This window comes from Bactrocera tryoni, chromosome 1, assembly GCF_016617805.1.
Source record: "Bactrocera tryoni isolate S06 chromosome 1, CSIRO_BtryS06_freeze2, whole genome shotgun sequence".
In the NCBI taxonomy this organism is placed as follows: domain Eukaryota; kingdom Metazoa; phylum Arthropoda; class Insecta; order Diptera; family Tephritidae; genus Bactrocera; species Bactrocera tryoni.
This window is the reverse complement of record NC_052499.1, coordinates 74,866,685-75,121,519: the sequence shown is the minus strand read 5'-3', so window position 1 is coordinate 75,121,519 and position 254,835 is coordinate 74,866,685. Positions and strand designations below refer to the sequence as shown.

General features: G+C 34.7%; 7 protein-coding genes across 40 annotated transcripts; 3 read left to right on the top strand and 4 right to left on the bottom strand.

Annotated features, from left to right (window-relative positions):
* Window positions 1–15,150: 15,150 nt before the first annotated feature.
* LOC120782529 (phosphopantothenate--cysteine ligase) lies at window positions 15,151–38,105 on the bottom strand. Of its 7 annotated transcripts, none has more exons than XM_040114841.1 (6): window positions 37,834–38,105; window positions 36,737–37,191; window positions 35,566–36,009; window positions 24,171–24,356; window positions 19,713–19,850; window positions 15,151–15,808 (listed from the first exon to the last, which is right to left on the bottom strand). In XM_040114841.1, the coding sequence occupies exons 2-6, from the start codon at window positions 36,860–36,862 to the stop codon at window positions 15,758–15,760; spliced, it is 945 nt and encodes a 314-aa protein (XP_039970775.1). In that variant the 5' UTR covers window positions 36,863–37,191; window positions 37,834–38,105; the 3' UTR covers window positions 15,151–15,757. The 7 variants fall into 7 exon arrangements, with proteins under 7 accessions (XP_039970775.1, XP_039970776.1, XP_039970780.1 ...); XM_040114842.1 differs by having other exon boundaries at window positions 37,889–38,105; XM_040114846.1 differs by having other exon boundaries at window positions 36,737–37,115; window positions 37,889–38,105.
* Window positions 38,106–38,486: 381 nt separating this feature from the next.
* Window positions 38,487–39,883, top strand: LOC120766571 (mitochondrial pyruvate carrier 1). The gene is made up of 4 exons (XM_040092163.1): window positions 38,487–38,594; window positions 38,725–38,881; window positions 38,937–39,037; window positions 39,383–39,883. Exons 2-4 carry the CDS (start codon window positions 38,796–38,798, stop codon window positions 39,541–39,543), a joined length of 348 nt encoding a protein of 115 aa, XP_039948097.1. The 5' UTR covers window positions 38,487–38,594; window positions 38,725–38,795; the 3' UTR covers window positions 39,544–39,883.
* A 5,522-nt stretch (window positions 39,884–45,405) lies between these two features.
* On the bottom strand, window positions 45,406–192,119 carry LOC120766367 (heterogeneous nuclear ribonucleoprotein R). Of its 17 annotated transcripts, XM_040091833.1 has the most exons (14): window positions 191,818–192,119; window positions 191,640–191,756; window positions 82,725–82,843; window positions 81,810–82,131; window positions 81,503–81,744; window positions 78,534–78,669; window positions 68,544–68,677; window positions 67,972–68,100; window positions 67,759–67,899; window positions 67,576–67,682; window positions 66,784–66,911; window positions 63,458–63,699; window positions 58,676–58,919; window positions 45,406–49,910 (listed from the first exon to the last, which is right to left on the bottom strand). In XM_040091833.1, the coding sequence occupies exons 2-14, from the start codon at window positions 191,650–191,652 to the stop codon at window positions 49,738–49,740; spliced, it is 2,130 nt and encodes a 709-aa protein (XP_039947767.1). In that variant the 5' UTR covers window positions 191,653–191,756; window positions 191,818–192,119; the 3' UTR covers window positions 45,406–49,737. The 17 variants fall into 17 exon arrangements, with proteins under 17 accessions (XP_039947767.1, XP_039947758.1, XP_039947735.1 ...); XM_040091824.1 differs by having other exon boundaries at window positions 191,640–192,119; XM_040091801.1 differs by lacking the exons at window positions 191,640–191,756; window positions 191,818–192,119 and adding an exon at window positions 182,276–182,468.
* LOC120766357 lies at window positions 183,295–190,341 on the top strand. The gene is made up of 7 exons (XM_040091790.1): window positions 183,295–184,356; window positions 184,425–184,720; window positions 184,860–185,040; window positions 185,107–185,224; window positions 185,970–186,499; window positions 187,207–187,324; window positions 187,428–190,341. Exons 1-7 carry the CDS (start codon window positions 183,437–183,439, stop codon window positions 187,692–187,694), a joined length of 2,430 nt encoding a protein of 809 aa, XP_039947724.1. The 5' UTR covers window positions 183,295–183,436; the 3' UTR covers window positions 187,695–190,341.
* A 1,805-nt stretch (window positions 192,120–193,924) lies between the features above and the next one.
* On the bottom strand, window positions 193,925–229,216 carry LOC120782269 (putative thiamine transporter SLC35F3). Of its 10 annotated transcripts, XR_005706243.1 has the most exons (12): window positions 228,697–229,216; window positions 214,405–214,966; window positions 213,902–214,349; window positions 213,663–213,841; window positions 213,450–213,578; window positions 213,140–213,329; window positions 212,991–213,080; window positions 211,266–211,395; window positions 205,604–205,633; window positions 199,862–200,202; window positions 199,273–199,533; window positions 196,389–196,478 (listed from the first exon to the last, which is right to left on the bottom strand). XR_005706243.1 is itself a non-coding variant. In XM_040114516.1 (11 exons), exons 2-11 carry the CDS (start codon window positions 214,852–214,854, stop codon window positions 196,056–196,058), a joined length of 2,139 nt encoding a protein of 712 aa, XP_039970450.1. In that variant the 5' UTR covers window positions 214,855–214,966; window positions 228,697–229,216; the 3' UTR covers window positions 193,925–196,055. The 10 variants fall into 10 exon arrangements, 7 of the variants coding, with proteins under 7 accessions (XP_039970450.1, XP_039970408.1, XP_039970390.1 ...); XM_040114516.1 differs by lacking the exons at window positions 199,273–199,533; window positions 199,862–200,202 and adding an exon at window positions 210,696–210,765 and having other exon boundaries at window positions 193,925–196,478; XM_040114456.1 differs by lacking the exons at window positions 199,273–199,533; window positions 199,862–200,202; window positions 205,604–205,633 and adding an exon at window positions 210,696–210,765 and having other exon boundaries at window positions 196,056–196,478; window positions 228,697–229,085; window positions 229,149–229,197.
* Window positions 229,217–233,518: 4,302 nt separating this feature from the next.
* Window positions 233,519–236,856, top strand: LOC120766214. The gene is made up of 3 exons (XM_040091584.1): window positions 233,519–233,587; window positions 235,567–235,646; window positions 235,711–236,856. The coding sequence occupies exons 1-3, from the start codon at window positions 233,570–233,572 to the stop codon at window positions 236,678–236,680; spliced, it is 1,068 nt and encodes a 355-aa protein (XP_039947518.1). The 5' UTR covers window positions 233,519–233,569; the 3' UTR covers window positions 236,681–236,856.
* Window positions 236,762–239,053, bottom strand: LOC120766215 (cyclin-dependent kinase 2). 3 transcript variants are annotated; one of them, XM_040091585.1, is made up of 7 exons: window positions 238,765–239,053; window positions 238,176–238,184; window positions 237,915–238,110; window positions 237,545–237,655; window positions 237,326–237,487; window positions 237,054–237,251; window positions 236,762–236,991 (listed from the first exon to the last, which is right to left on the bottom strand). In XM_040091585.1, the coding sequence occupies exons 1-7, from the start codon at window positions 238,887–238,889 to the stop codon at window positions 236,875–236,877; spliced, it is 918 nt and encodes a 305-aa protein (XP_039947519.1). In that variant the 5' UTR covers window positions 238,890–239,053; the 3' UTR covers window positions 236,762–236,874. The 3 variants fall into 3 exon arrangements, with proteins under 3 accessions (XP_039947519.1, XP_039947521.1, XP_039947520.1); XM_040091587.1 differs by lacking the exon at window positions 238,765–239,053 and having other exon boundaries at window positions 236,764–236,991; window positions 238,176–238,747; XM_040091586.1 differs by lacking the exon at window positions 238,176–238,184 and having other exon boundaries at window positions 236,875–236,991; window positions 238,765–238,889.
* Between the last annotated feature and the right edge of the window lie 15,782 nt (window positions 239,054–254,835).

The following is a 254,835-nucleotide window of genomic DNA, read 5'->3' as shown; positions in this document are numbered from 1 at the left end:
TTATCAATTTACCACAAAATGCGTAACGACTTTACATTTCACACTGTATAGAAATAAATACTTTTACATTTATTTAAAGCTCGTTTAAATCTTTATTTAATTCATATATTATTTGTCAGTTTACATGCTACACTTTACAACAAAGTTACTTTTACGCATCTAATTACATTTGTTAATAATCATTTTACGAGTTTTTCCCCCACTTACATACAGTTACACACATAGTTCTACACACATACAACGTTTTGTGTACATTTTAGCAAACAATGCCGTTATTACAATTTAATTACATTTTTTGTTGGTGTATTTTTTGTATAATTCGAATTTTGTTCTTACAATGATTATGTGTACATACATATTATACATATGTACATAAGTACATACATAGTAAGTCAATTTTTACAGTAAAGCTAAAGTTTTAATTCCTTTTAATTACAATTTTCCATAATTTTAGAGCAATTCCAAGTGTTGCTCTTTAAAGAGCTTTGATATTACTTGCTTTTGTTGTGGTTGCTTTCAATAAGAAACGTATAAATTATGATAAACGATATTGCTTTCGAAGCCAGTATGCAGCAACAAATGTTTTTTCTTTTCGATTTCCTAAAGTTTGCTTTGCAATTTTGATATGAAATACTCGTATAAATACAGTTATGGTTGTGTTAGTATAAAAGCAGCGAGGAATTTTTCATAGCACGAAGGATTATAACGGCAGTAAAGGATTAAGCAAAATTAATAACTGCTAAATATTAATACATAGATAAATGCCTCTGCATAAATACAGTTCAAATAACTTTCGACTTTGCCCATAATTACAGTTCTTGTAATACAAAAAAATAAAATTTTATCTAACATTATAGCTGAAAACTTTTTTGAGAACTTTAGACGAATTTAAAGCAAAGAGAAGTTGTTATACCATACACTACGAAGCACTTAAACAACAGTCTGGCATCATTGTTAATTTTAATAAGGCAATTGAAAAGACCCCGGCCTGACACATATGTAAATGGCAACTCCATCCGCAACAAATTCTTCCACGGCGTACAGAAACAGATGATGAGGTGAATTCTTGTTACGAGTCGCATGACCCTGAACGAGAATATTGATAATCGAAAAACTTTTCGTATATCTAATCAACCTTCAACATATATTTTTATATTTATACTACATTCGTTCGTTGTTCGCGGTTGTGTATGGTTGATTTTTTCATATCGAGCGCACATATACGTACTCGCTGCATAACTTCTCGTTACTTGGTGTACGCGCAATTTAACCTAGCATTGACATTTTGAGCTTCAATTCGTTACACTTTCCACGTGTTTTTTATACTTTTCATTATAAAGTTAAATCCACAATTTAATCGGGTAAGAACGTAAATTCTTTCGCAATGCCCCCTAGGGCCAACGGGCTGGGAGATAATAGGTTTGCACTATTATCCCCGGGTCCTAAAAACTAGAGGAAAAAGGCAGAAAATTCAACGCTGCAATTCTTCCCGGAATTACCTATTTCTAAGAAGGATGATCCCAAGTACCTCGTAATCAAATCACAGGACGCCAGAAAACCTATTGCATCCACTTCTTGCTTTGCAGTACATAAAGGTATTCAGGCCATAAGCAAGGACATTAACAAAATCACATCGCTTCGTGACGGCAGCCTACTTCTTTTGGTCAAGAACCAAAAAATCGCTGACAAATTTTTACAAACCAAACATCTTCCCGGAGCTGGTGCTGTTGAGATATCTCTCCACAACTCTCTGAACTCCGTAAAGGGTACAATTTACGCTCCATTTATCTGTCAGCTTGCTGATGACGAAATAATTGATGGTCTAAAAGATCAAGGAGTATCCGATGTTCATAAATTTACCAAGATAAACAATGGTGATCGTGTACCTACTGGTGCTTTATTATTAACTTTTGACAAATATACTTTACCTAGTCGTATTGAAGTTGCCTGGTGTACCCTCGATATCCGTCCCTACTATCCTAATCCCATGCGCTGCAGGAATTGTCAGTTGCTGGGTCATACTGCTAAGCGATGTAATAAGACCCCACATTGTGCTATCTGCAACCTACCCTCAAATCATACCCCACTGAATGCTCTAGAGTCAAATGTGCTAACTGCGATGGTGAACACCCTTCTTCCTTTAACCCCTGTCCAAAATTTGTCCAGTCTAAAGAGATACTTAAAATTAAAACTATCCACAAGTGTTCGATGCGTGAAGCCATCAATTTACACAAATCTCAAATGCCTTCTACTCCCTCACCATTCTCTTATGCCAATGTAACAGCTTCCAACAACAATACTTACTCAAAAAATACATCAACATCGAAAAAACTTCAAACACTAATGATTCTAATGACAACATTAAAGCTACAACTTCAAACATAATGCTTCAACCTCTACCCCCCAAAAAATCATAATCATCTGTGCATATTCCCCTCCTCACCAAACTTTTACTTCAACAGACTTCTTTAACCTTTTCCCTTCTGGCTCGACTCCTTTTTTACTGGCTGGTGACTTCAATGCCTGGTGCCCTCTTTGGGGTTCTTCTTCAACTAACTCCAGGGGCCGCATTATTGAGGATGCTGTCCTCTGTTCGGACTGTGTTGTGCTTAATGATGGTTCCCCTACCCATTTCTCCACTCATTCCACTATCACCCATATAGATCTTACAATTTGTTCCACTTCACTCTCTAATTTGCATGGTAGCGATCATTTTCCTATCATAGCCAAAATCTCCTCCCATAATTTCAATTTCTTCAAACCCAGAATATTTTTTAACACTGATTCAGCTGATTGGCCAAATTTCAAGAATTTTGTTTACGTTACTCAGACACCCTCCCATCTACAGATATTATTAATCAGGAAACTTCTAGGATTCAGAAGATTATAAGATCTGCTGCCAATCAATTTATATCACAAACCTCTCCTAAACATCGTAATCATAACCCTCCTTGGTGGGATAGTGAGCTATCTTCTCTTAGACTGCATAAGCAACAAACATGGCATCATTTCAAACAAAATCGTTCGTCATCAAACCTTGTTGCTTATAAAAAAGCTAATGCCATTGTGGCAACCCCAAAGTAATGTGGCAAGCCCAAAGTAATGTGGCAACCCCAAATGCAACTCTGCAAAAAGCATAGATATGGCAACCCAAAAACTGGATAAGCTGTCAGCTTGACCAGCTGTCATTTTTTCCTTCTTCTTGACGCATCATCTCGACTGCTAGCACGCTTCATCATTTTCGCTCTCCATTTCATTTTCATTTTCAATCTTCAACTTTGTATCAGTATTTTATATTTTAATAAATCTAAAACTATTGTGGACATCCCACACCATTTTCAGAAGAAAAGCGAAGCAAGCAAAAGTTACATCTTTCCAGACATTTACCAGCAGCATTAACTCCTCTTCTGATCCTAAAATGATTTGGTCAAATATAAGAAGAAACGTGGCACAATAGAGCAAGTAAATAGAATTACTAACGAGATAAGGAAAGCATTTGAGCACACGGAGTACTGTTCAGCAATATTTTTAGATGTAGCTCAGGCGTTTGATAAGGTGTGGCACGAAGGTCTTTTATACAAGATTAAAAAAATTCTATCTTTAGAACTGTATAAAACATTGGAGTCTTATTTAAAAAATAGACGATTTATTGGTAAAAGTGGGAGATTTCATATCTGATGAACGACAGATAAGGGCTGGTGTACCCCAGGGCAGTGTGTTAGGCCCAACACTATACATCATATATACAGCAGATCTTCCAACAGCTAATAATGTATTAACTTCAACTTTGCGGATGACACAGCTATAGTGAGCCGTAACAAATGCCACATTTTAGCATCACGAATATTAGCGAAGCATTTAAGTTCTGTCGAAGAGTGGCTAGCGAACTGGCGTATAAACGTGAATGAACAGAAGTGTAAGCACATTACATTTTCGCTAAGACCAAAGATGTGCCCGGCAGTAAAATAAACAATATATTAGTACCCCAAGCGAACGAAGTAACATATCTTGGTATTCACCTAGATAGAAGGCTTACGTGGAGAAAACACATCTCTAGTAAAATAACATGTATGAAGATTAGAGCTGCAAATTTAAATTGGCTTTTAAATAAAAACTCAAAACTTAGCCTAGACAACAAAGTGCTTTTGTATAATGCGGTCATAAAGCCGATTTGGATGTATGGCATTCAACTGTGGGGTACGACCTGTGCAACCAATATTGATATATTACAAAGGTTTCAATCAAAAATGCTTAGAATAATCACATGTTCACCATGGTACATGCGTAACGAAAATACCCATAAAGACCTTGGTATCCCTATGGTAAAGAAAAAAGTAGAAGACAGCAGAATTAAATATATATCTAAACTCCGAGATCACCCAAACCCTCTGGCTAATGCTTTGGTACATTCCTGCCATCAAACACGACTTAAAAGAGGAGATATGCCTGCGTACTAAGGAGCAACGTATCACCAAAACAGCTCAATCACTTGCTTGAGCCTGTCTAGTTTTTAATTAGATTTAAGATTTTATAACTTATTGTTAGGCTTTAAGAAAAAGCAGATTCAATAAATAAAATAATTAAAAAAAAAAAATTATATAAGAAGACTATCTGGCAATATTTCTTTCTCTCCTATTCTCTCACTCAACTCCTCTCAAGGCAATCTACTATATCCACAGGATATAACTTTAAAATTCGCCAAATTTTTCTCGTCAAACTCTTCTGATTATAATTTCCTATTCTAAAACCTGGCAAACTTCCGTGCGAAGTTACCAGCTATCGTCCTATTTCCCTTCTACCCTGTCTAGGAAAACTTTTAGAAAAAATTGTTGCTACTAGACTCTCTTGGTTTCTCCATTTCAATAAACTCATTCATTCAAATCAGGTTGCGTTGAAAAAAGACAAAGCACTATCGACGCTCTTTTACATCTTGACCACTTCATAAGTGACGCTTTATCTAACAAAAATCACGTTTCACTTCTTTCGCTTGATTTTGAAAAAGCGTTTGATCGCGTGGGCATACATGTAGTTTTAAGACAATTAATCAAATGGAAGGTTGGCCCCCGTATATTTAGTTTTGTTAAATCCTTTCTCTCTAAACGTAAAATCAAAGTTCTTATTTCTGGCACAGCTTCACCTACTCTTCCTTTGGATAACGGAACTCCTCAGGGATCACCGCTATCAGTTATTCTGTTCACCATAGCATTTGATGAAATCAGCTCTATCCTCTCTTCCTTCCCTAATATTCAGCATCAATTATATGCTGATGATCTCCTTCTATTTTCAAAATCTTCTGACCTTAGTTCTATATCCTCTACCTTCCCCTATGGTCCCTTTCCGCAGGCGCATCAATATCGTACTTAAAATCCAGTTTACTCCACATTTGTAAAAAACATAATTGTCATTTTCCACCGATTTCATTCAACAATGTAAATATTTCATGTTCTCCTACACTTAAGTTTCTTGGATTAATTCTAGATAGTAAATATGCATTCAAACAACATTGTCAATATATTAGAAATAGAATTACTAAAAACTCAAATATTGTTAAGTACCCAGCATGTAAGCGTTCGCTCATTGGCCCATCTTTGCTAATTAATGTTGTCAAGGCAAGGCAAGGCATTCAAACTCTGCGTCATCAATTACGCTCTTGAAATATATGGGCATCATTCAAAAAGTCACCTAAAATTGTTGGCTGCTCCGTATCACTCCGCTGTTAGAAGATCGCTTCGAGCATTCCCCACGTCTCCAATCAAAAATATATTAGCAGAGTCCGGTCTTCCCTCTCTGATAGACAATAAGGAAGACACCACATACAAATTATACCCGAAGATCATCCTTGGTTCTAACCATGTGCTTCAAGCTGCCTTTTCTTCATCATCATCACGTATCCGACCTCCAAAAATTGAGTCAGCTGTACCTATATAAATGCACCATTTTCGCCAAAACAAACAGCTTGCCATTAAAACCTGCTAAACCTCCTAAACGTCGTCATCCACAATGGTTGATTCCAAAAAACACGTTCATTGATAAACTAGTTTGTTTGCCTAAATCCACCACACTTAATGCGATTTATGTATCAGAATTTTGTGAAATTGTGAATACTCTGAAACATGGCAGTTGGAGATTCACGGACGGTTCAAAAAAAATCCAAACCTCTTTTGCGGTCGTTAGCGAGAAAGGAAAGCCAATTTCATATGGACTGCTTTTCCCCTTTTGTTCGATATTCATTGCTGAAGCCACTGCGATTTTCCATGCTGTTCTACTTACATGCCACAAAAAGCCCGGGAAAATATGTATGTAATATGCACCGACAGCTTATCATATTTCCAAGCCATTCAAAATTGCACCAACCACACTAACATCATCATTTCAATTAGAGAGTATCTTATTATATATGAAACTGGGTTATCCGGAAATAATTACGCTGATGTATTAGCAAAGAATGCATCCAACACGCCCACAATTACATTCAGTTTCTTTATGAAATCTGATATATTCCGACTCATACACCAAAATAGGCTCTCTAAATTGGCACTTGATTGGGTCTCATATAACCACCATTATTCAATAGTTAACACAGCCAGAATCAAACCGCTATACCCATCAACAGTTGCAACTAATTTTATAACACCACACATTCGCCTACGGATTGGACATACTATCCTGACGCATGCTCACCTCCTCGGAAGAAACAGTACCAACTGCTGTCCGCTTTGTAACTCAACAACAACTGTGCTTCATATATTAGAATTTTGTCCAACACTGAAAGATAAGAGAGATTGCCACTTCAACACAGATCCGATTTCCCTCCTTTCCAACGCTACGGAAGAAAATATAAAAACCATCTATCGTTTTCTTAAAGAATGTGATCTATTGAGGAGAATTTAAGCCAACACATTTATTCAACGGACAGCTGATAGCCCATGAAGCTAGCGCTGCACGTTTTAGGATACATATGTTATTAACATTGTATAAGCTTTTATAAATAAATAAAAAAAAATATTTATACTAATAAATAAATAAACAAATATGTTCCATTTTGGTCCACTACTTTTTGCCATTGTTCCGCTAGAGACATTATTCCATCAGTGTATCGAATTTTCAAAATTTCCAAAACGGAAGCAAGCGAACCATTGTTGTGCTACACGAACTAATACAGCCTCGTCCCCGTAAACTTCAAAAATTTGATTGGTGGCTCACGTGGCTTACGTGGCATACTTCTCTTTTTTTATACAAAAATTTCAAAATATAGCGAATTTCTTCATTATTTTCGCTCATTTTTGAACAGCTGTAACTTTTTTCAACTTCCACGAATTTAATTTAATTGAAGCTTTCCAACAATACATGGTATGGTAAATGTTCAGCAGAGCGGCTTTTCCGAAAACATGCATCAATTTTCACGGGAAATGTCTTAAAAAATTCGTTTTTAATTCCGATTCACGAATATACAGTAGCGGACAAAAAAAACGGGACACTTAGTTGTAGTGACTTTAAATCGATGCAGTGTTAACAAATCAAACTTTATTATAAAAGTAAGTATTTATTTGAGCAAGTACATTATTCAGCTACAATAAAACGCTTTTATTTATATTCCTGAGTATACACATGGCTGCAAATAAAATTAAATGTGGAAAAAGTCCAAAACTGACTGAAGTTGATAAAGCCACAATTTTGGCTTTGCGATCGCAAAACTTGAGTATACGAGAAATTAGTGGTAAAATAAATTTTAGCAAAACTACTGTCAGTGTTTTCCTTCAGAAATATGCGAAGACTAAGTCTTTAAAACGCAAAACGGGTTCCGGCCGCCCGAAGAAGACAACTACCAAGGATGACCACCATATTAAACGAATTAGTATTCAGAACAGATTTAAAACAGCTGAAGACATCAGAAGCGAAATTCAGGAATCAAATGGAACCGAAATCAGTACGCGAACAGTACGACGGCGCCTTCAAGAAGCCGGACTAACTGCCCGTCGACCCGCCAAAAAACCACTATTGACGGTAAAAATGCGACAAAAACGCCTCCAATGGGCGAAACTACACAAAAATTGGACCAAAGAAGATTGGAGAAAGGTCATATTTTCGGATGAGTCCAAAATTAACATCTTCGGTTCAGACGGAATGTCGTACGTTCGCAGAAGAGTTGGTGAACGTTTTAGTAATGAATGTGTCAAACGTCGGGCAGGGGGGTAGTCGGATGATCTGGGGGTGTTTTTCCTATCATGGTGTTGGACATTTGGCCTTGATTGATGGAAATATTAACGCAATTAAATACCAACAGATCTTACAGGAAAACCTGGTACCTTCAATTGAAGAGCCCTTTTCCTATATGGACAACATAATTTTTCAAGATGATTCTGCGCCATGCCATGCCAGAATCAAAGCCAAATCGGTAAGTAACATTTTTTATATTAAACAACCTTAATAACATTTCATTTTTACAAAGACATGGTTAATACACATTTTAATTTTTTTTTTCAGATAAAAAATATTTAGCAGAATTGGGTGTTTTATCACTGGTCTGGCTTGGGAAAAGTCCTGATATAAACCCCATAGAAAACCTTTGGCACATCATGAAAGCGCGGATAACCAAGAAGAGACCAAGAACTTTGTCAGAGCTTGGCCGAGTAATTGAAGACATTTGGTATAACGGTATACAGGCACAAATTTTACAGTCGTTGGTTGATTCCATGCCCGAACGAATAAAAACCGTGATAAAAAATAAAGGAGGCGCCACGAAATATTAATTCAAGACATTTTGATGTTTATATTATTATTACTAATTAAAAAAAAAAATCGAGTTTTCATTGTATCGCGTTTAGTTTTGAGAACATTTTTTATAAGTATCATAGTAGAAATTGAAATATCGGAAGTATTTTATTTCGGCTTCTAATAAAAAATGGAAATATTTATTTTAAACTAAGTTATTTACTTTTGTTTCGAATACTTATATAAACCAAGTTTCATGAAAATTTTTTTTATATAAGTCCACATTTTTAAATAAAAACAAATAATCAAACATTTCTAAGGTGTCCTCTTTTTTTTGTCCGCTACTGTACATATATGGCGCGTTATCTATTTTTATGTTTTTTTGTAATAAAAACAAAAAGAAATATATGGCGCGTTATCTATTTTTATGTTTTATTATGATTTTGCACGATATTTACGCAATAAATCACTGTTCGAAATTCAATTGGGTACTAGTGATACAGGCAGCTATCGGTTTCGAAATATCGATACTCTCGATATTCGAGACAAAACAAGAATAGATAAAAATGAGAGACACGTAATAAAAAAATAATAATAATTGGAAAAATAAAAAGAAATTAAAATTACGATATTCTCAATATTCGAGTCTGAACGAGAATTGGTAAAAATGAGAAATACATAATAGAAAAATTTATAATTCATTATTATTGCAGAAAGAAGAAGTTGGACACAGAAGAATTATGAACGCCGGGGTGTTGGACCGACCAGGGTTATTTTTTTTCGAGCGCTCGAAAGTATTCACCTACTTCTTACGTGCCTCGTCATCGCACACGAATTAAGGAACGCGTTCTTTATTATACAGGTATCTTATCAAAAAATCATAATAAACAAACATCAAAACAACCTTGAGTTTGAGTAAACAAAAACTATCAAAACAACCTTATCTTAGAACAAAGGAAATGTATCTAAGCAAGAATGCATTATTTGTAAACAAACCTAGACAAACAATATATTATATGTAAACAAATTATCAACCAGTAATAAGTAAACACACTAGTTAGTATAAAAGCAATAAGATCCATGAACTTGTCTTAAGACAATTAATAAAGAGGGCACATCTCGGTGCTTTAGAAAATATATCTTTGACTCATTTTTACTTTATGTAAAAATTAACTGAAGGAAACAAGTTATAACAACAAGAAACTTTTTGTGACGCTATACGTTTGGCCCATCTTGTATTTGGGGAACTAATCTTTATTATTTAAAGGATAAAAAGGAATTTTACGTATTGATAAAACATTGCTTTTTGAAGGGAAAAATACAGTTGAAGCAAAAACACGAGTTTTACGGATACTGTCCCAGGAAAATCAACCATCAAGGATTGGTAGGCTAAGTTTAGACGTGGTGAAATGAGCACCGAAGACGGTGAACGCAGTGGACTCCCACAAGAAGTTTCTACCGAGGAAAACATCACAAAAGTCCACAAAATATATTTCGATGACCATAAAGTGAAGTTATTCGAGATGGCCGGCATTCAAAAGATGTCAACTGAACGTGAACATCATATCATTCACGAATATTTGAGTAGGAGAATGCTGTGTGCAAAGTGGGTGACGCGAGTTAATACTTTACCTTTAACCACAACCTTATGTTTCAGTAAACATTAAAGAAAAATCATCAAAACAACTTTATCTTAGAACAAAAGAAGCGCACTATCAGTACAACAAACAATAACAACCCAAATAGTTATTTACTAGTAAACAACCAGCATCTCAATAGTATGAGCAGCGATAAGCATAGCCTATATAAGCAACTGGAACAATAGCCTCGAGGTCACTTCATCATTATCGACTGCCGAGTAACAAGTTACCACTTGTAACACTTGTACAGTTTAAGTGTAATATATTCAATATTGAAGTACATGTGTATACGGTGAAATATTATACAAATAAAGGATCAGTCAGAACCAATCTCATTGGTTGACTTAAAATTATATATTTATTTTATTCCAAACGAGTAAATAAATTAACTCGCGCGAGCTGACTTTCGACCATAAACAACGACGATTTGATGATTTGGAGCGCTGTTTGGAGACGTTGAAGCGTAATAAACTCGAGTTTTTACGACGATATGTGACAGTGGATGAAACATGGCCACATAATTTCACTCCGAAATGTAATCGACAGTCAAGCGAGTTAACTACACACGATGAACCTGCTCCAAAGCGTGTAAAAATGCGAATGTTGGAATAATTTTTATTGACTACTTTGAAAAAGGAAGGATCATCAACAGCAAATACTTCCATCTGAGTGGTGTGGTAAATAAACAAAACTGTTGATTCTGGTGCGAAGAAAATCCACCACTTATTCATAACAACCAGTACATTCACCTAAATTAACAGTTTGGTGTGGTTTTTGGTGTATCGATTAAATAAAAAACATTTGTATTGCCTTAAAAATTAGTGTGTTTTTTGTTTGAAGAAACCATATCACACTTATTGGAAAACCACAGCTTTAATGGATCGTTTGAAAGACGAAATTGCTCAAAAACGGCCGCGTTTGGAGAAAAAGAAATTGCTGTTTCACCAAGACAATGCACTGTGTCACAAGTTAGTGAAAACGATGGCTAAAAATCCATCAATTGGATTTCAAATTTCTTCCTTACCGTACCGTATTCTCCAGATCTGGTCCCCAGCGACTATTTCCTGATCTCATATCTCAAAAGAATGCTCGATGGGAAGAAATTTTCGTGGAATGAAGAGTTGATCACCGAAACTAAAGTCTATTTTGAAGCAAATGACAAATCATACTACACAAATAGTATCAAAAAGTTAGGGGATCGCTATAATCAGTGTATCACCTTTGAAGGAAACTATGTTGAATAAAAAACGAATTTTGCAAAAAAAAAAATTAAATGTTCACTATGATTGGCCGGGGACTTTCATTCAAAATATGGTATGTTGAGCAACCCTTTTATGAAAATCATATACGCCGAAACAGTTAATAAAAGTTTCTACTTCAGACAGCTCAACGCTTTATCAGAGTTTACAACTTCTTAGTTATAACTAAGATTTTCTTTACTCGGCAGCACGGTAATTAGAACTCCGGCATATACTAAGTATTGAATTGAATATCGTGCAGTGGTAAAATTCTTATTTTTGGAAGGTGTAGCACCAAAGAAATTTACGAACGAATGAAATTAGAACAGTAGAAAGATGGGTAGCTGAACCTTGAAGACGATCCACGTGAAGGACGTCCAAAAAGCGCGTCAACACCAGAAATCATAGTCAAAATACATGATATGGTTTTCAAAGATTATCGATTGACAGAGATAGATTTAGTAGAGACTTTACACATCTCATTAGGCAGTGTGAGCCATGTTTTAAGTGAAATTTTGGGTTTTAGAAAGCTGTGTACATAATGGATGCCGCATTCGCTAACTATGGAACAAAAACACATTCGAATGCGACTTTCTCAGCAACATTTGGAGCGCTTTAAAAAAGACAAAGTGGATTTTGTGCATCGATTCATCACTATGGATGAGACTTGGGTCTATCACCATGATTCTGAATCGAAACGAGTTTGTGTTCGGAAATCGGCCAAGAAGTGTATGACATCAGTTTTTTAGGATGCGAGAGGAATTTTGTTTGTGCATTACTTGCAAACTAGTAAAACAATTAATTTTGAATATTGTTGCAACTTTTTGGACAATTGAAGTAATTGTTGCCGGATTTTAAGCTTTATATTGGTCTACAACTTTGCTTCCGCCGTTTTCCAATAGATGTCTCTAGGGTCAAGCACTGGTCGATTAAATCGTTTTATATCGATCTTGGACATTTGTGTCAACACTGACCCAACAAAATATTTGTAGAGATCTGTTTGCATCCAAAATTTATTCTCAACTGAAAATGTCACTTTTTGAGCCGAATTCTCGACATTTGCGGGAAATTTTGCTTTTCTTTTTTAATTCCAAGAAAAGTGCGGCTGAGGCTCATCGAATGCTTTCGGATACGCACGGTGAGGCTGTCCTAAGTGAAGGAACATGTCGCGAAGTCGAAGACCGGCATGGTGGAGGAAGGGAGAAGATTTTCGAAGATGCTGTATTGGAAGCATTACTCGACCAAGATGCGTTTCAAACCCAAGAGGAATTGGCCGAATCGTTGCAAGTGACACAGCAAGCCGTATCAAAACGCCTCAAAGCCATGGGAATGATTCAGAAACAAGGAAACTGGGTTCCTTACGACTTGAAACCAAGAGATGTCGAACGGGGCTTCTTTGCAGATGAACAGCTGCTTCAAACGCACAACCGAAAAGTATTTTTACATCGCATTGTAACTGGCGACGAAAAATGGGTCCACTACGATAATCCTAAGAAGAAAGTCATAGGGAAAGCCTGAACATGCCTCCACGTCGACGGAAAACCGAACATTCACGGCGCCAAGGTCATGCTCTGCATTTGGTGGGACCAGCGGGGGGTGATATATTATGAGCTGCTAAAGCCAAGTGAAATCATCACTGGAGATCGATACTGAACGCAATTGATGCGTTTGAGCCGAGCACTAAAAGAAAAACGGCCACAGTACGAAGAAAGACACGATAAAGTCATTCTCCAGCATGACAATGCTCGGCCTCACGTCGCAAAGGTGATCAAAAAATATTTGTAGACGCTGAAATGGGAGATCTTACCCCACCCGCCGTATTCTCCAGACGTTGCTCCATCTGACTACCACTTGTTCCGATCGATGGCACACGGTCTACCTAACGAGCACTTCAGTTCCTATGAAGAAGTCAAAAATTGGATTGATACTTGGATCGACTCGGAAGATGAGGAGTTCTTTCGTCACGGAATACGCATGCTGCCAGAAGTATGACCAAAAGTAGTAGCTAGCGACGGCCAAAATTTTGAATAACATTTTTGTAACCGTTTTTATACAATAAAGCCTAAAAAAGGGGAAATTTCAGTACCGATTTTGTTCAAACATACAAGATGTACTTCAACCAAAATGTTATAGCGTACGAAAATTGGGTACCAAATATAGTGTGTAAAAGCTGCTACAACCGTCTAATGGATTGGAAAAATAGAAGACGTGAAAGTATGCCATTCGGTATCCCAATGACTTGGACTAATTCTGGCGAAGGTCACAATCCATTGAATTGCTATGCATGTGCGAATAAAGGAGCCGCAAAAAGGATAAGAAAACAAATTTAAAAGGTCATAAAAAAAAACTGACACATACGAACGCCAAACCCTTTGAGGGTTTTACTATACCGACCTAGTACCATCACCCTGACTTGGAATTTCTCACCCCCCAAACAATAATCCCAAAAATGTTCCACAGTGTTATTACTAAACTCAGTAATGAAACATTTTTGGTACACTTTATACTGAGAAAAATAAATAACATGGTGGCATGGCTTATATTTTGGGTATGACAGTATTTTGTAAAATTTTTGAAATTGAATGATGCCAGACTGCAATTTACGAAATTGCAAAGCAGTGTTCAAAATAGTAATTGTAATAATAGCGAAAAGTAGTGATGAGCCTTTAACTTACATACAAATAAATGAATCAATATTCGCCCTAGATACATATAAATCCGTTTGCCATAATATAGTCTTATTTCAACACTTTTGTTATAATAAATAAAATTACACTGATTTGTTACAGTTTTGATCTTCTTTTTCTACGTGTATACTAAGTGTAAATATGTATGATCGCTTTCATTTTTGTTTTTTTTTTGTTTTTGTTTGTGACGATATAAATTTAACCGGGTTTTCGACATAAAGTTAAGAAAAAATAGATGGGGATTAGAATGACTTGGTAGAAGACTAAGCGGAACCAAGAGAAGCCAGAGAGAAACCTGTATTTGGTTTTCTTAATAATTAGTAGTTTGAGCAACAAGAAGATAGAAATTATGCGGGAACTACTTCTGAGCGAGAATTTCATTTAATATCCATAACAGAAAACCAAGATCAGCAGAGTTTGAAGGTCTCCATAAGAGTGCTGTTTCACCAAGACAATGCAGCGTGTCACAAGTATCCATAAGAGTGCTTTCAAAAGGAACAACGAATACTTAGGCAAAGGAAGTAACTATTCGGAAGGAGTTATTCAAAAAGACAAAAACAGAAACGATGCCGACTTGTGGCGGGCCAAAACAGCGAATGTACATACATACATATATATGGAAATATATGGAAACATATTTTTTAGGATATATAGTAATCATATAATATGTGTGGGTAAACTGGTTAAGCTGCGTTGAATGTATCCCGGAATAACTCAACCATGTTTTGGCGGAGCACACTATTTTTTTGGAGCTATTGTCTCAAGGAGTAAGGAGCACTATAACAGCCGTTTCAAGATTTCCTCTTAAGCACTGTGCCCATAAGAAATCTGCATCTGCAATCTCTAATGATCTATGGTATTACAAAGAATATATAAAACTGATTACGAGATATATAACTAAGTGCTTTCAAGAAAGATACAGTGTAATAAAAGATGGAACAAATGGTATATACTCGCTCTATATTCTATGCCGAGATTTAAAGCTCGCATATTCGAAATTTGAACATTTTTAGCCAACCAAAATTACTAATGCTTCAATATATTGTTCGTTATGTATGGTTATAGGAGGTATTTTAGGGCGTCAGATATGGGTTGTATATTATATATGTATACTACAGATGTATGTAAAAAATATGAAAGTTACTATTAATCGTATATTATTTCTCTGTTGCATTCTTATTGTATAAAAACTATATATGTACTTTAATATTTCTTATGTTATTTTTATAAACTAATTGTGATATATCCTTCAATCGATGCTATTGCCTCTGTTGCTTTTCCAATAACTTTCCCCCGCTTACATACATATGTATTTATATATGTATATTGGCTATAGCTTATAGCGATGTTGTACACACACATTTACCTTAAATTAATATTTACGGCCGACGCCTGGTCCTGGATTCAATAGACGACAAAAATGTGGTGTTGTCACGCGACAGTCGACCTGCATGTGACGTCTTTGCCGCACCGACTGTGGTCATTGTCGATTCGTTGATGCTCCGTTTATGTATTCACTGTGCCTTTTCACCTGTGAATGAAAGATATATATACACATAATAAAACGTTATATTACCTCATATTACATACGTACATATATGTATAGAAATTGCCCTATTGGCATAGTAAAGTGAAACTCTAGTAAACTGATCTTAAAAATATACAGAATATATTTAGACCTTCTAAAATATAGTGTATAAGTACTGTATATAATAAGGTATAGAATGACTTAGCCATCTGCTTTGAAGATTAAATACTCCTGCAAATTGAAGAATTGTGAAAGGTGTAAATAATTTTAAAGGATCTGCAAAATAAATAAATAAAAAAGTTTCGGAAGAGAAAGTCTCTTTTAAACTCTCTGTGCATTACCTCTGCATAAAATTGAACGATTAGATTTCAGGAAACCAGTGGAGTGTTACCAGGAGCAAAACAAGAAAGAGAGAGAGAAAAATAGAGCCTAAAATGCGTGAGTGCGCACTGATTGAGTGTGCAGTGAACATAAAAAGGGAGTTTACTGAAGTAATATTTTTTAGCCTAAAATTGAAGGAACCTTCTTCCTTTAAATATTGGGTTTATAACTATATTCGTACGGTTTGCCATGAGATGGCGTAATTTGATTATGAATTCAATATTCGCAGAATCTTTGCGAGCTAATCAAACAACCATTAGAAAATGTTTAAAAGCAGCCGGATATAGAAGTTCTGCTTGAACTGTACAAAACAGTTGTTTTTGCATCAGATTGTATTAAAAATGGATCCATAATGACAGCCGAGTATCCTTTACGCTCTGTATTTGGTGGGTTGTGAGCTTCTAAAATCGGGGGAAACCATTAATGGAGAACGCTAACGACAACAACTAATCAAATTGAAGCGATCGATTTCTGAAAACCCCTGGAATTAGGACTAAACACGAAGCAATAATTTTCTATCTTGACCACACTCGGTCTCATATTGTCAGATTTGTTAACAACTATTTGGGTAAGCAGCCTCCCCGCCTTATAGCTGTGATCCTTTTGACTCCTATTTGTTTCAGTCGACTATTAAAAATTGGCTTGATTCAGTTTTGGTTCTCTTGGAATGGAATAAGTAAATAGAGTATTACATGGGAAAATAATATAATAATAATATTATTTATTGTACATATTTTTCTTAAGTAAACATTCAAATTTTGAAAAATAATCCACACGAATATATTATAGGTCCAAAAATAGTGCAATGAAGGATCTTGCTGATAAATGCTCTTTCGGTATAAGTAACTACCTAACAACTCTGTCTTTTTAGTACCTTAAAGCTTAATATTAAGATCGAACTTCTTAACTTACTTACTACTTTTTAATAAATTTTTATATTTGGAATGCTTTGACAGTTATTAAATTTTATTTATTAAATAAAGAAATTAATTTTACAAATTTTTCAACAAGGCAAGCAAGCAAATGGTCCAATTCTTCTGAAGTAACTGCAAAATATATTTTCGTGATCTAAATGTCAATTTGGTTTCCTATCAAAGTTTTCAGATTGTTTATTGGAACGTCGTAGGCGACGTCGTTCAGCCAATAACTCTTCCTCCGTTTCATCAATCATTTGCGGCGCTAACCTAGCAGTTTCCAATGAATATGGGCGAATTGATGCAGATGAATAGAAATAGTCAGCTTCGTCCCAATCGCTATCACTATCATCTGTGTCGCTCTCACTATCGCTTTCACCCTCCTCCTCCTCCTCCTTATCGATGCGATCCTGGAAAGCAATTATAGCAGCTAATATAGATAGACGCTGAAGTGCCGTTAAGTGTATAGGTTGTGGCTCAGCTGACACGTCTGCTGTTCGACTTGACAAATTAGACTCTCCTGAGCCTTCCACGGCGTTGGACTTCTTTTCGTTTTCAGTCTTCTTAAGGAGGCCAGGCATTTTGTGTAATAATATTTCAATTAATATTTTATTTTTCAAGACGATAAATTTCGCGACGTGTTACTTGTCTGCTGATATTCAGCGAATGTGCCGAAATGCAAATTTGCTCGGCTTTATATCGTCGTCTGCCGAACAGTTACGGTAGCAGGTAGAACTTAACTTAACAATTATTTTGGTTGATTCCAAATATCGAGCAGTTTTGAAGGACAGCTAGTAGGTAGGCGTAAACGTAATGTTTTTATCCCTGTTAATATTTTTTTAACTCCTTAAAACAATCTCTGAAAACAAAGGCTAAGGATTGTTTACTGCTAAAAAGTTTAGGTACTGATTAATGTTAGCGTGTTTTGATGCTCTCACCGTAAAAAAGGATTAATTTGAAAAATGTTGCAGTACACTACTTAACTGCAATAATACACTGTAATAGAACAAGAACAAAACAGTAGAGGAACATTTGAATGTATTTAAAAAATTGTTTTGCTTCCGTATATTGTTTATCATTGCTGCGGATAAACAACAATGGAAGGAAGTTATTGTAAAGAACTTCTTTTACTCGACTCGACACTCGTTACCGTAACGTTCACTAAGATTTATTTAGAATTCTTGGATACAAAAAATAAATGCACTATACAGATTTTGCTTTTAGTTCAGACAAAAGAACGGACTAACAAACAACTTGAATATTATTTAAACGTATAGTTATCAGATGAAAACATTTTCAGATCGAAGTTCTGACATGTACCAGAATAAATCTCGCCAGAAGATGAATGAAACACTTAAGTGTTCACGTATGCTAAGAAACATTTCCGAACGAACTCCATTCCTTATGTGGGAACAACAGAATATCGCCTTATGAGAAAAATATGACCAGAGATTTTTGATAGATCTAGACATTGACGATAATTGCCAAATCCAGTAGATACTGATGAGTAGCAAAAGTATTAATTAGGCAAGATATCGAAAATTATTTCCAATAAGTTGGACATCAAATTGACCGTCTATAGTTCTACTATCATCTTAGATCTTCTAATACGTAACAAGTTCTTTGAAAATCCTAATCATTCATCCGAAACATAATATATAATAACAATAATTCTGAAGACTTACATATGTATATGGTAATCACTGATATGTCAGAAAAAAACATCTTCTTTGTAATATCTTTTTAAAGACATTTTAAGTAAAACATAATTTACAGAATTAAATGAACTTTAATAATAATTTCATTTTGAAAAATTCTGGATTTCCTTGATCCCGTAGCTAATTTCTGCTTAAAATTATGTTATAACCAAAAACCAGACAAATCAATTATTACTTTAAACAAAATAATATAAATGGCGGCTTTCCAAAAAACAAGAATTTTTTTTGTGTAAAAATCTGAAGTGTAAATTAACTTAAAAACTCAAAATAATTATAAAAAATTCCTTTAATTATTATCTGAAAAATATATATAAGATAGTCGGGAGAAAATTTCAAGTCAATCTGTCAAGCCGCTTCGGAGCAATTTTCCTCAACGATTCTGAAAATGGCGTTTGCGGAAAAAGTATTTAAAGTTCGGGTGCCGATGATAAATTCATATCTCCGAAACTATTTGCGGAATTAATTTAAAATTTTGGGGAACATTTTAAAATGCACATACATACTTACATATATTCGACATATGCAAACAATTCTAGAAATAAACAAGTAGGTTTAACCGCTTCAAATCACCATCATAAATCGGTTTCTACATTTTCAAAATAGCATACAATATGAGAGTGAAATTTTAAGTTTCGCATTGAAAAAAGCTGCTTTTTTCGAAAATATTTTTGTTTTGATCCGATTAAGAACAAAATTTTATGTATGCTATGAGTTCATTTAAAATGAAAGCAAGTTTATATAACGTTATTAACCTCCCTTTTCCATGAAGAGTGCAGTAACAATAAAATACAGTTCAGAAAAAAAAAATATTCGTGAAAAGGAAACAGTCAATTAGTGTGTAGTAATTGAATACGACTTTGTAATAAAATAAATTAACTGGTGAATAGTACTTACGAGATCGGCAACAATCGGCTCCTCAATTTCGAGTCCTTGCAGCGCCTGCTCTCTGCTCAGATGCACTTCGTACGACATGGTTGGCGAAACGAAAACGACGCGATGTTTACGTGTTTGTAGAATATTCGCAATAACCATCTGCGTGGGGGGAGAAAAATATATGAAATAATGAACAGTAAAGCTTACGAATGGAAAAAAGGTGCAAAAGTGGGCCAAAGAAAGAAACATGAACGACGCCTAAGTGGTTAAGTGTACTTATTTAGTTATATATATGTAGTGTAACAGCGCAGACAGTTGTTTTAGGGCAATATTGAAGAAAGTATTAGAATTAAGGTGTGTCAGTTTGTTACAAAAAATATATATATATATATTTTTTTAAATTTATTTAGTATTATATTTATGGAGATCAAAAAGATATTTTGAGGCGTTATGATACTAATACGGATAATTAGGGTGTGTCAGTTTGTTACAAAAAATAATTATATATATTTTTTTAAATTTATTTAGTAATATATTTATGGAGATCAAAAAGAGGTTTTGAGGCGTTATCATACTAATAATAGACATTAGGGTATAGTATTTTGTAAGAAAAAATAACAATAGTTGTATATTGCCGGTTTATTTTGTTCGTACAGTTGTTGTAAGGCATTATTGTACGAAGAGCTGAGCATTATGGTCCGCCATTTTGTAGCACAAAACTTTTTGTATTACCTGAGCATTAGGGTCTGACAGTTTGTAGCTCAAAACTATTTGCGTATTACCTGTCCATTGATGATTAGGGCCTGTCAAATTGGAACAATAAAATGTTTCTGTATTTTTTATCCGTTAAACATCTACTGAAAACTGAACATTAGGGCATGTCAGTCCGTTACAAAATATAATTGCGTATTCTATGCGATTCATTGGGCATTAGGGCGTGTAATTTCGCAAAAATAATTGTATTGAAGAGAAAGAGATCATGAAGGTGTGTTGAGCATTATTTTCTGTTCATAGCGAATTAGGGTGTGTCAGTCTATAACAAATATATAATCTATTATAATTTTTAATTACTATTTCCGTACATGATCTAATACTTTCTACACCTTTTGGCACTTTTTAGTTTCCAGAGAATATTACTTTCTACGACAAAGCCGTTAAATATTTTTAATCCCCCTAATAACGATATTTACATAGTAGCATATAAATGTGTAGCACGAAAGCGAAATAGCTAAAAGCTATACACATACACATGCATATTACTGTATTGCCACATGCCACAGGGTTTTGCATGGCACACGTGATTGTGACAGTTTAAAAAAAAAGAGTGGAAGGTAGGCAGGTATGAAAGCCGTGAAAAAAATATTAATTTCTATACAAACACACACATACGGACAAAATGAAGGTCAGCAATGCAAACCAGGTAAACTGTAAAAAAAATATCTATGCATGCGTGTGTATGTGAGCATGTAAACAAAGGTGCACTGAGATGTTTGGCATTGAAAACGCGCTGAAACTATGTGACAATTTCGAAATAAAAACATTTGGTACGCTTTTCAAAGGCAAATAAATTGTTGGCATGCACGAAACTTAACCTTACAAATTGTCATAAACTAAACTGATATATTAATTTCCCTCGATTTCTCTGTACCCGCCACACAATTAAGCCATTGTCCATAACAAGAAGAGTTCATGGCGTGTATTACTTTGTTGGAAAAATATATTCAATATTTATGTTTGCTATAAGAAGGGTGGTTCAGCTACGACCAAAACATTATTATTGAATTGGCTATCCGCTAATTACAGAAAACATGGTTATCTCCCCACAAATAGGTAAACAATTTCAACGTTAATGTGTAGCCGTCACGCCTTAGAGGTTGGTATGTTTGGCAAAGATACATTACCAAGGAATTTTAAGAGAGAGGAGAGGCATGTGAGTGTCGACAAATTGGCTATTTGCAAGCGGTGTCACTGAAACCAGCTAGTAGGATGAACGTGCACCATAATCAACTTAGCGTCATGTGACACTTTGTTGTTGCATTATTATTGCAATACTTTTGGGAACGCTGCTGACATTACAAACATTGCAGGCTAAAAACTTCGTATGGATATATTCTGTAGTTAGACATAACCTTCAAAAGGCACGCGTCGAATTTGCACAACTGTCGCAATATTCCTTAGTGTGAGTGAAAATTCCGTATCGTTCATATGAGATCCAAAGGCGATGAAAATATGAAAAAATCGAAAAAACTATTATGAGAAAGCTTGGTACAAAGTGAGTGCCGCGCGAACTCAAGCCGGTCATCGACTCGTATAGAAGCGATTGCAAAATTTCTTAAGTGAGGCTTCAAATTGCTTCTACATCTACCGTGTTCACTGAGTCTGGCCTCCAAAGAAAAAAAGTTAGCGACAATCTCCGTAAACTAAAAAGTCAATCGTGCAATGTTATCGAGAAGTTGGAGGATCGCCATTACATCTCACTCTAGCTAAATGTAATGTATGTATATTTATTCGACAAGCACACAGGACAGTTCGATGAATGAGTAATTTGGACTAAATCAGTTGCTAGCAAAATTCTAGCCGGATTTCGGTCTAACGTTTAAGGTTAATTTTTGTTGATATGTTTATTTCTACTTAATTTTCATTTGTCTAAGAAGTTTAGAAACCGGACAAATCATTAGCATTACCCACATTACGTTGTGTCGTGCCAAGGCATTTGTTCCAAGGTTTCAAACAACTTTTGATAGAAGGGTTTGGCACGTCTTCGTTTACCCTTTAGCTACACTCTCAGCCCGTGCTTCGAGATTGAAAAGAACTTGATAATATTCTTTATTGAAAGAAATTGGCATTTTGCCTAGTCCAATATTTAATAAGTATGTATATATAATAGTGGGTACATCTTTCGGTATTTTACTCCAAACTGTTCTGTTGGAAAAGGATAAGTTCGCTTCTACAAGTATTCTGTTGATCTTCTTCCAGTGTATGTAATACTAAGATATACTTTCACTTTAAAAATTTGAAGTCTGGACTTAGCAACCTAATCTGTCTGTTACACAGTCACACTTTTCACTGGAATACTATTTGGACGGATATCGCTGATGGGTTTTATTACCCTTCCGTACGGGGATTATCTAGTAAATCAACAAGTCATTCAGTTCTAGCGGTTTGATAAATCACTTTTGTCGCCTTCAAAGTAATTGCCACCAGATCTAAAATACTTCTGCCAACTATTTTTCAAGTCCTCAAAACACTTATTCAGCGAATTTTGTTTTAACTCTTCTGTCGACTAAAAACGGGTTTCACGAAGCGGCAATTTCAATTTGGGGAACAAAAAAAAAACTCATACGAAGCCAAATCTGGTGAATACGGTGGTTGATCGATAGGCTCTACATGAATGTGGGATCTGATTCGCACAATCAAAATTGTCCAAAGAGACCTATTTACGGTACTCTTAAAAAAAAAGAACAAATTCAGTTCTATCAGAATGAGTAGAGCAAGAACGTGTTTCATACTCAAAATATCCACCAAAATCATTCGAACTGAGATGGCTCTCTTGCCATCTCTCCAACACCTGTTTAACGATTTTCAAGCACTATATCCTTGACTTTTTAAATATTTTCATAAGTAAAGGAGGTCAAAAAATGATTTCTCGACCGTCTTTGAAGGCTTTGTACCACTCGTTGGCTTGTTTTTTTTTTTTTTATAAATCTGAATCACCGTTGGCAGTTTGCGCTCATATTGGGCATAGTAATTAAGGACAGTCCTACCAAACTAAGCCAAATACATTTTTTTGAAATATCATTTATCCGGGAAATTTAATTACGATTTTGGGGTGCTTTTTTGTCACAATATAAGTTCAAGGATAGGATTTACATTCGCTCTAGTAAATCTTTATAATTACGAAAAAACACGAATTTATCGGGCAATGCAAATGAAATGTTTTAAAATCGAATGTCCACATGCCATAAAATACGAATCGCCAACAACATGAAACACCTATGTATATATACTTATATACATAAATATATACACATATGCACTTATGAATAACTATGAGTATTAATAAACCAAATATGCAACGATCGAAGGCATGCTTGTTTGTGCCTTGGAATGTTGGCGTGTCAGTCTGCTTGGTTGTCGTGCTGTCGACCACTTTCATTACCAACAGGCCACCGGGCCAACAGAGTTCAGGCCACAAATGCAAATATTGATATTTTAAATTGCACAACACGTTTTCTAGTGTTCTCTTTCATTTGTTGTTATTGTTGGGTTGTATTGGGTGTGTCATCGGTGGGTTGAATAGGGTTAATTCATAAAGGTAGCTACAGAAATGCAAATGGCCGAAGGTGAAGGGGCATATTAGCCAGAGGGCAAACTAAAGCATGGTAACATAAAAGGCAATATGGCATATTAATATGCATATGTATGTGTGTGTAATATACATATGTCATATACACACAATTGAAGTGCACGTGTACTCACCTTATGATTGTACTTGAAGAGACTATCGCGCGCCTTGGTAATCAATAAATTCTCGTCTGTTTCCAGCTTGAATGAGACAACGAATGCATGTGGCACCCAGAGGCTTGCCAATGGCGCAAGCATTTTTGGCACCAACTGCAGCGAGATTGTCGGTGCACCTTGACCGGACTGTATTTTGTGAGTAGGCTGCAAAGTAAATCAAAATAATTATATATAGTACATACATACATACATTGATTAATATGACAAGTGATGAAAGGGAAATACATACTATATAGTAATCATTACAAAAATAATTATGAGAATTTAGTGATGATGAATGGCAAGTTGAAAAAAAAATATAAATTTTCCGTGGTAGCGATTTATTCTAGATTAATAACTTTTTTTTGCTTCAGATTTTTCAGTTCCCACTTCATTAGGTGCCAATTTTTATAATTTTTAACTTTTTTTACTAATCCCTTAAAATTAAAAATAATTATTTTCCCAATAATCTCTTTTAACAAGTTCTATTATTACTGAATTAAAGCATCTGTGTTTTTAAAACTTTCATTCCATTCATTTCCATCTTGCTACAAATATTGCTTTGTAAGGTTACTCATACGCCCCCGGCACTATTACATTACCAATTCATTTGCATACAAAATCATACAAATGTGTATTTGTGCATATAATAATAATTTACCAAAGAAATCGTATGCTTCCACTTTGCATACATACATATACAATGATATGTGCATTTAAGGCATTATAATCAATTTGTGTCGTTGTATGTTAATATAAAGAGTCGGTGACATGTCGACAGTGTGAAAAGAATTTCTTTGTGATTCTGAATAGAAAAATCATTGAAATTGAGCGGAAAGTATAGAAAACTATTAGGTTCTTTATACTTAAGTGAATATGCATGCAAATAAAGTATGAAGATGGTCGTTGACATAGACAACAGACAATGAAATAATAATAAGCGATTTTAAAGATTTTATTTCGAATTGAGTTTTCGAAATTATGGTTTTATTGCCTTTTTTTTAATAATTTTTTTTTTTACTATTTTCTAATTTTTTTTTTTTTGAAATATATTTTTTAGGATTTTTAACAAAATGTTTTTAAAGTAAAGCAAGTAAATGATATGCATTAAAACCGCAAGAAAACCCATAATTAATCATTTTATTTTATACTTTATGTATAAATTTAAAAAAGCAAAAATTTGTTAAATGATTCCGTTTCATAAAAGAAAGGTCAGAAACCTTCATTATTCAGCAGCAATTTAAGTAATATAAGTTTTTTTGTATTTCATAAATTTCCTTGTACTGATACGGCAGTAACATCACTGAAATAAATTTGAAAAATGTACTAGTTTGAGAATATCTCTTTTAAATATGGATGGAGCAAATTGAACTTAAGTAGTCTGCAATTCGAAAAGTATTATATATGTATTATATTATAAAGTTTTAGTATGTTATTTTATAAGCGCAACCTAACAAAATAAGAAAACATTTTTTTTTTAATATCACCGTAGATGTGCCTCTTAATAAACACTTTCGTACTCTATTTTTGGAAGAGTTTATATGTTTAATTATACATAGATGTATTTATATTTCATAATACATGCGCCGGAATGTAGGCAACGACTAAAGCAGCATTTTTTATAAGCCAGGCTTCAACCGCAAGTTCGAACAAGTATTTGTAGCAGTATTTATTTATAAGCATAATTTTAAGCAATTAATAGTCAAAATAGTAGAATTTTTGTCGCACCAATGCAGTTAAAGGGGTCAGTAGGGTAATCTGGCCTGTTTTTTTTGACATTTTTTTTCATACAAATTTTTATTCTACAACACAACTTTTTTCACATATCATGAGGTATATCGTGGAGTGTATAAAAAAAAATTTGTTCTGAATTTTTTGATGAAATCTGTCGCAGAAATGGCTGGGTGAATGAGATGCGTTTTTTCACTGGCGGATACGATTTCTCATGTTTGGATCATCTGAAACACAAAAACCCCAATTTATTCTAAAAAAGTATGTGAATGGTTATTGTCCCTATTAGAAGCACGAACAAATGTTGATAAATAAAAAAGTAATTACTTTTTCTTTTTAATTTTTGCCCATGTTTTTCTACATAAATTTTGTCATAACAATGTCAATAAATTATAAAAAATATAGGGACGATAGCCAGGCGTTTCGTGAACATTAAAAAAAATTAAGCAAATCGGTTGAGTTGTTCGACCAGAATCATGTCCGCCAGTTTAAAAAGTGTGTTTTTTGAGAGAAACGCGTTTAAAGTTTGAAGTGTGCACTCCGAGCGCTCCGAACGTCGAGCGGTATTCTTCTTTTTGGGCCTTTTTCGAAACCCCACTGGAAAGTGGGTTTCTACGTTTATTCTAAGGTTATAAGGGAACAGAAAATGCAAAAAAAAAATTTGGAAAAAGATTAACCTACTGACCACTTAATAATTACCGCGCGTCGGAAGAATGAAAATAACGGGACTTACGTCTTTCTAGCTATTACATTAGAAATACAGAAATTCTTTAACTAATTTCCCATCTTTCATAAGAATTTTTTCAACAATTTCAATTGCTTTCGACCCTGTCCGCTAGCGTTAATCAACATAGATGCTATTAAATTACTTTATCCGAGCTTTAATTAGGCAACGAAACGCAAAAAAATTAAAAAAAACACACAACATAACTAGAATGCGACAACAGAAAAAAATATGAAAAGCTAACAGCTGCAAGTGTATAATTCATTCATTAACATTCATTAACGCTAGTGCTTCAATGACGAGTGAGCAGCGCAGTTAGCCTTGCTGCCGCATAAAATCCTTTTGCTGCAAAGCAAATATATAGTATAGCCATAGGCGCAAAAATTACATACATAAATAAATACAGACATATGGATAGACGAATATGCATATAATATAATACAATATATAAAAAGTTAAAAGTAGTGATAAACAGTTGGTTGTCCAGGCGAGGGCGGGGATGCCTGTTTACTAGCCTAACTGGACTTGTCAGTTCGAAGAGTTGTGGTCGAACGAATATCAAAACAAAATGAAATGAATATTTCACTTGCAAATATATGCGACATATGAACATTTATAGCACTTATGAATGTATGTATGTGTATGCTGATAATGTGTGTCTGACTAGCTCTTCGGCGAATGTCATTGATGCTTGTAAATATACTAAAATTTTGCTAATAAATCTTTCAGAATTTCGAATTAAATGCACACAGAGAAAAATCAATCACACTCAGCCACACACACACGCACAGAAGCAGTTAGCAAAAATATAAATTATGCGCAAATGTGGATGAACTGAATTAACGGTAATTTCAACAAAGGCATTGTCATGACTGTCATTTATTTTGACATTTCAATTATTTGCATTTAATATTGACTGTGCATCATTTAGGATGAGAACAAACACATTTAAATGCGATTTACACAGCACACACACACACACATAGAAGTAAAAACAAATATACAGAAATACTAAAATATGCTGTGTGTGTATGCCAGAAACTCCGCAGCACAAATGGAATTTGAGCTCTAAAAAGCATTTGGTGCTTGGCGCGTTCGTATTTTATGCGCCTTGAGCATTTACAAGCGGCATACAAGTAGACACACATACACATATGTAAATATGTGTATATGTGTATATAATAATTCAATTTCACTTATGTAAGAGTGATTGCGCGTTTTCAATAAATATTAAATATAGACGCACACCTAAATACTTGCATATAAATCAACCCATGGAGCTTTTGCGCCAATAAGCACAGCTTAACATCGTAAAATAAATAATGAACCTCTAGCGCGGAAAAGGAAGCGTACAAAAATTGTGGGGAGAGCAAATAAATGCTGAATGCTTTGAGTCGTGTGCAATTTGGGGATTTGAAATTAATTCCATTAATTTGTGAAGCTGACGGAAAGCATATATTTAATGATGTAACGGTTCCATGGTTACGTTAGGAGCATACAAAGCACTTGAAAGTAAAAAAAAAGCTCAAGTCAAGTTAAATTATGTAACTTTGAGCGAAGCCAAAAGCAAGTCAAGGTGGATGTACATATGTATGTATGTACATATGTATATAAAGTGTAGAAACCGAATTTATTAAAAAACAAGAAAAAAACGTTAACTTCGGTTGCACCGAAGCTAAATACCCTTCACAGGTGCGTTTCTGTTAGTAACTATGAGTTCAGCTTGTATTAGAGCTGTAGAGATTACATTGTTGCCTTAAAAGATAATCTATTCCAAATTTCGTGAATATATCTTGTCAAATGTGAAAGTTGTCCATACAAGAACTTGATTCCGATCGTTCAGTTTGTATGGCAGCTATATGTTATAGTGTTCCGATATCGGCCGTTCCTACAAATGAGCTTCTTGAAGAGAAAATGACGTTTGCAAAATTTCAAAACGATATCTTAAAAACTGAGGGACTAGTTCGTATATATACAGACAGACAGACAGACGGACATGACTAAATCGACTCAGCTCGACATACTGATCATTTATATATATACTTTATAGGGTCCCCGACGATTCCTTCTGGGTATTACAAACTTCGTGACAAACTTAATATACCCTGTTCAGGGTATAAAAAGTTGTTTAACAATAATGTCAGCTAAAATATTTACTTTTGGCAAGTTCTATATATGCTTTTTTAAAAATTAATTAAATTTGTTTAATTAAAATTTAAAACTGTTTAATTACGGGCAATTCTTAATTTTACAACAAATAAAGATCAATACAAACAAGAAAAAATGTTCGTTTGAGTTTCCGGAATATCCAGAAGTCACACGGGGCTAAATCAGGCGAATATGGTGGCACGATAGTGGTTGGAAATTTGGAGAAAGACTCACGAAGAATCAATGCAGTATGTGACGGTGCATTATCGTGGTGCAAAAACCAAGAGTTGTCAGTCCATAATTCCGGACTCATTTTTACGTATAGCTTCGGGCAAGCTACGCATAACACTTAAATTTTATTCCTTGTTGACAGTTTGACCTGTCGAAAAAAAATCGGAATCACCATACCTCGATAATCGAAGAAAATTTCGGCTACGGCTCCCTTTGCCACGATATTCGGTCGATTGATCGTCTGTTTCCGGGTCGTAAGCATAGATACAAGACTGTTTTTCGAAAAAATTAAGTGATTTTGGAACCAATCGTGCTACCACTTTTTTCTGGCGCAAATAATCTCTCAAAATTGTTTTCACATACGTCCGATATTCTAACGATGACAGTCAGATCTCTGGCTGTTAATCGTCAATTCTCAAGCACAAATTCCTTTATTTTATTGACGTGTTGATCGGCAAACAATTATCATCGAAGGCATTTTCCAACATTCTGAACGTTTCGGCACCAGGAATTTGATTCTGCATACAAAATTTATTGGAACTACTTTGTTGAATAATTTCACTCATCGTAAAAAACGCCGAACGCACTTTATGTACTACAGAAAGACAAGCGTATACTAAACACTAATGATTATTTTGATATGATATTTGGCACAGATGTCACTGGCAGTCATACAAACCTAGAAAAAAAATATTTCGACGAATTGGTTTTCTCGTGAAATTTAAATTAAAAAGTCTTACTATTTTTTGCTCACAGTATTTTAGACGAAAGGACACGGCTAACACGACTCTTCTCGGTACACTGACCATTTATACTTTATATGGTCACCGACGTTTCCTTCTGGGTGTTACAAACTTCGTGGCAACTTTTCCAATATGTTTGTAATTAATAGCACGTGCAAAACGAAGGTTTCTTTCCGCTTATATAAACAATTTCGAAACATTTTCTACACCGCATTTACTAAGATAATAACAACAATACAGCCATCTTCGTCTACATCACCACCATTGTCAACATTATCTCCAACAATCTATTTTTAGCATCGTAAATACTTTTTTTTCAATTTTTGTTGCAGTAAAAGCTGTTACATTATCAGTATTGATGTTGTTGTCGCCTTCCAGCGAGCAGTCAGTGTCGTTGTTAAGTAATTTGATTTGCATAATTTCACTTGTAAATGCTTGTCGCTCCTTACTTTCCGCTCCCACGCGCTTCACACGCTCTCTTCACTTCTTTTGCTGTGAATTAATGCCATGATGACTTTTTTATCGTCTTGTGGGCAACAGTTGGCTTTCTTTGCCTATGACGTCTATAACCACCGTCATCATGCGGCATTGTCACCGAACGGGCTTTAAGCCACGTAAATCTTCGCCGCAGAAGGTTGTGAATGTGTGCTATGCCCTACATATACATTTATGTACTTTATCCATTTATAATAGGGCAGCTCCTACAATTACCTTTCTATCGGAAGCAGATCTCCTACGCTCTCCTCCATTATGTTTTGAAAATGGATTTTACACTCTCGTTAAAGCTTAAGTATTAATGTGAGTGCAACAATCGTTATTGTGTTCGTTAGAGTTATGAAGAATGAAAATGCCAGACAGGGCTTTATTTTTATACTCTCGCAACAAAGTTGCTAAGGAGAGTATTATAGTTTTGTTCACATAACGGTTGTTTGTAAAGTCCTAAAACTAAAAGAGTCAGATATAGGGTTATGTATACCAAAGTGATCAGGGCGACGAGTAGAGTCGAAATCCGGATGTCTGTCTGTCCGTCCGTCCGTCTGTCCGTCCGTCCGTCCGTGCAAGCTGTAACTTGAGTAAAAATTGAGATATCATGATGAAACTTGGTACACGTATTCCTTGGCTCCATAAGAAGGTTAAGTTCGAAGTTGGTCAAAATCGGCCTACTGCCACGCCCACAAAATGGCGGAAACCGAAAACCTATAAAGTGTCATAACTAAGCCATAAATAAAGATATTAAAGTGAAATTTAGCACAAAGGATCGCATTAGGGAGGGGCATATTTGGATGTAATTTTTTTGGAAAAGTGGGCGTGGCCCCGCCCCTTACTAGGTTTTTTGTACATATCTCGGAAACTACTATAGCTATGTCAACCAAACTCTATAGAGTCGTTTTCTTCAGGCATTTCCATATATAGTTCAAAAATGGAAATGGAATGGAGAAATCGGATAATAATCACGCCCACCTCCCATACAAAGGTTATGTTGAAAATCACTAAAAGTGCGTTAACCGACTAACAAAAAACGTCAGAAACACTAAATTTTACGGAAGAAATGGCAGAAGGAAGCTGCACCCAGGTTTTTTTTAAAAATTGAAAATGGGCGTGGCGTCGCCCACTAATAGACCAAAAACCATATCTCAGGAACTACTAATCTAATTAACTCAGCTCTTCCTTACTTGTTTATTATGAGTTCATAGGCTTTACGCTAGCCTATTTTTTTATTTTAGCTTTGCTTGAATATTTAATGTATTTGTTATTTTTTATTTCTGACTTACATATATGTACATTATAAGATCTATTTATTATTTATTTAATAACTGTAGTTTAGTAAGTTTGAATTTAGTAGGAAGGATAATACCGTTCGCAGGTAAAACATTTCTAAAATTAGAAAATGGGAATGACATTCTCAAATATAAACTCTATATATTTGAGTAAAAATTATTGCCTTGAGATCCTTGTTATACATATATCATCAGATTCCTAGCGACTAGATACGGAATAAGTAAACCCCTTTATTCTTGGTTAGTTTTATACTGAAAATATCGATAAATTTGACAGAAATATTAAGGAAGTCAAGTAAATATTATTATTGCCTGTAGTCTGGTTCTCAAAATAAATAATATGTTTCCGCATATCCCAATATATTAATGTTTTGTGTATGAACGCAATGCATCAATACTGGTGACGGATCGTAAGTTTATGAATATGATGTCGAAACTGTCCCTTAATGAGCTGAAACCAAAAAAACCGTGATTCGTTTAAGGCACTGAGGGCAATTCTAACCGAAGCTTATAACAATTGTATTGAAAATTGGATAATAAGAATTAAAATACATGGAAATGTTGTTTTTTGTCTGTCCGAGTCAATTTTGTTCAGATAATAAACAATGAATGTGCGAATCGTCTATATTACAAACTACAAATAGTTGGTCGGGAATAGCAACAAGCTGCAACTCACATACCCACATTTAAACTTACATACATACATATATGTATATGTAGATGCGCACATAAGTATGTATGTATGTATGTATGTGCGCCACACAATGACGCTTCCGCGCTTCATTCACAAGCCCGGTCCAATGACATCAAGGCAAAGAGAATTAGAGCAAAACAACGACGGCCAAGTTTGCAGTCAGTGAAGCAACAAAGCTACGCTCGTTTGCGCTGCTGCTGGCGACAGCAAGACAGTGGTGGCGAGCAAGGACAATGTCAAGGCGACCGTCACCCAACATCGAAGCAAACTTTTCACAAATAAATGACAGGCGAAAGCAACAGACTCACATAGTTACTAATATATCTAGTCTGCTTAGCGCCTTTGTGGTGGCACAGATGTCACACCAGCACCATAATATAGTTGGCCGAAGGCATGCATATTCAAGAGACCCTTGTGAGTGCTAGTGGAGTGGCACGTTGACGCAAAGCGGATGATAAAATTAAACTGAATGGAATATTGAAAATGATAATAAAGTCATTTACATATGTATATGTGTATGTACATCTACTATATTTTATACGAAGGACGATCAACCAAACAGTGGCAACAAGAAACTTTTCCTACAAGAAAAAACGTTAATTTTGGTTGCATCGTAATTACATGTTTGTATGACAGCTGTATGCTATAGAGATTCGATCTGAATCTTTGTTGAGAAATTTACCCACGCCTTCAGACAAATTTCGTGAAGATATCTTATAAAATAAGAAAGTTTTTCATACAGAATCACAAGTTTAATCGGTTAGTTTGTATGATAACTGTATGCTATACTGATCCAATATCAGGAGTTCATCATATATATTCCTTTTGGGTCCTTGACGTTCCGTATTAAATACGGACAATCTGCCAACAAGCACGAATTAAAATTTACTCTTTCCGAGCAACCCTCGTAGAGTAAGTAAAGTGTTTATACAGCTAAAGTATTGTGTTAAAATCCACGGTTGAGCCCGCTGCTGTTGGCTGTGTTGTTGAAATAGGCATTATCACCAGTATGTTATCACCCTGTTGCTGTAACACACTCATTCAATGTGTCCGTCTATAAGTAAGTGGATGTTCAGCCATTGTTCTAAAAATTCCATTCATTTTCACTCGAGCTGGGCGCCAGCAGTGGCGACCGAGAACGATCGAAGAATGCCAGCTGTTGAGTTGGAGGTGTACAAAGACCTTGCCAATGGTCATATGGATAGCAAAGATAATAACGAAGATGAAAATAGTAGCGTAGATGACTGAATATATGAATATGTTGAGCCTAAAGATAATCAATGCGGCGATATGTTGATAGTGAGGCAAGTAAAAATGAATGGCCTGACACCTCAGGCGTGAACATTTTATGTACAAAGTATATGTATGTATGTATATGTATGTATGTACATACATATGTATAAATTAAGTACGGTTTTCATTACAAACACTCTGATATGCACAGACTTGTTTGAAGTATTTGTAATACAAATATTTTGCATAACAATAAATAAAATTGGAGAAGAGAGGTAGTAGATGTTTTTGAAATTCAAATATTTTATTATTTTGAGATGTTACGAAATATCACAGTTTTTGTCCAGTCTGATGAAAAAAAAATCCGCCAAAAAATAGAAAATAAAATTTTTTTTTGCAAAATTTGCAAATTCTTATCAGGTAAATTTTTGTCAATAAGAATGCGTAGGCAAAACTAACAGCTGATTGTGACATATGGTCGCATTGTTATGATGTACTGTTGTTGGGGTGTCCTACACTACTCATTATGTCATTGCTGACTATTTAATTCAGCATTCAGCTCAGCATGTCTACAGAATTGGAGAACGATTTGTTTTTACTAAATTCTGATTGTGGCATGATTTTATTTAGCCAATCAAAATTCGATGGCTTCATTCTCTATGCTTATGAAATTCATCTCGAAAGAATAATATTAATTTTTGTAATTTCCAGATGTTCTTTAATACAATTTTTTTGTGAGTTCTATATACATATGTACATATGTACATACATACTTATGTAAGTAGGCAATAAATTTGTAAATAAACACGCATGCCAGTTATATGCTACAGTAAGCCGATCTAAACAATTTGTTCGACGATTGTAGTTCGTGAAGATATCTTCTTATATAGCTTTCAATAAAAAAAATATTATATTAGAAAGTAGAAAGCTGTGTAAACAAAATCGCGTAAAATATTCCAGACTTTATTAATTCGTGATATGTAGGTAGATACGAAGAGAAATAAATAAGCAAATTAACGCTTCAATAACATATTTCCGCAGGTTTACCCTAAAATACATACATATCGTCACCTGAAATGCAAAATAACGTAACAACATTTTCGGAAATGATGAAACACGGAATAAAAATGGAACATGACTGAAAAAAAATGTTAATATTGGTTAAAACTGGTTTATATCTGAGTGCAGAATCTGAAAATGTTGAACATATGCATGTAATTTGAAGTAGTGAAGCGTAATCAATAAGACACTCAATTTCGAATTTTATGATGATACGTTATTTTGCATTTCAGATGACGATATATACGTATGTATGTATATATAAATAAATATATTTTTATTTTTTGCTTTGGTCGATTTCGTTAATCTTTTAAGGTTTGTTTTGTGAATATGCTCTTGCTTCAAATACATCGATAAGAAGGCGAATGCCCACATTTACATATTTCAATTTGCTAAACAATAGGGGTATTCTCTTGCTCTTGCAAGATTGCAGATTGCAAAAATACTATACCGAAATATACAAGAGCACGAGAGCACCCATTGCAGAATCTAGTGATATATGAATGGCTAATTCGGTCAATTTGTTGTCATTTTTAAGAAAAAAACTGTAACAAATCTTTAAAATTTAAATAGAAATAATAAAATCCATTTAAAACTTATCTTCCTCAACAAATTAACGACGTAATATGTCTTTATGTAAAATGGCAACTACAACAGGGTTGCAATTATATTTTTGCGTGACATTGCACGCAAATATACATAGGTTTTGGTCTGACATATTTTACAGCCCTTGCAAATATTTTTCTGCGTGTGTTTGTTGTTGTGCCGTTGTAAATCTGCAATTCTTGCACCGTGCACCGGGTTTTGCAAGAGCAAGAGAATACCCCTAATTTATTATTGTGACACACATCTTTTCGCATATTTACTTGTGCTGCTTTTTATGTGATGTTAAAAAAAATCAAAATTAGTTGTATAATAAATTGGGCATTTAAGGGATAGAGTACAAATACAAAACCACCTTAACATCTGTCAAATATTCACATAAGAGAAACCATTATATGAATGGTACCCGCAAACGCACAAAAACACTTACCATCATATCCTGAGGAACGTAGAAATCTGATACTGCCGCTGCTAAATATAACAACGCTCTCTCCTCGAACGCCGCTAGACATTCACAAGCGGCACGTAATAGCCACAAATAATCCGCCACCGTGTTAAAGTTAACATACAAAATCATTTGGGATTCGCGCGCTTGTTTATATTTGGCTAATATCGGTGCGAATACATCAACGGAATCCGGTTTAACTGTAATCGATGTACTTTGCCCATTGTCGGTAATGTCGAGCATATCAAAAAATTGTTGGCCGGTAAGGTGTCGTGTAAACGGTTCTAGCGACTTGACGCGATACATAAATATTACGGCGTAGTCATGATCGAGAAAATATTCAGCAGATGCTGAGCCACGTGTTCCCGCACTAAAATTATCTACAAAGCGTACGGTATTGTGCTCCAGAGGTACTGTGGTCCCACCTGACTGAAATTACAGAAATGAAAATTTGAGAAATGCAAATTGGAAAAGGAAATGTGTACAAAGGGTTTCTGGTTTGATAAGAAAATGTTTGAAAAAATTTGCCAGTACATAACAGGTGGGCTGAAAAGTTCGTAGGCTGAGACATAGATGGAACTACTAATATTACATCCATATAATTTTTAGCCAGCCCTTACCTTTATACGTGCACGAATTTTACTGCTGTCGAACTATTAGATTATGAGATATTGCATTTTGGGTGTAGGAACTTGTGTTAGTTCACGACAAATTGGTCAGAAGAAATTTCGTGTGTTCATAAAGCATGCATTAACACTGCTGAAGCCAAGGTTTTTGTATCGACCAACTTATTTGCATTCTGCTCCAGGGAAATCAACCCCTTGAAAAGTGGTTTGCTAAATTTGAACGAAGCGAAATTAGCATCAAGGAGGCAGTGGACGCCATCCAGTGATTAAAACAAATTCTATGTGAGTCTTTTCACTTTTTAGTCCATTTATAGTAAATAAAAACAATATTTTACTAATTTAATCCAAAATAAAATTTGTTTCATCAACTTGTATCTTTCTCACGCCATTCAGGTTTAAATAACCGGATTTATGTATATCTTGGCAAATAATGTCACAGCATTCTTCATAGGTTAACGGCATATGTAATCACAAACATATGTACATATATATCATGTTATTATTTACAATAATTATATGTGAAAACTTACCGTTACAAGGACGATACGGTTTTGCAATTTATTGTGACGTTCACAAAATTCTTTCAATAATGAACGATTATCCTCGAAATCGGTTGGCGGTAAATGTGTATTATAAAAATCCTCCCAGTGTGTCATGATGATTAAATTTTTAATAGGAATATATATACTATATATTTATATGTACTGTGCGATCTGTTTTAAATGTTTTTTTTTTTCGCAGAGAATTTCACCGTCACAAGTAATTACAATATTTGCGTAGCAAATTTAGTTTTCCAGTTTTAGATTTAGTTGGCTTGGTTTTCCAATTTCAACATTGATTGAATTAAATGTGTCGCGTTTGTGTTCTCTTTCAAACTCGTTGCCGGAAATTAATCTTTAACGATGATATCTGTATGCGAGTTGTTATGAGCAGTATTATGTTTTAACTTGGTAGGTATACGGAAATAAAGAAACTTTGAGCTTTACTGTGCGAGAAAAATATGAGGAAATTACAAAACTTATAGAAAATGTAATATGTATGTATGTATATAATGAAATGGAATTTAGCAACGTTGTTTTGATGAATAACCATCTTCAATAGCTACAATCTATTTATTCTAATAAATTCAGATTCATGTGTGCATTTGAAAGAAATCCTCAATTTAATAAGAAAAAGAGAGAGGATAGGCATCTAACACTTCAAAAATATTTGGGCTCCAATCAGAAGTAAAGTCATATCAGAAGGTCCACTAAATGTTGGTATTTTAAAATTGCATTTGTTAGATGTACATTTATCATATTAGAAAACTTTAGAGGTTTTTACCAGTCGATGGAAAACTGCGGGTTTCCAAGTTAATCGAATACACATAAACGAAATAACCAAAAGACTAAAGCATTTTGTTTTAGAACACGTAAAAAATGTTCATTATTAATCATAATTTTCTAATTAGAAATTGGCCTTTAGTGAACACGTTTGAACACAAACCACTCTCCTTTCTGTCACTTTCGTTCATACTTTATTTTCCAAATAATTTCTAAGCACATTCTCATTCTCACTATCAACCACTTCGTTTGATTTTGAGATTAACAATTAATTGACAAACCGTGATCACATGCACTACACTTACTTTTAACTTAAAACTTTGATAGAAAATAATAATTGATAGAAATAATAACACTCACGACGTCTCGCCAACGTACCGAAAAGACAAAAACATTAAAATGGAGTAATCAATTCACTTTATTTTCGTTATTAAATTATTAGGAATTTCGATGCACTTTTCTATAACCATATTACATTCGAACCGCGCTGTGTTCCAAAAAACTCTGATTACACTCCAAATTCATTAATATTTTCTATGTCCACCAGAATTCTGAAGAAAATTACACAGGCGCAGAGAGCAACGTCCAAAGTCGACATATGAACAAATGTCAAAAGAACAGAGTTGCCGGCAGCTTTAACAAGCATAACAGATGTTAATACAGGGAGACTCAAAAGTTAATTTTCATTCACATTGTGTTTTATTTTCAATTGCCAAGCCATTAACTAAAAAAAGCTAAAAAGAGAACAAAGCAGTGAACTGAAATGAATTTTAAAGAACTTTCAATATTTAAATTTTAGAAATCGGGAAAAATCAATGGACACTTATATTATCCTCTATCGTTAGATATTTCTAAACAAATCTTTAGTTAGTTTGGCAGCGTTATAAAAGCTAAGGTGCCCAGATTATTTGAGCGATAACAAATCGTAAACGTCAAGATATTGAGAAATTGATAATTGCGAATTGTTGTTTGTTGTCAGCTGGTGAACGGTGTAGTTCGACAGTTTGTTTTGGTGGTTTACTTGTCGGTGTACGTAGCTGTCATTTACATAACTTATTGGAGCAAGGTATACATCTTCTTATCAATCTCTTGCAGCGTTATACGTAAATGTTGGGAATACGAAATAAAAACTAGCTTTAACTATTATAGTTTGTTGACATATGGCTATTTATTAAATAACCTCTCTTTTCGTCAAGCATCCTTACGTGTTTCTGAAGTGGTAGCAGTTAGTATTCACCAAATACCTCAGAAAAAACAAAATATCACGATGGCCCAACGTGCACCTAACAAAAATCTTGTCGCCCAATTGGTGAACCAATTGAAGAGTAAGGAGTTCCGCCAATATTTAATGAGGTTTGTAGGAATTTTTGTTAAAAGAAAAATATACAATATTTTTTGTCGTTTGCAGCACACATTTCTGGGGTCCCGTAGCTAATTGGGGTATACCACTGGCAGCAATTGCAGATTTCAAGAAAGAACCAAAATTTATTTCAGGAAAAATGACACTTGGTAATTTTGTATTTATACTTTGTTTTATTTTATGGATGATTTAGCTAATTTTTTAATGTTTTCTGTTAGTTAAACTGTGCTAGTATCTTGCACGCTTAGCAATATATGTATAAATTACATACATACTATCAAGTTCATTAACGACGTTGTCCCCTATTATCAATGTTAAAAGCTTTATGGCATTTTGTTTTTGTTTTGTATTGGTTAATTAGTTGTCTGGCCGGTCTATATTCAAAAAGTTGTGATTTAATTAAACGTGCAGTTTTTTATCAGCACACTTGAAAGTCATACACACTATCTCTATAGCCAAAAAGCTTAAGTAATCAGAGCAATCTTTTATTTCAGCTCTTACACTTTATTCTTGTGTATTTATGAGATTTGCTTGGAAGGTGCAACCCAGGAATATGCTGCTATTCGCTTGCCATTTCACAAACGCCACTGCCCAAACAATACAAGGAATACGTTTCATCAAATATGAATTTTTAGAGAAGAAGAATACGGCGTAAAGCATATTATATTGTAATATCTATACGTATTGGTGCTGTTTCATGAGCTGCTATTACAATGAAGTCATAGTTCTACTTACATAAATACAAATGTACAAAAACTAGCGCAAATTGGTTAATGAGGCTAAGCAAAGCGGCTCATGCACTTAATAAAAAATTATGAATTTATTACAACAACAAACTGTAGAACAATCAAAACTAATGAGCACTACAACACTTCGTGTAAATATTTCTTACGCTAATAAGCTGTAAAATAATTAGCTATGCATATATTGCATGTTTATTTAAAAGACCTAATTAACGAATTGACTAGCAATATATTGATAGAACAAACAAATAATGTCATGTCTTTTATTAAAGTTTTATTTAGAATTCATCAAAATCTCAGCTGACAACCTTTAAATATTTTTAACTAAAGTTGGCGATGAGCTAAATTGCTTATACTTAAAATGAAAGGTATGTAACTAGATTTGAATTGGTGTACTTAATTGAAAGTTTTTTTAAAGCTACTCTTATCAATGACGGAGATTTTTTTTGATAACAATAGATATATGAAAGCGTGTTCCGATAAGATTAGCGAATTTTGTGGTGATTTAAATTTTCCATATCAAGTAGAGTTTATGATTACATAGCTAGACCACGGCAGGCGTGTGCGTTAATGCTTCTGTAGATGATATGAGTGTGCATATAAGTACATAATTATCAACACGCAAAAATAATAGAAAAACGCCAAGTACTTATGTATGTAGAAATTCTCATTTGGTCGTATGTAGGTAGCCTATACGGATATAATTCCACCAAAGTCTTTACCGATAAAAATGTATGCATCGTTTTTGTATATAAACTTGCCAATTAGGGGAAATAATGGTTTCAAAATGATGATAAGTACCTATTTATTATTTTACCATTTGGTTATTATACGATCGGAGAATTCTAGTATATGTATGTACATATCGTCACCTGAAATGCAAAATAACGTAACATTTTCGTAAATTTACAGTGGCATGAATGAAACACGAACACACGAAATAAAATGAGTGAAAAAATTTTAATATTGGTTAAAACTGGTTTATATCTAACCGCAGAACCTGAAAATGTTGAACATATGTAATATTATGTATGTAATTTGAAGTAGTGAAGCGTGATACGTTACTTAGCATTTCAGGTGACGATATGTGAAAATGTCTTGCATTGCAACCTCTTATCCCAAATTAAATATAAGTTTGTATTATGGTTAGGTCAATTAAAAAATAAGAAATATTTACCATAAACCTAAAATGCAAATGTCTGAAGTAGAAATCACTGAATTACTTGCACTGTTCGTGTTCGCAATTACTAACATTTTTACTTTCGATATCAAAATATTATTGCAACGGTTTTTTAGTGCGTTGCGAACTAATTTTTAATATTTCATGGATTTTACTTCAACAAATCAGTTTTTTGTTGAAGAAGTCGCAAGGATCAAGTGGAGAATGACCTGGCTTCGCTTGGAATATCCAACCGGCGCCACGTAGCGAAAAGAAGAAACGACTGGCGCGCTGTTGTTAACTCGGCTATAATCGCGTAAGCCAGGCGTAAGCTGTGTCTACGCCAATTAAGAAGAAGAAAAAGAAAATCAGTTTTTTTAACTTTATAGGCGGCATTTCTAGCGTCAACCGATACCGCAAATAACGTAAGTAAAAACATAATCGATAAAATGACAAAATAAAAGCTATCGAAATTTTGTAATCATGTCATCATGTAAACATCGTAATAAGGTAAATAAATAGACGTTCTGATAAACTATTAACTAAAAGTAGAAACTTAGTAAAAAATATAATTCAATGCACTATTTCTAAGTTTATTAAGAAGGTTTTGTGTAAATTCCTAAGTAAATATTATCACTTTCTAAATATATCGATAATTTGGCAACTTTAACGGAAAACAATGATTTATTTAGTCTTTTGGTTGTTTAAAAAATACTAAATAATAAGTTTAAACAACACATTAATGATTAATCAGGGAGTACAAGTTATAATACTTACCAGCACGCATCACATTATACAAAATAAATAACAAGAATATTTTGTTTTAACTATATTAAATTTGTTTTTTTATTATTATAATTTATTTTCTGATTTATGGTTTTGTTTTGCTATCATTACGCGTTATATAATTTTTTGTTTACAATTAACATATTTATATTTTCAATTTAATAATAATTGTTTTATTCAAGTTTTTTTTTGTAAACATATAAAGTTGTAACAAATTAAATTACTTATGAGTACATTAAGAGTAAACAGAATTTTTAAATCTTGCTAGAAAAGTTGTGTGACTTGCATTTGCTGGTGAAGTATGAAAGGAGTGGCCATATTTTTGATCCTATAACCGCAATTAAGCACAATTTCTTTGCAATTTACATATGTCAGCTGATTATTGCTCACTTTGAACTATGTTTACAAATTGTTGGAAAATAGTAAATGTTCGATAAAAGTTAGCGAAATACAGATAACTAAATAAAAACAAAATTGATTATAATTGAAATCGCCATTATTTCAATATTGTTATCAAATATGCTTTTCCTATTATTTTTTCATAATTTCATGCATAAATCTTTCTACGTTGAAATATATTTGTTTATATTGGTAGTTGGTTAGATTAAAGGTATTGTTTTTTGTCATCAGTTCTGTACTATTAATTTTGAAATAATTTGTTTTGTTTTGCTTGTTGCATTGGTTCGATTACCTTGTATTGGAGTCATAAATTGTGCCTTGCATTATTTTCAGTAATTTTTCTTTCAAATTTGCATTTTATATTTTAGTTTAGTCTTAACTTAATAAAACTATATTAAGCATGATTAATTTCAACTAAATTTTATTTTCGAATTAATTGCGATTTTTTACAATTATTTGAAAGTAATGTAATTATTGGAAAATAGAAAGGTAAATTGTTTATTATAAATATTTATTGGAACAAGCTAAAATTATATCACGTAATGTGGCTTTTTCTTGCTTTGCTTAAAATTTTTTTCAAGTATATCTTATCGTTATAACATTTTCTTTTTCAAAATAAATGAAATTCAAAAAAATTTTCCCATAAAATGTTCTCTAAATGTCTTTGTTAAGAATATTTTAACGGTATGTCACTATTGTATTGGCCAAAAATTTAAAAGTCATTTAGTTGTATGTTTGAAATTAGCTCAATTCAGCTCGTTTACCAAGAGCAAAAAGAAATATATGTAAATATGTTTGTTAAGAATATGACAGTATGCCATTATTGTATTGGCCAAAAGTATAAAGGTAATTTTCTTATATTTTAAGAGAAAAATATATTTAGAAGAAATAACACTACAGTTTTTTAATTTAAGTTATTTTATTTATTGTATATAGTTCTTTCTTTTATAGCTCTTTTAGTAATTCCATTATATTCCTTAAATCGTAATAATTAACAGCTAAAAATTGTAGCAATTTTAGAAAAAGGCATACGTTTTCAATGTAAAAAACGGATGATACATTATTCTGTTTATTTAATATTTATTTTGTTATTTTTATAAAGTTCTTATATTTTGTAAGTTCGGTTACGGCGAGTGAATGTATAAGCGACGTTACGTTTTGCGGTTTAGTGTTGATGTATGATTTTCATAAATTGCATGTTGGCCAACACTATTTTGGTCGCGGCGACTCGTGCATTCGTAGTTGACGCCATTCTGTGTTCGGTCGTGACATTAACGGAAATCGCATGCATTCATCAAATGGTTTCTCCACCCCTTCCGTTAGGACCACGTACATTTTGCAGATTTGTTATGAATTTGCATTTAATTAAAGTAATTGCGCTGTATTCTATTTCGTTCATTCAGTGCGTTCAAGTCCAAATTTAAATACAAGATTTTAATCTAAATGTTCATGTTTGAAAAGAAGAGCTCTAGAGGAGAGAGAGATTAAGTGCATGATGCTGAATAAGCTTTTACAAATTGCAACAAAATTAATGCGGAGAGTTAGAACAATCGAAATTGGAATAGTATTTATAAACGCATCCGGAATGAGTTATGAAAATGTTGAATTGAAAAGCGCTCGTTTTCAAAAATTTAATAATTTATTATTAATAAAGCTATGTTGTTGATAGAGTGGCTTCTCCTACATGTATTATAAAAATCCAATAAAGTGAAGTTTAATGAAGTTGAAAAACACATTGAAAATATAATAACAAAAAAACATGATACATTATTTAAAAAAATTTAAAAAGTTTAACATTAACGTCACGGCAAGGAAGTACAAATGTACCAATGTGTATTGAGTAGATAAGTAAAACGCTTCATAAAAGTAGATAAATACCTTTGTATATTTAAATTCTTGACGAACGAATGGTTTGAGTGAATATATGAAAGGTTACGTTTACTACCATATACATACATATTTTATACCCAAACCACTACCTAAAAAGCGCAATGAAATTATAGAAATGATAAAAGTATATGTAGCCTAACTAATTTAGAAAAAAACTAATTTTGCCAATAAGACATTTGTGTTTGTATTTATTTTTCATTCTTTATTTATTTTATTACTTTATTTGCCAATTAAAACTTAATGATTTACACAACAAAAAATCTTCCTTAAAGTTCGCAGTCTGTTTTTTTTCTTGTTCAGAAATTACGTGAATGCCGTTGCATCTCATTTAGCATTACGTTGCGCCACTTTTTTTTATTAAATATGTAGTTACTTAAAATATGTCTGTATGTATATGCCATTTCTTCTAACTCAACGATTCCGTTACTACTTTTGCGATCACATTTTTCTTATATCATATTATTTATGTTTTTGTTATTGTTTTTTTATCAAAACATTCCTTTTATGTTCGCACAATATATTTTTATATTCATACATTTTTTTGTTTTTGTTTTTTTTTTTACTCCATTTAAAATACAATTAGTTAATTATATAATGTGTAATTTTAACACATTGCTTAAATTTAATATACACACGGCATGTGTATAAGCAAAATATATATATATATGTGTTATTAAAATTTAGATTTATGCACTAAAACAAATTTTCTTTTTAGCACTACATAAAAAAAATGTTACAATAATCAAATAAGTGTTATCCATATGTTTAGTAATTTTATAAAATAAGATACAAAGTAAATATATTTTGCTACAACAAAACGAAAATCACGTGAAATAAAAAAATACAAATGTTTGAAATTTTAAAACACACAATTTTTGTAGTTTGTCAAAACGAAAAATTAAGAAAGAAGCCAAAACGCTATTTAAACCACTGAACAATTAAATCTGTATAAATTATTTGCCAAACTATTTGCTTTCCCGATCCCAAAAATACAAATTAAACATAACATGGTTACAATTAAAACAGTTATAAATTTACGAAACAAAAAATAGACAAGTTCAAAACAAAAAATTAACATTTTCAAATTAATTTCATTTAACACTAATTTTTTTAATGGTTAAAAAATAGTTGAAAATACAATAATTAAATTTTAGTGACAAAATAACATTTTTGAATTTGCACTGCTAAAAATTTTTAAAACGACGAAAAAATGTAAAAGAAGTTATAAAATATTTAAACAATTTTGAATATTATCAATTAATAATAAATTTTATTGCTAAATATACACTCAGATATGATAATGTACAGTGGTTTATTGTTTGATTAAATATAGTTTTAAAGTGTACTCAAATATATTTTAATATATTTTTATTTTTTGTTTAACAATATAACTTAAAATACATACATATAACATAAATCAGTACAATTTCATTTTTTGCAAGTTTAAATTTAAGTGCTAATTATAAAACAAAAAGATGTTAGACTATATAAAATAAAACATTAGTTTATAGTAAAAATACAAAATATTTGCAATTCGTTATTTTTAATGTAGAAGTGGTTTTACATACATATATATGCTTTAAAGTCACCAATAATATTTTTGTTTTTATTGTAGTACATGCCAAAATTTTCCTTATTTCTTTCTCATTTGTATAAAGTGATAATAGTATAGTAATGGTTAATATTTTTGTTTTTAATTTTCACGCGGCTTTTCTGGGGCAGGTATACGTAAAATTACGAATTTTTGAAATTTTTAAAGAACTTGCATATTTATATGGTGTGTGTTTACATTACTTTAGTTAGTATGTGCGTACTTGTATTTTTTATTACTTATTATTGAAGTTTTATTGAAAAAAAATATTGTGGAAATATATTTTAAGTGTGTAATATATTTTTATAGATAAAATGAATAGTAAAATGGTAAAAGGTTAAAAAAAACGTGTGCAAAAGTTTATGTTGAATTAAATATATATTTATATATTTTTTTTAATAATTTCCCCTCTACTCTTTGATCAATGAATTGTTTTTCTTATACAGCATGAAAATGCAGCAGGGTTGCATAGGCTACAAGGCTCACTCTTTCTATTACAGCTTTTGAAAAACATAAAGTATGGATGCGCTTAAAAGCAAAATGTTTTTTTTTGGAATTTATTTTTAAGTTTAATTTCCTATAATTTATTATCAGATTCTTGAAAATTGTTCAATTTGAAATTACAGTTATTTGTTTGTTTGGAAAAGAAATTGTATACGCTTATCAAGTAGAAGTTAAAATGCCAAAAAATATTTTTTTTTTACAAATGATATACATTTTTGAAATGTGTTGTTCTTAAGAATTTTTTTGTGAATTTTACCAACTATTGTTACATGCTGTTTTTTTTATTAACTTTAACAAGCTATTCATTTTTGAATCGGTTGAAAATTTTAAGAAGCCTTATCGGTTTTGAAAATTTTGAATCTCTTATGCCGCTGCGCTCCATTCTTACTTTACGCATAATAATATGAAAATTAACTTAAGAAGCAGCATAATTTTTTAATTGTTTCGCTCCTCTCTCTTTCTGCCACACTGCTCTTTCTTTCAAACAATGGAACACTAGATACGCTGTACTATTGGTTGACTGCTACCGAAATGTGTTTGTGGCGTGCGTGTTCATCAATTGATTTTCTGATTTTCTTCACTATTTCACTTTTTGCTATTTATTTAAGAGCATTTATGTATGAATAACTTTAAACGTGTGTTATGTAACTTGGGGCATAAATAATTCTAGGTTATGTTAGGTTAGTTGTGTTTTTTATTGCATGTGGATACTTGAATCGTTTATTTGCTTTTATGTATATGTGAATTATTTTAATTCCGATTTTGCATTACGCATTTTTATTAATTATTGATTAGTCAATTGTATTTAGGGAAATTTTTATACATATAAATGTATATGCATATACATAGGTATATGTATATATGTATATGTATCTATAAGATTATATGTTGCTTTGAAGGTTTTACTAGTTTTATACGTATTCGCTTACTTTTGTAATATTTTAAAAGTTTCTTATCTTGTTTTATACTATATAAATATGTGACACTGATCTTTTCACCGTTAAGCTTAATTTTTTGCTCTACATGTCTTCATTGTTTATAGGTGTTTTCTTATGGGAAATTGTTTTTTTTTCCTTTTTTATTTTGTTTTTATTAAAAATACATAAATATAAAACCATAATGTGATGTTTAATTAGTTCGTTGCCGTGTTTTATGATATTTTGTTGGTTCACTTAACCCAGTTTATTGGTTTATATGCATTTTGTTACTGTACGTTACACACTAAACGCAGTTTTTATTTTAATTACGCCTTTTTCTTTTGAATTATTGTAATTTGTTTTTAAATATTATCTACACTTCCTAACATTACTATATTTTTGAAATAAAAAAACCTAACTCTTCGCTTTTGCTTTAAGATAATATTTTATTTTGTATTGCCAGCCAACAAGATTCATATGTATAATGCATGTTTTTTAAGAAAATAAATTTTTTTGAAAATTTTCAGCAGCGTTGAAGTTTATATAAAAATTAAATTTGCGAAATTTAGTTTAAAAATGCTTTCGAAAAAAATTATTTGTTTTTTTACGCACAAGTCGAAAATTTTAACTTTGGTAATTTATAAAAAATTATTTAATTAAAAAGTTTTAATACAATATACAAACAAATTGCCGAAATGTCGTCATCAACTACAAAACTTAATACAGAAAATATGTTTTTAAACAATTAGTGTTTTTGTATTTTCGGTTATGTTTAAAAATTTATATTTATATTTTTTTTACACACAACATGTCAACATTACACAATAATGCCACATGCTGCCGTCCACTTCGGCACAAAATAACCCGCTGTCGGCTATTTTCCTTAAATTGCATCATATAATTGCAAACGTTTTTTTGTTTTTGTATTTTTTTTTTGTAATTTCTTTTACTACATATGCATTATCATATTCATTTTTGTCCATTATAATCGTATAAGTTTGCATATACATACATACTTGCTAATCATGTATAATTTTTAAGAATTTTCAATTGTCAGTCATTTTTTTCGCCAAGCTTTGCTTTTTGAATTTTCAAAGTAAATATTTTTAGTTTTTCTTTTAAATTTTTTTTTGCAAATTTGCATTCAACACTCAAGACGTATATGTTTGTGTTCAAATTTAAGACGCTTTATTTAAAGTTTTACTAGTCTTACATATATGTACTTATATATTTTTGTAATTTTTCATAATTTTTTTTTTAATTATTCGGCAACATATTTACAAATTTGTGTGTCCTTTACATATTTTGGGAGGTTCTTGCTGTAAAATATTATCTGTTTAAATTTATATTTCTATTTGTTTATACTTGTCTGCATTTTGTATATAATAGTGTATAAAAAGTGCGTGTCGAAATGGCTTTTTTAACAGTAAAATGATACGTTAGCTGTATTTGCCGACACAACAGGGCACTCTAGAATATAAGATTTGAATTTTTTACTATTTCACTCTTTATTGTTTTAATACAAGAAATGAGAATTTGCATGCCAGCAGCTGTGATGTATGATAAAATGCGTTTTTTTCAAATCGTTACACTTTCTTTTATTTTTTTATGGCGTTTAAAAGTTTTGTTGTTGTTATTGTTGCGTGTGTATGCAATTAAAATGCGCAAAGCAGCGAAAAAACGTAAGAGTAGCTGTTAAAAAGTGTTTACCGGTTGTTTTTGCAAATATGTTTTTCATTTTCTATTTTGTTTTCTTCAGCGCCGAATCAGACTACTAATTTTATTTTAAAATTTCTGCATTTACATGCATTTTTTACATAATTTCCTTTTTAATTGCGAAATTTACGGACGTGTATCTTTAAATGTGTACAGCTCAATGCTTTTTCTATTTCTTTTATTATTTTTGTTAATTAAATTTTATTTTTACTAATTTTCGCAATGGAGAATCATTGTTCTCATTTATATATAATTATTTATTGTTGTATGTATACATAAATTATTATTATTTTTTTTAATTTAAAATAACACCGTCTGCTATTCAACGTGTGTTTGTATGTCTGTTGTTGTTTTCGGGTTACAAAGTCAACTCTTGTATTTTCTAAATGATTGCACACACATACATATGCACAAATATGGAAAGTTACCTACATATTTATATGTAATTTTTCATTTGCTCTGTTTTATGCCTTTTTATTGACTCTCGGCACTGACTGCCGTTATATTGCTTTCCTCAAAAGTTGAAATTTGTAAGATTTTCGGCAACTTTAGACATTTGCTCCGGTTCAATGTCACCCTACGTTTCCTAATTTGCTTTGCAGTAAATATTTTAATGCACTTTTGCATACAAATATAGTAAACACACACATATGTGCATACATACATAAATACATATGCATATTTGTTGTTGTTGCAGTATATCTATGGGATCTTACAAGAGTTATGAGCTGACAATTTGTTGCATTTTCCTTATGGATGTATGCTATGCAACATTGTTGTTGTTGTTGTTGCATTTTATATGGATTAACTGCTTAGCTACTTTTTTATTTACATGCATTTAAAATTTTCAATTACGTTGTTGTTGTTATTATTGTTGTCACATATGTTTACACCTTTTTGTATTTACGGCTTAAAAATTTGTAATATGTAGTCAAGAGTTGTTGTAGTAATTATTGTTGTTTTTATTTTGTTTATTATATATTTTTTGTTGTTGTTGTTTATTATTGCTAATGTAATCGCTTCTGTAATGACTGCTACTGGATGTTGTGGTTTTCAATTTATTGTTGTAGGTGTTTTTATTATTGTAATATGCGCTTGTTGTTGTAGTTTGTGTTTTTTGTTTTTGTAATATTATTATAATTATTTAAGCCCAATTTGGAAATGTATCTGTGTACCATTGCTCGCCATTGGTGCCCAGTGGTTGTTGTGGTAACGGTATACTGCCCCAACTGCCATTTCCGATTAAACCGCTCGGGTAACGTCGCTTTATATCTGCAGGATTTTGGTGACCTCCATCGAATTTACGTTTACCGACTACTGCACTCGTCAAAGGTCGGATGAGCATGTGTATGTGTGTGCGTACAATTGCACACAATTGCGAAAATTCGAGGTTGCCATATTGTTGTGTAGAGTTTGTGGATTTTTTTATCGTCGAAATATATTTTTTTTGTTTTGTTTTTTGTGAGAGTGTGTGTGTTTTTTTATTCAAAGAGAAAAGAGAAAAGTAAATGGTATTATTTTATGTTTATAAAAATTTGTTAAGAGTGTTATATGAACAATTCGAAACTTTATTTTTGACCTGCTCAATGCATCTTGACAAAATTTTTCGGTATTTTAAAAGCTGCTTCCATACAAACTTCGATTATTTCTTTTAGTTTTGTTTATTTTATGAGTGGAAATTCGTAAGCAATCTATGCCAAGCTAGGTCTAACTTTAAATTTGACAGTGAAAAACGTCGAGATATAATTTATTTTTTTTCTTGGAAAATATTTTTTCTAAAAATAGTTTTCTGTGTCTCTTTTCATTTCCATTCATAAATCGGCTTGCCTTACTTATTGTAATTTCTTGCAATATTCATATTCCCAATTGAGAAAAAAAATAATAATAATTAGGTACATAAAATATACATACATTACAGTGGGGTATTTAAAAATAATTACAACCAATAACAAAAAATAAATACAAATGGGGCACTAAATCAACGGAGGCAACCTGTATGGGAATGAAAATATATTGTATATATGGTTTCGATGTAATCTGGTAAGCGGTTTTGGGCAAGCGGAGTAAAACATTAAAATAAAAGTAATTAAATAAAAAAATACCTTCATTGTATTTTAATATTGTATCATTACACAAGATGAAATTTATTTCCAGAATTTGACAAATTTTTTTCATTATACAAAATGGTTTTTTGTTTTTCTCTCGTCAAAAGGAAACAATATGATAGAAAATTTACAATATGTGAGGTACGAGTATTCAAAAAAAAAAAACAATCAACGAACATAGTAAATGACAAAAACAAAATACAAATAATTATATGAGTATATTATTACACATACATATTAAAATTATATATGCATACCATATCTAGATAAATCAATCAAGTGCAGATATACATAGATGATAGCTAATTGAATAATAGAGATACATAGATAGTTAGCGGTAGTAGTAGAGCGAGAGAAATGTAAAGAATGTTGGCAACGTCGATAGTTGTTGAGGTAAGAAATTCGCTTGGAGTGAGGATGCTTCTTGAATACTTTCTCGAAGCAAAAGTATATATGGAAAAGTGGCGCTCATTTGGTTTGTGGTTGGACTTCCTTTGTTTCTTGTTTTGTAATCATTACTTGAAATATTTATGCAACAAAAGTGCAAGCACGTAATTAGATTTTGATTGAAGTTCATTCCCTGTGGTTTTTAACGGATGTCAGCGTTTGCTTTTTCTTTGAATTTCGTTTGTATTTGAAATTTAATTTGTGTGCAAAAATCGTTTGATTGAAGTTTCTTGCTAATAAATGTCAAATTTCAATTTTGCGTACATTTGAATATTTTAATTCCTTGCACTGGTATTTTTGTTCATTCATGCGTTTGATTTGGTACTGATTACTTGTAGAAGTTCTATATTTTTTGTTATTGTTTAGCAATTTTGCAAATAAATTCATTTCACTTGTAGACGGTAATTATTATTGATGTTAAAATTTTTACGCATGTACTCCGATGGATGCTAAGAAAACACCGTTTTTTCCGGTGCAGAAAAGAGAAAGAAACTTTGAAAAATGAAATGTAATGCAGAGTTGAACATAATACTAAAAAACAAGCACAAAATAGCGCTAAATAACAGTAAACTCAGCTACTGTGTCTGGAAAACAAAACTTCTACAAATATGTTTTGAATAAATGAAGTATATTTTTTAGGTTATGGTTTTAGGTAGTTAAATTTCTTTCAAGTAAAATGCTATAGTAATTTACACAAATATATTTTATATAGTTTTTGTTTTTTTTTTAGTTTTTGATTAGCATTTCGCAATATTTTTTTTATTCTACAGACTAGTTGACATAGTTTTTTCAATCCGTGATTAATTTTAATATCGTTTGAATTACATAATTTTTGTGAAAAATAGATTTGGGGTCAGACCTATTTAATGACACTTATTTTCTTTAGAAACCATTCAAGAAATGAGGTTCTAAAAGAAGGAACTCCAAATATGCTTTATTTTTGTAAACTTGACAGTAGATACTAATGACAATCAAGTATATATGTACATATGTATAGCCCATATAATGGACCTTGAAAACTAAATTGCTCAAACGATGCTTAAACAAGTAAGAAAAAGCTAAGTAACTCACATATTGGAAATTCAAAAATCTTTGTTTAACCATTTGTAGTTTAGAAGATATGTAGGTATATTAAATCTATTAGGGGGCGGGGCCACGCCTATTTTTTTAAATTTCCATCCCAATGTGCCAAATTAGAGTTCTATATCTTAATTGAGTGCTTAGTATTGACAATATAGGTTTTTGGTTAATGGCGTTTTGTGGGCGTGGCTGTAGTCCGATTACGCCTATCTACGAACTCGATTTTTTTTTGTATCACTTACCAAGTTTTATCAAGATATCTCAATATTTAGTCAAGTTGCAGTTTGCGTGGACGGACAGGCAGACAATTATATATGTATATATGTATAACCCTATAACTATCTCGCTTACATTGAGGTGATACGTACAACCTAACGTGAACAAAACTATTACACTCTGTAGCAACTCCTTGCAAGAGCATAAAAATACAAATATAAAAACTAAAAAATTCGTTCATTCGAAATTCCAAAACAACTGATTTGAACAATTTTAGCACAAGTTCATAAATTAACCTCGAGTAATTAATCTAATATGAATTAAAAGTTGAATACCCCTAATATAAACAATATTGGAAAGATTTTTTATTTTGTGCAAAGTTGGCAAAAATTGAACTTTTGAATATATCTCTAACAGGAGAACAAGATCTTTCAAAGTCGAAAATTCTTAAAACAATTGCAAAAATATCAAAAAATGTTAGTGGATTTCCAAAAAAATTTATCAACAACTAACAGTAAGCAAGGTCAGCGAAACTATGAAATGTAGGGAGCATTATCAAAAATCTGGTCAAAATCGCTTCGACCTTTAGGCTAGTTATCAAAAAAACATTCACACTTCATAGCATGATATAATGACGTCTTGACGTCTTGAGCCCACAAAAATTATTAGAAACTTTAATTTATTTCAGTCAAAAGAATCTACAACAAAGTGCAGCAAAACACTGTTCGAATTCTAAGATAAAACACTTATGAGAAGCACAGAGCACAGATATCATATATTACTACCTTAAACAAACTTAATGCAATTACAACAACAAAAATACTAACTGCTAATGATAAAGATAAAGATGCAATTGAAATAATAATCCAAATATATATGTATTTACAATACTATATGAATGTGTGTGTATGTATGAGATTGTTTGAGCTCTAAATTCGTACATCAACTACTTATACACATATGCTATGTATGTATGTATGTATGTATGTCTATAATTTATATACATATAAACTAAAGCTTAATGCAAAATAACGAATCGATTAGTATTTTCTCATATTTCAATTCAATTATTTCCATAGTAGTATGTATGTATGTATGTTGATTTGCGCGCATAATAAGATGAATACATACATTATAAAATATTATATATTAAATGTATGTATGAGAATATGCACAAACATAATTGCTTAAGATAATTCTTGAACTAAAACATAAACGAGCATTATTTAATAAATTCTGTTTCTGAAAATTGTGTAGCGAAGAGGATTGTGGTAGAGGTATTAATGGTAGCAGTGTTGCATTTTTGTTTTGTTAAAGTATGTGATTTTTTTTTTTAAGTAACAATTGTTAGCAGTGTGAAAACTGAGTGTGGCATGAATATTTGACATTAGAATTGTGAGCTTATAAATATAGTTTAATGAAGATTAAATCAAACACACAGTTTTATATTTATTTACTAATTATTTGCATTAATTGATTGAAACACGCAAATCGAAAGGTGATTTCTTTAGCTTTCGAAATTTGCAAGACATTTTTTTATTAATTTATTTATATTAGATTTTTCAAAGTTTGTTTTTTATATTCAACTTTGTGTAATCGCAAAACGAAATTAATGTTTTTTTTTAAATTTGCGTGCTTGAGTTTATATAAAATTTCTTTTTGTTGCTTAGTGTTACATTTTAAGGTTATGCATAGATACATGTGTAGTTATGTAAAAATATATAGATTTATTTCGATTAATATCGATATTAGTTTGCTAACCTCTATTGCTGTAACTATTAATGCGGTAAAGTTGTCGGAAAAAGGGCGTTTCGAAAATTCTCCGTAAATGTGATCATAATATTATTTACCTTTTATTGTCTATTTTAACATTAGAAAAATTTGCTTTTGTTGTTGTAGTAAAAAAATACTGCCGAGTTGACAGTGTCTGCTAGGTAAAGAAACTCGATCTGTAAATTGCGTAGACCTGACTGCCATAAAAAATCTATTTAGCTCTTGAAGTTCAGCCCACTGACTTCGAATTTCGGTAGCAAATTTTAATAATTTCGCCCAGTTGTTGGATCGTATATCTTTACGTGATGAAATAGCAAACCTTACTGAAGAGATATGTCAAAAACGGGCTACTTTTGTAGCGTCCTTATTGAAAACCCCTTTATACTATTGATCTGCTTTTTTGCTTTTGTTTTCTATTGGCATAGCTGATTCGACTTTCGTTGTTATATGCGCTTAGCCTTAGCTTAATGGTATGCCATTAGTGCGTGCTTTAGGAAATTGCAGTCAATATTATTAACAACAACAATCAACAATTTGTCTATATTTTGAAAAATCGTAAAGAATAGATATTTTTGAATGAAGAAAATACATATTTTAATTATTAATGTATGTACTTCTTTTCTCGGAGAGCATTTTTTTTATAAAACTAAAGGTATCTAAGGCGTATATTGTCTGAGGTTATAAAATAAAAACTATTCCTGCCTCGGCAGGCAACATTAAGCCTATATTTATGATAAGAAAAATATCTCCATCAGAAGTGAATTTGAGCTTGAATAACATTTCAGTTGTTATTTGTTAGACAATATTGAGATCGGAAGTATTTTAATTTTTTTTAATTATATTGTGTTGCTTTACTCCTACTCTGTCAACGGCCCTTTTACAATACAAATTAAATACAATGTTAATTAATTTAAATTCACAATCGATGAGCTTGAAACGATGAATATGCTAATATGTGGGAAATGATATTTTAACCCTGTGCTCATATTATCACTTATATAACACTGTGTTTTCATTGACTTACTTCTTTCGGCTTTTCAGTGTCAAATTTTTTTCTACAAACTACAAGTAGTTTGCCGTTTACAACAAAGTCAATTTTGTTTTTTGCCTAACTGTAATGTAATTATTTTGTGTAATGTTAGTAGTATGTATGTTTGCATGTCAAAAAATATTTCGAATCAATACAAAACAAATATCGAATCTTAAAAAAATTATATATACACGTCAATTGGAGAAAGAGGAATTTTGTACGGTGTTTGGTTTGAATTTTTCGGGCTTAACGCTTTTGCATATATTACTCATATATGAAATGCCGTTTGTCTTAGGATTTTTTTTGATAACAAATAACCGTTATAACTGTATGCCGGGTGGCTGTGTTTTTGCTTGATTGATGTTCGTTCTTTTGATTGTTTCGAATGAGTTTTAATTTATATATTTATTTTTTGTTCATACTTTTGAAAACCGATTTCATTTTCGCATGTAACCGTGCATGGAAATAATATACATACATATATCGTCACATAAAATGTAAGACAACGTAGCATCACTTTTCTTAAGTTGACAGGCGAAGGAAAAATGATATAATAGAAACCACTCACATGAAACAAAAATTGAGTTTTGATTATAAAATGGTTATATATTGGATATATATTGGTTATGTCTGACAGCGGAAGCTGAAAATTTATTGCTACACCTATGTAATATGGTGTAGTGAATCGTAAGCAATAAAAAACTCAATTACGATTTTCTTGATGATACGTTGTTTTGCATTTTAGCTGACGATTTGTTATATATAATATTGAATTTTGAACTTATATGCATAAGAAGACTATATAACTAAAAAATATGTACACATAACATATGCGAGTACATTTTAAGTAATTTAAATTAAATAACCGTTAAGAACGCCGGCCAAAAGAAAATGTGCTCAGCGCTACAGATTAGAAAACATGGATAACATTACACATACATCCAAAAGTATGTGTGTGTGTGGCATATTTTTTAGCAATATAGCTTTATTTCTGATTATTAAATACTAATCGATTCATTACTGCCTTTTTCACCAAATAAAAAATGAAGAGTGTATGAAGAGAAACAAAAAAACAACAAGTATAAGTAAATTAGGAACATACAGGGTGTGTATGTTGTTTTTAGAAATGAATGTGCCGTGGTTGGGTCGCCGAGTAATTGTAGTTTTTGCTTATGCGCCTTCCTTGCAAAGCTGCCAAAAATGCAGACACACAAAAATGCATTTACATACAAACAACAGCCAAGCTACGTACATACATATGTACTATATGTATGGGATTTTTTTTCACACTAACGACGAGCATTACGAAAGTGGCCATTACGAATGTGTCGAATACATTTATGTACATACATACATGTCTAAAGTCGCAAACTGCATGCAGGGCATAAAAATATATGAAATATTTATATGACATAGAGAGAGAGATAGAGAAAGAGAGATATGGAGTACGCTAAAAAAGTAGTAGATACAAAAAGCTTAATCGCAGCTCAAGCGGCACACACAAACATATGCAATTTTGCGAAGAAAACTACGCTCGTGTAGCTGTACTTTTCGAATGCAGTGTAATGACGTGCAGAAACGGTCGCATCATGCACACAAAAGTGCAAAAGAACGCACAAATTTTGCGCCGAACCCAACCGGCAATCTAATGAAATCGTCTGTCGTAGTAAAAAAACGCGCTTTTTAAACTAAGAGAAAGTGAAATAGAGAAACAAACAGCAAAAGAAAAATGGCGCAATTTTCTACAAACCATTTCTGACATACCACAAAAAAAAATTACAAAAAAAACAAGCAAAGTAGATATTTCATAGTAGGACTACGAGAAAGAGAGCACACAAGTAGTAGTTTGAGTGCGAGAGCGCAAGTCTCATATTTATTTAAATGTTTTTTCTTTCTTACAAAATGCGAACAAAATACAATATTTTATTTACTTATTTAAAAATTAATTGTGTGTTATTATTAGAACAACAAATTATCCATACATCAGTAAACGACTATCAAGAAATTAATTAATTATTTAATGTAAAGTACTAAAATTATGCATAAAATAATTACAATTTGCAGATTATATAATGAATAAAATTTCAACTATATTAATATAATAATTCACATTACTAAAAATTACTTTGACAACAAGAGAGAGATAGACAGAGAGTGAGAAGAGAGAGAAAATATATAGATTGACACAAATCATACAGCATACATATGTATGTGGGTATTTTTGAAGTATTGAAACTTAAGAGCGAGTCATATCAAAGAGCAAGGGGTTGTGTGTCGGTGCGTGTGCACACGAGGAAAACTAATTATTTAATTTAAAATATAAAAAATATGTAAAATTTAAGTTAAAGGATACGAATTTCAAAAACTATTGGTAGCGAAATTGTAAAACGTATTTGTGTGAAAATATTCAAGAAAGAAGAAAATGATATCAAACTTGTATTTAGCAACTATTGTTTAACTTAATTACAAGAAACAGTTACAATATATGTATGTATATATATGTTTAGCAATAATTATGATAACAGTAAACTTGGTTTTGTTTTTGTTTTTTTGTTTAAACTAATTAATTAACAATAGAGTAAGTGTTACTAGTACGTATGCATGTATGCAGTAAAAAAATCGTAGAAAAGTATATATTCCGCTAGCACAATAACAACATTACATCTGTATGATTACTCGTATAATAAAAAGTACTTAAAAGTAGTAATCGTAGCACACTTCTAAGGGAACTTTCGCTAACACAGTAAATAACAGTACACAGTTCAGCTGTATGCAATACAACCAACTTGACTTCTTTCTTCCTACATTGTTCTGGCATCAAATACATCGATGTATGCGTGTATATAGTATATGTGTGTATGTGTGCGTAGGCTGTGTAGGCAATTCGTTGACGCACACATATGCAATTTTATTGAAATCTCTTACAAAATACAACTCTGTGACTTTTTGCTTGCAAGTGTGTAAGCATGTGTGTATGTACGAGTATATATGTATGTGTATGTGTGTGTGTTGGTAATATAAAAATGTGTTGTAATTACTAATGCTAATTATATGTTGTAGGTGTGTATTAGCCACTTTAAACAAATGCTGTTCCTTTGATTAATTCATATTGTTTTTGCTTTAGTTTTTGTTTTTGCGCCATTACTGATACTGTTATGTTGTAAATTAAGCTTACACACACACACTGACTCTGCTGTGATTGTTGCTGCTGTACTTGTTGTTGTTGTTTTGTTTTAATTGTTGCTTTACAATCATAATTATTATGGATTTGTTTTTGTATTTTTTTAAATTTATTTATTTTTTTTATTATTTATACTCTTTATGGTATTTTCAATGTTGTTTTGATGCACTGTTATTTGTTGTTCTTGTTGTTGTGGTATTTTTTTTTTACTTTTTTCTTGTAATAAATTTGGTTGAAATGAATTTCTCACCTGGTAAATTTTGTAGCGGCTTGGCGTGCTGGGTGCCACGAGCGTTGGGACGCATTTGTCCCACCCCACGGACCCCCCCGGTTGCTGCCTGAGCCCCCTGAGCGGTGGCCCCCCGCTGAACTGCCACCGCCGCCGCCGCCACCACCGCCGCCGCCGCTTGAGGGGCCCCCTGACGGCTGATGTTGCCACGGAGCCCAACGGCTCGGCCACGCGTGGCCGTGATTCCACGTCCACGACCAACCCCCTGTTGTTGTTGTTGTTATAGTTGTGATTTTTTGTTGTGGTTGTTGTGGTTGTTGGTGGTGTTGTAGTTGTCGTTGTTGTTGTTGTGGTGGTTTTCAATTGTTTCAGTTATGTGTGTATATATATATAAATTGTATGTGTGTGAGTAGCGTATGATTGTGTGTTCATATGTATATGTGTGTGTGTGTGTATGTGTAAAAGTTGGTTATTTGGTATTCGGATTTGCACAAATTTCGTATGTTTCAATAGAGTTATATCGAATTCGTTGGTTGATTGGTCGGTTGGTTGGTAGTTCAGTTGGTTGGTTGGTTTTTGGACGAGATTAGTTTGCGTTTTGTCCGCATTGTTTTCGGCAAGTGCAGAGCGCCGTTGTCAATTCGTTCGCACAAACATTATGTATAAATGTATAATACATTATGTACACAATATATATGTACGTGTTGTTTATATATAAATTCATATACATGAATCGCCAAAGGTGGTAGCCAAATTTAACAATACAATTAATGGTTTTTGTTTTAGACAATAATGCAATGGTAGTATAGTAACGGTATACGATTTTAGTAAAATAGGTTTTCGATAAACATACGATTTTTGATTTCCGGTGTATGGTTCAAATTTTAATTTTTCATTTTTTTTGGAGGGGTTTTCATAATTTTTTCCGGCACATATTTGAATTCGGTTCAATGTTAAAAAAAGTAGAATATTCATTCATTTAGTAAGTTTGGAAAAAGATAGTATAAAAGAGGTTTTTTGTTTTTTTGTTTGGTTTTTGTTTGCGAAAGATAACAGGTGATTTCGAAATGGTTTCATTTTAGAACAAATGGTTGTGGTTGCAGTTTTGAAATTTCGCATTTGTTGTGAGAGCATTTTTGCAATTTTTTTTTTCATTCAGATTTGTTGTTGTGAATTGGTAAGTTTTGTTTTGTATTTGGTATTTGTGATTTGACGAACATATATATATAATTTTTTTAAGATGATATATTTGGTATTTACCGAAACATAAAAAAGAAAAAGAAAGAAAAGAAAAAATCGAAATTAACGCGTTAGATTTTCATGTTTAAAAATCAATTAATATGAATAATTATAATAAAAATTAATGTCTTCATAAAAAACTTGTGAAAAGTATAAAAGCTTAAACTTAATAATTCCAAATTCAAAGCGACACAATTTGTACTTGGAAAAAACTGTTATATGTAATGTCAAAAGTCTCTAAATGTAGTATTGCCAGATATTTATATAAATTTTAAATTTTTGTTTCTTTTTGCACACTATATAACTGTATAATTCACTTAAATTTCGTAGACTTTTTGGACTAGCGACGTTTAAGTCACTAAAACACTAACAAAATATGAAATACTTAAGTATATATATACATAGGCATAAAAATATATAACATATATTTGAAATAAATGTCTGTATGTATGTAGTATATGCATGAATAGAACTTACGTAAAACATAATTTCCCCATTTTTTGCACTTTTTGCACGCCTGCATTTAACTTGCACACGTACATATGTATGTATGTAGTTGATAAGGTGCACGGTTAAATGCAGGCTTTATAAAAATTAATAATTCTTTGCTTTAATTTAAATATGTATGAATTATTTTAATTTTTGATCAAAACAAATTTTTTCGAGTTTGCGATTGACACATTTGGTTTTGGAAATCTAAATTTGAAATCAAATTTTATAACAATGCTGAATTGTAAAATTCGAAGTAAAGAAATTATTTTGGTATAAAATATTTAAGCGATTTACGAGGCCATATTACATACAAAATTTGTTGGTTTTTTAACTTATACCAATATTATTGTCGATTTTTAAATGAAATAAATAAGCTTATGGTTAGTTTGCTTAGGTTAGTAGGCGGCAGTGAGCACTTATCTAATATAATAAATAATGAAATTAATTAACAAAAAGCATATAAAGCAAATTTAAAACATATTTGTTTGCACTGTGTGAGCTGCAAAACTTGAATGTTGAGTGGAGAACGTGACACTGTGACAAAAAAAAAAACGGTTGAGAGATCGTTAAAGATATGCCTCATTCTGGACAACCTGATAAACAGATCAATCGAAAGAAACAAAAAACAAAGAAAAAGTAACGGATATGATGCTTGAAAATCAGGCAAGTGTTAGAGAGTCGGCAAGAGAGCTCTCTCGCGAGTCCGTTCGTATGATTTTGGTGGATATTTTGGGTATGAAACGCATACTTGCTTGACGGGTCTCTTTGGACATGCTTGATCGTGTGAATTTCGATCCCACATTCATGTAGTGCATTATAACTGCCGATGAGGTATGGGTTTATGAGTTTGACAAGCACCAAAGTTGCATAAGTAAAAGTTGAAAAAATCGTAACTACATGTGTCAAATGTAGAGAAAGCTGTATAATGCTTTATAGTGAGTTAAGTAAAAATTCAAAATCTGGATTTGGATTTAGTATGAATTGTTTTTTCAAAAATTAAAAAAAAAAAATTGTGTAATAAATATTTTTTGTGCTGAAAATTTAATTTACAAAGCAATTTTTTTAATTAGTTATATAAAATAGTTTTCAAAAAACCAAATTTTCCTAAAAAATCTTTTTTTGTGAAAAATTTTAATTTATAAACTCATTAATTGAAAATTCCAAAGCCAAGTCTATACCAGTTCACTAAATTAGGAAATTCGACTTAAATTATTTTGATACTAAAGGAATTAGGTGTAATCTTTGCATTTTCGAAAAATACGCTTTGAAAGTTACTCAGTTTAAGTTTGGTCTTAGAAATGAGCTATAACGTTATCTATAAATTGGAAATAGATGTGGTTCAATTCTTTACTGATTGACCAGAGAATTGGATAATCGCAAATGTGGGGATTTTAAATTCCATATTCATTGGATAAAAATATTCTTTGTGAATATATGTATAGTGAATTAAAGAAAAATTCTCAAAATATTCATAATTTTAACAAAAAGTGACACTTCAGTATTCCGTAAATATTTAATCAATTGATATCTTAAAAATCATGGGGGTTTGCATTCGAGTCAAAATGAGAGAAATATATTTACCGACCCCGGAGACCTACGCTGACTTTAGGCTTACGATCTCAGGAAAAAAATCGTTAAAGACTTAATTAAGTCGCCTAAGCAATAAATTATGTTTTTTTATAAATAACTTGAAACTAAGCGCTTTGGACCGTTTAAATTGGTATCTTAGGTCGACCTAAGGTTTTCAACCCAATATTCAAATTTTGCAAGTACAAATTTTTAATAGCACACTTCATTCAGCTCAATTATTTTAAATAAAGCTTAAGAAACTTAAAACAAATTGAATTTACTATGCTTAATTGTGCTATAATTGTTGGCAAAAAATAGTCTAATATTTAATATGAGTTTCCATATATTATATATATGTACATATGTACATATATAATTTTGTTGCTATTTGTACCAAAGCCAACAGCTCCACAACTAAGCATAGAAATGTCACGCGAGTAAATTAATGAAGCAAATCAGCATTAAAAATAAAAATAATTCTAAATTAATGAACACAATAAGCGATTTAAGTAAAAATTAAAAAAAAAATCAAAACGAAATATTTAGTAAAAGCATGTGCAAATGAAAAGTGTTGAATTGGTTTGTTGTTGTTAAGAAAATGCAGTGAGGTTTTGAACGAAAAATGTAAAAAACGGTATATTTTAGTTTTTGCTAGTATCGGATGAATTTGTATCTAGATATGGTGGTTTCTTTACGTTTCTTACTTTGCTAAATGCGGGTGGGTGTACATAACGGTTAACACTCACTGGACGGTTACGGCAAATGTTTTTGTACTTATGTAGCTATTATAAGGATTTAGATAAGAACTAATACTAGAGTTAGGGTTTAGAGAAAAAGTATTCCTGAAAGCATGAGTGAGGCCAAAATTTTGATGTCTGGTAGCGGCGATTTTGAAATTTGTGATGTTGTCTTCGCATTGTCGTTGCAGTTGTTGTACACAGTGTTGATTATGGTAAGCATGTGTACGTGTAAGATAATGTATTTATTTCTATCCTTTTGTGTGTACTTTGACTTTTAGTTTTAAATTTTGTCCAAAAGTAAAATTTTGTATATTCCAAAAATCAACAAAGCATATATAAATAAATAAAAAGCATGAAAAGAAAAAATCAAAAAATATTAAATTTTGTTCAAATAAAAGCAAAAGTTATTTAAATTTCAAAATACTACGAGCGCATCTACAACAATTTCGAAAAGAAAGATAAATAAATTGTTCACCACTAATTTTAGATATGAAAGTTAAGATATTTCAATTTTGTTTTGAGCTGCAACACACACTTGAAAATGTAGGCACAAAATGTAAATTTCGAAAAGTCAAATGTTTCCAAAAACATATTTTTCAAAGTGTAAGCCAATCTGCGTTGATGGCAGGTTTTGGAGCTGCGGGAATTGTATAGTGTAGGGGGGTGGTGTTGTATGATAGTAGTGGGAACAGTATGTATTAATAGTAGTAAGTAGTAGTAGTAGTAGTAGTAAGTAGTAGTAGTAGAAGAATGTAAGACCCACCACATTATTTCTGGCCGTTCTCTGCAGTCCACCAGCGGGTCCACCAGTTGGCAATGGTGTCACACCGCTCGGTGGATAATCAAAGAAGTACTCTCCATCATAGGTGCGATAAAAATCGTCATAATAGGATTCATTGTAGCCGCCACGATAATCCGAATAACCATAAAAGTCGTAATCATAATCTATAAATTGGGAAAAATTTTGCTGTGGTATTCTTTTCGTGCTTCTTTCAACTTTTTCTTCTAAAAATTATTAAGAAATGTTGACCAAATGTTCGAAAATTACAAAACAACAAATTAGATTAAACAAAAATATTAATTTTTTTAAATTAAATTTTCAACAATTTAGAAGATGTAAATTTTTGGTAATAAATTTGCTTACCATATGTACATTTGCATGTATGTACATATGTATGTATATATATTGTGGGTAATGCAGCTTAATTCTATAGCGTTAGCCTCTTTATATGCAACAACAAGTTAATAATAAAATTAATTTTTTTTAGAATTTTATTTCATTAAAATTTTTTTTTGGGCTTAAATTTTAATTGTTGGATTTATTTTTTTTTAATCAAAAGTTTGTAGGTATTTTCTTTTTTTGGGATATAAGCAAGTTTACCGGTCAGAGCAATTTGTAAATATCAGAAATTTGTAAGAATGTTATTTTTAACACCGTTTTTTTTTCTTAAACCAATCTACCGTGTACAAAAAAAATTAGTTGTATTTGGATCACTCCGTTATTTTTTGTATTACTTGATAGGGAAAAAATCGTACTACATTCTGTGCTAAGATTCTTCTCCCAAAATAAATTTGCAACCCTTCGCAGGAACATCATTTATTTTAGTTTCGAAAATTGTATTCCAAAAATATTTCTGCCTACTCCTTTCATACGATCTGGTAAAATCGTGGAATTGGCGGATTTTTCAATTTGGCAGAAAGTAAAATTTATTATTATACCTAAAAGTCTTTAACTAGTATAGCAGCAATCCACGATTTTTTTTCAAATAACTTAAACGCATTTTTCACCTAGAACTCATAACTTCGAAATATTTGTAGTCAAAAATCTTAAGTAGAGTAAAGTAGAGCTAACTCTGGTAGTGAGTACCAACTAAAATTTCGTTAAACAAAAAAATGTCTTCATAACCTCAAATATGTTATGAAACCTAATACAACATATGGCAGTGAGAGAGGCCACGCTATAAAATTTTGCTTTATTACCACTTTAACGAAAACGTAAATTTTTATTTAGAAATTAAAATGTAAAACTAACTACTAAGAATTTTAAGGAAAAATATATATAAATATAATTACTCCAAACTAAAAAAAAAAAAATTTCATAAAAGCTATAGTTCGCTATAGCTACAAAAAATAAGTGTGTGTACTGAGCGGTGTGAGAGAGTAGCCTTCATATTTTATGGCCGAGCATAGCTTACGGTATGTTATGCATGGGATACAGGGTGTTGGTCAAGACGTTTACAACCGATTGCAGACAGACCTCGCTGTGTTTGCTCAGGAACGCTTTTCGCATACAAAATTTTTATTTGGAAGCAAAGTCTTTTTGGGGTTGTGGGGCGCAAAGGGTACAAATGGGGGTCATATTAAATTTGCGTGTTAGGGATTTATTAATTGCTGCAATTTTTGCTAACTTTTGATAATTTAGTTATAACATATGATAATATTGTTGTAGGTTTTTTTGTTTTTATTCCATTTTTTTGAGAAATTTCTTCGCATTTGGTTAGATGCCGATTTTTTTTTAATTTTTTCTTTAATTTTTTTAAATTTTTTTTTAATTAAAAATTTTTTTTTTTTTGATTTTTTGAAATAAGGTTTTCGTTTCTTGTGAATCGTTTCGGCTTGCTTGAATAAGCGTACGTTAGTGCTAGTATATCGTACTGCCAGTGCTATTACTTACCGCTGTTATAACGTCATATACTATACAGGGTGCTTAAGAGTCGGTAAACGTTGTGGCATTTGCAACATTTAAGATAGTAGAAAAGAAATGTATCACTAAAATTACTAAACATTGAAGTCAAAATATTTAGTTTGCTATTATTTTTAGTTTTTAAATTTGAATTTGAATTGCATAAAACATTTACAAAAAACTGGTTATAAATTTTTTAGTATATTGTTTTATAAAAAAAATGGAATAAAAACAAATTTATGCAAAAGGTTACAACAAACAGTAGTAGTTATAGTAAATAACAACAAAAACATGCAGTTTCTTTAACGGAACACAAAGTAGTACACACATAGAAGATGAGAAAAAACAACAATAAACCAACATTTATTATATAATTGCTGATTAATTTAGAAAATTTTTGAAAGACTATGGAAATGTAATGGAAAAAGTGCAACATTAATTTTGATAATACAAATTATGCAGTAGTACTAATGATTTCTTGGACACGCATTAACACACACCGATTACAAAAACATCTCAATTGCTTATAATTTTTTTAAATGTAATTAAAATAATTATTTAATGAAAATTTAAAATGAAAATAATGAGTAAATGCTTGATTTTTATGGGTTAAAAGCTATTTGCAAAAGCTGGTTATAAAAATAACGGTGAGTGAGAAATGGTTGGGGATTAGACAAACAAAACAAACTACGCAAAAAGGATAACGGGAGGGATATTTCATTGTTAGTAGTAACTTAAACAGTTTTTTTTTTTGTTTTTGGAGTCAACTAAAGTATAAGATAGAAAAAACTTTGAAAACTGTATATAAAAACTATTAGTTGTAAATTAGTTTAGACTAATTCTCAATGTAGAATTTAGTTTTGCTTTACGCCCATTGCTTCAAGGGGTATGCAGTTACAGTCACAATAATAGTGATATGATACTTCATACGGTTTATAAGTAACTAATTTGCCTAGCATAATACGGTACTTTATTATATAAAGACTGATCACTATGTTTTTTACCAAAAAATTTACAACTGCTTTTTACGCTTGTTTTATTTAGTTAAAAAAATCGTTTTCCAATATTTAAATGGGTAGTTATGTAGTATATACAATACAATATTGCGCATGTCAACTGCAAAACTAACTTGACGCCGCTTAGCGTGCTCTTAAATGCTTTTATGCCAAGTGTCTTTTGACATTTTTTCTCTTTAAATTTGGTTTGTAATTTAATTTTAGATTTTTAAGTTGTAATTCAAGTAGTTAAAATACATTGTATTTGTATATGTAATATAAACCATCCAAAAAAGTACATACGTAGTTATATATATATGTGTAAATATATGTATGTATGTATTTAGTAGATACGTATTAAAGCTAATTTAAGTGAGTGTTATTATTTGTAAAAAACGCTATATGACTTACCGTAATCACGTGGTATTGGTGCGCGCAGCGGTATTCGTGGGCCACCGGGCAAGCGCATTGGCGCTGCTAAGGACATCATATTGGGATGTGTGGGCGATAGGTTTCTGTATGGAGATAATTGTTCATAGCTAGTATGAGTTACAAATTGACATGGGCACAGAGACACACACACAGACACAAACACAGGGGGCAACAACGGGCGACGGTTGCCAATGTAACAGTGGTGATTTGCATTAAATGCGTTTATGTTTTTTTTTATTTTTCATATTTATTATGTTTGTTATTAGCGATTTAGGTTTCATTTGCATTGTTGTTGTATTTTTAATTTATGTTTTTATGTGTTTTTTTGTTGTTTGTCACATGTTTGTTGTGAATAAGTACACAAATTGAGCGTTTGATTGAATGATTAATTGAGTGCGTGCAGAGAGAGAGAGGGGGAGAGAGAGAAAGAGAGAGAATATAAAATTAATTAAAAAATTGTAAATTACATTTAAAAGGAATTACGAGCTCAAACGATTGGGGACAGTTCACAAACACACACACACACACGAAGCGGTGGTGGTGAACTTCGTTTTTTGTAATCCGAAATTGCTGCGTTGCGATGCGCAGCACAAAAGCCGATGCACATGGGGAACTTTGTTATTGTAAGTATTCACAATAAGTCGGTTAGTAGTATTTTTGAATTTTGACACGCCAATAGCGGGGTGGTATTAGTGTATTTTTAAATTATTATTTTTCTTATTTATTTTTAAATTTGTTTTTATGTTAACTTATTGTCTCGACAGCACTTACCCAACGAGACCGGGACGTCCTTGCATCATTTGCATCATGCGACGTTCGCGTGCACGTAGGATTTCCTCCTTCTTCTTCTTGTCCGATGGTGGTTTGGCAAGTGAGACCTGTAAATTTTCAAAATTTGAACATTTAATAATTTGTTTAAAACAAAAGTTTGAAGCGTTGTGTGTTTAGGTGTACCTCAATATTAGAAGAGCCAATCTCTTTGCCGTTAAGGCCGCGCATTGCAATTACGGCGCTATCACGATCCTCGAAATGCACGAAAGCGTAGTCTTTGATTTTCTTAACGCGCTCAACTTTACCATATTGCTCAAATTGCTCCTGTAATAAGCGAAAGTTTGGTATATAACGGTTGCTGCTTATACAAAATTTTAACGGTAATATTAACTGTACCTTTAGTTTTTCCTCGCTAACGTCTTGCGTTAGATTCCTCACGTACAAGACCTTCACCTTTGACATTGTTTGCTCGTCTGGTTCCTCCTGCGGATCAGCCCAATCGACAATGATATCACATCCCCAAACCTGAGTACATAAAATTAGTAGTGTTGTTAAATTATTGATAAAAACTTGTATATTTTTTTCATTTTAATTTTTATTTTATAAATTTTTTAAAATATTTTTTGTTTTTATAATTTCAACAGTGTTTAAGGCATAATTTTTAAGAATTGATAAAAATATTTATTTTTTTAATTTTGTTTCGTTTTTTATAAATTTTTTAAAATATTTTTAATTTTTATAATTACAAGAGTGTTTAAGGGCAGGTTTAGTGTCAAGCTTATATTTTAATTTCAACTTTTTTCCTGTGTTGGTTTTGTTTACTTTTTGCTGGTGCAGTCACTTATATCGGTTTTTGATGCACCCTGTACTTTTTAAGAATTGTTTGCTTTGTTATGTAAATATTTGTAATAACTTTAATTACTTTTAATTACACTAATTATTTCTTTCAATCATAATTGTTTACTTACCTTGATTCGGCCAGTGCCAAGTCTTCGTTTTGCCAGCGAGGCGGCTTTGTGTGACTCATATTCGAGGAAGCAGAATCCGCGATTTTTCTTCTTATCATCGGGTGAACTGTAGATGATCACTTCAATAAGGCCAGCTAAATGTGTGCGTGTGTGTGCGCATAACAATAATAAACATTTGAACAAAAACAAAAAAATGCGTGCACTCATTAGTAAAATTGGTAATAATTACTAAGTAAATTCAAGAAAATTTAAAGGTAATTTGTGGAAATTTATTAAAAAATACAACAAATAATTATGATTATAACATATGGAGCGGATATAATAGCAATAACGGGAGTAGCTCTTAATGTTACTCCTAATACACACTCTCAAATTGCTTTTGCTACTCAATTTCGCTTGAGTTGTTTACCAAAGGGGTAAAAGGAAGAAGCATCGAAAATTGCAAAATTTCACATCACAAGCATTAGGAGGGGGCGTTGTTATGCAAAATAGTGAATTTTCACGCATTTCATTTTGATTTAATTTATGTATATAGACAACAATCAATAAATTGCACATACAGAGATAATACATTTAAGAATGTGCGAAATGCTTAAAATAATTATTTATAAACGATTATAAATTTTTTTTTAATTTCCTTCGTTTGCTATTAATTTATTTATTTGATTCGTTTTTTCTTTAACGTGTGAAAAACCAATGCCAAAATTTGTTTGCTTATCTTTTTTAAGCCCTAATTTTTCTATCAGTATCAGATGAGTAGTAATTTTTATGTTCGAAAACCTAAGCGCAAAATAAATCAAATTTCACAAATGCACATCTAATCAAAAATTAATGTCGCATGTTATTGCCTAAAAAAATTGTACATATATAACTACATACATTTAATTTTTGCTTTCTTAAATATTTGTATATAATATAACCGTATACATAGCGAAATTTATTTAGTTGTGTGTTTGTGTACATAACCAAGTTGAATTTTCGTTTAAAACTAGAGACACCAAAAGTGAAACCATAGTATCCAAAGAAAACATTTATTGATAATACCGTATAATAAATATGTAGGTACTGATGTATGTATGTATATGTACCTAATGTAGTAGATAAAACACAGATGAGTCATATGTGATTTATAAGTACGAATATGCTTCATATGCATTTAATAAGTTGGAGTATATATAATATATATAAATATTGTATACAAATGGAGACACATTGAGGCATAAACGCAAAAAAAATTATAATTTTCGTATATTAACTTCAAGTATTTGTAAGCTTTAAATGCAGAATTTTTCAATTATTTTTAAGTAAATTGTTATTTTTTATTATTATTCTTTAGTTATTGTGATGTAATATTAAAATATTTTTTTAAAAGTTCAATGGACTATAAACAGAAATATTTTTACTTTTAATTTTCCAGTTTTATTGTTATTTAATGTCAAAATATTTTGTTAAAAGTTTAATTTAATATAAATATAAATATTTATACTTTTAATTTTTCTGGTTTTCAGCCTATTTTTTTTTTTAATTTAGCGTAAAATAAATAAAAATTATTTTAAATAACCAAAACTTTTCCCCAGAAAATTGTATTCCTAGCATTTAAAGTACTGTTTACTTGAAATTTATTTTTTTTTAATAAATAAAACCAATTAGTTTTTTTTTATTAAAAATTAAATTTCTAAAAAATTTATTTCAGAATTGTATGCGCACTTTAACATTAAAGCGAATTTCGATTGCCAATTTTTTTCGTTTTATTTTTCAAAAAATAGCACTTATGGCCAAAAAGGGCAGCTATAATTTTATTTTTATTCGAAATATTTGCAAAACATTTAAAAAAACAGAAAATAATTTTTATTTTTAACTTTAAGTATTATTTTCTTTTCTTTGGTCTCACAATTTAATATCAAAAATGTTCAATACGAATAATGTACAGAGGTTTGTTGAGAGCTACTAATCGTCTGGTTGTTTGTGGACAAGGAGTTCACTCGGGATTTTATGGGTTAAACAAATCGTTTATCATTTATATAGTACTAAATAGTATTTCTCCAGTCATTACCATTTGTTTTTGACATAATTCACTCGAAATTTACAAATTTGCTCAATGGACCGAATATTAGACACTCTTTACTCATATTTTATTTGAACAAATTATTTATTTCAATAAATTAATGTTTAGTTTTATTTTTTTTATCATTTTTATTGTTGTTGATGTTGTATTTACTACGAATATGTGGCAATTGAAATGCGAAGCTGGCAATCCTTGATGTACTAATTAAGTAACTAATTAGCATTAACGCTTTTGAGCTCCATTTTTTTGAACTGCTTTTCATGAATACACGAATGATGTAAAGTAACGCATAACAAAATTAAAGTAGGGAAGAAAGACACAAAGACACAGAGGTATTGAGATAGAGAGAGAGATAGAGTTATAACTAAATAGTAGGAAATGTGAAACAAAAATATAGTTTCATATGTCGCTGGGTAATTTTATAGCTGTAGCTACACAATTATTAAAATTTTTTTTTTATTGATTAATATATATTTATTTCTAATTAAACACATTTTTCCAAAAAATAATATTTGTCTAGTGTGTTGTGTGTTTATAATAAACAAACGTTGCTCGATAGTGTGAATACTTTTAATACTTTTTAATATCCAAAGTAAGTTTATCATTATTTTTATTCAAATATATGGAATTTATCTCATTGACACAATAAATATAGAAGTTATTTATTTTTTTACGTTAAGTACAAGCCAGATTTTTATAAAGTCATTCGCATTATCGAGACACATTTGTTATTATTTTTTTTTGTCGCAGATCCTAGATGTGATGCAAAGTCTAATGCAAGCTCAACTTTTATGAAATTTTACATTTTTTATGCATATGTATATATTTTTATAAAAGTATACAAAAGTATACTGTACAATATTTTGATTGCTTTTTGCTTTTAATTAAGGCGCAAAATTATAAAAACTATTAAAATTTTACAAATTTCAACAGTTGTTTTGAACTGTTTATTGCGCCCAGTACAATTTGTGATGTATTTCAAATGCAAAGTTTTATAAAGATCAAGCAATTTTTAGAAGCAAAATTAATTCATCAATTTCCTTATAATATTAAATTTTCATTTTCACGTAGTTTATACTTATACAGTTTTTGATACATATTTCTTTTGTTTAACAGAAGATAGCACAGAATTTGCAACAGAAGCAGAAAGCGTATCACTGCTGTTACTCCATGCTGTTCTGTTAATTTATAACAGAAATAGAGACTATACGGCCGGAGAATGTTAATAAATACATAATAATTTCTCATAAATATATAAATTATTATAAATATAAACGATAATATATTATAATATATTATCAAATAAATAATAATATATTTTAATAAAAAAATAATAATTTATTAACATGCTCTGGCTGCATTGTTCGATCTCTGTTGCTACCGAGGTACATCTGGTTTTAATTCTGTCACTGTACGGTAGCTGAAACTGTTATTGTTAATGTTTCTGTAGCAAATATTTCATACTGCGCTTGTGCTATTCTGTTATTTTCGACAACCAAAAGTGGATTTTAACATTCTAAAATATGTTTTCGTGTACTTTTAATAAAAATATTTTATGTATAGAAGTTTTTCCATAATTTATGTTATTCAAGAATACTTCAAAATGCACTTTCTACTGTGGTCAGTAGTTTTATGTAATTTAAAATTCCAGAATTATTTGGAATACAATTTAGACTAACTAAAATGCTTAAATTTTATATAAATACACATAATAGTTAAAAAATTATTTCGCTTTATGCATAATTTGAGCTGTTACCGTTGCATCACTGCGTCTGCTACTTGAAATCGGGGACTTAACCAAAAAAACACAGATGATAAAGTGTTTTGTAACTTTAGATTTTAAATTTTTCACAATTTTAAATCTAAAAAAAATTCAAAAATTTTGGCAATGATTTTTCGATGTTTTGATTTTTGTAGAGATTTTTCATTTTAGATTTTGCTTTTTTTCAGCGCACTGATTGTTCCATATGTTAATTGTTAGCTACAGTTTTAAATTTTATTATTGTATAATTAAAAAAGAAAATATTCATATAATTTTTGTTGTATTTTCTAATAATTTCGCACTCAATTCGTTCATGTGAAATGGGAGGGACAGTGCTACAAGCACACACACTGCTAATTTGGTGCCAATGCAAAAGCGCAAATGCAAAAACGGTAGCGTTCAAATCAGATGCCTTTGTAGACTTTTTGTTTTTGCGCTTTTACTCAGGCTTGATTTTTTTCTAAATATAATGATTTGGTTTGAACGCAGCATTTTTAGCGAAAATTGCAAAACAAAAATCCAATTCGTTTAAATTTTTACAGCTCTACGTTTTCCAAGCGCACGTCAACCCCATACGACGCTTTGTAGAGCATTCAATGGCGCTTACCCAGGCTTAGTGATTTTCTTCTTCTTTTTTACACACCAATTGTATATTTCATTTGTTTTTTATATGTTCTTTCAATATTCTGCAACTGACGCTAACAAAATGAGCTTGTTTTATTTTTCCATACACGCCAATTATAACGGTTAACCAATTTTTCACAGTTTCAAAATGGTGTATTGCGAATTGAAGGTGAAGTAAGAGTAGAAAGTCATGCATGGTAGAAAATTACGGTAATTTCTTCACTAATTACTATTCGCTATGCATATGTTTAAATGTGTGTATGTATGTATACATAGCGGGCTTTCAACTCACATTAACCATTTTCGAATCTTAAAATATAGTTTTTGAAAAATTTTATAAATTTGTAGCTGTGTAATACATATGTACGTTTGGGAAAGTTTTTTTTTTGGTGGTTTAAGGAGCGTTTTAGTACTAATGTATGCCTGATTATATGTATATATATATTGATAATGGTTTGGGTAGGATTAGGTGGCGGGTGATTGGGAGTTGCATTCAATTGCGTTGATTTTGTTTTTTTTGTTTTGGTTTTGTTTTTGGTTATGATTTTGAAATGTACCACTTACGTGCGTGTTTGGTAAATTCCTCAATTAATTCGTCACGATCTCTATTCTTAGGAATATTGCCGACAAAAAGTCGGTGATTGTTAAATGATATCGTAACACCAATCTTTTTGCCTTTCCGAATTTCAAAATCATTTAGCTGGAATTGTCAAAAGTTCACACAAAAAATATTGTATTTTATTTTTTTTACTAAATAATTTTGTAACTTTTTTATGGGTGGTTGTTGTTTGGGATAGGCGGTTTTTTATCTTTCTAATTATATTAAAAAAAAAACACAAATTGTAATTTGAAATTATAAATAGATCCGTAAACGTATATGAGATTCTATAATATATATTTGATTTTGCTTTAGCTCTTGAAGAATCGTGCCAAATACAACTTAATTAAGGTACAAAAACAATTAAAAGTTCCAGAAAAATTCTAATTGTGTTTCAAAGTGATTAAGGAAGGATAATATTTCAAGTAAATTAAATAAATAATGTATGATTATTGTATGTATGTATGTACTCAGAAATTTCAAACAGTCTCAGAGATATACATATATTTCGTACCAAAAAAATTTTAGATAATTAAAATAAAATGTTAGAAGTAATTTCCACATTTCCTCGCTACTTAAAAACGAACTTCGAATAATACACTTTTTCAAATACACGCTATTTATGCATAAATTGTGAAACGCATACATAATAAATATTAAAGTTTGTTGCTTGTCGTACATACATATGTAGAACTAATAATTTTCTAAGTATTTCAAAATGTTTTTAAATGGATTGATGAAAATTGTATTTTAGTATTTTCACTAATAATTTATTTCAATACTCCAACAAAGGCGAGTACAATCTCAACAGGGCTGCAATGAGCATATTCAAACTAAAATATTGCCAAAAAAATTCATTGCGGCTTTAAAACTTTTAAATTTCGTTGAAATATAAGAAAATATTTTGCATTACATACAAAATTATAATAATTTTTAAGTGCTTTTCTAGGCATTACACTAATTCTTTCGTAAAAAATGTCATCAATATCATTGAAATTAACTATAAAATTATATTTTCTTAAAAAAAGTTTCTGAAATATCTTGTAGTAACAAAGTAATTACAAACGTCAGGCGATCAGCATGGCGTATGAGTAACATCACTTCACCTAAGTAATTCAAATGCTTCTACTTTTCTTATTGAAAATCGCTATAAAAATGATTACGCTTAAAACATTCTATATATGTATGCATAATTATTAGCAATACAATTTTTAAATAATTTCATAAAAAAAAATTAAAAAATAATTTTGTATTGTATAAATACGAATGCATTATACAAAAGAAAAGACAAAATGAATTGAAGGTGAGCATAATTTTCAGTTAGTAAGGCAAGTTTTCAGTAGTCAAGTTTTATTGAACACTTTTAGTGGAATCAAGTAGATAATTTCACTTTAATTTCCATTGTCATTAGTCACAATTTTTTTGAAAAAGCCAATTAAGCACAAATTTGCTGGTTTTAACGAGAGAAATTGGTTCACCATTTTAAACACGTCTTAGTGCCGATGCAATATTTTTTTTAATAAATCAGCTTATATTTTTTGGTAAAATTTTGCGAACTTTAAAAAGACTCATTCACAGAGAAAACTGCTGAAATTTCAAAGCCTAAGCTTAACTATATAAGATATACGCTAGTTTTAACATCCTGCCGACATTATTCGATATTAGAAAAATTCTAACCACACCTCCTGCCTACTTAAAATTTAATATAAATTTGGTCCACCACCTTCCGCTTACCCTCGTATAACGAATATACACATAAGCTTTCCACCTTTTTGGTATACTTTTTTTATGAATTTATAGGCTCATGAATACAAAATTCGTCGTTCCCCGCGCTGATATATACTCAATTTATAGACTTTCGAACCTCCTATTGCCGCTACAATTTATTTGTCAATTTATATATTAGCTATCCTAATAAAATTAAGAAGAAATATTCCCCTGATGCATAAAATGATTTGATGATTAAAAAAGTCAGAGCTTGAGCTAGGCTTTCCATACCTGATGTAATGATTTCTGCACTATTGAGTGACTTTTTATGGCTTATATATCGGTCAGTATGTGAAATATATTCACGAAATTAAAGGGACTTGTTTTTATAATCAGAGGGACATTCGTTGTCAAAATTTATTAAAATCACTCAATATCTTTGAATAAGCCTCTTTTACTGAATGTTATAAATTTTGTGCGCTTTGCTTTAGTTTCTAACGAACATATCGATTAATAATTACAAAAGTAATCGATATTTTTTCTCCTAGCTTTATATGATTGGCTAACAACATTTAATTTCAATGCTTTCTTGCACTAATATAAAGATTTCTGTTAAACAAGTCAACTGCAAGTTTCATACTACTTTTCGGTACTAAATTTTCTATAAAGACAAATATTTGCTTCAAAACCAATATGACTCAAATGGGTTAGAAATTAACGAACATAATGATTATGTACATTAAAATCTCCATTTAAACAGATCTAACCGACTGCTGAAAACTCGAATACTTAATGAAGTATACATATATATATAAATATAATGCTTGTATGTTTGTTTTATGCTAGTTAATATGAACTAAGTTAGGAAGAAAAATTGATGCAAAAATTTTGTAATGATTTTTTTTTGTATATATATTTTTTTATATATAGAGCATTTCATTTATATTTTCCATAATTTTTTGAGAGTTAATGACTGGAGATATCTTTGTCGTTGCTTAATTTCGTTTGCTTTCTTGCAGTTTTTCGTGGAGTTTCAAAGCTTTCATAAGAAAAAAATGTAAAACTTTAAGCTTTTTTTAGCCGTTTACACAGTGAACGCGCTAAAGTTGCATATGTGTGCGTGTTATGTTATGCAGTATGGAGTTTGAGTGGTGCGACACAAAGCCAGTGTGTGTGCGTGAGTATTTAGCTAAAGTGAGGCTTGTGAGCATTCGCCGCATAATTGCCAAGTTGCGTGTGTTTGTATGTACATGTGGCAACGTAGCATATGCATGCTACAATGTGTGAGTGCGCTTTTTTTCTAGTACTTTTTTTTTCAATTTTTTTCTATAATAATTTAAAGCATTTGTGGTGAATTACACACATAAGGTGACTTTGGTTAGGTACGCATTTGAAAAGAGTCTCAGTGGTTTTAGAAAAAAATGTTTATATTACAGGGTGATATTGGACTATAAGTATAACGGTTATTTGAGTTTACGACAATGAGCGCAAGTTGTGATACTCGTGAGTGGTTTTTACGTTTAGTTATGATTGTGTTGATTGATTAAATGCGTTGTGGTGGGATTGAGGGTTAAATAAATTTTGATGGGATTTTACTTACTAATATAAATAACAACTTAAATGATCGAAAAAAATTTGTAGTTTCAACAAAAAACTTAATTGTAATTGACTTTATTTTATAATGCTCATAGCATATTTTTTTGCTTATTAATTATTTTAATTTATTAATTAAACCCCATTCTTCTTTTGCATATGTTTCATGTATGCATTAGACACATGATCTACACACTCTTATGTAATTAATGTTCGTTTATAAACACCGTTTACGTCGATTACACATTCGCCAATTGGGTGTGAGAGCCAATCTTAAAGCCAATTGGATTTTTGTATTTTACAAGCCAATTAAAGTTGATCGCGTTTGCGATCTCGCTACGCGTATTTATGCGAATTGTAATGGAATTTGTTGTATAATATGCAAAAAAGTGTATTTAAAATGAATTATTTTATATTTTTTATATATGTATATATATTTTATTGATATACAGATAAATATTTTTGCTATATATAATAATCGATATTTTACTATTATTTGTTATTTACTTTATTTGAAAATATTTTTACAAAACACATATGTATGTTTACATGTACATATATATATATACAATGAACCAAGCGAGCGTACACTCTTAATTTAGTCTATTCTCTATTTTAAGTCAAATTTTGTTAAGGTCACAGCTTAGTTTATGATTATTAGAATTTAATTCTGAGCCAAACTGTAATATAGAAACCTTTTCGAGTTCTTTCGAATATTTACATTAAATAAATATATTAATTAATTAATTTGAATTATTTAATTTTTTTTACAAATGTTCGACATCTATTATGTACATAGCTTTTAAGAAATTTTTTTGAAATACATTATTGATTTTTTTTATTGATTTCTCAAGCAAACAATGAACTACTTTTTTCTTTTTTTTCAACTTTTACACTTTTAGCTATTAATTTTCTGTACTATTTGGAACTAAAAATATTACTAGGGATGACTTTTGTGCTTTCAGTAGTCTTATCGAACTTTTAATTCAACAATTGGATCGATTTTGTTGAACAGAACCTTCATAAGTTCCGCAAAAGCATAGGAATTTCGCGATTCAACACTTTGAAGGCGTCTTCTTGTGTTGAAAAATTATATACGGTTGATTAAGGAGAGAATTAAGAAAATATTAGAAGAAAAGTATTGAAATTTACTTAGAAGAGTATTCACAATGTAAATAAATGTGAAATCAATACCGATTTTGTACTAAACTTTTATTTTTCCCCCTCAGAACTGACATTTTATAATTTTTTATTTTTATATTTTTAATATTTTTAAATTTTTTTTATTAGAATTCTAATTATATTTCAACTTCAATTTTAATTTTTGTTTTAATTGAATTTTGTTTATTCAAATTTAAAATTTAAATTTATTTTGAGCTTTAATGTTTCTTAGTTGTTGCAGCTAGAACTTCTCAAAACCGATTATTTATATTTTTTGAATCTAAATTTTTTATATAATTTTTTTTGTAATTTAAATTTTTTAAATATGAAACACATTTTTCCATACTTAATATTTTTTTCTTTCTTTTTCTTGCATATTACTGTATCAAATTCCACCACATACGCATATGTACTTACGTTATTTTTAATTTGTTTTTTATACAAGTTAAATTTTAGAAAAAAATTTCATTTTGAATTTACCTGTTAATTTACCAAATTCGTCTAAAATCTCCTCTTTGCCTTTCGACTTGGGTATGTTGCCTACAAATAGGCGCAGGTTCGGTACGCTAATGTTAATTTTTAGACACTTGCCAGGTTTTATTTCGTGATTATCGAGCTGTAGATGGGGAATATGTATACAAATATTTATATGTGTGTTTTTAAGCGTTTGTTGTTGTCATTGTAGTTGTTTTTTAGTTTTTTTTTTTTAATTTGTAGTAGTTGTAGTAAATGTAAATGTAATGCGGTTGTAGTTGGTAGGATTTCAATAATAATAACAAACAAGATACGATAAAATAAATAAATAATTATTTAATTAAAAAAATGGTAAAAACAATAAAAAATGATAACAAAAATACTGAGCAGAAATGGTAATACAATAAATTCGTAATGTTCTAATAATAAAACGAAAAAATAATAAATTTCAAATAATGCAAATGGAATGAAGAAATGCCATGAAGGGAAGGAGATAAAGTCTTTTTAGATGTGGGGGTAGTAACGATAGGGTTGCGAATAGAAATGAAAAGTAATTTGTACGGAAAAATGGAAATACAATTTGTGTGAAGAAAAAATGCGGATAACGAGAGGGGTGCCAAGAGAAATTAAATTTTTTTTAAAGTTGGATAGGTGTTTGAAAAACAAAGTTGTATAGGGTTGCCATCAGCATGAAAAATGCAATTTGTTTGAAAAAAATTGGATAGGGTTGCCAAGAGAAATGAAAATGATATTTGTTTTAATTGGATAGGGTTGCAAATAAAAATTAAAATGCAATTTGGAAAAAAGTCGGAGTGTTAGACAAGGAAGGCGAGAGTAAATAAAGTGATTCTTTTCTAACATTGGTTGAAAAAAAATCGTAAATAAACTACATAATTTTTTCATAACGGAATTTTCGGGATGTTTGGGAAGAATGTATGTGTGTGTTTTGTAAAGTGCTGAACGTACACAATTACCAGTTCTGTTCGATTTGTATAGCTGAAGAATTTTCAAGTTAGGGTGTTGTTGAGAAGAGTGCCAAAAAAAGTTGTAGATTAATAATATTTTTGCCGAAATCACTTAATTTAACTCTTTTCGTTTAATTATACTTTTTTAACACTTGCGGAAGGCAACATTTCGTTTCGTTTCCAAAGAGAGCATAATTTTGCTTTAGGCGATAGTTTGGGAAATTGTGAGGATAAGATAAACAAAAGGGACATTAATAATACATATTCATTATAAGTTGTTACTTTAGTAGAGGACATGCTCGCAATTGAAAAAAATAAAACCAGACAATTTTTTTAGCTAATTAATGAACGGTATTTTTACGTTAAATTCAAGTCTTAATCAATTACCATTTTCGTAGCAATTTAAAGAGGCGGAAGTTGTAAATTAAGCACAGCAATATTACTATTCTAATAGTATGTATGTTTATATGTATGTTTGTATGTACGTAAGGAACTACTTTTAAGAACAAGCTCAAGAAATATATTCAAGTAAACTGGAAGATATGCAAGAGGCAGCAACGTTGATAGGGTACGCAGTTGTTGCAAAGAGGAGAAATCGTTACTACAAAATTTTCGAAGTATATTTTTGGTATATTTTGTATTTTTGTATTTTTGAATTTTGAATTTGTTTCACTTTTAATTTTGAATTTCGTCGCATGTTACACTTTCGCTTTTGGTGTTTTGTTTTCGCCAGTTGTTTGCAGTCGAAACTTGTGTTATGCCCCAAAATACTGCTATTTAATTCATAATTATTTATATGCATAATTATCACAGTCAACGCAAATTTTATGAAATAATTGTAAAAATTATAATTATGAAATTAAAAAAAGTGTATTTATAAAACTACATTAGGGTTAAAAAGTGGATTCGGTAGGGAACAGGCAACTAAACTACTTAAACGGAGGCGGCGAAAAGGTTTTGGTTTGCAGCATTCGAGACTTCTTTTCAAATCGTTTTCTCTTATTGGGTTGTTTTAGTTGAAAGAGTTTGTTTACTAAACTTTTTTTTTTAATATTTAAACTACAAATATAAAATTTGTTTGTTGTTCAACGGTTTTTTGGTTTTTTTTAGGTAGGAGACTTTTAGTGCGTCACTTAATTTTTGGTTGCATCCAATTTACAATATTTGCACGCCTTAATTCTCAAAACAAAATCAATTTACGAAACGTGGCAGTTGATTTCAGGTCTTTTTGTTGTTGTTTTTTTTTTTGTAAATAAGAAACAGCATGCAAATGCAAGTAAAAAACTACTACTCGGTATTGTAGATTTGAGAGAACAAAGATTCCAGTAATAAAGTACAACTTAAAAGTACAGTAAAGTACAGAGAGAGAGAACGCGAAAGCAGCTACAAAAATAGTACATACTTAAAGTTTACATAGTACGAGTCAAATAGCTTAGAATATATATGTATGTATAATGTATATAACGGTATAGTAAAAAAATAGAACTTTTACGTATAAAAAATTAATGCAGCGTGAGTCGCTAGCGTCGACTCAATTGCATGAAAAATAATTAATCGTTCAAATTCAGTGTGGCCGGAAGTTAGATACATAGTGTACCTTTCTGCATTCGTTTTTTGTTTTTGGTTTTTTTTTGACAATTTTGTTTGCGCATTTTTTGTCACGTGAATTTCGAAGCATAATTTTGTTTGGTCTCGGTCTAAAGAAATGTATTTTGTGCCTAAAATTATACTATTGAAAAGAAATTATAGTTGAATCGATTAAAGCGTTTTCTTTCTAGTTTTGTTTTTCATATACATATGTATATGTATATAAAATACAATAAATAAATCAATAAGTATATATGTACGTATGTATAAATAGTAAATATACTGCTTGCTAAATATATAAGCTTTTTGTAAACGCAACAACTCTTATGAAAGCGTTCGCCAACAAAATAATCTGCATATATTTTCTGAAGTAAGTTTTTAATTTGGAATTATTGTTAAGGAGATGAATGAATTTCAAACTACCTGTCGTACGGCATTTGAAGCCGCTTCACGCGTCGTGAAGGTAACAAATGCATATCCACGATTTGTACCCGTCATCGGATCCATCATAAGTCTAAGGTCCCATATTGTACCGCATTCCTCAAATAACGGTATAATTTCATCCTCAAACATATCTTTTGGAATTTTCCCACAGAAAACTTCGCAGCCATTGCCGGGTGTCGGACCATCCCAATTGGGTGGTGGGCCGCCATATTTGCGTTGACCTGCAGCGAGAAATACACAAAAAATAAAATCAGTTTCCCAAACTAACGAACTAAAATATAATTACCAGTGGTCACATCTAAGGAGTAGCCAGTTCTTTCGAGTATTTTCTTGATTTTCTCCTCATCCGGTCCCTTCACTTGAACTGTGGTCGCTGGCGTTGGCACTCCCTGTTGGCTGGCGCGGCTTTTTTGTCTATAGGTTTTCATAACACCACATAAATACGCAGACTTATTCGATACATGTTCCAAATTTGATTCGAGGAACTGACTCAATACATTCAAGGCACCATCAACCGGAAACTCTTTAAGCGCATCTAGCGCGCGTTCGTCCAATTCCACATGCGCTAATTTACCTGTTTTGTAAATATCATCTAGTTTGCCGGCAACCTAACAAGTGAGAAAGAAGTGCAGCAAAATGTTAGAGTGAGGTAAGTAACTAATTAAAAAAATTATGCAAAAATAAGTATTCCTTATTCAGGAGCCGTGAACATTTGGTCTTAAAAAAAATTTTTCCCGGGTTAAAGAAATAATATATATTAGTTTTTATTTAAAAAAAAATATTTTATCCTCTTTTTTTTTTTTCTATATATTGCCTTAATACACTCACAATACTTCAATTTGTTGCCTAAAAGTATGCAAGACTTTTTTTTCCAAAATTATTTTATTAGCAGGTCCTAACGGAGACTATTTTCGCAAAATCATCGTCAATTTTGTAATATATGTATATAATTATAATTCAAGTACGGCTGAACCGTTTTGGCTGAAAACTGCCTAAGAGCTAGCTTAGAGTCAAGTGACCGAAAAAGATTACTTTTGATTATTGATCGATGAGTGCTCAGCAACAACGCAATAAAGATATGATGCTAGACTCAAATTACATGCCAGCGGATATTAGACGCGGGATTAGATCTATACTCCTTTTCTACTTTTCTTTTCTCAATTTTTATTATTTTTACACTTTTGTAATCTGCTTTACTCACTTTTTTATCTAAGCCATATTCCAAGAGTTTTGGATAATCTTCCGTTCTTTCACCATCGCCGCGATCTTCTGATTTTTGGTTGATGTCATCTACCAGTTCGCCATTGCCTTCCGCCATTTCTATAAAGATAACAAAAATAACATTAAAATTATTTATTTATAAAATTTTAATCTAAAATATTTTCAAAAAAAATTAAAATTAAAAAAATCTTAATAAATAATAATAATAATAATAAAAAAAAATATATTTAAAAAATATTTTTCTTAATAAATAAATATTAATTTTAATATTTTCTTAATTTTTCTTAATAAATATTTTTAAATTTAAAATTATTTCTTTGAAATTTTTTGTTATTATTTTTTTTTTAAACAACTTATTTTATTATTATATATATATTTTTTTAAATTTATATTAATAAATTTATTTATTAAAAATATATTATTTAAGTTTAACATTCTTTTAATATATTTTTTAAATACTTATTTTTAATAAAAATTTTTATTAAAAATTTTTATTATTTACATTTTTAATTTTTAAGTTATATTTCTCGTTGCGTATATGTTAGTCTAACATTTTAATTAAGAAAAGTAGTTTTTCTTATTCATAATAATATTATAATTTTCCATTAAAAAAATGGTATACAAAAATTTTACTTTTGATTGTAACGTTTTCTTTTTATAAAGAAAATTAATTGCTCATCTTCGCTTGAGTTTATTGAACTGACACCTAAATAAAATGACACGAAATTCGCGAAACTACACACTTACATACATACACACAGAAAATAAATAAAAAATAAATAAACTCGACACGTGAACGCGCAAAGTTTGCAAAAAACGTAAGAAATCATGAATTATGCGTAGCGTCTCCACGGAAGGCAGCGCTCACACATAACTAAATATTCACGTATGTATGTGTGTAAAAGTAGAGCACGCTATCACTAACGCCAGATCAACCACTTGCAAATCCACGCACGCCGGCGAAACGCTCTCCGCCACCTACTACAAATACGCTGTAAGCCGGCCTCCCACCTTTCACACACTCTCTCTGCGCAGCAAACTTAGTATATAGTATTAGTAACTGATGATCGACGTGCGTCTCGCTATGCGTAAACGCCGCAAGATTGCGGAAACGCTAGTAAAATTTACCTTGAGCGGAGTTCAATGAACGCTAAATAGGTTGACGCACGCATCGACGCACATTCTGTGCGTTTCGCACAAATTCGCAATTTGCAAAAATTTCCTAGCAACAAAGCAGGAGTGCAAATTTCGCCAACACACACACACTCCAGCAACTCGCACTATTGACTATTTGACTAGCTCTCTGCATAGAGATAAAGAGTGTGAGAGAGAGAGAACGCGCGTGCGTGAGCGCATGTCGGCGCTGCGCATAGAAAATAGTTAACAAAACAAAAGAAAAAACGCAAAGCGAATAACAAAAATGATAAATTTGGCAAATTCGCGAAAATTGCGCGTACAAAGTGCGTTGACACCGGCCGGTAGGCTTTGGGTCGCCACTACATACATTCGTTTTTGGTGCGTTTGCTTTTGCTTCTTCTAATTTCACTGTGCGTGCCTTTGCCGGCAATAATGAGTGTGTGTCGCTCTGCTAATGAACGCGCGCTGAACGCTAATGTTTGTTGAGCATACATATACATATGTACATACATATAAACATAAAATGTAAAATGCGTGCCGGCAGCTGCTAGCTGCATGTATCTGTGCGTATTTGGAATAATACAAAACATACCAATGTGGTATTAGCATTTTTCTATGCTCTCGAGCACAATAGCCTCAAATATGTAGACTGACCGGCAGTGAGAAACACCAGCTGCACTGTGTTGCGTATACGCCACCAACACTGCGGTCCACCCACGCATACACACACACGCGCGCACAAAGCGTGCTATTAGCACAGCTGCTTGTTCGATTCACCAATATCATGCTGCCATTCATATCACCGCCGTTTTGCAGGCTTTATTTTGCGAATTCCTTTGTCTTGCCAGCTAATGACCGGCTGCCGGCTGAATTGTACATGTGTACAACGAATATATGAATATATAAAGTCTATGAAATTTGCAAATATGTCAAACATGCATATGTATGTATATAAAAATAAGTGGCAATATTAGTATTTCTTGTTAAATTTGTGAAGTATTTTTTTTGTTATGACCTTTTGGTATAAACAAATAATGCATACATTTCTAAGCATCTGGAGCACTAACCTCACTACTTTATAAATGGTGAAGAATTATTTTTTTTTTATATGGTACAGATTCATACATACATACATATATAAACTCATATTCATATACATTTTATACATATTTATTGCCACTCTATTATACCTGATCGCCCCTTTTTCGAAATCGTTGAGTATAAAAGCAACACCAAACACTTTCGCGACTATTCTCTACTTTTCTATTTATTCCCTACTTTTCTGACACAATTAAAGCAGACCTTGTTCCTCCTACATGTATTAATTTTTATTATTCTTTTGGTGATTTGTTGTTGTTTCTTTAATCTGTAGGGCAAACATAAGCTACAGAGATTAGAGCCTTGAGCAATTAGCTTGTATTTAGTATAGTTAAGTCGGTGCAAAGTTGTTGTAGCACAGTTCTAAAATGCAGCTGATAAGAAGTTGACAAGCAGACAACTTTTGTAAACAAAAGAAGTGTTAATCTCTTTAACTGAGTATAAAATTGTGTACACAAAGCACACAATGCATTTAATTTGCATGTAAACTATGTAATACTTTATATCGTCACCTAAAATGCAAAATAATGTAACTTTATTTTTCATAAGTTTACAGGCGAAGGAAAAACGATATAATAGAAGCCACGCATATTGAAACAAAATTTGTGTTTTGGTTATAAAATGGTTACATATTGGTTAAATTTTGGGTATTTCATGACCAATAAAATGATTATATATTGGTTATATATTGAGAGTATTTATTAACTCTTGCATACATAATATGATAAAGTGAATCGTAAGCAATAAAAAAAGCTCAATTTCGATTTTTTAGAAATACTGGAAATTTTTATAAAAAACTTAAAAATAAACTTCTTGCTGAATGCTTAAAGATTAAATTTTTATATCCATATATCTATAATATTTTCAGCAACATTTCAAAGCAATTGTTCATAACTTTTTTCATATTTAAAATATAATGCAAAAAGCGGAAAATATTATTCTCGAGGTTTTTATTTGTAATTTTCATTCTCTAATTTTTTTTCTACAACAAGCAATATTTGAGATAAATTAGTTAAGACCCAACATTGACATTGAAACGCACACTAAATTTCTTTCCAAAATGTGATAATTTTAGGTGACTGATGACGTCCTTATATTCGTATTTAGTATACATACATACATATACATGTATATACACATAGATAACTGTAGCAAACAAACGTAATTGATAAATTTATATATGTATGTATGTAAAGAATTTACTGTTCAAAGCTAACGTAACTGATTAAGTTGTTACGTACCAGTTGGAAGATAACAAGAATCAGCGTTCTGAGTTGCCAGGTAGAAACAGCGAACTATTCAGTGCTCTGCAGCATGAAAGCGAATTCAGCGAAAAAAATATTTTTGTTGTTTTTTTAGTAAACTTGCTTAAACTGGGTTAGCGGTGCAAATAAATTTAGACCACATAAATAATTTTTTGAAAAAATCTTAATCAGCTGCTTTATGTATATGACAAGCGGGTTTTTGTGTGTGGGCATGTATGAAGGGGCATTAGTTATACAAATATACTGGCAATTAGTTTTTGATGTGTAGCCAAAGCGACGCGTGAACACGCTGCTGCCATTTGAGTAACGTATAAATACATAGTATATCGAAGATACCGTAGGTGCAACGAATAATGGTATGCATTTTATTAATTTATTTTGGTTTTAATTTGTTTTTTGTATTAGTATTAAATATTTGTATTTTTTTTAATTATAAATTTTTGTAAAATACAAAGGGTGCTTTTCCATATTTATATATTTATTTTTATAATTTTGATTATTTTGTATATATACATACATATGTATGCAAATATTTTTTAATTTTTTTTGCTAACAAAATTGATATATTTTTGCATTTTCAATTATGGATTTTTAAAATATTTTTTGGTTTAACCTTTTAATTTTTATAATTTTGCATTTTTAATATTATGATTTTATTTTATTTATAGTTTTTTTTATATAAAAAATTGAAATTTATGCATGAAATTTTTGAATTTGAAATTTATACATTGAAATTTATACATATATTATTTATTTTTTTATATTTGATTATGTATTTTTTTTGTTTAATTATTTAGATTTTAATACTATGATTTTTTATTGTTGTTTTTTATATTTCTTTGTATTTTTGTATATTTAATTAGGCAATTTATTTTTTAATTTTCCTTAATTTTGTTTTTTAGTTATTTAGTTTTTATAATTTGACATAACTTTTAAGGTTATGGTTGTTTTTTTTTATTTTTTATATACTTTTTAATAATTTTGCTACTGAAATATATTATATATTTTTGGTATATTTTTTATATTTAGTTACGTATTTTTTAACATTTTACTTTATTATTGTGGTTTAACTATTTAATTTTTATAATTTGACATGAATTTTTAATGCTATGATTTTTTCAATTTTTTATATTACTTTTTTTTAATATATTTTTGTTTTGTTTTGTATGTTGGTATATTTAATTATGTATTTTTTTAATTGTATGTATTTTTTTTTAATTTTACATTATTTTTTTATTTAATTATTTATAACTTGGCGTGTAATTTTTTGTTCTATGACTTTTTTTATTATTTTGTATACATATTTTTTTCAATAAATGACAAACGTGTATCATTACTTGGCACACCAACTGTACGGCAAACGTGCATGTGCATATGTATGTATATGTATATAAATACATTTTTATGAATATATACATATTTTACTTAAATATCGAAATAAATGGAGGTAGAACGATGTTTGCTAGCTTGCTAGCCATAGAATTTAACAGCTTTGTGCAAACACGAATAGTAGAAAAGTGCCAACTGTCGCCGCAGCTTGCTCTGCATACAACAAGCACACATACATACATATGTACATATGTATGTATATACTACGTACACTTTTTACGAGTTTGGCAATTTTATTTGTATTTACTTATTGTTTAATTTGAATTTTTTTCTTTGCTGCTTTTTGAATTTTGTGTGTGTTATTTTTGTAGCATTTTTTGCACTTTCCTTTTTACTTTTGTATTTTTGCAAATTTTTGCGGTGAGTGGGTTCAAACAATGTTCAACAAATGTTGCTAAAATACATAGAGTGTGTATCTAAGCGTCACGTCTCGCTCTTTTGCTCCTCTTCCGCTTGCTTTTAGTATAATTGTGCTAGCACTGCTTATGCGAATTCACGTTTCACATAATATGTACATATGTATGTATGTTTGCATTTATTTCTGCTCGTAAAGAATGTGCAAATTCTAAAGTAGAGAAATCTCAAAAAAAAAAGAAAAAAATAAATGATCAGCTAACGGGTAAGTTTATTTATTTTTTTTTGGTTTATTTGCTCTTCTGTGTATATTTAAGGCATTTTATATGTATGTTCGGATGTATATATGTGTGTACAATTGATGTATTGATGAGGCGATAAGATATTCAAATCAGAGAGCAACGCTCATAAACATATCTACATACTATTTATATATGTATGTATGTAAGCATGTACATTTTAAAACTAGTTAACATGTTTGCTCGACATACTTTTGAGTATTTCGTACGCTACAAGCGTGGGCAAACGTTTTTTCATGACTAATTTATCTGTCAAAGAATTCAATTGGCTTTCTTTGTCCTTGGCAGCGCGCATAAAAAATGCAAAAGCTTTTTGTTGATCAGCTCGTTAGAAGTTCTCTTTAATACTCAACAGAGATACATACATACATACATATTATATGTGCTCATATCCACTGCAAAGGGGACCAAGTAGCGAATAATGAATAAATAAATACAACAAAATACAGCAACAAAAAGGAATGCGAACAAACTTCGCACGTGTTTGCACACAAATGAGCCAAAGCATATTCAAATTTACAAACTCAAATAAAATTCGAAAATATTTTTGTTTTATTTTTGCATTTAATTGTAGCAATATGCTCTCTTGCCAACTAAAACTCGCAACAAACTAAGGGTATATATATCTATATATACATATGTATATGTGTATGTGTGTACATATAGCTTAGAGTTTGTGCAAAGTGCGCCATTCGCTATAAATTTTCATCGTTTAAAATATGTATAAAAAATAATGAAAATAAAACACCAAAATAGTAGCATACTATAACAAATTCTTAATAGAAAGACAGTTGTACGCTCAGCAGAAGCATTGTCAATAAAGATTGCGTAATGTTAAACATTAATTAAATTAAAACCAGCATAGACATTTATTGTTAGAAAGGGAATAAGAAATGAGAGTACGTTTTAAGCAATAGAAATATTTTCATATTTATATTAAATGTATATATGTATATATAATTTATAATAAATTGTTTTAATATTAACTGTATTTGTTTTTCTGTTTGGCATTGAACTTCATTCGGATTATCGTTTTTGTTGTCTTTTTTATTTTTATCAGCTGCCTCCATTGCGACGGGTGAGAAATATTAAAAATAGCGCCAAGCAAAGGTAATAAAATAAATGGCAGCCAAAGTGAAAGATGCATTAATGTTTATACATATATACATATATGTATACATAAATTAATTATTATCTTTCAAAAATAATAATTTTGCAGAATGTTCCAACAGGATTTTTATAATTTTTAACAATAATAAATTGGTTTTTATACATTTATATACAATATACATTATATATTGTAAAAAATATAAAATTCTTGTTGGACCATTTTTTTAAATTATAATTTTTGAAAGATAATAATTAATATATTTATTATGATTAATTAATAATTTTGGAGTTAATATTTTAATTTCTAATGGAAAAGTAAATATTTTTAGCAAATTTTGAAACATTAATTAACCAGTAACGCGATATTTGAGCTACAACTTTGCGTAGAACATCGAAATATGTACATATGTACATACATATGCATATAAATACATGATTAATTGATTTTTAGCTAGACAGAAATTTTAATACAGAATATATGTAAATGGTGTGTACAATTTATTAACTGCTTTAAAGAATGTCAGGAAATAATAAAAGATAAGGAAATATATTTTTAAAGAAATAATATGTTAATTTATGGGATTGTTATTAAAAAAATTAAACACCATGAAATTTTTTTATTTATTTTTATTTTTATTATTTATGTATTTTTTTATACATTTTATTGTATTTCAAATATTAAAAGAAAAAATATTTTTTATTATTGGAAAAAAATTAAACTGCCTAAATTTTTTTATTTGTTTTTATTAATTATATATTTTTTTATGCATTTTATTCTATTATTAATTTTTTTCTTAAATATTTTTGGTATTTTTATTGTTACATTGTATACATGTATTGTATGTATATGTTTTTATAATTTACTTGTTGTGTCATTATTCTTTAAATTTTAAAAATATAAGACCCCCAATCTTGTGATCTTTTTTTAGTTGTTGAAGTGGAGTTGTGAATATCAAATATTTGCTTAAGTGTTGCCTAAATTTTGGCGCCAACACCATTAATAAGCAGAAGTCTGGTTTGAAATACGCTGTGAAATACATAGTATAAACTAGAGGGAAGGTGTTATATAATTATGAACTAGAAGATCATTCGAAATAGTTTTCTTGAGAACAGATTGTTTCAAAATGAAACATAGCAAATTAAGTATTTTTTGAGCCGAATTTATATATGTATGTATGTATGTATATATGTATGTATGTATGTATATATGTATGTGTAACTAGGTAGATAATCCATAAATATATTTTTTTTTTGGAAAAATTTACAACAAACATTTTTGCATACTTTTTGTATCAAACTGAACTTTTCACACTAACTTTTCTTCTTTCCATTAAATATACACAAACGCATACTTCTTCATCCTTCTGGGACATATCCACATCCCATGCATAAATATCTATTAGTTAAATACTCAAGGTCTTTAAAGCGTGAATTTAGTGAAATTCACTAAATCTTCCATGAGGATAACCGCATTGTGCTACTTTGCGCTTTTCCAAAAACTTTGCGCATAAAATGTTTGCAACTGCAATTTAAATCCATTTTGTGCCGCAAAAGTGCATTCTATTTGTGTATGCAACTACATATAAATATATTATATACATGTGCTCATTTAAGTGTGTAAGTGCAATGAAGCTTGACAGTTTACATGGACACACGTTGCAAGCTTTGCCAGTAGCAATTTCATTCATTAATTATTCAAAACATGACTCAAAGTACACTCACACGCACGCACACACACAAATTTAAGTGCATTAAGTAAATATACATATGCAGAAAATGCGGAGAGTGTGGGAATGCAAAATATTGCAACGCATAGTTTTGGCATGTCGCTAAATATATCTGTATTTATATATCTACCTATGTATGTACACTCATACTTGCATAAAATCACAATACAATAGCAAATAACAATTGCGCCAAGCCCAGTAGGGCTGCCCGAAGCATTATAACAGTGTGCTATGTGTCTGTTGGGGATTTTGCGAAATTTTATTAAAACACCGTATTGTCCAAGAAGACACATCTATAAATATATGTATACCTATATGTACCTATATGTACCTATATGTATACATGAGTGTGCGTGGATATTTAAGTGCATTAATAGCTATATAAGCCAGCGCAAATTGCGCAGCAGCACACGCTTTCGTGGTGACTTTACGGTACATAGGCACGTATATATTACACATATATATTGGTGTATGCAATTATAACCGCAAATGAAACCACAACACAACTATTTTGTCAGCTGTGACAGTCAAGGATGATTACATACATATGTGTCATACACGCAGAAAAAAATGTTTTATGTTAAAAAAAAAATCTATCTTTCAGAAGAGAAAATATTTTTTTTCGTTAAAAAAAATAATTAAAGTAAAAAATAAATAAAAATAAAATATATAATAATTAAAACATATATGTATGTACATTAAAAACAAAAAGTAAACAATAAATAAAGATAAAATATATAATAATATTAATAATTAAATACATATACATACATATGTACATATTTTTTTAAATTAAAATATTTGAGAAAACATTAAATATATGCTTTTTAGTTTTTAGCAATAATTTCTCATGGCGCAAGCATCTAAAATTAAGCAATAATAAAGAACGCTTTGGAATTTAGTTCGTGGTTATCGATTTTCTAAATATATGAAAGTTAGAGTGTCTTGTTTTTTTATTAATAAGAAATCACAATTATATATAATTTGATAAAAATTAACGAGAAAAAATATAAAAAATTATTTTCCAACTTTATTTGAAATATGAGATTTTATTGGCTAATCTCTGATATGTATGTATGTATTTAGTGCTAAAAAAAGGTCGACATTACTAAATTTTAATAAAATATGATATGTATGTATCAACTTGGCGCTGTTTGTGAGATATTAATAAATTTTGAAATATATTTATTTTAATTTTTTTTAATAAAACTTTAAACACAAAATCAGAAATAACTTTTTGTTGAGAAATTGAAATGAATTTAATATTGATTAAAAAAAAACAAAGAAAGAATTGAGGAATATATTTATTATTGTTTATTATTCTTATTTTTCATTATTATTGCATTTCTTTTTAATTTTTTTATTATTTTTATTATTTTATTTTTTTTTTAATTGAGAAAATTAAATTAATTTAATATTGATAAAAAAAAAACAAAGAAAGAATTGAGGAATATATTTATTATTGTTTATTATTCTTATTTTTCATTATTATTGCATTTCTTTTTAATTTTTTTTATTTTTATTATTTTTTTAAATATGTTTTTTTTAATTTTAACACACCAATTCAATTTTAGTTTCAGAAATTTTTTTTATGAAATATGGTTTATTTAAAAAATAATGATAAATACATACTAAAGCCAGTATCGAGCCACCGAGTTTTGAGGCAAAGCTTTAAAAATCTGAATAATCGGTTGTATGGGAGATATTTGCTATAGTCGTAAAACTGACCAATTCCGACAAATATTCTATGGAATTTCAAAATGCAGCTTCGCGGTAAATTAGATTCGGATATCTCAAAAAAAAACTTCGGCTTGAAAATCACTGTATCAAACCCGATTTTAGACTAATAGTCCCTTACACAAAGGTTTGCAGAATTATCCATAGAACAATTCGCGCATACGCTATTTTTCCTGTTTTTGTCTCCTTGTAAATCAAACTGCTCTAAATTACAAAAATATATTTAGATTTAGGTTTTGGAATTTTCAATGTAATACTTTTAACAATAATAACAATTTTTTTGCAAAAAGTTTGTCTTCAATATTTGTATAATCTGTGAAATTCAAGTATGGAGCTGGAGCATGTCGGTATATTTTTTGTTTCAAAGGATTGTTCTTCAAACTAATTTTTCAATATTTTCGCTTTGAATGTAGCGTTTCCGAATAGAAACTGACAGAAAACTTATTTTTTTTAATTTTGACACTTCAAATGGTATTTTAATTGGAGCACTTATGGTATTTCAGAATTTTTCCAATTTTCCAGAAAAAAAATAGAAAAACAAATGCTGTAAACAATTTCAGAACTATTGGAAACAATTTTTTTTTCGAAACAGTTGATTCAACGTTTGGGCCGTAACTTAGTACATCGACCGCTGTGACCCATAAATTGCCGGAATTTTGGCAAGCAACCAAGCTGATTGTTGTTTCCAGTTAGTGCTGCCTGTGAGTGCAATAAGTGTGCACTGTATGCGTGTGTCTGTGTGTGCGCTGGAATGCCACTAAATTTATAGCCACCGCATAGGCACTTCCGCTCGATAGGAAGCTATGCTGCCATTACCGGTGCAAGGGCGGAGCAGAATTGCAGATTGTAGAGCGCAACGAAGCGTTGCCAATAACCCAAAAGAGCAATGCTACAACCAACGTGCATATGTATGTACATATGTGTGCGAAAGTAAAATAGCGAAATGGCATAAAGCTCAGATTCGCCAACGTTTGCAAGTGTTGATATGTGTGTGTTTGCACAATTGCAAGTGCCGGCTGTCTGGCTGGCTGTTTGTTTGCTAGTTTGTTTACTCGACTCTCGGCGCAATGCTTTTGGAAATGTCAAAATTGCACACACACACACACCTGGAGCATAGCTGGCATGAACCACAAGCGCCACCAGCCGTGTCTATGCAAATGCGAAATTGTCAAAGAGGAAATGTGTAAATGGGGTTAAACAATGCAAACAAAATGGCTTGGCTGGCAACAACAACAAGTCAAGCTCAAAATGGCAATCATGTAAATTAACAATGTTCAAGTAATTGAATCGATGCCTGGGAATACATAGTGTGGCATGTGGCACCATCAACAAGAATGTGCGCTTTGTGGTGGGGAGCGAAATGCACTTTTACACCGCCAAGCAAGTGCCAATGGTGTTGGTCCAACCGCACAATGTTCGAAAAATCAAATTTCGCCACAAAAAAATATAAATAAAAAATTTAAGAAAAAAAAATTAAAAAAAGTAGAGGAAAGCAAAAAAAAAATTAAAAAAAAATATTAAAATTAAAATAAATAACTGTAAATACACCAAAAATACCCAACAACGTATTAATTTTCAATTCTATGCACTTTGCGTTTCACAGTGCCTGCTCAGGCAGATATGTATGTATGTATATTTGTATATATGTATGTATTAAATTTATTGCCAAACATTGTTCGGCTACCTCAATAATTTTCGTGTTGTTACCACCAACATAACAACAACTCCCACACCACCTAAAAACTAGCTGTGTTTATTTTTATCTTGACATTGTTGTTTTTGTGTCTGCTGCTATCCTTGCAACAAAAGCAACATTAACAGCGTCAGCATTCACATACAAAGCTCATATAAACGCAAAACAGCCGAGTGGGCGCAAGTGTTGCAAGACACACCCTCGAAGCGGTTTTGTAATGGCAAAAACGCACACACACATGCATTCACACATATACAGTGTTGCGCATTTTTATTAGCAAAACAAGTTCAGCGCATTGTTGGGGTGTCGTTTACTCACATATTTGCACTGCCGGCGAATGCAGACAACTTCGCAGCCAAAAGAAGCTTCATAATTTTTAAGGGTGGCATTTTTTTGGTGTGACAACAAATTACACTTGTGTAGAAATAAATAAATTCTTGTTAATATATTTGAATTGCAATGTGTAAGAGCTGGCCAAAAATTTCGTGAGTTTTCTCTCCGGTGACATTCAACGTCAGACTTGATGTTGTCTTCTATCGGGTTTGAAATTCTTAATATTCACATTTATTCAAGTATTTGATATCATTTTTGTTTAAAAAATTCAGATGAATGGACTTCATATCTCTCGTGAAGTCTTGGATACAAACTTATTTTAAATTAAATTTTTTAAACTTAATTATTTTTGAAATATTTTCTTAGAAAGCGCATAATTCTTTGTAATTAATTTGTTGTTACTATTAATTTGTTATCGATAAATAGGAAACATATTATTTATAAAATCAAAATTATTTAACAAAAAAATAAAAAAAAATTTAAATATAAAAATTTGTTATCGACTATTATCGGTTATATAATTTTTTAGTACATAACTATTTTTAAAATATATTTTTTTTTATTAAAATGAAAACATTATTCTTAGTTATTACTGTTTGTTTTAATCCAAAAGTTTTATTATCGATAAATAAAAAAAATAATTGATTTTATACAAATTTCCGATTTAGTTATCGATAAATACAAATTAAAATTTTTAATAAGCTTATTAAACAATTCCCTAAATAATTAATAAAATATTTGAATATTTAATATAACTTTGAAAATGCAGAAATAATAGAAGTATTGACGGTTTCAAAACGATAATTTTGTAAACGCAGTTTTCGAAAAATATCGATAAATTTACTTTTCAGAAAAATCGATAAATTGATGTATCGAAATAATCGAAAAATAATAAGTGTAAAAGTGCACGTTTTTTGCTAAACTCATCAAGTCTATACAAAAAACTTATCAGCTCCGTATAAAAATTAGAAAAATGTAGTGCAAAGTTGCAAGGAATTCAAAAAAAGATTCGGTTTTGGAAAAATCAAGTCAAAAAAGCATAAAAAATAAGAACATGGTAAATAAAGCACAAAAGCGTGAATCAGTACTGCGCAGACGCGTTTCGAGTTCACTTAGTTTTCATATACATACATACATTTTCCGCTATGGCTTTCTCCGTTTTTTTTTTTTTTTGGTCTGCACAACAAGGAAGTTCGACAGCAAGGTTTTGCGTTCGATTGTCCTTACCAAGCATGACGAAGTAAACATCAAAGCAAAAATGACGACTACAGTCTAAATGCCAGCAGAAAAGAATAAATATATAGCATGTAAATAAACTTTGAAAAATTCTACCGTAACAACAACAAAATTTCGCGCAAGACGCCTGACATTCTTTCAAGGCAGACGCTACGCAACATCAACAACAACAACAATCGCAGCAGTCAACATTCTCACTGTCATTTACAGCGTCTGTTTATAGACAATTGCAGTGCTGTTGGGCCCCATAGACGTTAGACACACACATACATTGCACATATGCAAACGATTGCGCCACGACATCAACAAATAAATCCTTGACGACAGCAGTTTGGCGCTTCGTCAGTCGGCTTTGACGGTCGACTCGAGTCGAGTCGAGTAGAGTCGAGTCGCGTTGAGCCACGTGAAGAATGGGTGTTGGCTGAGCCCGGGCGCGCTATGTTAGGTATTCCGGCGGACGAATATTTCCGGAATGAAGCAATACAACGAGGATAGACGAGACAACAATACAATAAATAAGGAAAAACAATAATATCAACAACAAATGCCATGGAAACACCGGCACAGCAATTTGTTGCTGGAAAAAAGTTGGGCGCGCCAAAAACGGGGTGTTGTTGATGTAGAGTGAGGATAGGTGGGATGAGCATGCTTGTGCAAAAACACACACACAAATTATATATTTTATGTATGTATGAAAGGTGCCACCGCTGGCACTGACTGCTGCTATGCAACGTGTAACTTGAATATCGATTTTGGAGTACACACACACATATGAAGCACCTGCACACACTTACACATATACACTCTTAGCTCAAGCTTTTGTTATTGTTGCTTTTGCCATTTTTCTGCATTTGGCTTGCAAGGATAACAACATTGAATAACACCGATATGCCCAGTCACCATAAATATTATGCATCTAGTTGCGTATGTGTGTGTGTGTGGCTACATATTTGACTATGGCAAAATCTCTGTTTAATCGTTGGGGTGAAAATATTTATGGATTCGATAACGCTTGCCGCAGTCGACAGCAGGCACCGCAGCAGAGGTGCCACTCGGTGACATAGTATAATTACCATTTGGAGCATGGAGCTGTGGGCTGCTTGTAGTGTATGGTGAATGTAAGCACTATATGCATGTATGTGTGTACTTATGAGTGTATTGGGTGGCCGGATGGCGTGTCGTTGACTATTCACCGGTGCATTGCTCGAATATCCTAGTGATTTATGGTAATAGCCATGCTATGCTGGCAGACAGGCAGCAGGTACTGTTGCTGCAGTGGCTAAATGCAATATTATGCAGTTATTTATAACGAGCACGAACTTATTAGCTTAAGGATACGTTGGTGTGACAATGCTGTTGTCCGCAGGGAGCTACAGCTATTTCAGGTTTAAATTTAAAGTGGCAGAAATTTCGGTTATGTGACGATGTTGAATTTTCACTTTGTGTTTTAATCTTAATCAAAAATGAAGAGAACTATTTTTTATATAGAAACACAAATTTTGTTTTTGGTTTTCAAAAGAGTAACCAGATTTAAACAGAAAATCGAGCTTAAAAATAACTAAAATATTATTGGCAGTAAGGTATAATATAAACAAAAATATACTAAAACTAATAACAATATATTTTTACATTTGTCTTAACAACTTGCCTAATAATTTAATAGAGAAAAATGTTTAAGAAGGATTTTAATTTAATTTTGATAATTAATTTAAACTTTTACAAAACTATTCTCATTAAAGAAAAACAATTTTTAATTTTTTTTTGTTATTAAAAGTGAAAAGGGTTTGTTTTTTTTTAATTATTGTTTTACATTTTAAAAATATTTTTTTTTTATAAATTTTGTTTTATAAAACTTGTTTCTTTCTTATAAAAATCAAAACTTGATTTTTTATAAAATTATTTCTTTTAATTTTTTTAAATTTAAAACAATAATTTAAAATTAAAAAACTTTTTTTTTATTCAAATTTTTATTAAAAAAAATTTATTTTTAAATATTTTCACCCCAACGATTAAACAGAGATTTTATTTTTAAAATTTTTAGACTTAAAACAATTTTTAATTTAATGTTTACATTTTTTTATAAAATTATTATTTTTATCAAAAAACTATATTGAAACTTTGCAATGTTTTATAAAATTTTATATATTTATAAATGTTTTTTTTTTATACAAATGTCAACACAAAGATTTAGAAGTTATTATACATAAAAAAGTCACAATAAATAATTAAAATTTCTCTTACAACAGCCGTGGAAGCGTGTCGGTTGCAGTGTGCCACCGCACCGCAGCGCCTTGTCTCTATAGACAAACGGACCGTTGAGCACAGGAGAGTAGCGTCTTACTGGCGGCGTGTGTCCACTGTAAGCGGGTCAAACACGTGTCGTGTGCGCACTTTAGTCTTGTAAATAATGTATTTGCTTTTCGTATCCTCTGCATTCTTTTGACAATTTGCTGCATTGCGAAATTGGCGAAGAGCCATGACAATCGAAAAGGAAATGTGTGCAAAAACAAAATGACATAGAATGAAATGCCGTCAGGACTCATGTTGATGGAGCTGTATGTGCACAGTGCGCAATGCAGAGGCTGTCTGTCTGACTTACCAGTCTTAACAGAGTACAAGTGCAGCAAAGAATGTGTGTCTGCATGTGCACTTTACACAATTTCTGGCATAAATATGCGCAAAGATTGCAATTCGGAAGGACTACACTGCTTGATATTGATTGCCATGGATAGCTGTCTAGGAAAATAATTTCTTTTGCATTTTTCGAGGTACCAATGGCAAAATGGAGAAAAAATTTGGCATTTTAATGCAGGCTTGACTAGCGAATTGAGTGAAGTATGTACATATATGTGCCATGGAGATTTCAATGAAAGCCATGGACTAGTTTAATTGTAGAAATGCATGTTTGCAAGCTGTAATAACAGCACGTGACAGCGCAGAAATCACAAGCAAAAATGTTGTAATAAATCTAATTGAATTTAAGCTCACTTAAATCTGTGCCTCGAAATTTTTTCCACTATTTCAAGTCCGATATATTAAGTAAGAAAATTAAATCTGTAACCCAACATAACAAAAACAAAGTCTGAAATTTTTGTTAACTCTAAGGGATCACTTTAATATTCTACGATTTTTTTGGTTATTTGAAAAAATTCCACAAATTCGAACAAGTCATCAAACAGGAAGAACCTTTGGAACACATCAGATGAAGAATTTTTTTTATTTAAAACATTTCGAAATATTTCCGTTTTTACGAGGGCTTGCAAGTAAGGTCTACATAATCGGAATAAACGGGGATTTTTTCCATCCAAAGACTGTGAGCTCGGCAGCATACTTCAAAATTATTTCAGGAATGTTTTCTGCCGCTACAACAACAATAACTACTTTTTTTAATTTTCATTACTAAAATATGTGGCATCCATTATTTTCTTCTACATTTTCGTGAAATTTTTCGAAAATACATTATGAAAGTTTAGGAATTTAATGAGCGAGTATATTCGTAAAGACCAAAAAACATGTCTTAAGACCTTTCCGAATACTGATTCCTGCCACTTTGGGTCTCTCCAGCGCGTCTTTGCTTCGAACAATAATAAATAATAAAAAGTTTGCTGGGAACATGCAGAAGTACAGTTTTAGAGAGAGCAATCCAGTTTCTTACAAATTTTCCTCGGTCAGGTGGCTTAAATACTTTGAAGGCCAACTGAAACTTAATCAGTGTATATACAAACATACCTACATTCTAGCATAAAAATGCACTACACGTGAATTTTCCACTTTACATGGCCAAAAACATGCTTTAGCGGAACAAGACGTTGAGTGGTCTGCTCATTCCCACTAAATATATGAATATGTATGTATATACATACATACATATGCAAGTGCATATAATCAAGCAACCGCCTTCCGGCGCAATTGCAAGTGTAGAAAAATGGCGAACCGCCAAAAAGCGCCGGCAGTTGTGCTGGCAATGCTGTTAAAACAACACTGTAACCACACAATCATACACACATACAAAATTATAAAGTCTGTGTCTGTGTGTGTGAGTGGGCGCTGCAGTATGCATGCGCAAGCGTCGGTAAATGAAAAATTGCTGCCGGCGCTGGAGTTGAGAGCCAAATCGTGGCTTGCTCTCGCTTGCTGTACAGTCAGGCCGGCTAAGATGACGGCACCGGCAACGGCGACGAAAGCTCTTTGTGAATTTTAAAATTATTAAAGCAGAACGCGAAAGCAGCAGTAATACGCGCTGCAATGCAAGCTGCACCAAAATACAAATACACACACACACATATAGATGCACATGGCAACTGACAACCACAAACACCGTGAAGCGCGAAATGGGGAGCCACAAAGCGGCGACGTCGTGCCATAATGGCGGCAATGTGCTGCCGCTGCGCGTAGTTGGGCGGCAAGTGAAGCGACACCGGCGGCAGCAGCAACGACAATTTGCCAAGCGGCAGCAGTGGAATGGCGAGCGCGCTGCAGATTGGAGCGACCACAAAGACAGACGAAAGCCCACGGAAAACCGAAAAGGCAAACGCAAGCACGCGCAGCGCCAAAGAAGGCAACAACAATAACAACTGCGAAATAAAGCTGAATAATAATACATGGTAAAGGCAAAATGGGCAAAGTGAAGCAGCGTGCAAATGCAGCAAAGCGTGACTTTGGGAGGCTGCTGCCGTCGGAAGGCGGAGGCGACATGCAGCGTGCATGCCGCAATTGTTGGTCGCCAACACAAAGGGCGTTGATTGTGCTTTTGGCAGCGCGCGCGATTCGTAATCTATTTTTTGGGTTCTTTTTTGTGTTTTTTAATTTTTTTTCTGTATTTTTTTGTTTTTATTTTTTTTTGTTTTTTTAATTTTTTTTGCATTTTTGTTTTCTTTTACTTTTTTGCTTAAATTCGCGCTGTTCTTCACATTCGCTGTTGTCAATATACCGACTAATGGGGCGTGAATACATATTTACATATGTACATGTGTATGTGTCTTCAGTGCTGCTCTTAAATGAGCACTTATGTGCGAGTATGCATATATGTATGTGCATATGTATGTGAAGAAGTGTGGATATGTAGTTGATAATTCTTGCACTATATATAATTAATAATTATCTGGGACATATCTGTGGTTACAAAGTCGCCTTAGCTTTTTTCTTCACAAATTTTAGATAAAATATTTGCGTTGCTAAAAAAATTTAATTATATTATATATACACACAAGCAAACATTTAAAAAGCAGCATAGCGCCTTTTATTAAAATACTACGAAAAAAAATTATATGCAACTATTTGCATTATCATTTCAATTTTATGTCAATTTGACACGGTTCTTGGCTTTGCCAGGCCTCAGATGCCCTGCAAGTAGGCATGAATAAAGCACTGTGTCTGTAGTTGTATATTTATTTTTAAAAAGAACGCCTTGAACAAGAAGCAAGAATATTCCAGACGTTGCGGAGTCATCACAATGGCCGATTACAAATCGTGCAGACATTTAATGGAAGTGCAAAGATTGCCCCCAACCAAACTGCAATCAAAACCGGCACACGTGCATGCCGCTTGATAAGCGCAATGGCGAAAAGAAGTAATAAAAATTACATTATGTACATACATACATGTATAAATAATATATTATTTTTATAAAACATGTAAAATGCATCAGAAAGCGGCGATAATGTGCGCGCAGCTACAGAAAAAGCAGAGGAGTTCCTAGCTAGCGCTTAATCGGATAAAATTTGAGCGAATGCACTGGGTGTACCAACTCTATGCTGCATTCTTTTATCAACAATAAAAAGTAATAATGAATTTTAACTGCGTTTCAGTAAGCTGTCACTCTAAATCAAATTGCAATGCATTAAGAAGGGCCATCATTTGAACAACATTGAACATCAAATAACTTAATTTTTTTGTGATTTTACAGACAAAATCTGCACAATTTTTGTTTAGAATTGTTGTAAATCTTTTTTGTAATGCTACTTTTATTCTAATGATTGTTTATTTGCTCTAAGAACTTTGCCAATCTTCCTTTTATGTTGTCATTTCTTCAACTGTCACAACTGTCAATTGTCGTAAGGCTGAAATGAACGCAAAGGCCATATACACGGCTTGTTTATGTTCTTTAAAAAAAAAATTGGCACAATTTCCATTCAAATTATATACATACATATATATGGAATATGTATGTTATTTGTCGTAAATATGTCATAACATATGTCATAAACTATGCATTTTACTGTGTAAGTACAAGTTTTTGTTTACCTGTTTATTTTGGCAACTAAAGCACACATAATTTACAAATATTTTTCAAATTTTGCGATTTTCTTACATCGTTTGATTCTGAGCAGTTCATTTTTAGCACAATATTGAGGAAATTTCCATAGATTATGACTTATTTCATTCACAAGAAAAGTCGAAAAAGTCGTTTTTGTCATGTCAATGTAACTAAATTACGATGTTTAAATGTATATACGTATGTATATGACGACTGTAATACCTTCTCTGTACAAAAAGTATTAGATTAGACGCCAAAGAAGTGCTCGATCCCACAAATCGCACGAAATCACAAAGTGAATAAATTATTTTATCTGGGAAACTTCTCCACAGATATGAAGGTTTCACAACGCTTGACGAAGTGCTGCTATTAGAAGAAATTCTTGTTCTAAACTGTTGAATTTTGAGCGTCACAGGCTCAACGCAATCGACGAAAAAGTTTGAACAGTGGACTAGTATAGTTTATAGGCAAAATAAACTGTAAGACTTTTACTGTGGGCAAAAAATAGTAAGACTTTTAAATTTAAATTTCGCGCTCAAATCTATTCGTCGAAATATTTTTTTCTACTATATTTGTCTCATTTAGCTCTGTATGACTTCGGGCTATTTAGCAAACTCCAACTAACGCTTCGAGGAAACCATCTCGAGTCAATTGAAGACCTTAAACATGAGTCGTTACGCGCATTGAAGGCTTTAAATTGACTTTAACAACTGTTTCGAGGATTGAAAGAAAAGTGTATTGTGGCTAAGGGGGATTATTTTGGGAGGGGGGAACAACATTAAGAATGTTAAAATTATAAACAAAGTCTTACTGTTTTTTGCCCAGAAGTATACACTGTATATTATGTATATATTTTATATATCAGAGGACAATTTTGGATATACATATAATAAATCTTTTATGATTATCAGTCACTAAAACACAGTATCAATAACATACACAAGACAAATTTAATTTTTTTTTTTTCAGTACCGTCCAACACTAGAATACTTAATTTGATCACTTTCTAACAACAGAGAGTCATTCATATAAGTCTTGGGAAAGACAGAATGTGAATTGGATCGTCTTGCTCGATACTTAGTGACACTGTTTTCAACCGTTAACTTATGAGCCCCACTATAGATTACAAAAAAGCTAAGGTACGTATGTCACTGACAGAGTATAAAACCATATTTTGCTATCCGGAATCTGGTGACAAGCCTTAGGTTCATATAAAAAAATTAAATATTAAATAAAAAAGCAACCCTATATCTCAAAACTGGTGCGAATCATTGCTAAGAACGCGAAGAAATTAAAAATAAATAAAAATTCTTCAAAGCACATGTGCACGTAGCAAACCTCTTATGCTTGGCTTCCTGCCTAACTTTTGAACGAACCAAAGTTTTGTGTTTTTTTTTCACTTTTGCAATGTGCAAGTCAAACTGGAGTTCTTAAAGCAAGGCCTATACAAAATAAAGGCAAATACTTTTGTGTACATACACACATATGTTCTATATCATAAGTATTTATGTATGCATGTGTGTATGTGTGTAAGTAATTTTAGTCGATTAGTCTGGCAGAGGGTCAGACGATCGTTTACTTCGCCGTTTAGTTGGTTGTTTGCTTGGTTGACTGCTTGGTTGCTTTGTTGGTGGATGTCTGGCACACCGTGTTTGTTTGTGTGCTTATGCATGCACATACGTATACAGATATGTATTTGTGTGTGCGTGTTTGTTTCTTATGCCTCTTGGCTACCTTTTTGCCTTGGCGAATTTCATTAAATACTCGTACACAGTTTAGTGAAACATGCGAACAAAGTAAGAAACGGGAAAAAAGCAAAAAACAACAACAATGACTAAATTTTATCGAAGACATTTAGCAAAACAACAGCAACAAAAACAACGCTGTGACTACAGTTGAGACTGTGACTGCAACGAGTGCGGCGCGCTGCTGCGCCGGCCGAAGCCGACAGCGACAACAACGACGGCAACGACAACAGCAAAAGCAACAAGGCGAATACAAGAACAAAATGGTGGACAAAATGGTGCTCCCCACGGCGCGTTAATGCGATTGTGACGTGAATTGCAGTCGCAATGCAAACAGCGGCTAAAAACAGAATAAGAAAGCAACAACAATAATAAGAAACATACAAAAATATATGTATGTATGCAAACAAACGCAGCAGTCTTTGCGAGTAAAGCTACTCGAAAGGCAAACAAGCGCATTTTGGGGCCATTTGCTCGTTGCAACTGTATGTGTGTTTGTATGTAAATATGTGTGTTTGCATGTTAATATGTATAAGTGTATGTATGTTTGCATGCACGTACTCTGCTTGCTCGCCGGCCGGACAAAAAGACACTGCGCCAACAAGACTGCCAGCCAATGCAAACTTTTCGCGAATCTACTTATTTGCCGAAGATACGGTACGGGAATAACTTATAAGTAGGCACATAAATAGATAGTGCGCCTGTAAATATGTAAGAAGGCATGTGCATATACTCGTATAGCGGAGCAAACATTGCTTCGGTTTTTATGAGATTTTATATCAGCGCTTAGGTTTGTTTGCAGGCTACTTTGCTGCACATATGCATGAAATATCAGTGTGCAATTGTACATATGTATATACATACATATGTATATGTTTGTGTGCTCAAATTTTAGTCAGCCGTTAGATCAACTGCCAGCTTGGAGCTTGTGATGTCCCAATAATAATCAGCATGTCTATATATAGCAAGTATATACAGTTAAACTTCCATAACTCGAACTTGTATAACTCGAAGTTCTCCATTCGAACTCTTGAGTTGGCAATAGAAGTCAAAATTCATACAAATTTCCTGCCATAACTCGAAGTCTCTCTAACTCGATGGTTGTTTGTGGATTATGATGATTCGAGTTAGGGAAGCTCGGGAAACTCAACTGTATATATTTGTGGGTATGTACATACATACATACATACATACATATATGTATACCATTGATGTGCGCATACAATTGCATGTCGCGTCTGTGGGCGTTGAGCATTTGTGAGCTAATGCTCGTATTCTCAAATATATTTGCCACGGTTTGATTATAGAATTTGCTTTCTATTTCAAGAAATACTTGATTGCGGTTCATTGCGGTGTTCATATACAAACACATATATAGTATATATGTATGTATATAATGTATATGTTTTGCCAAAAATCAAACAATAGAATCCCGTTATTTTAGCCAATTCCAAATTAAGTCTTTGTTACTTAATAGTAGCCCGTTAATAAACTTTAAATAGAGCTTGCTGCTCAGGTGGTCTCGTTGTTTTTTGCTGCATGCTTTTCACCTTGATCGCCTGTTTATCGGCTATTCTTCCACTGCAATTACATAAAAGGAAAGTAAGCGCTCCGATATGCGATATCTACTTTACTCGAACTTACTGCAGCTGGGTAAATTTTATGCTTGTCACACACATACAGTGACAGTCGACTGCTGACGACAATGGCGAGCATGTTGTTGGTGCTGTAATGCAACTGTTGGCAAACCTTTCTATGCGTCGACGGCAACACAGAAACAAAGCAACAACAAGCGAAAGCAACAGAAACAGCTAATACAATCCCTCTTTGTAAGCAGCAGCAAATTATCCATTTTATTTTATGCACAAAGTGAGCTAGCATAAGCAACGAGCGCATAAGCGATGAACGAACGAGTGAGCAGACTTTATAACAAATCAAAAACGATATAAAACAAAAAGTATAACAAATCATATGAAAATAAAAATAAAGAATTCGCGTTGGAGCAGAAGGAGCGGGTGATGAAAGTCGACGTTTGGTATGCCAAATGAAAAGCGTCCACACAACAACGAGTAGCCGGCAAATTGCGACGATTTGCATGCGAGCACATGCCGATTTTTTAGCGAGTAAAGTAGCCAACTTGTGGGTTTAGTGCAAACAAGAGAGAAATCTTTTAAGGAAATAAATAAAAAACACATTTTTATGATTTTTTTTATGAAGAATAACGAAGTTGGAAAATTATAATTTCAAAGAAAGATTTATTAATTATTAGAATTATTTTTTATCCGTTTACTATTTGTTAAGATTAAGTTGTTTTTAAAAGTTTTGTAGAAAGAAAACATCCCAATCTCTAGATAAAATAAGCGTTTAAACAGCCAGAAGGTTGCTTGACTAGCTGAGTCGATTTACATAGTTACATATTGCGTAGTCGAAAAAGTCTTTTCGTATTTCTGAACAAACTTCAACTAATTTTTTTAGGCCACTTTTTGCCATTTTTCCGCTAGAGACATTATACCATCTGCGTAAAACTTTCATCAGTGTAAATCGAAAATTCTAAATTTCCAGAACAGAAGCGAGCAAACCATTGTTATGGTACATGATCTGATACAGGTCGTCTCCGTAAACTTCACAAAAAGGTGTTTCGTGGGTTGCTTGGCATTCTTCCCTTTTTTGTTTAAATGAAGCTTAAGATCTCACCTTTTCAACACTATATGGTATAACTTAATGTGTTTGGTAGCACTAGAGATATACGACTGCAACGATATCTATTGGCAAAATACGAAAATACTTTTTCGACTACCCAATATAGTATAGTATAGTAGCAAGTTCTTGTATAGGAAAAAGTTTTTATTTGACAAAAAATATCTTCACGAAATTTGGGCAAACTATTGCGCATGGCAGCGGTAAAATCCCCGAACAAATTGTTCAGATCGGACCACTATAGCCATTCAAATTGACCGATTAAGATCGAGTACTTGTATGGAAAACTGTTTTATTTAATCAAATATCTTCACGAAATTTAGCATGAAACAAAAATTCTCGAATAATGATTGAACTCAAATCATAACCCCAGACAACACGCTAAGTAATAGAGACCGGTAAACACGAGAAATTATTACACTAACCACCTCTTTGCATGCCCTGCTAACCGTGCACTTCTGACACCCCTGGATGACCTCGATGACAACTTATCTGAGCCTTACCATCCTCCTAATGGGGACCAGATAACCGTTATAACAACAACAACAGTAACTATCTTATTTAAAGACTACTAAAACTCTAATCTTCACTTTTCCCCTTAGTAACAGATTTCATACTCTTCTCTTGCCCATGATATTTTCCATATTTATACCAATTAGAAGAAATGTAAAAATATTTGGCAAGAAATTTATAAAAATTTAATTAACACAGCTTCGCATTTTTATTGCTAAAATAAATAAAAAAAAACACACTATTATTTATGCAAACTCATATGCTGCCCTCGTTTCGCCGTTTGTATGCTATTTTTATTTCGCTGCTTAATTTCACATTTCATAAATTTTTCGCTCTCATTTTCACCTAAGACACTCATTAATCACTTGTAATATGCAATTCATAATTTTAGATGCACTTTTTGCGCATTTAGCACCACTGTAACAAACGCACACTACCAACTGCAGTCCCATATATAAACGCACACACACGCACACTTGTACATTCACACACGCAAGCAATCGCATGAATTTCAAGTAAAATGTACGCGTTTGACTGGATTTTCGTTGGCGTTTTTGGGGTTGCACCGAAGTGAACGAGACGAAACGAAATGGAACGAAACAAATACGATGGGGACGATGATGATGATGATGATGATGGCGACGACGACGACAATGAACGGCGCACTGACGGACAGCTAACAAAGCAAGCCAACTAGACAGCCAGCAAGCTAGCTAGCTGGCAAGGTGAAGGTGAGTGCGGCAGTGCTGGCGAGGAGGTGAGTAGCAGGCAAAAAGCGGTTGTCGGACGGACGGCTGGTCGACTGGTTGGCCGGTTGTCAGGTTGCAGCAGTTGAATTACTGCTTTTCTATACAGACATACGTTTGAATTTTAATATCTCATGTTTGCACTTTCAATTGTACGCACACAGGTGCAGAGAGCACATACTATGCATACATATGTACATGCATATGTATGTATATATATACATTTAAATACACTTGCACATGCACGCCGAGCAGCAGCCGAAGAGCAGCGGAGGAGGTGCTGGGGCGCGAATAGTGCGCGGCAAAGACGCAGCGCTTTGGCGCATTCTATAACAGCAACGCGAATGGCAAAAGTCGAAGTGGAAATGGTAATGAAGATATAGTAGCTGCTGTGTGGAGTCGCCGTACGGCAAGTGCATGTGTATGAGCGGCACACAGTCACAAATGCACTTCTAAAGAAGTATTTTATACATATGTGTGTGTATATGTGTAAGTATGTACGTGTGCTCTTTGGCTAATGGCGTCGCCGGGGTAATGTGGGGGCGGGCGCGCTGCGCAGGCGGAACGCAGACACACAAATACACACGCACACAGATACGCTTAGTTGCCGCCGTATGCTTAATATATGTATGTGTGTGTTTAAATTGCTTTATATGTGCTTGGCCGGAGTTTTGTGAATATTGCAAAACATATTTTGTGGAATATTAAAAATTTTTATTTAGATTTTCAGGCGCTCAAGCTCACTGTTAGTAGCACGATATTTGGTTGTTAAATATTGTATAAAAACTATTTTTTAATTTCTTTGTTTATTTTCTTGGTCACAAACATTTCTAAGAGCGCTTTATGTGCCGTTATGCGCTTAATCATATTGTTTCTTCAGTTTCTACAACTCGTCACACACTTTTTTACGACACTTTGGCTGACGTTTTATTTTATTGTATTTTATTTTATTTTACTTTCATCTGTTCACTTTATTTTTAATCGCTAACTCATTTCATTGTTCAATATTTTCTGCATTCCGTTTCATTGGCACTTTCGCTTGTGCTTTGGCAAATATTTTTTCAACACCGCACACACACACTCACACACGCCGACACAGATACGACGACACAATCACATGCGCAAGCAGACACAAAGTTAAAATAAAATTTTTTCGCTTCTCGCTGCACGCAGCCACAATGCAAATTTGCAAATTGAGAAAAATTCAACCCAGCCACAATATTTTTAATTACCTCTTGAATTTATATTTGGAATTTTGTCACTTTTGAACTGCAATTGCTTCGAGCTTCCTTCCAACTCTATCAACTTCTATGCTATTTTGCCTTAGAATTACTGTTGAGATATTTTTATTATATGTATACCGGCGGTATGCACATACATATATGTATATATTATATATATATGTCGCTATTTTATTATTCACTTGCTGCGCGCGCGCTTATAAATTTAATAAAAAACCGTATAACGTGTGCACACAACTGTCGGAGGAGCGCGTACACTTTTCCTTTTGATTGAGATCACGAAATTATTCTTAGGCGTAACAAAATTGTATACAAAACATAACGAAAATTATATAAAAATTGTTTAAATATTTTGTAAACCGTTGTAACTTAATTATTTTTTCCTAGGCATTTACTTTTTTTTTATTTATTTGATGAGTGTATAATTTTTTTTGTTTTTTAATTAAAATTTGCTTATTGTTGATTATGGAAACTGTCGCGAAATACCGTCTGCTCGCACTCAGCACAGCACAGTCACAGCGGAGCACAGCACAGCGTATTCACAGTCGGAGACGGTCTGGTCTTGGTCTTGTGGCGTTCGCATTGGCTGGCTGCGGCGACGGCGGCAGATTGCCTGGTCGCGCCAAAGCGCGCTCAGCATGCCAACACAGTGAAAATGGGTGAGCGCCGCACGCGCACACACACACACATAGCATCCATCATATATCAAACACTAACTATACAAGCAGGAGCGTACAACGGCGGCAGTGCAAAAGCTAAGGCGATATGCGCTCGCTGCAACATGAGCGACAAGAGAGCGTCGCTAAGGCGGCAAGTTGCAAAAAGGGAAGTAAAAGCGCTGCATTCGTGAGCGCGCCTAAATGCATTCTACGCATACAAATGCAATGCACAAATGCTATGCCATTGCTGCAATGAAGGGGAGCGCACGCTCTCCCGCGACGCGCGCGTTTGTATGTGTTGCGCGCAACGATAAGCGGCAGATATTTTGCAAATGGCAAAGTCTTTAAGGCGCAACCCCACATGCACACATAAGATGCGCTCTCTTGACTGGCTTTTGCACATATTCATGTACAGCGCGCAAATACACACACGCACACATACGCAAAGTTACCGGAATATGTACACGTATAGCGACAATTGAGTACAGTGCGTTGGTCAGGGTAGCGCAGAATTCGCAAAGTAAAGCGGAGTGCGAAAATACAAAAATTCGCAAATGAGACATGCCTGTGCATATGTATGCGAGTAAATGAGCAAAACTTTGTGAGCGTGGCGCGCTCACTAATACAACTTCCGCTTGCGCTAGAGCTTACAGCGCAGCAGCCGCGGCCAGCGACAGCTCCAGTGTCTGGACAATTGGAGACGGCGGCGGGGCGCACAGGGGTGCTGTGTATCTGTGTACGCGCATGTGTGTATGGGTGGCAACTGAGCTAGCGCTCAAGTATAAAAAGATAACACAAAGACTGTGCAAAGCAAAAGCAACAAACAAGGCAAATAATAAAAAGTTTGTCGCTCGCACGATCATCGGCTCTCAATCAAGCGAATATGTGTAAATCAGCAAACGAACGAAAAATTGCTTTGCGATTGCTGCTTTGCGAATCTTGGGCGGCTGAGGACCGAAATTGCAAATATCGCGAGACGAACGAAAGTAGCGAAGAACCGTATAAAGAAACATGCAGTGCAAAAAGACTTGCGAAGAAATATTTGACATTTTGGACGAATGTCAGAGAAGCGCAACACAGCGCAAGAAAATATAAGGAGCGTTGAAATTTTGCCAACATACACATACAGTGCATATGTATGTATATGCGTGTTTGTGTGTATCTAAATAAAATGTATGTTTATGTATATATGTATGTATATATATATATATATATTTATATCAGAACTAAAAAGCCAGCGGAAAGTGAAGGTACTTGCAAAATTTACTGCAGCTATCGCGAGTAGACACAGTCAAGCCAACATTTGTATGTATATGCAGGCATATATGTATGTACAGATGATTTTTAGCTTAACTTAGGGAATCTGCACACAGTTGAAGTGCATATAAGTATAATATTTAAGCGTATGTTTGTGCAATACTCATATACATATATGTACATATATATATGTATGTATGTACATATATATTTAAGTATTATGTGTATAAGCTTTAATCGAATTGGTTTGTTTTGGCTTGCTGTGGGCGGCATTATGTTAATGAGCTTTAATTAAACCGTTATGCTCTAAACTTAGTGTTCTAAAATTTTTGTTTTGAAGGTAGAAAAAAAATATACTATTATCAAGAATAAAATTTTTTGCTCAAGCAATTTTTGCATGCAAAACCAAGTATATATTAACTTCTTGGAAATTTGAGGTTAAGTTTGTTGAAAATCTCCGCTTTTATATAAGGTTGCTAAATACTTTTTTGTTGTTGGAAATGATTAGCTGAGCTCAACCTCTTTATATATTCCCATGAAGTACCTCACTATATATGTATTTCCAGTGGTCCCATGGGAGAGGCATGAGATAGGTGTAGGTTAGGTTTAGCGGATTTCGATGCTTCCTCCTGCTATAAAAAAAAAAAAAAACTCACTATATACCATCTCATTAGACTCTAAAACGTTTTTAAAAATCTTGTACCCATCTTTGGAAGATTTTTGTATGTTACGAAGAACCCAACACAACACTTTAACTTTTTTGTCTATTTATATGTACAATATTCGTTTTTTTTTACACAAATCAGGATCGTTTTGAATAGCAAGGTTGAATTATATCTACTACGTCAAGAATAACTAACCTCTACTAGTAACTTATCATCTCAACATTCTAATTTTGTTTTGGCGTTTATTGTACCAAGGTTTTTGGATCAAATTTAGGGGGTATAACCGGTTGTTGAGTTACTTCAGAATGCATTTTAGTTCACATAGGAGAAGAATGTTTTAGCAACTTCTAGACACTCTTATATTTTGCTATCTTTGAAATGAATTAGTAATTTTTTTAGTTTGACATTTGTCTGTATAGAGCACATAAGTTTCACCGGTGATACAAATCAACTAATAATTGTTTGGGAATACTTTAACTCTCTAATAGTCTCTAAAATACTTTTTTTGCTGAGTTAAACTCTAACTCTCTAAAAACTCATATAATATAAAATTTTCGAAGCAACTAGTGGTATTCCTAAAAGTGATGTTTTAAAATTTTTTAAAATATACAGAAGCACCCTAATGTGATTTTTAAACTATTTGATTTATTTTAAGAAAAAAATATTGCAAACTTCAATGAATCACTCATTGATCATTAATTACTTATCATTAATTATTTCCTTTGTATATTAAATATATTTACTTAAATTTTTATTGAAAATTATAAAAACAAAAAAAAAAAAAATAAGACCAATTAATTTTTCCAAAAAATTCAGCTTTTATAAAAAAAATTATTGAGTATGCGAACAAATATTAAAACTAAAGCATTTATCAGAAAAAAATTGCTTCCGTGCAAATCCCAAATATATCTCTAACATAGCAGTAAATGAAATTGAACATGATTGCAAAAGAATTTTATGCCAAATAGCGATAGTTATCAACCACCACCACTTGCCGCGCACCCATGACCCGCGCAACTAACCACCAACACGTCACTCCCCAAAAATAGCAACAGCCAAACTTGCACCCACCACCACCAACATGACACTGAAAATAGCAAGGCTTATGGAACAACAAGTCTCAACGAATACAAAAACAACCAACATCATGTTGCAATATCCACATTGCCTTAACTGACAAACTATTGAGGATTACCCTAAACTTGCAATCAGCTTATCAGTGTTAAACAACAGCGGTGGGTGGGCACAATTATATTTATATACATATTTTCCCATGTACATATGTTTGTATGTAGTATGTAGTTGAACTCATGACTGATCAGTAAGTGGCTTTGAAGTAAAAATTTCGCCATAAACGCTTCGTGATCAAACGCAAAGGAAGTCATATTTAAATATTAATTACCTCGTTGCTGGCGAGGGGAAAAGCTACTGGGAGCTACCGACAATGACTTCCATTTCCAATAACAGCGTCAACACGTGATGCAAGCGCCTCTATGAGCGGCAAATGACAGCAGCTGTTGCTTGTGGTGAGAAACTACGTGCGAATGAATGTATGTCAGTAGGAGAGTATATACAGTTAAGCACTATTTGCAAGCAAATTTACTAGTATAACAAGTGACTCTTCGTCATGTTTTGTGGGAAATTAATCATCGCCAAATTAATCATTGCACAAAGTTGAAATTTAGCTGTCGCGGTGGCGATGAGCGCACGTTTCGCGCGAATACCAGCGATCGGCGGCCACAAAGGGAATATAAGCAAGTACATTTTCTAGATATTTCATCCATTGATGGGCATACTTAGGCACGTCGTAGTTCCGCTAATGTGCTGGCAGTCAGTCAGTCCAGCAGTCCCAAAGGACGGCAAGGCAGAAACCATTAGATAATTAAAGCGTTTGCGGTGTGGCGGGGGAGTATAAAATATAAAAAACTCATTGCTGTGTAAATTGCACACGTAAATGTACAAATATAATAGTTGACGTACAATATTTTTATTTTATATAAAATAGTTTTAGAAATATCTTTTTTGTTTTGCTTCGCTTTCGACTTTTCGATTCATTACTTTGCAGCATTATTTTGAAGTCTGCTTTGCTAGTGGGAAACAAAGCAAGGAATGCACAAATAAAATGCAGTAATTTTCTCGAATAGTATACAAATTTACACGAAAGAAATATAAGTTTGAAATATTGTCCCTGTGAAAGACACGTTCCATCCATAATGAAAAATATGTTCGTGCAGCTCAGCGGTTTTATATAAATTAAAATAGTTCTAAGGGGTGTACTTGGATTATTCTGAAACATTTGGACACATTTAAATATGTTCAAGAATTTTAGAATATTTATTCGGAACAAATTAACAAAAAAAAAAAAAAAATAAAATATAAGTACAAAAAATATAAATATTTAATACTTAAAATTATTAAGATTTTGAATTTTGTTTTGAGCGCGGTATGGATCAATAATTCCAAGACATACAAGTATATGGTACATAATAGCTGGGAATTTCATACATATTATTACTACAAGGTTGGATAGAATATACCAATAATCAAAGTTCTAAAGAAAAAAATTCAAATACTTGAATGTCAGTATAACCGAAATTAAATATAAGGATTTTCGTAAATCCATATATATAATAATGGATATTCATAAATAAATTTGAAATCTTATAAATCATAAAAAATAAGATTTTTTTTAATTTCAATATATTTAGAATTTGTTGAATTATAAAAAACAATAGCTAAATTTTATGAAAACACAATGAGGATGAATTATGGTAGTATGACATTTAATAAATTAAAAAAATTAAATTAAATTAAATTAAATAAAAAATCAGATGCTAATATTTTATTGATAAAATTGTTTGTTAATAAATCAGTTTATTTTTTGTATTATTTTATTTAATTTTTATGCAAATTATTAATTAATTTTAATTTAATATAATTTAAATAAAAAATTTTAAGGTTTTTATTTCAATCTTCGTACTTTTTACAAAGCAATATTCTACATTTTGATTCCTATTTCTCATAAATTGCTTTCCTTGCATGCCTAGAATACGGTCGCAAAGTGATTTTAAAAATGATTTTAAAAATTCGAAGTCGTTTTAAATATACAGCAGTTAAAAGAACGAGCTGTTCAGCTGTTGTTTAAGTGATCCTTAAACACGTTTTTTTCAGATTTGTGATTTTCCTTCATCGTATCTTAAAAATGACTTGACCGACTACTTAAAATTTCTAGAGTATACTCAGCACATGTAAGGGCATCACTATTATCAGTCGAAAGTTCTCGAAAAATTTGATTTTTTTTTATAGCAAAAGACAATAAAAAACACAAAAATTCGGTACTTTTGTCAAATATCTACCAAAAGTCAAATTTTTCATACATTCACTTGATAATAGATTATTCCGTGCATTTAGGCTCACATATTAATACGCCGTTATTCTTTTTTTGTTTCAGATAAGACAAACAGCTGGAATACTGGAGGAGTGCGTCCTATTTTTTGGAACGAGGGGTATTCAGCACGCTGTAATTCATCATCTACACAATATTTTGATCTTAATTTATATTATTATTTTTTTTTTTACTGGTCTCAGAAGGAAGGTCCTCGAAAATCCCTTAAAAAACAGGTCGTTACATGGGATGACCCCCTTAAAAAACTTTATTTTGATTTTTTGAGACATATTCACTAACTTTTAACATATTATTATTATTATGATTTTCCAAAGCCATATTTGTAATTAGTTTACAAAGTTTATAAGGATATTCATAACATAAGTAAATAACATATACTAAGTCTAGATAAGTTGATTTGACAAAACCGGCGAATTTATACGAAAATTACTGTCTATCTAAATGACATATGTAAGTACTAATATTAGAACCTTACTAGATAATCATCATTTTAAAGGTCCATTATACAATATTTTTAAATATATAGACGAGAATCTTTTAATAAAAACAGCGTCTAATTCAAAAGGCTTTAATCGTCTGGAACTCTCTATACTCGAGAGTCTTTTAATAAAAACAGCGTCTAATTCAAAAGGCCTTAATCGTCTGGAACTCTCTATACATAAACAAATATGTATATGTACCTAAACGTTGCAAAATTAAGCAATACAATTTTTAACAAATTTCTGCAGTATTTCATATTTTCATAACCTCTCATTTTCTCAAAACTTTTATATCATCCCAATTCAGGTTTACAAATAATGCATGAAAAAATACTTGAAATAACATTTGAACAACATTGTTTTAATCCCAAATACTGAAAGTTTTTCTTCTTTTTTATTGGGGTAGACACCACTGTCTGGCCAATTGGAGATTCCAAAAATACCAGGGTAAAGTATTAAAAAAAATTAAACTCACACGCAGGATTAAAAATATATGTTTGTATTTTAATAAAAATTCAATTTTGCCTATATCCGCATACAAATATACATCAAACAAATATATTAAAAAAGGCATATGATCCCACTGTGTAGGTAGCTCTCCGCTCATGCGGATCATCTCAAATCTCATTAAAAACAAAATAAATATTTCAATTTTGGTTTTCGGTGCTGGAATCCTTCGATGGATAGTTTTTAAAGGATACTAAAGCAAATATGCTTTTTCGAACCTCAAAAGGAATATAATCTACACCATATTACGAACTTATTCGACTACACCTTGAACATACGGAGTTTTCCAATAGGGATGATATAATTTCTAAGTTTCATTTCGGCCATTTTTAATGTCATGATTTCTATTTTTTCACTGTACTAAGTAATGTTTACAATTTTGTCATTAAAATATATACAAGAACAACGTTTACAAATTATTAAATTTTATTATCAAAATAATCGTTCTACATTTGCAACTTTTCGTGCGTTTTGGACATTTTATGGCCGTCTCACTTTTATATTAGTGATGCGGTAAATAAACAAAACTGTCGATTTTAGTGAAAATTCTCAAATTATTCATGAACAACCATTACATTTACCTAATCTGACAGTGTGATTTGGTTTAGTAAAATCACCGGTGCGTCAGTGGCGGAGCTACAACTTCGGGCGCCCGGGGCCAAGGATGTTCTGCCGCCCCCCTTTATCTACCTACCTACAAGTTTCATGAGGTGGTTCGAACAAAAGTGAATTTTTACAAAATATCTTCGATATTAAGTATATAAAAGTTAGGAACTAGAAGCCACGCAAAATCTGAAGTTCCAAAATTCTCACAATACGGTATTTGAGGAAATTGATAGTAAATTTACAAGACGTCTTATTAAAAGCCATAGAAAAAACCCATTTTCGCCCTATATCTTGCACCTTTTTTGACACAATTTGCAGGAATTTTTGCCCGAATTGGAGTTTTTAATTACCATTTTTTAAATTTTAAGAAATAAAAGTATTTGTTACATTCAAAGCATAGGGTAACTGTGAGAGTGACACGTCGCTAGACAAAGCTAGAAAAGTGCATATTTTTGTTCTAACACTATTTTTAAGAAAGATATAAGCCAAAAGATATAAGACAAATTCAAAGTTTGAAGAGTATTCGAGTAAAACTTAATATTTTTCATTGTTATGCAGATTATTACATTGTGAGTGTACAACTCTTTATCTTTTATAATAAATTTTGTAAAAAAATTTGTTGAAATATTTTTCTGAATATTAAAAAACAGCGAAGATCGTTTAGCCGCCCCCAAGACGTTGCGCCCGGGGCGACGGCCCACTTTGCCCCCTTAGCTACGCCACTGCGGTCCGTACTTCTTTCGATATGAAGATAGTGGGAAAAGTACTCGAAAATTGGGTTCATTGAATTCGTTCCTGTAAAAAAAAGTCGTGAAGGCCATTTGAATATTATTATATTCAGCACTTAATTGCATCGATTTTACTTCATATTGTTTCATTAACATTTAGTGTTTTCTTTTTTTTTTTAAGAAATCATGTTACCCTTATTGGAAAACCCTGTATTTACGGACTACATCATTATCGTAAAAATCGTCGTAAAATTTCACCAAGAAGTTTCGCTGTTTACACTAATTCATTTGGCGACTTTGAACAAATTGTAGAAAATGCATTTAATTAGATGAACGACTTGCAGTAGTCGTTTAGTCTGAATGACTTAAAATTTTCTATTTTTTCCATATTCTATTGTATAAGCACCGTTTCTAATTGGAACGTTAGTTACATAATAATTTTAAATTATTACCTAATTTTCTAAGAAAATAGTATTAAAAAATTGTATACCGAAAATATTACATTTCTCCAATTACTGTTTTTTATTAAGAAAAAAATTTAAAATTAATAAGTTAAAATGTAGATATTAAATTTAAATTAAATTAAAATGATTGAATTTTGTTTCGTAGTGGGCACCAAATTTCCTTTAGTCTAAGCATAGTGCAAGCATTTATTCTCTAAATCGTCTAAACGCAGTATTAGCAAAAAAAAAAAATAATAAAAATAATAATTTAATCAAGCATTGTAAACATTAGCTTTTCAAATGAAATTGTTGAAAAAAAAAATCCAAAAAAAAATTTATTTAATTTGTTAACTGGGAATTGTAAAAAAATATGACAAAGTATAAAAAATATGAGGCAAACATTACCATATCATAGTTCTCATGTACAACCTATCCGTCCTACATTTTTGCTAGTGATTTGCAACAAACTTTTAAATCCATAAAAAATATTTATAGTAGGCCTTTCGTGTTTGTTAAAAATTTTAAATTTTTTAAAAGGAAAAATAATTTGCTTTTCTTACATGGTTTTTTAAAGCAAAAAACTCAGGTCTGCGTTAACTTTTGTTTACAAAAAAAGTTGGTTTAACTAACAAATCCATTAATAAAATAATTATTTTACTAATTTTAGTTTAAGCAACTTCAGAGAAACTTCTTTCAGGCTATGAAGCTTAAAAAATGTCACCGGCAGCAACGGCGAAATTTATGGTTTCATACTTTCATATGCAATAACTACAATATTTACAAAAAAAAAATATTAATAAGGCACTTACTAATTGTTTAGTGTTGTTTTATCCTTAATGCACGTTTGAAAATGTAGACAGACTTGTTGTTGTATTCCTTATGTACTGCTGATCCTAGTAAGCTAATGTAATGTAGAGGCACGTAGAAACACCACCAAAAGAAGTTTGGACTGCGTTGTTTTTATGTTTTTCTTTTATGTTTTGTTTGTTGTTGTTATTTTGTTCTTTTTCTTATAATATCAATGCAAATATGTAATGTAGTCGCTTGCGCTTAGAGTTAAGTATATATTTATGTGATGTATTGGTAGTATTTAACAACAAATAGTATAAAACTAAAACAAAACGGTCAATGCACACAAAAATATTCAAACAAATGTATAAAATTTCACTAAGAGAACACGTTGATGGGGCTTTTCTGCTTTTTCAGCTTCTACTTCATCTACCAATACGCCTTGCTTGCTGCGCTGTAGCGTTTGCTTTGCTCGTTTAATTCACAGCTAAATTTCAAGCAGCACAAAATTGTTTAAAATTTACTTTTTAGCTTTAACAATTTGTTCTATGCTTTAATGTAATTTTTCTTTATTTCATATACCGTATTTATTTGATTTGCTTTTTGATGGATGTTCAATACTTTTTCGTAGCACTTTGAACACGTTTTTCACATATGCCGTTCACTTGCAGATTTCCTGAACAGTTTGCCGATTTGCCAATTTCATTGACTCTTAATCGTGTTGGTTGCAGACGCGAACTGCACGTTGCCACGCGGCGATCACACGAAACGAAACGCGAATCTGGAACGACGAGTCGTACCTATTAAACTTGTACGAGGTGGTACACGTACACGTCACGGATCGCCAAGTAATGCCAATGCAGTGAGTGTGCTCTTTAGCTACTGCCGCGCTCCTGCTGCTGCTTCTCCTCGAGTTGCTCGTGCTCGTATGGCGGTTATGGCTGTTGCCAGCGCTGAACTTTGCTGTGTGCAGTGAATGGACCTCGTTGCACTTGGCCGTCGTTGCAAATTTTTTTTGTCGTTTCAGTTGCCGATTTTCCACTTTGATTTTACTGCTGCACTTAAAGCTCTCTTTTGTTTTTTGATTATACGACTTTTTTTTGCATTCACCACATTCACGTCGTTTATTTTTGTGTTGTGTTTTAGCCAATTTGCTTTTCTCTAATTAAATTTTTCTAATAAAATTTTGATTCACTGCAATTCGTTTGCGCTGACCGTCGTCAGTTTGCTGCCTTCCTGCTCCGGATACTACTTATTTGCACACTAACCGACTGAGTCGCTCGTCGCCGCACCAACACCGGTTGTCGAATTCAAATCTCTATGCGAGAGCAACAACAGCAACAGCAATGAATCGGATGCACTTTCTCGGCTCGTTGCAATCGGGTGCAGTGTAAACAAAAACAAAAAAATTGCTTCGTTTCGTAGCGTCAGAGAACGTGCGCGCCAAAGTATGATGCGTTTCAACAATGAACTGATCAAAATTCAATATGTAGTGCTGTGCCGCCGGCTCGTTGGGGCCGGTTTCCGTTGTAAAGCGTCGTAGCTCGGCGCGATGGCTGCACTAGTAGTGGTAATGGTGGTGGTGGTGGTGAGAGCGTATCTGTGCGCTCAACACGATTGCGAAATGCAATCGAATGCAACGATGTAATTACTGCAGCAGCGCCGATCTTAGACCGACGAACATCAACGAATGCGCTTAACCGTCGGCAAAGCTGTCGCCGATACACGCAAGTGTTGTTGTTGTTGGTGAAAGCAAAAAAGCCTGCACTTACGATCGCTGCTGTGATTAATACGATTATGCTGTTGGTGTTGTTGTCGTCGTTCTTTTTGTTCCTCAAACACTGACGTCTGGCTACAATGTGTTCTCCTCGTATATGTATTCGCTAAGGCGTATGTTTAGCGCTCATGTACGCTTTGCACCAACACTAATGCAGGGACAATTCCAATGCAGCTAAGTCACGAACTTGCAACGACCGAATGATTCTAAACCGCTCGTTGTATCTAGTCTCAATGCAGTTTTATTTCATTATATTAAGCTCTTTGTTGTTGCAAAATTGCAGTAAGCGCTTAAAATATTGGCGAGAGAGCGCTCGCGCACGCCAGAGTGGGCGTGTATAGTCAGTGAGCTTGGGGAGCTTTGCGTTTTGCAAAAGCTGTCTTCAAACTATCTCGAGCGACTGTTGCTAAGTAATTAAAATTGTTGGTGTTATGGTGATCCCAATACTTGCTCCGCGAGTTCTAAGTACGTTGTACTCTCTTTTACTTTTTTGCACTTTTGTACTTTTTACCGCCTTTTCTGCTTCGCTTAGTAGCTTAGAAAGTTGTTGTATTAGCCACGTGTGAAGGCAGCACTAAGCAACTTGACAATGGCTGCTCTCTCCAAGTGGGGCTCTTCCTGCTATAACTTCGTTTTTGGTGCAAGTTAATTGCCGTTATTAATTTTTGAAATTTATAGCAGAAATTCCAAATGCGTCTTAAGCGTATTGAGTTGTTGTAGCAGTCAGTTCGAAGTTCACAGTGAGGTGAGCGTTATCTTTTTCGTTTTTTTCTAACTTTAGGCACACAATAATGAATTTTTATAGCAAAAATCAGCTGTTTTTTATAGCATCACTCTGAACTTTTTATATTTCACTCACTATTCTCGCAGTTTAAATTAGTGTTTTGTTCTATTTTTTTAATAAAATTTTACTCAATAATTTTTATGTTTTAAAAATTTTTGCTTTTGTAGTATTTGCTGTTTTTATAGCAAATTTGCATGCGCTTTGTATCGCTTCTATAGATTTATATTCGCTGTGTTATCATATGTAGTAAAACAATCAGATTTCTTTGTTCCAAGTTGTCACAACCTTTGCGTTGCCGTTGCAAGCGTTTCTCCACAAATGTATAGCTAATCCGGCGTTTATATGTCTATGTTAAGTAAATGGGTTGTGAATTGCCAAGTTTATTGCTTTTTTGTTGTAGATTTGTGTTTTTGTTTTATAAAATACTTGTATATCGGTAATTTATGTCACTCTTTCTGTTTTTTAAATTATTTTTATGTTTGTTGATTAATTGTGTTTTAATTTATTAATAATTTTAATTAATTATTTTAATTATTAATTTTTTAATTAATTGTTTTATTAATTATTTTTTTAATTATTTTTTAATTAATTTTTAAATACTAATTTTTTAATTATTAATTTTTAAATTAATTATTTTTAATTAATTTTTCAATTTCTTGCTTTTATTTTTATTATCCTGCGATTGTCACTTGTTCACTCACTTTATTTCAGTTTTTTGTGTTATTATTTTTATTAATTTTTTACTTTACTCTTACTAGTAGTATATTTCACACTTGTATTTGTGTTTATGCCTTTTGCTTGAGTCGCTCACGATCTTCAAGTATTATTTTCCACACTTTTCGCCAATGTTTTCATATAATCAATTAGGTAATTTGCGCACGCCGCGTCATAATGCTGCATTTTTTAAACAATCATTACACGCACTTGGGGGCACAGAGAGTAAAAATTTGCCGCAGCAAAAAATACAAAAAGAATATTTTTTTTTTGGAATTATTTTTAATGCTTTATTTGTCACTAAAAGCGTCTTTCAGCGCTTAAAATAAAAGATTAAATATTTTCTCTTAATTTTTTTAAATTTATTGTAATGGTTAAGTCTTTTTCACAGCGAACTTTCCACAAATATTATGCTATCAAGCACTCGTAACATTTTCTGCATTCACGAAACAGTCTTTAAACAGTTTTACTTGCGCACTCGTAGTTTGAAATGTTTCAGTTTTTATATTTATAAATATTTAAAGTTTTTATAATTAAAAAAAATTAACTTAAACGCGCGTAATAATATTTATAGTAAACAAGTTAGCTTAAAACAAGTAAGTGTTATTAGAAAAAAGCGTAAAAAAGTTTAAAAATTATGCAAGCTTAAGTTGAAAAACTAACTTAGAACGTAGACACTAAGGCGTAGGTAGTTTGAAAACTTATTTTACTTGCTTAGTGTGGTAAATTATTTGTTGTGGCAATAATTTTGTTGCAATTTTTTTTCATTAAAATTACTTTGCTAATTATGCACAACGCTGTTGTTGTTGCTGCTGTATTATGTAGACTGCGAACTGTAAATTTAATTTGTTTACTTAATTACTCGTTTACTGCTGCAATGATGTTGTTGGTGTTTTCGAAAAATAAATTTAAATTGTTTTGTTTTGAGTTGAGTATACGCGGACACTGTTGTTTTGCGCTGCGGCTAACACGGTTGTTGCAAAACGCTTATAACGGTAACCGAAAGTTACATAAATTTTCCGAATTTTTTCATTTAGATGCAAACTTTTCGAAATCAATTTGTTTTCTCAAACACGGAAATTGCGCATATTTCCCTCGTTGCGTGTTGAAATTGCGTTTTTGCTGCGGCCGAATTGTTGTTTGCCTTAGTTTTTGTTAATTATGCCTTGTTGTTTTAGATTTTGTATTTTGCTTTGCGCTGTTGAATTTTGAAAATTTCCTATTTTGTACTGCAAAATTTGAAATTTTTTTTTGTATTTAGACAAAAGTATAATTATGCCCGTATTTTAGTTGAGATTTTATCCAATTGAAGTTGTGAAAATTTTTAGATATTTGTGCCTGCGATATCTTCTCATCGTCGTCCGTCCGCGATACTGTGGCTAAGTGTAGCGGTTGCGTTGATGTCTGACGTTTTGGCTAACGACTCTGTCTCATCGACGACTCTTCTGGTTCTTGGCTCAGCCTCGCTGCTGCTGCTGCTGCTCTATCGACAAAAAGTCCGCTTTGGCAGCGATAAAAGAGTAGCGGAGTGCAAAACTGCCAAACTCACTGAGTGAATGAGCGTGTATGCAAGTGGTATGTGTGTGTTTGTGGCTTAATTGGCACCGGCGGCAATGGCGTTTGCCGCTGCAGAAGTATTGTAGCGCAAAAATGTATCTGAAATCCTTGTCTGCCTCGCCTGAGTGGCTGCTGGCTGGCTGGCTGCTTGCTGTTGTCCACACAATTTACGCTTACTCTTAGTCGTTTACCCCTCCTCGCATGTGCGGCGTCGTTGCTGCAGTTTGCGGCCACACTCGCACATTTTTGCAAATATGTTGGTATGTATGTGTGCGCGCACATATTTTTTCTTCATTTCCTCGCTACACACATTTTTTGCTGTCGCTGCGATGGCTGCCGGAAAGCTTGCGCTCGCTGCTCTCTCTTCAGCTGCATTGGCTTAGAGTTGCATTAGTGTGAGTGCATTTTGTCTCGGCAAAAAGCTGTTAATGTGTGTGTGTGTGGCCAGTGTAGTGGTGCTTGCTTGTGTGCGTGCGATTGCCGGTCTCACCATGCAGCGCTCTACAGTTTCGCCAACCCTTATGCACATAATTCCATATTCTTGCTAATTGTTTTTATTGTTGCTTTTCAACTTCCGTCTTGCTATTGTAGTTCGTCTATCACTTTGTATTTTCAGCTAAGTTTGCTAACTTTTAACTGTTTGTTTTGCTGTTCTCTTCCGTAGCTCATTGCCGTTCACAGAGTTGCATTTTGCACTCGCACATATGTACATACACCTAAGCAGGCACCCATACAGCCGTTCGTGCTCACTTGGCCGGCCGGTGCAGCAAATTCGAGCTCACACCGAAGCACTTGCGCTGAGCTGCTACTCAAACTGTCTATGTTTGTGTATATGTGTGTTTGTGCCAATATTTTGTCGCGCCGTCGCTATGCAATCGCTTCTGCGGCCCGCACAGCGTTGCATTGCCGCTACTCAACTTCGTCACTTATTCCTAAACTTTTCGGCTTGGCTTTCTCTCTTGCAGCCAGGCGCTGACGAATGCAGTTAGAGCCGCAAAATAGCCACCACAACAACAGCAGTGGCAAAATTGTAGCTCTTCCAGGTTCATCACACGAGTCCGCATGCAAAGCGCAATGGCTATTTTTGACTCTCGCATTTTTCTTTATTTTTTTAATTTTTTGTTTTTTTTTGCAAAGCAAATCTTATGCATTGTAACTCAGTTAAGTACTCTTTTCCGCAGTTGTCTCATTTTTTCTCAATTTCATTGCTTTAGTGGCCTCTACGCCATGTCCGTCCGTTCCTGCATCTTACCCTCAATTTTTGTGCAGTTACTAGCGCTTAAGTATCGCCATCAGATATGCCTGTGGAACATTTCAATTAACTGCATTTTTTAAAGCCATTCGCAGTGCCTCTCCACCCTGTCTGCTGCCTGTCCGCGGCTGCCTTGGCATGCAAACGCTCTACAATGCTCTTCTTCTGCCATTAATTAACTTTCGGCCATTCGTGACAACATACACACATACATATATGTGCTCATATGCAATCCGTTGTTGTTGTTGTTGCGTGTGTGTACTTTTTGTGCTTGGAGCGTCACGATAAGCGATAAGATCTCGCATGATTTGCCTAATCGTATCCCTCTAGGTCGCCTCAACACTGCAACAATGACAACACTGCCTGACTGCTTGCTCCATGTCTTGTTGTCACTTTGACTGATGCCTTTTGTTGTGCGGCGAACAGGTGTGTACGGTATGAAGTCATACTGACGCGAATTCATCATACAGTCATAATATGGCATTGTCATCACTGTTATAATCTCTTCCAAGTGAATGATTTAATAAATAAACTGTTATTTTTTCAGACGAGCGTTTCTTCACATTTCGCAAAGAGCTTTATTAGTATGATATGTTCATTTAGTTATTGAAATGATTCGAGTAAAACTCTAAGTATGTCACGATGTCTTTCAGCATGGAATAATTAAATTTAAAATCATGTCATTGCTTTTGCAGAAATTAAAATTTTGAGAATAGGACTCATTCTACTTGAAGGAAAAACATCCATTCCGTTGACAAATCCAGACACATAGTATAACAGTTGAATCGGATATTTTAATTGATGAAGTTTGAATGCTATGATTTAATAGCTTTTTTTGATATGTTATTTTGGAAATATTTGACTTGTAACATTTCCCAAAACCGAAAGTACCCAAAAACACATCCTGCACATTTTCATAAACGCAGCAGGATGAAAAGAGCGTATGGTTTCTATGATGATTCTTTCTTACTGAAAAAAATATTTTTTTTTAATAAACAATTTAAGCCCAAAATTTTGGTCAAAAATAAATTTTTATTTTTTCGAGAATCCGCCATTTTGTCACACAAATTTATTTTACTTACTCCTTCAATTAATTACTAGATTGAATATTACTTTAACGAAATCTGTTTGGTTTTTTTAATTTCAGAGAATCCAGTTCGGAGATATGGTAGTCACCGCAAAACGTCGTTTTGTATTGGAGCTCCCGGAGATCAGCTGTAGTTCCCTTCCACATAAATATTTTTACTAACATTAAGTCTTAAAATACAGTTAAGACACCATAATATGTGCAAAAATTGGTGGAACAAAAAATTTAAGTTTTCTCAGAAAAAATTCTGGCCTTCTAACTGTGCGAAAGCTCTATTCCGCTTGGTGCCACGAGAGCTCAGCATCGACCGGTCTGTCTGAGAATGGCGACAAACATTGATATCAGAATTGCCAACGCATTCTCCGGATCATGACCCGGCAAATCGCCGAGACTGAATTCTACTACTTAGAAGGAAGCCAACAAAAAAAAAGAGATTTTGATATTGAGCATTTTGTTGGTTCAGTTAAGCATGATGAATTGCACTACTATGACTGGAAATTAAAAACATGATCTACTGCTTTTTAAATTTCAGTAGATTGGCGTTCTATACCAGATATTCTGTGTCATAATCCATCCATTTGTCGTTTGGGTGATCTCAGATAGAAGCAAGGGTTCGATGAATGTAGTATGGTTCAATATAGTATTAGGAAAAACGTATTGTTAGTTGCAATCATAAAGTTAATCAAGGCAATCTCATGAATGAAATCCTTTTTAACAAATATTTGAAATTATGTTAATTTTAGTGTATTCAAACAACAAAGAACTACATATACATATGAACCGCTTTTTATATGAGCCGGAAGCAAACTGTGCAATATTTTCGAAAGAATTTAAGCTTAGTTACACTTAGTTTAGTTAAACTTTGGAGGCCCTTAGAACGAAAGAAGCTTTTTAATACACATGTGATAAGAAACATCCGATGGAACGATGAGCTGTACGAGATATACGACGACATTGACATAGTTCAGCGAATTAAAAGACAGCGGCTACGCTGGCTAGGTCATGTTGTCCGGATGGATGAAAACACTCCAGCTCAGAAAGTATTCGACGCAGTACCCGCCGGGGGAAGCAGAGGAAGAGGAAGACCTCCACTCCGTTGGAAGGACCAAGTGGAGAAGGACCTGGCTTCGCTTGGAATATTCAATTGGCGCCACGTAGCGAAAAGAAGAAACGACTGGCGCGCTGTTGTTAACTCGGCTATAATCGCGTAAGCGGTGTCTACGCCAATTAAGAAGAAGAAGAAGATAAGAAACAAAACAGGGCTACGAAAAGTTTGCGGCAAAAAGTGAATATATATATGTACATAAATATGTATTTCAAAAAGTTTTCTTAGAATATTACAGTATTCGTGACCTTAATATCGTGCTCAGAGCAATCCGCTATAAACTATGCTGCATGGTTCTTTCCTATTGAGTAAAATTCAGCCATATGGAAACGGAAAGAATAAATTTCTTAAAAATATGAACCAACTTATGATTTTACAAGACATTTCTGCGGCTAATGCAGACATTTCTTGGTAAAGTGTTTCAATTTGAAAACAGATTGAAAGCCACATTGTGGTCCATGCATGCCAAATCTGAAACAGCAGCACTTCGGGCTTCACCTCATACTCAAAAGAGAAAATTTCTGTGCCTATGTACTTTCAGCTACTAATAAATAATAAAATAATTTTAAGTAAAGTCGTGTATGCCGATAAAATGCATAATTTATGTATACATGAATATACCAGATACCAACATACATATGTACCACTGTGGCGAAAATTAAGCGAGGACACACGTCACTTTGTGCCTGCAAGTACCCCTGCACCGCTACTGTGCCGGTGTACCGGTGTGTCGGTATCAATGCAAATGACGATGCTGACACACAAGATGACCATCGTAATTTTATCGAAGAGGAATCCTGTTTTCATTCCCACAGTTTTCGTTTTGGTACCCAGCACTTACGTCGACATACCCACATACCAACATATGCACGCCGCATCGCATCCGTCCATCTATTTGATATAATAAAATGACATTCAACACTTCGTTCGGCGAGTCGGCACCGCAGCGCCGCGACTCAGATCGCGAATCGAGCAACTGCCGCTCCACAAACGAAATGTACCCAAAAAAAAAGGGAAAACATTCGCAAAAATAATGCACACAATAACAACAACAACGAAATAATAAAGTTTTTTTTCTTACAACATAGGTTTTTTCCTTTTTATGTGGCGAATGAATCTACACCGGCGGCGGAGGGAGGGATTGTCACAAGGACTTGTCTGCATTCGATTCTTACACGTACACACAAGGCGAGTGTGCGGCAAAATAAGCTTGTGGCAGGGTGAAGTGAGTATGCACAGCAGTGACGGCATGTCATGGAAAGTGGTGGCATGCACAGGCAAAAGGGATGTTGCGGATGGTCTATGTTGTCCAGCAATTGCAAAAGGATTGTTTGTGGAAAAATTGCGATGGTACGAGCGGTGATGCGGATGTGTGTCAAATATTGTTGCATATACCTAAGATGTCCACATGTAAATAATTGATTCACAAAATTTTTCGAATTTGCTGCGGTACCACATTTCTTGAATTTTAAATTTTCTTTCCAAAGATTTTACTCCATTAGATTGTGTCCCAGATTTTGCACTCATACGAAATACTTAAAAATTTTAAAGCTTTTAAAGGTGGCAATAAGGATCCTTAATATAGTAGCAAACAAAAAATCTTTAATGGTGGCAACATCCGAATTTTGTGTTATATTGAACTCTATGCCTAGAATTTAAAATTTTATATTTATTTCGCAACATTTTGTTCAGAAGACTGCTGACAACTACTAAAAAAGAAATCTTATATTCTGAACATAGAGTACATTGAGTTTGCCGCGAAGTTTTTAACACCAGAAGGAAGCGTTAGAGAACTTATGCTTAGCCACGCCCGTCTGTCTTTCAGTCTCTCTTGTTTGTCGGATCCGCCTATATCGGACCATTGTCGAATATACCGCCGTACAAACCGATCGATCAATAGCATGCTCTTGTAAGGAAAACTTTTTATCGAACAAGATAACTTCATGAAATTTGACGCATATTGTTGTTTAAGGCTGCGCTACAATCTGCAAACATATTATTCAGAACGGACTACTATAGCAAATAGCTGCCGTACAAAAACTGATCGATCAAGATAGAGATTTTTTTAAATACATAATTCCTTGAAAACCTACAGAAAGTTCATTCGAAATATTTACATTTCTATATAGTAGTTTCTAAGACCGCAAAAATTTCGAATTTTGGTATTATACACAGAACTGTATTCTACCCTCAGAGATGTATTTACTCATCTATAAATATGTATATAGAAGGATCAAGAATGATAAATCTTCAAGAATGTTTGAAAATGCTTTTTCAACAGCCAATATCTCTTTTCTTCACTTAAGTCATCAGATATTGTATAGTTACAATGTTTTGTTATGTTCTTTCAGCAAGTTGGGTATATTTATCGTGTAAAGGCATACGAGGGCGTATAATTAACCTCCGTATAAAAGTGGATTGGTACATTAAGGGAATTCAAGATAAGGAAAAACTGCTTTTATATTTCACCCCCTGTCACATGCTGAACACCAATTAAAAGGTTTGCGAATTTGGAGTGCCTCCAAGACGCAATCTTTAAAACAGATACTATCTTCTTTCAGATTTGATGAGTCATCAAGAAGTCAATTATACGAAAAGGAAATTATGCTATATCTCAACTAATAAAAATTATAAGTACAATATACTGTAGATAAAGGTATGTATATACAGGGTTTTCCGATAAGTGTGATACGATTTCTTTCCAAAAACAAAACAATTGTTAAGGATATTGAAATGTTTTTTACTTAATGTGAAATTCAATCGATACAATTAAGTTCTGAATATAACATCATTCAAATGGCCTATACGACTTATTTTGTAGGAACGAGTTGGATGAGCTAATTTTGAGTACTTCTTTCACTAAATCCAGTCGTATGTCATGAACAGCACATTCAATATTAACTTTTAAAGCTTGCAGATAGTCTGGTTTATTGCTAAAGACCAATGACTGCAAATAACCTCAAAAATTTTTCCATAAAATGTTGATTATCAACGATCTATACCGCTCTCCATTCACAGCAATGGTGTTCACAGTTTCATTTCAAAAATAGTGTGGGCCGATGATTCCATTAGATCAAAACCCCCATCAAACTGTCAATTTTGGTAAATATAATGATTTTGTTCATTAAAATTTTGTGGATTTTTTTGCGCACCAGAATCGACAGTTTTATTTACATATTTACGGCACCACTCAGATGAAAGCGAACCTCATCGGGGAAGATGATTTTCTTAAAACATTCGTTATCGTTGTGAAGTTCATCAAAGGCAAAAACAGCAGATGCACGACATTTACGGCGGTTCCTTTCTCAAAATCCGCAGAGTTGAGATTTGAGACAGCGCTATTTCTTAAGAACGTCGACAAATTGCGGTCTTCAGCAACATTTTCCTGAACGGCAGCAATATTTTCATTACCTAGAACGGTTCATTGTCTTATTAGAATTATGCGAAGGAAATACAGGCTCGAAATTTTCAATAATTCGACGCATAGTGAGGACAAGTGGACAATTTTAACGACCATAAAATGGCAGAAGCGCACGAAAAGTTACAGTTAGGAAACGTTATTCTTGCGTATATTTTTTCTTTATGAAATTGTAAACATTATTGAATAAGATGAAAGTTACAGATCAATTCAAAAACATCAAAAAATCTTATATTCTTTCCTTAAGCGGAGAGAGAGAGAGAGAGATAGAATTGCATGTTTTCGAACAGAATACTAACAAATGGCGTTTTCAATAAAATATCATTGAAAATATCTAGATTTCCGATAGTTGCAGCATTATCCAAGGACGAAAATTCATTATGGCCTTGAAAATCTTTCCATAAAAACTTTAGAAGTGGGGATATTGTGACCGATCCGGTCAAATATGCACATACAAAATTAATAGAATGCTTATGTGCGATTATGTGCACCAAAAATTACGCAAGGACAATGATTAATCGATTTCTTGTGACGAAGAAAGAACACAGCAAAGCGTAAAAAGACAGCAAGCCACCTCCCGCGACCCCCCATTCGAGAGCTGCTCTCTGCAAGGCCTTGTGAAATCACATAATTTTGTATATTTGCAGATGTGCGTGTCTGTGTGCACAAGGCAACACCACTTCAATGCAAATAATGTTTACCTAAAATCTTAAATTCGGCAAGCAAACAAAATCGGCAAGAAAGCTGTGCATATTCAACAACATTTGCATTTTTAATGCATAAGCAGAAGCGCACACATAGCAAAAAATACATATAAAACAACAAAAAAATCCTTAAACAATTTTTTTTTTTCTTTTCGCTAACCATTTTTATTATTCAAACGCTCGCGCGCAGGCGCAACCTTATTTCTCTGTTTCATGCAATCATTTTGGCGTTTATATTCGCTATCACTCTGCGTCAACCGATCGCAATTTAAAGCACACTATTTTTGCTGTTGTTGTTGGTAATGTGTTTTTATTGCTGTTGTTTTTTTGGTACGCTTGATGAGGCCGCGTCTAAGAAAAAACGTCAAGGCGGAAGATGCGGCTGAAGGAATTTGCGTTCGTCGGCTTCGGGTTCGGCCGCTCAATGCGGTTGGTGTCACATTCAATTCAATCGCCGCTGATGGTCACCGCCGCAGCTCACCATCCCCACCATCAGTATCTTCGTCGTCAGCAGGCAGCAGTAGTCGCGGCAGTGAAACCAAAGCAATGAAAAACTATGGGCGTATATTTCTGATAAGCAGCAGCAGCAATATCAAAGACGCTGGCATAATAAAATCACACACGCTCGCACACACTTGTAGTTATCTTTTTGTGTGATATATGAGTAAGTTGTACCTCAGCAGCCGTGGAGTAAGACCGCGTCGGCAGCATCTTGAGCTGAATTGCGCTGTGTGCCAAGGTGGTGGGGTGAGGTGGCTTGCTTACCCCTCTATTGTTCGGCATACGCTGAGCTTTTAGGCACACACAACTACCATTGCAACTGAAGCGCAGCGGCGTCCAAGCAAATGCAGAGCGCACTCGTGTTTGTGTGTCTATGTGACAGTGTGCCTGTGCGACTCCTTGAGGCGCATATTGGAATAATAAAATGACCACACGTTACCTCAGCGCGCTGCAACAATAACAAAACGACGGCCGCGCAAGGGTCGCGCAAAGTTCGATTTTTTCTGGCGCTGGCGATTTCGCGTAGATGGACACCCCTCTATTGTATTGGCTATGCGGTACTATTGTCTTGTTGTTGGTGTTGTTGGCAATATTGCCGCTGGTGGGAAAATTTTATCTAAATTGACGCCGGTGCAATGAAGCTGCATACCTTTGTTGTTGCACGTCGCGAAGCGTTTATATTTTTTATAGATTTTCGATTTTTTTTTTGCTGATCTTTTCATTTGAAGACAGCGTGCTTTTTGTTTTTCGACAGAATGCAAAGTTTTTGTCATATTGTGGAATGTTTTGTCGTCACTTTTTCAAAATGAGGAAAATACTTAAAGTCCATAAATTAAAGATGTGAAATAGGGTACACCCATAAGAACACACGCACACACATACACATGCCTATGTCAGTTGTATGGCGGAAGAACAATAATGAAATTAGATGAAGGTGTTAAAAACATAAAAGGATTCCCAAAGTCTATGAGATATTCAAGCAAACAGATGGTTAATACTCATTCAAAATAACGGCTGAATACGGCTGATGGTTTTTATAAACGTGCCACCAACTGTCACGATATGAAAGTAGTAATTGAAATAGAAGTCTACACAATGCATATTCAATACTCTTGAATATTTTGATAAAGCTCTCATTATTCTCTATCAGAGCAGTCTCAGTGATCACAGAGATTTGTATTATTATATAATGCTAAACATAGCGCTACTCGTTGAAACCCCCACCGGAACAAGACTGGATTTCTTCGCAAGGAAACAGTTCGTATCTTTACAACCGTTATCACCGTTTCTAACTTATCGAAATAAAACGATATCGAGTCATTTCTGAAAAACGACGGTGAGTGGAGGTCTTGCCAATGCGGGACAAGTGCAGAAGAGATGCTCTATTATTTCCCTGGTGCCCCGCTTTAAACATTCAGTTTAGTCTGCAGTCTTCTCGATCTGTCAGTCCCATTCTGCAGGCGTGTGTCGTCACCTAACAGTGACCACTTAGTATTCCGACTGTGGGTAAGTAGTCCCTTCTATCGTGTGGCAATAGGAATTTTGTGTACCTCCGATCTATCGTTTGCACATGACTTTTGCAGTCTTGCACCCAAGATAATAAAGATTGGCATAATTTTCCATCCAAGAGTTCATATACATATAAAACAAACCGATGTAACGTATAACATTGATCTTCTTCTTCTTTACTGGCGTAGACACTGCTTACGCGATTATAGCCGAGTTAACAACAGCGTGCCAGTCGTTTCTTCTTTTCACAAGGTGGCGCCAACTGGAGATTCCAAGCGAAGCCAGGTCTTTCCAACAGAGTGGAGGCCTTCCTCTTACTCTGCTTCCGCCGGCGGGTAATGCGTCGAATACTTTCAGAGTTGGAGTGTTTTCGTCCGTTTGGACGACATGACCTAGCAGCGTAGCCGCTGTCTTTTAATTCGCTGAACTATGTCGTCGTATATCTCGAACAGCTCATCATTCCATCGACTGCGTTATTCGCCGCTGCCAATGCGCAAAGGACCATAAATCTTCCGCAGAACCTTTCTCTCTAAACCTCGTAACGTCAACACATCAGGTGTTGTCATCGTCCATGCCTCTACACCATATAGCTGGACGGGAATAATGAGTGACTTATAGAGTTTGGTTTTTATTCGTCGAGAGAGAACTTTAATGCTGAGAAAATTGAAGTTATAATGCCGTTTTAGGTGATATGACTTATGAAAAAATGGTTCGTTACGTCATAAAGGGGAAGTCCACAGAATGCGGCAATAGATTTGACAATAGACAAATAACTAAAATAAAAATTTAGAAAAAATCTGTTTTGATAGTAGTGGAAACTTGAGTAATGAGTATTCTAATTTTTTGAAAATGTTGTAGGACTAGTTTGTTTATTCTACTTTATAACGAACAAAATTGCTTAAGTGACACAGTCAGTGAATGTCGAGACGTCATCGAAATCTTGTCTCTTGCGAACGGTCCATTCACCTCTGTTATTGACGATAACATCGAACAAGGAGAAGGAAAAGCATAGGTGAGATAGCAGAAGATCTCAGCATCCTTGATTTACTAAGGTCCATTTTGGTTAATGTTTTCGGCATGGCAAATACCTGAATTTTTGTAAAGACGACGTGGAGTAGAGGTCACAAGTATCTCTCTGACAAGAATCCTTTGTACAGACTACGTCGACTCAAGAGGCGAAAGTATCTCTCTGACACAACGTATCTGAGAACGTGCATTAAACCCGTCAACACAAAAATGAGCTGAAACCGAATAAACTAAAATCCGCTGAAGGTACTGAAGGCCATCTTAGTTGAGGCTTATACCAAATATATGACAAATTGGAAGGTCGAAATTATATTAAACATTTTCTCAGACGTCTTTTTCGAAGTCGATAGTAAAGACGGGAGAAAGTTGATTCAGATGGCAAGTACACTTGAATTTTTGGAAATATCATTCATCCGAAAAATATTACTTAACTGAGCTGTCTCCATTGAATTCTAAAATTGTCTGAAGAATTACGCCAGATATCAAATGCAATAGCAACCAAAATTTCCCTGATGTTTGAGACTGTGATTGCTAGGATGGCTACGGTTTAAACAACCTGATACATTACTATGAATCCGTTTTGGTCTAATGTAAAAACCTAACCTAATAGCTCCTCAAAGTGTTTGCTTAGAGCTTAGCGACACCAAAAAGTTGTATTTTTACTACAATGTTTTTATTTTAATACGATTATCTTAAAGCTGCAACTTTTGCACATATGCAATAATCACGCACACATACACACATATGTACATAATTGCAAACCCTCCACCTTGAAGCAGAAGCATAACATGCTAAACTTGCATTGTTCTGCTTGGCATTTCTTCGCTGCCAAAGAACATTCGTATGGGCGATGCAACGCCATGTTTTTACAACTATCAAACGAAAGTAAAGCTGACTGACAACAACAACAACAATAGCGAAATCAACACCACAACACGGTGGCATGGCAGCCATTGCAATGCTTGCTGCACTCGCCGCCGCCGAATGCCTTTCCGCCTTACGTGTTAAGCCCCTTTCTCTGCGGATGTGTGTGTGTGTGATTTGATTGTTCGCTGCATCGCTATTGCTGTTGTTGCTGTTGTTTTGGGTGTTTGTTGTGTGCAGCTTAAGACATCATCAGGCTTCCGTGTGCAACGGCACAACGCTCTCAGCGCAATGCGGCACCAACGGCTGCAATTATGTTGCACATAGCCAAAGACAACCACAACAACAACAACAATTACAGCAAGCAAGCACAGCAACAATGGGAGCAATATTGGTTATGAACGAATACGAACGAGCGCAGTAGTGTCTGAAAGGGTGCTATTGACGCGGACGACGGTGGTGCCTGCTACCGCTTGCGGCAGTTGGTTGTTAGGTCAATGCCCCAAAAAACCTTTACTTTTGCCTCGCACGACATTAGCACTGAACGCGGCGCACAAAGCGCATGCAAAGCACAGCACATGTGACAGTGCGCAAGGCAGACAGTCAGAGCCGGAGATACACACACACACACACACACAGGCGAGCGAACAAACAAATGCAAGCGAAGTTCCATTGCAGATTCGCAAAAGCTGCCTACTGCCAGCCAAAGCCAAAGCCACTGCACGTGTGCATATGTGAGTGTGTGAGTGCGTGAGCAACTCTGACGTTGCGAATACGCGGCAAAGCAACATACAGTCAGCGGCGCATTTGGGTTAATTGGAAGCTATGCGTTGCGTTTGTTGGCGAGAAGAAAGTTGCTTTGTCATTTCGCTTTGCTGTCATGTGAAGAATCTAATTTTTAATTTAACTTTTTCGCTGAAATACTGCTTTTAGCCGCTTAGAGCATCTAAAAAGGCGCGAAGTGCCAACATTTCATGTCTCCATCAGCTCTTATTAAAATTTCAGCTCGGATTTACTTTTGATGTACCCTACAAAGGGAAATTTATGATTTTATACAGTTATTTATGCCGGTTTCATATTGGAAGTATTGCAGTTAGTAGTCAAAAATCATGCTTAAAATCTCTGAATAAAGACTTCTACATTTTGCAAAGAACTAAACAGGAGGGTTAGAGCGTTAGTAACTCATTGAAACAATAAGATACAGGCAATAATGAAAAAGTGGTTGGGTCAACATGTTTAGGGACTATCGGGAACACAGTTATCCCATATGACCCAAGACTGTTCATGAGAACCACTTAGCTAATAGGGTATATAATACGTATCTCATGAATCAACTCTAACAACCAGATGTACATACAATAGATTGTCAAAAAAGTCTTGCGGTATTTTCGCTAGTTGGCGTTGAAAGCGCGTAGTTCTAGTTTTATTCGTCGTATCGGGCCATGCTATACCTTTTTGGAAAGCTCATTTCACGCGCTAACGTTTGATTGATTGTCGTTTCTTTTAAGTCGTTCGTGAGTTATAGCGTCGCAAACATGGAGCAAAATAAAGAGAAAATACGGCATATTTTACGGTACTACTACGATAAAGGCAAAAATGCATCTCAAGCCGCCAATAAAATTTGTACAGTTTATGGACCCGATACAGTTTTCGTTCTGGTGTAGAGGTGGTCGAAGATGCGCCGATGAATTGATCGAAAGAGACCGGCATGGTAGCAGCCGTAGCATCGGTCAATAGCTGGGCATGAGTCATCAAAAATTCATTTCAATTTCAATAAAAAAAAATTAATAAAAATACCGCAAGACTTTTTTGACAACCCAATATTTATAAATATTGGAAGGAATAGTGTATGTCTTATCAAACTTTGTGATCTAAAATCGCATCAATATTTCTAAAGCATATCGCCGATAATTATCAGTATGGTGCCATCAACGAAAACGTTAACACAAAGAACTTTTTGGTTAGTTAAGGTATTCCGGCTGGTCCGTGAAACGAAGATCACGCAGTATATGACGCCAATACGCTCAGAAACGTCATATTGAATATTGGGATTTATTGCACACCTAGCAAGAAGTAATGGTAGACCAGCTCTCGCAAAAACCCCAAGCCACAAGCAAAGGAATTCCAACTAGTTGAATTATATTAATTGAAAAGATCCCTTGCAGGCCTATTATTTTAACCATTTCCTAGTGATTTTTCCTAGGAAAAAGTTTAACAACAAATTTTCTTGAAATTTTGTGTTCTCAATAGAATCCCGTCCACCGAATGTGTGAAAATATTGTAGAAGTGTTTTTGGAAGTCTACTTTGTCACGAATTTAAATGCGAAAAAGAAAAAACGTTAACTTCGGCTGCACCGAAGCTAATATACCCTTCACAGGTGCATTTCTATTGGTAACTATGTGTTCAGTTTATATGGCAGCTATATGTTATTGTTAACCGATCTGAATAATTTTTTCGGAGATTACATTGTTGCTTTAGGAAATAATTCATACAAAATTTCGTGAATATATCTTGTCAAATGTAAAAGCTTTCCATACAAGAACTTTTTCAGACCGTTCAGTTTGTATGACAGCTATATGCCATAGTTAACCGATCTGAACAATTTCTTCGGAGATTACTTTGTAGCCTTAGAAAGAAACCTGTGCCAACTTTTGTGAAGATACATTGTCAAATGCAAAATTTTTCCATACAAGAACTTGATTCCGATCGTTCAGTTTGTATGGCAGCTATATGTTATAGTTGTCCGATATCGGCCGTTCCGACAAATGAGCAGCTTCTTGAAGAGAAAATGACGTTGGCAAAATTTCAAAACTATATTTTGAAAACTGAGGGACTAGTTCGTATATATACAGACTAAATCGACTCAGCTCAACATACTGATCATTTAAATGTATTATATACTTTATAGGGTCTCCGACGCTTCCTTCTGGGTGTTACAAACTTCGTAACAAACTTAATATACCCTGTTCAGGGTATAAAAAGCATTCAGTGAAGGTCGTGAGATCATCGAAAACTTGCCTTATGCGAGCTGTCCATCCAAATCTGTAAATGACGATAACAACGCAAATGTTAAAGAAGCAGTGCTTAAAAATCATCGTGTTGTCATGAAATAGACAGCAGAGAATCCCAACAACTGTTTCGAATCGACTCAACACATTTTGGTTAATATTTCGGGTTTGAAGCAAGGAAATGCTACCAAAAGACCTGAATATCTTTTAAAAACGACGTCGATTAGTGGTCGCAAGTATCTCTGATCGGAACAATATCCTCGTCGGACATGGTTCCAAAGCAGCCATACGCACTCGTTTTAAATGCATTCGTTATCAAGTTCATAGTTTTCGTCTTCAGTAGCTGCAATGTCATCTCTATCTTGAATATTGAACATGAAATCTACCTTTTTGAAACAATTACTCTTTGCGTTGTATTAGGATTTGTCAGTATTAAATTTTAAATAAGTGGATGATACCTTGATCAAGTAGCTGTATAACAGCAGATGATCTCGTTGTATTTGGTGGCAAAAATTCAGTATTAATATTTGAGAAATTTGCATCTGTATTATGTCAAGGAGCATTGCCAGCAAATCAGACATACTCCCTTTTATCTTATTGAGGACATTGATCTAGATCCATTAGAATAGAATTTCCAAATAACACTCATCATCCAAGCGCTTCTGGTTCTGGAACGTAGTTTAGCCGACTTTCCCATGCAATATACACGTTTGTAAGAGCCCGTGGCATTGCGTAGAGACAGCAATGTTAGACGTTGCTTTTAAGTTTTGGATCGCTTCGGATTCTCAGACTTGCCTTTGTATGTTCAATTTGGTATTTGGTAGTACAGTTCAGTTTCGTGGCAAGCAGTTGGAGCTGAAGACTTCTGCCGCTTTTGTTTATTTCCACTAGCTTCTCCAACGCTGCAACAAACGACGTCCTGGCATATAATTCTCATTCAGTGTTAAAGCAAATTTTCGTGTTTTAGAAAGCAATACTCGAATCCGCTTACAATGCCATTTTTAAAACGAATTTGTTTAAATTAGAGCAAGGGGTTTTCTCCAAATTTAAATTGTGACAAAAAAGTACCCGAAAATTGTAAATAAAACGCACAATATTTAATTATTCATCAATATTTATTTAGACGCTTTCAAAGCTATTCCTACCAGATATGACACACTTATCCTTAACCCTTTTCATAAGTAGTTTTTGGGCTGGCCTTCAGCTCCTTCAGCGAACTTAGTTTTGAAGAGATTTCTATCGAACGGCCAGTTTTTCTCTCCATTCCGATGATTGTTGACTTATTTGCACGTCAAACTCATAAACCCATGTCTCATCGGCATTTATAATGCTCTCCATGAATGTGGAATTTTAATTCGCATGATCCAGCAAGTCCAAAGAGACCTCCTTTTGAAAAAAGTTCAGCTTTATCGCGACGAGCCGAGCAAGAACGCATTTCATTTCATCATTACCCAAAAATATTCACCAAAATCATTCGAACGGACTAGCGAGAGGCATCAAGCTCTCTTGCCGTCTGTCTAACACTTTCCTAAAGATTTTCAAGCACCATACCTTAAATATTTTAATATTTTTATACTCTCGCAACAAAGTTGTTATAGTTTTGTTCACATAACGGTTGTTTGTAAGTCCTAAAACTAAAAGAATCAGATATCGGGTTATATATACCAAAGTGATCAGAGTGACGAGTAGAGTTGAAATCCGGATGTCTGTCTGTCCGTCTGTCCGTCCGTCCGTCCGTGCAAGCTGTAACTTGAGTGAAAATTGAGATATCATGATGAAACTTGGTACACGTATTTCTTGGCTCCATAAGAAGGTTAAGTTCGAAGATGGGCAAAATCAGGCTACTGCCACGCCCACAAAATGGCGGAAACCGAAAACCTATAAAGTGTCATAACTAGGCCATAAATAAAGATATTAAAGTGAAATTTGGCACAAAGGATCGCATTAGGAAGGGGCATATTCGGACGTAATTTTTTTGGAAAAGTGGGCGTGGCCCCGCCCCCTACTATGTTTTTTGTACATATCTCGGAAACTACTATAGCTATGTCAACTAAACTCTATAGAGTCGTTTTTTTCAGGCATTTTCATATACAGTTCAAAAATGGAAGAAATCGGATAATAACCACGCCCACCTCCCATACAAAGGTTATGTTGAAAATCACTAAAAGTGCGTTAATCGACTAACAAAGAACGTCAGAAACACTAAATTTTACGGGGGAAGTGGCAGAAGGAAGCTGCATCGAGGCTTTTTTTAAAAATTGAAAATGGGCGTGGCGTCGCCGACTTATGGATCAAAAACCATATCTTAGGAACTACTCTACCGATTTCAATGAAATTTGGTATGTAATATTTTCTTAACACCCTGATGACAAGTACGAAATATGGGTGAAATCGGTTCACAACCACGCCTTCTTCCAATATAACGCTATTTTGAATTCCATCTGATGCCTTCTCTGTATAATATATATGTACATTAGGAAATGAAAATACAATTCAATACTCAAAGTACACAAATTGATCGAATCTAATTAATTTTACAGCAAAATAAAAAAATATGTAAATTATTATCACTTTATCATGCGAGAGTATAAAATGTTCGGTGACACCCGAACTTAGCCCTTCCTTACTTGTTATCAGTTGAATAGTTCGAATGTCAGAATAAAAGCAATTTTATGATTGAAACCAACAAAAATAAGCAAGCCAAGAAATTTTAAAATTTATTGAAATAAACGCATTGCAAATAAAGTTCTAGTTTAACGCTAAATTTCGTTTTTCAGTGACGTGAAATATTAGCGTACAGGAATATTAAATCATTTTTAACTTGGCCTACTTTTCAAAGGCAAACATCACGCAGCAGCAAACAAAGTGCTGATTAACGCACACACACACGCACACACATATGCAAAAACAAAAATTGCAGCGAAACGAATATAAAATGAGATTCGAAAATCAAAAAGCATGCAACGTGCAAAAAACAAGCTTTCTCAAGCGTCCCACGGCCGCTGCAATACAGAGTGTCTTCGCTGCAGTTGAAATGCAGCTTGCAACGGACACATGGCACACATATAGAATGCTTGTATGTATGGGAGCGCATGCATTCGGGCACATTTTAAGTAGGCTAAATGTACAGTGCGTGCAAAGCACTGCACAACGCAAAGCAACGCAACGCGCAACGCATCCTGTCCCATATCTGAAGGCTATAATATCGGCCAGGAGAGGCAAGAGAGGCTGCCCAGCAGTTATGCTGCCAATTGTGGGCTCAAGGGGAGTAGCACATAGGGCAACAACTGGAAATCATTGCTGCATTTGCCGCAGCTGTGCGGCACTAAAACAGTCAAAGCGACGGCTGGCGCAGGGCAGAGCGCAGCGCGGGGTGCTTGCGCCTTTTATTGCCCGATCAAGCGTTGTACAGCAATGCTGGCAACGTGGTAAGTGTATGTATTAAAAATGGCAAATGTGTCGCTCTCTTAACCCAATATGGGCTAGTAGCATGTGTTGTGTGTTTGGCGCTGCCTGCAACGACGCCGGCGCTGACGCCGCCGCAGTTTCGCATTCATTAAGCTACAATATGAAACAAAAGCGCACTGTGTGCTTGTATATGTACGTTTTTGCACGAGTGTATGCGTGAGTTGCAACCTGGAAAGACCGGACCTACATCAACACGCGGCGCTGAAGTGCATTTAATGTGCGAAGTTGTGGTTTTTTTTTAGAAAAGAACCAAAAAGTGGCAGTGAAGTGGAAAAGGCACAGCAAAAAACCGGCACACACACATGCACATGCTCACGTGTATGTGTGTTGAGCGCATTGCAACCCAACTGGAATCGACGCCAATGTAATGCTGCCTGCTAAGCTGGCATTGCCATTTACAGTTACACATACATACATATGTATGTACATACATATGTCCGACGCCACACGCTTTCGCCCGCATTTGTGCACACTACCACCCTCCGTTTAGCTGCGTCCCAGGCGCTTGCCGGTTTTAGCATGTCGCCTCGTCGTCAACGCTGTTTCTAACCGCCGAGCGCGCTGTTGCCATGCCGAATCTGCACGTTTTAGTTTTGCACATCAGCGCAACCGCAAATGCTTTGCGCATCACACACATACACACAACTTTTTTTAATCATATTCTCTTTTAGTTTTGCTCTTTCTTTGTTGCTTAGCTAAGCGCAAACACTTAGCACGCCATGCCACCGGCCGGCTACAGAAGCAGCAGCAGCACCAACGGCGGCAGCAGGCGTGTTGCTCAAGCTGTCTGCTGGTGGTTAAGCGTTGTGTCTGCGACCCCAGCTTACAGCACATACTCTTACTATATAAGTTGGTATATATTATTTTACCTTGTTGCTGACACATTGCCTCCACTGCCGTGCGCAGCGGCAGCACCAGAAGCCAACAGCGCGTCGCATCTATGTAACTCTATACTCGATCAGCAACAGACGCCGTCATGTCACACCATATGCACGCACATACCGTGCTCATACACACATACTACATATGTATATGTAACTAATGTGTGTGTTTGGCAGCCACTACTGAACTACTAAAGACAATCTACATATAATTTTGCCACCGCACGCCTCTACCTCGCTCTTCGCTATACGTCTGATTGCACAGCGGTTTTGCAACGCTTCAACGCCACAGCAATTTAGTAGCCCCCGTAGCCCTTCACATTGTCTTATAGCACCACAGCGCCCCGATATCATGTGCCGCCGTCAACGACCGACCACATTCGGGCAGCCCAAAAGTCCTTGAAATGCAGTAAATGCAGCAGAACGCATTTCGACTATCTGATGTATGTTGTGGCGTGTTTGCCAACAAGCCAATAAAAACAATCAAGAAGTGACGGCAGAAAAAAAAAGACTTGCATCAAAACTGGAAATTTTTACGTGCATTACATACCACATGCGATCGACGTAACTCGTTTCGTTTGGCTGCTTGATCGTCATTGAAATGCACTGTGCCCAACTAAGCTTCTCAACTTATGTCATAGAGCTGTGTCGCTCTCAGCTGTAACTTGCAACAAACCAGAATTTACACCGTGCATACCCAGTGGTAAAAACTTTGAAATAGCTACGGCGCCGACATGATCATTGTGTTCTCTAAGATCATACTTATTACCAAACCGTTTGGGCAGTCTAGTATAAAACAATTTTAATTCTTGATAAGATGATTGTATACAAAAGCTTCAAGAAAACATACCAAAAACGAAAGGCAAAAGGTTAATGTTGTAGAGTAGGGGAAGACGTTTATTTCTGAACTTGAGAGCTTACTACATAAGCCGAACTTTTAACTTAGGAACACTGGTAGAATTATCTTATCGCTGCCATAAGGAAACTAATGCACTTCCCTTGTTCTTAGAACGAAGAAAATAAAAAAAAAATCTTTGGTGTCGTAGACGAAGTTAAAATGAGAAATTTTTATTCGACAACGAACCACATCCCTCAATAAAAAAAACCAATTCGCTGCTTGAGAATCAACTATTTACAGTCAGAGATCTTTTACTGGCATCATTGGAATATCAGAAGTATCAGTGAAAACATTCTAAAAGATCATTTGGGCCTAAGAAAAATTAAAGCACAATTCGTTCGAAAATCTCGTAACTTTTTCGAAAAACAGCGTCGCGTAAACGTCTGTGTAACAATGCTTTCCGACTAATAGGATTTCATGAAGTGTATTATTACTGGCGATGAATTTTGGATCTACGCTTACAGCACGGAAACAGACGATCAATCGGCCGAATATTGTACCAAAAGTAAACCGATGCCGAAAAAACCATGTCAAAGCCGGTCAAAAATCAAGATTATGTTAACAGTTTTCTTCGATTACCGTGGTGTGGTGCACTCCGAATTCCTTCCCCCCAACCAAACTGTCAACAAGAAATACTATTTGAACGTTATGAGTAAAAGGAGGCCGTAATTATGGGCCGACAACTCTTGGTTTTATCGCCATGATTATGCACCGTCGCATACTGCATTGATTCTTCGTGAATTTGTCAACCAATATCGAAACTTTACCAATCAAAGTTCGAATCATAATTGAACAAAAGCTCATAGGGATGGATCAAAGCACCCTGAAATCGACAAAGACTAAAAAAGTCTGTTAAGATGGTTAATATCGATCGCAACCAATTTGTCTGGTTCACCGAAGAACGATATCCAAGATGTTTTAATCTCAAATTAACAAAGTTGGGCAATCGAGGAAAAAGTGTCGAGATATTTCCATTTCGCCTCCCTTCACACAACCTTGACAAATGACGCCCGTGAACATTTTTTGCAGCAGCGTACAGGGTTTGTCCGTAAAGTAATGCACTTCGAAGCGTGCGCGCACCGAATGGATTCGGTAGAGAGCGTTCCTAGCTAACGAACGAGTAGCTGGTGAGTTGTCTCCGAGCACCTGGAGGTCAGGAAAAACATTTTCGCGCGAAGTGTTTCTGTGAGTGATGCATTCGTTAGAGCAAAGGTACACGATTAAATTCTATGTAAAACTCGGTAAGTCTGCGACAGAGATGTTTGATATGATCAAGCAGGCTTACCAAGTTGTTGCTTTAGCAATAAGTGGTGTGTGTCTGGGGAACCAAGCTTTAGTGGAGGGCCGGAAAGAGGTCGCCGATGAATGAGCAAATTTAAAGTGAAAACGATACTCATTGTCTTTATTGACATCAAAGGAATCGTCAACCATGAATTTGCTCCTTCTGGACAAACCGTCAACGCCAAATTTTACGTGGAAGTCCTCAAGAGTCTCAAATCGCGGCTCTCAAAAGGCTATTCCGGAGAATGCCTTCCGTGACACCTTCAATGCTTGGAAATCGCGCTGGCAGCTCTGCATCGACGGAGAAGGCGCCCATTTTAAAAGTTTTTAAGGAATTGTAACGATTGGTTCAATACATTTTTTTTAAATCGACTCAGTCCTATTACTTGTCGCACAAACTCATATATACAGAGCCTAATCTCGACCCAGGATTCCCACAACTGCTGTCATATGAACTGCAGAGTTAATGCATCTTCTGCAAAAACTCCTTTCCTCATTTTTTCTAAGATTCATTTACTTTGCCCGCCTGACTCATCAGTCGTTAATTATTTATTTACTTGTAACACAATTTAAGCAGGTTAATTATAAAAAAATAAAACATTTAATTTAACAAAGGGCGCACATTCTTAATCTTGAGTAATCTTGGGATTACATAATCAAGTGTGGTTAGTGGCACTAATCACACAACGGATACAATTCAATCATCGCATCCCATTTCATATTTTACTACAGCGCTACAACACCAACAACAACTGCAATTCAAATTACATCCTCTCCTCAGCTGCGTTCACGAATTGTCTGCACTTCTATACTTACGCTTCGCTAAATCTGTTAGTTACTGAGTGGCTGTCAGCCTCCCCCACCACCCAACACTTCTCCCTAACCAGCACAAATTCATATATGTATGTAGGTGTGTGAGTGCGAGCTAGCTGCACTTGAAGCGGCAACAGTAGCTGATTGTAACACTTTATGTGCTACACATACTTACATAATATGTATGTATATGCATACGAGGTGTGTGCCTGCGCTGGATCCCCCAACATTTTCGAGTGTTGTCACTAAGTACTTGGAGTAGGGCGCTATTTATATTGTTCGTGGCGTAAATTTGCTGGTGAATAGAAGCAGCAGCTGCAGTTGAAAGAAGTCAGCATGCAAAAATGTAGGGCCGCTCTGATAACAGTTGGCAGCAAGAATTTTATGTAATTTTATTTGTATGCGTTAAACTTTTTTATTTCTTAAACTTGTATTGAAATTTCTTTTGAACAATAAATGGTTTTAAAATTTCCAACTTGTTAGAAGTCATAGATCTGGGTTGAGTCATTGATTCTGTAACTTGTTTCTCAGACCTTAACTTTGTTAGCTATGATTTCTATGCAACTAAAGATTCCATAGAAATTGATCTGCCGAAAGTCTACAAAAGTTCTCCATAAGTAGTAATGGAATACCAGAAATAGTAGGAATGACGAAAGAAAACTTCTACACCTTTCAAAATATAATATATATTTCTAATGTTTTTAGAGTTAGATCTTTTTATAATGTAGATACTTAGATCACTCAGTTTACCTTTGAAAGCGTTTTTTCCAATACAGCAATTTGGAACTGGTTGTAATTCGTAAATTAATCTGATCGCTTTAATTTTTTTCTGACTTATTTTCTAAAGGACTAACTGCAGCATATTGACCTTTCAGTTTTTCAATTGTATTAAAAATATAACTTTTGCTAGTCTAAAATCATCCAATTTCTTAGCAAAATTCGATATTTTTTGTTCAAAGTTGCCTTCCTAAAAAATAAACCCAAAAATCAATGAACCATTAGCAAGTGGGAAAGAAAGTAGAGCCAAGCTGTCGCTCACATACTCCTAAATTTCGAGATACAACTGGTTTTTCCAATTTTTAAGATGCAAAATAGCAACCTACCGACTGTGAGAATCCATTAGGAACTTCGTATACTAACGTCCATTACCCATGTAGCCAGGGTGTTCTCGGGCAAAAACAGCAATTTTTCAAAATTTTTTTTTCAAATACATACTATATAAAATTAAATATTTCAAAAAATTTTTTCACATATATAAAATGAAATATTTTATTAGAATTTTTTATTATTACAAACATAAAAAAATATTTTAAGTACGACTATTGGGCCGCCATTTCCGGTGACTACTCTGAAAAAATATGAGCCCGCGTTGGCAAGTACGCCTTAGAGGATCCTCTAAAGTGAAAAAGACATGTTTTATTTACTATCTTTACTTGTAACTTGGAGGAAGGAAACAAAATTTGAAAATTGTATTTTTGGCAGACATTTTTATAAAAAAAATGAAATTTCGCGACATTTATTTTTTCCAAATAGTTGTAATCGAAAAAGTCCATCGTCGAAGTCTTTAAGAATTGTATCTCAAGACCGACTTAAAATTTCATGAAGATCGTTTGAGTAGTTCTCGCGAAATTTTGCCAACCGACTTCAAAAACACAGTTTCAGGAAAAATTCGTTTAAAGACGGCGCACTTAGCGTAGCTAGACTCGAGCACACAAGTTCTCTAGGCTATATCTCCAACACTATTACTCGGATCAACTTGAAAATTTAGCACATTATTCTAAAGTGTTGTAGAATTTATTGACACTAAAAAATTCGATCTTTTGAAACTCGTAAGTGCATGTAACCCCTTATATGTTCGGCTTGACATTTTGGAGCACTTCTGCGTTTATACGTACAATTAATACCGTTACCTTTCATACATAAACAGCCTTACAAATAAGAATAATTGACAGCTGCTGATTTCGGCAGCTCGTGGCGGCCATGTTTGTTTACGGATTTGTGTCAAATTTCGTCATTATGTTCAGTAAGGTTCGCCATTTCATCTTGTCATATATCACTTTGATACTACGCTTGAAAATTGTTCGCTTATTACGCAAAATCACATTCTCCGGTGGCTAATGTAATCAATAAATCATCTTCTCAAATGAGACCCATTTTTGACGTAATGGCTTCATCAAAAAAAAAAAAAAATTGTCGCTGTCGGGGTGAGTTAAACCCTCGTATTTCGTGGAAATGCCAATGCATTCCCCAAAAATGATTCCATAGGAAGGATTATCGTATGGCTGCATCATCGGGCCTCATTTCTTGCGAAATGAGGCTGGAAATTCTGTAACAATCAATAGCGAGCGAACACCATAACATGATTTTGACCAACTCTTTTGCCGGAATTAGATGAAACTTACGCGGATGATCTCTGATGCCAACAAGACGTTCGCCGCCTCATGTTTCGCGTGGACACATTACGGGCAAGGTATGGCGACTCAACAATTTTGAGAAATAGCCCAGTCAAATGGCCGCCAAGGTCAAGCGATTTAATGCGTATATATAATATTATTTTCTCTGGATATCTGTGCAATCAAAGGTTTACGCCATTCGATCAACAACGCCCGAGAAGAAATGGCGCACTGGATCATCAAAAATTGGCGTAAACAGATGAAAGCGGAGCCGTGCTGACCATTTCACCGAAATTTAGTTCAAATCATAAATGAAAAAAAATTATCAGTATAACAAAAAATACAGAATCCACATTTGAACAAATTTCAGTGTTTTTTTTTCATTTTAACATTACGTCGTTTTTGTTCGTATACTCTTTATAATAATTCCTTTGCAGAGAATATAAATTCTTTTGATATTAACTATTTAGAGCTGATCGCTATAAGTTTTAATAAGGTGTTACTGCGCTTTTGGTTTTGCAGTTCTTTGAGAGATATAAAACATTTATTATAATCTCTAATTTATGTTGAGACCTTTAGGGATCACTAATAAGGGTATACAGCGCGCGATACATTTACGAAATGAGCTTCGCTGCAAGTTCTGATTGCTACTTCGCAACGTCAAACATTTTCGTATTAAGCATACAATCCAACGCAGCAGCGTGCAGCATGCTTTCATGCATTTCATGAGCACTCACTATATGTATATTTCTATATTATATGTAAGAAATTATGCACTTGGGTGCATACATGTGGTATTTACATCGCAAAATATGCGCTGATGTTTGTTCACTTGTGCGCTTTTCGCCAGCATATGCTGTTTGTAACTTCCACTTCAGCGCCTCGCCAGTGGCAAATGCGTTGAGAGGGAACGTTGGGAGCACAAAAAGAACTACCATACACATGTGTATACATATGTATATATGTATATGCATATACTGACTGTATGTAAACTGCGATTTGGCGCTATTCTATATTTTTAGTCTAGTGCCTTTCAACACGCTTGAAACTACATTATAAGCCGAGCTAAGCAACAAACAATTGCCGTGTAATATTAAAAAAAAAATATTTATAGCAAAAAGTTGAATTTCTTTGAGATTTTTTGCACCTGCTTTTACATGATTTCCATACAGATTTACGCGTATCAAATTTTGACATGCGTTTTGTTGTAAATGAATTTCACACCTTTTTATCTTACAAGCCTTTCCTCTGCACTCTTTCTCGGTTATTAAGAACTAGAAAAAAAAATATAAAATCAAAAAAAAATAAAAACGAAAATCGATATTCGCACAGAAGGACAAAAGGGCAGAAGGTTAGCGGCATTACCGACTCAACTTCCAACACCTCTTCTGCGGCATTAAAGCATTAAAATGAATGTAAGTGTGAAGGAATTAAATTACAAATGCCAGGATCTGTTGTGGAAAAAAGCCAAAGCAGAAACTAAAAAAAAAATTGTAATAACAAAAAAGAGCGCTTGCATTTTTTCAGCACTCAACTTGTCAGTCAGGACGTCAGTCAAGCAGCCGTAAGCGAGCGGCAAGGCGTGACAAAAATCATAAGATATGCACATGCACATACACACATTCATAACAGTTATGCATATGCATGCACTTCAGTCGCCGCAAAACAGTGGCTTGACAAGCGCTTCGCTTACATACAAGCATACATACATACATACATACATACAAATATACATACAAATATACAAACAAACAGGCATGTGCATTTGAGGCACAGAATCCACAACAAGCCAAGCTCTACATGTCACTCGTCTCGCGCGCGTTGACAGTTATGATGAAGAAGAAGTGAGTACTGCCCGCATGTTACGCGACCAATGAAAAAAATAAGATAGAATTGGAAAACTAAAAAGCAAAATGGCAGGAGGCACCGACTCATAGCGCTGAAAATCGCTCCACATTTATGCTACTGCAGCTAAGCTCGCAGCTTTGCCCGGTTTACTGCAGCAACAATTCGACGACTTTGTGCTTTCTTTGCCCACAGTCACCCAGCCCCGTCCCACTGCCAAGGCCGTACCATGCCATGCAGTGCAGCGCCAAAAAAGGCTCCCACGAGCTCATCGCCAACGCCATCGTCTCGTTATTCATTTCAAACTTTTCGAGTTTCGAACGTTGGCCACAAAGCTTGAGTACAACAGCTCATACGCGCTAAAAATGCACTTTTAATGACGGTTTCCGGTTACACACAGATGCAAAAAACACATCACACCAACTTATGTATATACATACATACACACACACATACAATCGCATATATATTTTGAAAACCTCAGGCGCATACAAATGTATTACTGAGCTGCTGTTGGCGTACTCGCACATACTTGTATAAACACCATGTATGTACATATGTAAGTATGTGCGTGTGTGTGTGTGTGTTTCGCAACCGATGAGTGGCAGGAGCGGCGAGAGCACACTGCTTGGCACAAACTGTACACACGCCAGCAGCAAGCAATGCAGTTGAAAAGTTTTCCTTTCTTTTCGTCAAGCACGTACATACATACATATATACATGCAAACACTGCTGCATGCAAACACTCATACATACACACAGGCATGCCAACCAACAAACACGCAATATGTAATTCTACTTATGCTTTTACACTTCGTGCTGCCGTTTGCTTTTGTTTTTGCTTTTGAAAATAGTTTATCAACACACTCACTCATATGTTTATTTGATATTGTTGTTGTTGCTGTTGTTAAATCTTATAATTAAGTGTGATTTATTATGAAAGGCGGTTGTCCGAGGCGTCGCCGGGTAGTGTGTGAAGGAACTTTATAATTTATTGAGAAGTTATTACTTTTTCAACATTTGACTTTTAGGAATCCAGCTATAGACCGGACATCCCGAAAACTCAAAATGAGATCAAGGGTATATAGACTATTATATTTATGATGCAAGGAGATATGAGACGTGTTAGAGGCGAGTAATCATTATTAGGGAACTATCTTGATATCGTATAGTATATCTTGTACTTCTATTTCTGAAATAACGGAAGATCCAATAAAAGATCATGCCTTTTTTATAAGATCTCGTGTAAGTCGTGTCAAGTAGTCATGCTATTTTAGTGCAGTATTGTTTGACATTTCATCATAGGAGGAGCTACGCCTGACCAACGTTTACAAATCGTTCAACTATATTACGAAAATTCTCGTACCGTAAAGAATATACTGAGCCTACTATTCGCAACATCATCACCCATCTTGAGGCCCAGCCTTCATTATTGAATAATATTCGAACGAATAGACCACGTCCAAGCAGTGAAGAAAATATAACAGTCGTAGCTGAGAGTGTACACCGGGACCGTGGAGTCGATTCGGTGCCGTTCGCAGCAACGCAGACTTGGCGCACTTTACGTCGAAATCTTGAATTGAAAGCGTACAAAATACTTAAGCCGCTCGACATAGCTTGCTCTTGAAAAGTTCCAAGAAGATCCGACGTTTTCGAGACAAATTTTGTTCAGCGATTAGGCCCATTTCTGGCTCAATTGATCAAATTTAACATACCCAAACAATCAAAATTGCCGCACTTGGGACGAAGAACAACCTGAATAGATTCAACAGCTGCCATTTCATCCAGAAAAAACAACGGTTTGGTGTGTTTTGTGAGCCGGTAAAAATAATCGGTCCGTATTTCTTCAAAAATTATGTCGATGAGAACGTAACTGTTAATGGCGACCATTATCGCTCCATGATAACCGAATATTTGATGCCCGAAATTTAAGCTCGTGATCTCAGCGATATTTGTTTCAACAAGACGGCGCCACTTTGCTCACATCGCATCAATCAATGGATTTATTGAGAGAACACTTCGGTAAGCATGGTGTGAAATCACCGTTAGACTTTTTCCTGTGGAGAGGATATGTAAAGTCTTAGTTCTATGCGGACAATTCTGCTTCAATTCAGACCTTGGCGCAAAACTTTAAGAGCGTCATTCACCAGTCACCAGTCGAAATGCTCGAGTGAGTAATCGAAGGTTGGACTGAATGGATGGACCATCTGGGAAGTAGCCGCGGCCAACATTCGAAAGAGAAAATCTTTACAAAAATAAATGCTAAAGAGTGTTCTTTCGAGTGAAAACAAACATTCCCCCTTAAGTTTGAAGTTTCTATATTTTTTCTTTAATAAGGTACGGAACCTCGAAATGGATCACCGTTTTTATCTTATTTGAGACAATTTCGTTTATTTTAATGCAAATATCTCGAACACTAAGCCAATTATAGTAGCTGCATTTAATAGACCATATGATCATTATTTTCTGTAACACTCGAACTTAGCCTTTATTTTCATATTTTTCAACTTTTTAAGCTGGTGTGTTTGTGACCGATATATGATAACTGCTATTCGACAAGTATAATGCTATTTGACTGTATGGAAAAAACTGTCGACAGACTAGTTTCAACTAGTTGATTTATATAAAGGAAAGCTTTCGAAGGAAAATAACTTAACTTATTTGATTCCATATATTAGTTGATTAAATTTTGAACTCGATTTAACTCAATGAAATTTTGTTTCAGAACTCCTGATTAACTCGAAGAATGTAGTATTTTAAAATAGAAATTTTAATTACCTTCCTAAAATTCATGCAAATTCGATTAAGAAGTTATTTTCGTTGTTAATATATTCCTAAGAAATTTTAAAGTATTAAAACTTTATAGAAAAGCCTAACCACAAAGCAAAATAATAAAGCAAGTTTCTCATAGTTTCGCGTTTAATTATTTATGTCATGCAGGGTATATTATATGTTTATAGTAACTTCTTCGAAAAGCTACATGTAAGTCAGGACTGGTACTAATAAGAATGTCTTCGTAACCAAACTGTACCAATTTGTTTGCAAGAGTATGTAAATGACTTTATAACAACTTAACACTAATTGCATGCTCAATAGAAATATAAAAACTGGGACGAACGATTGGTGTGTGGAAGTAAAAAATTTTAATGGTTATAACTTATGAGTAACTTAGGAAGTGTACAGATACAAAAACAAAGGTATGTAAGTATGAATATCAGCGCAAAAGTTAAACTGCAAATTAAGCTAAATAATTGCTGTTAATTTTGTAATAAAAACAGGTATGCATGCCCTGCAAAAATTATGTGAATAATCTTTATAGAGAGTATGCCCGGAGTACTCTTTACAGGGTGCAATTGTTAATGAATTAGTCTCTAACACAAGTCCTTCGGAGTAAGTATTAATTAGTGCAGTTAGAGATCGGTTGAACCTTTGTTTAAATTTCTCTTCAGTGTGACCATATATAAAAAATTACATTTTTGCACCAGTACTTACGATTATTCTTCTTTTGTAGGCTTTCGAATGCAAAATGGTATATATAGCCCCTTCATAGGACATGCTCAACGAAAGGGCAATTCAGTGCATACAAAATATCAAAAGTGCCTTTAGTTACAACATGTTCCTATACAATTAATCCCAGACTCAGCCGTACTTATCGCTTTTTTTATTCTGTCGCGGTGTGTAAACTTTTCTAACTCTTGTGCTAATGCTAATTTGAATGAAATAACAATCTGATTTTAACTTTTCTGCATTGCATAACTAAGCTGCTTCAAGCTATTAGCAATAGTAGAAGTTTCTATTTATATTTTTTTGTAAAGTATTTGCATGCACGAGCGCAACTGAAAGCACAAGAGAACTGCAATAGAAAAGTTGCTTAGTTATAGGTATTATACACATGTCAAATTAACTCGAGCAAAAATAAAAAGTTTTGCAGTTAATTGTACAATAACCTATGTAGTATTGGACTAATTTTTTACATTAACTAGGTAAATAAAAAAGGAGGACGAATACAATCAACTGCCACTGTCACCACGTCACAGTGTAAGTACCTTTGTAAATGGTTGTCAAATTTATAAACTGCCGTTCGTACCAATAACTTACGACGACATGTTTGATCGATAATTAGAGAGTTTACATCCTCAACCTCATCCTATAGGATATTATTACGAACAATTAATAGTTTACAAATTTTTTCACAACTTGAAAAGAAAACAAAACTATAATACTCTTCTTAGCAACTTTGTCGCGAGAGTATAATAAAAATAACAAAAAATGTTAACTTCGTTTGCACCGATGCGGTAATACTCTTCACAAATGCAAAGGATACCTTAAAAGAACTTTGATCGGTCAGTTTTTATGGAAACTATATGCTATAGTGCTCCCATCTGAACAATTTCTTCGAAGATCAAACCATTGCCGGGCACAATAATTCATGCAAAGTGCAAATTTCGATAAATGAAACAGCTTCCTATACAAGTATAAGCACTTTATTCCAATAGTTTAGTTGGTATGGCAGCCAAAGAGTGATCCATTTCGAGGTTCCCTGCATTTTTAAAGAACAAACACAGAAACCTTAAATTTAATGGGGAATGTGTATTATTATTCGAAAGAATATTCTTTGGATTTTATTTAATTTTTTTTAAATGATAACCACGGCTACGTCTTAGATGGTTCATCCGCTGAGTTCAATTTTCGATGACTGGTTTGAGCATTTCGACTGGTAACTGGCGAATGAGGCGCGAGATGTTTGGCTCCAAGAACTGAATCGAAGCGGGATTGTTCGCATAGACTTTGGACTTTACATATACCAACAGGAAAATGTCTAACGGTATGATGTCACATGATTTTGGTGGCCAATCAACCGGTCCAAAACGGTAAATTATCTGCTCCCAAATGTTCTCTCAATAAATACATTGATTGATGCGATGTGTGGGAAGTAGCGCCATCTTGTTGAAACCAACTGTCACCGAGAACACGAAATTCATTTTCAGGCATCAAATGGTCGGTTATCATCTTGGAACTCTTCTCCACTCCTTAGAGCCAAGCGATGCCGCTTGGGAAGGTCGACCGGCTTCAGTTTTTGCATAAGCTACAATTTAAGATCTCGACGTAAAATGTGTCAAGTCGTTCTATACGTCAGTTCGAGTTGCTGTGGTTTCGAATAGACTCTCCACGGTCTTCGTGTACACTCTCATCTGCGGCTGCTATTTCTTCTCTACGTGCTGGATGTGGTTTATTCGATCGAATATTATCCAATAATGAATGCTGAGCCACAAGATGGGTGATGATGTTGCGAATACTACGCTCATTAGGCTGATTATGTTGACTATCAGTGTGGCGAAGCGCGCGAAAGACATTCTTTACAGAACGTGAATTTTCGTAATAAAAGTGAACGATTTGTGAACGTACTTTGCGTACAAAAGAACAATGAAAATTTTGACTAAATGGCAATTCATTGCTCAACATATTTTTTTAGCTCGATAGACTGAACCTAGCGCCTTCTCCACTTCTTTAAATTATCTGAAAAATTAGTTTTTTAGAATCATTAACGAAAGCTTTCATGGCGACAATAACCCCCACATTTTACTTAATTTTTGGGCGATGAAGTCATATTGGTCTAAATCTGAAGCTTACGTTGGACAGGGCTGGAGTACGTCATACAATCGACTTAGCGAAGGCGACAGTGGCATGTTATTTTACGCTTTCAAAGCAATGTTAAAACCTTAAGCTTCTCATCATGCTGGTCTCAATATAGAAGAGTAACGGATATTAACTTCCCATTAGTTGGTTTTTGATGTAATCAAAATATGGGTTTTCTGTGAGAGATTAGCGTCCGAATGACTCTTAAATACCAATCAGCAGAGTTCAGCGAAGCGGTGAACATCGCTTAGGCATTTACAGCGTTAACCAAGAAAGCCAATTTTTTTGTCAATTATCACAAAGCACTGTAATGCAACAAAATGGCGTCCGTTACATTAATTGCTGCTCTAAGTGCCGCACTCACGCTTGAATGGCATCAAACCATCGAACCATGAAGAGCTGAGCCGAAACGAGGTCAATAGCATTTACTTAAGTTTCAAGTACATTTATTTAGCACAAAACTGACCTATAACAAATAAAATGCGGCTGCCAGCCGCAAACGAATGCAGACGCATGTGTGTAAGTGCATATGTATGGGTGTGTGTGTGTGTGGTAATGTTAGAGGCGCACAAATTGCACATCGGAAACATGATAAAATCATGTAGAAGCATAATTGATTACAACACGATTAAACGAACATGCAATTATGCTTATTATTTCGCTTTTTTCCTGATCAAATCAATAAGTGAGTGAAAAACAACAGCTGCCATTCGCAACACAGCGCCATTGCAAGCAGCAACTGCAACTGCGCCAACTTGCAACGAAGGGCTGTGTGCGTGTTTAGTATTAAGTTGAGGATTTATTTCAATTTTTTTCACAATTTTTACATTATTTTTATTATTTGCCAGGTCGCTGCAGCGCTTTACACTTGAAATGCAAATCTTTTCACACCATCTTTCGAATTACTTCCATAACTATAAGCATAAGCGGCGGCGCTGCCGGCGTTGCGGCTGTCAACGAGCGCAAATATGAAAATGCCAATAATGTAATACTCGAAATTAGTGCTGAAGCACACAGCACATATTGGTTTTGAGCCGTGGCCGCCGTCGCCGCCGCCGCAGCAGCGCCGATGAGCCCATAATGCCGCAATAATGATTGCATTGAATAGGTCAGTTATTGTTGTTGTTTTTTTTTGCATTTTGTTTTAAATTTACGCTTATTTGTTTTTCGAGTTGGGCTTAAAAAGCATGCGTGCCTAACTATGCGCGCTGACGTATTATGAGCGCAATGCAGGCGCGCAGCAGGACCAAAAAGGACGAAATGGTGCGGGCATATGCCTCATGTGTGCATGTTGCATGCAAGCAACAGTGTGAGCCTCCGCAACTGTGCATATTAAGTTTCGAGTATGTTTTTTATGCAGTTTGTGGTGTCAGCAATGGCTTGACTGTTAGCGTGGCGTGTCAGGCAGTGTTTGTCAGGACGACGACGACGGCGATGAGTTCAATGACAGCATGGAAGGCCACTCACAGACAGGCATAAGCGCACCACTAAGCTGCTAAGCACATATGCTGCACTGCATATGTGTGTTTGTGTATTGGCACATGAAGCTAACAAAAAGCCAGCGGCAAGCAACAACAACAAGAATAACAACAACAGCAATTGCAAATAACAATAAGCTGCTGCATATTGTAGTCTAGGCGCTCAGCTATTGCAGGCGTGTGTGTGTATGTGTTAAGTATTTGAAATGCATTTTTTCTGCACACACATACACACACACACATATATATATATATATGAATGCATGTACATATATACATACATACATACATGCATATATACAAACATATATGGCTAGAAACGTTCCTAAAGTTCATTCACCAGCAACAACAACCTACGCTAGACTCATCCAGGATATCGCTTGCAGGATATGCTGTCTAAGCGTCCATTGCTGCATTGTCATAATTGCTAGCCGTTAGCGCATGTTGCGCTACTACGCTCCGTCCACCTTTCATGTTGCAACACAACGCTTGGCAACGCGTATTTTTTCTAGCTTCTTGCGAAACGCCTTGCAGCTACGCGTTTGAAAAACTTGTTTTTATTATTATTTTCCGTATTTCTTATACTTCTGCGTTTTTTCCACACATGAAGTTCGCCTCCTTCCACTCGAATCGGCGACGCGCTCGCCTAGTAGGGGTGAGTTAGTAGTGCAGCCAACGGCCAGCTGCAACGACCGCTGCATCATTTGCCGTTTTGCATTTTGCATTCGCGCCGGTGTTACGCATTTAACCCCTTCGCATCACACACATGCGCGCGCGCATACACCGACACGCACACATGCAAAGCTCACTTCCTTTGGCCGGCATTGTTGGGCTTTTGTTATGGGCAACGGAGCGCTGCGTTGCGCCGCGCGGGCATTTTTCGCAATAAATAAATCCAACGTCAGCCCAGTTCCGCATTGTCTGCGCCAGCAACAACAAAAAGTGAAATCAAATAAACAATGCAAACACAGCAAAAACAGCACAATTAAACTAACAACAACGCGTATGCAAAACGCGCACACACACACACACTTACATGCGTACATATCATTTATTATCCTTTCTTCATCATCTCTCGCAGCTCGCGACGTATTGGAAATCTTCAACATATTGGCTTTTGTACGCCATTAAGTGCATTATCCTCTTTGGCCGATTGCAACAACCCTTAAATGCATGCAATTGCATTCGGTTGCAACAACAATGGCGGAAAATGCATTTCCGCGCGCGCTTTTGTGTCGAGTAGACCAGCGTCCAGGCAGCGCTTTGTTTGTTTTGCCTACTTTATTTAATTTATATTACTTTTTTAATGTGCTTTGTGTGCACATGTGTGTGTGTGTGTGTGTGTGTTCGTACGTAGCCCCTTGTCTGCAATGCATCCACTGAATTGCATCTGCGCGTCACTCGCACTCTATATGGCTAGGGAAAAAGTTCCCAGCGTGTGCAGCTCTCGATCTTAAGTGAATTTGTTTTGATGAAACCTTCTTGCCATCGTTTGCTTTTTGCTTTTTGCCTTTACTTTGCTTTTTACTTGCAGCAGGCTGCTTGAATGGCCTACTTTTGCGCATAAATCGAAGCTTATATTTGCACTTATCCCGTAAGCTGTCCTAAGTACACGCTTGTGTAAACAGCTCTGATGCATGTGCATATGTCTGCAAGTTTATGGAGTTAGTACGAACATCGAAAGGAACAAGGTGTACGCAACAACAATACGCATCACATCCGTTAAGCAGCCGTTGCATGCGCTGAATTCATAAAGAGTCAGGCAACACTGAAGAAATATAGAGCCGCGTTGGATACTATAAAATATATGAATAAAGAATCTATGAAGATTTAATGTGAGCTTTGGGATAAAAATATCCACGAGTAGTAGGATTCTAGAGTCAGTCATATTATTTGGGAACCCTATTGTTGCTCTCATGTAATTCACAACTTTATCATAACGAGTTGTTTGTCATACGAGCGCTATTTTAGCTGTCTATAGTAACTTAAAATATTCATCTCGCCGAAAATAATGGGATAAAATCGCTAACATTGTTTTTTACAACTTTCAACATTTTACAACTATCAACAACGGTGCATCGATGAATTTCATAAAATTTTTGATCATGAAGTTCCATCAAGGACCAGTGGTCTGGTGAATTCAATCGATGTCGTACATCACACAAGACGAATTTCTTTAGAATCCTCCACAATCAGTTGTAGTTCCAAAAACTATTGATGCTGTGCGCAAACTGATTGTGCATGATAGGCTTGTGGCAAGGAATAGATTTGTCAAATGTCACATCAAAATAATCACTAATGTTTGGTATACGCTTGTCTTTCAGAAGTACAAAAAGCAGGTGAAAAATGTTGACAGTTTTCTCGATAATCGAGGTATCTTGCTCTCCGAACTCCTACCGGCTGGCCATACTGTCAATAAGGTTCGTTCTGGCAGGAATTATGGGCCGACAACTCTTGATTTTGCACCACGATAATGCAGCGTCGCATACTGCTTTGATTCTTTGTGAGAATTCGGCTGAAACTCGCCGCATACTCAAACGTCCGCTCCGGGAAAGCCGTTTTGAGTCAATTGAGTGAAATTGACTTAAACAACTCTTTCGAGGATTGGTGTATTGGGCGCTAGTGTATTGGGGCCAAGGGGGATAACTTTGATGGGGACGATACATAGATTTTAAAGAATTAATTAAGAGCTTTAAAATTATGAACAAATCCGCAAAAGTCTCATAATAAAAGCCATTCCGAATTATATTCAGGTATAAAAATAATTTTAATTACAACAGGGAGTCCGGTCACTGATTCAGTGAGGAAACTTTCTTTGTTTCCAACGATTACAGCAATAATACACCAATTCGCGCGAGCTCACAATCAGCCAAAAGCAACAGCGAATTCGTAAGCAATATTTGGAATTCCTCCATCGTAGTAATTACGCTTTGTCTTCGTTATATAAGGTTAGGTAAATAGATAGATTTCTTGTGAGTCCACGAATAATTGCACCTAGTAAGCTGGAGACGCCTGTCTGCTGTGAGGCCCAGAACTTCTAGGTATGTATCGAAAATACACAAAATTATTTAGGCGACTAAAATCAAATTCAGACTATTCGCCGGGTTTGTAAAAAGTTCGGCAAGAGACCTTAGTCTGGTGAAAGCTGGACAGTGTAGGAGAAAATGCTTCCACCTCATTTTCTGGATTGCAACTTTGTCAAGTTGCGTCCTCTCCAAAATCTTCAACCTCTCCCCATTAGCGGCAATCGGACAGTGTCCAGTAAAGACGTCTATAATTGCAACGTGAGTGTGAGTCAGAGCTCAGAGCTAGCAGTTTAATGGACCTTTTACGTTTTAGAAGGCTCTTGGAACCCCACAAATGCTGGTTACTGATGAACGCTACCTCGAGATCGCTCGAGACCATAGATCCAGCGCCCTTTTGTACGAAGATGGGGTTGGTTCTCGTTCTGGTGAAATTTGGGTAAGGGTGCCTTTTCTTGCAAGGTTATCGGTATCATAATCTAACAAATTCCCCTATGGCCAGGCACCCAGAGAAGTTTAATATGGAAGTAGCTCTGCTCTCACTCTACATTGGTCTGACAGTCTGAAACAAGATGTGATTAAGATCTCCAGAGAGAAAACTTTCCTCCAACTTTCCCTTTGGGCTTCGCGTCATTCTTGAAAAAGCTCACCGTGCTTCTTCTTCAGCGACTTTCACCTACCCACATATCTCTAGAAGGTATGTGCGCGGAGAAGATGGTGCCAGGAGTGGGTACCGCTGTGCAGTGGTCGAAGTCGTTTCTCTTCAGTATGTAACAATGGAAACCACAAGGCTCCATAATTTCACTGCAACGCTTCGAATCTAAAGATTAGAAAGAGTAACAAAGTGTATACTTATATAGAGCATTATTGAAATAATTGAAGGATGAAATCGCGAAAAGCGGGACTAAGTATAGTGAAAGAGAGTGTTGTTCCACCGTATCATAAAACAATAAACATGCTTTAATTTAGCTTCGAAATCCTTGATGCGAGGTACTAATTCGAATATACAGGGTTTGTCCGGAAAGTAATAGGACTGGTTTTCTTCCGCCGCGATTGTACTTCAGAACGTGCGCGCACCAACTGGATTCGGTAGAGAGCAGTCCTAGCTAACGAACGAGCGGCTGGTCAGTTGTCTTGTGTGTTTTGATAGTACCAGACCTTTTCAGAGGGCCGGGAAGAGGTTAATGAATGAGCAAATCCAAAGTGAAAACAATTGCTCATTGTCTTTTTTGACATCAAAGGCATCGTCCACCAGGGCCGCCCTGCAGCCAGAGGTGGCCTCCCCGGATGTTTGATTATTTGCCAGAAAAGTCTGATGAAAGGCAAGCATTTTAAGATGACAGAGGGGATCCGAGCAGCATGTATGTACCTCGGCTCTCAAGGCTATTCCGGAGAATGCCTTCCTTGATGCCTTCAATGCTTGGATATCGCGCTGGCAGCACTGCATCGACGCAGAAGGAGCTTATTTTGTATTGAATTTAAAGAATTGTAACGATGGGTTCAATACATTTTTTTACATCGACACAGTCTTATTACTTTCCATACAAATCCTTTAAAAATATATTACCAAAGAAGTTTTCGATTAGAGGGACTTTTTTTTCATAAAAAAATATGATAAATCTTATATAAATTCAAAAAATAGTCATTTAATCCCGACATTGAGATAGAGACTCATATTCGTCGTTGTAATAAAACAATGAAATATACAGACAAAATTGCTTTTAAAAAGGGAAACCGTTTTTTTTTTTTTGCTTTCGTTGCAAGCTACGCATAATATTATTTCCGCTGCTGATCCCCGAACGTTGATTTCGAACTTAAAAGCATAAACCAAGACGCATAACCTGAGTGTATTGCAATTACAACACCTTGGCGAGGTTCCCTTCAAAGGGATGGTAGTTGATCGAGCGATGACCTCATTGCAGAAATTATAACGCTTTTGAGCAACGGCCACTTTGATTTATCTACGAGTGCTCATAAAACTCCTCAACCGCTTTCATTTATGCACGTCGCGAAGATGGAATCAGTGTGTGTATGTGTGTGTGCATAAAGCTTTTAGACCCCTTCGCTTTCAGCTAGCGAACTGCACTGAGGACATACGCAGTTGCACATGCAACCACTGGGATGGCTGAAGCAGCAACCGGCAGGTTTAAATCAAACTATCGTATAATTAAAGGAGCAAAACAAGGATATGAGGAGTTGCATATGAAAAACAGACACACATATGTATGTATCGCCAAAAACACGTGTGCACTACTGAGATCTGCAATTGCAGAATGAAGTCGCTGCGTTGTCAAGGGGTAAAGGAATCGCAGTGAATGCAAATGAGGGTCACAACACGTCCATGTGTCTTTAGAGCGTCTTGCAACTCAGAGACTACCATCCAAGATTTGCTTGTTTTTGTTTTCAGCGTTGATATTTTTTTCTTTTTTTGCATTCTACCTTTCCCGATCGGCATTATGGCTTTGTGTTGTTATTCCTTTTGCATTGTTTGGGAATTAACACAATGCAAATCCCATTTTTTGTTGCTGCTGCTGCTGCCTTTCCTCATTCACTGCCTTTCGTTTCGGCGCAGTTCAGCGCAATTGTTTGTGGCGACCGTTTGAGCATAAATTTAAATGCATTCTTTCACTTCCAGCGATGCAAAACAGCAATGAAAACACGCAAAAATTCAAATTCCATAAAAACAACAACAACAGCAACAGGCAATGCAATTTTTTGCGGCGGCACACATGCATGTGGATTTAACTATGAACAACAACAACAATAGCAGCAATAAAATGCAAATCAAACATATATCACAAGCGACACACACACCTATGCACGTACAAACACACGCATACCGGGTCTGTACATATGTAATTGCAATGTCGTCGGTATGGTTGTAAGAAAGAAAACAGGAAACGGTTGAAATTTAGGCTTTATTCACAAGAAATGATGCGAATGTAATTAATATGCGCAGTTCTAAGAAAGCTTCATTCTTAAATGATTGCCAGAAGACACGAGAAGGCTTGCATAATTGTACTCTTGTTATTGTAGCATTCATCCTGTGGCTATGCAACATCAACAAAGCGTATGTCCTTTGAAGCAACAATTGATCCAATACGCCAGAATGCAGTTTCTTTAACTTCAGCCGAGTATTAAAGCTAAACACGAAGAGTTGCACCCAGCATTCTTTTTAAAATATAAAAAATCAGCTTCGTTCATTTTTCAATAAAATAGAAATAACACACTAAATTTTTTGAGTTACAGCCTTTTAAAATATAGCAGCTCAGTTCCATCAGTTTATCTTTATAGCCATTTTCCTCAAAACAATCTTTTTCTTTTAATGACTGTGATCCCAGCACTGTCAAATTATGTCTGCTTGTTATGTATATTTGCCAATATAACGCCCTACCAGTTTTTTATCTGAACAAAAGCGGAATATACCAGGTCTGTCGCAAAAGAAACAAGACTGTTAAAAAAAACAACAAAAAATTGATATTTTTCAAAAGTTATATTTTTTTATTCAAAGTAGTTTCCTTGTGCTTCGATACAGCGTTTAACTCGGTCTATTATCATTTCAAATGAGTGTTTAAGGTGATTTTTCGGAATGCTCTTGAGAATATCGGTCGTCGCCTTTTGGATAGCTGAAATGTCCTGAAACCAGTGTCCTTTCATGGGTAAATGAAGTTTTCCAAATAGATAAAAATCACAGGGTGCCAGATCAGGTGAGTAGGGTGAGTGATTAATGGTTAATATGGAGTTTTTTGTGAAAAAATCAGTGACAAGCGTCGACCGATGACACCAAGACCCTGCCTCACGGTATTGTGATCGAGCACGACGAATGCGTGACAAAAGACGCTTCATAACACCAAGGTAAAACACAGCATGAATCGTTTGGCCAGGTGAGACGAACTCTCGGTGTACAATACCCTCGGAATCGTATAAACAAATCAGCATTGTCTTTATTTTTGACTTCTGAAAACGACCGACTTCTGATCGTCACAGAGGTCCTCACGACCTTCTTGGAATCGCTTAAACCACTCATGCACATTACTACGGGATAGACACTGATCACCATAAACTTTTTTCATCATTTGAAATGTTTCAGTAAACGTTTTCCCAAGTTTAAAACAAAATTTAATTTTTGCTCTTTGCATTTTACGACCGATGACCAAAAGCTGCTGTCACTTTTTGATCGATAACATCGATTGTAGTTATCCAATTGTCTTAAAGTTTTTACGAAATGTCAACAAGAGATAAAACATTTTATTTCATATACCCACCAATAGGTGGCGCACCAGAAACAGTTATATTTAAAAAGTTCTGTTTCTTTTGCGAGCTACCTTGTATGTACGATTTTTTAACACCGCTATTTGCTACATTTTATTTTTTTTTTTTCGTCTTGACCGCACGTTATTGAACGGACAATATATTCTAATGGATGTGTTTTTAGGGACACACCACGGAGATGGCAGGCATTATTGCAGCAGAGGAGGCTTTGATTTTGTTCAATCAGTTTGCACATCAACTTTTTCCTTTAGCGATGTGATATTGGATATTCAGACGGATATAACTCAATCGACTCTAGTTGTCATGCTGGTTATTAAATACTTGTACTTCATAGATCTCTGACGTTCCTTTTGGGTGTTACAAACTTCGTGGAAAATTTAATATATCCTAATCAAGGTAGGCTGTAGAACCCCCTGGGGAAATTTAGTGACTGATGCCCAGAGCGTAATGAAATTAAGCAGAAAGCACTCCTCCAACCTGCTGAATGCCCGTGAAAGCTCACCCCAATCGATAACGATGGAGCAGACGTTTCTTTGCCCGACCATAAAGCAGTTCGAATAGCAATTATCGTCTAAAATATAGTGGCAAAGAACTGATAATGAACATGCATCAGCTTCTTTGTAGAATATGGTCGGACGAAAGCATGCCCGACGATTGGAATCTTACTGAGTTCTGCCCAATTCAGAAATAGGGAGACCCCACAATCTGCGCCAACTAACATGGGATAAGCCATCTTAACATCGCATATAAGGAACTATCGAGCGTATTGTGTGAAAGATTAAAGCCCACCGTCAACAAACTGGTTGGTCACTGTCAGTGTGGCTTTAGGCTGGAAAATCAACAACTGACCAGATATTCACCATGCGCCTAATCGTGGAAAAGACAAGACTCTTCGTTGATTTCAAAGCAGCTTTTGACAGCAAGAAAAGGAACTGCCTTTATGCCGCGATGTCTGAATTTGGTATCCCCGCAAAACTAATACGGTTGTGTAAACTGACGTTGAATAATACCAAACGCTCTGTCAGGATCGGTAAAGACCTCTCTGAGCAGTTCAATAACAGGAGGAAGGAAAGGAGGTTTCAGACAAGGCAACTTCCTATCGTTCGACTTCTTCAATATACTTTTGAAGAAAATATTTCGAGCTGCAGAGCTAAATACAGAAAATACAATCTTCTTTAAGAGTGTATCTGGAACCAAAATTAACACCAAAAATAATGTCAGCCTCGAAATCCACCGCAAAATAACTCTTGCCAACAGGTGCTACTTCGGACTCAGAAGTAAAGTCATTTCTCTACGAACAAAAACCAAACTCTATAAGTCACTCATTATTCCCATCCAGCTTTATGGTGCAGAGGCATGGACGATGACAGCATCTGATGTGTTGAAGTTTTATGGTCCTTTGTGCATTGGCAGTGGCAAATACCGCAGTCGTTGGAATGATGAGCTGTACGAGATATACGACGGCATTGATCCAGCGAATTAAGAGGTAGACACTACGCTGACTAGGTCATGTCGTTCGAATAGATGAAAACACTCCACTCTACTCTGAGAGCATTCGACTCTGTATCCGCGGGGGAAGCAGATGAAGGGGAAGACCTTCACACGACTCGAAGACTTGGGTAGAATCTCCAATCTCATATTAAGTTATCGATATTATTATCATATATACATACAATTTGATTGACGTTGGGCGGTACCTCAGGCCACGTACGACGTGTCTCCTATCATGTGCAACAAATAAGATAGCGATCAATTATTCAAGAATCAGAGATAAGATTACAGTTAACGGTAGAAATCGTTGGCTTAATCGTTACTTATTTGGCGAACCATCATTACTTGATTGAAAATCGGCGTTCTTATAGAAGCCATGTAGTCGTTATGTGAAGAAAATGCCAAAAGCTTCCTTTCCTTCTAGAAAATATGGCAAGTACTGCAGCTCAGGCATCTGCGAGTTCTCCAAATTATGTGGAAATAACAAATATGTTTCATTGTTTATGCATTAGATTAAGTATGTCTCATAAAAGACAAAGATATCGATTGTATTTAGAAATTCAATAAACATGAATTTTGTAGGAAGACAGGTAGGTTAAATGTTTAACGACGCATCTGAGCATTTGGGAGGTCCATTGTAATACCACTGGAACTAAAGTTCCATCACTCTATTGGCATCTATCTGAACCACCTCGTGCTTCTGCTATAGTTCTTCAGTACGAAGAGTTTTATCTGCGGAACATCCAAGACATCGTCAAGAAACCATCAACCGATGGTTGCTATTTTTTTCATATACACAATGTTCATTACAATCGCATGGAAGATGTATAATTTTCTCCTCCTCTTCTAACTCCTGACAGCTTCTACGATAATCGTTATATGTGACCTGGTCTACGGAAAGGGGGCTTAGGTGGCAAAAAATCAATTTTCACTTTTGAAACTAACGAAACGGGTTGTTTATTTTTAACAGCTGTTTCCCATAAAACTAGTTTTCTTACGTTAGCTCCCTTTTCGTAGACCAGGTCACATATGACGTTCCCACTCTACTGGCATGTCTGCCTATTAGACAGTGAGCTGTTAGTACTCCTACCAGATTACCGATAAACGAATTGGTATATCATTCCTTTAAAATTTTAATAGACGGCATGTGTGGGCTATATTTCATTCATGCCACGTTTGCCTGCAAGTCAGGCATTGATTCCACTGAGACTCGACTATGTTTTTATGTTTGTCGATTAAATATCTGCAAGCAGCCAAAGGCAAACAAAACTAGAAATTGCTTCAAATTTGTTGACGAATGACTGGAAGGCATATGTACATTTTTCACAACCAAAATTGTTTCTCAAAAAATATAATATTAATATTATACTATAATTGTCGTCAAATCGAAATTACATATGTATGTATGTATTTATGAATTTTTCGGAAAACAAAACTTTTCCGCAGAAAATACAGAGAAATGAAAATATTTTAATTAACACATGAGTATTTAGTGAAATAGTTCACATTTTCAAAAATCACAAGTTCGGCGCAGCACAAAAGTCAACACAAATTTTGCGGAATTACTCAAAAATGCATACATAAATCAACAAAATGGAATTTGTTGTCACAAATCATCTCTCTCATTGCATTCCCATTCACCAGCCAACATACGAACTGTCGGCGAAATTTGGGGGTATTGCCACCGAAAGCGCGCATGAATTGCCAAAGTTCAAAAACCAAAAAATACATGCATACAAACACACATATAAATGTGCATACAGATACATATATTTAATAGTAAATACATACATACAAAGAAATGAATAAAAGCCAGAAACGTCAACAGTACAAAGCGACGATAAACACCGACAGTTGGAAAAAATACGCCAAAAGCTTCCTTGGATGATGCGAGAAATTTAGGAAAAAAGTAAATATCGAAAGTCGAAGACAAATTCAGCACTCGCGCATACACACCGACAAACAACGCTGATGCATGGCAGACGAAGTGCAAACAGACACTCACAGATACTCATACAAATGCAGAAATTTGTGCAAACATAAAAAATGCCAACAAAAACACAATCAAAAGCAATAAAAAATAAATATGCGAAAATAAAACAATTTAACAACAATATGTCGGTCTGTCTGTCTGTCTCTCTATGTGTATGTGTGTTTGTATGCTGTGACTGCTACTTAGCTGGCAAACAGACGCAGTACTTGCTGCTCCGCTCTTATAAGATATTTAGCAGACAAATGTGCATAACTGCGCTTATTTGTATATACATACATATACATATATATGTAGCGTACATGTAAATATGTATGTCTATTGGCTGCACAAAAGAAAAAAGCGACTTCAAAGAAATCGAGCATAAGAAATCTTCAAAAAGCGAACAAAGTGACCGCAAGCTAAAGTGCACAAACTATACCCGGGAGAAGACAAGATAAAAGAAGCGTCTATGGGGTGCCGGAGTGACCGAAACGGCAGTCAAGGGAAGCTGGACAGCACGTTGAGAGTCAGACATTTGGTTGTCAGCTCAAATTTGGTCGGCTGTAAGGCAATATTGGTCAGTACTTGCGAAATTTCGGTCACGACTGTTTCCGAATTCAAGAGATCACAACGCATCATCTCGCTAGGGGCTGCAGCACGCGAACCGCAAGCAGAATGAGGAATAACAGAAAGCTGCGATATTATTTTAAATGTCTACTGTCAAGTTTGTAATAACAGACGCTTAGTTTAAGAGGGGCGCAAAATAATTGCAGTAAAAGGCAAGTTGCCAGCAGAGCTGGCAGTTGAGGTTAATGAGAATTTGGGCATACCTTACGTACGTACAGATATGCGAAATAAATATATACATGGACGCTCATGTAAACATTTCTTTGATCTTATATATACACATACGTAAAACTAAATGGAAATTTAGCATACTCTAGGGAATTGAACCCATGAACCTGCTAGTATACTTTGAAGTATTGCATTGTTTTTTTTTTTATTTTCAAAGTTTTTTTTGTGTCGGTTTTACTTTAGCTTCATGCATTGTTACAAAATCTACTCCATATTGTGCTAAATATCGTCAAAATTAACATTGAAGAGGCGGTTAACTTTAAATCATACGAGGCGTATGAGCAATCTAATTACAATTTCTTTAAATAAATGACCTTACAGTATTCCAGTACTTATGTCGAAAGCTGTCACTATCAGATGCCAATACTTATCTTTTAAATTTATCGAAAAGTGTAGAGATATAGCAACAAGGCTCAAGAAGCATTGGGCCTAATCACAAAACATTCTATTGCCATCTTATAGAAATTTACAGTACTATCCACACCCGGATATTCAAGTGGGTAATCCGTAGGCATGAATAAACCCCCAAAAAAATTACCAATTAGTACTCGACAAGGCATTATGCGAATGTCTGAAATTAAGAAATATATTTTCCTACCACATTTACACTTAAAGTGCATGCCCCATTATTGTATTCTATCATTAATTATATACGGATTCTGAATTAATACAATATGAATTTGAAAATATGGTTGTTTTTCATTTATGTCAAAATATCTTACCATAAAATACATATAACTTCGTTCAAAATAAATGGGATGATGGATATCAAGAGGAGTTAGAGATTTTTCCGTGAAGAGACTCGGAAAAGGAATTTTTTTATACAAGAACTTGATTGTGATAGATGTATTGATGGCAGCTATGTATGTACATATATGCTGTAGTGGTCTTATTTCTGTGGACATATTCAAAATTTTCGATCTTTATCTCAAAAACTGAGAAACTAGTTCGCCTATATAGAGACAGACGGAAATGATATTACTTCTAAAATCTTTCATCGTAAAGTAGCTGAATAAAAATGTGGTATGTATCTACTTGTTACCGTTATGAATCTCATTTCGCTGATCAAAAATACCGTTATTTAAATTTTTTGACGTGGCAATTTTATTCCCTAAAGTGTTGATTTGAAGTGGACATATATAAACGACACATTTTTAAGTTCGCAGTTTATTTTAAGTCAGACAGAGAAATTATGATCGAAGTTAATGAGGAATATGCTGTGGCCGTGCCCAGAATGCTTGTAAGAAAACGACTTAACGAAGCTCAACTTTATGGACGAATTAACGGAAGAAACTACTCCTGTCAAAACGGCACATTAAAATTCGACTGGCATTTGCAAAGGCCCACGGAGACAAACCAGCACAATTTTGGAGAAACTTGCTTTGGAGCGACAAAACCAAGATAAATAGAATGGATACAAATGGAAAAACATTTTACGTTGTCCACAAGGTCCAGCCCTTAACCCTGGGTATACCAAAAAAACGATTAAGCACAGCGATGGAAGTCAGGGACGCGTTTTCGTGGCATGGCGTCGGGCCAAGTGTTCAAGTAAATGGCTAAAATAGACCTGTTTAAGTATTTGAATACACGGGAAAATAAAATGAAGCAATTTTTTATTGAATCCATGCCCATAAACTGCAAATTTTTGCAAGACAATGATCCGAAGCACACCTCAAAGGTAGTAAAGCATTGGTTCGGACAATGAAAAAATTAAAATATTGGATTGGCCTGCGCAAAGCCCGGAACTGAATCCAATAGAAAATTTATGGAATAATGCAAGACTAATCTAGCAAGCAAAAAATTCAAAAGTTTTGATGATTTATGGGCTGGAATTTAGGCGGCTTAGTATAGAATCTCAAGGAAATAATGTCAAAAACTAGTGGACAGCATGCAGCGAAGATGTGTAGGGATAACTAAAAACGTTTGTACTATATACAAAACACTAATGAAGTGAGCACGCTTATGCTATTTATTTAATAATAGAAAATAAAACTCATGCCTCTTTAAATCCGTAAGTAATATGCTTAAGGTAAATAAATGCTTTTTATTTGATGGCCAAGTGTGCTATTTATGTGTCCATGGCTCTATATACATATATGTATATCATAAAGTCTTCGACGACCTCTCCCTCTAGGTAGTACAAATTTCTCTCTCCTCTTTTCTAACTAGATTCGAAGAACAATTTTCTCGAATTCAGATTTTTTGTATTCGGTAGCTCGATTTTCACACTTTCAATCCTATTTTTTAATAAAAATACTCGTTAGCCCCTGAGTTGTAGAAAGCAAAAACGAAAAATATAAGTATTTATTCTGGCACAGGGTGATACAAGTTTCGCATAATGATAAGATAGCTCCAAATTTCGAATTGAGATACATGATAAGACCCTTGACCAACATTCAAAAGGTATTGTATACATACACAATGCTATATATGATTTGGGTTTTAAATATTTAAATGCAATAGAAGCATATAAATTGCTTAGTCTGATGGCTAACTTTCGTACCAAGTTTGATTGCTTTTTTGATCAAAAATTTTTTTCAGAGAAAATACCTTGAAATTTCTTTCTTAATGCGCAACACTGTAGAGATACCGTGGAGTACTCTACTGCTCAGCAACAATGGACCCAACACAGGCTTCAAATCAAAACAGAGAAACGAAAATTGAAAAACCAAAAATAAAAAGCAATAAAATGCAAAAACAAAACCAAAAAAGCTCGCATTAATTTGTTGCATTAGTAGGAGGAGGCGAGCAAGTGGAGCCGGCTGAATAAGGTGGGGCGCAGTGGCTTATATTATTATGGCGTAAATTGAGCGTTGTATTGCTGCGGCGCAGCGAATACAATTTGAAAGAAATACAACAACAGTAACAACAACAAGCTGTGGAAGTTGCTAAAACACAAATTCGCCAAAGCCTAAACAGCGCAATTTTCGTTAAGGGTGAATGACCGGCAGACGAGTCGGTGGCTGGGGGCTGCCAACTGTTGGCTGGTGTCTGTCGGGTGACGGAATCGACAATGAGCATGGGCATGATAATGACGACGAAGACTAACTGCTTCAGAGCTGTTATTGTATGTGTGCGAAGCGTGTATGTGTGTGTGCGAGCATATATTTTTTTTTCTTTCTGTTATTGGCATTGTTGGCGGTTGAGGTTGAGGTTGCCGCTGTCGTTTTGCACATTCGCCGTCGCTGTGGCTGCGGTCTGTCATGAGCGCGTCTTTCGTTGTCAAGAACGACGTCATCAGTGTCAACAACAACAACAACAACAAAAGTAAGACTCCTCGCTTTGAGCTTACCATTATTCTGTCATTATTGTTGTCAGCTTTACACATACATATGTATGTATATTGTCTCGTGATTTCGCGATACAATGCATTCTATGGGCGGATGGACTAGGAAAATGCACATTTGAATTGAATTCAGATTGCCAACCGCCAGACAGTTGCAACACCCAACACGCGTTGCCACAACCAATTTGATATTCAAGTGGCATGCATTGTTGTTGCTATTGCTGCTGTTGCTATGCATTGCTGACTGCAGTGCTATTAGCCAGACACCTTCAACTTAGACACACGCTGAATGAAATCACAACACACTCGTGGACTAAATACCTTGAAGGGCATTGAATTTGCGACAACAGCCGACGAGCAAATAGTCACACAGCCCGACACCGACACCGCCACAGAGTTGGTGGTGGTGCCACCAATGGATTGTATGTGCATTGAGCGGCGTCAGCCGACACCAGTCGACACATGGGCTGCATTGAGAGGAAGACTAAAGTCAAGTCGAAGTCTTCAGACACCCACTTCCGGTGAGAGCGGGTGTTGGAGGGAGTGTACTAGGCGATATTAGACACCGAGACACAGGCATATTTACATACTTTCAATAAACGTACTGTTATATAACGGTTCGCACATGTGTACACACACACGCAAACACATTTCTGTTGTCTGGCACATGTCTGGCGCGTTTGGCGTGTCTGGCTCTCCTCCATCCAAGCTCGCACATAGTTAGAAATATTCAAATGCCTATTCTGACTCTGAACGAACCTGTGCGTCAAACACATACATACATATGTTACACATGTACATGCAGAGTGTGATACTTGCCAATGTCTGTTTAATTTTGCGTTTGTGTGTATGCCTTTTGTTTGTTGCACAGTTAAACGCATAAATGTAATTGACACATATGTATGTACATATATCGTATATATATACATATATACATATGTATACCCATATGTATAAGTGTGCTTATTGTACAACAATGAAACAAAGAACAGGAAATAGCCCAAAACGACACGATTCGAAAGTCGTACTCTCGAAGCCCTGCCACCGTTCCGCCGCATTCTGTTATCGTGTCTTGTAGCCAATAGAAGAAGAATATGTACAGGTACAAAGCGTTAAATGCATTTAATTGTATTGTCAGCACATTTGCATCTCATACATATCATTGGTGTCCATAGCATCCACTAAGTTCGTGTAGAGGTTGTCGGTTGACTGTACATCGATTTTTGGAAGCCAGTATGGTCGCTAATAGCTTTAAAATTACTAAATAGGACAGAATGGAGTTCAAAAAACTGATGTTATTTCGAAACAGAAGGCGTGAAAAGAAATAAATCGCAATAGAACTAAGATCTAGAGTTCCCGGAAAAAGCAAGAGAAAGATCATACATTATTCGTGAACAATCTGAACTCACTTTAAAGGCGTATAGATCATAATCAAATCATATATAGTAAAATAAAGTAACACGGAATAAAATCTCTAGTAAAAGGTTCACAGACAGTCAAGGAGGTTTCAAGAGAACTATTATTTATCCTCCTACTAGATAGTCTAGAATTTCTAAAAAACCTGAATTAAAACTTGGCTTCAAGTACAGTTTAGAGTCCTAGAAACATTATTCAAACGGTAGAAGGTTGGAGAAAGAATTTTTGAGTGTTCAAAACCATGTGGTATCGATAGCCTGAATTCTTAGAAACACTGTTGCCCCTCCCTAGCTTCTTTAAAAGGGTAATTTCGAAGTTTGGCCGCATAATGGCCAAATTGCATAAACATGTGTCAAAGAAATCGGCGGCTGATTCACGTCAGGAACTCCAAAAAGTTCACGCAAGAAATGTTCCAAATGAAATAACGTGCCGTGATTGGTTTTGTGGCTTCGAAGACGGGAATTCGACATTAATTGGCCGTCCGCGTGTAGGAGAGCCAAAACCTTTTGAATATGGTGAATTGGAAACGTTGGTCGATGAGATCCGTATCAAATGTAAGAAGAGATTGGGAGTCACTCACTAAGCCATTTCAAAGCTACTAAATGCAAAAATACCAGGAGTGGAACGAAAAAGTGATTCTGTTGCATGACAATGCTCGGCCCCACTTTGCCAAACCCGTTAAAACCTACCTGGAAACTATTAAATGAGAAGTCCAGCCTCATCCGCCATATTTCCTAGGTATTGTATCGTTCAATTAAAATGTGGTTCGTTCTACAGCACATGGTCTGGCGTAGAAGTAGTTCCACTAACAAGACGACATCGAAAAATGCCTTGATTCTTGGATAGCATCACAAGATGAACAGTTTTACAAGAATGGTAATCGAGATTTTTCAGTGATACGGGAAAAAGTTGTGACTAGCGAATACTTCGAATCATTTTTGCTAATAGCCTACAGATTAATCGATGGAAATCGATTTTGGCAAATAACAGAACGCCTTTAAAACGATTTGATATTTATTACCTTACTAGGATGAGGTTCGAATAGCAATTACCCGTCTAAAGAACAACAAAGCAGCAGGGTCCAATGATTACCGGCTGAGCTATTTTTGGGTCGGACGAAAGCATGCCTGACGATTGGAATTTAATTCTACATATTAATCTACAAAAAGGTAGAGCCCACAATCTGCGCCAACGACGGTGGGCTAAGTCTCCTCAACATAGCATATAAGGTTCTATCGTGCATACTGTTTGGACCTTATAAGGAGTGGCTTCAGGCCTGGAAAATCAACAACTGACTAGATATTCATCGTGCGCTAAATATTGGAAAAGACCCGTGAAAAGAGGATCGACACACACCACCTCTTCATCAATTTTAAAGCCACTTTTGACAGCACGAAAGAAAGAACCTATCCCGAGGTTTCCGACAAGGTGACTCCTTTTCGTGTGACTTCTTCAATCTACTACTGGAGAAAATAATCCGAGCTGCATAGCTGAATAGAGACGGTACAATCCTGTACCGTCCGTCCTGCTATATGGGGCAGATGCATGAAGAATGACAACATCTGATGAGTCGGCGTTACGAGTTTTGGAGAGAAAGTTTCTGCGGAAGATTTATGGTCCTTTGCGCATTGGCCACAGCGAATATCGCATTCGATAGACTGATGAGCTGTACGAGATATACGATGACATTGACATAGATAAGCGAATAAGGAGACAGTGGCTAGATCATGGCGTCGGATTGGTTATAAGCACTCCAGCTTTGAGAGTTTTCGACGCAGTACCCGCCGGGGGAAGAGGAAGGAAGACCTCCATTCCGGTGAAAATACGAGGAGGAGAAGAACCTGACTACACTTGCAATCTCCAATTGGAGGCAAACAGCGAAAAGGAAGAACGACTAGCGTGCTAATGTAAACTCGGTTATAACCGCGTAAGCGGTGTCTACGCCAATAAAGAAGAGATAGAATTAGTTCTACAACGAAGAAAATGAAATGGAAATTATTGTCTTTAATACCGAGTATAACAATAACACTTTTCTTCTGCATTTTTCGATTCTTCTTCATAACCATCGACAACGATGGAATGCACCATTGAGGTTACGAAGATAATTTCGCTGGAATCAGCTAAAGAAATATAAAAATGTGTGTACATAGTGGAATATTAGGAGAGTTTACCATATTGACTAAACTGTATTTAAGTTTTAACGATAATTACTTGAAACCGAATTGGAAATCTTTCAACCAACAAATGTTTATTTTTAATTTATTGGCTACTTTGTTGTTGTGTAGTTTGTGTAGTATGTAATCGAGTTAACGAAAAGTATTTGCAACTTTAAATTAAACCCAAAAGTTTGCCAGCTTTGAAGCCCATGATTGACATCCGCAAGCATTTTTCATTTGCTGAAGCAAGTACACATACATGCCAACAACCATTTGCACACACAAATACAGTATATTTATAAGTATGTCTATACTATATAACTATAAATTTGCAACGAAAAAATTACTTTTGAGCACGTCAAATAGTTTTACTTTAATTTATTTGAGTGTAGATCTCGCTGTTGTGCCTGTCGTCACATTTTCCCGCACGTGAGTTGGCATGTAAAAGTTCCATTTTCCTTTGCTTCCAAGCCGCTCGATGCTGTACGTCGCCGCTGCAGCCACACATGAACTATATATTTGTATATATGTATGTACATATGTATAAACATACATATGCTGGCAGTTATTGATGGAGAACAATGAGCGAAAAAATGTTAAAACAAATAACAAGCAACAACAATAGTTGTCCCCTTCGTGTTGGAGCACAACAAAAGCCATACCATAATTACTAAAAGCCACAAAGGAATAACAATGGGAGAAACCTGTTTCCTGTCACCTAATTTCCGCTCAAGCAAAGTTTTTTTTTGTTATCCTTTCGATAGGGCGACGACAAGTAACGATTTCGAAATGTCCTGTACAGAGTATATTGAAAAGTGCATATGTATGGGTTGACAATGTATTTCCATTCTAGGATATACTATATGTACATACATCTAGTATCGAAGAGCTTTCATATCTAAATATTTGTGTACGCCTTATATACCTGAAATGTACATCATATGTATGTATTTAAATAATAAATAAGAAAAAGCAACCATAAGAACAAAAGTAAACATAAAAGTGGCAATATAAAGAAAAAACAGTTTTCATTGTTCACTGCTTAATATGGCGATATATGTATGTACATATGTGTGTGTGAATATATGTATTTATGTATTTCGAATCTCCTTAAAAGTAGATTTATAAGTTCTTTAATCGTTCTACAAATTTAAAGAAAGAAAAACATTTTAACTTTCAAAATATATTAATGAATTATTAAAATTAAAACGAAATTCGAGTCTCGGATGCCATTTTGTCCCCTTAAAGGAGAGGTTACGGTTTCAATTAAAAAAAAAATACTTTTTTGGCAAAAAAATCAGCCTATATATATATCAAAATGTACAAAAGGTCCGAATAAAATTACTCAATTCATATTTAAGAAATAAATTCGCAGTCTTTTTTTACCTTGAAACCCTAACTCTGCCTTAAACAAAGTAGAATTTTTCTATATAGCGAAAATTAAGTTAAGCTAACAACCAGAGGATTGGAATTCAAGCAATTATATATATAAATATAACACATATACTAACCGACATATGACTTAAGGGGGTATTCTGCTCTAGAAGCATGAATTTCAGGTAATTTTTAAAGTGTCGTAAAAACAGGCAATTAATATTTTTACCATCCATTTTTTATGGTGTTTTTATTGATATCTTAAGAATACAGAAAAAAAATTTTACAAAAAAATATTAAAAATTAAAATAATTAGAGGGGGGAGAGAGACAGGTGTAAAAAAAATGGCGCAGCCTGGTGACATTGATCCTGACTCTCCTGGTGGTCTGAAAAAAAATCAAAAGAAATTCTTAATCAGTAAGGAAGCTGTTATAGTCCCTATTTCAGCGAACACGAAAAATTTTTTTTTTGAAAAATGGCGACTGCCTGAAAATAAAAATCATTCTTTACCCTGTTTTTTTAAATTCCTGAATTTTTTAAAAATATTAAAAACAAAAATTTTGACACGATGCTGTAGGAACGATAAAGGATTATATCAAGAAGGTTCACACAAAATTTCAAGTAAATCGGTTGTAAAGAACTTGAGATAATGCCGGTACCGTGTGAAAAAAACTAGTTTCGAGAAAAACGCGTTTAAAAAATTCGATACGGCCGAACCGGGCTAGGTACTGCGTCACTAAAGCAACTGTAGCTCTTAAAATAATTTTAATTTTTAAAAATCCTTTGGAGGATATGTTCTTAAGGGACTAAACTTTAAATATATGACAAAAAAATCGAATTTTTCAAAATTCTAGAGTAGAATACCCCCTCAAGGTTTGTTAGAAATAGGAAAATCATTATATATACATATATACATATGTGGGAGTTGGGGTAGTATTGACCCGATTTTATCTATTTTTGCAAATACCACAAACTATTAACATGCCACATACTAAAAAAATTGTTCCCTAGGTTTCATTAAGATACAATCACAAATCATATAATAAAGTCCGCCGGATTTTCAAAAACCCTAATATTGGTTATATGGGGACTAGGTAAAGCTTTCATCCATTTGGGACTATTTTAGGCATAAAAACATACTGTTCGGCTGATATATCCGATATAAAGTCAACTGGAAATTCGAAAATCTTTATATTATATATATACCATATACGGGTTTTTCAGTACAGAGCTACAAAAGTAGACTGAAAGGGACAACAAAGTACGCCATGTTTTTCCCACTCTTTTAACATTTCCCTTCAGTAAGGTTTGTAAGGTTTCATCATGGAAAGATATACGATCCAACGACGAGTCGAAATTATTAAAATTTACTACCGACATTCGAAGTCAGTGGCCTCAATTTTAAGAGCGCTACGTCCAATTTATGGTCGCCATAATCGCCCTGTCAGATCAACAATTGAGCGTCTGGTAGAACAATTTGAATCCACAGGCACAGTACAAAATGTTCCCGTGCCAGTGAGATAAAGAAGTGTCCGTAGTGTAGGGAATATTGCTGCCGTTAGCGCATCAATTGAGGAAGGCCCAGTCTCTCACACGTCGTACGGAAGCGAAAATATCTTGGCCTACATCCTTACAAGATCAAACTGACTCAAGAACTGAAGCCACTTGACCGCCAGAATCATCGTAAGTTCGTGAATCGGGCTGGGCAACAACTTGAAAATGATGCGGATTATCATCGAAAAATCATCTTCAGCGATGAGGCTCATTTCTGGCTGAATGTCTTCGTCAATAAGCAAAATATGCGTTATTGGTCAGACAGCAATCCACACGTACTCCATGAGTCACCATTGCATCCCTAAAAAATTTCGGTTTGGCGCGGTTTATGGGCCGGCGGCGTCATTCCTCCGTGCTGATCAAGACCGGCACGTTACTGTGAATGGGAATCGCTACTGCTTAATAACCAAACATTTTTGGACCGAATTGGATGATGTGGACTTGGACCATATATGGTTCTAACAGGACGGCGCCACAAGCCACACAGCGAATGCCACAATCGATTTATTGAAAACCCAGTTTGGTGAAAGTGTTATCTCACCAAAGCTCAGTCAATCGGCTGCCTCGATCATGCGATTTGACACCATTAGACTCTTTCCTGTGAGGCTACGTCAAGCCTATGGTCTATACCAACAAGCGAGCGACGAGTAATGAACTTCGTACAAATATCGAACATAAAATTGCAGCTGTATCGGCCGAATCGAGACTCGGGAATGTGATTTTGCAATTTTTTTTCTTCTCTACTAAATTTTTGATTACTAGCTTCACATTATGATGGTGAAACTTACAGTTCCAGCAATTACAGATAAGGATTATCATGTTACTAGATTCCCGGAAGGCAACAATGGTAGAAATGCTATTATTGTATTATATAAATTTTGAGCATAGCACTTGTTCAATTCACAAACTGTCGTAAAGCATCGTAAAATCGTAAAATTATAAATTTTTACACTTGTTTTTTTTATAATTTTACGAATTTACGATGCTTTACGACAGGTTGTGAATTGCCTAACTGTTTTTAAATAATAAATAATATCCAATAAGAATATATGTACATACATATGTATATATTCCACAACATCAATATTCGGCGAGCCTCTTCAATTACTATTGAGTCGCCTAAATGTTGCAAGTTGTCAACAAGCCAGTTAGTCGTAACCTCTTGCCATTTTGTGTACAACAAAGAACAAGTTGATAACTTTTTTACATATTTTTTGCAAACCTTTTCACTTTTTACTGTTCCGTAACGAAAATATAGGATACTCCTCCGTGTATTTGTATATATGTACACACATATTTATTTTTGTATGGCCGAGAGGGTAAAATTTGAAGCAACGACAGTTGCAAGTTTGAACCCGCCGCATTGCAACAAAAACACTTGCACACATGCAAAGCCAAACGTTGAACTACACTCCAATAATAAAGTATAGAATAACAGGACAAGGAGCAAGGTGCATATGTGTGAGTGTGTGTGTGTGTGCCGCAAAAACAGCGCACGGCACAAGTGAACTTTTACGGACCTACGACAATATAAAGGATAACACAATTCATGTGCTTCACTATTTGCGCAAGTGTGAAGATATTTGTGTGTGTGTGTATATGTGAGTGTAGCCCGAAGGTTCAGACAACCGGAAAAGTCTACAGTAGCCGAAATGTGAACACCTAACGGAGGCGCATCTGCCATTGTTTGCACACATGAATCTACATATTAGTGTTTGGCACCCTTTCTTTTATGCCCGAAGTGAACAAGCTCTTAGGCAAAACAATTATGACCCAACACAATAGTTATTTAAATAAAAATTCATATGTTCTGCACGAATAGCGCTGAGTGGCACTAACAGCAGCGGCTTAGTGCAGGTCAAAATAAATTGTTGTTGTTTTATTCATATATGATCCTCAGTTTTTATTTAGAATTCTTGTTGCTGCAAGGCTTCTTAATTACACTTATCAGTAAATAATTGAAATTAACTGTATAGTTCATTCCTACGACAAACGGGTCTTCGCAGTAAAAGAGAGAGAGGGGAAAAGTTTGGATACAATTTCTCTTAGGCTCGGCGTTCACAGGGTGGATTTTTTCTTCAACAATTAACTACAATCACCCCCGGGACCCAGTCTTTTCTTTATGGCCTTCTGTCTAATAACCGGATAGGTCACGGAATTTTGTTAGGCGAAGGACTGTAAACTCAGCAATATTCCTCAATATTATACGTATGAGTAATATTTTCGAAACCCTACTTTCGCGAATACGAGTTACAACAGAGCCGTTTTCCATAGACTTACTTCAATCGATGTAGAAAGCTTCGTACTGAACAGTTATAGTAGTATAAATCCCACAGAGTTTCTTAATAAAACTAAGGATCCAATTTAGTAGTCTGCTTGCAAATTAGAGATTTCTAATATGTACATACACTTTTTAGCACACCAAGTAACAGTACCAGTACATAAATTGATACGGGCACCCAATTACCGAACAAATATACATACATATGTAAGTATACTTAAATCTGAACTTGTTCTCTACCCGCTAATCGGCATCAGCAGGTGATATAGCATTAAATTGAAAAAAAAAACACGTTCTCTCCCTCATATGGGAATTTTCGCAACCATTCAACAGCTGCTGCAGCTGATTCAGTTACTTAACCTCAATTCGCAGTGGCTAAAACTGCTAATTCAGCGGATTGACGTTGATCATTGTTTCTGTTGTATGCATAGTTATTGTTGTTGTGGCCGTCACGGCCGCGATATGGTCAGAGATTGACATTTGATGATAATGCCAGGAAGTGAAGTTTTTAGTGGGGCAACAGTGCCCACCGAGCGGTCGTCTCCGGCAACAGAGCAGCGAGCGCTAACTACCGCTAAGAGCCACCAAACAACCACAATAATAACATTACCACATAAGCGCTGCCAAGTAATTGACCTGGTTTTTCGAAACTTTTGCATGTATGCATGTGTGTATATGTGCGTCGTAAGGGGTATTTTCGCCATTTGTTTTGATGATATTACGAGCAATTTGTTTTTGTTTTATAACTCCTTTAGGTTTTCGTTCTGACTTTGGTGCAGTGCATAAATTTGACGTGATTTAAATAATAGCTCCGCAGGACCAACGATACCGGCACAGTTGACACCTCGGATACGCAAACCGCACATAAACATATATACATACATACATACATAGAAATATGCCGGCATGTTTGCATGTAGTCGCGGTGCCTCATCAATTTCAACGAGCTGGCGTTTTGCCAAAGTCATGGTGCTGCACAGCGTAGAAACAGAGTACATACATACATACAAACAAATATACATTTTATATAGATGTGTGTATTTGTTGTTTGCTATCCGATTTTGAGGACACTTTTCGATACGATAAATTGTCGCTACTTATAAATGTTGGCGGAGGCGTTTTATTGCAAATTGAACTGGCTTACTGGCAGCCACAGAAACAACAATACACAGAGGTCCTCATGCTATTACAATAACACTTTTATATGCAAAATTATGGTGTAATGGTGGAAAACACATATAAATAAAATATATTAAGTGTCGTACTGTCACCCGGTTCGATTTATATTAAATAATTTAATATATATTAAAAATTATTCACTTTTTTGGAGGCTTGATTACTTGCAACTTGTTGCAGAGATTATAATAGATCAATTTTTTTAAGGGTAGTCGGAACATTAATACATTAGTTTGGCAATTCAAATTGATGTCCAATTCTCTATCAAAGCCATATAAATAAAAACGTTTTACAACATTCTCCGTAAAACTTTAAAGACAACTATTGACCGGATATACATACAAACTTGAAATTATATCGGTTTTGTTGTCCAATTGTTGTTATTGCGGCAGAAAACATTTCTTAAGCAATTTTGGGAAACGCTGCCGAACATTCGGATCAATCCCGGTTACGTAGACCCGACTCAATGAAACGGACGTTGTCCCTGTGTTAATTAGTAGGTAGTTTGCATTTGAAAATTTAGGTATTTTCATATAAATTTATTCACTGTACTACTTACCCTTACCCCGTCGGTAAAACATCGCGAGCAATTTGAGCATTTTGTGGTTTGAGTACATACATATATTTTATAGAAAGGAAATATACTCTTGGTTATAACAATCTGATAAGATTCTACTACTATATACCAATAAGCGCGTCCTTGTCAGACAATTGCGATAATAAACTTTCTCGATAATATTTCACGAATTCACAACAAAAGAATTACATAAATACATATTGTCTTCAACTTAATAAGATTTTATTATTTCTACTGACTTCTAAACAAGCTTAAATAATAATTAGAAATGCACTTAAAAATTCGTAAGCAAGTAAATAAAATTTCACTCATTAATGTCAAACAATAAAATAAAGAAAGGAGACAATAAACGTCGTAGCAGGCATATTAAAAATAAAAACAAAAATGATGGTGAATTTGTTTATGTACATATATCCTAGCAATAACATATGATACATAAAAGCATAAAACAAGAAGTGATCTGCGATGCAAATATGTTAAGAAACATCAGTTGTGTTGTTTTCTTTATTATTATTATATAATATGTACATAGATGTAAATACATATGATGTATTGCATTTCCGTCCATTCTAACATTCAAATTTGAAAAAGTAATCAAAATAGTTCGGCTATTGGCAACGTAACACAAACACACAAAAGTGCTGATGGCCACATGCTCGCCAACAAAAACCACCCTGTGTTGATGCCGTTATATTTGCGCAGTGAAAGACATACGTTTTATTTGCATCAATATTTTAAAAATTGCAGTACTACACAAAGTTAATATATCGTAATGATTACATAATTCTATTTTTAATATTATTGTATATATAACTATTAATTTTCGCTATAAATACTTCTTTTAAATGTTATGCCGTAAAATCTATTTTGATTTCAAATAACCGTTTCTAAAACAATTTTACAGCTGACGGCAACACTGTGCGCTGACACTTGCTTCACTATTTCGTTTCCATTTCGTTCCACGTCATTCTTTAACAGGGCGTAGTTCGACAAGTGCTTGGATTACTAATCTGTCTTGTTGTGGGTGCTGTATTTTTGTGTTTGTACTTTTGTTTTTAATAAATTTTAAATATAATTTGTGTTTGTACAACTGCCGCAGTTTGAAATAAGTAATTAAAGTAATTGCTAAAAGTCAGCGCCAACATGTTGAGCGCAAAATCATCGATTTTAGTACGAAGTTATACTTTGTTTCTGCTGACGCTGGTGGTGGGTGTGTTCGCCCAATTTGAATGGCAGCAACGCGATGCTTTTGACGAGATAAAATACAGATTTGACAAAGTAAACGGCGATAATTGTCCAATACAACATGTGAGTGATCTATATTTGCCGGAGGACACAGTTTCGCACAAGCCGGATATCAAGGAAATCAACATCAATCCGATATTCCCCAATCGGACGGCACTGCTTCATTTGCACAATATGGCTATGAGTCGTAGTTTCTTTTGGAGTTATATTTTGCAGTCACGTTTTATACGACCAGCTATAAATGACACCTACGATCCTGGCATGATGTATTATTTTTTGTCTACTGTGGCAGATGTGTCTGCTAATCCCTACATAAACGCCTCTGCTATTTACTTTGCGCCTAATAGCTCGTATACGTCCTCCTATCGTGGTTTCTTCAATAAGACGTTCCCACGTTTTGGGCCACGTACATTCCGTTTGGATGATTTTAACGATCCTATACATCTGCAAAAGATTTCAACTTGGAATACGTTCGACGTACAAGATCTGGGTGCGCATTTGCCAGATACAAAATCAAAGGATTACACATCCGACTTGTATAAAATAAATGAATGGTACAAGACATGGCTACCCGATGATGTAGAGGGGCGACACGACACAAAAACTACCTATCAAGTTGAGATACGCTATTCGAACAATACGAACGAAACATTTACATTCCACGGCCCACCCGGAGCTGATGAAAGTCCTGGCCCAGTGAAATGGACACGCCCTTACTTTGACTGTGGTCGTTCTAATAAGTGGCTTGTTTCAGCGGTTGTACCCATTGCAGATATTTACCCACGACACACACAATTCAGACACATTGAATATCCCAAGTAAATACCAGCAATTATAACTGCATTGCTAATCGTATACAAATATTAAAATACCACCCTTTTTTCAGATACACTGCCATTGCCGTGCTGGAAATGGATTTCGAGCGTTTGGACATAAATCAATGTCCAAAGGGCGAGGGCAATAAGGGGCCAAATCATTTCGCCAACACAGCGCGTTGTAAAAAAGAAACTACAGAATGTGAGCCGCTGCACGGTTGGGGCTTCCGACGTGGCGGCTACCAATGTCGTTGTAAGCCCGGTTATCGATTACCGAACGTTGTGCGGCGACCGTACCTGGGTGAAATAGTAGAACGAGCGTCGGCAGAGCAATATTATAACGATTATGATTGTCTCAAAATTGGATGTAAGTGTTGAAAATGTCATTGTCAATGCAATAGTGTCATACGTGCGTTCTAAGGTCGCTTGTTCTTGCTTTGGCAAAATGTTCATACGTATAATTTCAACATTTCCGCTACTGACCACTCTATTTTTTATGTTCATAGGGGTGCAAAAGGTGCCAATTCAATGGGAGCGCGAATCGTATGACGTGCGTGAGAAATATTTGGATCTACATCCGGAATATCGCAACTATTCGACAGGCTCGCGAGCTTTGCATGAGGAACATATTAATATCGATCAAGTGCTCAAATTCATACATGGCGTGAATTATCGCACGTGTAAAAAGTGAGTGAGCAATTTAAATTGGTTTCCTTCTAAGAGTGCATTATTTTCATTGCATTTCGAATCTAGTTTCCATCCCCAAGATCTGATATTGCGTGGTGATGTGGGTTACGGTGCTAAGGAACAATTTGAAAACGAAGCTAAAATGGCCGTACGTTTGGCGAATTTTGTTAGCGCTTTCTTACAGGTAACTGACTTACTTATGTTTACAAATTATTTAAAATATTTGTATATCTTGGCTCTCTCGTCAGTTTATGGACAGTTAATATTGTAATTGACTTCCTTGTTTTAAACCGTAACATATCAAGTTTTCAAAATCCGTTACGCAACAGCTGTTTCGAGTCTCTCGAAAAACTGCATTACCAAAGTAACATCATTAAATTTTATGAATATTCCTTCAAGTGTGAACTATGATTTTCCACGCCTAATTCAAGTTGCTCAAATTTCCAACGAGTACACAGGCACATTGTCGCCTTGAAAAGTTCATAAAATTAAATATTCAGTGTCAAAGCAACATCATCAAAATGCTAAAATCATTAGTGGAAAAAAGTATGATAATTCCAGAAAAACATGTTTGCCACAATTTTATTTGCACAAGTTGGCGCAACAAATGACGTTGTCGAAAGCGCAAATGAGTGTAAAAACAAATGAAAATTGTGTAAAACCTGCATAGTTTTAAAACTAAAGTACAAAAACAATTGATGAAGATCCTAAAAATCAACATGTTATGCAAATAAAAGCACAATAAAAGACAGAAATTAGAATGTTAGATATCGCATTTGAGCGCAGCAAGCGTAGGGCCAGTAGAACAAGTTTTACTCGCATTGAACTGTTAAACGAGCACTTAGTTACATACGCTACATATCTATGAATTTGCTATTTATGCGTCTACTCTAACACATTCCCCTTTATATATTTCCCCTCAACAATAGATCTCTGATCCCAATGAAGTATATACCGGCAAACGTGTGGCCGACAAACCGCTGACCGAAGATCAAATGATCGGCGAAACACTGGCCATTGTTCTGGGCGACACAAAGGTCTGGTCGGCTTCAATGCTCTGGGAACGCAACAAATTCACTAACCGCACATATTTTGCACCACACGCATACAAGACAGAGTTGAATACACGTAAATTCAAAGTCGAAGATTTAGCACGCCTGAATAAAACGCACGAAATCTACACGGAAAAGAAGTATTTCAAGTTTTTGAAACAACGTTGGTCCACAAATTTTGATGACCTAGAAACGTTCTATTTGAAAATGAAGTTGCGTCACAACGAAACAGGTGAATTTATGCAAAAATATGAACATTATCCGAATTCATATCGTGCGGCAAGCTTGAAGCACGGCTATTGGGCACAACCACAATTTGACTGTAATGGTTATGTGAAGAAATGGCTCGTGACCTACGCGGCACCCTTTTTCGGCTGGGATAGCCTTAAAGTGAAACTGGAATTCAAGTGAGTAGAAGTGAACATTGGTATTGAAATAAGGATGTTGACGCACAAGCGGGACAACCGGATTTTTTATTTTTTTTGTGAGGTTTTATTGTTGTACAAAGGGGGATGTTTGTTGAGCTATTTGTATGATTAGCAGATGACTAGACAGCTATAAGTTATTCTAGTTATATTCTTTGTTGCGTTCTTTTGTCACCTTAAAATCATAGAGTTCTTGTGCAAGTGCACTGCGTAAAGTCGGGGCAAAGTATTAAACTAATTTCAATAACAATTGTCGAACTACAAATATGCTGTTAGGTGTTATGTTTTTTTTTTAATTGTATAACCGGTTATTCTGATATATTTTATTCGGATTTTAAGGTGTACAATATTTTTTTGAGTTATTTTTTATTGATAACATCATCAATATTGCACATAAATGCAATTGAATTGACATATTTTAAGGTCTTATTTGTCAGGAATACTGATCACTATTTCTATTTTATGATGAGATTTTTTTTTTAAATTTGACTCAACTGCATATTTTCCCTAAAATTAAGACAATTTTTAAAACAATGTAAAGAACCCTTTGCACACAGATCAAAATAAAGAGTGACAGTTATCGCACAGGGTAGTATAAAAGCATAATTATTTAAGAAAGGAAACTTCAGAAATTTAAGTTAATATTATATTAACCAATTATTAAATTTTAATCTTTGAAATATTTGTAGGGGTGTCGTTGCAGTCTCTATGGATATGTTGCAATTGGATATCAATCAATGCCCCGATTCCTACTATGAACCGAATGCTTTCAAAAATACACACAAATGTGATGATCTCACATCATATGTAAGTAAAAATTATTTAAGTAAATCGATTTCATAAATATATTACTAAAGTATTCATAACCTCTAATTATTTCTAACCATACTTTCCTCTCTAATTTTTGCAGTGTGTACCCATTATGGGTCGTGGCTATGAAACTGGTGGCTACAAATGCGAGTGTCTACAAGGCTACGAATATCCATTTGAAGATTTGATCACCTATTACGATGGTCAATTGGTAGAAGCTGAATACCAGAATATTGTAGCCGATAAGCAATCGCGTTACGATACATTCCACTGCCGTTTAGCTGGTGCATCGGGCCTTCAAGTCGCCACCTCACTACTCGTATCACTGCTTGGGTTGACGCTAGTACTAATGTATAAGTTTAGATGAGCAGGCTATCGAGCTAGCGGCGGTGTTGTTACATGAGCAAGTGCCCTGCATCGCCTTACAAAAAAGTAGTACACAAATAATTCGTCCATTTTCGTTTAAGTACTAGTATGTAAGTAAAAATATTTGATAACAAAAAGCTTAAGAAAGCAGCAAACATGCAATTATCTCTTTTCCAAAGCAGCGCGAATGCCAAACATACTTATACTATTATATATTTTTTGTTGTGTTTAAGAAATCAGGAATCTCAAATGACACAAATACGAAAGACAACTCATACATTCCTTTATATGACCACAGCAACAACAACAACATCATATGCAAATCATAAGAGAAATAGCTAGCAACAAGGCTGCGGTATGAGCAGCATAGGTAAATGTTGGCATCAACAACAATGTAGCAATGGCATCAGCAAAGGCTGCACAACAATGATAGTAATGTGAGGAGCAGTGAACAGTGTCATCATTTATCCAAGGCGATTAAGTTGTAGACATAATCTATTACAATGCATCTAGTTATTTGTCATTTGTTGTATAATAGCTAGTTGGTTGGTGGGGAGACAGCGGGAAACGAAGCCACAGCTAGCCGTAAAGCAGTAAAGACGTGGTGGCATAGCTCAAGAAAAGCGCAAATGTTCGTGGAGCAAGTAGCAAGAACAACACAGTGTTGTCTTATTCCGCCTTCAGCGCTCATATTACACTCAGCAAATGTAAAGAACGGAAATGCCAACGGACGAAATATTTCTGAAACTACATAAATTGGCAGAGGGAGCGTATAAATTACAACAACTACACAAGGTAGCAAAAGCGACAAAATCGCAATAAAAGAAAACCTGTTCAATCAAAAACTAAACTTACCTCACTCTCTCTCCACACGCTACAATTTTTGGCGAAAATCTCTCGCGCGCCATATTCCGCTGAGTTGAGCAGACTGAGAGCTACCCAAAAGGGTTGAATTCTATCCTTAAGACGCCTCATTATACAGTACGATGACACTACTGCTGCCGCTCATGGACATGCACATGGAGATTTACTGCTTTACTTCACACTAAACCATTTGAAAAGCGCTCATTTTTTTTATTTGGCCACGCTATTCAACGTTGTGGTCGCAAAGTCTTAGACATTCAGAGGCGATCAAAGTTGAGTGTGCCCATTGATGTTGTTGTTATTGGCTTGCACCCTTTTATGTACGCATTACTATAAACTGTCCACAAAGATGCGCATATTGGCATGCCAAATCGCCAGTCCGTCCGTCCATCCGCAGTTGTTTTGTACCTTAGACGCTTTTTATTGTGCTTTGCTGTGGCCTCCTGTGTTGCTGCATCATTTATGTTAATATTTTTTTCTTCCTTCTTGTGGCCTCTATCTTTGTTTTTCTATATATTTCATTATTTTTTGCATGAATTAATTTTTTTCTAGTTGATTATCAAATGTGCCTGAATTTTTATTATTTGCGACTACACCCTGAGAACCTTTTTTCCACTGCCGCTAGAGGTTATGTTTCATGCATTGGCAAAAAAACCAGTTCAACACTTGGACCGGCAAAAACGCCGTTACTTTTTTGAAACGTCACAAAAAATCGGGCGCATTGCAGCACTTTGATATCAAAAAAATACCTACATATACATACATATAAAACCAAAAAAAAAATACGAAGACGTTGCGCATGATTATGTGGCTGCATAAATGCTTGCACGTACCCTTTAGTGACCAACGTTTTTGCAGCAAAATATTTTCACACATTTTTCATAGTCAGCGCTCAGCGCAGTGCGGGCATTTAGCAGACAGACAAACAGGACGGTGATGAGCGTTGAGGTGGTACCTCCTCCTGCTGCTTTTCCTTATTATTAAACTTCAGTGCTTATATTTTTTTATTAGTTCACGTTACGTTGCTTTTTTCTGAAGATGCGCTCCGTGATCTATTGTATTCGCGCCACCAACATGCGGCGGCCTTTGTTTGCGCCACACAGCTGTGCTCTATGCACAAGCAGACCAATATGAAGATGATTATAATGTGCATATGTTGTTGTCGTTGTTGTTTTGGAAGAAATATCATTGAATTTTTATGAACTGAATATCTACATATATGAATATATATTTTTTTAATTGTCAATTTTATAACCACAATAATGTTTCGCTAAGCTATATTGAATATCATCTAAGCTTTCGTTATTTTTTTTCTTTTTTTTTATCAAAAAGTTGACTTGCCATTGTGCAAATCCGAAACCGTCCAAAACAGTGATTGAAAAATAAAAACCACTCGAATACATAAATTATAAGAAATACACTTAGCTATTTGCATTCATTCGTAAACTAATACATATTTATATGTATTTTCTTGTGCCTTTTTAACGAGAATCGTAATTAAAAAATAATTAATAAGTATATACCTTTTTTCTATAAAATTGAATTCATGTAAAATATGCATATGAAATTATATATTTACAAATGAAATAAGCTGGCGTTTATTTGCAAGGCATTTTGAAGAAACTAAACTTTTAATGATAGACAAATTCTATTTTTTACATATCGTGACTTACACAGAGCATGCTCACATCATTGTAATTCTAAGCATAAAACTTTTTATATCAACTTGGAAAAGAATGAAAAAATATAAGACATTTTTAGTACAATAAAATCATTGAAATAAATATATCGCTTATGTATTTTTTTATAGTACCTAATATTGCGGAAATATTTTATTTTTGTACGTATATTTAAAAGGTATTTATGGGTAGAATTTTCTTGGCAGCAAAGAATTAACAAATGCGACTAATTGTGCTGTTTCCGATACAGGTATATGTATTTACAGCTTTGTTTTTGGAACACTCGTATTGTAATTACTTGAAAAATATATCATCATAAGAAGTCGTGTAATTTTTTGTATTTCCGTAATTTTTTTAGAGTTATACAATCTTTATTTTTTATATGAAAAAGTTACGTTTGTCTTTACAACTCTGAAATCGCGTTTATTTGCTTCTTATCAGCTGTTTCTATTTACCTTTTCATAATTTGTCAAAGAGTGGAGATTCAAACGTTTCAAACATTTGAAATTAGTTAATTTAAATAAGCTCACATTTTAATAAAGAAATAAGAAATTTAATTTAAATGAAATCTATAATGCGGTTATTTAATATTTATGTAAATGTAATTAATATTTAAATGAAATTTATAGTGCGATCGAAATTTCCACTTTACAATTGTGCTTTTTTAATAACGTTTATTCAAATAAAACAAATAACACGACTTCAATTTTTCTGTATATATGAATATGAGTGTATAAATTTAATTTTACAAACTTTACTGTTTTCAGACAAATCAAACTTGGACAGAGCTTTTCCAAGACAGTCGTGTTCAAAAAATATATTTGTTGCGCTGTTCAATAACTTTGTTTTTAGTGTTTATTGCAACGTTATTTCACTTCAATATTGACGAATAAAATAACCAAAAATTTCTAAAACCAAATTAATTTTGAAAACTTGGCGAATGGCAGTCATCATTTCCGCTTAAGCTCACGTAAGTTTTCAATATACGTTTATGTTACTTGAGGGAGTATTGCTTACGAACATATTTTTTAATCCTTGTCGTATTTGGGACATATACTTTTTTATGTGTTTCTTGTTTAAATTTTGGTAATTTTTAGCGTTTTTCAATCTATTTGTATTCAGTTACCAATCGAAAAAAATTGACAATTTTTTTTTTTTTAATGAAAGAAATCGTTATTGAAAAAATCACCACTTGAGAACAAATATTGCTATACCTTTACTTTACATATTTACTACTAAAATAATAAACTATGAATTGTAGAGATTATAGTAGAGAGATTATTGTAGAGATATAGATATCACATAACCTCAACATTGCATTTAATAGTTCTGAATTTCCGCTGCACGGAAATATAAACCATAAACGTAGAATAATCTTAAAGCAATCATGTCAAAACACTTACCGTACTTATTCATTTTGTTCTTCTTAAAATAAATCTCTTCCAAAGCGGTTGTCACAAATGTTGATTGTTAATTGTAGTTTTGTTCTATAAAATTAAATGCTTAAATAAAGATGTTTTCTGAAAACGTTGGTGTATGTAGTTTAGTTAAAGTTCTCGTGCGCTATTTTGATTTGAATACCAATGGCTTTGACGCCGAGGCGTAGAGGATTTGAAAAAAATATTAATAGAATTAGAGATAGTTGTAGTATTTTAAAAGGAAAATTTGCAATTTGTTTTCTTCTTTTCGTTGAAGCTGCTCTGCTGTTAAAAAAAACTATTTTTTCATTGATTCTTTTGTAACAATTGTTTTAAACACAATACAGGAAAAAACGCTCAAAACAACAACACCAAAGAAACTGCACAAAAATCGTATTTCGTTTTCTCGTTCAATTCTCAAATTGGATATGCCTTCGTATTCCGCTTATATATCCATATAATTTGTTTATAAATTTGGCGAAATTTTGATTTATAATATATGTATTTTTTTTAATATTTTTAAAGCGTTTTTGAATTTTAATTAAAAAATTTATTTGCTTTTGAATTTATGAATATTTTTTCTCAAATGAAACGTTTTTCTCAAGGTTATCTATGCTTATTATGGCGTTTACAAAGGCGGTGATTTTTCTCAAAATTTCGCACAAGTAAAAGTTCCAATATGTAGACCCTTACCTACATGTGTGTTAGAAATTCACGGTTACTTAATTTGAGGTTATAAAAAGTTGCGGGTGATTTGAGAGACATGGTTCAAATAGCGGCATGATTTGTTGTTTTTATTTTATTAAGATAATATTCTACAAGTTGTTTGAAATAAGTTTTTAAATTGATCGTTAATTTTTAAACGCTTCTAACTTTAAAGTATGATTAAGTAGAAGCATCTATAAGAGTGTACAGCTGTTTCCTCCAGCCTGTATAAGAAAGCAAATCGTTGGGTTTTATTGTGTACGAGGACAAGACGAAATATCTCCTGTCATCAAACAAACAGTCATCGCATTCGCGCCTGGGCTCACACGTAGATGAAGTCGTAGATAATTCGTCTATTTTGAGAAAGCATCAATGCCAAAAACAACGTCAGCCTTGAAATCCAACGCGGAATCACCCTTGCCAACAAGTACTACCTTGGACTGAGTAGGCAATTGAAAAGTAAAGTCCTCTCTCGACGAATAAAGGCCTCTATAAGTGCCACATTATTCCCGTCCTGCTATTATGGTGCGGAGGCAATGACGTAGTCCGGACCTCCAACATTGAAGTTTTTTGATTCAAAACTCGCCGCTGAAAGCAAAGAAGGTGGAAGGCCTCCTCGCCGTGGGAGAGATCAGGTGGAGAACAGGTCCTCCGGCTGTAATGGTATCTCGAAATGGCGCCAAATAGCGAAAAGAACAAACGACTGGCGCGCTGTTATTAACACGGCTATAAACGCGTAAGTGACGTCTACGCCAATAAAGAAGAAGAAGAAGAACGGCGTATATTAACTATGATACAAATTTGTAATACCCAAAAGGTCTCTAAATTTTTGAGATTTTTCCAATAAGCAACTGCTCACTTTTCGGAATCGCCGATATCAGACCAAATGAGGTCTTTGAATGGAAAACATTGTTGTATGTTCACGAAATTTGACTTGGATTATTGTTGAAGGCAACAGTACAATTCTCGAAGAAATTACTCAGATCGGACTTCTATAGCATGTATGTATGTATGTACATGTGTCATACCGGTTGACATCAAGTTCTTGTATGGAATCTATTGTATTATTGAAGGGTGCTTTGGTACAACCGAAGTTAATATTTCTTCGTCCAGCATAGTGCCTTTTTCTCGTCACATCGATAACTGTGAGAATTTATAGCATTTTAAAAACTCTGTTTTAACAATTAATTTTGACTTTCTCACATGAAAAAAAACAGTATTCAACTTTCCATTTAGTTATTATTTATTTTCGACGTTATTCATTTTATATTTTTTTACATATTTCTTATAACATTATGTATTTGTTTTTGTAATTGAACAATTTTCTCACATATTTACTGCTTCGCTATTTTTAAAATGTACTCTTTAGTTATAAATACGTGTTGACAATACAAGTACAGTTAATTAACATGGAACTATACGATTACACCTCATCACTTACATACATACATAATTATATATAAACTCATAGGAAAAATAAACTTGACTACTTTAACGAATTTTTAAGAGTTAACAACAATATGTATATCGATTAATCGATTTTAACAACAAACAAGCTCGTATTGTCGCACACTTTTGTGATTAACTTTTCGTGGAAAATCATAATTGTTTTTGAAATGAAAAATACATATCAAAGTGGTCGATATACATATATTTTAATATTTATTATTTTACTAATTATATTTTGCCTTCTAGTGTTTTTGATCTTTTACGAGCGTGACCTCTATATCAGCTTGGGCAGGTCTACAATTAAAAAAATCAGTTCTAAAGTGGTCTATTTTTTGGTTAAGTTTTTCAGCAGTATAATAGTTACTATTCCGACAACTGTCTGTTACATCGTTTTGAATAATTGGGCCCCAGATTTTGAAATATTCCTATTTATGAAACTGAAAGTTGGTGGAGACAAGTAATAGAATTTATAGATAAGTGAATGGCTTAAAACAGGCCAGGTGAAAGCTGAAATCAAGATAAAGTGCGACAAAATCAATATCTTGCATTTTTTTAGGCTCCTTAAAATACCTGACAACATAAGATTGGTTGAAAACTGCCTACGGATTTGCATGAAGAACTTGATTTTTAGTGGATCTAACATTTTATTTAACGATAAACCTTATTGGGAACGCCATAAAACGACTATTGTAGTAGCTGTCAGGAAGTAGAAGAAGAGGAGACTGTAAAACATCTTCTATGCGATTGCAAGGAATATTGTACATAGGAAAATAATAGCCACATTTAGTAGCGGCTTTCTTGTCGACATCTCGGAAATTGCGTAGATAAAACTTTTCATACTTATAAACTTCAACAGAAGCATGGCGTGGTTTAGAGAGGAGCCAGTAGATTGAGAGAATGTTAGTCCGAATGGTATCACAATGAGCCTGCTAAAGGCCTAGGTTCATCATCAGACAGCCACTCTGCCTACTTACTTAGGTGAATACAGTCAAAAATATAATTCTAACACATTTAGTTCAAAAATTTGGTTTATAACTTCTAAGAAAGTCGGATCCTATAAGATTTGAGGCCGTTTCAAACCACCGTGGGAGTTGCTACATTATAAATCTATTTAATTCGAATCTTGCATTTATTTTGGGTAAAAAAAAAAATTTTTGAGGTTTGATATCGACTATCGTTAGGTGATCTCTGTTGCGAGTTTTTTTTTAACAATTTTCGTGTCACATTTCGTCTTCTCGTCACTTTATGCGCTCTCTTTTGGAGTCGGCATTCATAATGGCTTTTAGATAGTTCTCAGTAAAAATTTCAGTTTTTTTTTATTTTTCCAACGCATAGAAATATCAACTGTGTTATAATTATATTTTTGTTTTATTAAATATCTTATAGCCATATTTTTCATTAAAAGTTTTTAAATGAATACATTTGTCACAATTAAAACATTAGTAAGAACTGCTATACAATGGCATATGCAAGTGTTTTAAAACTGTTTAGTAATTATAATTTATTGTTGTTTTTTCTCTACGAGATTTTCAATTGAGCAGAATCAATTTCGAATTGTTTTTATTTGTTTTTAATGTTTTTTTTTTTAGTTTTTTATGCATAACTGTGGTCTCAAGGCGCTACAGTTAAACTTTCTTTTTTCGAAAAATTATTTGGAAATTATTTAAAAAAATAATTTAATTTTTTATTTTGAAATTTTAGTGAAACAAGTAAAAAAAAATTGCAATTTTTTCATAAAAATATATTTTTCTAGTTTCGCCTCGTGTCTTGTGGCCACAAATATGCATCTACGTATGTATGTGTGCACGTGCAATTTCTTATTGTTGTATGTGTGTAAGTCCACCTCAAAGGTGATGTTTTGTGATTAATTACATTATAAGTATTCATATTTAGACCGCAGCACTAATTCGTCTCAACATTTTTCTATGCGCTCTTGAGTGTTTACTGATTACATGGATTACTCTAAAATAATGCATTATTTTTAATAATTATTCAACATACACATTTATTAACTAATATGCATTTTAAAATTTTTGTTTTTCTGTTTTTTTTTGCTGTTAATTGCATAAATTCTTATACTCGTATTTCGTTTTTAAAATTCAAACCTCATTTTCGTAATTTAAATTCATGATTTGCTCAGCAACACTGCACAAGCGCCACCTAACCTTACTTTCTATGATTGTGTGTCAACAAGTCACGGCGTCGTCGTAGTGCCTGAACTGCAACGCTTATGCTGTGCACAGCCCCTTAATCAGTGGAAGCGTAGTAGACCACAGTCGATTTGCGGCGAAAGCCCAAATTGAAGAATGACGTTTCGGATTTTTTACGCTCTCGTTCGTGTTCACCACCGAAGTAGGGGAATAGACGACCGCCAACGCCGCCACCACCACTGCCAATCGGTGGCGCACGTGTCGTTGAGCTGCTGCTGTGGCTGTGGCTGCTCGAGTGTGCGCCCGATGATGTTGAGTAGCCGGCATAATGTTGTTGGTGTGCTGGATGTTGTTGTTGTTGTGTTTGCTGTTGATTGAGTAGGAATCCAGTCGGCGACATATCAGTCATCTCACACGGCCAGATGGTGACCGAAGATGGGACCTTATGTATCCCGTCCGATAATCGATAATGGTGGGATGCTGACCGGCTAACGATCCGTGGCGAGGACCTCGACCCCATCTAATTTTTTATTGTGGTTACATTTGTTTTTCATACATGTACGTTTTGGGGAAAATAAAAGTAATGCTATTAGACTCGTGGTAAAGTAAGAGATTGCAAGGTATGAGTTCTCTACTCGAATTTAGATACATTGCTATAAAATGTATGCAGACCTTGCTGAAATTGATATAGGTTATGTAAAGGATCACTTGTTCAAGAACGACAAATTACTTTGATTTGACAAATAGTTTTGATTTTATTTTAGGAACTAAATAAAAACGCTTCACTTTAGTTCTTTCGATTGTGGACGAACTTTGCAGAGCTGGCGAAAGCGGTGGCCAAGGGAATATTGACGATCAGGAAGGTTTTGGTATGTGTTTGACGGCATTGACAGTTACTGTTCTCTTAATTCGAACTTCTAATGTTAACGATTGGACCGTCTGAAGGAAGGAAGAATCGGTCAGCTATTGTCAATAGGAGAGGAATTGTGTTGCATCAGGACAATGCCAGGTGAACTTTTCGAGATGAAGCTAGCTACTCGCCAGAGGCTTCGAGAGCTTTGTTGGGAAATATTATGCAACCACTTTACAAGTCCGTAGCAGAATTAGTTCCCCGACGAATAAATTTGTTGATGAAAAATTGCCTCAAGAAAAACTTGTAAAAATCGACTGTCCTAGATTTTTCCTCATAGGGCTAGGGTTCTGTGAGCGTGCCAAAATTAATTACAAAACCCCACATATTTGACTTAAATGAGAACATTCCAACTACCCAAACTAAAATTCAATGCAATGGATTTCTTTTCACTAGGCCTTGCATCAGGAAACTCAAGAGATCTGTAAAATGATTATGGAATCCAAAAAAGTATTCAGAATGTCCTGAAACCACTGTGTGAAGGAAACAGATTCGTCTTGGTACTACGAGGGGCCGCCCACTGGGTGGAGTTCTATCCCCCTACTATGGAGCCATGTAGTAGATGAGCTCCTTGAGTTGCACACATACAATGGCATTCGAAGCAAGGGGTACAATGAGGCATTGGAGCAGAAGTTTTCCGAGCATCTTTCAAGCAGAAGTCTTTGCTATAAGTCAATGTGTAGAAATTAATCTCCAATGCAACTATCGCAACCAGCTTATCGCTATACTCAGCGAAAGTTAAGCTGGACTAAAAGCGATCTCAGCTTATGAAGTCAAATCGCTATTAGTCGAAGAGTGTATGGGAAGGCTGAACCGCCTAACAGCTTGCAATTGTGTACACCTGATTTGGGTGTCGAGGCGTAAATATCCGGCAATGAGCTGCGGTGGGGTCTCTCACCATAAAGGAGTTGCGAGAGTAAGAACGCGACTAGCAGTAGGCGGCAGGAATGCGCCACGCCAAGCTGCTATTAAGAGGTTACAACCTTTCAAGGTTTAGAGTTATGATCAACTTCTCCCGAAACAAATTCCGTCTCCTTGTCGCGCCTTATACTGGGACACTAGTCCAACTATGGACATTAGCTTATTGAGCAAACTGCTGGTTTTTCGCCGTAGAACCGGATATTGTCGAACATCTGCTCCTAGATTGCCCAGCAATTTGTAGAAGCAGGCTGAAGGTCCTTGGATCTATCTACGTGGACAGTGATCACATCACCTCCAACGCGCCTAGCAAGCTGCTGGAATTGTTCAGAACCTCAATTATTTTCTATCTAACTGTCAGAAGTTATTCACCTCAAAAGATCTTAATGTTAAGACAGACATAAATCTGTCATACCGCTGTGACCTTCTTCTTAGCTTTATTTTTATTTGAGAATACTTCGAACCAATTTCAGCAAGGTGTACATTTTCTATAATGTTTTCTATGCATTTTAAGGTGAGTTTGCATACTTTTAGAGTACAAAGTGTTTGTGTTAATAAATTTTCAAAGTTAACGGAAAATTGTTGGAGTAAGTTTTACTCCCTCTCTATGTTTTTCACTACACCAGACTCCATGTAAACTCACCCTTATAAAATCTATGTGAATTATTTTTAATTAGCTAAAAATGTGATTTTATTTCAAATATTTTACGTACACATACATATGTAAGGTCATGTATGATCTTTTCGCACAATATACATATGTATTATAGTTACAAATATGTATGTATGCTATATGCATCTAGTTATTAGAATTTTTACTGATTTACTGATGAGAAATCGAAGTTCTAACAAAAATGTTTAAATCGTAATGGAATCACAAGAAAAAAGTATAAATAAAGTAATAAGAAGAAAACAGCTTCGTACAGCGTGGTTAGATAGGCGGAGTGAGAGATATAGAGAGAGTGAGGCAGACATTTTATTTGTATAATAAGGTATGCAAAAGGACTGCGTAAGCCAAAGAAAAACGCGAAGGGTTACGAAATATGCATTACGATTTACGGTGTAACGACAAAGCGCCAAAAAGCCTGCCGACAAAGTGAGGTTATAATATTTTACAACGGCTACGAGTAGAAAATTTACAATAATTTAACTAGAAATATATGTGTTTGAGCTGAACGAGTGTTTTTCCAATATTTATAAATTTACATGCACTTATATTGTTTTTTTTAAATATTTTTACTTTTCAATAATTATTTACTATAAAATGGTAAGATTAAAATTTTTATGCAGCAAATATATAGAGTTAGCACTAGAAAAGCGGTGTATTTGGCAGGCGTGAGAAATGCGAAAATTTTATCAATTTTCTTTACCTTCTATTTATTTACAAATAAACGATAAGTGAGTGAAAGTAATTATATAGAAGTAGAAGAAGAAGAAGAAGCGGCCAATTCGAGAAACGTGCAACCAGAGTAGTTGTGGTAAGTACTTGCAATGAATTAAGCGCGCATTTAAAGCGAGACAGAGAGTGAGTGGCAGAGAGAGAGCGGCGACTCGCTAAACGTTGTACTGTTAGTATCGTGTGGTGAGTAGTGATCGTTTGTGTTTGTTACTTAGTTACGTTAACGGTATTTTACTGGTTTAAGGTTTTCGTTAGCATTTTGAGTTATTTTACTCGGCAAAGGCGTTAAAATTGACCGTATAATATTTTTGACTCAAGTTGCAATCGTACGCGTGTATTTGGTGGTATCTGTGAATTACGAAGTAGAGAAAAATCAAATATTTCGCCAAAAACGTACAAATATTTTGCAAAAATAGAAGTAAATTATGCAATAAAGAGGAATGAATTATAAAAAATTATTTATGTATACGCAATACCAGCATTACCCAGCAGCAAATCAGAGTTTTTATTTTTTGTGCTTTTTTCAAAAAAAAATTAAAATTTTTTGAAACTATTTTTAGTTTTTTTTAATTATTTTTATTAAAAATTGAATTTATCGTTGTCTTTTACACTTGTACGTTGCTTAAGCGGCGTTCGACAGCTTGTGTGCTGTGCAGTTTGACACTTAACTACTTACCAAAGCGGCTGGCGGCGGCTACGTTTATGTTAACCACATTTACGTTATGTTTGTTTGCGCTTTAATGTTTACAACCGTTACAATACAAATCATTTCATATAACCATCATTGCTTCTCTCTTTTGTAAATATGATACACCTTTATGCTCTTGTACAGTGAGGTGAGTTTTTTACGTTTACGCATGGTGAATTCTGTGCAATTATGCTGTGCGCTCATTTGACATTTATGTTTTGACATTATTTGACGTTTAAGAATTGACATATGAATTTGTGCGTAGCGTGAACGCCTATCTTGTGGTGGGCGATGCGACCACAACATCCCTTCTACAAAACGCTGGGCGACTGCAGTTACGTTGCGTGTTTTACGGTTACGTCAATGCGTGATTTAGTTTGTTATTGCATTTGCATATTTATTTTATTTTTTGAAAGCATTTTAGGCGATTTTACCAATTTATATAAAATGTACATAGTTGAGAGAAAAATTTTGAAAAGGAAAATGAGAGAGTAAAATTTGAGTAGAAGCGATAGTGGTGTGTTATAAACTTTTTGTTAATTTATTGTTTTGTGTAATTTGAATTACTCGTATTTTTTTTATGAAATACTTTCAACATACGAACCAAAAACTTAGTGCGTGTGTTCAAAAATATATTTTTAAGCCACAAAGAGAACTCAGTATACATACTCATAAATATAATATACTTCAAATTGTAACTCTTAATTATTAAAAAATATATAGAACATAATTATTGTTGAAGCAAAATATAAAAAGTATGGGATTTAGAGTGTCATTGAAGGTTTAAATCAGAGATCGTAAATGCTCATCGGAGAAAAGAAAGCGGGTAGTTGCTTAATTTGACAATATACATATGTATTTATGTACTCATACTCATATAAGCTGCTTCTGGTGAGAAGAAATTCCAAACTATGCTGAGAGAGACTATCGTTTGGACAGTCTATCAACTTCATAATATAATATATTACCAGTATCGGTGAAAAGTTCAGTAATAGCTTTGTTTTAGATCAATAAATCTAAGAACGAATATACTATATATTCTTTTGGATAATAGTAGTTTTTAGAAAAAATAAATATATTTGTCTATATTTTGGAAGCTTCAAGTTTTACCTAACGAATCACATCCTGTCCGTTTTCTCATCATTTACATTAGTATGTCCTGTTGATTAGTCACCGTTTATCAGCTTTATCAGCGAATTCGATAGAGAACATATTGTTAACTTGAATAATTGTCTGAATGCCCACTCCCTAATGAAAGTCAGACATATCAAACTTGGGTGATTATTAAATGAGCAATTTACGAGGTCTGATTAAAATTGTCACAAAGTTTAATTTTCATTATATATATGTGTGTTTAACTGCAAATTTTAGTATATACACTTAATGCATGCAAAATTGAATTATAAGCTTTTTATGATCAACTAATTTTACAGTAGATGAAGAAATGTGCTGATATATTGACTAATTCTTGAAGAAGGATGCTGTTCCTTACAGCTCTCCATACTTTACTAGTAAAATTGCGGATAAACCTAAGTAAATATTAATCGTTATGAACACAGCTCGTTTACAAGTCAGTCTATATAACTGCTAAGCTCTAAAACTATTAATACTAGGGTTGCCTTCTATATTTCGGGCTTAGAGAAAAAAACAAATGCTAAACATGGAAAACGTTTTATTGCTTTTTAAGATATTCTCTATTAAGATCTATATGTAGATCTAAGACTGATGCCTTCGGTGGTTGGCTTTCGTGATTTCTTGAAGGACAACTGTCAAACAAATGATGATGTACAACTCAGATTTTACTATTAAGCATTTGTCTAGAGGTATGGTTGCGACATATCCAATTTTTTTCAAAAAACAGGCAACGACTTGCTTAGAAGTGCTTTGTGCCGAATAACTTTTGTTGGATTCGTTTGTCCACGATTCATCACCTGTCGCGATGTCATAGACGTGTTTCGAAGCACTTCTTTTTATATTTCTCTCAACCCATCGAAACGAGCGTTTTTTGAGCGATTGATAAATTGTGTGGTATCCAAAGCGAACAATTTCTAGTGGGATCTTAAGAAACTTAGTGCAATATTGAATGTGTGCTGTTTCTACAATTGTCTGCGGGATTGTCCGCATAGACTTTGGATATCCCCACAGGAAAAAATCTAACGATGTGTGGCCAATTGACCGGACCAAAACATGAACATATCGGCTCACCGAAGTGTTCTCTCATTAAAACCATTGATTGATGCGATGTGTGGAAAATGGCGCCGTCTAATAGTCAGTTATCATGACTCGAATCGATCGATCTTCTTGGAATTTTTCAAGAGCTCTTAGAGCGTAGTGATGTCGCCTAGAATGGTCGAGCGGATTCATTTCGAACACAAACTGTACTTTTAATTTAAGATCTCGACGTAAAATGCGCCAAGTCGTTTCATACGTCAGTCGACTCTCCAAAGTCTTGGTGTACACTCTCAGCTAAGGATACTATATTTTCATCTCAGTTATGAACGCTGGGTCTCAAGATGAATAAAAGTGTTCCAGATGAGACCCAGCTAGACACGACTCACGCGTGATCTGTCAAAAAAAATAAAAGCTATTGGAAAAAGTGTCCCTACTTGTATCAGCCGTTACAAGTATTAGATATTTATCCACTTTGCTTGCTTCTTTCTTTCTTACTTCACTACTTTTTTACTTTTATCCTAAACGTTCTGTGTTGTTATTTACGATATACTCTCCTTCTTTACACCATCGGTATTTGGAAAGAAAGCTAGTGAGTTCTCCTATTAGTCCCTCGAAAAAATTCTAAAGCTTATTTTATTGCATTTCTTACGAAGTTTTGCACACTTTTCTTTATAAGATATGAGCTTTCGTAACATCACCTACAAGTAAAATACTTTAAAAGTGTGCAGAGGAGACTGATTGAGTTTGTCTCTCTCAAAAATTGTGTTATAATAAAATCTAAATCTCTATCGAAACATATTAGCTTCAAAATAAATTTGAAAATTACCGTAGAACAGTTAAGAGAAATCCTCTAAAAGTTCAAAGCTACGAAAAGGGTGTTAATTATTCGATTTATTAGATTATCGGGTGATTTTTTTCGCAAAACATAAATTTAAGCCATAATGTGTTTGATTTTGAACAGTGATTGAGCTCAGCTAAGTAGAAAGCAAACTTCACGCAAACATAAGTATGTACATAAATAGGTCAAACTAAAGCTATTGCAGACTTTGCTGAAATGCATAAATTGTATATAGAAAAATGCTTTTAAATATTTATTGAGAAAAAAATGGTGAAAGTTAATCGCAATAAAAGTTATGAAGGTTTGTACCAGGATAATAGTTTGTATATCTGCTGATCCGCATTAAATATTACGATTTTGTTTGGATTTGATTTGATTACAGGTATACATATAGATATGCATATGATTGATTTATGTAGGTAAACGAGTACGAGTATATGAAAAAAAGTAGAGAAAAAACACACAGTCAAAAAACATTAACTCGTTCATCATTACAATATCAATTTGTGGTATGTGTGTATGTATAAAGGAAGTAGAGCAAAACACACATTTCAAAAACATTTTGCAATATTCATAGTATGTATGTATAAGTATAAGTTACTAAGTTGTGAGTTATGTATTACATTATGTGTTGTGGTGAGTTTTCGGGTATATGTATATAGGTATAGTATTTAAATGTATATAATTTTTAATGGAATTAGGCTTACACATTTATGTTTGTATGGATTATATTGGTTATTCCAAGGCAGTTATTTATACAAATTCGTACGCAAAAATTACAATAACAACAATGACACTCTCACAATTGAACGCTGGGTTAGAACTTAATATTGAAATTGAATTTAATGCAAATAGAGTATACAGTTAGGAAGAAATGCAAATAAGATGAGAAGTAACGTGTAACCAATGGAGAGCGAGAAGGAAATTAAAATAGAAATATAAAACAAAAATAATAAAAATTTTGAAAAATATATATACAATGTAAAAATAATAATTATGCTTGCTAATTAAGTATGTAGTAAAAAGTTAAATCTTTCAGTGAATTTTGGAAAAATCAACAAAATTTGAAATTTAGAAAACCGATAGAATACAATTCTTTTCGAAAGCAAGTAAGGCGACAAAATAAAAAACATTACTTAATAGTTAATAACAAATAGTTAAAAAAATATTAAAACATTTAACAAAAAGAATTAAAAAAATATATAAAAACATTTAAAACAAAATAAATTTATAAAATTAAAAAATATATGTATGTAAAATATTTAAATACAGTAGAGGCCCGCTAATCCGGACATGGCCTAATCCGGATTCCACTGTAATCCGGACAGGGTTAAAAAACTCAAAATTTCGATTATGTCCCTTGTAATCCGGACCGACATTCTCTATCCGTATTCTCTAATCCGGTTCACATGTTTATTATTCACTATATTCGCTTTTATGCTTTATTGGTTTAAGTTTTTTTTGTTTTTTTGGAACATGTGTATTATTTGTTATAACAAACAAACAGAAATTTATAAATATTTTTGCATAATACATAGTTCTGATATGTCTTTGGTAATCCGGATTTCCTTATATTCCGGATAGGGGCCGGTTTTAATTGATCCGGAATAGCGGGCCTCTACTGTAACAACAAATAGTTAAAAAAATTTTAAAATACTTAAGAAAATAAAAACTACAAAAAAATATTTATAAATAAAAAAATATAATTAATTAATGATTAAAATTAAAACACATACATATGTACAATTAATAAGATAACAACAATTAATTAAAAAAATATTAAAAAAATTAACAAAAGAAACTTAAGAAAATAAAAATTACAAAATTGAAAGAAAGTAAGAAATAAATAAAAAAAAATTAAAACTCATATACAGAATATTAAACATACAACAAAAATAGTTAACAAAAAAATTTCACAAAAAAATAAAAATTACAAAAAAAATATTTAAAAGTAAAAAAAAATAATTAATTAATGATTAAAATTAAAACACACATGTACAACTAATAAAATAACAACAAATAATTAAAAAAAATATTAAAAAATTTAACAAAAGAAAATTTAAGGAAATAAAAATTACAAAATTGTAAAAAAGTAAGAAATAAATAAAAAAAAATTAATAAAAAATAAAAACACACATGTAGAATGTGAAACATACAACAAAAATAGTTAACAAAAAAATTTCACAAGAAAATAAAAATTACAAAAAAATAGTTAAGAGAAAGTAAAAACATAAAAATAAAAAAATATGTCTACAATGTTAAAATAATAATTATGCTCGCTATTTAAATCTGTAGTAAAAACATTGAAATTTTTTCAGTAATTTTTGATGAAATTTAATTAAAAATTGTATATTGAAAAATCCGAAATTTGAAAGAAGTAAAATTGTTAAAACTAAAAGCAAATTGAAATAATCACGAAATAATTAAAAATGAACAATTAAAAAAAACAAATTTATATATATTAACAAATATTCTTAATATAAAAAGAAATAAAAAAACAAAAAAATATTTACAAAACATCATTAAACTTCCGCTTTTCCCTAATTCCAAAGTAAGAAATACTCAAATTCATGTGTTTTTGTTAGTTTTGTTTTATGCGTTTAAAAATATATATTGCAGTTGCATCAAATTGTTTGTTGTAATTATTTATTAATTTATCTTTGTTTTTGTTTTGGCAAAAATAGAAAAGTGAAAATGAAAGCATTACAAACAAAACTCACCTCGCGTTGTGACCCAACAAGATGATATTTCTGCAAATACAATGGAAATATCGATACCGTTTTATACGAGTAATGAGAGGATAACACGAATATAGATAGTTTAAGACATAAAAAATGAAACGTTTTCAAATATGTTTAATAATAAAAAATCATAAGATAGCTTTACATAGGATTTAATTTATTTCAATTAAATTGTGTGTGTGTGTGTTTTTTTTAATGTAAAATTGGTGATTTTTTACAATTTTGTTTTAACAATATTTTTTAGTTAAAAAAATACATGCATAATTTTATTTAATATTATTTATATATTATTAAAAATAATTTGTTAGCTTTTTTATATTGCACTTCATAAATATAATTATTAGCACTCACACAAAAAAATAGTTGTCGCATAATATTAAGGCATACAGCGGAGTATATTTTGCTAACTGATCAACATGTTAGCTGTACTCGTATTCATTTGCTTAAACTGCGCTGAACGGAGCTGAATTATCTTATGAGGGCTCAGATATCAGACAAGGAACTGATAAAGAGGCGTAAGCAGTCAAATTTTCAAATAATTATCTCTTGGGTATAAAAGAGTGTATATTTATAACGGTAAGGCGGTGAAAAAAGGCACTCAGTTTTGTTAGAATAGAGTGCTTTGCTCGGTCAAGTTAGAGAAATGCTCAAACTATCGTGTTAAAATCACTGCTTTTCCCAAAATTTTTGCGTTTAAATTACAACTAAGCACGATTTCTTCAGGTTGCTTATGCCGTAGAGACTTTTTTTTTTAAATTGTATAGAACTTTCTTAATTAAAAATTATTTTGTAAGTGAATTAACCGGTGAATTAATACAATTTGACTCAAATATAAATATTTTCTGATATTATTTTTTTTCAAAATATTTGCTTATTTATATTATATTATTATTTGATTTTCAGAGCTATTAAAATTCATTATTAATTTTCTCTCCTAATCCGTATTTTCTTAATATAATATAATATATAAAACTATTTATTTTTTTTATTTTTATATGTTTGACTAACTGGTCAAAAAAAAAACTTAAAATTAATTAAACATTTAAAAACTTTTTATATATTAAAATAAATTATTTTTGGATTTATTTTATTTTATATTATTATTTTTCTTTTAGTTTTCTTACATAAATAACTCTTTTGACTAAAGTTATAATAAATTAGCATATTTTTTTGTGTTTTAAGAAATCATAATGAAAATAAAAAACTTTATTAGTAAATAGAATAAATTTCGAAATCGCTTTCAGCTGCATGCGTTTCTTCAACACTTTGGATGGTGCTTCTGAAAAATGCCGCAAAGCAATTGGTGCAATTAACAACTCAATTCCATACCGAAAATTTTTGTATAACTTTGTGTGGGTGTGTCTTCAATGCAAAGCTTGATTTAATAGTGTTATAATTTAATAATGTAAAAATTACTTCAAATGCTTAGAAGTAGCTGAGAGTTTAAAGGCGATTTTGATTTACATTGTTACTTATAAATTAATAAATATAATTACTTATTAAAAAACATTTTTTATTGATGAATGAATTTAAGAAAAAAAATAAGTGCAATTAATTTTGGTATACAATATTGTGTTAAATAATAAAATTTGTATAACAAAAAATAAAATTTTTTTTTATTTTTCTTTACAAAATCTAATCATAATAATAATTATTATTAATATTTTTTAAATTAAAAAATAATTATAAATGCTTGAAAATTAATTTCGAAATTGAAATATAAGCTATATTTGATACTGAAAAAATAAGAAAAACAAAAAATATTAAACGAAAAAATCAAAGAAACACTTTAATTTGAGCTGACCGAGAACAAGCCAATATGACAACAAAAGACGCGAGTTCAAGAAACATATCTATCTCTATCGCAACTTTTCGGAACGACAATCTTCGAAACAGTTAAACGCTTCCACTGCTTCATTTACTTTTCTAAGAACAGTTGCATGCTTATTCTTAGAAGTCTTACAGCGGTAGAAGATATGATATAGGAAGACGGATCATTAAAAATCAACTGACAGATCATGCGAATTGAGCGCTAACAGTATATCTTTCTAAAAAGTTTTGCAACAGCGGCATTTTGAACTCAACAATCAACTTTGTACATTTACCTATAATTGAACATTTATTGACGTCCATTTCGATCTGAGCAAGATAACTCCAAATCCTGGTTACTGAATGGCTTTACAAGAAACCTCAACAGTTTTTTAACAATTATTCTTATGCTGTTGGTTTTTTATTGGTTTAAATGACAAGAGGTCATTAGATATAGATCGGTCATATACATATGTTTGTATGTTATGTTAACTGAGTCGTTATTGGAACTCTCCCTCTTCAAATAATCTTCTAAAGGGCAAATCATTCTGGTTTCGTATATTTTTCTGAAAATTTTATTTTTTGTTTGCCTATCAGTATATTAAAATTGTTGGTTTGTTTATATGGAAATAGTAATATCGAGTTCCGTAATATACATAAACAAGCTGATATGAATATCTCTGATATGGAGGATGGAGTTTTATGTAGAAGTTCACGCAAGTGAGGAAAGTTCTCAGAACACCATTCACTTGGGAGTGGCCAGAAGGAATTCATTTACATATGTGTGGCTCAAGCAGCTCACGACTTCCGGTCTTAAACCAAGTATCTTCTGGGTAGCCAAAGAACATTCGGTTGAAGGCGAGCTAAGTGAGAAAGCGAACCATTCCTTTCTAGGGTTGTGCGCAGGGTTTGGGACTCGCCCCAATGAATAGTAAACAACAGTCTCGGATGAGAAGTAAAGTTCTTCTCAACGAACAAAGACCGAAGTCACTTATCATCCCTGTCCTGCTGCAGAAGCATGGACGATGACAAAATCTTATGAGTCGGCGTTACGAGTTTTCGAGAGAAAGGTTCTGCGGAAGATTTATGGTCCTTTGCGCATTGGCAACGGCGAATGTCGCATTCTATGGAACGATGGGCAGAACGAGTTATACGGCGACATTAACATAGTTCAGCGAATTAGGAAACCGCGGCTACGCTGGCTAGGTCACGTCGTCCTAATAGATTGAAACACTTCATCTCTGAGAGTATTCGACGTAGTACCCACCGGGGGAAACAGAGGAAAAGGAAGACCACCACGTTGTTAAAAAAATCGGGTGAAGAAGGATCTGGCTACACTTGGTATCTCTAATTGTGTGAAAAGAAAGAATGACTAAACTCAACTATAACCGAGTAAGCGCGTAGACACCGCCAATAAAGAAGAAGATTCTGGACAAGATAATACAAGATATACAGTTTATATTGAAAAGGCCATGTTATTTCGGGGGAGTGTATAGACCCCTGTTAAGAGTTTTGTCAGTTGCATTAAGCTTCTGCTTATCTGCGCTGAAGTTTTCGAAATATTTTTCCAATAAATTAGACAATCTAGTAAAGAGTTCTTAAATTTTTTAAGTTATTGAAAAAAGAAACTCGGTCTTTTGTAGTAAGGTGCAAATTTATTGCCTATATTCTAACTCGGTAAAGATAAAGCAAAAACAAACTGACGAAAATATGAAAACAAAATTTAAATATACAACTTTTTTAATATGTAAAAAAATGTTTAATAGTAAAAAATCTCTCAAAAAATTTTATAATTTTCTTAACATTTTATGAAAAACTTAAATTTTGTACAAAAAAGGAAATTTAGTATAAAAATGAATTATGTACATGTGGATTTACATGTGGTTCGTGTCTTTACTGTACAAATCTCAAAATTATTGGAAAGGCTTATCAACAAGCAAATATGTCTGTATGTATTTGTATATATATTTACAATACCAAATGCAGGTTAGTTACAGTAAACTCTCAATATATGTATACCCAGGCGCTAGGGTTAAGAAACGGGGTGAGCAAACTCTAGTTTTCTTTGTGGTTTTTCAAAAAAAAAAAATATATTACAAACCAATCATTTATTAGCCACAACAACGATTAAGCTGATATATATGTATGTATATGGCGAATATTAACTGTAAATTGTTGTGTACAAGAGTATTCAAATATCAATATACAAATGTACGGGTGATGTTGGTTGTTTGGTTGGTGTTGGGCAGTCCATAAACACTGGCAAATCTTTACGAAAAATGCACAAAAAGCCAGAAAGCCGGATAGTAAGACAGAGGCGAAAGGGAAACACAGCAGACGCGCCTCCAAAGCCATATTTTATAATGTAGGTGTAGAGATTTGTGTATATTTTTTTATTGCTTTGTGTTGTTTTGTTTTTGTAAACGCCTACGAAAGGCTTGTTGGCGGTTGGCAACATTGATATTTCATTATTGAGGTATTATATGCCTAACTGATATAATAACTGTATATTTGGCTGTATAATATGTACATATTAGTAGCTGGTTTGTGTTTACTTTAGGAATTGTTGTTAGTATATAGAGTAGTGGTTCGGAAAAGTATATTATTTGATAGTTTATATATATAGTATATAGTATACAGCAGTTAGAGCAGGTTGAGAGTAGTAGTAGTGGTAGTAGGAGTAGTTGTAGTTGTAGTGGTAGGCAACCAAAGTCGGTAAAAAGAAACGCAAAACGCACTTCAGCTCAGGAACTCAGTAAAAAGTCTCTGTTAGCGCTAATTGCAACAAAAAATTTGTGTTGTAACATTATGCTGTTACAAAGTTTTGAAAAAAAAAAACACTTAGCTCTAAACAGCTGATTCTCAGAGAGATTTTTTTTTACAAAGCAGCGCTAGTGAAAATTAACATTTGTAAGTCTATGACATACTATAACTGTATAAACGAATGCAAAGTAGCTGTTAAATGCAGTTTACAGTGCAACGCCCTTTTATAAGGGATTTCGAAAGTGTTTTCAAACTTCAAAAAACATTTAAACAGTTATGCATTTGCGTTTTAACATTCTAAAATGTTGCCAGCAAACGCATTCGCTAGTTTTTTCCATTAAATAGTTGGTTACAGAAGCACAAGGCTAACTTCGCAGCTATAAAAAGAACGGTACTCTAGAAAAAAAAAATTTCCAAATTGTCTAGAATGTATGGTAAGTAACTTGATTCGATAATTTGTTTTTTGGGTAGTTTTATAATATTTTTTGTGTTCGCCTACCGCATGGGGATAATGAATTTCAGCTAATTCACAACAACATTGGTAACGCAGTATAGCACGACCACTCTTTCTGAAATATTACGGGCATAAGAACATGAGAAAATTAAAATGTATTAATTTCAATAATTTTTTTTGTTTTTTTTTGTTAAACAAAGTAATAAATTGAACTGTTATGCATAAGTATTTTGAATAAAAAAAATAAAAAAATCTTTTCAATGCTTACAAAGTATATAATATGCATGGGTTGTATTAAAAACGGGTAAAAACTTTTTATTAGCATTAAATGTTTAAAAAATTAATTAATTTAAAAATTAGCAATTTCTTACTAAACATATGTGTATTTAAATGTTTTTTTTTTAATGAAATTTAAATGTTTTTATTTTATTTAATTCCCAACTGCTATTTAGCTTAGTTATGAAAGTGTGTAATCAAAGTATTTAATCAACTAATTTTAATAATAAATAATTTTTGATTTGGACGTAGACAAAAAATTAGCATACTAACACAAGCACAAATGAACTGATTCGATTTTTATTAAATTTTCCTGCAACAGTTAAAATTTGGTCTTACCTTAGCAAGCGCGTTATGTAGTCCGGCCAGTTTTCGGGGAACATGACTAGGAAAAAGCCAACCGCGATTAATATGACACCAGCCAATTTCATGCCGGCGAATGTGGCGCCGTACAGTACAACGTCCAGAGCTGGAAAAGATACAAAATATATAAGAAACTATAAGTTTAAAGTCTAAAACAGAATAGAATAGAATTAATATTATAAAAAAAAGATAACAGAAAACGAACACTGACAATGCGCTACCTACGTGAGCTTCTCGCTCATCAAAAGCTTCTCATATAAGCTGTTCCGAAAGCAAACATCAATCGAGTCGTTCAACATTTTGTTAAAAGTAACGAACGCTTGAAATTCTTGTTGTGAATGTTTCCTAAGTCTTCTCAAAAGTTGAGAATTAAACGGACCGAGCCGATCGAAAGGAAGTCGTAAATCGGGAGCTTACAGTGGGCAAGCGAAAAGGTGACAGGTGTTTGCCAGTGATTTATTGTGATAAAGGTACATTTTTCTTTAGTCCAAGTCGAATTCTTTGAACGTAGATCCTACAATTTAGGATTCAAGGCCCTAGAATACATCTAAGTGGACAGGGATCGCATCACTTTCATCGCGCCTAGCAATCTCCTGGAATTATTCAGAGTGTTGGACCTTTGTAACTATATGTGATATAGGAAAGGGCGCAATAGGCCATAGATCGCAGTCCAAACCACAATTATTTTCTATTTATGATAAGTAATTATTATTATTCGTATGGTACAATCGATTAAGTCTCCAACAGGAACTATTCAACAGCTCCATAGATTTAATAAAGCTTTATTTTATATTGAATCTTTCGATGGCATGGACGATAATCCGTCTCAACCGACTGAAGGCTAAGCACTCGCAGAGGTAACGCTCTAACTTTTTATCATATTTAGTCCATGGCTTTCATATCTCCCATGCCATTTATTTATTTCAGAATGTAAGCCGTCAGGCGTTTGTTGGATCCACTGATTATATTCCTCTAATATCCATTGCTTCAAGTCTTTGAAGAAAGTAACGGTCTGAAGAGCTTATGAGGATGGCGTTCTCGGCCGCAACAGAGCGGGCCAACTCATCCGTCTTTTTCTTTCTCTCTATAGACTTACGGCTGGGGACGTAAAGGATGTTTATAAACTTTCCTATGTTACTAAAAGCCACTTTCTGAGAGTGGCTGGCCGTTTGGAAAGTTGGGTAAGAAATTTTGAAATAAATTGTAGAATGAGTTTGTGTTGGGCTGTTTAGTCGAAGTTACAGAAATACATATTGTCGCTTTCTTTGAACTACCTTTTCTACCATTTGGCTTCTTCCTTCTATTTGCCGCTCAATCTATATTAGTCTACAAGTCTGAAGATTCAGATCAATCGATTTTAATAAATGACTCTACCAAACCTTTTTAGTCCATCGAATGCTATTAACTAACTTTCTCCTATCGACTTTTGAGTTACCTAATAGATCTGGAACCAATTATCCAACTCTCCTATAAGGTGAAAGCTCAATTTAATGCCCGTAATCAAGCTCTTTGAAAAACAAAAATACGTAGGGAGTTTATGCTACTTTCTGAGTGGCCATCTTCTAAATTAACCAAAGAACAACGCATATTCTTTGTCTCTTATCTGCTTCTCATTTCGATCCAATTTTTCAACAGAGTTACATATATATGCCCTAACCTGTGCTCACTATTTCCCTTACATCATTTGTTCCCTTCACTTACCTCCTGAAACTGGCACTGCTGTTATCAAACCCAGCGTAACAAACATATTATAAGTGACGGCTGCGCTGAATTGCATTAGTATGTGGAAAACTGAAATATATAAAAAATATTTAATAAACTTTGTGTATTGTTAACAGAAGTGCATTTACCCAATAATAAAATACTGGCGATTAATAAAATAATCCATGGCATACGATCCGGCGGCATGCTCTCATAGCCCGCCAAATATAGGCCCACGCAGACAGGCCACAACAGCAACGCATTCAGAAACCCGAGAGTGGTGAAAGCAAAGGCAATTTGACCAATCGGCGGATCGCCCATAACTTTGCGGAACATAACCTAAAAGCAAAGCAGAAAGAGAGTGGTAAATAGCATGCAAAACATATCCGCAATACGGACAACAAAATTATGTGTGAACTCATGAGCAATATGCAAATGACGCACGGTCCTAATACCCACCCTGAATACTGCATAACCGGCAGCGCCCAGTGTTGCCAGCACAACACCGCTCAGCGTGCGACTCTCAGTAATGCCGTCCATGTAGGCCAGCAGCGCAATGCCCGTGTCGCACAGAATAACCGCAACAATCTAGAGGAGATTAAAAAGCACTTAATTGAATTTATTTCAGTAACAATTTAATGCCATGTCGCATGGCGCGCAAGGCATACATACCCGCACGCCCACAAACTGTTCGTGTAGAATGACCCACGACAGCAGGTAAACACAAGCGACATTGGTCGCAAACAGCGCCATGGCATCGGTGGCGAAGAGTACGCGCAGGGACATGGTGTACAGATAGGTGGTCACCAGCCAAAGGATGCAGAAAGAGAGGCAGCGGTTGAGGAAGCGACCTAAGTGGAAGGTTGAGATGCGTAACATAGGTAAAAGTTTACTTTCCTTTGGCAGCTTACCGATGGTAAAACCTCGATCGCGAAAACCGCGCAACACATCGCCCAAGATCTCGCCTGGCTTGTCACATTTGCGCAACGATACACGTCCCAGAATGTAGATGGGAAAGAAGAAGAATGAAAAATTTGTGAAGAACCAAGCGGCGAAGAAGGGCGCACGAAATACTGTCGACTCTGGCGAAATTGGCTGTGCGACATGGAACAACTTTGTAACATCCTCCACATCATCGACGCTCAATGCGTTGTCACTTATGCCCAAAATATTTCTCGGATCATCGTCATCCATATTTGTGACCAAATCCAGATCGATGGCGCGATTTGATGTACTATCGAAGTCATCTGCGGTAATACTGGCATAGGTGCTGCGATTCAAGTAGAGGAATTTTATGCAATGCGTAGCGCCGACCCACGACGCGGTAACGAGTATGGTGACACAAACACCAAAGTACATCTGCACAGTAATGATAAATTTCAAAGTTCAATACTGAATTACGATTGTTACTCACCTTCCGCGCCAGTTCGGAGCAACACGACTCCTTGCATGCTTTTAAACGACGAAACCGCACTTCTGTGCCATCTGGTCCCGCCTCCAAAGTAGGTGTATCCGGTTCATTTGTACCACCACCAGCGCCACCGGGTCCCACACCGACAATACCACTTACACCGCAACTACTTACGAAACTACCACCGCCAGCACCGAGTCCACGTCGCAAAGCTGGATGTGTGCCGATCGGCGTCGACGCATCACGTGCATCCGGATGTATTGTTATAACCTCACTGGGATCCTGTTGACTCGATGATATAGAGTCTTGGTGGGCAATTTGTGGATTGCTGGCGTTGAGCGCATTACTAAACCCACCATATGGACCATTCGGAGAGTCACCGGTTACGACAACGGATGGTGTACGCACCCGTTTCGGGTTGAAAATGGCGGGTATCTCTCCGTCACGGGTCATGCTATCGATGATTCGTTGTGCACTCACAATGATAACGATACATTATTTTTTGGCTATGGGTTGGGAGTTGAGCGACTGTTAGTTAGTTGATCAATTGACGTCACGGAGACAGCTGAAAATGAAGTAGGCCCAAATAAAGTAGGGATTATGTGATACTTTTTGAAATTGTCTTTTATATTCTTTTAGAGTTCGTAATTTAATTTACACCTATAATATTGATTATTGTTTCGCTCTTATTATGTCCAACCGCCAACCCTATGCAAATTTCCAGATTCTTATTTCTCTGTTGTTCACATCATCATCACTTATCGCGAATATAAAGACAACGGCTACGTTGGCTAGGTCATGCCATCCGAATGGACGATAACACTCCAGCTCTGAAAGTATTCGACGCAATACTTACGGGAGGAGGAAGAGGAAAACCTCCACTCCGTTGGAAAGACCAGGCGGAGAAGGATCTGGCTCCGTCTGGAATTTCCAACTGGCGCCTCGTTGTGAAAAGAAAGAACAACTGGCACGCTGTTGTAAACTCAGCTATAACTGCGTAATCGGCGTCTACGCCAATCAAGAAGAAAAAGTTGAAGGAAAACACATACCCTCCTATTACCAAACCCTAACAGAAACAGTAAATATTACTGGTTACACAGTTTAAAAACAAATGTAGGTCTCGAGCTCCTCAGCTCCTCAGCTCTAATAACTCTTCCAACTTGTCACACTATTTTCGGGTTCCTGGTCTTAAATTCAAGGAGGCAAAAGGCCGCAATCCAAGAAAACCTCTTATGTAGATTTCTAAAACAAAGTCCAAATTTACTGTACAGAATTAGACTGCATACACAACCTCAACACTCTTATCATAGTCAAGCATCTGCAGGCCTTACGTGTCAAAATTAATTAAAAGAAACTTAACCTCCCCATCGTCAATCGTGAAGTGTTTCGTGCGTGCACGAGTGAATGTGAGCAGCACACATGCGTGCAGTGTTGGCGGTAATTCAGCGAAGCGCCAAACAGCGAACGTGCAAATGACGCTATAATTTATTCGCATTACGATTAGGCGAAGGTTCAAGTTCTAGCTGTACCGTTATAAATATACACATATACACACCTACAAATATACGCAAGCAGACTAAAAAAGCCTTAGCCACACTAACCGTAATCAGCGCCATGTTTGAGTAACGGTCACAGGCCATGCACACTTTGGCTTCCCAGCGATCAACTTGTTGTCCAGATTACCGAATTGTTCCGAGCGAAAGGTGAAACAAAGGAATAAAAAACGCTTTTTAGCGGACTAAATGAAAATCCGTTAAGTGTTGCACGTCGAAGCGAAGAAACGGCTAACTGTCAACTGTCAACTTAGAGGCACTTTTTTGACAAATAAGCGTAGAAACCGCTATTATGTGACTCGCACGTGTTAATATAATATATAGATGTGTGTGTGTGTGAAAGAGATGCCATGCGTTGAGTGCTGCGAAGGCTTAAAGAGAGGCCGAGGTTGAATTGAGGTTTACGCGACACAACCTTCAACAGTGTCAAGTGCAACGACAACACAAACACACATACAGACGCTACTGCTCAACGTCATTACAAATTTACACTCCCACTTACACATACACACTCACTCTCGCAAGCATCGTGTCGCATTATTATGCGATTTGGTTGCTTGGTCTAATGAGCGTTGTAACAAAGCAATTTCGAGGCTCTTTGGCTCTTTGCTGGTCCATGATCTGTGTGTTTGTTGTGAATTTTCGTCAACAGCTCATTCTGTGAAGGTTACCGGAGGCAATGTCAGCCTAATAACGTCGTAATTTACACATTTATGATGAGAAATGTCCTGTTTGCATGTTGCTGCTGAAAATTTGCATATGTCACGTGACCTCCTCCACTCGCGCACCAACTTACTATATGCATATATGTATGTATATAGTTTATAACGGTGCGTGATTGTAGTGATGTTTGCTGCAGCGGAGCATTTGCGGCACAAAACTCACTCCAAAACATCTGCCAAGGCTGTGTTGGTTTAACTGTTATTATTATAATAACCTTACACTCTTCGTTTCGCATTGGCATTTGCATTTTTTATGCGCTCACAAGTGTTTGGTTCACGCAATTTCAGAAGCTTTAATTAAAATAAACCAAAGTTGTGTGGTTTAATAGCGTTTGGCGGCTGCCACAACAGAAAAGTACCGGGTTATTCAATTGTGATGAGCCGATGTGGGTTGATGACGTCTTATTAATTCATGAACTAGTGATGAATGAAATCATGGCTGCCAGCATAGAAGGGCAAATGAGACAACCTGTTTTTAATCAATTATTTATTTGAGGAAGATGATGTGGCCCCAGGAACTGAGTCTCTAATCTATGGAGAGAACAATTTGCGGTCACTAAAAATTGAAGAGATTAATTCATGGAAGATCGAAAAGTTTGTGGTAGGAGTCAAAGCAGTAGCAAAGCTGCCAAGAACTCAGTAAAATATTTGTTGTACTCATCTTACAAATTTTGTTGGATCTTGATGGCGCTGAGCCCAAATTTTTCTCAGTTAATAAAACTTTTACATTACCTTAGCTCACATTTTATTTTTTTTTTTTTTACCGAGAACATCTGAAATGAAGTCTTTTCAGAGCGAACGAAGAGTTTTTAAGATAACCTTCTTATATCAGACATCAGTGGCTTGTCATTGCAGGCTGATAGATACTGAAGTTCTGTGCTAATGAGTTGCAGAAAACCGTTTAATTTCTGGTTCTTACGTTCTGAGATCTTATTGTGACCAAAGCATAACGGAAATTTTAGTAGAACAATGAGCGATGATAACATATTTAGTAGATTGAACGTATCTTATGAAAGCTCTTTGAAATATAATAGATATAACCTCCAATTCACCACACATCAATATTATCGTGTGACCAAACTCGACATGCCAGTAAATTGCTCTCATGCCTTTACATATACGAGGTGTGTTCAAATAATATCGGAAATTTTCGTTTTTGAAAAAAAAAAAAAATTATCACAATAACTTTGGATGATGGTGTTGCGAATAGTATGCTCAGTGGGCCGACTATGTTGACCATAAGTTGAGCGAAGCGCGAACGTGAATTTTCGTAATAAAGTTGAACGATTTGTAGACGTTGTTCAGGCGTATAGGTCTTTTCATGATGAAATGCAAAACAATACTGAACAAAAATAACATGACAGCTTAACACCACTCACACATGATCTGTCAAAAAAAGAATATTGAAAAAGTACCTCTACTTGGATCAACCGTTATTATCATCCCAACAAAGTGACCCTTCTTGAGACCCAAAATTTATTATTGGATAATATTTGAAAAGACCACTTCCAGCACGCCGTGAAGAAAATATAGTAGCCGTTGCGGAGAGTGTACACAGAAACGGTGGAAAGTCTATTCGGCACCATTCGCAGCAACTCGGACTGACGTGTGGAACGAACTTTCTGCATTTTACGTCGAGATCTTAAATTGAAAGCGTACAAAATGCTGCTTGTGCAAGAGCTCTAGCAATATAGCTTCGCTCCATGGGCTTTTGTAAAGTTCCAAGGAGATTCGACGTTTTCGAGACAACTTTTTTGCAGCGGGCCTCATTTCTTGCTTAATGGGTATGAAAATAAGCAAAATTGCGGCATTTTTGACGAAGAGCAACTTAAAGAAATCCAAGAGCTGCCATTTCAGCCAGAAAATAGAACGGTTTCGTGTGGTTCTTCAAAAATAATGTCGGTGAGAACGCAACTGTCAATGGAGACCGTTATCACGCCATGATAACCGACACCTTGGTGACAGAAATCGAAGCTCGTGATCTCAGCGACATTTGGTGGCATTTCCCACACATCCAATCAATGAAGGGGTTTATTGAGAGAAACTTCGGTGAGCAGATAAGTTTACGTTTTGAGCGGATCGATTGACCACCAAGATCGTGTGATATCATGACGTTAGACTTTTTCCTGTCAGGAGATATAAAGTCTAAGCTCTATGCGAAGAACCTTGCTTCGATTCAGGCCTTGAAGAAAACTTCACAAGTGTCATTCGTCAGTTACCAGTCGAAATGCTCGAACGAGTCATCGAAAATTGACTCAACGGTTGGACCATTTGATACGTAGTCGCTGTCAACATTTGAAAGATACAATTAAAAAAAAAATAAATACAAAAAAGGTACTTTTGAATTATAATAGTCACTCCTCAATTTTGAAGTTTCTATGTTTTTTTCTAGCAGGGAACCTCAAAATGGATTGCACTTTATAATAATAATTTCATCTGTAATCTATAACTAGAAATAATAGTTTATAATATCGGTTCTAATATAATAATCTTTTCTGATATAGATAACGATTATGATACTAATATTTAAACTTTTTTTATCAAGCTGTTTCTTTTACAAAAATTTGCTTTTTTTGCACTGAATACTTGTATGTTATTTTAAATTTACCAGGAAGTTAGTAACATTCAGAAGAAAGCATCATAGACCTTTTAAAATATATATGTATAAATGATCAGAGCTGCGTCGATTTAGCCATGACCGTCTGTCAGCATATAAACGAACTATTCCTCAATTTTTTGAGATATCGACCGGAAATTTGGCAGCTACACATTTGTTGGAATAGGCGTTATCGGATCACTGTAGCACATATGTACATATCTGTCAGACAAACTGAACGTTCAAATTCAAGTTCCTGTATGGAATACGTTTTTTATACAAAGAATCTTCCCGAAATTCGGCATGGATTATTATTTAATATCCGGAAAAATTATTCAGATCGAAACCCTATAGTATATGGCCGCAATATAAACTGAAGGATCAAACTTAAATTCGTGTATCGAAATTTTTTTTATTTGACATTCCATCTTCACGAAGATTATTGTAGCGCTTCTAGTTCGGAAGAAATTGTGCAGATCGGACCACTTTACCAACTAGCTGCCATATAAACTTAACAATCATAGTCAAAGTGTTTTAGCGAAAGCTTGAACCTATAAAGGATATTATAGTTTCGGTGCAGCCGAAGTTTGCGGTTTTTATCGCTTTTACTATAATCGAACACAAGTAACAGTTATTATTTACCGAAAATAATCACTAAAGTAATGATTTATAATTATTGGATATGAATCGGTTTTGCTATCGATATCGATACTATTTTTTGTGACGTAAAAAAGTATTTTTAATATCACAATTTTGCCCGACAAACCTTAAGGCAAATGTTCGTTTGAGAAGAACATAACAACGTTGAGTTTCCGAAGGGATGAATTACGATTATTTTTTACACTATTTTGTGAATCAACAATGAATAATTCATAAATTATAAACTTCAGTAATAGATAAAAATTTAGTCGTTATCGACTGCCGAAAAATTATTTAAATTCTTGAATATGCAAAGCAATCGTTTTATTATCGATTGTTTTAAACAATGGCTTCTTCTATTGATTATGGAAAGCAGCCCTTAATTTTACTTTCCCGTACAGAAAATAGTCTAAGTAATCGAAAAATTATTTTTGAAGCGACTACACAAAATACTTGTTCCTTCTACGATTTATGTTATTAAAATTTTTTTTTATCGATATCGAAAAATTCTTTCCTTGTGCGCATTTTAAAAGTTGTTAAGTTATCGAATACTTATTTGCTCTATTGTCGAGAGAATTTGCATTATTCGCTGTCGATTGCATTGTGTGGAATGAAATGTGCAATTAGGTCAAGTGGAAATTATAAAATTCATTCCAACTAAATTATCTTTGAATGAAAAATGAAGAGAAAAGCTGACAGTAAACGATTAGAATTATTTATGTATATTTACAGACACAAATAAACGGATGTTTGTAGCTTTGTGTGTGTTTAGTCTGAGGCATAGACATAGCGTTCTCCAGCGGCGCAAAGCAATCAACTCAAGTGCCGCATGACAGCAGGAGAAGCAAACCAAGTCACTGCATTGCTGGCACGGCACGAGCGACAACAAAGAGTGGCAATAACATTGGCAAGCGCAAAAGCAAATTATTATATAAAATAAAAACAATGAAAGCAAGTATTTATGAATCAAAGCAGACTGTGGAAAAATATAGCAAATAGAAAGATAAGTAAGGCATACCAACTAAGTTTAATGTAGCATACTTTGAGGCGTCTTGCCAGTATTATCTCATTTGTATATACATATATGCTGCCGACTTTTTTGTTTAGTTGTGTTTGAGTGAGTATTAAAATCATAAATATATAAACTTTTATATGTCAATGTATGAAAATATGTATATATACAGCTTAGTAGCTCAGTCCACCAATAATAAACTGAACATCGAGCAGCCAAATCAAAAGAGAAAACAAAAATCAAGCTCATCTAAGCGCCACCAACGCCCACAACTTGCCTGTGCATTTCAGTGGTTGTGCTCGCCTTGAAGCCGACGGGGTTCGACGGGGTGATGAAACGTTTGAGGCTCGTGGCAGTCCATTAGGCTGGCTATCCAAAGCCACAAGACATGACAAGTAGCTTGCCTTTGCCTTGTGCGCCAACCACCCGTTTTCGTGGTCAGGGCTGTGCCAATTAATATTCTAAACAGCTGTGCAAGTACACGCGCCTATATGTATGCTAATGTGTTTAACTTGTCAGCTTGGAGATGGCTTCGTTAGCTATCGAAACGCTATGTACAACAGGTGGACTGACAGCGCAGCACCGTTATATGTGTGCTTGTATATACTACATGTATGTGTGTGTTTATACATATTTAAGATTGTTTGTGTGTGTGTGTGTTCGCATATATTATATTTATTTGCTTATACCTGCTGCGTTTACATTCACAATTGAACAATCACTCGGAGAAAGGTGGAATTATTTGTATGCGGTCTATTTATTTATTTATTTCCCTCATTCTTTTTGTACGACCGCAATTTCGTTGATTCTCTTTAGCGATTCTCCACACTTCCTTTCGCATGGCGCTCATTCTTTATTTATTCTTGCTGCCCTGGCTGTCTTTCCCGCATGACATTTCACTGCATTCGTGCTGCAGTTGTCTGACGATTTGAGTCTGCACTTCACATGCACTTAACTTAAAGCGCTCTGACAGTCGTTTGCTTGCCGTAACCGAAGTGCATAACATACACATAAACATTTGTTGTCTAAATGGTAACAAATATGGTAAACGCTGAAGCAGAGACGAGAAATGTGGAAGACTGCTGTGCGTATTTGAATTTTATTTTAGTGAGACTAAACTTGGCATGCCAGCAAATTGCGCTTACGCGTAGATATACGTGTACATATATACATTTGTATTTTTGTATTTATATAGAAGCAATTATAATATAATTACTCCGACATTGAAATTTTGAAAGGACATTACATTTCAAATGATTTAGAAACTTAACAAAGCATTAACACTGTAGCTATAATACCCTTCACAGAAATATTTCTTGTTACAACTGTATGTATAACTAAATCTGAAACCATAATCCACCAACGGTTTGCATCCTATGCCAAAAAATTTACTGGTTTTCTCTAGCCATAAATAACCTTCAAGTCGGTTTAAGTTTACTTAATAAGGAGAATAGATCCTTTTTGAAGAATTTTACTTCTTACTTTGACTTTGATTGGTAGTCCGATCTGAAAAAAGCAGCTTCTGGGGGGGAAGATTATGTGCAAAATTTTAGATCGCTAACTCTAAAACTAAGGGACTAGTACGCTCATATACGGAAGGACAAGCAGATGGACAGAGGTAAATCGGCTCACCACGACAAAAGTCCCCGACGTTTCCTTCTGGGTGTTATAAGCTTCGTGGCAAATTTAATATACTCTGTTCAGGGTACAAAGAAATATTGCCTAACTAACACAATCTAGCTTACCGTGTCCTTAAATATGCGAAATTATTACATCGGAAATGCAAAAAAATAAAAAAAAAACTCAAGAGAACAATTTCTGTCAATTTTGGTTTTTAGGTGTAAGATATTTTTGATCTATATTTTTTTAAATCTCAACATCTAATCAAAACGGTCACTAATCAGCACAATCTGCATAATACTAGCGGATTTTGTTAGCATTAAAATAGTAAATAACTTCAGTAGGATAGTTTCGCTAATCACAGGGTTTGGCGGAATTGTTTTACAGACCCTTTTCTGCATAAAACTCGGCCTCTCAATTGTCATCTATACTAGGCTCCATTGACCATCAAACGATCTACAAGGTGCGTTCCAAAGTAAACAGGACTTTTTGAATCTAGCGCCCCCTTGTGGCGCCATCTATATGTCGACTGGTGCGTTAGAATCTGCTATATTTATCGATTTTCCTTATCGATTTAATGACATTTCACCGATTGGAAGTGAAGTTATTGCGTTTTAAGTGTCAGTATGTTAGTGCTGTTGGTGCGACTATGAGCTTCGAACAAAGAGCCAACAATAAATTTTGTTTTAAATTGGTAAAACTTTTACCGAAACGTTTCCATTGATGAAACAAATTTATGACGATGATTGCCTATCCCGTAGCAGAGTGCACGAGTGGTTTCAACGTTTTCAAAGTGGTCGTGAGGACACAAATGACGACCAACATGTGGGCCAATCAAAATCCGCGATCACCGGAAATTCCATCGAAACTGTGCGTGAATTCGTCAAAAATTAGCTGAAATCATCATTGAAACTCATGGAAATGGAATTAAACATCTCCAAGACATCGATTTATCGCTTTTTCACCGAACATTTGGACTTACGAAAGGTATGTGCACGGTTTATTTAGCACAAATTGACTGACGACCAAAAATTGCTCAGAATCCAACATTTGATCCATGCTTGTGACCGATTATTTGACCAAAAATCACATTTTAACCATTAACCACTCCCCGTATTTACCTGATGCGGCACCAAGCGACTCGGAAAAATATATTTTCCCGTGAAAGGAAAGGGTTATGCAGACGTAGAGGCCATTCAAAAGGCTTGCACCAGCATACTGACGGCCACACCGGCCAACGAGCTAAAACATCCGTTCGACATGCTTTTGCAACGTGCAAAAAGCTGTATTGAAGCAGAATGAGACTATATTGAATAAAATAAATTGATTTTGCAGAAAAAAATTTTTTTAAAGTCCTGTTTACTTTGGATCGTTCCTTCTATGTTGGTAAATCAAAGCAGAATTCGACGCGTTATTGCTGAGGTAAAGCTATGCTAGAAAAAGCAATGCGAATCGAACCGATTGGATAACTTTCACAAGACACTGTCGCGGCGCACATAACTAAAATGAATCTATTTTAAATAATTTCATGCAAATAAGTATGTAAGGACAATATTTTACACTAAAAATACCACCCAATTATTATGAAAACGTCGAGATAAGTGCTTTGCCATAATAGCAGTAATTTTGTACTGTTAGCCAGCCATTTATTTTAAATTTAAGCATTCAACACAAAAAATAAGAAATCCCCAAAATTACACGAAGAGTAATGTGTTAATGTAATTGCGAGCGAATTTTGCACAAGCTGAGCACTTGCAATTTGAAATGATAAATGTGAAGCGGACATGCCATGATTACACCGAAGTCAACAACAATAATAAATACGCCGCAATTCGAGAAGAACAAATGATGCAGAAAGGCAGCTATTACAGGGTGAGTCATATAATATTTGACATTCACAGGGAATACGAATAAAATAATATTTTAAACCGAATGTAGACACAAGCGATATAACATTTAATTGGAAAAGAGCACTCAAGCTTAACAAATTTTCTATATTTGTATATACTATACTATAGTAATGTATGTCAATGGATTTATTGAGAGATAACTTTGATGCGATTATAATTTCACGTTTTTGGCCACCAAAATCGTGAGATAGCACACCATAAGACTTCTTTCTGTGGGGTTATGAAAAGTCTAAAGTTTATGCGGATAATTTCGCTTCGATTCAGGATTTGGAGCAAAACAGCACACGTGTCATTCACCAGTTACCAGTCGAAATGCTCGAACGAGTCAACAAAAATTGTACTCAACGCATGGACCAACTGAGACGCGTCTGTCCGCGGCCAACATTTGAAAGAGATAATTATCAAAACAATAATTTTTTCTTAAAAAAAGTAAGGAAACCGAAATGGATCACCCTTTACACTAGTCTACTTAGTTTTTATTAAAACTTAACAGAAATATGGGGAAGATCAGAAATTGTGATATTGAAGTTTCTGGCTTAAGATCGGCCCTAGGACCACTTTATTCAACTCAATTCGAGAAATATTTAATTGAAAATATTTTTATATTCTCGAATTTCGATGTTATTGCTCTAAGAAGCCGTATAATTACTGCAAAAACAACAAAAAATGCACTTTTATGAATATAAACAAATACATGTTGCCTTTATATATAAATTGTAATGAAAAAACAGTAAATTATATATGTATGTAAGCATATGAGCCCCCATTCAGGTAAATAGATTGACTGCTTAGACAAATATTTGTGAAATAAATATTTTGTTTGCTTAAGTACTACTTGGTACATAAAATAAGCGGTAATCAAACGCGAACGCGATTATATGTGAGTGCGCCTAAAAGCTGCCAAGCAAACGCCTTGTGAAGCCAAGCACACACTCAACATGGCGTATACGCGACATGACAGTTTTATGGAGCTGGTCAAACGCAACGTTAAATGGCCTGTCTACCGAAAAAACAAAACAACAACAACAGTAGAAGGCGATGTAACGAGACAGTCAACAAATAACAAGAGACAGGGAAAAAGTAAGCCACAAAAATATCAAGTAAAATGCAAGCAATGTTCACTGGAGGAAAGAAGAAAACAGACAACAACAGCAATAACAAAGAGACAACGCAAGATAAACCACTGCGAGGCCTTCAGGCATAACACAAAAAGCGCTTTGTGGCTGTGAATGGCATAAACAATGAAAACCCGAGCGAAATCAAAAGGAAAAAAACACAAACTTAAAAGCAGAGTGGCAAACGAAAGGTGAAAGAGGCGATGGCACTTGGCTGGCGGTGGGGAGCGGACTGCTTTACACTTTCATTCATACGATTTAACGTTGAACGGCGGCAAAACGGAAGTAGGAAATGCATTAAAAGGCAATGAGGCGCTTTCTACATGCCATTGAGCGAGGCAAAATGAAAAGACAAAGAAATCAAAATAAAAAATAAAATAAAATAAAGTACATACCAAAGAAAAACCAAAAAGGAAATAAAATATATGTAAAAATACGAATGTGGCTAAACGAGCAGCATTTTTTTGTTTTTGTTTTTGTTATTTCTTTCTGCTTTTGTTTCATTCTTTACTTTTGCACTCACAAGCACGGTCACAGCACATTCCTGCTTGTGGTTTTGCCTTTGCGTTTTTCGTTTGAGTTTTCGTTTTTTTGTGTGAACGCTTAACAGCTGGGCTGGAGCACTTTTCGTAATTACCTAAGTTCTACTGTGAGTTGGACAGCCTTCTGAAGATTTTCTTTGCTTTGCACTTTCTTTCATCCTTGCCTTGGTGGGCTTATTTATTTATTTTTTACATTTTATTTTTGCTTTCGACGGCTTATCTTGAGGTTCATTTGCTTGTGTGTATCCGTACATGCTTCGAGTGGCAGGCACATACATACACACACAAACAAATAGTTATATCTGTATATATGCGCATGGTTAAATAGGACACGAAGCTCATTGGCCGAACACAGTTGTTCCCTGACTTGGCCAACATCGCGACATCGTGGATTAAATGCCCTGTAGGGAAGTGTAAGTGGATTGCGTAGCATACATTCTCAGATTCTCAGTATTAAAATGTATTAGGTGTATTTAATTTGAAGCTTAAAGTTTTGATTTCAAATACGCTCATATCTCCAAAAGTCTTTGCTGGAACAACTTAAAATTTTCGTACAAGATTCTCCAATTTATTTACAATAATCGAATCGGGGGTTTCAATAAGAATGCTACAAAAGTATACCGATTGGGACAGCAAGCGATGCCACATTTTTTATCGCTCTATTAACATTTCTCTTCAGTAAGGTTTTCCATTTCATTTTGGAAGGATATACGATCCAACCATGAGTCGAAATTATTAAAATTCGCTACCGAAATTCGGAGTCAGTGTGCTCAACTTTAAGAGCGCTACTTCCAATTTATGGTCGTCATAGTAGCTCTGTTAGATCAACAACTAAGCGTATAGTGGAACTATTTGAATCCACAGGCACAGTACATAAAATATATCCGTGCTAGTGAGATAAAGAAGTTCCCGCAGTGTCGAGAATATTTCTGCCGCTAGGGCAACAATTGAGGAAGACCCAAATCAGTCTCTCACACGTCGTTCTCAAGCGTTGGGCATCTCTCTGATGCCAGTTTGTCGAATTGTGCAAAAAGACCTTGGCCTACATAATTACAAGATCAAATTAACGCAAGAACTGAAGCCGCTCGATCACCAGAATCATCGTATGTTCGTGAATTGGGCTGAGCAACAACTTGAAAATGATCCGGATCTTCTTCGAAAAATCATCTTCAGCGATGAGGCTCATTTCTGGCTGAATGGCTTCGATCCACACGTACTCTATGAGTCATCAGAGCATCCCGTAAAAAATTACTGTTTGGTGCGGCTTATGTGCCGGCGGCGTCATTGGGTCGTACTTCTTCCGTGATGATCAAGACCGGCACGTTACTGTGAATGGGAATCGCTACCGCTCAATGATAACCGAATAGTTGAACCGAATTTGGTGATATGGATTTGGACAATGTGTGGTTCCAACAGGACGGCATCACAAGCCACACAGTGAATGTAAATCAATCGATTTATTAAAAACCACGAAATGTCCCAGTCAATTGGCCATCTCGGTCTTATGATTTGACGCCGTTAGATCCATGGAGTTACGTCATATTTATGATCTATGCCAACAAACCAGCGGCGATTGATGAACCTCGTCCGAATATCGAACGTGAAATTGCAGCAATATCCGCCGATTTATGCTTGAAAATCCTTGAAAATTGGGTTCAGCCTCTGGACTTCTGCAAGCGTGCCCGTGATGGCCATGCAAAAGAAATCGAGTTCTATACATAACGGCATCGAATGTACTTTCACAGGAATAAAGAGTTTCATTGATATCCCAAACCGTGTTTGTTACTTTTTAATACGAAACTTTATACGAAAAGACTTTTTCGACTACCCAATATAAGGAAATAAAATCGTAACCGGATGGCACACAGATTTTTAACCGGCCAAGGATTATCAACTAGGCAACATTTTTAGATATTATTTCAGGAATGTTTTTTGCCGCTGAAACAACAACAGTTCTACGAACGTTTCCAGGACTTTAAAGAGTGTCTCTTTATTGAAGTCAACTTGAGCTGACTTTGTTGTACAATAACGCTTACCTTTGTTTAAATTAGGCATAACAATTTTCAACGTTTGCACCGCCAGCTATAAAATTCCAAACTGAGATCGCTAGAACGCACCACTATTTAATCTCGATCAAGTTTGTACCCACTTCTCTCGTAATCGTTTGCAAGAAGGACTTAAATTTTTGACCAAAATATCGCCACAGGGCTTGCAGGGTGAGCATACATACAAGAATTATGTGTTCGCGCCTCATGCGTGCTTCGTAGCATACACAACTGTAAGTACGCGCGCCAGCAGCTTCGTGTGTGTATGTGTGCTTGTGAATATGTGTTCGCGCCTCAGTACACCCGAACTTGGCGTAGCATTTTCAATGTACTTAATTTTTCTCTCCTTATACCTACACAAATTTTCCCTGCTTGCAACATACATACATACATACATACACATTTTCCTTCACATCAAACGCTTTAAATATTTAAATGTGTGGTATTCCCACAAGCGCGGCGGTCTTGAACGCATTTCAAATTTAATTACATATTATACTTATGAAAATTGGTGCGTATGCATTTGTAATTGAAGGCATACCTCGTTTCTTGGCGCTGCGGCTTAAAGTGGCTGCAACATTTTCACCAACAAAATTATGCAATTTCCTTTTAATTGAATTACTTATGGATTAAATGCACTTTTTACAGCGAGTAATTTGACATGCATATATATTTGACTTTATTTTATTTGATTCTGCTTTACTGCATGCATTCCTCCTGGCCACCGCACACAGGCCTTCACTTTGGCGGAGCACTTTTCTTCAGCACTTGATTACACTGGGAATTTCTGTGCATAATTTGCATTTTTCCACAGCCACATTCCGATACATACGCAGGGGCGCACACGAAATTAACGGTACCGCGTTGAGCCCTTTTCCAGCGCGCCACCAACGCAATTCAACACCTCTTTAGGCGAGTAACAATAAGCTGCTGCACAAATAATAAGAAGTGGACTTTAAAAATTTATTTCTTTTTTCACTTTTTTCTTCCTACTTTAACTTTTTTTATTTTTATTTCCATAACTGCCAGCAGAGTACCGTTGCGCGTCGCGTTGCTGTCTGGGGAGCTCCTTTCTGACTGAATTGACCATTCGTTCCGTGTCGTTGGCTGACTTTCTCAAGACATTTGCGCTTGCTGTCGGCTCTGTGGGTGGCGGGCGGAAAGCTCAAAAGCTCCTCTTCACCCCCTTTCGTTGTGTGTTTTCTCTTGTGCCTCGTTTTTCGCTTTGCGTCCTCGGCTTTCGGCACTTGCTTACGTCGGCACGCTGCAGTTTGGCGCCAAAAATGCTTCCCTACTTTGCTTTGCGTCCCTTCGGTGTTTTGTTTATGTTTGGCTATTACAGCGCGGCTTGTTGTTGTTGCATGTTGGTGAAAACAAACAGTTTTGGCGCATGCGCACGGCTGCTTTCGCCGATGTTATTGGCGTTCGGTTCGGTGTCAATGCACTCGTTTGCGTGTCATTTCGTCATCCTTTCACCAAGCACTGCCAACTTTTATTTGCTTGTTTTGTTGTTGTTGTGGTGTTTTTAAAAATAACAACTATGCGATACTAATTTTAAATCGCATGCATAATGGACAGTTATGATGCTAATAAAGTGTGTATGTGTCTTCCAATGAAATGTTTTCCAGCTCTACACTTTGGCGGGTCAGAGGGCAAAATGCGGTTATATTTATGTATGCTCAAGTCCATTGAGGGTTAATTTATAAATCGAGGAAAGTCTCTCACTTAGCAATTGAGGTTTGCCAAATAAATTAGTATTCTTAGTAGCCTAATGCTCCCAGACTCCGCGGCCTAATCTTAGCTGATTGATGTCAGGCCCATTTAAGAAATAATCCGACTGATATTTAGCTAGAAAATAAGCGTACAAAGGTTTTGTGGTAGCTCCTTCGACTTATTCAAATAAAAGGAGATCAGCTCGGAACCTCCTAGAAAATAGCGGTTTTTAAATTTAAGTCCAAAGGCAATAAGACGTCGGAACAGCATCACCCCTGCAGTCATGGTAGATTTAAAACGTTGAATGATAAGTCATGTTTAGAAATAGGTTTGAATAGAGTTTGTAACGCCTATCACTATAATATTATGAGTTCCTCATTTACTGAAGGGTCATCCATTTCGACGTTCCCTACTTTTTTAAGGAAAAAACACAGAAACTTCAAATTTAAGGCAGAATGTTTATTATCAATCGAAAGAACATACTTTCGAATTTATTTTTTGAGGATTATCTCTTTTAAAGTTTGGCCGCGGATACGTCTGAGATGGTCCATCCGTTGAGTTCAATTTTCGAAGACTCGTTCGTGTATTTCGACTGGTAACTGGTGTATGATACGCGGGATATTTTGCTTCAAAGTTCGAATCGAAGTGGAATTGTCCGCATAGAGTTTAGACTTTACATATCCCCACTGGACGATGTGATATCGCAGGGTTCTGGTGGCCAATCGATCGACCCAAAACGTTAAATTAACTGCTCTCCAAAGTGTTCTCTCAATATGTTCATTGATTGATGCGATGCGTGCGAAGTGGCGCTGATTTGTCGAAACCAAAAGTCGCCGAGATAACGAGCTTCAATTTCAGTTATCAAATAGTCGATTACCATGGCACAATAACGATCGCCATTGACGGTTACGATTATTTCATTTTTGAAGAAATATGGACCCTTGACTCCACTGTCCTACAAACCACACCAAACCGTTATTTTTCTGGACGAAATAACAGTTCTTGAATCACATCACGTTGTTTTTCGCCCAAAATATTTTGCTTTTATAAAAAAAATCGGAATCATCATTATCACTCAAAGATCCATGACTCGTCATCTCTGATTACGTTTTACAAAAATTACGAGTCAATTTCACACATGTTCAAAATTTTCTTGGGTTGCTTCTACTCGCCGCAATTTCTGGTCGTCAGTGAGCACTTTTGCGAACATCTTCGGGCACACCTTGCGCATGTTCAAGTGCTCCGGTTCAATGTCACGAATCACAGATTTTGATAAATTTAACATCAGGGCAATTAAACGAATACTTTGTCGACGGTCTGAATTCAAATCTTTGCGCAAACGAGTCACATTGTCCGTGTTTGCCGAAGTCGCAGGTCTCCCAGCACGGTCTTCATCAGCGACCCCTTCCCGGCCCTCCACAAAGGCCTGGTGCCACCGAAACACACCACTTCCTATGTATTTGCTAGAAAGTCCTCATGAGACCAAAAACTCGATGCGACTGTAGCTTGCTCTCAAGAAGCGCTGTAGGGTCTGCAACGCAACGCGAAATGAAAACGGACATTAAAAATGCCTTATGGCACGAGATTTTGCAAAATACCAACAAGTGATACTGTAGCTGACACGAAAATCATTGGTTGACCACGCATCTCCATTAATCACATAACTTTTAACCTCGGCGTACCTTCAATATCACCCTCCATTGCACTGGATATAGAAAAATCGTTTCTTAATCACTGTATGTACACTTTTTTAACTGTGCGCAATTAGAGACTCGAGACGCTTGACTGGCGTAACACCGAGACGCGACCATTCGACCAACTCAACTTTCTTGGCAGTACACAGCAGTGCCCTCTTGAAGATATTTTAAGCTTTAACTTGATAATTTAAAAAAATTTTTTGGCGTTTTATTTTATACGCTCTCAATCTGGACGCAAAAATGCGCCGAATCGTTCGATACGTCAGTCCGAGTTGCTGCGAACGGCGCCGAATCGACTCTGCGTGGTCCTCGTGTACACTTTAAGTTATGTCTGCTATATATTCTTCACTGCGTGCTGGACGTTGTCTATTCAGTCGAATATTATCCAATAATGAATGCTGGGCCTCAAGATGGGTGATGGTATTCCGAATAGTACGCTCAGTAGGCCGAACCTCGAAATGGTTCACCCCTTAGCCTTTGCTGCAAGTTAATGCGTTTTCTTGTTTTGTCAATAATGAAATCTTTTATTTCTAACTGACTTCTTTTCGAGGTTATTCGATTTTCGAATTTTACAACCCGAAAGTTTAGAGGAATTATCGTCTCTAACAGGTATTTTGTAGTGCGTTTCATTGTCATAAAGTAACACCATCGATTTAGTTTAGCAGACAAAAATTCTACTCGTGGAAAATACACAAGAAAGTCGAAGAGATTAGAATGAACCTTCAGTATAAAAAACATTTATTTTAGCTTAATTATTCTCAATCTAGATCTAGCTCTGAGACTTTTCGACGCAGTACCCGCCGAAGGAAGCAGAAGAAGAAGAAGACCTCCACTCCGTTGGAAAGACCAGGTGGAGAAGAACCTGGCTACACTTGGAATTTCCAATTGGCGCCTAACAGTGAAAAGTATGAATGACTGTCGCGCTGTTGTAAACTCGGCTATAACCGCGTAAGCTGTGTCTACGCCAATAAAGAGAATCTTCTTCTTCTTTTTAATTGGCGTAGACACCGCTTACGCGATTATAGCCGAATTAAAAACAGCGCAAGAAGAATACTCTCAATAATCTAGTTTAACCTTTTGTTTCTAAACAAAATAATCTTTTCAGTCTTTCTTTCATAAACCTCTGGAGGCTTCAATAGCTTTATTATGACTACTAACCAATGAATTAAATAAAATAGAAAAAACCACAACTTAAACCAATTGATCAAATAAGAATATGAAATTAACGAAATTAAAATATGAATAAAGCTTACACAAAGAACTCGGATTAAATGTTGGAAGCCGCGAATGCGAATTAGGTTGCTGCTTCCACTTCATTCGCAAATATTTATATTTATGTAAATTTGCATGTAAATGTAAATAATCGTCAGCGTTATGAACGAGAGATAAAAATAAAATTTGAGTGTTAAAAATAAACGAAAACAAAAGTCCCATCGAAGGGTCTTTATTTGCTTTGAAGTCCGTCAACTACATGCTTGGCTGTCACCAGCGACACCTCCAAGCGCGCTTTGATTTAAAGCGGTCATTAACTCGGCGGACGACCAGCTGTTTGTTCATGCCGCAAAAAATTATGCAAATGACAGTTTATAGTAGATAAAATCGCTTATTTTTTCATTAATACACAAATGCAAATACAAACTTAGCAGCACACTGACAGGCAAACATACAAACATGTGGATGCGTCAAACTTTCCTTGTTATGGTGGTATTCATATTCAAATTTCTTTGGAGAAAATAATGTGGCGCGGCGAAAGGTGGGACTGGCAAATAGATTTGCGTTACGACTACGCTTCTGCGACTCTGTAACGGTATATGATAATAAAATTGCATTAATTTTTTTCAATTGTTGCTTGCCTTTACAGATTATTTTTAGTAAGTAGTTCGAGTTTTCGATAGTTTTTCGGTTATTGGGCGAATTTCTGCAAATAATGAAATCAGTTTTCTGGCATTCTTCAAAGAGTTCGCAATAGAAAAACGTTGAAGCGCGCAGCTATAATTACGGAAAATGTTTATCAGACAATTGGTGTGTAATTAATGTTGAATAGAATTTATTTGAAACATGTGATCATCGTGTAAATAATTGGGAAAGTGGAAATAATATATGATCATATAATAAAAATATAAAATTTTGAATATCTGGCGTAAATATCGAAAGAACTGAGAGATTATTTTTCTTTAATGGCGTAGACACCGCTTAGGCGGTTATAGCCGAGTTTACAACAGCGATCTTTTTTAGTACACATTGGCGCGTCAGTCATTTCTTATTTTCGCAATTTGGCACCAATTTGAGATACCAAGTGCAGCCAGGTCCTTCTTCACTTGATCTGTCCAACGGAGTAGAGATCTTCCTCTGCTTCATTCAGCGGGTACTGAATCGAAAACGTTCAAAGCTGGGGTGTTCTTTTACATCCGGACAACATGACATAGTCAACGCGCCGCTGTCTCTTAATTCGCTGAACTATGTCAATGTCGTCGTATAACTCGTACAGCTCATCGTTCCTTCGAATGCGATGTTCGACGTTGCCAATCCGCAAAGGACCTTTCTCTCGAAAACTCGTAACGTCGACTCATCAGATGTTGTTGTCGTCCATGCCTCTGCACCATATAGCAGGACGGGAATAATGAGTGACTTATGGAGTTTGGTCTTGGTTCGTCGAGAGAGGACTTTACTTCTCAGTTGCCTAGTCAGTCTGAAGTAGCCCCCGTTGGTAAGAGTATTTCTGCGTTGAGTTTCGAGGCTGACATTGCTGTTGGTGTTAATATTGGTTCTAATATAAACGAAATTATCTACGACTTCGAAGTTATGACTGTCAATAGTGACGTGTGAGTCATGTGGCAAGTGCGACGACTGTTTGTGTTATGAGGGCAGATATTGTGTCTTGTCCTCGTTCACCCATTTGCTTTGCGGATAAAGAGGCCAATGATATCAATATCAGCGGCATCCGCCAGCAGCTGTACACTCTTATAGAAGATTGTACCTTCTCGAATAAGTTCTGCAGCTCGAATTATTCTCTCCAGCAGTAGATTGAAAAGGTCGCACGATAGGGAGTTACCTTGTCTGAAACCTCACTTGGTATCAAACGGTTCGAAGAGATCCTTCCCGATCCTGACGGAGCTTTTGGTATTGCTCAACGTCAGTTTACACAGCCGTATTAATGATGTGTGTCGATCCTCTTTCTATTCGTCTTTTCCAAGATTTGGCGCATGGTGAAAATCTGGTCAGTTGTTGATTTCCCAGGCCAAAAGCCATACTGATAAGGTCCAGTCAGTGTGTTGAAGATGGACTTCGGTCTTTCACACAATGTACTTGATAAAACCCTATATGCGATGTTGAGGGTGTTTATCCCACGGTAGTTAGCGCAGATTGTGCGGTTTCCCTCTTTGTGGATTGGGCGAGCACACTTAAATTTCAATAGTCAGGGAGCTTGCGTCCGACCATTTTCTACAAAGAAGCTGATGTATGCTCCTTATCAGTTCCTCGCCGTCGTATTTGAATAGGTGCCACATTGTTGTTCTTCAAACGTGTAATTGCTATTCGAACTTCTTCATGGTTGAGCAAAGGAACGTCTGCTCCTTCACCATCTCCGTGTGTTATGCTTTCACTGCCATTGAGCAGGCTCGAAAAGTGTTCTCTCCACCATTTTAGTACGCTCTCGGCATTGGTTACTAGCTCATCTCTGGGGGTTCTACAAGAGTATACTTCGGTTTTGAAACCTTCTGTTAGTCGCCGCATTTTTTTCGGCGAGTTTTCGAGCATTACCCCTGTCGGCCAGCTTGTTAAGCTCTTCATACTCACGCATTTCGGCCTATCTTAATTAATTTTTTTTTATCCAGGTCAACAACGTTTGCGAAGATCAACTGTCGAGGGGACAGGGTCTCTTTTGGTCTTAAGCGGTTGTTTGTGGCTACTCCACCAGTTTTCAATGAATATGCTTCTAGACAATGCAATTTCAATACTAAACATGTTTTTTTTTATTAATTTTTTTTTTTTAATTTTTACAGACTTGCCTCCTAGTAATTGCGATTTGCCTCCAATTTGGTATAGCAAAAGTACTAAAGCCAATAAAGCAACAAGATATTGGGTAAACTTGAAGTTAAATACAATCACATTTCCGTTATAATCAACCCAATTATCACATTTAACAGCGCGTGGAATCATCCCGTTGTAGGCACTGCATTTGACTACGACTACGCACCAGAAGCGCGAAGATCGCCGCAACGCCATCAAAAGTCCAGTCCAACCACAACTCAGCGACCATTCATACGCTACTGGAATAATTTCATACGAAATATACGCGTGCCCGTGCCCACGATCAGTTGGAATATGACCAATCCTTTGGTGAATCTCTTCAACGCTGGCTACACGAATGTCATCGACACTCCAGTGGGCAACTACAATAACCGCAACACGAAGCGCAAGCGCAGAAAAAAAACACACACACATTCCGACACGAAGCACAAATATACGCAAGCATATGATGACGATGAGGAGACCTACCAATCAGTCAGTTATAATGGTTATGCAACGCCTTACACACACGACTTCGAACCACAGAAGGCTGTTTACTTCTACGACCCGAGCACTGGTCAATATTACAAAATGCAGACGCCTTATGTAAACAGTTACACATTGTCTGAGTCGCAACAACAGCAACTGGATGATGCCGAGGAGGAGGAAGAACAAATGGATGAGTCAGTGGAGCAAGAGGAACCAGAAGCTGCACAAATCGAGCCACCAACGACGGAAGCAGCTGTGGAAAGCGGTGAAACCGAAAATGAAGAGACGCCACAAGCAAACGAAGAGGAAGCTCTTAGCGATGCTGAAGAAGTGTCTGGTGAAGTGGAGCTGATACCAGCGGATGTGGAAAATTTCGATGACTCCGAAGAGGTACAAACACCAGCAAAACAGTTGGTTGAAGCAACAAAAATGATTAAGTCGAAAAATGTTAAAAGTGTCGAAGAATTGCGTAATGCGATTAGCGCTTACATGTTGGATGATCGTTTCAATAGAATGCGTCAGCAGGCGAACACAGCGGAGAGGTACAAAATGTTGCGTAATAGAGTGAAACCGCGGCCAAAGCAGAAATTTACTCACTACTTATTGCAACAAGTTTAGTTAAGTATATGTTGAATTAGAAAAATACTATTTATATTTAAATATGTTATATTATCTATACAATATTATTGAAAGTAATTAACAAAATAAATGCTGACATGTACTACTTAAAACGGCAGTGACTTTAAAAATTATTTATACACATAAATTAGCTAAAAGTGAATTAAATTAGAAAACCTAAATTAAACTAGCATCTAAGGCGTATCCACGGGTAGTTCTACATGTTTCACGTGTTCCACATCGTCGAAGTAGGGATGTATCATGCCATTTTTCGCCGATATTCGTTCATTTGGCTCATAAAGCGTCATATTCTACGAAGAACAACATATGTATGTAGTATTTAAAGAAAATAAAATAGCTGCAACATTATTACCTTAAAGAGATCAAAAGCTTCGTGTTTCACAAGCACCTCAGGTATATTTGTTTTCTCCCAACGTGGAAAATTGGCTTTATAATCGGGTAATTGCGTAACACCAGGCCAAACATTTTCGTCCGGTGTGCCCAATGTGCGGAATATGCGATATAACTGATCAATTTCACTGTCGCCGGGAAAAAGTGACCGCTTCATTATCTGCAAGTGAGGGTAATTATATTTTTAACTGATTGGTTACGCTATGCTAATTTTATTTCTACACATTTTCTCACCATTTCCGCAAATATGCAACCCAAGCTCCAAATATCCATGCCGGTCGCATAGTATTTCGTGCCCAAGAGTATTTCTGGTGCGCGATACCATAGCGTTACCACTTCATGCGTATAAGCGCGCATTGGCATATTGAAGGCACGCGCCAAACCGAAATCTGCTAACTGGAATACACACTCATATAAATATTAAAATATTTTTTAAGCATTTTTTGATTATACCTTAATGTTGCCCTCGGTGTCGACTAACAGATTTTGTGGTTTGAGATCACGATGTAAAATGCGATTGGTGTGGCAAAAGCATATAGCATCCAACAGCTGATGCATGTAACTCTAAATCAAATAAATAAACAAGGAAAATTAAAGCAAATTAGCAAATTTAAATTTGAGAATATTTTACAGTAAAACAAGAACAAGCGTTCAGTTTGTATGGCAGCTAGATTTTATAATGGTCCTACATCGGTGGTTCCGACAGATGAGCGGTGAAAAGAAAAAAAAAATCAAATCTATGTCCCAAAAGTTAAGGGACCAGTTCGCCAATTTTATAAAATTTGTAACTGATACTTATGTTCCTCCGTAATTACATACACACCTTCACAAGCTTTGGCGTGAATACATCCTTTTTCTTGTCCATTAGTTTCTTCATATCCATATTGAGATATTCAAATACCATGTACAAGCTGGAATCCGCCACCACTATATCGAAGAGTTGTACAATATTATTGTGGGTCAAATCCTTAAGCAGCGAAATCTCACGTATTGCCGTCGATGGAACACCTTCAGTTTCACTAATAATTAATAAGAGTTGATATTACTTTACTATGGCTTCATTAAGCTATTAATTTCTTATTACTCAATAATTCTCCATTCATCACGTTACAGTGAGGGCATGAAATAGAAAGGCACACATTTTTAGTTTAATCAATAAAGTGTAAATAATTCAATTAAATACACACAAAGACGTTGCACTCTGCACAAACCCGACAAAGCCGAATCATGTGGTGCTACGTATAATAGTTGATAGAAGCGCAGCATCCACATGATACGGGCCTTGTATGGCTGCTTCTTTCATTTAAAGCAACAAACTTGTTTGGCTTCAACTAAAATAAACACGCCAGTCACCGACACACACCAAGTTTGTAACGTTTGTAATGTTTTTGCTTATTTATCAACACTTCCACGTCAAAGCAATGGGCATTCGTTTGCCCAAGGCAAATGACATTCATCAAGGACAACGCACCTGCTACCAACATACGCCGTGCCACTGCGTTATTCTCAATGTGCATATGTGTTTGTGTCTTGTCTCTACACCTACGCCAAGGATATAGAGGTACGAAAGCAAAAATAGCGGCGTTGTTGGTAGCGCGCAAATACTCCAAACTAAATATAAATATTTGCCAATAATAAACTTGGTCGCCTAATTGGTATATTGGTTGACTCACCTATCTAAACGGATCTTTTTTAGCGCCACATCCCGACCTGTTTTCTTATCCTTTGCTTTGTAAACGATACCATAAGTACCTTCACCAATTTTTTGCATCTTTTTAAAGTCGCCCACCTCAAGCATTCTGCCGGCCGTCACTACTCCAACACAAGTCTCAAAAGCAATAACATTTATTAGAAAAGTTGGCGATTTTTATTTATCTGCACCGTGTTAATTAATTATAAGTAATAATATAAGCTACAATAATAAACTGCCGACTGTCAAGCGAAAATGCAAAAAACAAGAATAATTGACTATGGTAAACGCGCCGCAAAAGCGCGCGGCTCTCTCAACAAATAACACGCTAGATGGCGCGGTGTGAGTCGCGTTGCCAAGCACATGGCATTTTAATTGGGGTGCCATATTCTAATAAGACGAACAGTTTTAATGTAATTGTTGTATATTTAGTAATAATTATTGAGTCTGTATTTATCTATTAAATTTCTTTTATGTTATTACATCGTGACTTCGTTTTGAAAACCTCTTATAAGCTGAAAAATTACACAATTATTTCATGAAACTCCAACATAAAGAAATCTGGTAACTTAAGTAAGTGCTACAATCTGGCAAACTTGCGTTAGCGGTTGTTTATTTGTGCGCGGAAATTGTAATTTTCGTTTAAGTTAAAGAAAATGAGTTTATTTATTAAAAGCAATGTGATTTATGTGTGTTCTTAAGTGTTTATTATACACTAAAGGTATTTTATGTGTTGTTAAGATATAGGTGCGTGTTAGTGTTAGTGCGTTAATGTGTTTATTAAAGAAATCAGTGCAAAGTGCTGCGGTGATCGCGATTCCGGCGGATGATGGCGTCAGTAAGAATGAGGTTAGTATTTTTATACGAAAAGTACACTAAATATTTGCATACTTTTGATGAAATCTGAAATTCGTTTTTGAGGAAGCGAAACTAGGCGCAATTTATAAGGTATGAGCTCAGGTTCAAAATAAAATGTGCTAAATCAACTTCGTTACAAATAACCAAGCTATTTGATTTGGTAGTGGAAGCGGAAGCAGGGGAAGAGCGGAAAAGGTGGTAGTAAGTTCAATTCAACTACGCTTACATATAATTATATGTATTGTTAGAGTTTCAGTAAAACAAAATATGTAAGTGTTCATCTTCGCTTTTTGTAGAGGATTTTTTGTTTTTTAAATATGTATGCTTACATGTAGTTAGGGGTTTCACATAGAGTCATAAATTTAATGGATTTAACTTATAATAATTAAAATATTTTATTTTAGGTGATGATAATTTAAGTGAAAATATGCTGAAAGGTGCAGTGTAATTTATGGCCGTTGAAAGGTAAAGTAAATACATATAAGCATATATAGTATGTAATTCATTTGATATTTACTTTTACCTCTGTAAACATATGCAGTGAAAATCCTCATAACCGGACACCCATCGTCACATTGCTTTTGTCCGGCTAAAGGAGCTGTCCATATATGGGTGCATGACAAAAACGAGTGTTTAAAATGTATTGTTAGAGTTAGAAGCTGCAACTCAGAACTATATTTCTGTCGCAATAATAAATGCCAGCCAATGCCAGCCAGGAGTGAATGAATGACAATTACTCATTAGTTTCCGTTGAACCACCGCGAAACAGACGGCAGCAGCGCAATACAAGTTCTTTGCTGTGATCACTTTTCGTATTGCTCTTAAAACTATCTGGAGACTAAAATTGTATAAAATTTTCTTGACAAATTCTATGAAATCTTGTCTGTAATAATAACGAAAATGTCGTGTTATGAAATTGTTCAGTTATGGGAGATGTCCGGCTATGAGGATTGTCCATAATGTGGAATTTCACGGTAATAATATGTACAATAATTTACGGTCTACAAATCCAACCAATTATAATAACGTACTACATTGGCAAGTAAACCTCCCAAAATACATATGTTACATAAATACGTATATACATATATACTATACTTTGTACGTTATCTGCTTTGAGGAGTGAGTACTATATATTTCCTATCTGAGTGTGCCTCTACGTCTACAATTATTTATTTCACCCATCTATCTTTTTCTTTGCCTTCCTCTTGCTTTTCTGGCGAGTGCTTTCGCATTCATTACTTTTCTGGGAGCTCTTGGTGCGAGACTTTAGTTCTACCTTCATGACAGACAGGTTATTTTCAACAATGAGTTGTGAAGGTTAATTTTTTTCTTAGTCTTGCATAGTCTGGAACGAAGAGCAACCTGAAGAGATTCAAAAACTGCCATTTCATTCAGAAAAAACAATGGTGTCGTTTGTGGGCCGGCAGAATCATCGGTTCATATTTCTTAAAAAATGATGCCGGTGAGGAGCAAGATGAAGACGGCACCGCTTCCACAGATTGCATCAATCAATGCATTTATTGAGAGTACACTTCGATGAGCAAGTGATTTCACGTTTTGTGAGGATCGATTGGTCACCAAGATCGTACGATATTACACCGTTAGACTTTTCCTGTGGGGATATGTAAATTCTAAATTCTATGCGGACAATCTCTACGATTCAGGCCTTCGAGCAAAACATCACGCGTGTCATTCGCCAGTTACCAGTCGAAATGCTAGAACGAGTCATCGAAAATTGGACTCAATGGATAGACCATCTAAGATGTAGCCGCGGTCACAATTTGAAAGAGATAACTAGATGCGAAAGAAAGTTTTTTTGAAAGGTAATAAATATTCCGCCTTAAATTTGAAGTTTCTGTATTTTTTCTTTATAAAAGTAGGGAACCTCGAAATGGATCACCTTTTATTATGAACAATCCGGGAGGGTCGGCTAAAGTTATACGCATTTGTTATTATGCATCAAATGTACACAATGTCGTATGAGCAACCAGACTCAGTTCCCATAACAGTCAGGTCTAAGTAATCGGTACTATAAGGTTACTGTAAATTTGACTGTAACCAAATCCGTAATAGATAGTACCAATTTGTATACAACACTCTGTTCACAATGACATCCATAGCTGTCGGAGGTCTTGTTGGACGCTTTGTGTTTATTGGTCAAGCTATATATTCTACTCCAAAGCTATGTAAGAACTTCATTCAGCAACTTTAGTGCATTACTTTTATTTTCTCCGGACAACTATGAAGTCAAAAAATAACTACAAACAATTTTGCTTCGCCTCCATATTAACGTCAAGAGCCACTGATACGAGTTTAGTGTCACTGCTGCGCAAACAAACCAAGCAAGACGATATAAACAACAGTTGGAAAAAATGTTGCCATTGCAATGCTCGACAACTTCTGACTTTTCGACTTGAACAAGTGGGAAAACTGAATGAAGCGAAACGTTATCAAAGCAGCGGCAGCAGCAACAGCAGTCTAACTAGCGAAAACAGCAATCTGACCGAAAGTATCTCCGTTCGGCCAAATGTGGCAGATCAAAGTTGTATTGTGCCACACTCCACTTGCAGAAAGTGCAAAAGTCACCTCGAACGAGCAACACAGTCGCACAACAACACCACACACACGCCTGCATTGCGTATGCAACACAGCACTTGAGAAAGCTTTTTCTTGCGCGCAGACAAAGTCAATGTGGGCACACAATGTGAAAAAGAAGTAGAATGCAAAAAAAAAAAAAAATAACGGTAAACTAACTTTGTGCAACAAAATGCGGCAGCGTACGCTGAGACGCAAGATAATACCAAACACATAAATCTCTGTTGCTCCCGAGCAAACAAACAAAAAAAGCCGGCAACAAAAACTATTGATAGAATAAACTGAAGAAAAAGTGGTAAATAAATCACAAAAAAAAAAGAAGTTGCATAACCAAAGTAGCAGTGGAGTTCACTACTTCTTACATCCTTGTTATCGCCGGGAAAGCCTTATTGTTGTTATTGTTTGTTGTATGCACCAAAAACGCTTCCAATGACGAATCAAATGCGAGCGACCACTTTGGCAACAATATGGGGCAGCCGGCAGTCACTTGGCCACCGGAGCATTGCAATGGCCAATATTAACGTCTTTTTGCGTGAAACTCACAAAAGTGGCAGGCTCTCTGCTGCTACTCCTTGACTTTTCTTTGCCACTTGGCCACTGTTGCAAACGGCGAGTTGAACGGTCAAAGTGAGTGGCAAAGGGACTTGTGAAATATACTATAAGCAAGTATGGGTGTGCAGTGTGTAGATATGAGTATGCCAATCATAATCTTCCACTCTCATACACATATGCTGAAGCTGTAGTTGAGTGTGTGTGTGCGTGTTTGTATGTGTTTGGCAGCGTAGTCAAATTTATGTCTGACACATTTGCATTGGACTTATGTGTTTATTTGCCACTTCTTTTGCTGCTTATTCTTAAGCAGCCAACCGAAGTTGAAGTTTCTTTCTCAATCGCTTGGGAGCGGCGCTACTTTATGAATAAGTAAGTGGAGCAAATAGTGAAAAGTACATAGTTTTTCTTTAATATTTATATAGCATGTACTAAGTGCCATTGACGATTTTAAATTTTCTCCAGTTTTGGACAAAAACTTCATATTTAATGCGTTTCTTTAACAAAATATCTTATTTGTTTACGCTGAATAGCGCACTATATATTAAGTTTGCTACGAAATTTGTCACACCGAGAAGGAAAAGCCGGCGATCCCATAATACATGTATCTAAATGGTTAGCGTGAGCAGCTGAAGCGATTTAGCCTTGTCCGTCTGACCATATGTCTGTCTGTATATATGCGAACTAGTTCTTCAGTTTTTGAGATATCGATCTGACATTTTGCAGAAGTGTTTCTATTATCTAGAAGCTACTGATCTGTCGGTACGGTCGCTATTGGACCACTATACCATATAGCTGCCACACAAACTAACAATCGGAATCAAACTCTTGCATGCAAAAGTTTTTCATTTGCCGAGATATCTTCACGAAAGGCAATAATGAAATCCACAAAAAAAATTGTTCAGATTGTTCGAATTACTATAGCATATAGCTGTCATATTAACCAAACGATTGGAATGAAATGCTTGCATGCAAAAGTTTTTCTTCTGTCTTTTGTATGTTGTTGTTGTTGTTACCTAGTTCCCGTTATTATGGTGAGGATTAGATAAACTGCATCGTCATTCACCGGTACGCCCAGGAAACGTTTAGTTTCGACGGGGTCGTACCATACGAAGAGGGGTGTTAGATGTTTAGGGTTAGCAGGGCATGCAAAGAGGTGGTTAGTGTCATGCGGGGACTCGTTGCACCCTGGACATATCTTTTGATATGCCATGCAGTGTTTGATGTCCTCGTCTGCGTTTCAATGCATCCAGGCGAACATTTTGGTGCGCCGTACTTAAGGCCGATTGCCTTGTATGTTGCCAACAACATTTCTTTGTCTTATCCTCATGTGCTGCTGTACTTTGGTGATATTTGTGGTCGTGTGAGGAGTGAAGGAGCACAGGCTGTCGAATGTTACACCTAAAATCTTAGAGTTATTGACAGTCGGAATTTTAATCGACTAAAATATTAAGGTCAAGTCTGTACTCCTTCGTCCAGTTAGTGAATATGGTCGCTGTGGATTTAGTGGAGGAGATTGTTAGATTCCGTTAGTCATTTTTTAAAGCTCCGTCGGAGATCGCGTGTAACTCCAAAAATATTATAGTTTTTTCTGTGTTTTAAAAAAAATATGTTTACGAGGTTTGACAATTAAGTAATGAGACTGATGACCTTGAAATTACCTTTCTCTTTTTCCGGCATCCCTTCCCTCTCCATTGATATATGTACCATCGCTCTAGCTTTTTTAGTTCGCCTGCTGCATCAAGTTGAGTATACGTGTGTTTGTAGTGCTCGTCACGAAAATGGAAAAACGAAATCAAGAGCAACGCGTCGCGATAAAATTTTGTGCCAGATAGGGCGAAACAGCTTCGGAAACGTACGCTAAACTTGTAAGAGTGTATGGTGATAGTGCTCTTAGTCGTGCCCAAGCTCACAATGGTTGTCTCCGCACGCCCCCCGCCCGAAAAAAGCTCGCATGAGCAAGTCGAAGGTGAAAACGATGATTATTGCTTTTTTTGATAGCATCGTGGAATCGTCCACAAAGAATTCGTTCTACCGGAGAAAACTGTGAATCAAGTCTACTATTGCCAAGAACTCGAAAGATTGCGAGAACGAGTCAACAAGGTGCGCCCAGACATCGCTCGTAACTGGATCCTTCATCACGACAACGCGCCGTGCCCCACCGCCTTCAGCATGTCCCAGTATTTGGCCTCTAAAGGGATCGCCGTGTTGCAACAGCCGCCTTATTCGCCCGACATGTCACTCTGAAACTTTTTTTGTTTCCTAAAACAAAATCGGTGGTCAAAGGAACCCATTTTGAGTCGATTACGGACATCCAGGCGGCCGTGACGAGGGTACACGCGGACATCCCAGTCGAAGCGTTCCAGAAATGTTACGAAGCATGGAAAACGTGCTGGAAACGCTGTATAGCTGCCCAAGGGATAGCAGATTTGTAGAATAATTTTCAAATATACGGTTTTTATGGAATCAGTCTCATTACTTAATTGTCATACCTCGTATATACCCTGAAAATTTCAAAACAATTGATAAAATATTTTTTTTTTTTCTAAAAATCGCCTTATTTTTGGGCTGGCAGACTTGGATTTTGTAAGATCTAGTTGTAGCTTGCTTTAGTGCTCTGTTTTTCTAATAAAAAGTATATACATATCATGTTTGCCATTATTGAACCTTTTCACATCATTTTTTCCGATCAGGTTTTGAATCTGAGAGCCTCCAAGTAGTAATCAAGCACTCAATCAACTTGTTTGCAACAATTATTCATCACCAGAAATGATAACTTCAGACAATTAATGGCAACTATGAAACTCTTCATAGCATAGTGGTTTCCTACTATTTTCATCTACATAAGTATAATATTGAAGTAATCAGTTTGGAAAATACATAGAATGAAGGAAAGGCATGAAATTTCCTGACTAGTCCTTTCCAGTAAAATTACTATCATAAGTACTAACTTGAAGTACGTTCCACATGTTCTTATATTAGATCAGAACTGTGACAGGTATTCAATCAATCAGTAGCTGTCGAATAAAGTAAAGGCTTATAAATAGTGACAAATTGTAGATATACCAGTATGTTAATGACATCGACACCAAAGTCCATACAAAAAGTTCCACCAAAGAAAACTGATTGCTCGAAGAACTCAAATCTATACAAAAAATCTCTTACCAGAAGTATTTCGAGGATGCGATGATGTATGTAAGATGGTCTACATTTCATTTCAGACTTGGTTTTTTACTAGATAATATGTAACTAATATAGTTAAGTTCATATGTATACGAGTTAGGTGATGTATTCAATTCGCTTTCCGGTCTGGTACAAAACAAGCCGTTTCATAAGTTCAACAAAGCAGCACTTGCATGGTACAACGCAAAGATACAACTATATTTTTAAGAATATAATAGACAGAAAAAATCTTAAATATGTGCCTCCTATCCTCAGCCTTCGACTAATTGTTTTCTACAGCAAAACTAGACGACATGCGATTCCAATTGCTACTAGGTTTAGCCCACTTTGTTCAGAGATTTGAGATTCAATACTCATGCTTGTATGACCCAGCCACAAGCTCACATATTATACAATAGCAGCAATAACAACATAAAGAGCGGCTGGTGCATCGGCTCCACATTTGCAATTTGCGGCAGCATTGCAATGAAATTGAATGCGCATAACTTAACCAGCAATGGCGTTGAATGAATGCCTGAGAGTGACAATGCAAAGGGTGTAGATGGACTTCTATAGCGCCTTACTTCACAATTTTAGGGTATGTGCAAGCGAAGCTTAGTGCCTCTACAAGAGATGTCAAGTGTAGTTGGATCTTCTACAAGTGAGCTACACAGTTGGCCAATTGAAAAACAAAGGAGAAGGAAAGAATTGCTGCCCAAGCAGATTGTGTGCTACAAGCAAAGCAAAATTGTGTAAATGCAACTGTTGGCTTGTAATATGCGAGCCGGTGCCAATTTGTAGTTCTAACTGCTGAATGTAGAAGAAAGTGGAAGGGTAGCAGAGGGTAAGGGAACTAGCATATCATTAGGCGTGAGAATGTTACAGGAAGAGGACTTCTCTTTCCTGTTGAAAGCTCGGTGTAGATTTGAATCCGAACTTGAATATGGTAGTTCGAGGCCACCGGATATTCACAAATCGTTTAATTTTCTTGTGAACTTCTTTTGGTTATATAAAAGTTAATTAATGAAAAAATATCGGAACTCAAAATAAGAATAATAATAAGTTGTTGCCTACATTTAGGCTGTCAAAATGTATTTCATCCGAGACACACACCCATTACGTTATGTCAACATTGAGGTCTATTTTGCCGCTTTTCAAATATTATAAAATAAAAATTATATAATTTTTTGAGCATGTGTTAAACATTTTGAAGATATAGTTTCGAATACATGAAACGGGCAACTAGCACCCAGTACTTTACAGTTAATAATTATTAATTATTATTAATGCTTCAGCTATTTCTTAAAAGTCTTCCTGATATCCACCTTGCTTGAGCACTTTTGCTTCGGTTTGCGCTTTTTCTGAGTTCTCATCTACCGTTCCTTTTAAACCAACCAAATCGTTTCCTTTGTCTCAAATCCAAACTATGTCAGTGCAATAATTTTAAGGACTGCAAGTCAATGTGAGAACCTAGCAATAAATCTTCCGCACTAGAACTTCATGTACTCTCACTTTCAACTTACTTCACCACCTATATATTCCACCAAATATCTCCATACTTGTTTAGGTGCATGCAACTTGATGTACACGTGAGCAAGCGGCCGTGTCAGATGTGGTGATTTTTGTGGTGCTGCCTTGTTTTGTTTTTGGCCAGCGTGTAACGGCAGCATGTTTGTGTGCCGCTGTGTGCATGTGCGTCTGCGGCAGGTTAGGTGAATGTTGCGCTTGGGGACTTGTGTCAGCAAATGCAAAATGCCGGTGCACTAGTTTTATTTGTCACTGCTGCATGTGGCATGAAAATGCCATGTCGGCCGCTGTGTTGCTCGAGCAGTGGCGCACACTTGACTGCATACACTTAAATGTGTGTCTGTATGTATGCCAGATTGCGCAGCAAATGAAGAGCAACCGTGTGCATGTGGCAGTTGCACTGGTGTGGCATGTAAGCACTCGCTGGTGGTGCGAAGCTTTCTGCAGTTTGCAATGCCAAGCTCTTGTGTAAATGTATTTAACGCCGCTGTGGGCCTGAAGGCTCCAACATTCACATTCACATGTGTTAGTGTGTGGGTAAGTGAATTAATATGTGGCATAAGTATGTATGTAACGGTAGTAACATTTGTTGTGACTAGTCGTGCGAAGCCACTGAGCTCCCTGTGCTAAATGTTGAGCAACTCTCTTGAGCACTGAATCGGAGGCCCAGTGCCTTGCCTCCTGTTAGCAGTACAGCAGTGGAAGAAAGTCGTAGGTAAGAGGGAAGGTGTAAATGTGTCTCGAAATCAGGTTGTGTCATTATTATTGTTATATATCTTGAAATATATATATATATATATATATACTATATTACTACGCATCAAGCTAACTGAGGAATTAAGAATAAAATTTAACTACCGTGAACATTTTTATGACAGCTGCTGGTGCCAAGTTGGCAGATATGGATGGCTAAAAACATCTGGAATATAAAAAATCAGAACTATAATCTAAAAATATGTACAATTATTTTAACAGAATTCTCTAAGTACTTATATAATAATAATTATATAAAAATAATATTATATAACCATAATCTGTGCCCATTAACAGAAATAATCTGAATCCTAAAGGTGTTCTTTCTCACACATAAAGTCTCACTGGGTTAGGCTATTTCAAGAAGCCATTTATAAGCTTTTATTTGCATACTCAGTACACAAGTACACATTTGGTTATCCAGTTGTGTATGGCTTCAATCGATTCATGGTGTTTTCAAGGAGAAGATATTTGTATATGCAGAAAAAGTTCTCTTTCTGACTTCCAATGACATTACATAATTTGAAAAAGTTCTTTGCAATAGTTTATACTCAAAGTATCATCAAAAATGTGTTGAGTCGATCCAGAATAGATGTTGAGTTCCTTTCCTATATCTGTCCTTGCTTTTTTCTTATCTTCATTAACAGACTTCGTTCAGCCTTCTACTCGTATAACCTCACTAAGCATATACCATGTTATGAAATGCAACTTTACCGAATTACATTGAAAAGGATTCCCCTATATAAGCAAATGGTCCTAATATCTGTCAAATTTTGTTAATAAAATTATTTACCCATGCAAAAAAAGATCTCATAACTAGTATTCAAAAACAATATTTTTTCAGAATCTCAAATTATATAGAATTATATTTCTATTATATGTATGTATGTAGTTTCATAATTTTGCAATTCATCAACACTAAAGAAGCTGCATACTGATTTTTGAACAGAAAAACTAAAATCTTTGACCCTATTAGCGGTGTTGATGATAACTGAGATTCGTGAGCTTTTGCTTTCCATTCTGAGGTTATTTACAGCTTTCCGCAAGCAACATTTTTTACAGGAAATATTTTGAAGATGTCTAATACTTATTTAGCCGCTTTAGTACACCTTCAAATGATTATTAGACCAGAAAACTACAGGGTCTGTCGCATAAGAAACAGGTTGAAAAAAAAACAACAAAAAATTAATATTTTTCAAAAGTTATATTTTTTTATTCAAAGTAGTTTCCTTGTGCTTCGATACAGCGTTTAGCCAGGTCAACAAGCGTCGACCGATGACACGGCGCATTATCGTCCAACAGGCGCGAGGACCCTGCCTCATGGTATTGTGGTCGAGCACGACGAGTGCGTGACAAAAGACGCTTCATAACACCAAGGTGAAACACAGCATTAATCGTTTGGCCAGCTGGGAAGAACTCTCGGTGTACAATACCCTCGGAATCGTAAAAACAAATCAGCATTGTGTTTATTTTTGACTTCTGAAGACGACCGACTTGTGATCGTCACAGAGGTCCTCACGACCTTCTTGGAATCGCTTAAACCACTCATGCACATTACTACGGTATAGGCACTGATCACCATAAACTTTTTTCATCACTTGAAATGTTTCATTAAACGTTTTCCCAAGTTTAAAACAAAATTTAATATTTGCTCTTTGCATTTTACGACCGATGACCAAAAGCGGCTGTCATTTTTTGATCGATAACATCGATTGTAATTATCCAATTATCTTGAAATTTTTACGAAATGACAACAAGAGATCAAACTTTTTATTTCATATACCCACCAATAGGTGGCGCCACCAGAAACAGTTATATTTAAAAAGTTCTGTTTCTTTTGCGACAGACCTTGTAGATTCTTTGTAATCGTTTATTAATCTTTTTAAGAATCTTATGCACGAATATTACTTTTGCGATAAATTGAATGTTTAGGATAGTTAGAAATATGCACCGTTCGTTAACATTTTGGCATTTTGAAGATATTTCGTAATTCCACTTTCATAAAAACCCTTATACCTATTTACAAAAAGCTGAGAAGAGACAGTCTATTTGCACAACTTTCTTTTGAGACGATTTTTAAAGAGAAAAATCATTGACAATAGATATGAATAGGTACTAACTACTTGATGGGAGGGACGAACTATAACTTGGATGAGAAGAACCTCTCAACCAAGCTCCCAGAGTTTCTGGCGAGCTACCACATATGTGTGTGGACTGACGTTGTCCTAACGGAATACAATTCCTCTTCCTTTGGACAAAGTTGACCGCTTCTTGGCAATTGCTTTCTTTAGACGGTGCATTTGTTGACAGTACAGATCCGAATTGAGATTTTGGCCGCAGTGGAATTCCTCATAGTAGATGTTTCTCTGTCAATCTTACTAAATACTAAGGGGGAAAGTGACCCACATCTCATCACCAGTAACCAACAAAATTGGCTGTTACAGTATGTACAAGTATAATTACAAAAAAAAAAAATTACAGCTAGCAGGGGTTGCAGCAAAGGGCGAAATTAATTTGTGTATCATTAGAAAGATGAGTGCTTAATAGCACAAAAATACACGTTTATAACGCTAGTCGCATGGTCCAAGACAGACGCCCGCCGTAACCGTTATTATCCCAAAAGGATTGTGTTATGTGGATTGGCTTAGCTTCGGTGCACACCTTCGACGTTATCGGTTTGGGAGGCCTTGTCACTAAGTAAGCTACCACCGGCAGCACTGTCAGCATCATTGCACTTACTGAGCCCCTTCAATGCGATAAGATATCCTCGAGAAGGCTGTTCCAGTATCAGCACCATAAACACATATCCATATTTTAGCTGCCTGGATTACATATTTGCTTTTATCGAAGATAAACTGGCGTATTTTCACTTTGCTGGTCCATTTTTAATGTCTGCTTAAGCAATACTATGTAACAGGACGGCAATATAGTGCGAGTTACATATTACTAAAACAATCTATTGGAAAAATAATGATTTCTTTTCACTAGACCTTGTCTTTCTCAGTCTCGTCGCTGTCTTGAACTTCAGCAAAGCAGTAAGGCGCCCTTATGTCATAATGTCACGCACGCTGTGAGTAATCTTCAGCCGCCAAATGCATGCCATCGGCAAATGTGCTCAGAGTGCAATGCGAAAATATTAATTTACAGTTAATTGCTGAAGCATATGGCGCAAACGTATTTTCGCTACGGCGATTCAATAAACATCAAATCAATTAAGTGCCGACCGCGCTAAATGGACAATGATTTATGGCGTTTTTAGTAAGTGGCCAGCCGGCGCGGCGACATTGGACTCGAAGTCGCGACGTTGAACCTCAGTCGCACAGCAACACATTAAATCACACTTAAGTAAGACTTCAGAGCGGCTTTACCTCACAAAGTGCACAAGTGACGGGCGTGAATGTGAGGAAGAGTCGTGGCATATGTGGAGAGCAAGTCAAAATATAAAACCTCAAGAGGTTTTCAAGCTGAAACACAGGCAGTGATGTAACGTATGTTAAGTTGTGTAAGCATAAGTATGAATATGAGGATATATGTAAAAACATAGATATATTATATATGTGTGTATGGTTTAAATTTTGCTAAAAACTTACAAAATCTAATTTGCAACAACAACAACAAATAACGTTGTTTTCGGACAATTACAAGCCTTATAATTGAACTGCTAATTCATGTAAACGCCACAGCAGCAAAATAAAAACAACAAAAAAAATCGCAAAAAATCCGAAGCACAATCGCTCAACATTTCTGCTAATTGGATAGTTGCGTAACTCAAACTGTGTCAAAACGTGTTTTAATTTCATGTAAAAACAATTAGGCAACACAATCGGGCAATCGGAAATGTTGTGTAAAGCCCACTGACAACAACAAAACAGCATACACACAAATCGCTTACGAATTATAACTGTATAGGCAATTGATCGCTTAAAACCATGGCTGACCGGCAATCAGTCGGCTGATTATCATCCTCAGCACTCCCGCTACAGCCACTCCCACACCGACAGCCGGACATCAGCAGCGTAATCACAACGAGGCTGTTGCTGCTGATTTTATGCAGCGCATGCAACAAAAACAACGAAATGTTTTTAAACAACTGAAAAACTGTTCGCTCGACACAATTGCGTATATTGATGAATGTCGCTGTTGCTGTTGTTGGATCCTTTTTTTCGTGCAACTGCTGCAAATGCGTGTATACTGCTTGTTGTTGTAATTGTTGTTGTGTGCATAATGATGGCGCATGTGTCGTTGCGTCTTTGGCCGTTAATTATGCAACGCTGACTGTTTTGGGCATCAACCGGTTTAATGCGTTTTTAATGCCCCACACGCGCACACACACACACATGCACACGCAGCAACACAGGAAAGGTTATTGTGACAAAATGCAGTTACTCGGGAATATTCGAAACAAATTTGCATTTGTAGGCATATTTGCCACATACATACATATACATATGTATGTATCTATGTAGGTATGGTCATATGCCACCCAGCGTGAGATGTTCTCGGTGCCGCTGTGATACTGTCCGCATAACTTTGAAGCTAATAAGAATTAGTTTTGTTGCCTTCCAAATTTTGTAATAAATTTTTACTCTTTTTTAAAAGTCAATATTTTCAGTAAAATGTTACAATTTTTATATTACATTTAATATACTTGTATAAAGGGTGATCCATTTCGACGTTCGCTACTTTTTTAACGAAAAAACACAGAAACTTCAAATTTAATGGGGAATGTTTATTATCATTTGAAAGAGCATTCTTTGGCATTTACTTTTTGAAAATTATCTCTTTCAAATATTGACTGTGGCTACATCTCAGATGGTCTATCCGTTGATGTGATGTTTTGCTTTAATGTCTGAATCGAAGCGGGATTGACCACATAGCTTAACGGTGTAATATCACACGATCTTCGTGGCAAATCGACCGGCTCAAAACGAGAAATTATCTGATTACTGAAGTGTTCTCTCAATAGATCAATTAACTGATGCGATGTGTGGGAAGTGGCGTCGTCTTGTTGAAACCAAATGTTGCCGAGATCACGAGCTTTAATTTCAGGCATGAAATAGTCGGTTATCATGGCGCGATAACGGTCGGCATTGATGGTTACTTTCCCACTTTCCCATCGGCATCATTTTTGAAGAAATATTTACCGATGATTCCACCGGCCCACAAACCTCATCAAACCTTTTTTTCGGCTTGAAATGACAGCATTTGAATTTCTGCAGGTTTCATTTTGTCCCAAACGCGACAATTTTGCTTGTTTACATACCCATTGAGTCAGGAATGAGCCTCCTTGCTGAACAAAATTTGATTCGAGAACGTTGGATCTTCTAGGAACTTTTCAAGAGCCCATAGAGCAAAGCGATGTTGCTTGGGAAGGTCGAACGGCTTCAGTTCTTCCACAGCTGTATTTAGTACGCTTTCAATTTAAAATCTCGATGTAAAATGCGCCAAGTCGTTCCATACGTCAGTCCGAGTTGCTGCGAACGGCGCCGAATCGGCTCTCCACGGTCTTCGTGTACACTCTTAGCTACGGATGCTATATTTTCTTCACAGCGTGTTGGACGTGGCCTATTTGGTCGAATATTATCCAATAATGAATGCTGAGTCACAAGAAGGGTGATGAAATTGCGAAGTTGATTATGTTGACCATAAGTTGAGCGCGAAATACATTTTTTACAAAACGTGATTTTGCTTAATAAGGTTAAACGATTTGTAAACGTGGTCCAGGGGTAAATCTTTCCATGATCCATGATGAAATGCCAAACAATACTGAACAAAAAGACCATGACATGACAAATGATAAGATTCTTGTGGGAAACGGGCGCGTGCAAAATTTCGGAACGATATCACAAACACCGAGAGAATGGTCTCATTTATATACAGACGGACAGAAAGACTTACAATTTCTTTATATATATATATATATGTACTTTAAAACGGGTGATTCAAGTAGACGTACTTTTTTTCAATAGTCTTTTTTTGACAGATCATATGAGTCGTGTCAAGAACCCTCGATATCAGACCACTATGACATATAGTTGCTATACAAACTGATCGGTCAAAATTGAGTCCTGGAATGGCAACTTTTTTATTTTAAAAGGTTTCTTCACTAAACTCGGCATGCATTATTGCCCAAAAAAACAACAATTCGAACAAATTGTTTTGAACGTATTATTTATAGAAATGTTCCTATGAAGGATTATAGATTCGCTGCAGCTGAAGTTAAAATTTTTGTTTTTTATTTCATCTTGCATTTATTATGTTTTATTTTCGAAAAATTATGTATTGGGTGTGTGACTTGGCTAAAATCAACCTTAAAAGCCTAAATGTAATTATAATGCTTAAATTTGTATATAAAAAAATCCAAGAAAGCAGTGATATAAGTTTCAAACTATCAGTTTACAAAAATTTTGCAAAAATCTTTTATTTCAGAAAAATTTTAATATTGATTATTCTGTATGACGCACTGAACACAATTACAAGACGTTTTCCTTGATAAATACAAATAAGGCATATAATTATAGTTTATAAACAACATTCTATTTTCACTTTATAAATAACTTTTAAAAAGCAATTAAATTTAAAAGACCTTTCTAAATCGAAGATCATT

What these genes read in the sequence shown, in the direction of transcription:
- LOC120782529 (XM_040114841.1), bottom strand. Translation starts at nt 36,862, where the DNA reads ATGACACACTGGGAGGATTTTTATAATACACATTTACCGCCAACCGAT. An exon ending in ACCGTATCGTCCTTGTAACG is followed by an intron (nt 36,010 to 36,736) that starts GTAAGTTTTCAC and finishes CTGTAATTTCAG; the next exon opens with TCAGGTGGGACCACAGTACC. An exon ending in AGCCGATTGTTGCCGATCTC is followed by an intron (nt 15,809 to 19,712) that starts GTAAGTACTATT and finishes TTTCATTCACAG; the next exon opens with GTGAAAAGGCACAGTGAATA.
- LOC120766571 (XM_040092163.1), top strand. Translation starts at nt 38,796, where the DNA reads ATGGCCCAACGTGCACCTAACAAAAATCTTGTCGCCCAATTGGTGAAC. An exon ending in TTCCGCCAATATTTAATGAG is followed by an intron (nt 38,882 to 38,936) that starts GTTTGTAGGAAT and finishes TGTCGTTTGCAG; the next exon opens with CACACATTTCTGGGGTCCCG. An exon ending in TTCAGGAAAAATGACACTTG is followed by an intron (nt 39,038 to 39,382) that starts GTAATTTTGTAT and finishes CTTTTATTTCAG; the next exon opens with CTCTTACACTTTATTCTTGT.
- LOC120766367 (XM_040091801.1), bottom strand. Translation starts at nt 182,333, where the DNA reads ATGTACTCAAACCACAAAATGCTCAAATTGCTCGCGATGTTTTACCGA. An exon ending in GGACGTCCCGGTCTCGTTGG is followed by an intron (nt 66,912 to 67,575) that starts GTAAGTGCTGTC and finishes AACTCATACTAG; the next exon opens with CTATGAACAATTATCTCCAT. An exon ending in GCCGCTACAAAATTTACCAG is followed by an intron (nt 49,911 to 58,675) that starts GTGAGAAATTCA and finishes TGACGAGTGCAG; the next exon opens with TAGTCGGTAAACGTAAATTC.
- LOC120766357 (XM_040091790.1), top strand. Translation starts at nt 183,437, where the DNA reads ATGTTGAGCGCAAAATCATCGATTTTAGTACGAAGTTATACTTTGTTT. An exon ending in AATTATCGCACGTGTAAAAA is followed by an intron (nt 185,041 to 185,106) that starts GTGAGTGAGCAA and finishes TTTCGAATCTAG; the next exon opens with TTTCCATCCCCAAGATCTGA. An exon ending in TTGTTAGCGCTTTCTTACAG is followed by an intron (nt 185,225 to 185,969) that starts GTAACTGACTTA and finishes CCTCAACAATAG; the next exon opens with ATCTCTGATCCCAATGAAGT.
- LOC120782269 (XM_040114516.1), bottom strand. Translation starts at nt 214,854, where the DNA reads ATGACCCGTGACGGAGAGATACCCGCCATTTTCAACCCGAAACGGGTG. An exon ending in CGATCGAGGTTTTACCATCG is followed by an intron (nt 213,842 to 213,901) that starts GTAAGCTGCCAA and finishes CCTTCCACTTAG; the next exon opens with GTCGCTTCCTCAACCGCTGC. An exon ending in CGCCAGTATTTTATTATTGG is followed by an intron (nt 213,081 to 213,139) that starts GTAAATGCACTT and finishes TATATATTTCAG; the next exon opens with TTTTCCACATACTAATGCAA.
- LOC120766214 (XM_040091584.1), top strand. An exon ending in ATAAAGCAACAAGATATTGG is followed by an intron (nt 235,647 to 235,710) that starts GTAAACTTGAAG and finishes CACATTTAACAG; the next exon opens with CGCGTGGAATCATCCCGTTG.
- LOC120766215 (XM_040091585.1), bottom strand. Translation starts at nt 238,889, where the DNA reads ATGCTTGAGGTGGGCGACTTTAAAAAGATGCAAAAAATTGGTGAAGGT. An exon ending in TCACGCCAAAGCTTGTGAAG is followed by an intron (nt 237,656 to 237,914) that starts GTGTGTATGTAA and finishes TATTTGATTTAG; the next exon opens with AGTTACATGCATCAGCTGTT. An exon ending in AAGCTTTTGATCTCTTTAAG is followed by an intron (nt 236,992 to 237,053) that starts GTAATAATGTTG and finishes TGTTCTTCGTAG; the next exon opens with AATATGACGCTTTATGAGCC.